The sequence below is a fragment of the Pholcus phalangioides genome, unplaced genomic scaffold (assembly GCF_987345545.1).
Source record: "Pholcus phalangioides strain wild (caught in Gottingen) unplaced genomic scaffold, Ppha-v1.0 ptg000015l_1, whole genome shotgun sequence".
In the NCBI taxonomy this organism is placed as follows: domain Eukaryota; kingdom Metazoa; phylum Arthropoda; class Arachnida; order Araneae; family Pholcidae; genus Pholcus; species Pholcus phalangioides.
This window is the reverse complement of record NW_028301608.1, coordinates 38532381-38802960: the sequence shown is the minus strand read 5'-3', so window position 1 is coordinate 38802960 and position 270580 is coordinate 38532381. Positions and strand designations below refer to the sequence as shown.

The 270580-nt window shown below is 35.5% G+C and overlaps 4 protein-coding genes, 1 long non-coding RNA gene, 1 other non-coding gene and 1 pseudogene across 10 annotated transcripts; 2 read left to right on the top strand and 5 right to left on the bottom strand.

The window, feature by feature from the left end:
- Positions 1-3590: 3590 nt before the first annotated feature.
- Positions 3591-3662, bottom strand: TRNAE-CUC (transfer RNA glutamic acid (anticodon CUC)). The gene has a single exon. It is a non-coding gene; the product is annotated as a tRNA-Glu (tRNA).
- Positions 3663-27153: 23491 nt separating this feature from the next.
- Positions 27154-27272, bottom strand: LOC149075977 (5S ribosomal RNA; annotated as a pseudogene).
- Positions 27273-54648: 27376 nt separating this feature from the next.
- Positions 54649-110959, top strand: AstC (Allatostatin C). Its single transcript, XM_089245474.1, has 2 exons — positions 54649-55091; positions 110458-110959. The coding sequence occupies exons 1-2, from the start codon at positions 54957-54959 to the stop codon at positions 110629-110631; spliced, it is 309 nt and encodes a 102-aa protein (XP_089101600.1). The 5' UTR covers positions 54649-54956; the 3' UTR covers positions 110632-110959.
- Positions 110960-116465: 5506 nt separating this feature from the next.
- On the bottom strand, positions 116466-129931 carry LOC149075975 (uncharacterized). Of its 2 annotated transcripts, none has more exons than XM_089243497.1 (5): positions 129740-129931; positions 125236-125273; positions 124890-125000; positions 118550-118576; positions 116466-116874 (listed from the first exon to the last, which is right to left on the bottom strand). In XM_089243497.1, exons 1-5 carry the CDS (start codon positions 129870-129872, stop codon positions 116785-116787), a joined length of 399 nt encoding a protein of 132 aa, XP_089099623.1. In that variant the 5' UTR covers positions 129873-129931; the 3' UTR covers positions 116466-116784. The 2 variants fall into 2 exon arrangements, with proteins under 2 accessions (XP_089099623.1, XP_089099622.1); XM_089243496.1 differs by lacking the exons at positions 116466-116874; positions 118550-118576 and adding exons at positions 120574-120681; positions 122845-122871.
- A 2104-nt stretch (positions 129932-132035) lies between these two features.
- Positions 132036-262715, bottom strand: LOC149075972 (uncharacterized). Of its 4 annotated transcripts, none has more exons than XM_089243490.1 (26): positions 262362-262715; positions 179250-179387; positions 175812-175921; positions 174995-175102; positions 168739-168861; positions 158996-159124; positions 157748-157870; positions 155287-155409; positions 152908-153030; positions 152383-152505; positions 152047-152169; positions 149505-149624; positions 148646-148780; positions 147053-147181; positions 146447-146590; positions 144881-145023; positions 144137-144266; positions 142910-143112; positions 142187-142274; positions 140247-140393; positions 139291-139419; positions 137003-137131; positions 136521-136649; positions 136263-136388; positions 135427-135561; positions 132036-134383 (listed from the first exon to the last, which is right to left on the bottom strand). In XM_089243490.1, the coding sequence occupies exons 1-26, from the start codon at positions 262481-262483 to the stop codon at positions 134367-134369; spliced, it is 3249 nt and encodes a 1082-aa protein (XP_089099616.1). In that variant the 5' UTR covers positions 262484-262715; the 3' UTR covers positions 132036-134366. The 4 variants fall into 4 exon arrangements, with proteins under 4 accessions (XP_089099616.1, XP_089099617.1, XP_089099618.1 ...); XM_089243491.1 differs by having other exon boundaries at positions 262358-262482; XM_089243492.1 differs by lacking the exon at positions 168739-168861 and having other exon boundaries at positions 262362-262573.
- On the bottom strand, positions 160574-162324 carry Idh3b (isocitrate dehydrogenase [NAD] subunit beta, mitochondrial). Its single transcript, XM_089243495.1, has one exon. The coding sequence runs from the start codon at positions 162269-162271 to the stop codon at positions 161093-161095; it is 1179 nt and encodes a 392-aa protein (XP_089099621.1). The 5' UTR covers positions 162272-162324; the 3' UTR covers positions 160574-161092.
- On the top strand, positions 190323-194954 carry LOC149075973 (uncharacterized). The gene is made up of 2 exons (XR_016193995.1): positions 190323-190405; positions 194776-194954. It is a non-coding gene; the product is annotated as an uncharacterized LOC149075973 (long non-coding RNA).
- Positions 262716-270580: the final 7865 nt, after the last annotated feature.

The window sequence follows — 270580 nt, the reverse complement described above, 5'->3', positions numbered from 1 at the left end:
TTTGAAGATATGAAATATTCTAAGCTGCTGACGAAATTTTGCTGACAAGCGGGGGGGGGGGGGGGTAAGGGGGTCAGAAATGGCTAAAAATTTTGCTTACGTAATACTTGAATGGCCTCTAAGCATAAGAAAAATTTTTGCCCGCCATCGACCGAAATACGGGTTGGCGATAATAGTGGTCGATTGCTATCGAATTGTTGCCGACCGACCACTGCGGTTGAGGAATAGCAAACAAAGAAATATTCTCTGTAAATATATCTCTGTTGGTCACTGGCCAACAATAAAAAGATGGAACAGTGTTTGAAAGAAAGAAAGGAAAAAAAAACATATTCTCGTTTTCAGTTCAAACTTTGGCTACCGATTCGAAAGTCCTAAAGTCGTCAGATGGAAATTTTAGGTTAGGTAAGTAATCGATTGTGACACTAAAACTTTTTCAATTCTGAGAATTGATAATCATAATAATAAATAAGTTAGTTAATATAATCTCTTCTATTTGAAAAATAATTTTAATAATTATGATTTTTAAATTATGTATATTACAACATAAAGTATATCAGTAAAAAAATAAAGGAAAAAAATACAGTAATAAAGATTGTCCTCAAAAAGATCTCTAGAGGTCAGATCTTCTAGAGCAGTTTTTGTCAAATTTATTCAGCCCATCGCCCCCTTTTCAAATTAAAATGTTCTCACCCCGACCCCTTTCCCTGGAAGTGACGTTAAAAATCCATATAAAAAAACTGAAAGATGCAGTGATGAATTTTCAATTTTCTTGCATCAATATGTTTTCCTGCAACATGGTAGTATAAAAATGGTTAAAAATTCGAAAAAAAATTAATGGTATTTCTGTCAATTTTTCTTGTAAATGTGATTTGTGTTATTGTTGAAGATTGAAAAAAATATGTATTGAAAATCGTTATTTTTCATTTTTTTAAATCGCCCTTCCCCTCTCGCCTATTGTCTCAACTGCACCTCCTACATTCCTGGAACAATTCAAAAAATATTTGAATGTGTTGCCTACTCCTAGGTAATCGCCTATCCGGAAATTATTCCCGCTGACGCATGTTGGACTTAAATGTTTCATTTTCACATGGAACATAAAGTAAGATGTTGATGAGTTGAGTTCCGGTGAATGCATGAACCTTCATTGAGTATAAAATTCAGCCAATCCTCATTACTCAAGTTCAAACAAAGGTTCTTGCACTTGGTTCAATTTGAAATTAAAATAAAATGTAATTGATGCAAACTATTGATTTCGATTTTATAATGACCGTCTTAAAGATACGCGCCCATGACTATTCAATTAGGATTTGTGTTGTTGTAATTTTAAATTTTTGTTGTTAATTTTAAACTAAATTTACCCGGTTGCTACGCAATCGTGTTTAGACTCTCTGAAGGATGGGTTGGCAACCAAATTTACCCAGCAATCTGCTGCTTTATGACTTTTTCTCTTATCAGAGATCGTCTCCGATGGGTCACGAGTCCCAGCTGTTTCGTTGTCTTTTTTTTTGCTGTTTTTTTTAATCGCCGGAATATTGCAAAATTTTTTTTTTTCAGTTTTGTCTTTGGATTATCGATTGGATTTTTACCAATCTTGTACGTGTTGGACTACTTTGCTGCGTTTCGACATTTTGTGGGTACTGTCTTCAAAGGTTGAACAGAAACACTATAAACGTTCGACCGGGGAATCCCACTGGGGTTGGTTAACAAATTTTAAGCACATCGGAAAAAACACGTCAGACGCCGTGGTCAGAATCAAATGTTTCATTCGCGTGGGCATTCTGACAGCGGCCTACTTTTCTCATATAAGCAAAATTGATCGTTTAATAAAGTGATACATAATAACTCATTTTGATTAGCAATAACACTAATAAATGCTTTGAACTCCAAATGTTCAGCAATAAAATTTGTGGAAAAAAAAATCAAAATTTAATCGTTAAAATGAATTATTTATTGAAATTTTCAATCAAGACGCTTGTGATACATTCGTTGTTGTTTTTGGTGTGTTATCCAAGTGAATTCTGAAACGAATTCGAACGCAAGTATTTTCTTATGATGTTATCTTTATGTTATTTCGGGTGTGAAGTTCCACGGGAGAAAATGTAGTTTCGCTAAACAATGTAACAAGATAATGAACAAATAAAAAAAAGGTCCTTATTTTAAGAAAATGAAATTTTGCATAATTTCAAACGCAAGATTCTCGCTTGAATCCAGGTGGACATCTAGAAAAGAAGAAAAGCCACGGCTGTAGAAAATCCATTGAAGAAATTTCGACGGTGTGATTTTCTTTTAATTTGCCAGTTTTTGATTGTCGCAAAAACAGAGAGGAGATCCAGCGTCCACATTAACGGTATTTATTTTTTTACTTAATTTCCAATTTTATAAAACGACTACTTGCGTTAAATAAAATAAATTTTGCAAAATTTCGAAATCGTTTTTAGTTTTTAAAAAGCGAATTAAGTTTACATGGATAAGTATTACTCAAGTCGAGGAAGATCTGACTATTAACAATTGATGTTTGTATAGAACGATATGAGATTAAACCTGGAAAAAACTAAATTTTTGAAACACTTTTGCTTCAGGGGAAGTTCCCTAAAATTTTTCTCATATCTCATGCAACAGATTGTTCACGTTGCCAAAACCATTGCCCACCCAAAATAAATATTTCCTAGAGACGACATGATGAGGCCTTTGAGATTCCCTCACATAGAAAAGATATTTATTGCAAACATTTTTTTTACATTGCTACTAAAATCTATAAGACTTTACCATTTAAATTGCAAAATATGGAAAACCATTTCCTGTTTTAAAACGCCGATTTCAACACTACATTGCTAATATCTCAAATATTGAAACTTATTTTAATACTCAGACAAATTTCTGCATTTGTGGGTGGTCCTCTGACTATTGATGCTTTATCAACTCTTGTAACCCCGTACTTCACTCACAAATTCCTTTAATGTGATCGTGTACTTACCTTTCTCGTTGTGGCTTTAAATTACCGAGTTTGGGGGGGGGGGGTCTCATTCAGTTTGAAGATCAACCCAACAATACGACATTATAATAACCCAAGCCGTGAAGCATTAAAATAAAAACTGAAACTCGAAAGTAATAGATCAATCTTTTAAATTTATCAAGACATTTTTTTTTTATTCATAGATATATTTAAATTTACTTAGTACATTTACATCATGGCACTTGCACCATATATAAGTTAATATGCGATATGAAGGACATTCAAAATCATGAGCATGAAATGTGTTGAGTACCACTTTCCCCATTCCAGAGTAGCACCTACTGTTTCTTCATACTCTTCTGTTTGCTCGTCTCACCCTAAACTCAAGATCTAATTTCTCTCTTTTAAATTCCCATCCTCTTTTCCTGCTCTAAAATCATTATATGTTTTCATCACACTTTTAACTCCGCCTTTTTGCGCTAGTTCAACAAACTTTCCATATTCGGCCATCTCTTATTCTTCTTTACTCTCTGTTCTACTTTCCACCGACAAACCAGTCACGGCCAGGCTCTGTCCCTCCAGGGATATAAACCTTTTACCCTTGCGGGTTGGGTCGCGCTGGGGAGAAAAAAACTGCTTCCCACGCCGGGAATCGAACCCGGGCCTCCTGGGTGAGAGCCAGGTATCCTAACCACTAGACCACGTGGGACACTTTCCACCCTGGAACTTTCACTTCATTGTCTATCTAGAGTTTATTTTACCTTCTCTTTAAAATTTCACGAACCCATAATCTTCGACCCAACCATTCAATTCAGATCCGTTTGAAGTTCATATAGGAACAGTCTAGATACACATTCCGTATAAATCGATGCATTTGACCAGTGACAAAGCGTAGCCTTATCTTATTTTACATAAGCAGGAATCCCACTTGTCCTACTTTTCCTATTTTTTGGTAAAAATGTCCTACTTTTGTCCTACTTTCTAGTTTTTTTTACCACAAATCCTATTAACAAAATTCGTGTAATTGATTTTAATTGAGGAGGGAATCATCGATATATTGCTGAATATTACAAATATTGTAGATTGTGATTAATGATTCTGCGAAAGCAGAAATTGTATTGTTTTTAAGGTTAATGTATGTGGCCCATTTGGTTTATTAATTTTTCATTTGCTTAGTTTGTGGGTTCAGCAAGTAGAGTGGTCTTCTTGCTCAGACTTCTGTCTGAATGGAAAAAAAAAAAAATTGAATTTACTACTTCATGGTCTTGGACAGTAACTAACATTCATCATTCAAAATTATGGTACACGTTTAGTGTATAGGAGAAACAGCGGTTTGCATTACTAAGCAGTTGGATACATAGGGCTATTCTATTAATGTTCTTAAGTCAGCCACCTCGTTGGGCAATTTGCCTGTTGTGGCGTGGTATTTGTATTTGTATTTGTATAGGTTTGCGGCATTCAGTTGTCTTCTGTATTTTTATGGCATGCAGAGGCAAAAACAATATTTACAATGCTCAGCAAAGAGCTAAAAACTAAATTGCTTCATTCGTCAAAAACGATTACACTGGCACTGAATAGTAAAATCTAAACAGATCCCTTAAAAAAAGGGATGGACAACGCAGTAAAATCATTCGGTTCACCTTGACTTATTTACATCCTACCTTGAAATTTCCACTGTGCTTTCGGTCATTAATCATTTTTGTCGCACCATAATCATTTTCCGCACACGAGGGATAATTAGACCAGGGCCTACAATTTATTGCCGATTCCAAACGGCAGGCTAGTTTTTTATACTCATCGAGGGGTGCTCTAACCCCTCGATGGGGGACTCCCTGCGGTAGCAATTTTTTGCTGCGGTCAAGTCGCCGTTTTTTTTGTTGTACCCATGTGTCAGGAAAGTTTTCTGACAAGGACGAACCGGGTATCGAACTCGCGACACCACTAAACATCCTTTAGTAGTTTAGGCGAGCATCTTATCGACCGGGCTACCGCGCCCCTCTGCTTTCGGAAGTGATCTCGAAGGAGTGTGTGCAATATACTCATATTTCATCTCGGACCCCATCGAAAATTCACCACTACCCAACATTGCCTCCTGACCGATATTCTTGTACACACGTACGTTCTTTTAATTTTCTCTCTGTAGTCTCTTACTTTTTTTCCTTCTCAGCTAAATTTTTTCCATACCATCTATTATTACTATTATATCTATATTAAACTATTTCGATTTTCGTTCTAGTACCTTTAATTAACTCATCTAGTTAACATTAACTGTCTTTAATTAACTCAAGTTAACACATTTTGATTGTTTCACTCAAGGCAGGCATTCGCCTAAACTTACCAACATTCCCGGTGGTCGAGTTTTGATGTAGTTTCCGCACCGCTACTGCTCACTTGTCACTTCAACCATAAAAATTTAAATTTCAGCATTATCTGAGGATCAGTTTCGATGTGGATTCATCGGCTACCCCCTGAGGTTATCAGTTCGGTCCAAGTCGGTTTGCATGCTTGTTTACAACATCAAAGAAACTGATATTTTCTCGATCTGTCTCGAATATTTCGAGAGAGCCAAGGATTTCATTATGGGCGAGACAAGGAAGACAAGCGACACTGCAATCTAGGGCGTTTGTGGAAACGGTGCGCAGCAAGGTATTGTCACTCAGAATATAATTCATTTTAATACTAAATTTAAATTTTAAAGCTTAATGAATTGGAATAGTTTTTACCACGACTATGTTCTCAAATCAAGTGACGTTGGTAAATTTGATAAATACTTGAAATTTGTCGCCTTTATCTGTGATTATACATAATGCCCTAGTGTAGTTGGTGAATCTAGGGAAATTTATCAATTCTAACAAAATGTTCGGTGATTATGCATAATAGCCACATTTATCACATTTACCGTAACATATAGGTTATAATCTATTTTGCTTCTGCTAAATGTTAAAACCCTAAGTGCGGCCACTTCGTGAATTGGCAGAGAGTTTTGGCTAAAATCCAATTTTCGGATATTATTCGGGCTGTGGCCGGCCGATTCGTAAAGTGGCCAGAGCTCCGTGATGAAAGTTCGACGTGCTGATGTAAGACGGTCCGGTAGACGCCAAATCCATTTTTTTCATCGCCAGTGTGTGATACATGGCTATATAATATAGTAGCTGCATTGGATTAGCTCCATGTGACGAGAAAAAAAATTTATTTGCATAATAATATACTAGACATATATAGTTTTTTTTTGTCACAAATTAAAAAAAATAGATTACCGCATCCTGACTGCGGCTTGATGGGTTGCCATAGCTAACGGGGACATAATTATCTCGAAAAAATACGCCAACTTGGTGATGACCCGAATCATGTCTTTTATTATCGGACTTTGGCCAGGGATTTCGGCCACTTCGCGAAGGCCAAAGCACGGAATTCGGACACTGGCCGGGTCAATATTGAACGAAATAGACCAATTCCCGAACTAGCTAATTAAACGGCATTGGCAAAAACATATATATATATATATATATTTATATATATATACATTCCACGCTCGTTAACGACCCGACGTTATAGTGACCACTTCATTACAACGACCAGTAAGAAAAGTCCGAAATGTTTTAATATAACGAATGTATGTATGTTTTTCCTTTCGATACAGAGACCTTCGAAAACACCCATTTTCGACGGGACGACGTGGAATCATTATAACGAGCGTCGACTCCGTATATAATTTTTTTTCGAAATTTGGTTATGACATGACCCGTATTTACTATCCCCTATTCCCCACATTTTTCTCGATTAAATGTCGTCAGCCTGGTTATCAAAAATTAATTTTCTCATATCGTATTCCCCCGCATTACCCGCCATGCCAGAAATTATCGAGGGAGACCAACATGTCGGAAATATTAGTATTCCTTCATTTCCCGGGAAATTCGAGTTCCATATTCTTGAAAAATTCTCAAGTAACTTCATTCTGAAAATCAATTAAATCGGCTGAATGATACTTTGATCCTCATCAGACCTCGCTTTTCCCGGCATCTCGGGAGTGAAACAAACCTCAACATCCAAAAAGCTGGCATCCCTCGAGTTTTAGGACATGCCGGCTAATGCGGGGGGCGGGGGGAGGAAAAGGAGGAATACGATAACTGATTTAATTCCCAGTCTTACGGAAGTCTTACCATTAATGGATATTATTACTGATAATTGTTTTATATATATTAGACAGACACTTCATTGAAGAAAAGAAAATGCAGATTGTTCTGGCCCGTTAAAATGTGAAGGGTCGTGATAGTACAGGTCATAGATAGTACTGTTTTCTCCGTGACGACTTTGGTTCTTTACCCTCGCGTAAGACGACTTCATATACTCATGCATTAAGGAGTTCTACCCTCGCGCGTGAGTAAACACATTTTTTTTCTTCTTATTCAGCGGCACAACACGTGGGTTCATTACATGGAAGTCGGGTTATGGACATTGTCCCTAGACAATGACGACAGTCGAGACGTGTTTTGTGAGCTGACCGTTCATCGAGTGTGTGAGTAATATATATATAAGAGAAAAATTATAGCGCTTTTTTTACTTCTTTCTCTTCATATTCCGCTTTATTCACACCATACAATAATTGTTCACGATTTTTGTTTTTGAATAGCGGACCCGAAGCGCCGCTTGGCGGTTTCATCCCCTGATTGTTTCCGCAGACAACCAGGAACCTTGGGTGCCTTGTTAGATCACGTCCATGCCGCTACCCAGACAGAGGAAGTGCACTTTATGTCGACCGGAATTCAGACTGAGGAGGAGGAGAAAGAAGGAGGGGAGCCGACAGAAAGATAGATATTTGGATTCAAATTTTTAAGATTTTAGGTAAGAAGACTTTGATATGATTATATTATAAGGCCACCCGAGAGCGGCTCTCCTCATGTGGTCTGAATACACCACAAGTACAAAAGTTTCAGAAAACATCCTGATCACTAGAGACGCTCTTTAGAGGCCTCTGAATGGTGGGGGGGGGGGGGTTATTTGACACAAAACCACTCTGTATTGCATTTCTTAAAAACCTGTGCTATCGTGTTGTGTGATATCCATTTATTTCCTCATGCATTGCTATTTTTCTTCTTTATAGCTCGTGCGTCGGGTAATGGAACGGGTCAAGAGATGAAGTTGGAGCTTTCTCCTATTTGTCTGTCTTCCATTGTGATTCGATCTGATCTGATGAGTATCCACTTTATCATTTGACTCGAATCGAACGAGAATGGGCTGGTTGAAAGAGAATCTATTTTTTTCACTGGAAGAAAACTGGGTATAATAAATCTGGACGGAAATACCAGACCAAAAAATCAAAACCAGACCATTTCCAGCATGTTCACAGACCAGATTAAAAAAATTTCTATGTATCAGCTGTGTTTGTTTGACTAGTATTATTTTTTTCTTGCATTAGGCAGTGCCAAAATTGAACGGGGAAAGGGGAACCCAGTATATATATATGTATTATAAAAGTTCACTTATGATTGTGCTCCATTTTTTGCACATGGAAAACACAGTTGTGAGAATTTAAATTCAGAGTGAATTTTTATATATAGAGTGATTTTCAGAGTTAAATTTTAATTCAGAGTGAAACCTATCAGTACTGTAGGGAACTTAGAAAAATATTGTTACAGACAGATATCGCTGTAGACAATGAACTGCTTCGACAAGGGGGCACTAGTATTGTTTAGTAAGGGACAATTACGGGTTGTGGTGTCGCAGGGAGTTTTTCTCTAATAGGGTTGTTAATAAATGGAATAGCTTATCCGGGGGATTGTGAATTCTATCGCTATTGATGCGTTTAAAAAGAAGTACGATAGACATAGTGGGATAAATCGAGAAGCTATCCATACTTAGATAAGACAACCATAACCGTTTTATGCGCAGTGTAATATATAATTATAATTACTTGTTTTTTCTTAAGTGATGTATGCTTTTATATTGGGTTGCTCTATTTTGGTTGGATATGACATCCATATTTTTTCAGCCTCCTCTTTGAGCAATTTGCCTGTTGTGGTCTTTGTATTTGAAAAAAAGTTCCTGACAAGGACGAATCAGGTACCGAACACGGCAAAAAAAAAAAAAAAATTAAGTATTAATACGAGAGAAAAATAAAAGAAAACGCCAACTTCGGTTATAACGACAAAATTTTGTGGAATCTTCTATGTCGTTCTAATTGAGTTTTACTGATTTCAGACTTATATCCGTTTCATATTCGAAAAGTGTTACCCTCTTTTTTTTCATAAAGGAAGTGCCAGGTGCCTGAATTGTCAGGTTTATGTAAATATCGTGTTGAAGGCCTGCCTGCTCTCCGTACAGATGCTATTTTAAATGGAATACACACTCACATTCACACCTCAAGTTTAAAAACGAACTTCAGATGACCACCACTGTATCATTTATGGGTGAGCTGAGTTGAATTGAGATACTTTCGCCAGTCTCGCGGCACATTTTGTTTAGCCGTTCTACTGGTCTTATCAGCGGCACCTGATAGGAGAATACCTGTGGTGGTTTTATTGAGTGAGTATGGTGAAAAGTGTGGTAAACTGTTTGAGTAAATGTCAAGTCCGGGAATAAAAATTTCGCAGCACACACATTTTGTATTTCTTGCAGGTAAAATGATAATGAGATAACTAGTCAATTCGGGTCCCAACTGCCGCTGCAGTAGTGGCCCCATACCCCTTCGTCTTTTGTCGTCATTTGCACAGCGAATGTCGCATGAAGCCATAGCAGTTGTGCAGATTAAATAAATATTCAAGATATACAGAAGACTGGATGTTGTGAAGATATTTATTATTTGAGATGTTAATTTTTATTTTTTAAAGGAAGGAAAAAACTCATCTCTGCCTCGAGTCGAACCCGGGTCCCTCGATTACCGGACCAGTGCTCTGACCATTAAGCTACAGAGGAGATAAAGATTTCCTTTCGCTAGAGCGTATATGTGCAGAACGGAACCGATCAGCTAATAGCTCATGGACGACGAGCCATCAGGTAGCTATATATATGACATGAATGTCGCTCTCCACTTGTTAATACAAGATATACAGAAGACTGGATGTTGTGAAGATATTTATTATTTGAGATGTTAATTTTTTAAGGAAGGAAAAACTCATCTCTGCCTCTACCGGGAGTCGAGGTATCTCAGCCAGGCGCCTTGCGATGGTTCGGGAAGACACAGGGGCCCGTAGTGAAGCTGCTGCCTGTGTCTGGATAGCGGCCAATGAGGCAGTTGGCTCTACGCGTGCGTTTCGGATGATGTGACGGTCTTCTCGACGACTGGTCTGTCGAGGGCGTCCTGAACCTGGTCGCCGTGTGTATATATATATAAATGACGTCTCTTCTGTCCACTGGTCCCAACACCTCCTCACAGTAAAATCAGAACGGCCGAGCTGACCACCCAGCTTCCATCATCCCGATGATTCTTCCCCTATCGAACTCTGACAACTGCTCATATGGTCTTCGACGGCGGCGTAACGGCATGTCTATCTCAGCATTTCCTTTGCAAACGATTAAATACACTCCAGCAAGCTCTGCTTACCTGTTTTATACTCCAAGGAGAACGAAGTTCAACGCCCTCTAGTGGCATTACGCAATGCGCAATCACGCTACATTTCTGATCATTTGCATATCTGCCCGACATGTACCTTCAGGCCAACTTTCGTTTCGATCCCACAATTATTTCTTGGTGCGCAAATTTTTATGGCAATGAGTGTACATGAGTGTTAAAAAAGAATTTTCACTTCGAAAAAATAAATTATGTTATTTATAGAATAGTGTATGTGACTATCATTTCGGGACACACCTTTATAGCTGAAAAAGTTTGATTTAAAATACTTAACGAAAAAATATTGATTTCCAAATTCATGTAGGACATATATTCCTACAGTACAGAGAAAGTTACAGCGCCATCTAGTGAGCTGTAGACGCACTATTATAGATTGTCATTGAACTTTAGTTTGGCTATTGTTTCCTAGGTGACAGCACAAGTTCAAAGCACAAGACTGATTTTGGTTAGAATTTTTTTCAGGACATGGAGCCCCAATTCGAAATCCGTAGATTCTAAGACTTTTGTTTACAATAAGTGGCAACATGATTGTTCTGTTTGTGTTATTTTTTTGTTTATTAACATCGAGCTTATTATTCTTTCCTCCCATGAGCTTATATTACTTAAGCTCATAGTAATATACCCCAGTAGCACAACGATATAGTACAATATCTGGACCATATCGTTATATATCGAAATGTCAGAGGAATATCAGATGCCATAATTATGATATAGAACGATCTTGTCCTATATGGTGCAAATTATTTATGATATTCATTGATCAAATGTTTAATTTTTCAGTCGAATATGTATTTGATTCTATGTGAATAATAATCTTTACTTTGAAGGACAACAACTTGGGACAATAAATTATTTTAACATAGTTTGAAATACATAGATCTATATAGTGAACCTGACAAAGAAAGAATGAATAATTGTTGATATGAAATTTAGATTTTAGAAGGATTAATTATGTTGATATATCAAAATCATTTCATCAGTTATAACTGAATCCTTACTGTGTATGTTTTACATCGTAGATGTTGGTATTTTAGGAGCAGCAAGAACTTCTCCACCGTAACTTTAATTGCCACTTTATAATTTAGAAAAATTTAGTCTTGTTTTTGTTGTAAATGCGATAGTTTTTCTTAAAATTACTTTTTCTTTTCTTTGATGTTTTAATTTTTTTACCATACTTTGAGAATTTTAACTTTTTTGTGTTGCATATTTTTTTATTTTGTATTTTTTTGTTCTATTAGTATAAATTAATAATTTTAAATAATTAATTATATTACACAATACATTAATTTGTCTTTGTGTTTTCTTTTTTGTATTATATATAATTTCCTTAACTATATAATATAATTTTTTCAATTATCTGCCTCAAGATGATAAAGATGTCTCAAATTTTGTCTTTTGCAATTTTTGTGCATACATGAAAATGAATAAATTTGATTGGAAATACAAGTTAAAAAAAAACCATTACTTGTATATTAATGTTATAATAGCAACCTCCTGCCAGTGCTGTTGTGGTGGGTTGGTAAGACGTGTAGACAGCGATGGGAAGAGTAGGGTACGTGGTTTCGGTCCCACCTATAGGAAAACTACAGGCATTTTTTTATTTCTTCTGAAAGGGTGCCATCTATCGTTCAAAATTTGAAGTATTTGCATACATCACACATTCACGATATAGATCTATTTATCTCTGATTATGCCCTTTTAGCCAGAACGATATCCACTGTCACCTCACTGGTGGTCGGCTGAAGTTGGTTTCCTGTGGTTCACAACTTCGAGGCGCAAATGCGAGCCGATCTCTACATTAAAAGGTCTCGCTACAGAGAGCAACAGGCCTACAACGATAAATCATTCAATCATACACTGCACTCATAGTTAGAAAAACTGGTGGCAGATGACAGCACTACACATAACAAGCATTACACAGAAACAAACTTCACGCCAAGTTTCACAACACGTACACGCACATTCCAACATGTACCAATTCGTTAGAGGTTCAGCAGAGGAACAAGGACGAGGTGCATGTCTGGTTTAGTAGTAGTAGCCAGAACGATATGGTGGCCGATATAGATCAACATTGGAAACTGAAATTTTACCATGTAGATCTATATCTTCGTGCTACTTGGGATAAGCTCGATGTTATTATCTCCAGCAAAGCAGCGAAGAGAAATTAGTTGAACGAGTAGGTGGTAGCCAGTTCGAGGTGAGTGGGTCTTTCCTTTTTGCATTGGTAACCACAAGTGGCCTTAACGCTTACGAAATAAGATTTCCCCATCTCTACTCCCACTTTCATAATCAGTTCACGTAGTTTTTTTCCCATTTCTCTATATCATCTAGGGCTCTAGTTTTCACTGGTGTGTGTACACACTATAATATCAAAACCTTGGTTTCTTCTAGTCACCGAATTGTAATTTAATACTCAATGGATTGCGTTATGCACGAGTTTTGAGGACTAATTGATTGAAAACTTAATAAGCTGTTGATGTAATTCAAATTTGCGCTTCGGCAATGGGCTATATTTTCGTAATTGGGTCCCCCGCCAAATTGGCTATCGATTTTTTCATCGATAATGTGCGATACTTGCCTATATGTGTGTGATATCTGTGTCAGAATAGCTCCATGTGACGTCATATCAGACTGCGACGTCACCAAAATGCATAAAAAAGTGAATTTGTTACTGTTATAATAATTAATTCTAATTAATAATTAACACCAATAATAAGTAATACTATTATTCATATTACATATATTACATTTAAAGTCAGTAATTATAGTAATTATAATTGTTATATTAATAATAATTAATTCTAATTAATAATTAATAGAAGTGGTTCATTGGACTTCCTGTTCCCCATTTGTTGGGGTTTTATCCTTACAATGGAATTATTGATCTCTTGGTGCGGGGGAGGGAACGGAGTCAATAATTTACTCATAGCGAACGAGCGTAGCGAGTGGGAAGTGAATATATCTGCGGTGCAAGCGAATCTTTGCCGCGTTACATGTTGGTAGATTTTCTTGCTGGGATAAAGTAATAACAATTACAAGTAACCGCGTTACTATAGTTTATATATATATATATATTTTTTCGTACAGGTATTTTGTGCGGGGTTTTCTACAGGTATCATGGTAATGTTATGGTCACTCCCAGCAAGAAAATCGACCAACAAGTAACGCGGCCCGCAGATATATCCGCTTTCCGGGCTGCGGCGACACGCCCTTCGGGCGTGGGGATCCCGGAACGGTTCCCTCGCTACGTTCGGTAAATCATTCGGTACTTCTGGGTAAATGACTGACTCAGTTCCACTCGCACCAAAAGATCTGTAATTCAATGAGGATAAAACCCCGAAGAACGGAAAATAATCCGTAAAAATCCTTTACGGATCGGCATGACCATTTACCAAGTGACCTTACATGACCCTTTTCGTGCGCCGTACGAAATACGGCCTACAGGAGTCAGAGCATGTAGTATTATTTGTACTTAAAGATATAGGTACAGATGCAGTTATTAATGACCTTTATATTGTTTTCTTAGAATATTTTATTAAATAATAATTAGTGTTATTATATAATAAATTAGTATTATTCATTATATTAATCAAGTGACGTAACAGTCTGGCCAATCGCTGTCAAGGTTATACATGCCACCAAATACAGCGAAACCAATGAGGCTTTTTGGATCACGTGATATTTTCCTTTTTTTGAGGGACATACAAGGTAACTAATATGGCGACTTCCTGTGCGATTCACGAAAGAAACAAATATAAATTAAAGAAACATAGAAATAAATCGATCTGCCTGTTTTTCCTCCAAAAAATGCCTGATTGGAGCTACGGTTCTTCGATGTAATTTATATGGGCCCGTAATTAATTTCGAAACATCCTAAACTGTATGGATTGATTGGATAATACAATATACTTGTATATAAACAATTTGATAACATAAGACAATACGGAGACATTAATTCTCATTTTCGTGCTTGAGAAGATATAAATAAAAAGTTGAAATCAATGTTATTCCATGGATATCCACCTCAAAAGTGGGTCTGACTCATTATTTTATATTTAATTTTCTGGGCTTCGTATCTCTAAACGAACTCACTATTTCAAAAACCAAAAATTCGATTAAATGTTTAAAATTATTGATGTGGCGGGAAACCCCACTCAATTTCCTCATTTCTACGTTAAAATTGGCAATTTTAACATTGATCTCTATGGGGATCATCCAGTGTTTGCCCCTCAGAGTAATGCTGATGTTGATTATGCCGTCTATTCGAAAAGCCCATAGCGCTTATACATTTATTACTCGAGTAATATAAGCTCGATGGAAAAGCCTCATATGATTTAAGTATTTGATTCGTCAAAGCCGCAGAGATGGTCAAGGGTGTCCGAATACCAGATGCCAACAAAAAAACAAACATGGGGCCCCGGAGGCGTAATTACCATCGCGCTTATATTACTCGTGTAATATAAGCTCGATGGTAATTACAATTCCTACTCTCTTGGCAACACAAGAGGCATTAGTACGCAGGTGATTGGTAACTACAAGCAAGAAAGGTAGCAAGACGTCACGAGGGGCGGAGCTTTTGGGGAAACTTAATTTCGTTAAATAAACTCGCTAGGCGCTTTTTAGTTGAAGCTACAAAAATTAATAAACTAATTATGAAAATAATAATGTAATATAATTAAGGGTACTGACCGCGAAAAATGCGAAATTTTCCAATTTTGATGATCAAATGCTAAAACTTGTTTTTTACAACTATTTCGCGAAATCTTGGTAAGTTGCACTTTTTGAAGTGGAAAGTCGTAATTTTGCTCAGTACTTGTTAGCGTGCTTGAAGTGGGGGGGGGGGGACCACAAGCATCACTTTTTTCCCCTCTGACATTGTGTTTAGATGAAAAATACAGTCGAGTTCGGTTATAACATAGTCTCTAGGTGATTCGAGAAGTGTATGTAATAAACGACGTGTATGTTATAAGCGAGGAGTTTAAATTAGTTTACGTAGCAATAGCATATATGCATTATTGAGATTGTTGTGGACAAAATAAGCTTATGCAGCACACAATTGAATAATAATATAATATGAATAAAGTTTTTGATTGAAACATGAAAAGTTTTGGAAATGTACTAGAAAAAACGAGATATACAACAACATGCAGACATTGTTGGAAATGTTAATGATTTTTTGTTTAGATTTATGCTAACGGTTTTCCCCTTTGAAGTTGACAGCAGTGTACAATTTAAAAATTCAGGAAAAAATCCTCCATTTATGTTTACGACCTTTATGTTTTTTTACCTAGTTTTTCGCAGGATTAGCGAGTCTACTGTGTATATATATATACAGGATGTTGCATTGAAGTGAAGTGGCGACAAACTCAGAGAGGTGATATTAGGCGTCAAGAGGATCAAAGATTGTTGTAGAACATGGTATCGATAACTACGTTCAGTCGGTGAAAATCGCAAAAATATTTATGAAGGGGTCCAATCGTGTCCGACAATCGCGCGCGTTACTCCATCGCTGTCGGCTGTGCAATGACCTTCGCTGCCGCAACTTCGAACAACTGTAATTATTTCTCTTCGCCTACTTTCTGACATTGAACTGTGCTGCGCAGGCTACACTATAATCATGCTGTCAAATTTTTTTCTACTTATTGTCCTCCGAAGTATGTTTGTGATTTTCACCGACCAAACGTGGTTTGCGATACCATGTTTTATGGCAATTTTTGTTCCATTTGATGCCTAATATAACCTGTCTGAGTTTGTCGCCACTTCGAGGCAACATCCTGTATATATTTTTGGAATCAACTTAACATCAGGAATAAGGGTTTTCTCACACGGAAATATTGATATAGACTAGATACCGTGCAAGCCGATCTCCCCGTTAAAAAGTCTCACCACAGAGAGCAACAGACCTACAAACAGCACAAATTCTATCATAACACAACACTTTACTTCTGAAGTATAGATGGCAGCACTGAAAAACCAAACACAATACATATGCACTCAGACTGTTAGGTACGCACACAGGTACACCTCCGGCACAACTCATTAGGTAGTAAATCGCCCATAAATGGTGATGGACCTGAGTTGTGCTCGGTTTGAAAGAAAGAAAGAAAGACTAGATACCGGAAGACTGTTCAGTGCCGTCTAATCGCATGGGGGCCTCCTGAAAATGAAATCTGGTAAAAAAAATTTTGAAAGAGAACGTGTGAATTGGTAGGCAATATATTTTTTTATCCAGGTAGAGGCGTAGAAAAAAATCATTTTGCCCGGAGCCCATGAGTCTCTTGAGACGGCCCTGATTTGATCTAAGCCACCCAACACGTGAATATTTCTATGGTGACACTCAGACAGGGATACTGCAGTAGCGGGGATCACTGCAGTCCTGGATCTTGTGACCCCGAAGATTAATGACTCCACATGATAGTTTCGTCGTTAATTTAATTATTTGAATATCGCGATAATGGAATCTTTCTGCATATTCGTATAATCGTGGGAAGGTGGTGATTGAGAAAACTGGGTCCTTTTTATTCGGTCTCCTGGGTTTGGGGGTTTTTTTTTTGTAGCACTGTGAGAAGAACGGAAAATTCGAGAAAAGTCGAAAAGAATCGACTGCATAACGGTTATGAACATTGTCTACATACAAGTTGGTGAAACTATGAAAAGAATAATTTGTTTTGACATTTTGCTCGCTATATTTTTTTATTTCATCAAAAAAAAAAGAAATTGCTGAAAGAAATTTTTATTAAGAAATTAATGCATCAACATGTATAATAGAAAATAGCGGTAAACAGGAATTTAAAAACTATTATGTATAATTAGCTCAATGCCAATCACGTATGCATTTTTCTATTGAGTATTTAGATCAAAAATCATAAACATTCTCTACAATTTAAATCTATTCTGATAAATACTTTTAAGTATCTATCAAAATAGAATTTCCGTAAAAAAGTTTATCATTTTCAGTTTCAAAAGTGAAAGAAACCATTCAATCATATTCATAAATTAATTCCTTTGATATTAAAAATTTCGAAGAACATATTTTTTTAAGGAGCTTACGCTTAAGACGTTTTTCATTGAAGGCACGCGGAATCAAAAGAAATAAATAAATCAATAGTTGAAAAATTGTTTTTGATAAAATAATAAAATGATTGAAATCCGATTCTTTGAACGAAAGGCTATTATATTAATATTGGACAAATGAATGGGTTGTAAAAAATCAAAAGACCCGTCCATTCATTCTCTGAAGAGTAAGGGAACAGGAAAAAAAGTTACTTTTTTTTAATGTTATATATTTTTGCTTCCATATTTTTTGTATTTGGTGTAAGGAAATCGATGTTTGTTGTTGGGAGGTCATCCAACACCAGTCGTATATGTATATATATATATTTGTTTGTTGCCTTTTGCGAGTGCTCGATCTCGGAATCGATTCTGCTCCCAGCGTGGTGCTCGGGGAAAACGGCACCCGTAATTGGTTTTATTTTCCCCGGATATCGTGTTTCCGGAGGAATGACGCGTGTAGTGAGTGGGACCTCGTGCGATATGAATGTGGGAGTGCTTTGGGGAAAAACATTGAGAATTCTTCCTTGTTCCGCAGCGTTCGAAGATATTTGAATCGCCATTTTTTTCTTGCCCTATGTGCAGACGTGGTATAAAATTTCACAGCCAGATAAAACGGTTCGAATTGATATTGGAGTAAAAATCGATTTTCACGACGTTCGAATGATCGCGAAATTTTGTCCGAATAACTGACGTATTGTAAGGAAGGTTGAGGTTTTTAACCCTTACAGCGACAATGGCGAGATATCTCGCCTAACTTGATACCTTCCATTTTGGCAATCCCGTCTTTTTAAAACCCTCTCATTTCGGCAACCCAGAGTCTAGCTAACTCTGCACGGAGAGCTTTGTTTTCAACACGTTTTCCTTCCTCCCATCCTGTCAATGCAATAGAAGCTGTGTAAATTTCAGCTTTTGTTCGGAGTTAGATAACGGAAGAGAGAGGGACGGGGTGTTTTCCTCTTTTTTCCGATCCGGGCACCTCAAGAGAAAACGGGCCTCACAAAAATGAGATCCGGTTGAAATTTTATAGAATTTAATAGGTACGGTGTCTCAGAAAAATAACCAACTTGGCCCATGAACCTATGATGCTCTTAAGAGGGTCTGCTGATGTGTGTTATGGGAAACCGTTCGCGGTCCAGAAAAAAGGCGCGAATTTAGAAGGGGAAAAAATGCCCGATCTCCAAGAGCCAGAAAGACAATGAAAAATAATCGTTCCATCCCGTAAAATGAAAAACGTTTATTTGCGGTACGTCCTTTATTTCATCTAATTCGCCCAATTACTGAATTCTTTCAAAAATTATCTTTTCGATTATTGCCATTAGTAGCCTATATCTGCGTATTCATTGGTTTTCTTCTTTCTCACAAATTATTGGCGTGGATCCACGCATGGCCAGAAAGTGGTGTACAGTCGTGCTTTATGATTTGATATTATTCTTCAGGAGCATCTTTAGTGAATCTTGGTGGGCCCCATGCGTAGGGACGGGCATGGCAATCGCACAGCAACTCATATTTGTTCATCACTAATTGAAGTAAAAATCACCAAAATAAATTACCAAAATATCATACAAATCACTCACTTGAAACCGTGAAATAAGCAACTAAAATTTAAAGTAAGCCATATAAATACAGCCGGTGCTGAACGTTAAGGCTAAAGGCAAGCTCCGAGACCACTCCCACTGATCATAGGCGGCAAGCGTGACTTCAAAGGGATGAAACAGCAGAGGTCTTCAACGTTTTTCTAGTACCGAAGAGCACTGCCTGTACCCATCATCATAAGAACACCCATACGGCAAGTTTGACATACGTGTGCCGGAAATGATTTAAAACTGCGAATGCAATTTTTACAAAGGGGACGTTAATCAAGTGTTCGCGAGCACGAAATTGGACACGGACATCGAGCACTCTGGGTGCTTCAGAGAGCACTGTGGGGCTCGCAAGAGACAGATTGTAGATGCCTGCTATACAGAGGGTCGTATTCACCGACATGGTTTAAATTGTAGCCATAATTTTTGGATAAGAGATCAACATAGATTGGTTAAAAACCTGAATATAACCAATCCGTGTTGACCTCTCATCAAAAAATTGTGACTAGTTTAAATCATGTCGATGAATACCGCCCAGAGTGATTCCATAATTCCCCTTGCCGCATTTTACTGGGGAACTGTTGATCCTAGAATCATAATTCCAATTTGAAAAGGTATCCAAATAACGTGTCGGGTTCTCAGATACATCATTTATGTTGCAAGGGGTTGTATAGTTATTAAAATATAAAAATTAACGTTTTATACGGACCGTCCTTACTACATAAACCGTCCGTTACATTTAAATCCTCTTTGATTTTCAAAATTTGCAAATAATTTAGTCACTAAATTATTTCGATGGGGGGGGGGACTATAATAAAATATTACGAATCACATATACCGTTATGTGAAGTGAAAAATCTCCAAGTCTAATCCAAACTTCAAGAGAACCTTTCGTCTAGATCAGCTGAAGCAACGTCAAGGTCAGGCTACTCTTAAGACCAGAAATGGAAAATACTATTGTGAGCTTATTTCATTGGCTTATTCATTCTAAATGTGAAATTATGTTTATTATTATGTGAGTTGTGTTATGTGTGCACGTTTCCATTGTAAAAAACTTTAAATATTTGGATATTAAGGTTAAATACATAAAGTAAGTTGTGGATTAGCCCCATTCTCAAAGAAAAACTATTTTTCTCTTTAGTACTTCTTAAGTAAAGGAAATATTAAATCACTTGTATTATCCAAACAGAAAAACAAGGAAAGAAATCCTCTTTAGTTCCTCGAATTCAAAAAGGTTTTTGAAGGCTTTTTGAAAACTTATTTTTTTCTCTTCTCCGTGGGATTTTTTTTTGTTACAAGTATGGCAGTTATATCTTGTTTGCACAGTTTAATCTTACGGATTTTATCGGCATAATCCTCTGAATGCGGATTAAAAATCTGGGCAAGAAATACTCGGCAGCGATGGATTTGGTTTGAATTGCGTAGGAAAAGAAAGGAAAAAAATCTAAGTACAGTATATAGAATATATATACAGGGTGGGCAAAAGGTCCGTAGAAACTTTAAATATTCATAAAAACCGGAAAAATAACCGAAATAAAAAAACGGTTTGAAAGGTTGGCATCGCTAGGAATTTTTTTTTGACGGCAAAAACAGCCGATAGGTGGCGATGACGTACACAAGCCAAAGAAAAGATATGCAAATAACGAACAGAACGCTTTCAAATCGTTTATTAGAGCAGTATGTGTTCCACATGACCACCAACACACATTGCAGGCGAGTCACAAATCCAGCAGCCGCACAGTGCAGCAGGTCCACGTACACGGTTTACAACGGTGAGCTGGTTGTTGATGAGGAGCGCAAGTTCTTATAACCATCTCATCTACATATTTCCATCAAAGTCGTTCGTATCAGCACCATCTAGCGGCTGTTTTTTGAATTATCCCCCCGTCTTAAAAAATTCGCGTGACCTTAACCTTGTAAACCGTTTTTTATTTTGGTTATTTTTCCAGTTCTTATTCATTTTTAAAGTTTCCACGGACTTTCTGCCCACCCTGTATACTATATAAGTATACATAATTTTTTTTAAAACGTAAATGATAAGAAATGGGAAATTTACATTTTAACGTCCATAAAGGGTGGACGGAATCTTTACGTAAAAAGTTTGAAGGACATTGAAGTGAACCACATTCACATAGGGGAAGTAAGCATGAACGTAAGCGCTTCCTGTCGGTGATAGATGGAAGCCTTCGCCAGCCCTACAGGTGTTACGGCCAATGTCCAAAGTCCGGGCCTTTGACGAAGTGGCCAGGGTCTGAGGTCTCTCGAGGAGCCAGTGCGAACCGATTTCCCATTTCAAGCATAACACAACAGGCAAAATTACTTTGCCTCAGAATTCAGAAGGCAGATGGCGGCACTTTTTAAAGCCGCTGTGGTGGTCGAATGGTCATGGTGACGGACTCCGAATCACGAAGACCCGGGTTCGAACTCCACAGTCTCTACAGTGATTGGTGGTCCGCTGAAGTTGGTTTTCTGTGGTTCTCAACTTGGAGGCGTGAATGTGAACCGATCTCCCCTTCAAAAAAATTGTCACAGAGAGTAACAAGCCTACAACGGTACAATTATTCAACTATTGCACTTCACCCATAAATAGAGAAATTGATGGCAGATGGCAGCACTACACACAACAAGCACAGTATAACACAACACAAAACACATAATAATTACACTGTAATAAACTTCACGTTAGGTTCACAGACCAACATGTACCAATACCAGTTCGTTAGAAATTCTGCAGAGGAATGTAGATGAAAAAAGTAAAAGAAAAAAAATGCATGTGTGGCTTAGTAGTAGTAGTGCTTTTCAAAAGCACAACAGGTATTTCTCAGAAACCAACTTCACGTTTGACGTTATAAGCAAGGTTAATTAACACTACTCTCAATGGTAATCGGCGACATACACAAATTATTGACGTTATAACAGAGGTGTCGTTATAACCGAGTTTAACTGTACGTATAATTCAGTCAGTTCAAATTGTATAAGATTTTGATGACTCCAACAATACACACACAGAGAATAAATTTTTCTCGTCTCGGGAGTCGCTTGAAACTCGGTTCTACACTGTTCCAGAATTCGGTTTGATCCGTACCTAGAATCACGATTTGACCTAAACAATCAATTCTCGGCGGAATCACCACATTCATTACCTCAAAGGCAATGATTCTCTACAGAGAGATAGTAATTTTCTGCTGCTCTGAATCCTTCGCGTGAAACTTGAAATTCATCCCATTATTTAATGTCAGAAAGATTCACTTTGGATTAATTTCGCTTTAGCAGTTTATAATTGAATCCGTAACACATAATGGAGATCAACAAACACATATAAATACTGTACAACGTGACATGAGTGAGTGGTAATACAATAAATATATATTAATCGTTTAATTGACTTATTTATGTATAACAATTGAACATGAAAAGGAGGAATTTTTGTGTGATTACGCTTATGAGAGAATTTTATTGATCATTGATCATTTGTGTCTCACCCGGTCATTTTCTGCACGCAAGGGCTAATTTTACAAATACAAAGGCCACGGGATAGTGTCCGGTCAAAATAAGATAAAAATAGCCTTAGCCCCGGCAAATTGTTTTGTAAAGCTTCTGTTGTAAGCTTCTTTGTAAGCTTCATCAGAAATCATTCTAAACAACATATCCAAAATCAACGTATATATGTACCTTACTTTTTAAAACACTGCCGTAGACATTTTGTGGACCAGTTTGTCGCGACGCAAGACGTTTTGCATGTCATTTTATTGCACCAGAAATGAGCACTAGAACTGATTCGAAATGAGTTTATGGGAAAAACCTTGGAAAACCCGAAACTTGATTAATTGAAACTCAAATAATCGGGGTCCTGCTGTACTGGACATTATTTAATTTCACTTTAAAATTTGAACAATTATTTTACATGACCATAATAACTCTTCCGATTGCTGACACCGAATTCTATCAGATTCCCTTGCGAAAACGTTTGTGAACTACTTTAGTTATATGTAGCTGAACACCAATGAGAAAATTTATGGATTTGAAGTTCTTGACGTTGTGGACTTTCAGCTTTCGGTTTAGCAGTTTATAATGGAATGTGAAGCGGGGTTGTGTCCGGCCCTTCAAAGTTCTATGTGAACTTTCAAGTTTAAACTTTTACGGAAATGATAATCATATCTTGTAATTGTATAATCATCCCCCGGTTAATATTCAGAAGAACTTTTCTAGATTTTACGCCTCTGAAAGGCTTCATCTAGGCCTTTGAAGTAGTGAAAAATTGGACATAAACCTCGACCTGTAGTGAATACAAGTAAGCGAACACTTTCCTGGGTATTTTTCTCGGCTGGCCCTCCATTTTGTAATTTCAATTCTATTTTTTATCAGTATATGTGTTCCAACATAAAGTATGTACACTTGTTCCAGCAGTTTCAACTACAGTCGAATCCCGTTATAACGAACTCCAAGAGACCGGAGAAATCTCTCACTTCGTTATAAAGGAATTCCAAGTCTCTGCATTTTTCCTATGTCAACTTATTTGAAGGATTAAAAGTGTTCGTCAAAACGTTCTACTGTATATCGCTCTTACGATTACGGCTGCTTCATTTATACCATCTCCTTCATTTTGCGAAACTTTACGTCTGCTTCATTGTCTAATCTTTGTTTACAAATCACACAAATATCAGTACTGTCCATTTTATGCAAGAAATTAGTTGTTATATATGCGCAAAAAAATCTCCGAAAAAACTCTGAAGAGTATTCAAAAACACAACCAATACGAAAAAATTGGTTTTTCATTTTGTAATAAGGAAAAATCATTTTCTTTCACTTCGCAATAGGAAAAAATTGCAAAAGATAATGGGAAAGGAGCAAAAAACCGCGAAAATCCACCACTAGGGTGTAAATATTTATTTTTTCCTATGGAAGGAAAAAGTGATTTGAAATCCCTAATCTTGCCACGTAAACAGAATTTTAAAATCCAGTTTTAGGAATGTTCCTGTGGTCCGATTTTGTCTGATTTTGGATATGTTGTTCAGTGATGCTTTCTGATTAAGAAACAATTTACAATACTTCTGTTGCAATTTTGCCGTGTTACATCCACAAATTGCCTGGACTAAAAGGCAAATTGCCTAATGAGGTTGCTGAAAAAAGATGCCCATAAAAATATGGATGCCAAACATAACAAAAATGCAGCAACCCAATATAAAACTATATATATCACGAAAAAATTATATATATAACAAGCAATACTATATAATACACTGCCCATAGAAGAGATTACGGATGTCTTAATCTAAGTTATGGACAGCTTCTCGATTTATCCCGATATGTTTATCGTATTGCTTTTCAAACGTATCAATTGTGTTAGAATTCACGACCACCGGAGGTAAGCTATTCCATTTATTAAGAACTCTATTAGAGAAAACTCCCTGCGATAGAACAACTTAAACGATACTGGTGTTCCCTTGTGGAAGCAGTTGATTGGCGATATATAAATAACCCATGGTTCATTCCATCCATACAGTTGAAAATTTTAAACCCTTAAAGCATATCGGAACCTAAGATTTATTGCCGGTTTTTCACACACCGAGGGCAGTAGCAATATTTTTTTGTTGTCATGTTGTTGAGTTTCTGTTGCATCTCCGCGTTAGGAAAGTTTCTGACAAAGCTCTGACGATAAGAATTTTATCGCAATCTGTGACTTTTTATGATGTGAGCATTGATGCTATTGAATTGGTAACTTATGAAACATACTCGTTTCGGCAGCTTGTTCTAGTTTCGTACTCATACAAACATGCTAATGCAATTGACATGACTGTATATATGCATATGCACAGCACACGGCAGAAACATTTGAGAGCAGTAAAATATAGAAAAGTTCTTCTGAATATTAACCGGGCGATGATTATGCAATTAAAAGATATGATTATCATTTCCGTAAAGTTTTAAACTTAAGGCCGGACACAACCCCGCTTCACATTCAATTATAAACTGCTAAACCGAAATCTGAAAGTCCACAACGTCAACAACATCAAATCGATAAATTTTCTCATTGGTGTTCAGTTACATATAGCTAAAGTAGTTCACAAACGTTTTCGTAAGGGAATGTGATGAAATTTGATGTCAGCAATTTAATATCCAGTACAGCAGGACATTTCAGCTTCAATTAATCGAGTTTCGGGTTTTCCAAGGTGTTTCCCATAAACTCATTTCGAATCAGTTCTGTGCTCATTTCTGGTGTAGTAAAATGACATGCAAAACGTCTTGCGTCACGACAAACTGGTCCACAAAATGTCTACGACAGTGCTTTAAAAAGTAAGGTATATCGTCTTTTGTGGGTCTAGTAGAAACTAAGGGTGCTGTAGTTTGGCTTAAGTGACGGATTTTTTTTTTTCGCAGGAAGGGAGGGGATGATGAAACAAATTGAATTTGTAAGACTTCATTTCAGACGACCTTCTCATTAGACAAATATTCTTAAGCCGTGTGGCAACGCTGCAACTAGTTGCTCGCGAAAACCACGGTTCTTCCCAGCGCCAAAATAACGCATGAGCCTACCCGGATACGGCCCGAAGTGTCTCGTGATTAGATTTTGAACTACGATTTCCAAGAGTTGTGTTTCAGTTGGTAGGCAGGTAGATCCAACTAGGTAGAGACCCAGACCATCACTTTGCTCGATGACCAGTAGTGCTGTTTAGACGTCTTTGAAGAATTTGAGTGTTCGATGACAAAAGACATTAAAAAACTATTTTTAAAAGCACTTTATGTAATCTCTTTAAAAGGTTTACAACTGCAAACACATCCGATTACTTCATACGTACTATATTCATTGAACGTTCCTTTTTGAAGGAACAATTTTTACGAGCACTGCACAATTATTAAAAACAATTTCACCATTCACGGCTTTATTTTTTTCATGTAATTTCAAATCTGTAAGAATTACAGATTCCCTTAGTTTCGATTCTCCGAGTTTGGTCCGGTCCACATAAGCTCAGATACGCAGGGGGATCCTACTGTATTTTTCAGAGTGTTAAATTTTTTTCCCTATTAATAAGTAAAAAACAATAATCAATTAAGAAAAAAAGGCTTACAAGAAAACAAAATAGCAGGGGGAAAAAAACAAGAACAAGTGATGTAAAAAAATAAATTGCAGGGATTATTTTCAGATTCTTTAATTAGACCAATTAAAACCCTTAATTGCCTTGAATCGAAGAACCGTGAAGATGAACAAATAACAAGTTTGATAGATTTCACCCCCCTTCTAAGGAAACATTGCTTAAACAACGTGTTCAAGACTTTCTTAATTCCCAAAAAATGATTTATTAACCTTAATTACATTTTAATGATTAAAAACAATTACCGAGATTCATGGAAAGTAACAAAGCTGCAGCGAGTGATTTAGGTACGCGCAAATATTCTCGGCTGTGATATTTGACTGTAAGTACAGATTAGGCAATTACTTGATTGCCAGCAAATCATTTTAATGAGGAAAAGAAGCAAAAGAAATTTAAATTGTATACTAATGAAGCAAACTTAAATACGTCAGAGCTTTAATCACTTTTAATCCTTCGCACTTTGACTTTCTTATTGCAGGAAATAAGCAATGGCGGTGGTTCTTTTACCTTTGCACGGGAATGAACCGAAGAATAATATTGAATATATTGTAAGCTACTAATTTTTAATGTATAATACATAAGTTTATTCTGATGCTTATACATGGAAGTATGATATATAATCAAAAAAGATTCCGAACCGCCAGTAAAAGTAGGTCTGCTCAAAAATTATGTTCTTATACAGGGTGATTACCATAGGTACGTAATTGCTTAACACTGAGATATAACTGGGGGTGTTGAGTCTAATCGAGAAATAAATTTCGAATGGCGAGTCTCTTGTGTAACATGCCAAAGGTCCTCGAAGAAAACGAGGATTCATCATTTCCTACCGTGCATCGCCCAGGCTCTATCGACCATTGCTAATTTTAGCCATTGCCCTGGATGGGGGGGGGGGGGTGGTGGTGAAAGTGATGCCAACAGCACGTGGTGTTCCCAGGTGGTCATCCTCCCAAGTACTAACCACGCCCGATGCTGCTTAACTTCGGCGATCGGACGAGAATCGGTGTTTTAAGCATGGTATGGACGTTGGCCGAGGATTCATCAGTAAAAGATCACATTTCTGCTGCGATCAGTTCAATCACCGAAGGTACACTGCAACGCGTCAAGGAGAAAATGAAACATCAAGTGGGGCCACGGCCCTTCGAGAAAAACGGCGCCCACTTTAAACAACTGCTCTGATTACAACTAATACCGCTCGAACGTACACCGCACAATCCAAGGTCAGTACATATCAAATACACACATAATTATAAATTTGTAACACCCCTCATTTTGTGGGGCCGGTTCTATATGAATCACTCTGTGCACTTGGCAAGTAATGCATCTGAATGGGAAGTTGGGGTTCGTATAAAAACGCTGTTGACAGTGTCCTCATATTTTGGAGCGGGGCCCCGTGGGCTGGATTTTTAACGGGATTTATCAGGATACGATTTTTACCTGTCACATCCCGAAGGGCCCTAGCTAGATAGTGGTCTTCGTGTTAGCAAAAGAAAGATCGAAATTCGGAAAAAATACCCATCAGAGTGTAAGTTTACAAGATTCTAAGTCAGATTGGCTGGTACTGGTTTGAGCTTTTTCACCAGTGTTTCTCAAACTGTGTGTCGCGGTTAGTAGAGGCGTCACCAACCTTTGTCAGAGGCGTTGCGGCGAGCCGGAGATATTGATTTGTATGCCGATTTTTTTACTTTTAAGTTTTTTTTTGTGAAAATATCTACTAAACTATACTGGTATGCCACCGATGGATCAGTAACAGATGAAACCATTGCCATACACAAACAGCATCTTTTGCCCGGGAGCTTAATGATGTTAAGACAGCCCTGTCTGTCAACGCGAACTAGGATAAATGCTAGTCTCTTCACTAGTTTTTTTTCCTCAAACTAATGGAACGAATACAAACCGGTATCTCCCCAAAAAAATCTCACCACAACGACTTTTCAACACTTAAATTTGATATTATAAAAATATTCATTCATTTCCAGTTTCGTGTTTATAGGATACATGACAGAACCTTAACATATAACAGTCATGAAAACTCGTGTAAATGCACTTAGGGTTCACAATAGAGTTAATTTCGACACAGCCACCTCTTCGGCGGCAAATTCTCGCTCTGTCGAAAGGACCAAAGCTGTGTGTGCGATTAGTATTGTGAAGTCTCTCTTCACTAGTCAAATTCCCCTAACAAATGCTTTTACTGAAACAGTCAACGCTCGTTATAACGACCACCCATTATAACGACCATTACAACAGGTCCCAATTTTTTCCCATTTCTGCCATGTCATTTTTATCGAATATAACAACAGGTAAATATCATTCATTCCAGTACAACGACTGAACTTTGCTCCGTTTTTCCGAACCTCCCGTTTTTTTGCAAAGAAATGGACAAAATCTATTTCTGAGTATAGTTGACCTTTACTGCAATCTATGAATGGTTTTCAAACGAAAACGAAAAATGGGAAAAATGAATGTCTCAAACATGAAGTTGCTAATTAGCAACGGGAAAAGAAATATGTTTAAAGTAGATGTTGCCAATCGGCAACAGTATACACTGTAGGGTTTAGACACTTTGAAAATTTACGAAATAAATTGATCATGGAAAAAGCTAAACTGGGTAGTTCAGCCGATTTTCAACTTCGACTTGTTGCCGAAAGTATTTAATTAATAGATATTTTAGGGGCAACACACTATATTAATAAAGCAGTTTAATAATTCTACTTAATCTTTTTAATGTAATAACAAGATTAAGCAGAAACTGGAAACATATTCAAACCTTTCGGAATGACCTTATTATTCCCAAAGTGACAATCGGACAAAAATAATTGTTCCGATGAAATCATGGGCTGCAATAGCCTCTTGATCCGAATGCGCCCACACTTCTTTTACTATAAGCTATAATCCAGATAAACCTTGAAATTTAATCTCATAATGTTCTCTAATTTTTTTTCCTGCTGATAATACGTAGTTAATGAAGTTTTACTTCAGAAAAAAATTCTTTTTTCTTCCTCCAAATCCTAATCAGAGCTAAAAACGAAAATTTAGTTCTGTTTGGTTCTTTTTTAACTTTGTTATAGAGGTGACAAATTAGGGAGTCACATCCATAGAAAAGAACATAAAAAAATACGTAAAAAGTAAAAAAAAAGAAAGAAAAGAAAAAGGTTTTAATCTTGTTTTCCCGGGTGGACACTTTTACGTGGATTAGGATGGGGAGAAAAAGTATTTTTCGAGATTAAAGCATAAAAAAGACCAGAAAGCTGCGTCTACTGGCATCATTATTTCATTTTCCGAGGTGAAAGAAGCTTTTCTGAGAACGGAAAAAAATATACACAAAGTTAACATTATATTACGGTGATAATTGAAGCGAAAAATTTATACAGAAATTACATTCCAATGTAGTCACTTTTACCGTTTCTCATTGACCGAATTGTCCCCGCATTGATTTTCAGTGATGAATAGTAGATACGACATCAGTAAAAGTAAAGAAAAAAAGTTAGGGTACTCTGTGTCGGGACACGGCTGCAGGTGTTCAACGTGAATACGTTAATTCGTGAAGCATTACCATTAACCCGATCAACTCTGATTTAAATAATGGAATTTAAATTTAATAAATGGAGGGTAAAACAAGTGCTCTCTGTTAGCCATCTTGGATGCTACATGAAGATATACAACTTTATAGCGTGACGTTCACGTCAACCGAATTAAAGGCCCAGTTACGAGAGGACGTAAACATCATGTCAAATGAGTTGATTAGGTTAAGTTAAGTATTATAGGCCTGGGCAAATCGATTGCCCGACATACCCGGGGCCTTATTCCTTTCGGATACCCCTCGCTGTACAATTGGTACGTATGGATAACATTGGAAGAGATAATAGCTGTTAAAAATTATGTGAAGAAAAGTAAAATATATCTTTTTTTTTTTTGGATAAAATCAGTTAAAAAAAATTGAAACAAATGGCAAAAGAAAACTGTCCGGATATTTTACAATTTTTACTATATTTTTCGAACTCATGATAGAATCTTCATTAAATACAAAGGCCACAACAGGCAAATTTCCCAACGAGGTGCCTGAAAAAAATAGAAAAAAAAAATGCCCATAAAAAATATGGATGTCAAATATAACCAAAATACATACTATAAAAGCATACTGTATATATCACCAAAATAATGATAATAATATTAATTAATATATTGCCCATAAAAAAAAGAGATTATTCTTTGTTTTTTCTAAGTATATGATAGTTTTCGATCTATCCCTCTACGTTTATCGTACCTCTTTTCAAACGTGCCAACTCTGTTAGAATTCACGACCCCGGAGGTAAGCTATTCCATTTATTAACAATCCTATTAGGAAAAACCCCTTGCGGCATCACAACCTGGAATTGTCCCTTAATAAGCGATACTACTTCACCAAACACCAACTCCGGCCATATCGCTATATTGAAATTTACTGCCATTAATGAGATGGGTTGGAAATGAAGGCGCTGTCTGTCGGTGGTCGTCTGAAGTTCGTTAGGAAAAATACCTTATCTATATCCTCCCTCGGATTTGAACCCGGGACCGTGCAGCATCTCCTGGAGATAGAAGGCCTCCGTACGCTGCTTGTAACGTCAGTAAGTAGTCCATTTTCCCTCAGAATATTCAGGGAAAAAAATTCCCTGCTTGTGCTAGGTAAAATAATCGGAATCCCCACATCGCTGTGTGGAAAAGAAATAAACGGGCTCAAAATTTGTGATTTATATGCCCCACATCCAATCACTATGCGGTATTTGTGAGCCAATCAGGAAGATTCTACGCCAAAATAAGAAGAAACGAAATAGGATGCTATGTCAAACTTGCTAGGTAGTCTGAATGACGTTTATGATAACCCGTGCGGAGGGCATCTATCTCTAGGAGGTGCTGGACCGTGACAGCAACTTTCACGGTGGTAGAGGAGCATCTTACCACCACGCCATAATAAGCGATACTGGTGTCCTCTTGCCGAAGCAGTTGCTCGACGGTGTATTAATAACTCGTGGTCCTTTCTATTCATCACGTTGAAAATTTTAAACACTTCGGTCATATCCCCCCGACACCTGCATTTCTCCAGCGTAAACATATTCAAGAAATCAAGTCTTGAATTTGTTTCTTTCATGGAAAAAAAATTATCTTTCAAAATAAGTAGATATCGATATACAATAATGTTTTAATCAATAATTTATTCAATTTACAGTGTTTGTATACTTATGGAGTTTGAATCAAAATATGAGAAGACAAACTTTCACTGTTTCGAGAATTCACTTTGACACGGGCATTTGGTACGGGTTTCCCAATGGACCAGGTCAACTTCAGTCGTAAATTCTCTGAAAATGTTATTCCTTCAAGACCTGTCAGTCTCAGCTTGATTGATACGAAAATGAACATTGGGTGACCAACCCTCGATCACCGCTCGCGACAGCTTTCTATCGATGTTTCCAGAGAGGAGTACTTTGCGAATTTGATATGTAGATGTTGTAGGAAACGAGGAAATCGAGTACACCAATGTTTCTCAGAATTTTACTACTCGCAAACCAACTTTCCACATAAGTTAAGTTCACGCACCTATCAAACCGGGTACTACCAAATTCGGTGTTGAATTTTGAATAACTAATGAATGCAATTTGCGTAACGTATTCTTACTTACTTAGAATTATTGAGGGCATAGCATTTTATTTTTTGTATTCTTAGAATGTAGTGCATTCTTTTCATTTTGGTTTTAATATAATTTGTTTTTTTTGTTTTCGTCCCGCATCCTTAACCCCTATACCATCCACAGGCGTTTGGACGAAATATTTCGTCCAAATGCCAGTGGAACAAATTCAATCCAGTTCTCCACATTTCTTTCCTCTCTTCTGAGCATCTTGAAGCTCATAACCCTATGAATCGAAGTTGTTTTTTTTCCTCCCCGTTTTTTCTATTCTCCTGTTAAAGGACTCGTCCTACAACGATTAGTGATCCCCCCCCCCCCAAATATAGTGTATCTATTTACTAAATGCATGTAAGAGTGTAAAGCGTGTACGTGAAGGTGGTGGGGGGGGGGAAGTTAAGGATTAAGCCGCACAGATTACTATGTGGTAAACTAGAATCCTTCAACCTTTTAGACCTTCGGGCCAAACAAAAATTTCCATGAAGCCCGTGATCCAACAAGGCATACTGCACACTGCGGTATCTAGATTTACACAGTGGCGTCTTAACGGGTTGGCTCAACAGGGTGCAGGGCTCCGAGCCAAACGGGGGGGGGGTGTCCTATATTATTTTACAATTTTATTTATTCTGAGATAAATTTTTCCATTATATATGAATTCGGGAACTATTTACTTTAAATTATATGAAAGACAGATGGCAACACTAGCAAAACCCGAAACTAAAATCGCTAAAATTCGCTAGAAATTCCACAGAGGAATGCGTATGAGGTGCATGTACGGGTAAGTAGTAGTAGTAGTAGTAGTAGTTTTGAAAGTATTTTTCTTTTTAAGAATGAATTTTCGTTGATTTTCAAATTATTTTATATCGGATATGAGAAATTCATTAATTCCGAAATTAGTTTTTTTAATATAAATATTAATTTACATTTATCTGAAATTATTTTTCAGCAGTATTAATGCACGTCAATCCCGAAATATTTTTTTTATTTAACATTTTGATCATTTTTGTCGCACCATGGTCATTTTCTGCACACAAGGGTTAGTTAGACCGGGAGCCATAATTTATTGTCGATTCCAAACCAGCCAATTTTTTTTTATTCTCACTGAGAGGTTTGGTCCGCTAAACCATCGGTGTGGGATTCCTTGCTGTAGCGATATTTTTCTGTGGTCATGTCGCGGCTTTCTGTTGTACCCTTGTGCCAGGAAAGTTTTCTGACAAGGAAGAACCGGGTATCGAACTCGCGACACCTCCAAACATACTTTTTTACTTTAGGCCGGGATTACACTGTAAAAGTTTTGTGAAAGTGCTTTTATAAAACTTGAAGAACGCAACCAATAAGCTGATCAATTACATTCGAGCAAATTCAGTGTAATTTGTTTATTGGTTGTATTTTTCAAGTTTTATAAAAGCACGTTTACAAAACTTTTATAGTGTAATCCCGGCCTTAGGCAAGTATCTTATCGACCTGGACTACCACGCCTCTTTTTTCTATTTAACAATTATGAATTAACAATTTATTTCCAATTTACTCCAAAATTCTTAAATAATTTTTCATTAATTATGAATCTGCATTAATTCTGAAAATATTTACTTCAATATTTCTAAAATTATTTCTTTCAATAATTCTCTGAAATCATTTCTCGTTATTTCTGAAATAATTTCTCATCAATTCTAAAATTATTTATAATTAATTCTGAAATAATTTATCATTAATAAATTATTTCTCCTTAATTCTGAAATTATTCTCATCAATTTTGAAATTATTTCTCATCAATTCTGAAAAATTTTCTCATCAATTCTGAAAAATTTTCTCATCAATTCTGAAAAATTTTCTCATCAATTCTGAAAAATTTTCTCATCAATTCTGAAAAATTTTCTCATCAAATCTGAAATGATTTCTCAAATTCTCATTAGTGCTTAAATATTTTCTAAAAGTAAATTTGAACTTATCTTCTTTCACCAATTCTGAAATACATCTTTTTTAAAATGAGCTTTAATTTTTATCATTTCTGTCAGTAACGAAGTAAGAATCACAGCAAAAAAAGCTTTCAGGGCCACATGTGGCCCACGTGTCACTCGTTGAAGACCCCTGGAATTACACTACTGTTGATGCAAAAATCCGCAGAATTCCTTAGTTACACGTTCGCTTTCCCTTATTCATTCACCTTTATTATTGTTATTTAATAATTCGGAGTAAAGTAGAATTGCTGTGATGTATCAAGTAAATCAATAATATACACAGTATCTCTACAGATTGTATATGTTACGGTAAATGTGATAACCAGTTAACCGGTTATTATCCATACTTACCATTCGTCTTAGTAAGTTTGATAAATTTATTAATTTTATCGGCGAATATGCATAATACCCAATAGACGTTGTGTAAGTTTGATAAATACTTAAAAAATTATTTTTTTTATCGGAGAATATTCGTAATACCCAAGCGTCGTTGGTTAATTCGGTACATACTGAAAACATGATCACTTCTGCCGGTGATTATGAATAATAACCAAGTGTTGATAAATTTGATGAATATTTGAAATTTATGGCCTTTATCTGTGATTATGCATAAATATCTAAGTGTAATTGGTGAATTGGATAAACGTGAAATAAAATTCCGAATGAGCCAAGTATGCGTGATGAATATAGTCGGACCCCTATAATATGACAAATTCTACGATCGTACCCCGATAAAATGATGCAATACATATATGAGTTATCATGTACAGTATATTATAATTAGCTGTAATACCCGGCGCTGCACGGGGTTTCTTCAATTACTGGGAGGATTGAAAGAGTGACAAACCATTATGAAGGCATGTTAACTATTATATGGTATATACTGACAGGATTAAAGAAGTGAAAAACCACTGTAAAGGCACATACATGTCTGAAACGCATTGGTAGGAAGCCACGGAAACCAAAGTAACCATTCCGAAAGTGATTGTTGAGGTCGAGAAACCATTGTTGCCCTACAGATTTCGCCCATTTCAGGCATTTGCCCAGGTCTGACAAACTTTCAAAGTAGCCTATCGTCGTTCAAGTCGGGTCCCGTTTAGTATGTATGCAAAATTTGACGACGATCGATCTAAAATTGTAGAATTGTATATGGAACACACACAGAGAAAATCTATTTTATATATATAGGTAGTACGATTTATCATGTTTACCTACTACACGACACTTGGGTACTACGCATAATCGCCGGTAAAAGTGATAATTTTTCAGTACTTGCTAAATTTACCAACGACGCTCGGGTACTATCCACAATCGCCGGTAAAGTGATTTATTTAAGGGAGATTTATTAAACTTAGCAGAATGTTTGCAAGTATGCATAATAACCAGTTGTTATGTGCAGTATAATAGCCGCATTTATCACATTCACCGTAACATATACAGTTTATTGATGATGAAAATAATTTTTTTAAATATTTTCGAGTGTAATGTATGCGGATAATTAATGTATAAATTAAACTAACTTCTTATTAAAATCTAAAATCTATTAACTTGTTTTTGGAACGAAGGTTAAATTCAATATATTTTCAAGTAAAAACGAACTGGAAAATATTTTTTTGCGATTGAAAAAGAAAAAAAAAAAGAATCATTCAAATATTTCCAAATCACCATTAACAGCAGCTGAGCAAAGTAATGTGCTGAAAGGAAGAGAATTTCTTCCCGTGAAATACATTATCTGAAACAGGAATGGTGTGAAGCAGACTGAAAAGTAATAAAGGAGTTAGGGTAAAAATAATTTAAAATTCTTAGCGCGTGTAATCGGATTTAATTAAGATCGATCCGTTCACGAGCTACAGGTTGGTGAGTAGACGGGAATGAGTAACCTTGTGTTACATATATTTACTGTACTCATATTACGCTGCGCGAGTAAGCATCGCGTGAAAATTATGCTGACTTTTGCTTAGGTGGATATAAGGAATAGGAGAAAAATTCCAAACTCCTATGAATGTTACGCTGTTATTTAAAGAAATCTTTTCATCTTATAAATTATTTGTAGCTAAATATTTATTATATTCATGAATTATCTATCGAACCGCATCCAGTGTTCGCCAGTAACATCTAGATGAGTGATTCACGCATCAAAATTGAACTTTACTCCTACAAATTTCATTGAGGAGTGAAAATATACTCCTTAAAATTTCCGGTCCAATAGGTATTTCTCACAGATAAAAAAAAACCCTTCTTTTTATAAAAAGACACCCCCCCTTAAAGTTTTGGAGGAGAGGGGAACATATATATATTACTCTTCAAAATTAAAATCATATTTTCGGATAACACTGATCGCATCCATTAATTTAGATACTGTAACTTCTATATGTCAAAAAAGGAATGATTCATTGAGATGAATATGATCCATTCGATTTCCATGTTTTCATCAAGTATGCATATTAAAATGCTTTACTTGATTTATCAGCTAAAGTCAACTCCGCTTATTAAAATCACGGAAAATGTTATCATTCGGGTATTGTTGTCACTTTTGCAAAGAACGGAACGCAGGCCCGTAGCTAGAAATTTCGTTCGGGGAGGGGGGGGGGGAAACCAAAGTAATAGAAGAATTAGATAGATTTGGCCATCTTTTTCCCTTTTTTTCGGTCACTTCTCACATTTCGGGGGGGGGGAGGGGTGTAGGGGACCAGAACCCCCCCCCCCCCCCCTCGCTACGGCCTTGACGGAACGGACCAATATCGTAACATAAAAAAAAATCGTTTGCAGTCAACGGATATTTTCTCTCTTCTTTCAAAATATGCAAAATATACTCTTCGGATATTTTGAAGTTAAGGTTAAACCAGACTCATTTTTTCCCTACAGGTTATCGTTATCAACCTGTAAGACCATATAAAAAGTCAAAAAACTCTTTTCTGATAAAAATTTCCGTACTCAGTTCACAATGCCCTAATCGGGCCATAATAGCGTTTATGATCCATGTAAGTGTAGCGCTTCTTTTGCTATGGCTTTCCTGTATGAAGGCATGTGTAAGATGGAAAAAAAAGTCAAGTCCCTCTTTCTTCAGTTCTTGGTCAGTTTCTTTCAACTTGCCACATTCACAATTTTTCGGCTGGAAGACTTTTACACGAGATCTATGAAACCTACCGTACATTATGAAATTATTGTAATTCGTGATACATATTAGACAATTCCATTATAAATTCTCATAACTTCGGAATTTAAAAACAAGGTTGTATCTTAAAAGAAAAAGGAATCCAGTTTTAAAACGATATGGAAAAAAAAAAATCACAAACATAGCACGATTGAACATTTTAACATTTTGAAACCAGTCATAAAAAAAAACCCACGAAGTTGTCCCGTTTTCATACGTTCCACTCGATCGTATGGGACATATGACCTTCGTACGTTCTTCCAGGATTTAATTATTTCTAACTACGAATGAAATTATTTCTCATTATTTCTAAATCATTTTCTAAAAGTAGCTTTAAAATTACTTAAAAAAAAACAAACTCTGAAGTACATTTTCATTGAGGTTTTTTTTTCGACATTTCTATAAATCCTGTAACTATGTAAGCTTTTTCGTCAGCGAGCCACTGCAAAATCTTCCAGAGCCACATGAGGCCACGACCCATGCGTTCAAGATCCCTAATGATTAAGAGGAAAAATTCAGTTGAACTCAAAAGTGATCATTTACCATTTTAGAAAAATGATTGAATATAATGATTTATCGTCGAATATTTATCTATCATACTCAGCAATTATCTATCGGATCATTTTCAAAAGTACCAGATACTCTACTTCTGTATCTTAAAGGGAAGGACGAACTCATTAGGACGAATATGACTCATTCAGTTTTGATGTTTTCATCACGTATGTGTATCAAAATGAGTTTTCTTGTTTCATCAGCTATTTTCACGGACATATTTTTAGTAAATTTGAAAAAAAAAAAACCTTTCGATTCAGTATCAGTCTCATTTTAAAACTATTTCTTTCAATAATTATGTGAATTAATTTCTCATCAATTCCGAAATTACTCATCCAATTGGTTCTGAAATGTTTTCTAAAAGTGATTTCGAAATTATTTCTTTCACCAATTATGTAATACATTTTTAATGCAGTTTTTTCCGACATTTCTATAAATCCTGTAACTATACAAGCTTTTTCGTTGGCAAGCCCCTTCAAAAAAGCTTCCAGGGTCATATGGGACCCACTGACTATGAAAACTCTGCAGAACGCTCGTCACCAGGAAAGTCCAGGTGAATTCAGTAGTGGCACGTTTAGTTTCTCGTATCTATCCACAAAAAAACCCAACAAACTATTAAATAATATAATTATTTATCGTTAAATATGTATTCGTCATATTCCTCTCATCAATTATCTACCGGTTCACACCCATTTATCAGATACTCTACACTTGAATTTTAAACAGAAATGATTCATTAGAACGAATATGATCCTTTCAATATTTCCATGTTACATTTCATCAAGTATGCTAAAATGCTTCCCCTCATTCGGCAGCTATTTTCACGAACCTGTTTTTAGTAAATTCGATAAAAGTTTCGATTCAGTATCAGTTCAGTATGATGTTCGTAACCATTAGATTAAACCTAATTAGTGCGGTTTAGTGGTGACGAATCTGTATAAAAAGAAAAAGGAAGAGAAAATTTGGAAAACGCACGTATTCAATTACTTGAACGTGTAATGAACATGTGAATCCCTGATGAAATACTTCATCTCATTTCTTCTATTAAGCAGTGATATATAAATATTTATGAAATTTAACATATGTATAATATAAGACTAATGGTTAAAATTTCCTGATTCAACCGAAAAAATGCACTCAATATAATCAATCCATATCGATCGACAGGCAAAAAATGCAATAAACAGACAAAATAATTAGCGGACCACCGAAAAAATAGACGAACAGGAGAAATAATTTGCAGACTGGTAAAAAATACACAAATAGGAACAAAAATTTGTGATCCGGCAAAAAACACATAGACTATACAGGCACATTGTTTGCATAGCAGATATCTCTGTGACCGTTGATTTTAGAAACATAATTTTAATTACAAAAATTTTTCTAAGTTAATTAAAATCTCAAAATTTGATTGAGGGGTCGTATACATAAAAAATGAAGATATGAAATTTTTATACGGTCCCCGTGTGCTAAAACTTCCACTTATTGAAATGCATATCCCGCTCTGAAAAGTCATTCGCAAAAAAATTTCACACTTTTACATTTAATACTTATTTAAATATTAAATATATAAAATCACTAGTTTTTGCAATTTATATTGTCTACACTATATTGGATCGAACTTTGCCATTTTTAGGAAATACACAAATAGGATGAACTCTACTATTCAATTTTTTTATTCACAATAACTAACAATTAATTTTTTTCGAAAATAATTTTGATGGTTACAAAATTTTTATAACTTTGAATTTGATTTACGTTTTGCAATTGGTGAACCACATCCTCAATCATTGGCGATAAATGCTGAAAACTTCAAAGTCCTATTAAAAAAACTTCAAAGACCTCTGTAATATTGTTGACTTCAATTGACCTCTGTTAATATTGCATGCAAAATAGGCAATTAATTCTCAGAACTGCATTTGCATTTCACTAATTGGAAGTTTTAGCACACAGGGTCTACATAAAAAGTTATTTTTTCTATTTTTTTATGTATATGACTTAGAAAATTTAAGACTGATTGAGTAACCGAACACATCGAAGTTACATTCGAAAACCTCAATCGAAAACTTGTAATCCAAGACATGTTTCTGAAGACAACAGTTGCAGAGATATCCGCTGTGCAAACAATTTGGGACAGCCTGTATAGGAAAAATGATTTGTGGACTCAAAGTAATACATAAATAGGAGAAATTTCAATAAATACACTCAAATTAATCGATTAAAAAATAAAATCAGACATGCCTCTTATTAAGTTATTTTTAAATCGAATTACTGATGTTTTTTTATTACAGTCATTAATTATCAATTCATTTCATTAACCGGTTTTAATTTCTGAAAAAAATATATAAAACGTGAGAAGTCTTATAAGAGAGACGTTTTAAAAACGTATTAAATTAATTTTTTTTCTGTTAATTGGCATTGTTGGATAAATTACAAAGAGTAAAAACAATTCTACTAATTGTAGTATTCGGTATCGATGAACAACACCATGCACTTACTTTTTTTTGTAAAAAAATCAATAATGTATATGCAGTATTTATTTATACATATATTATATATATATGACAATTAAGCTGACAATTAAAAGCTCATTAAAACTATTAACAACAATTGATATTTTATTTTTTCAAGATCCTTATTTTGGTAGATTTATTTGTTTATATTTTTGAATGCGAAGTATTCATCATGTTTTTACGATATATTTTGAAGTTCTATTTCAAGTTGTAATTTAATTAAAAATGTATTTTATTCAATTATTTATTGCCGAAATGAAATTAGATGGCTTCTTTCATAACAGACACGAATTGGCACGTTTAAAAGAAGTACGATAGACATAGTGGGATAAATACAGAAGCTATACATAACCAGATAAGATTAGGTATGGGCAGTGTATTATGTATTACTAATTATTTTCGAGATATATATGCTTTTTTATTGCATTTTCGTTATCCTGGGTGTCTTGTAAGTGCTAGCACGGCCTTTATCTCATCAACTGTCCGTCGTAGAGGTATGATTCCAAATTGGAAAATGCTGAACAGGCCTTCAAAAATTATCCTGTGCCAGTTTTGAGAGTGAAAATTCAGTGTGTATAAAAAAAAATCAAATTTTTATAATGTCCCCCTGTGCTCTAACTTCCAGTTGGAAAGTTGTTGCCCTGTCTCTCCTGATGCCAGCAAAAAAAAAAAAAAAAATCCATGTTTCCAAGTGTAATACTCACAGAGATATTCGAATTCGAAAAACGGCGGAAATTTGGGAAAGCACTGCGTTAAAGGCGGGAAAACAGTTTTACCCTCATATATATATACCTCTGTGGAAGGCATTGTGATGATTTGCAATGTTTTGTAATTAATAACGATTTGCTGCAATTTTTTGAGTTGAAGGCTCTCTTTTTGACTTACTTCTGTTGGGATTCTGAATTCAAAAGCCTAGGTGTGCGTGTCTTGCGCAGCTTATAACTCTATAGATGCTAATTGAACGAATTCTGTTTTCATATTGTTTTAATATTTTTATGGCATTTTTTTTAGTCTTTAGTGCATTTTTTAAACTCATTTTTTAAGATTTTCAAGGGCAACAACATCCGGCCCTTGGTTGTAATTATTTTTCTGCCAGAGAGCAGAATTATCAATGATGCCATAGATTACGAAAAACATTATAACGTTAAAGACTTTTTCATTTTCCATTATTATTACTCTGTACCTAAACCCTGATGTACTGAAAAATAATATTGCCTATCTAATCGAGAAAAAAAAATGCCTTTACCAAAAATAACCAATTCTTAGAAAATACTTCAAATTAATCGAAATTCTTCAAAAGTATCGCTTCAAGGGGTACAAAAAAATCCGATGTTGTACGTATCAAAGAACTATATATTGGATATCGGATATCGTTTCAGATATAAGAGAATATTTCAATAAATTTCAACGTCATATCGATTTATTTTTACCTTTCGGAGAATGATACAATAGTGGAAGGTACATCCGGTCGGGATTTTCCGCGTCATAGATTAGAATTGCTTTGGAAATCCTGGGAAGTAACAGAAGAAAGAGGTTGGAATATCAAATGCTTTAACATACCGGCTGTACAGATACCTTGCACAGTACCAAATGTACCGATTTCTTTTTTTTGGATGTACGAAAATATTTTCCCGAGAATTTTTTTTCCCTCTATTTGTTCTTTCATGTCGAGTACGAAAGAAATAAAAATAAAACCGATAAAATACGAAAAAAAATAAATAAACGTATATAGTGTAGAATCGAAAAAAAGGAAATATGATATTACTTGTTCTTCCGAGTGATATTTTCCACGCCATCTGATACTTTTTGTCTGATTCGTTTCCTTTTTAAACAAAATTCGGGAATAAGAAGTAAAACTCTGACGAAATTTTCCCGGATTTTTTTTATATATACGTTACATTTGATATAGGAAAATTTTTTTTATAAAGAAATCGGCACTGATACGTAAGAGAAAAAAGTTATATTCAAGCTATTTATTTGAAAAAGGTGTTATTCACTTCTATAAAAGTTTTTTACTTGTTATTTACTTTTATAAAATTTCTTCACATTGACTGATAAAAGTCACGCTAAATTTTTTTTTTGTGAGTAATCTTTACGAAATACTTATTTTTTGTTTAAATAAAATGGTAAAATGATATTTTAGCTATGTGTAAGAGGTGTTATTTTATCTCTTTTTATCTAATTTTTCCTATAAGGTATGGTTTGAAGAGGACTTGGTGACAAATGTTTTGAAATAATGAGCTGGGTAATTTCAATGAGTTGATATTTTATCTTCAGGGTGATTTAGAAGAAACATCGCCAAACTGAAAGGGCAATTCATGCATACGATAAAAATCCGAAATCGAATAGGTATATTGATGCGCAAATGCCATCCGGAGCAGCTACAGGGAGTTGTTGCGTCACACGCTTATAAAGCAATCCAGAATTCGAGAAGCATGAAGTCACTATTCTGACGACATAAATACGTTATAGGGGACCGCATATACAGTCAGAACACATATTCCGACATGTACCGATTCGTTAGAAACTGCATGCTTGCTACTACTACTTAACAGTACATGCACCTTGTATACATTCCTTATCGGAATTTCTAACGAATCGGTACAAAAACTACATACGTAGGTTTTTAACAGCTGGCTGATGCGAAGATATAGCTTGGAAAGCGAGAAAATTCAACTGCCCCTGCGGGGAATCGAACCCACCTCCTTTCACTTTCACAGTTGAATTTTCTCTCTTTTCCTAACTATATCTTTGTATCAGCCAGCTGTTAAAAACCTTTGTATGGATAGCGGAGAGTGACATCATATCCTCGAATCGGTGCATGTCGGAATGTGTGTTCTGAGTATATGTGTTGCCCCTTATGCAGGTCCGTCATTTAGGGGGGGGGCAGGAAGTGGCCGTTGCCCTCCTGGCTTTCGAAAATACACTAAAAATGCTGTGTGTGTGTATATATATATATATATGTCATGTTAATATATATACATGCATTGAGTACATGTGCTTTGGCCCCCCCCCCCCCGGAAAAAGTTGAAATTGCGGCCCTAGCCCTTACGCATTTATGTTGCCAGAATTGCGACTTCATGCTTAATGAGTTCGGAATTACCTTAAAAGTGTGTGACGCAACAACTCCCTGTAGCTGTTCCGGATGGCGTTTGTGCACCTATGCTTCTATGCGATTTTGGATTGTTATCATATGCCTGAATCGCCCTTTCAATGTGGCGATGCTCTTCTGAATTAGCCTGTATAGTGGGTTCAGTTTGCTACTGTGCGTCTTCTAAGTGTATGTCGTTGCTCTTAGGGGCGTCACCAACTCTTGCCAGGGACGTCATGTTAATCTGTGAAAATTGACATTTGCCTGATCAGTGCTTTGAAGTGGTTCCTTGGAATTCCCTTTTTATCTGAGAAGTCCGTTATAACGAGAATTTTACCTGTTTGTGAGCTTTCGTTGTAATGGACTTTTACTGTACTTAACAAACTAACATAAAATTAATCACACTTATCGCATGGAACTAAAATGTTTTGGAGGAAATACGATTGCGTTACTGTACGAAATTTCCGACCACATAAAAAAAGTGTTTTTTTACCCTAACTTGCTTTCTTAACGCAAAGGATTGTTAGCTATTGGAATTTTGTTTTCATCAAGCATATGGAATAATTTCACCGAGGTTTAAGACATTCATATTTAGGTTTTCTTCCTTTGAAGTTACGAAATTAGGTTCGCGAGTTGACCAACTTCAAAGGTCAAAGTTAATTAAATCAACGCGACTGGCGTGGAAAATAACAGGGAATTCAGCCTTTTAACTTTTTCCCTCCTGAAACGAATGTGGAAACACAGACGGCGGAAACTAATGGTGCCCGAGAAGCATCCTTCCATCCATCCGATAAAAATTTCTTAACTTAGTTATAGCTCTAATGTAGAAACGTATTGCATTCGCCATTACACTCCACGGTGATCTGTAAATTGCATGTAATGGAATACAGTAGTTGCGCAGTAGTATTCTTCAACGAGTATCAGCTCAGGAAATGAATAGAAGATATTTTATCCAAAATTGAACATTATCAGTAAAAATGTGGTACAAACATAATTAGTAAATAAAAAATAAGCATACATGACATACATAATGTAAAATACATGACATACATAATGTAAAATACATGACATACATAATGTAAAATACATGACATACATAATGTAAAATACATGACATACATTACGTATAAAATACATGACATACATAATGTAAAATACATGACATACATTACGTATAAAATACATGACATACATAATGTAAAATACATGACATACATTACGTATAAAATACATGACATACATTACGTATAAAATACATGACATACATAATGTAAAATACATGACATACATTACGTATAAAATACATGACATACATTACGTATAAAATACATGACATACATTACGTATAAAATACATGACATACATTACGTATAAAATACATGACATACATTACGTATAAAATACATGACATACATTATGTAAAGTACATGACATACATTACATAAAATACATGACATACATTAGTAAAATACATGACACACATTACATAAAATACATGCCATACATTACGTATAAAATACATGACATACATTACCTAAAATACATAAGATGTATTTTACATACAAAGTGATTACTTAATCCTTCTTGCCACCGTTGATCCTAGAGTCATACTTCCAATTAGAAGAAGTATCCAAATAACGTAAAACTCGGATATACGTCATTCATATTTGCAAGGAGTGGTTATTAAAATAAAAAAAGATTAAGTTTTTAAATCTAAAAAAAACAACCAAGTTTGAAAGTTGTTGCCCTGTCTCTCATGAGGTCAAAAAAAAAAAAAAAAATCCATGTTTCAAATTCAATATTCGCAGAGATATTGGAATTTAGAAATCGGAGAAGAGTTGGGAAAGACCACCAAAAACTAATGGACAACGATTTCGAAACGTTTATGCTGTTCTTTCCCACCTACTTTCCTCCGATTTTTGAATTCCAATATCTCTGTGAATATTGCACTTAGAAACGTGGAATTTTTTTTTGTTTGCCTTAGGAGAGACAGGGAAAAAACTTTAAAATTCGGTTGACAACATGAAATGTCAACATGAGTGTCAACATGAAAAGTTTTTATTTTTATTTTAATAACTATACAACCCCTTGCTACATTAATGACGTATCTGAGTTCTATAAGTTATTTGGATAATTTTTCTGATTGGAAGTATGCCGCTAGGATCAACGGTTCGCTAGTAAAATGCGGTGAGGTCGAATTAAGTAATCACCCTGTATACACTTGGTACCCATAACTCAACATTTTTAACCAGGCATACTCAAAGAAGAATGTGCGGGCCACTTCTTTGATTTAAAAATGTGTCGCCACATAAGCGATCGGTAATTGTGCGAGGGTGATTTGTAAATTTGTCGTTGGTCATTCACCTGACCTGGGGATGTGCCTCGGGCCATTTAAGTCAAGTGAGAATGTGCCATGGGCTGCCTGTGTATTCTGGACCTGTGTCGCGGCTTACCCGCTTATATCCCGCAAGGGACAGAGCGGGGGCCATGTTTGGTGTGTATGTATGTATGTATCGCGGATAATTCAAGTGGACTGTAAATATGCCGCGTGTCAGTCAAATGATCTATAAATATGGCGCTGGTCATGAGTGAATTGAGAATGTGCCACTGGCCACTTGAGTCACGTGGAAATGTGCCATGAACCACTTGAGTGATCTGTAAATATGCCGTGGGTGAGGGTGACGAATGGTCACTAGTGATCTGTAAATGGATCACGAGACACTTGAACGACGTGGAACTGCACCACGGGCAGCTTTAGTGCTCTGGAACTGTGCTGCATAGTCCATTTTTACAAAATTATTCGCAGAATAATGTGAGATTGCAGACACGTCAAATGCCTTCGAGAGCCATATTTGGATCATGGGAGATGGTTGTATCTACAGCTCCAATCATGAGAATGTATTCAAAAAATTGTAAATGCGAAAATTCTGAAGTTTGTATTCGAAAAGCTCCGATTCAAAAAATTAGAATAACGTGAAAAATGATCTACATGATTTACAAATTTGTTTTATTCAACCGGAATGAAAATATCCACAATTTCAAAACTACGTCGACTGATTCTACATACTTTGCAGAAAAATACGACATATAAATAAAAACTGAAACTACAACTTAAAAAAAAAATCACGCGAAATTACAATAATTTTTAACTTTGATTCAAAAAATTACGATAATGTTACCAAACTTACGAGAAATCACTCAAACTGGATTCAATTAAATGTTGAATTTTTTTGTGGCATCTTCCTTTTAGCTTTAATAGCATCTCGCAAACGATTTTGCAAAAAACGATTGCAAAAACAAAATCTAGTGGATCTTTGCAATCGTTTTTACTGATACTTACCCACGTGGTCTTCAAACTCATTAAACGTTCATTTTTGCCTTTTCGAGAAGACTTTTGAAGGCGTTTATTAACGACACTTTATAAATTCTCAGTAGGACTCAAATCTTGGGAATTGGATGGCTAAGGAAGCAATTTAATTTATTTTTTCTTCGAGCCAAGCAGTGGTCGATTTCAAAGTGTGAGAAGATGCATAATCTTGTTGGAGAATATGAAATCAACATCCAATAAATCTTCAGCCGATGGTATCGTGCAGTATTCTAGAATTTCTCGGTATACATCGGAATTTACTATTCCGGTCAAAATACAAAGCTTCCAAAGGCTTTAGCGCTCATTCAACCCCATACCATAACAGAAAGAGCAAATTTCACTGACCGCTTCATGCACTGCTTAGTGAATGTTTCATGGTTTAGACGCCAAACATGGCTACCTTGGTCACCTGACCTTGGCCACCAATTGATCCCTGAGGAACCCCCAGATGTTAATTTATTGTTAGTTAATAAAGCCGTTTAAAGAATAAAAATAAGTGGCGAAGTTGCCCCGGTTGACGGTAATTATTAAAAAAGTTAATAATGTGTGTGGGAGTTAAATTAATTTCAAGAAAAGTAAAATGATGTTTGAGAAAAAAAGTCAGGCAAAATTAAATAATTAAAATAAACGAAACAAACACCATGACAGTAACCATACCGGTGATACATAGGTGTAATCTAAGTGCAAGTGTCTTATCCTTATACGCCCTTTATATTTTAAGTTTTAAACTTACAATTAAAAACTTATGTTAAAAAAACAACCTTGTTTTGTTTGAGCCTAACAAAAAAATTCCATGTTTCCAAATGAGGATCTTATTTTCAAAAGGCAACACTTCCACTTTTTTTACGAAGTGCACACTTTTTAACGGTTTGTGAATGTTTGGGATAAGCTCTGTCAGATTATGCAACCGGGATTATTCAAACGGGAATATTTTGGATCGTAATTACAATGTAAAGTTGGTCGTTTCTCTATCAAAAGAGAATATAACCACCTTTTCCAGACATTTCGGTATTTTTCATCTCTCGATAACGGACACCCATGGAGGCTGAAAAATTTGTCCTCTAACGAGGAGTGTTAGTTAGTTAATGGATAGTGTAAGATACATTGAGTCCCGTCAGTGAAATTCAAAATTGTGTTTGCCAGTAGACGTATAGTATGTACGTCCACTGTGACTACTATTTCCTAGTTTTGTAAAGCCAACTTTTTCACTGCTACAGTAAATTTAGCAAAAGTGGAAATATTACCTTTTGAAAGTAAGCTCCTCTCAAATGCAATACGTATAGCGTTGAGATAATCTGATTGAAAATTAAAGAGACATCTCAGAAGTTAGAAAAGTAGTGCTAATAAACTGCAACGCAAAAGAATGCGTTGAATTTTTTCTCGAGATTGTTCTATAATATATGCTGCTCTTTCGAACTCAAAAATATATCGGCTAATATTGCATGGGATTTTTTTTATTAGGCTCAGAAGAGGCAAGGCTACAAATTTTCAATTGGAAGTTAGAGGACAAGGAGACTATATAAAAGAATTAAATTTCATAATAGATAAAAATATAATTATATTTTTTCAATACGCATACGGCCCGTCTATCACCAACGGATGATGAGAAGGATAACGGATGACGAAAGATTAAAGGGTGAGTAAGGACATGAATTCACACCCTGTATGTGTTTTAAAAAAGAAAACTCATCGTTAGGGATACAGTAATTTTTTTCTTATTAATGAAATGGATGCAATAATGAGACATTTACCGTTTTTAATGAATAAATGTGAAAAATTTGGTTTTTACCGAAATCTTAATAATTTACACCTTTTGGAAGCGAAACAAGGAAGGTATAAAAAAAAAATTGTGTCGTTAGTTTAGTTGGTTTTTGCGAGTGGATTTTGCCGAGAGATTCATGATTTGGATTTTCTTTTGCGAAATTTGCGTATCCCTACTCGTTCTTTCACGTAAAATATATTTCCTGTCATTTATTTGGCTCAAAGTTTCGAAGGGTCGGAGACTGCTTCACTGCTGGTAAAACTTTCAACAGCAACTTCAAACGAGGTTGTCGTATACGTGATGAACACGAGAAAATAAAATAAAAACATTGAGAAATATTGAAAATAGAATGCAGTGTTATTTATAGAGGAATAATTGCCTGAAGCCTTTCGGGATTAAATTGAAATTTTCATTGCATCATCCGTCACTGTCGACTTCCGCTTGCGAGACTACTTTTCATACAAAAGAGTTTTCTTTCGTGAATTTTTGTTTTCGTGACAACAGGAGAGCGCCCTCTTCTGGATAGAATTTTACTGGGTTTGAATGTTTAAAAAAATTATGAAGTCGACGTAAAGTCAAATATATGCAGAACGGGATGAAAACCAATATTAAATTATCAATAATTATTATTTTCATAAATGATGATTAAAAGAGAATAACTGTTATAACTTGTCAATAATATAATTAAAAAAATACATTTGTCGCTCAACATAAATTCCATGGTAACACGCCGTGTAGGGACGAAACATCATAAAGGAAGAAACTTTCAACCACGCAATGGCCTTATATCATGAAATGAATATATTGTTCCGCAGATGATGGGTGTGAAAGCCTTGCATGTGGTGAGTTTAGCAGAATAGCACCAACTAATATATTGACACGTGGTGGCTCTTTACACATGCTCGGTGCGAAAATAATAGCGGAGTTCCTTTAGCCCTTGATTTTATATATTTTGTGGTGAAGGGGGAACCAATATATATCCAGAAACTCATAGAGTATCAAAGAATATTCAGGATGAAAAAAAACCACGTGGGACAAAAATTCAGAACTGAAGGGAACTTTAATGAATTTCAAAAAGAATGGAGATTAGGAGAGAGAGAGAGAGAGAGAGACTGAATGAAAGAAATAATTCGAAAACTAATGGAAACTCAGAATTTATGATAGAAATAATTTCGGAATTTGCAAAAACCTTCAATAATTCTTTGGTGCTCCAGCTTGATTTAGGGATCTGGGTTCGTTTGGCCCACAACTGGAAACAAAAATACATTTAGTCACCCGTGTGGGTTACTAAACCACCATCTATAATTTTCCCCCTAAGATTTTGATTTAACAAAGGACGAATTTGCTGCCCTAGGCATCAAATATACCTCCCTTTCTAAGCCATGGCTCCACATCGATGCCCCTTTTCGTGAGACGCAAATATTCTAATATTTCTTTAATTTTTTTTCCTAGTTGAAGCTCAGACACCTCGGTTTGCTGACAAATTAAGAAATTAATTTATATGCATTTTTTTTTGTTTCTACATATATTACAGTTAGTGTGACGCTCCCCTCAAAGCGTGGGCCCTTTGTGACTGCACCTTTCACATACCCCTAAGGACGTCTTGATATGAACATATGAGTTGAATAATGACAAAATTACGTTACCAAATTTGAATTTTCTTCATTGATGTAAATCACGATGTAATCAACAAAAGCTGTTGATTTCACTGTGTAATACGATCATTGTTTCTGGTTAGCCAGCTTCATTTCCCAATGACCTGAGACTGAAAAGGGAGTAGAGAATAACAATTTTGTTTTGTGCTTTGCTGTTGAACTCGGGAGAGCGAATTTTTGTTATTTAATAGGCCTTGGAAAAGCGCGATAGCGTGAGTTTTAAGAAAGTATTACAAACATATCGTGCAATAAATAACAGTTTTAGTTAGAAATCATTAATCACGCAATCATGGATACATATGGGTGACCATATTTCATTAAAACTGAAGCGGGACATTCAACCAATTGTCACCAATAAATTATCAAAAGATGTCAGATTCAATAGTGAAAATACAGTGTGTCATAAAATGAAAAAAATTAAATTTTTCTACGTTCCCCCCGTCATTTAACTTCCAATTAAGAAGTTGTTGCACAGTCTTTCCTGAGGTCAACAAAAAAATTTAACGTTTCTATATACAATATTGGTTGAGATATTTGATTTCCAAATGCCAAAAGCGTTAGAAAAAGAACCGCGTAAACTGACGAACAAGCTCACTCTATGCTTCATGTGATGTTCTTTCCCTCATTTTCATCGATTTTCGTACTGAAATATATCAGCGAATTTCGCACTTAAAAACATGGAGTGTTTTTTAATACGACGGATAAATGAAACTGGCTAAGTGAGGAGATATCGATTGTTTCAGGAAAGTAAAATTCATCTCTGCCCTCACGGGAACTCGAACCCCAGTCTCTCGGTTGCGGGACGAGTACTCTACTAACTAAGCTACGGAGACAGAGTTTCCTCTCCTTGGAGCGTATGTATATGCTGAATGGCTCCGTGCAACTTTTCGTGCCGGATGAATTTTCCTTTCCTGAAACAAAAGATATCTCTTCACTTAGCCAGCTTCCTGTATTTGATGTATTAACAAGGGAGAGTGACGTCTTTCGTCATATAACGAATGTTTCTTAGTTGGTCTCACGATAGACAGGGCACCAACTTTTTGAGTTTTTGAAGACGGGACTGTACAAATATTTAAATTTTTCATTTTATGGCACACTGTATTTTTACTCACGAAACACGTACAGAGTGATTCCTGAACACATTTTGAGTGTTTTTTAAATTACAACAAACACATCGTCGACCAACGGTTTGATGCATTGAGCTTATATTACTGGAGGGAGCATCCAGCCACGGCGACGGCAGCGACATCAAATGAAAAAAAATCACGTGAGTCGGTGAAAACAAAGTTCGTGCCTGGCAATTTGGTCATAGAAATGTAAAGTTCGGTCTCTAAACATTGGGTCTTAATAATTAAAAAAAAGGATAGAGAAGTCATCTAAAGATGACAAAAGATTAAATTATTTATTTCATTAAAATACTGGAATAATTTCTTTCATTAATGCTGAAATTATTTCTTTCATTGATTCTGGAATTATATCTCACACTAATTCTGGAAGTATCTCTTTCATTAATTTTGGAATTATCACTTTTTTCCTTCAATCTGAAACTATCTTTCATTAATGCTGGAATTATCGCTTTCATTAATTTTAGAATTATCTCAGCGATGCTGAAATCATTTCTTTCATTTATTGTTTTACATTCCTGTGGATGCCATAAGAAAATAACTAGGGATTGTGTGTGTTTTCACCGAGTCACATGATCTTCCGACTAATGATGTTGGGGGACATCGTTCTCATCGCTGCCAAGGTGGAGACCGCTGACGTCATACTCTCTCCAGTAATATAAGCTCGATGGTTTGATGAGATAAAGACCGGATACCCTGTATATCTAATGCTATAATCGCAGTCAGTCTCTAGCTACTTTTCATTCGTCATGCAATGTTAAAACTTTTAAAAAATTCTGAAGTTTTGTCATCTCCCATGACTGATCACCAAAAAATACTAATGCCACATTATACAAAAATATATTGATCACATTAAATAGTTTGTCTCAAACCTAGATGAGAAATCAACTGCATTAAAGTCCCTACAACGTTTCCTTCGTTTTCTCTGGCATAGATTAAGTAGCAGCTAGGGATATCTTTGTTTGCATGCTTAATGGCATCTTTAAAGATAACCATAGGAATAAAAACCATCTTGAGCTTGGAAAACATAAAATTCTATGCAAAAATGAATGTTCAAAGCCTCTCGAAGTGGTGCATCACATCCTCCATACGCATCTCGACAAATTCATAGAGAGCATGTGTGCTTAGTGAAAAGATCACTTTCACGAAGGCAAAAACTCGACTTGAATCATCTATATCAAGTAAGAACTTATCGAAAATATAACCGAGATCACTTTTGGGAGATAGAACGTTACAATTAAGTGTATACAAGAATAAACATACACTGGAAGTCCAAATTTTTTTTTGAATTTAAACTTTTATTTTAACTCTAATTTTGTTTTCTGCGAAACGTCTGCGTGCGTGACATATTCTGAAAATTATTCGTAGTTTTTGAAATTATTATTAGTGCGAAAAGTTCTTTTTTATTCAATCGTACACTATTCCAGTTACCCAGTGGGCCAATGGTAAAAGACCAATTCACAATAATCGATCACCTTATAACACAAAAGCAAAGTTTGAGGCAATAATCACCATTTTCATAATCATTTTCATTGCTTATCTTGGATAAGCAAACACACAGAAATACAAATACAATACAAAGCTGAACAGCGAATTGCTCAATGAGGTGACTGAAAAAAGATGCCCATAAAAAAATATGAATGTCAAATATAACTAAACTACAGCAACCCAAAATAAGAGCATATATCACAAAAAAAAAACAGTAACAAAAACTAATAATTAGGGCCCGAATTTTTATGACCTTTAGATGAAACGTTGTGTTGCTGATCGGTTAAAAATACCTGAGGTTTAGGTTTTTTGAAACATATCAGCAACAACGTTTGATCTTTAGGTTATAAAGATGTACTGATAATTAATAATATATGCTGTGTCCTGTAAGTGCTAATGCGGCCTTTATCTCACCAACCATCAGTCGTAGAGATGTAATTTAAATTTTAAAAAAATTTAAAAATCGTTAAAAAATTACTCTGCCCCAGTTTTGGGAGTGAAAATACAGTTGGTCACAAAATAAAAAATCCGAATTTTTATACGGTCCCCCTGTCTTGGCCTGTATTTCCTCTGAGGACAACAGAAAAATATTCCATATTTCTAAGTACAATATTCACTAAGATATTTTTGAATTCAACAACCGGAGTAAAGTTATGAAAGAACGGCAAAAACTAACGAACACACAGCGTTCTTTTCCCACAGTTGTACTGTCATTCCCCAACTTTTCTCTGATTTTGAATTCGATTATCTCAGCGAAAGTTGCACTTAGAAACTTGGAATTTTGTTGTTGTTGTTGGTTTCAGGAGAGACGGGACAACAAGTTTTACTGTTAGATGGATTTACTCTCGATGGAGGGACCGTATGAAAATTCAGATTTTTTATTTTGTGGCACACTGTGTTTTCACTCTCAAAACCTGGTACAGAGTAATTTTTGACGCCTTTTGAGCATTTTCTAAATTAGAATCATACCTCTACGACGGACGGTTGATGAGGTAACGGCTGCATTAGCATTTACGGGACACCCTGTATAATACACTGCCGATAAGAAAAGATTATGGTTGTCGTATCTAAGTAGGATGGCCTCTCAATTTATCCCAACATGTTTATCGTATTTGTTTTAAACGTGTCATTTCTAATAAAATTCAAGTCCCCCGGAGTTAAGCTACTTCATTTATTGACAACCCTATTAGAGGAAAACTTCTCCGTGACACAACTTGGAATTGTCCCTTACTAAACGATGCTGGCGTTTCCTTGCCGAAGCAGTTGTTTGACGGTATATTAATAACTAATGGTCCATCCTACCCTTCCCGTTGAAAATTTCAAACGCTTTAATTATATTTCCCCTACACCGCGTTCCTCCAACGTAAACATATTCAAGAAATCGAGTCACTCTTCATTGCTTATGCCTTGTGTACCGTACCAGAAAGAGCACTGTAGCTCGTTTCTACACCCCTCAACCAAGTCTACGTCCCTTTGTTGGTATGGGTCAGCAAAATTGTACGGCTTACTCCAGTCCAAGACGAAATAACTTCTTACCCTATATCACAAAAAATTTCTTTCTTTATTACATAGTGTTATTCTAACATAAAATTTGAAATAGAATATTCCTATATGTTTTCTTGTCGTAAACAACGTAAAAATAAATAAATAAAATGAAATAAATGTTATATACTGCATGTATCAAAAATAAATCGTGAGTTTTGTTACCTTACACTAAGAGTTTATAAGCAGTGAAGCAAACATCACAAATAGTGAGGGGGAATAGAAACAAGAACTTCCTTTTTCTCAAAGAAAGGTTTATTTTCTTCATATGCGTTTATCTCTTCAAAAACTTATTTTTTTGGAAATTTAGAAAAAGTTGAATTTTTCCCCCTTGAAGATTTAACTTCGAAGGCAATTTCGTTCACGTCACAAAATTTCGAGGAGAAAAGAGAAAAGTGTTTCTTGTCTAAACGAGCATTGGTTGCAGCAAAAGGAGGGGAAACTTTGAAGGAATGACGCAACTAGTGGATGTAACTGGCACTTTAGCAGTAACCCTTTCTCTCCTTACCTCCCTCGTGATGCGCGACTCGACTACCGCCGTGTAAGGAATGCTGACATGAAATTGCCATCGTCCAACCCTCTTAACACCGACGCGTTTTCGGGGGAGGATCTCTTTCCACTTTTTTTTTTGAAGAAAAGAAAACAAAAACTCATATAAAATCTCTCCGGTCTCAACTGCCCAGTCCACTTCTCTAGAAACCATCAGATATAACTTGTCTCTTCTCTTAACCCCCATCCGAGTATTCATTAAAGATATAAATTTTTCTCATATAAATTAACTCCATATTGTACCTCTATCTCTCTTTCTTGAAATTTCGTATAAAATTAAGAATAAAAAGTTACATTATTTAAGATGAAAGTCACTTTCAGCTTCTGCGTTTATATATTCTTTTTCGTAACTCTGCTTGGCCGAGACTACGTTGGGGCCAACTACTTGAAGATGTGGGGACCCGCTGAAAGGGGTGAACCAGGAAGATGGGATGCCGAGGTAAGTCTTCATTTTTGTAAATTTCTTTCATACGTTTTTAAATTAATCGGTTTCTTTGGCTGTTTTTAATATAAATTTTAGTTTTAAAAATAAAAAATTAAAAGAATGAATTTTTAAAAATTTTTGGGGAAAAAATGGCTGTATATACCGTTATATTTTATAATTGCAATATTTATCATTAAGACATACTTAATATGAAACGTATGGCGTTAATATTCGTCCAATATAAAATGTTATAGGCACAAGAAAAAAATAGATCTTTTTAAAGTGAAATTTAATAGGTAAAAGATTTCTTTCTATGGATAAAAAAGCTCATTCACGTATATAAAAAAAGAATGAGTATTTTTTCATGTGTTGAAAAGGTTGATATTGTTGAAGAAAGTAAAAAAAAGTTGTACTCAATCACAAAAATTGTACCGAGTAGCACATTAAATTATTTGTCATGTATTAGTGGTTTGAAAAACCAGTATTTCTCTCATTTTTTTTGGCTTCAATTAGAACCAGAATGACTTACCTAATAATTTTGACCATGATAATTATTTATAATAATCATCATATTTATATTTTTTTTACCATTTTCTTCTTTTTCTACTTGTCATTGGTATATAAAGGGTTAAACACGTTGAATATTTTTATTGTTGTTATATTTTATATTATTATTCAGAAAGAGATATTGTCATCTTGAACATATGGGAAATATTTCCTAAGTAAACGATCACATTAAGAATGAAATATCGATCACTCATACTTTACAACCATATTTCATAATACTTTTTGTTGTAGAAAAGAATAGAATGTTTCAAACGTTTGATGAATTAAAGATATATTTTTCTTATGATCAAATAATATATGTAGTTTTTTTAAATACATAATTTTATTTATTTGAGTTTTAAAATTTTTTTACTTATGATTATACATTTTTTATTCTGTAAACTTTATCACAAATCAACTTATCTTAGCGATACAAATTTCGAATTTATTCAACAATTTTATGATTAAAGTAATTTTGTAACTTATTTTTCGAAATTTTTATCATTTCAATTCTATGAAAAAGATTCTTAACGTTATAAAATCGGTTTTTTTTGTTTGCTGAAACTCTAGTTTTTCAATGTTCGAAAATTTTTAAATTGAATTGTTTTAAGAATAAAAATGATTAGTAACAGTTAAAAGAATACTTTAATGTAATTTCTTAAACTAAAATAAGAAGTACTATCATTTACTATTATAAGTATTTTTATTATATTATTGATTTATTATACTGTTTTTTTTACGTTATGAAATAGCTCCAACATTTATATTGAAATATTTTGATTCTTGTTAATTTAAACTGAATTCCTTTCCTATTTTTACTGTTTTTCTTCCTTCTTCCGAGTTTGAAAACTACTTATCGATATATGTTTAATATTTCAAGCATTTTACTATAACTTCAAGTCATTAGGAGTATAGATGTTCGTGAAGTATTTTATGGAATATTAAGTATACTTTACGTCAAATAATAAACTTAAACATAAAATTTCTATAACGATATAGATTTTTGGTTTACATAGGAATTATTCTTAAGAATTTTCCCAACGGCTTCAGTAAAACGGAACACATCTGCAAATTTATTTGATTAAATTAAAAAGAAATTATTATATATTTTGTATAATTTGTATTACAGTTTAATTTTTTCTGTACGGAAGTACAGAACAAATGAAATCTCAGCGGGTTTTTTCGAACGCACTTGTTTTTAATATTATTTTTCGTATTAATTTCCTTAAGCTATTCGAATAACTTTCTTGCCACTTTTTTATAAAATGACATTGAAATGAACTTAAATAACATTTTTTGACAGAAAATGTGCCAAAATCGTGAAAACAATAATAAATTTTGGTCTACCAGTGTATTCTCTATGAAAAGTCATTTTTATGTCAAATTTTAAGCAAAATTCATGTAATGTTCAAAACACGATTGCAAAATATGTATGAATCAAAATATTTTATGAATCAAATGTTTTGCTATTTTCACAGTATATTTAGCTAAAATTAAATAAGTGCGTTTAGCTAAAAATGGTACAGGTTTAATACCAAAATTTAAAGAATCGTATGGTGTGCTCATAAGTTACACCCAAATATGTTAATGTACAGGTGAATTTTTCGAAATTTCTTTTTACATATCGCGTATAAAACATTGTAATTAGACGAATATATGCGATAGACCTTAGATTTTGATGAAAAATCTTAAAAATAAGTGACAAACTGTCATATCTAAATTTTATAATGATACAGTCAATATATTTCCTACAACATGAATATACAAGCATTTCCATCTTTACTTCAGAAAATGGAAGACAGATGGCAGGATGAACACGAAACAAGCGCAACTCTACAACATAAAATACGTTAGGGCAACACATATACAGAAATTCCGTAGAGGAATGTGTACGAGGTGCATGTACGGTTAAGTAGTAGTAGTCAATAGATTTTTAGAAATCTTGTTTCAAGCTGAAATAAAATGTCAAAAATAGCATTATTCGTATAAAACGCGTTTAAAGTTTTTATTCACAGGCCACTTGATGTAAAAACGCAACACTGAAGTGGACGCAACTTCGGTTCTGAGCGTTATGCAAACAATGGCTGTTTTGGAATTACAAAAAATTGTGCTTTCATAAAAATTAAAAATCGATATTTTCTTTCTTAAAAAATGACATTTTGAACGTAGTCGAATACCTTAAACATTTAATGTATTCAGGATACAATATTTCTTAGGAGTTCGATGCTGAAATATCATTTTGGAATGAATAATTTTTTATAATTACATGGAAACATGATTTTTGCAACAAATATGAATATATAAATATGAATTCAAAAATATTTAAAACTTTTTTTGATATAACAAAAAAAAAAAATCTCTTTTTGAACCGACCAGACGTGTTTCCATTAGAGTGATTAACATTCTTAGTTTTTTTTCAAGCTGTTAATATTCACGCTAAGATGGGAACGCTTGACTACAAATTTTGGGAAAAGAATCTTCTCGGTGTGAAAAGATTTTGAGGTGTTGTTGAATTAATTCGGAAATGTGGTACATAATACTCATTTTCAGTTTCGAAATAAAATATTTAAGCCATTATAGAAAAATGAATTTTTAAGTTTTTTTTGGAAAAATGTTTCACTGATATTTATATGAGAGAAACATGTATGTGGGAATTTTTTTTATAAGAATTATTATATTTTTTGAGGTTGTTTTGTTTGTTTTCCATTATATACTCATTCCGTGGAGAACATAAAGAAAGAAAACTCGCTGAGTCACGCATTCATATAAAGACTTCTTTATCTTTTTTTTTTCCATTCTTGTTTTCTTAAGAGATTTGGAGTTTTTCGCTTCTTCTTTCAGTTTTTTTGCTTCAACAAGATCTTTTTTTCCTTCATAAACACTAGGAGAAAAAAACAGAAAAAAAATATTTTTTTGGATATACAGTCACGTATCTCCATTGTATTTCTTTCCATTTTTTCTCATAACTAGAAAGTTTGGCCAGAATTTTCATCTACGGAAAAGAATTTCTGTAGTACAAAGGATTAAATGTTATCGATAGGCATTCTCTTCAAATGAGCTATAAAGATTATTATGATTTTTTTAAACAAATTCTAACAAAAATAAACTTTAGATTTTTTTCCCCTTCAATGGTACGTTACAAGGGTGTTTCAAAAAATTATTCCACAACTTTGAAATGAAATAACTCGGAAACAGCGATACGTAGAAACATAGATTGAGTGGTATGTTTCATAAGCAGGCCAGGAATTTTAAATACACGGATTTGCAAAATTAATTACAACTTTAAATAACAGATGGCACCACAGGAGTTTTGTTTCATGACTTCTTTCCGTGGGGGACAGTCGAAGGTCATTGTTTGCAGCAAGTGTTTTCCAAGGCTGTATCAGCTTGACCAGTGCACGTGTGAGACATACGCATCCATTGCGGGAGATTGGTTTCAAAACCCACACTTCCTGTTTATACGTTTTGTTTTAGCTTGAATCCACTGCAGTATGATTTCACCTACGTATGTGAAGAACAATATCATGAACTGTTTGAAGGACTGTGCCATATATTAGCCAAAGCTGTAACTTATTTCGCAAACCGGTGTATTTTGAATTCCAGGCGTTTTCATTGAATAAACTTTTTGTTTCATCTTTCTTTCTGCAGTGTTTTAAGGTTATGTTATATCAAATTTTGGGGATGTCCTTTCTGAAACACCATGTAATATTTCACTGGGCTATATATAGGCTAATATATAAATCAAAAATTCATAAAAAATATTTGTGGAACAAGTTTTATATAATTCAACCTGAAAATATATTCATTGACAATATATTTTCCTTCGGAATTTTCTTCATGCAAATATACATACACGTGTCTTATATGGTTGAAAACTTTGTAGAAAGTGCCTTCGAATATTATTATTTCGTGAGATATTCGTCGTAACATAAAATATTTATGAGTAAAGTAGATTTACGTATACATTGCATGAATTATTCATTGTGTTTTGACGCATGTAATATTATTTTCCATGTTTTTTTTCTAATTTAGCGGGGGGGGGGGGTGGGGTAGCTCTGAGTATATTATTCCCAGCAGAAATATTTGAACCGGGGAGTTCTTCATAATTTTAATTTAAACATCAAATTATTCAATTACTTAAATGAATTCTTATACGAAAAGTTGCACGTACAACGTTGGTTTTAATTTTAATCCAAAAAATTATTATATTATAATACAGTCGACACCCGTTATAACGATCCCCTTCGTTCCAGCGAAAACGGACGTTATATGAAGAGGTTGTTGTATCGAATGTTTTAAAAAAGTCATAAAGTTTAGCTTATCCGGAAAATTGTGTATTGCACTGGCGTAATTAAAAAAATTCTCTTGTTTTGTTAAAACATTGCAATATAAATGTGTAAAAAACTACAACACAATTTAGATACGTATAATACAGTATATACATTTCACTTATGAAAACACTATGCAAATCACGCATTTATACATTTTGCTACATGCAGCAAAATAAAAGCTCATTTGCCTCTATATTGTCCCATTGAGACATCAAGTAAAATCGTGTAATCAAATTTAGTATAAATTTTTAAAAAATTAGTAACGTAAGAAGTGGGCGTGAACCACCACACAAGAAGATAAAATAGAATGATAAGCAAAATTAGTTTCCAATGATTGCGCTAGTTAATCATCGGGTTTCCTTCATCTTTAAACCACTTGTGTTCATAATCTTTCTTCTTCAAGCATCAAATCTGAAGTCAGACCCATTCAACGAGGAATGTTCCTATTTCGTTGGAGGAAAAATGGGGTGGGGGAAGCCGTGTTTGATCTTTATAACGTTGAAACGGATTTAATGATATTTACCGATCACTATATTGGATTAAAAATTACATGATGGAAATAGGAAAATATTTTGGACCTATTGCACCGATCGGTATAACAAGCGGTGACGGAATAATGTTAATATATTAATTATTTCCATTGAAGATTAGCAACTATAATCGTTCTATAATATATACCACTGTCTTGTAAGTCCGAATTTGGCCGTTATCTCATAAACCGTATTTGACTTAGCCATCTCGTTGGGTATTTTGCCGGTTGTGGCCTTGTATTTGCATTCAAATAGAAGAAAAGTTGGGAAAGAACAGCACAAAAATGAAGAAGAAAAGAAGCGTTGTCCTTCAGTCCATGATGCTCTTTTCCGAGTTTTCTCCAGATTTTGAATTTAAATATCTCTGTGAATATTGCACTTACGTGGATTTTTTTTTATACGATCAAAAGTAAAAGGGGAACAACTCTCTCATTGAAAGTCGGTACACAGGTTGACCGTACGGAAATTTAAATTTTCTATTTTGTGACGCAGTGTATTTTCACTCTCAAAACTGATGAAGGGTAATTTCTAAGCACATTTCGAGCATTTTAAAAATCGGAACCATACGTTTACGACGAACGGTTTATGAGATAAAGGCCGAATAAGGACTTACGGGACACCCTGTATATAGAGAAAATATTTTTGTATTAGAAAATCATGTCTTGAAGATTTAAAACAATATAATTCCACCTTAAAGAAAACACTTTTTCTGTAAATTCCGAAAAAATGAAATTATAGGTTTTCAACCATAATTTTTTATGGGCAGTGTATTTTGTTTTATCATAAACATTAGTATTTATTAGCTTTATTTTAGCGTGTATTTGTTTCTTCGTGATGATTTCTCTGATTTTGGGTTGCTGTATTCTTGTTATATTTGACATCCACATTTTTTATGGGCATCTTTTTCTCAGCTACCTCATTGGACGATTTGCCTGTTTTGGCTTTTTTGTATTTGAATTCACAAATAATACAATCTACAATTTCGAAGAAAAAAAAAAATAGAAATAATAATTTCATTAATGAATGCGAAGAAACGGAAATAGATTGAATCGGAAATTTTTGTTTTACCGCATACTTTATTTGATGTCAGCTCGAGAGCGATTTCGTTATACCGTGCACGTGTCTGTCTTAATAACGAAAGAGGCAAACAAGGCTTACGAGATGAATTAAAACATCCGCTTGTTGACAAAACGAGGAACTGTAAATAACGGCCCTATGGTTTGACATTATGTTGATTGGATGTCTGTTTGAGTTCTTCGAACTGGTGCTTTGCAAATGAAAACTCGAATGGTTTCGTTCATGTGATTACACTCGAATACTCCGAAATGAAAACTCTAGCTCGCTTAAAAACATTGAGGATGTTTGATATGTCAAAGATTAGAACGGAAGCGATTTTATGAATGGAAGAGTGCAAGATCTGGAAGAACTTTTTGATTTAGTAATATTCCCTCTATTCAGCTTTCTTTTATACTAGTTTCTTCAGTTACGCCACTGTCATTTTAAGCACAGCGAAGAGTTTGTTATAACTAATTTGTTTTTATGTAAAGAGATGCAAATGCACTAACTGCCTGGCAAAAGGAAAAAAAAATGCTCGTTACGATAAATGTGATAAATCGATTCTTATGAATGCTCACCAATCGTGTTGGTAAGATCGATAAATGTACCACTTTTACCAGCGAATTTATATAATACCCACGCTTCGTTGGTAAATTTGATAAATACCTGAAATTTATCGCCTTTATCTGTGATTAGGCATGACACCCTAATGTAATTGGTGAATTTGATAAATATGAAAATATGTTTTGAGTTATATCTTGTATAGTTTGAGAATTACAATTGAAGGGAATAAAATTTTTTATTACATTGGTTTTCAATGAATTCTTGGAGGGGGGGGGGGACGTGCTCTCCTCTTCCTAAAAATTCACAATCTTGATGCGGCAATCAATGATCCCTCCCCTAATGATATAACGGGCCACTGTGGTGGTCGAGTGGTCATAGTGACGGGCTCGCATAACAAATCCCAACGGCGCCACAGCAGTGGGCGGCTGAAGTTGTTTTTCTGTGGTTCCCATCTTCGAGGTGCGAATGCGAGCCAATATCCCCATTAAAAAGTCTCGTCACAGAGAGCAACATGCCAAATAACGCTACAACTATTCAATCAATACACTAAACTCATAGTTTGACAAACTGATGATAGATGGCAGGATTAAACAAGCATTACACAGAAACAAACTTCACGCTAGGTTCACAACACATACTGCACATTTTTCAGTATGGCCCAGGTCTTCTTCTACCACCAGCTTATATTTATCTATTCATTGAGACACAGCGGCGGTACAAGGTCTGGTTTGGAGGAGGGGGGTCATGTAACGGAATGGAAAAATTGTTTTAGTGGGAAAATCACATCCTAAAGGAGTACAGTCAAACCTCGTTAGTGCGTCACCCGGTTAACACGTCACTCCGCTTACCGGGTCACTTTTTTGAAGTCCCAATTGTCCTCAGGCAGGAACTGACACAGCTATGGCTTACTGCGTTTAACGAGTCACTCCGCTTACTAAGTCATATTTTTGCTCTCCCAAGAGTGACTCATTAACGAGGTTCGACTGTATTTACGACATACGATAAACATGTTGGGGTAAATCGAGAAGCTATCCATTCTTAGAATAAGACAACCATAAGTATTCTTTATGGGCATTGTATAATATTTTATCATGTGTATATATTGTTTATAATTTGTGTTAATTGCATTTTTAATGGGGTTGCTGTATTTTTGAAATATATGACATCCATATTTTTATGGGCATCTTTTTATCAGCCACCTCGTTGGGTATTTTGCCTGTTTTGGCGTTGTATTTGTATTTATTGGGAAGTACGTGGGATGTATAATTCCCACTGGCTTAACAAAACGGGAAAACAAAACTGAACATGCATTCGTCATGGCATTAATTTTATGAGGACATGTAATATCTCGATACTTATTTAACTTCCCGTATTTGCATCTATCTTTCACTAAGATCCTTGGTGGATCCAGGGTCGATTGACTATTCTGGATAAAATATATGCGCTATCGTTTTGATTTCACTGGGCATAATGGGTGGATGTCAATCCAAAAGTCTTAATGATGACTCGTGTTCTTTTTAACAAATTTTCCACAGTTAATGACAAATCTATTTTCGTATCGTCATTACGAAACATACTATCGTCTTCAGAGGAGTTTATTGACAGTTGAACATGATCATTAAGAATGATGATATTCCTAGCAGACTTTCTTCTGGTTCTAGTCCTATTCGCCTAAACTTCATCGGATCACATTTCCTACTGAAACGTCAGAACGGTGCTTCCGGACTTATCCCATTGCCGAGATCTCTTCCAGCCTAGCTTTGAGGCAGAGTCCTCACATCTCCTACTGAGGCTTGAGCAGATGGTGCAGTAAAATACGTTGCTACTTTTTTTTTGGCTGGCAATGTATATGGATACCCAAATCGAAATTCAAACATATATTTATTGAACCAGAAATGTGTAAATTATTCACATAACTCTGTCAAGTAGTTTTGTCTTGGGTTTTCTGCGGTTCCCAACTCTGAAGCAGGAATGTGAGCCGATCTCTCCGTTAAAAGTCTTGCTACAGAGATTAACAGTTGTACAAGGGTAAGAATATTCAATCATTACACTTCACTCACAATTTGAAATACAGATGACAGTGCTAAAAATTTATACTATGCAGACCTTCAGCTTGATACTTCAATGATATGAGCAATTCATGCATTTTCCATCTTTATTTCAAAATAGCTAAGAAAGATGGTAGCACCAGCAAGAACACGAAACAAGCACAACTCTGAAAACACGAATATGTTAAGGGCCATACATACTCAGAACACACATTTCGGCATATACCGGTTCCTTCCAAATTCCACAGTGAAATGTGTACGAGGTGCATGTTATTACGCAAGGGGTAGGGTAAGCTAGGAAAAGGCGAAAGATGGTATTCTGATGGTAGATCTATCTCAGTCACATTAGATTACACTTACCTAAGAGTGTTATTATCATCCAGTGGGCTTTTTAACAAAACAAAAATGAGGTCTCTGGCAAACCGCAAAATGGCAATATTCTCAGCTTGGCCTGTTATGACCGGTTGTAAATTCTATAGTGTTCCGCCCGCCTTTCGGGCTACTTCATCCAATAGTTTTATCGACAGTTTCACACAGATCCGAGGTATGGGCTACTAGGTATATTCCTGAGATGGAGCAGGTTTTTTTTTTCATTTTTGCAAGAAGACTCTTTTGCCTGCCCAGAAATCTTTCAGGATTCATACTGAGATCTGAGCTGAACCAGCCCCGATTGTCAATTTTAACTAAAAAATGGATGCTAAAGTTTTAGCTGCGCCTACTACGTCTAGGGGATCATAGACTTCAGAAACAATGCTACAAAAAACTTTTTGAATCAGCAAACGTCAACGTTTTAATAGATAATTCTATGCCTGCAGGATGACTTGGTACATATTAGCGATTTTTCACGTTTTCCAACCTTCAAATTTGTCAAGCAAAATTTTGGGCTAGAGGATTATCCCAATTTTAATGTGTCTCTCAGTTGAACGATTACTAATTCAACTTCGTCTCTAAAGTAATAAGATTTCTTTGAATGAAAAAAATAAAACATTAAATTCACCCTGATAATATTAGCACTATATGCAATAAAAATGAGCTAGAGACGTGCTCCCCCCCCCTCCCGACATTAATTTTTCTTGCCCTATTTACCATGATTTAAGACAACATTTTCCAGGACCCGTTGAGACAGATATTTTTTTTTTGATTTTCTAAAAAAATACAATCTTAATTGTGAAAAAGACTTAGCCCCGAAAGAATAAGAAATATCACAAATAAATATCATATATAAGAAATATATTTCTTACCAAAAGTTTGAATCTAAGGCCGGGATCACACAATAAAAGTTTTACAAAATTTCATTTCAAAAATTGAAAAATTCAACCAATAAGCACGTTGGATGTGAAAGTAACCGATGTGCTTACTGGTTGAATTTTCCAAGTTTTATAAACGAACTTGTTTAAAACTTTTATAGTGTAATCCCGGCCTAAGAGATTTTTGCTTATTTTTATAAATGCTATATTTTCTCAAACTACATGCAATAATCTGCACAACTATGAGAAAATTCTCAGGACCTGGCTTGATCTACTCTCTCTCTCTTGCAATTTTCACTTGAAAATGTGTAAAATTAAGGATTTCAGAATGTATGTAAAATTGATGGCAGTGCGAGTAGAATACGAATAACCACCCGAACGGTGTAGTGTTAAAAATATAATGACTTCAAAATGTAATGCAAAAAACATCATTGTACGGAGCTTTAGTGACGTGCTGCGTCGGCAAAACTGAGTCTGCCGCCTCCTGACAAAAATTCCTGTGTTTAGGGTTGATGAAAATGCATCGAGCACAAAGATTTCCAGTGTCCGAATGAATAACATCTCTCGCAAGTGCTTGGTGTGCCATTCAGAAATATAGCAAAAGATTTCTCCGAAAACAAAAACGTGGCTACTGGAAATACAAAAGTTTTTTAATAAGAAAAAGAAAGAAAAGACAATTGCATATTTCATTTCTGAAGAAAATGCCTACAAATTGTATTTTTCGATGTTAAAAAAATGATCTATTGCTTTAAAATGCTTAAAATATGATCGATCACTCAAAAATGCTTTAATTATGTGACCAATAGCTCGAAAATGCCCAAAATGTAACTTGTCATAAAAAAATATGACATCATAAAAATCCGAGCCCTATTGATAACATAAATACATTAGAATACATTAGCGCATACACTCATAACACACTTTCCGACATGTACCGATTCATTAGAAATTCCTCAGAGGAATTCCTCTATGAGGTAAATGTACGATTGAGTAGCATTATTGTGCATACATATATCTAAATCAAAATTCAAACATTTATCTGTCGAACCAGAGACTGCTGCTTTATCTTGTACTTGCCAAATAATTTAGTCACTCCAACGATTATCTACCAGTGACATCGTAAATCAGTGTAAGGTACATCAAAGTGTCCGAAATATTTTTATGGTTGAGAAAGAACAAAATATTAAACTACTCTCATCTCTTTCCGTTCAAAATAATTTTCATAAATGCATCGAAAGGCAAATCACGTATCATTATCGTGTTATTGAATACCATTAACGTATCATAATAAGTTTGGTAGAAGCATTTCGCAAGTCTGGGGAATGACGTAGAGGATTTCATAGAAAGCATCTGATACTTTCACTTGTAATCAACATCATTCATTGCGGAATGAGCTTTTCCGTATAGAATTTTTAAAAATAGGACAACTTCTTAAAATCTCAATTTCGTATCAAGATAGACACATAGCGAATTTTACACTTGGAAACTAAATTTTGAGTCATAGAATCAATCCGATGCCATTACTAAGCATGTGACTCTCAATTTATAGTTCAAATAATCTTTTCTAAATCTATTATTAAACCGTAGCATTAGTATAAAAATTATATTTCACGTACAAAAGAAAGGTTTATTTATGAAATATAGGAAATGCTTTTTACGTTTCTGGAACCTGTTTGAGTAAAATTTCGAAATGTATAAAGAAAAAATACCATCAAAATACCATAAAATAAAATATTTCAAAAGAAAATACTTTATTTTGTATTGAATAGAAACGCACTTTTTTCTCTCTCTGATAACTTCCAAGTGAAAGCATTTTCCAAGATTTTGACAGGAAAAATCCATGTTTGTAAATGTTTATTGGAAGTGAAAACGCATATTTTTATTTTTATGCGACGCTATTTCTTTTGTTTTTGCTTGCGTTCTAAATCATTGATAGATAGAAGCCGTTGAAAATCATTGATAGAAATATAGAATGATATACACTATCAACGCATTCTTAAAATGAAGATGATACTATTTTGAATACCCGTGTTCTTGTTGGCACACAAAGCTTCAGGTACGAAGGCTTGATTTATCAGTGTTTAAAATTTTCAACAAAATGGATAGAATGGACCATGAGTTTTAATATATCGTTAATCAACTGCTTCGACAAGGGAACACCAGTATCGATTGGTAAGAGACAATTCTAGGTTGTGGTATCGCAGGGAGTTTTTCACTAATATGGTTGTTAATAAATGGAATGGTTTACCTCCGGGGGTTGTGTGTGTGTGTGTGTGTGTGTGTGTGTGAATTCTAACACAATTAACACGTTTAAAAAAAAAGTACGATAGACATAATGGGATAAATCGAGAAGCTATCTATAGTTGGGTAAGACAAGCATATGATCTTTTTTTATGGGCAGTTATATATTATTAATTAATTTTTTTTGGCGACTATATAAGCTACTTATTAGGTTACTGCTTTTTGGTTATTTGACATCCATATTTTTCATGGGCATATATTTTTAGGCCATCTCGTTGAGCAATCTGTCTGTTGTGGCCTTTGAATTTGTATTTAGTTTGATTTATTCATCATATATTACTAATGAGCGGAAAAAATAACAAAAAAGCAAAAATTGATTCATTTTGAAAGGCAAATTATTAAAATTTATTGTGAGTTGCAAGCAAAGATTTCTGTGAGTCAAAATAAGACTAACAAGTTGAAATGTTTTTGTTACATTTGGAAACCCTTTTGAGAATGAGATTATTTTGGGACCTGTAAGACTATAGAAATACTCTAGCACAGAAACTCAGAACATTCTAAACTTATTTGTGTCACCGCTCTTCTTTTGAGGAAAAAAAAATGTTTCTATAGTTTCTTTTGCTGAACCAACCCGTTGGATCAGGGCCGCACTTACCATATGCGGGGGGGCCGCACCGGTGCGAAAATAATAGCGGGGCCAGAGGCGACTTAACTGTACATGAGATTCGTAAAAATCTTTCATTCCTCTAAAAATTTCCAACGAATTGGTTACATGAAAGAACATATTTGATTGTGTGTATATATGCGTGGCCTTAACGTATTTATACTGTCAGAGTTATGCTTGTTTTGTGTTATACTGGTGCTGCCATCTGGCTTACATATTTTGAAGTGACAAGTGCCCGAATATTTAATTTATATAGTTATCATGTTGGAATTCTACTTTCTCTCTACGGAGCAACTTTTTTAAAGGGGGATAGCGACTCACAATCGCGCCTCGAAGTTGGAAAACCGCTGAAAACCAATTTCCCCACTATGCCGTTAACGGAGGGTTCGAACCTTTATCTTCACGATGAGGGTCTAGCACGATGCCCACACGACCACACAGTGGCACCTATGTTGTACTGCAAAGTGCTGTTACAATTCAGGAAATTTTCTCTCCTGCTGAGAGATCTGACTCAAGACCGATAGATCAGTTATTCCCAGATGATGTTCGGTGAGATCGGGCAGGGGCAACACCTTCTATAGCAGAAAGCTTTGGCGAGAAGCTCGTGACGTCACTCAAATCGTCCATTTCACCTATAGCCATTAAATATACTGCAAAAAAGTAAAGATTTCGCTTACGTCAGACTGCTATATCCAATGGCTACAGGTGAAATGGGCGACTTCAGTGACGTCAAAGCTTCGCGCGGAGGCTTTGTGCTATAGAAGGTGTTGGCGGGGGCGATGCAAGATATTTTAGGAATAAAGCTGTTAGAGTAATAGGGCTGTGATTCTCGAACAGTGTGTTACAGCACTTCATAGTGCAGTCAGAGTGTCTCGAGATCAGATGGGGAAAGATCACGAGAAACTTCAAAATCTAAGGGGCGTCACAAACGTAAAACTTTTGGGAATTACTGCAACAGAGGTTCTTTAGGACGAAATAGAACGTGTCGGTTGCGATCCTCGCCAACATGTTCGGGAGTATCGGATGAAAATACCGATGGAATACATCAAAAACTGATTGAAAGTATGCCCAGAAAAAGGGGAGGGTGCGCAACTGCAGCAAAAGATAGTCCTACACCGTATTAATTTTTAAATAAAAGCGAAAATGTTGTCTAACACCCGAGTTTTCTGAGATTTTTTTCCGACATAGGATATATCGCTGCCCCGTTGACATACTCGAGCCATTTTGTTTTCTATTGCTGAAAACGATTTGCGTAGGAACATACGTTGCGAAAAGAATGAGCAAGTGATATAAATATTTAATGGCGCTGAATCGATGGAAAAGGATCATTTACTGCGATTTATTTATGCTGACTGAGCACGTAAACGATAAAATGCAAAATTAATGAGTAATGGAGAAATTATGGATGGAAAATCTTCCCAACCGTGATTTAATTCACTGAGGGATTCCGAATTGCAGAATTGATTTAAATAGAAGAATCATGACATTCGAATAATTTTAAGACTGATATTCGTAAGGGAAGATTAATTTTTTTTTGCAGAATATACAAAAGTGTGGTTCACGGATCAGTGCCGGTCTTAGGTCGGCAAAAAATTTTAGCATTATCTATATAGCCACTAAATAATTTCGGATTAAGAAATAATAATGGTTTTTTTTTGTTTTTGCCGTCAGCCGGTCTGCAAATTATTGTCCTATTTATTTATATTTTTCTGCAAGTTCGCAAAATATCCATCCGATTTATTTATCTTCGCCGGTCTGTAAGTTATTCACCATATATTATTAACTTTTTCGCCGGTCCGCAAGTTTTTCATCCAACTTATACATGTTCCGCTGGTCATCAAATTATTTTTTGTGGTAAACAAATTATTTCTCTTATTTAGGTAATTATTTTCAGCCGCTCATGAAAAAATTTCGCATAATCTATGTAGCCACTACATAAAAATTATTTTTGTTAAATCTGAAATTATTTCTTTGTTTTTGCAGTCAGTCGGTCTGCAAATAATTTTTCTATCAATTAATTTTTTACCGGTCCGCAAAATATCCATCCAAATTATTTATCTTCTGCCGGTCCGCTACAGTTATTCATTGACTTTATACATATTACACCGGTTAGCAAAATATTTCTCCTATTTAGGTAATTATTTTTCTCGGTCTGCAAATTATCTTTCCAATTTATTTATCTTCTGCCGGTCCGCACAATTATTCCTCCAATGTATTTATGTTTTACTCCGGTCCGCAAATTACGTTTCCTAATTTTTTGCCGGTCCTCAAACTATTTCTCTCATTTCCGCCGGTCCGCAAATTATTTCCCCCATTTATTAGTTTTTTCCGATAGTCCGCGAAATGTTTTTAGACTATTTTCACCAGTCCGCAGGTGTGAAAAAATTGTAAAACACTGATATATACTATATGTAACATTGGTTATAACACTTGATTATTCGAAATTGTTTTGTAATAAATAAAATGTTCAATTTTATATCACAAAACGTAATTTTTTAACAAGTTTTCGTAAACATTTTTCAGGAAGAAAGTAATGATAAAAGTTCTTGGAAAAAAAGAACAACTTTACCTTTTTTAATGTAAATCACACGCATGTTGAAGGGAGAAGCTTTTATTCAAGAGAATAATTTCTGAAAATCTCCTTTTTTTATGGTTATATTCAGTCCAAAAAACGCTATTTTTGGAAGTTGGATCATCGTCGAAAACTCGAACTCGAAAAAATTCGCTTGATATTCTAAACGCACCTAGAATATTAAGCGTGGTCTTTGAAGTTGTCGATTCAGTGAAAGAGACCAGAGTATTTGAAAGTGAAATTTCAAGGGGAAAATCGAAATACGGAAAATGCCTCACTGCTTGCCAATGAGAATATAATATAGATTTCAAAGAGTTCACATTTGAATTTGCTGGGTGAATATCAATCAGTTTTTGTATTAGATTATTTATTTGAAGAGAACTTTTTCTCGGCGATGTAAACAATTAATAATTACTAAGGAAAACAGATTGTGGGATCCAAATTATCTTGTTGGCATATGCAGTAACAATTTCGGTTTTTTTAAAAAAACTAAACCTTTATAATATCTGTGATATAGCGAGGAAATAATTCTGTGATAGAAAATATGAGATTCTACAGGGTGCCACAAATACGGTATTTATTACCATATATATATATATATATATATATAAACGGGGGAAAATTGGGAAAAATTGCATTAAATGCGGTAAAACCGTTTTACCCTCATTTAATGCTGTATTTTTCCTCAACTTTCCACCGTTTCTCGAATTCGAATACCTCAGCAAATATTGCACTCGGAAACGTCGACTTTTTTTTCTTGGCATCAAGAGAGACAGGGCAACAACCTTCTTTTGGGTTCTTGAGCACATGTGTACTCATAAAAAGTTAGCTTTTGTCTTTCAATAACTGTAAAACCTGTTATTACGGAGTACTGCAAGTGAACCCTAGTTCTACACGTTATTTAGATACTTTTTGTAATTGGAAGTACTATGCCTCTAGGATTAACGGTTCTTCAGTAAAATACCATACGCTCTGTTACCTATGCTCCCTGTATATATATATATATATATATATATATATATAGATAAGTTCTGACACGGAAATGAAAGATGACCAGCAATCGAGAGCAAATCGGGTGGATTTATTTTGGATTGATTCGAGTTTGTCTGAATTTTTGGAGGTGGGTCATAGATTTCAGCGGCGTAGGAAAGAACTAGAGAGATATAAGTTTATTTACGTCGTAATAATTAATGTAGTGCGCACGCGCGACAAACAGCAAAAGTAACTTCTTAAAGACTTTATATATCCTTTTGTCTATACATATAGCATGTTGTTACTTCGAATCAAATATTTTGAAAATTCATAGTATTTTAGTTTTTTAAACTTGTAGAACCATTTGCTGCAAAAATTTATAATTAATTTTGGAAATTTCTCTGAATGAAAATTTACAGTTTTTCACAGCGCAGTGCAGCAAACGGTACATTTCTAAAGCTTTCCGTTTATTAGTTTTATGTAAATGAGAAAGTTTTGGAATACTCTGTATAATTACAGTAAATTGCAATTCAGTTATTGTTTTCATAAGTAAATTTATGTATTTATATATATAAATTTGACTTTCTGTTTGTCTGTATGTCTATGTGTTTGTTCTTTATACAAATTTAAAATTTTAGATCTTATCATCGCCAGATTTTATTTTGCATACATACTAAATGGGACCCGACTTGAACGACAGGCTACTATAAAAGTTTATCCTAGATGGGAAAATGCCCGAAATGGGCAAAAAGCGGTCGGGCAACAATGGTTTTTGGGCCTCAGCAATCACTTTCGGAATGTTTACTTTGGTTACCGTGGTTCCCTAGCAATGCGTTTCAGACGTGTATATGACTTTACAATGGTTTGTCACTTCTCTAATAATCCTGTTAATATATGTATAATAGCTTATGCCTTTATAATAGTTTGCCACTTTTTCGATCCTCCCAGTAATTGAAGAAAAGCCGGGCAGCGCCGGGTATTATAGCTAGTATAACATGTAAACCAGTGTTAAAATTTCTGAACAACACTACATTGGTCTTCCTTGGTGGTCAGGAATGTGGACATTCGAAAAAAAGATTCCGGTGTATTGAACATCACTGTTTTTCACACCAAGAAGCTAGCTAAAAATCCTGCGATAGGATGTCTCAGTCGGAATTTAAGCGTCTCGCAGAGATTGCTCCTGGCGACAGCTGAACGAGGCTCCGATTCGCAAGAATTATCTGCACGTGTCCAGAACGGATATGTACAGTTCCGAGTATGTAAATGATCCATATGAAGAGAAAAGAAATAAAAAGAAAGAAAAAGAGAGAGTGAGCGAGCTCTTGAAGTTGAATTCATACTTTATGATTCTCTAAAAACTGAATTGCACTTGATTGCGATTCATTGTCGGTTGAACACCATATGATTTCGTAAAATGAATGGTGAGTAACCTGCCTTGGCTTTCTTATTGGTTTTTGATGCTGCTGTTGTCTTTGATGAGCTGGTTAGTGTAAACAGAATATTGCACACACATTTAGTCGCATCTACACACATTTAATTGCACCTATAATCATATTTAATCGAATTTAAATTATTTAATCGTATTATTCATATTCCCTTGGGAAGTATCCCCATCCACTGGTCCTAGTCGGGTACGTGTGTGATTGAAGGTATTTCTTGAGAAAAAAAGAGCTCGTTTTGGTTTCAGGTGAATATATGGATTTACCCACTTAATGAATACACTTAATGATTGGGGTAAATCGAGAAGCCATCCATTCTTAGAATAAGACAACCATAGGTATTCTTTATGGGCATTGTATAATATTTTATCATGTGTATATATTGTTTATAATTTGTGTTAATTTCATTTTTAATTGGGTTGCTGTTTTTTTTTTTTTGAAATATATGACATCCATATTTTTATGGGCATCTTTTTATCAGCCACCTCGTTGGGCATTTTGCCTGTTGTGACGTTGTATTTGTATTTCTATAAACTGTCATGGTAAAGCGCACCACTGCAACTGAATCGCCAGAGTAACGATGAATGGAAGGGGGGGATTTTATGAGTTATTACTACCCACTGGAACCCCGGCATCACCAATTGTGGTTTTCAGGTTTTCATTTATGAACAATTCATTCTTCCGCAATATTAATATGTAATCAGTGAAACCTCAAACGATTTAGCATTCATGATTCTGCAATGCACGTGAATATTCTGGTGGGTTCTGAAATTTTCCTTCAATATGCGAAAAAAAATATCACATTTTTTATCATGTTTCAGCACGAAGAGCAGAAGCATGTCAAATTTTTTTTCCAATGTTTATTGGATGTTCTGCTACAACAAGTGTGAGTGACATATTCATGACCGATACGTGTTATCCGATGCTCAGCTGGGATATTGTCTTACAGGATCGCTTTTAGTAGATTTAATATCATCAAATATAGGCATCTAACAAGACGGGTTTCTGTTTCATACTGGACATGGGGAAAGAGGCTGAATACTTGAATTGTGGTGTCCATACATCCGTCGAGTTGATGAGCTTGTCACTTCGGCATTTCCTTCCGGAATTACGTATTATGTTCTCCCTTTTGAGGAGTTGCACCAATTTCATTGATGCATAAATGGCCATCAAGTAAAACGGAGTTCCGCCTTCATAAACTATTATACAACTATCGAAGGACAAAACTGTTATAAGATGCCGAACTTGTGTCAGCAACTCGTATCCAGTGGATTAGTAACAGCGTTCGGATAATTGTGTTTCAAAACTCTCTATGTAAATTAAGATGTGAACTAACCCCCCGCCTCTCTCTCTCTCTCTCTCTCTGCAACCCGGTTAACGTTTTCGGAATTTGCATTTGATAAGATGTTGATTGTATCATATTTAATTAAACAGGAATTTGGTTAGCTAACAGACAATGCTAACGCTGGAAGATTATTAGAATAGTCAAGATGTTCTACCACTTACTAATTAAATATAAAATAGTAAGATGGTTTGCCTTCAGTTATTTCAGTTCCGTTTTTATTCATAAATGATTCTTATTGATCAGGGGATTAAGGGCGTTCGCTGAATCGACCATTAAAAGGGGGGCACAAAAAGCTTGGGGGGGGGGACAAAAATTTTCTTACCGAAAAATATTTGGTTACCACCCTTCAAAAAAGAATTTAAATGAACAGAAATTGGTTAATTTAGAATACTATAAAGGGTATTTTCTTTTTGATATTTATATTTTTACACCGAAATATCAGTTTTTATTCCTCTAATTTTTGGTCAGCTTGGAGGCTTGGGGCATGGGATCCCGAGCACCCCCTGTGTATGCCTCTTTCTGGGATACACAAGCTCCATCCCGCCAAAGGTTTTCATCTGTCCCGTAAAAGGTGTATCGGTGAAAATTTTTTCAGTAGTAAATGGTTGATCATAATTCATTCATAACAATCGGGAAATTGGGATCTATACGAGACATCGCTATTTATCGATAAATGTTTTTTGCATAGGTAAGTGAAGTTGCCAATTGTGACAGGTGAAGGATATCAACACCAGCTATACTTGGCCTTAACAAAGCTGGTGTTGTTAAAGTTAACAATTATCACTACAAATAATTTAAAAAAATTGCCTGTGGTGGAAAATAGAGGCCACTTCTCTTCTACTTAACCATATATTCACCGCCTACAACTCCTCCGCGGAATTTCTAACCGATCGGTACATGCCGGAATGTGTGTTCTGGGTTTTGCATGTGTGGCCCCTAACATATTTCAGAGTTGAGTTTGTTTCCTGTTATACTACTTCTGCTATCCGGCTTCCATATTTTGAAATAAATGTGGTAAATGATTGAATTTTCCTGTTGTGTGAGTACCATGTTGAAGGTTTCCCAGTTCTCTGCGGAAAGACTTTTTCAAATAGGAGACCGGGTCGCATTCATGCCTCGAAGATAGAAAACCGCAGAGAACCAACCTTCAGCCTACTACAAGTCAATTTCAGTTTCAAAAGAGGAATTCCTGTAAGCTTCGGACCGCTCATTGTGACGTCAATGGAGTTCGAACCTGAGTCCTCATGATGAGAGCCCAGCACGATACCGACACGATCACACAGCAGCAGTAGGCGGATAATGCAAGTCGCTATGGATTAAAATGTATTTAAAAAAAAATATATATATATGCTTGATAAATATGTGAGGTGAATATAACTTTATATGATTATACTTTATAATGATAATTAGACGTCATAACTATCTTTATATAAGTTATATAAAGTGTATAGTGAAGTTTATCAAACTTACCGAAATGGCCAGCGGTTATGTATATCACATTTGCCGTGACATATACCCTAGTTTCTGACATGTGAACGGCAGACATACCGAATATCTGATCCGTGACCAGAAAATATTGAGCGCCCCCTATTATTAATAGTTCCGTTATATAGAATGTTTATCATGGAAAATATATCAGGGAAACAAAATCAAAATGAAGGAAAATTTTTCAGGAAGATGTGTATATTATACGATACTTAAAAGAAACATATTTACGAAAATTAATTCTCAAGATTTAGCTTGAATTTCTCAAGCATTTGAATCATTAATTTTACGCTTTTTACAAGGGGCATGGTCAAGACTAAATTGAGACATTTACAAAAATATTTCCAAAAAACGAAACTCAAATTCAAAAAACTCTAATTATTGCGCTGTGTGTTTAGTTGGCTGAGTTACTCCTTATAAAAGATATTTTCGACGGATTTTCTAAATTTCTATTCCTCTTCATACTTCTAGTAGTTTTTCTATCAAAATTTAGAGACCAAATGTCAAAATGTCGGAAACAGGATTTATAAATTATTGATAAATTCTATCAAAACCACTTATTCATGAAAGCATTCATATTTGCTGGGTATCAAACCACCAAAGAAATACGACCTTTCTTTTCAGGAATCTTTACGGATAGATATCCTTGTGTTAAATTTTGTAGCAAGTGCATCTGAAGTAATCTAAAATGTTTTCAGATCAAATATATAGAGAGCATTCAAACGTTTAAAATATTCCGAAGAAAATTTTGTATCAACGGTAACGTAAAAAAGATAGAAACCAAGAAAAAATATATTCCATTTCTTCCCCGACAAAATGTCATAGAACATTACGGGATAGCGAAGCAAATGGAAATCGTGTCAAAAAGTATTCCTTCTTTAAATTTTTTTTCTTATTCTTTCATGTTGAGATTTCACTTCAAAGTTCAATTTTTCAGAGAAAATAAGAAATTGAGAGTTTTTTTGGATTTCATATGTAGTGTAGTCGCAAATATTCTGTACGTGGTGAGCATTGAACAACAGTTTATAGACACTGACAAATCTATTTATTTATTTATTTACACATCTCATCAGTCTGAGCCCAATTACAGAGATAAGAAACCACTACGGACATAAAAAATACGAAAAATACAAGTAATGAAAATTAATAGAAAAGTAAAATAATATTAATTATTCATCGAATTTACACGTTAAAAATAAAATTATCAACAAACATATAATACAAAAATATATATGCGCAGCGGAAGCACGCGTTGAGAATTCAATAAGAGGAAGACAAAACGTTTATCCAAAATAAAAAAATGGAAAACCGAAAAATCAACTAAAAGTGAGGAACATCGTGTACTAAATACAGTCCGACCCACTCAATGTGATCGCATCGGGACTCAGGGTTTCTGATAACAATATCCAAATGATAACTATATCCGAAAAAGCCCCGTTTACAAATATGATGATCATTCATGCCGTTTTATCGAATTCGACGTATGGTAAACGGGATACACATCGCTGTTTTTCTTTCTCACATGATTAGTTGCAAAATGTTCAATATATCATCTAATTTTTCTATTTTCTATATTTCTAAAACGGGACTTTTTTTTCCCCTTTGTGCTAAAATCCTGAATTTTGTCATTCAGCCTTTGTGAGGCGTTCGAACGGAACTGTCTAATGTATAATCACGAATCACTTTTTCATTTTCAGCTACTTTCAAATTCAGTGAATACTGCACTTGAAAAGATGGAATTTTATTCGTTCGCCTCAAGGAGAGACGAGCAACAACTTTCTCTGATTGAGTTTTTTAGGACAGGGTGACCAAATAAAAAGTTTCTTTTCTCATTTTCAAAACTATACAACCCCTTGAAATATAAATGACGTATCTGAGTTCTGCAAGTTTGTCTAATATTTTTTTCGAATTGGAAGTATGCTTCTAGGATCAATGGTTCACAAGCTATTACGAGATAAAGAAATTCAACCTATGGAACCTATATAAAGGATCCCCAAAAATTCGTATTGGCTCAGGGACCGAATTCATGAGAAACAGGCCCTATGGTGGACCCTCAGAGAGCATTACACACAATTATTCCTAGACCTCTTCTCTTCTATCTACCAGAAACCTACCGTCTTGAAGAGGTATTCTGCAACATTTTTATGTTGTACGGTAGATTGTAGAAATACATTACATTTACAGTACCCATATAACCCGACAAGCCATCTTGAAAATAATAGATAGCTAAAAAATGAACATAACATAATGAATAGCAACTCTCGCGATGTAAATTGAGCGTAGTTTGAAATTATTAATCACTCTTCCATAATTAATAAAGACTTCTGAAAACTTGTCTGACAAGCAAATTTGACGAGTGAATTTCTGGAAATTTTTAGAACGAATCTCCTCTTACAGTAGCCGCGCGATAGTGGTGACATCTGATATATACTGCCTGTAGAGATAGAGCATTATGAGAGCAAATTGAAATGATTTATCACTGTTTTACTCGTTGGCCACTCCTGAAAATAAATTAAACCCAGTATTCCATATTTACCCGAGTATATATTTCATAATCCTCACATTTTCCTATAAATCCAAGTTATTTTTCGTGCTTCACGGCTCCGGTTTTCAACTAGTTAGTGATGACACTTTGATTTGTCCTCGGATATGAAGAAAATATGCTACAGAAAAGTAAAATATCACGGCAGGGAAAAACAAACAATCTAATGAGAAAACTTTTTTGTTGTTGAGCCGCAGAATTCCACGATTCCTTCATGAAAAATGATTGTTTTGTATGGTGATGATAAAAGAACCCCATCCCCCCCACCCCCATAAAATTTTTCAAGTTACAATACTAATTTAAATTACAATAGAAATATATTTTAATAATATTCATTAATTTTTTTGCGGAAAACCTTTATTTTCAACGAGAAGTTTAATAAAAGTCAGTGTCGTCGTAAATATAAGGAAGCAATTATTTCTAAGCTTTTTTCAATGTGGTATATATCACGATATTTTTTTATCCTCTACCCTTAATATCTACGCTTCGTTCATGTGCAGCTGAGTTGACTCTGGAACTCTTCTTTCAACTCCAAATAATTGATGTTCATGCAAATGCTACATGGAAAGGGTGGAACCGGCAGTTCACAAACATTCCGTCGGTAAATCATCCTCTCATAACTGCTTGGTTATCCATAGCTGTCAACTTTCATTCAAACCTACATGGACAATGAAAATGAATAGGAAAGGTTTTTTTTGATTTTGTTTTATTCATCGTGTGAAGTTAGGTCCATTCTAATTAATAGTATTTCATTAATTAAACAGTAAATGCGTAGTAAAAGATGGGGGTTTTTTCTTTCTTTTTGAGTTTTCCAATTCCGGGGTTTTGTTCTCTCTTTGCTGTTATCTATTGAATAACGTGAAACAATATTCCGCACATGACATATAATGCAAGTTATACATGTTTTAAACCTTTGAAAGTAAATTGAAACTAAATGAGAAAATATCTAGAGGGCTTACAATGTAATGGAATTTAACATCCAAGTAAAAAAAAAAGAAGAAATCGAAAGTATAAAAGTTTAAACCAGTATCGCTAAACATTTTGTTGAATACGGGCCCCCACTTAGGTCACTATTTTAGATGTTCGAGGGCCACAATGAAATTAAATGGTGCAAAATATCTAATTGGGTACCAAAGTGAAAATTTCATATCATAATAAGGATCGATGATGTCTTTACGGTGTCCCATGTGTCAAAGAAAAGGGCTCCTATATCATAGAAGGTTTTTTTTTCCGTTCTGAAAAAAAAATGTATTGAATTTTTGTTTTTCTTTTATATTTCTCTAAGGTATACGACTACGTTCGAGAGCACTTTTCTGTAAAATGGTACCGGAGGGAATTTTAATAACATTTTTTTGATAGAAAGTGTCCCGAAATAGTAAAAACAATAATAAAGTTTGGACTACCTATGCCAGGCATCTTCAACGAGCACCACAGTCAAGTGATAGGATATTGTCATTCGAATATTATTTATCGCTAGCGGGCACCACAGTCAGTGCCGTCTTAACGCATGGACCTATCCGGGCACGGCCCGGGGGCCTCAAGAAAAGAGGGGCCTCACAAAAATGAGAACTAATTGAAGTTTTCGAGAATTTTCCAGGTAGGGCCTCAGAAAAACCAATTTTCCCGGGGGACCATGATGCTTTTAAGACGGCCCTGAGTGCTAGATGCTCGTGTCCGATTTCGTGCTCGCGAGAACTTGATCAACGTTCCGATTAAAAACCTTGTACAAACAGCATTCAAGGATTAAAATCATCCTTGATTTCATGCATTCGTATGTTAAACTTACCGTGAAGGTGCTCTTCTTTTGAAGATGACTACAGTCAGTGCTCGCGACTAGGAAAAGGGTTGAAGACCGCTGACCTATGTCATTTTCTATGAAAAAGTCATTTTTATGTCAAATTTTAAACGAAATTTCATGTAATATTTAAAACACAATCGAAAAAATTTTATGAACGAAATACTTTGTTATTTTCACAGTACATTGAGCTAGTGATGATGCAGGTTACGAACCAAAATTTAAAATATCGTATGGTATGCTCATAAGTTAAACTCAAATCTGTTAATGTACTTCTGAATTTTTTGAAATTTCATTCTATATATCGTCTATAAAACAATGTAATTAGACAAATACATGTGATAGATCTTAGATTTTGGTTTATAGTCTTAACAATATATAGAAAAATATTATATTAAAATTTTGTAATGATAAAATGAATAGATTTTTACTTTTAGAAATCATGTTGCAAGCTCAACAAAATGCCAAAAATAGTAAAACTTCGTAAAACGCGTTTAAAGTCTTCATTTACGGATTACTTGTATGTAAAAATGTAACACTAAAGTGAATGTTATTTTTGTTCTGGGCGTCACATAAACAAAACAAGGTCTGTTTTGGAACCAAAACAAACAGGGAATCCGTCTAATAATATCTTCACAGGCCATGTCAGTCAGCTTCAAGTGTCACATTTGGCCCGCGGGCTACGGGTTGAGCACGTATGGTTTAAAGCAGTGGTAGACAAACTTTTCAGTCGGAGGGCCAGATATGCAGTATTTCTGTCGCTTGCGGCCAGAAACTTGTGTGTATATAGCACAGTGTTTCCCAACGTGGGCAATATCGTTCCCGGATGGGTGATGGAATGGTCCGGCGGGGGGCGGTAGAAGCTACAGGTTAGCTTAGTTTATTCCAGTATTCATGAAGAAATGAATACTGGAATGAATAATGATATGACATAATAATGACATGGTGATAGAGGATATTAGCATTCGAATATTATTTATCGAGAAATGAAATGATTTTCATGACATACTTTTTTTAATGGAAATAATAATTATTTTTTATCATATTTTAGATCTGTTTCTCAGTAACAGCAATAGCCAATAACTTTATTGATGAAAATTATTCAATTATAAAATTTTCCAAGAGATATCTATGTTCCTATTTCGATGACCACAGAACATGAATTCCCCCGGTACTCTCAATGTCAAACTATATTAATCTAATCGTTACTCCAGGGGTACAATAAATATATTTATACAGAAAAACTCGGTTATTACGACTTCTAAGATTCCACGGAATTTCCTCGTTATAACTGAGATGTCGCTACAGACGAGGTTGACGTTTTTAAGACCTTTCAAGTAAGAAAAATACGATCCAGACGAAATAAAATACGTTTAATATGACAAAGGGAATAACATTTTAGCGAGAGAAATGAGAGAAATTGGGGGGGTCATAAATTCGGGAAGTTGTCAATACTAGCAAAAAATGTTACCAATTGTTGGCGAAATTGCCGATATTATTGCGCATAAATAACCTTTGGCTAGGAACAAAGTGTTACAGCAAGTTTGCAGTGATATAAAATGTATTTCCTGAAAAGAAAATTGAGCATGACAAATATGTGATATGAATATTTATAGTAATATTCATTTATAATATAATTTATAAATTACACAAATTATCTCAATTTCCGATTTTAGTAAATGATTGATGATTAAAGTAAACTTCATTGAAAAACGGAGCATTGTTATAAAAAAAGTCGGGCACAAACGCGGGAGGGGGATTTCCCTTATACGTGTCGCACCAATAAGTAAGCTGGAGCATCGAACATGCAATCATTTCTTTTTTCTTTTATCGTTAGGCATCATTAGAATAACAGGTTAACATTCCCTTAACCCTTTAAGTGGAACAACAGAAATCATTAAACCCCCCTCCTTCAAAATATCATATTTTCTTTCAATGAAGTAGGCTTTCTTTTGATTTTCAGCAGGTGAAAACTAAAGGGTCTTGGTAAAAATGTTCCATTGAGAAATCAACTTTCCAAAATATCTTGTAAATGCTGAAATAAGAGGCTTTTAAGGAGGCGAGATACTCATCAATGATGTAGGAATTTCTCGAAAAAACGGAAAAAGAGATGGTGTCGTTATATCGAAGGTCATTGCGTTTTAATCGACGTCATAAGCATTTCTTAATAAGAATTTTCTCCATAAGAATCAGGTGGGATGAACAATTAGTGACGCGTCATAGCCGAGGTGTCATTATAACCGCGTTCGATATTGCGTAAGCATTAACTTACTTTAAAAGTAGACTTTCAACGCACGAAGTTTTCTGAACAAATTTGTGTGATAAAAAGCGTAACTCTTAAGTTTCTTCAAACGTTTATTTCTTCTTGAAAAACAAGAAACTTTCAACAATCGAGAAACTGTGTTCTGACAGGTTTTTTTTTGTAAAGAAATTCTTTCTATGTTTTAGACAAGTATTAGAAACAAAATAAAATTTTGCTTTAGAGAGAGAGAAATTTCGTTTTAGAGGAATCAAGTATGTGCAACTGCAATTTTTCCGAAAACAAAAATGATTGATATTCAAGGATGAAAACAGAAATTTCGTTTCGAATCTTTTTCTCTTCGGAAACATAAGAGAAATGTAGCATTAATAGCGAAAGAAAGATAAACTCGAGAATAAACATGAAGACATTTTTTGTCTTTCAATTATAAAAATTTCATTTGCATTATTCACTTGATTATGCACTTAAAATATTACAGTCAGGAATTTCAGTCTATTTCATTGCAGAGAGCAGGCAAAATTTCAACACGATATTTACGTTCATCAAATGAAAAATCCGACCATCAGCCATTGTATATTCAGTCTATGGATGACAGATGACAGCACCAGTAAAATATGAAACACGCGTAACATGACAACATAAATACGTTAGGGGCTACGCTGAAGAAAGCACATTCCGGCATGTACTATTATATCGAAGTCCAATTTTCAGAATTCGTAAAAAGAGTTAATTATAGGAGTTAATTCGGGGAGGTTCCAAAAAAATTTTTAGTTGGGTTTTGTACCATCTATTGTACTATAAACTGGAATAAAAAAAATATATTTTACTCCATGTGTATTGCACATGGTGTTTCACCTATTTTCTACATCTTTTGTTTATTATTCATACCTTTATTTATGTTGAATGTTTGAAAGGTCGTTGTGATCGGATTATTCGTCTGTAGAAATTGATTTTTGTTTGTTGGGCTTCTGATGTGCTACATTAGCAAAAACGTGAGACTTGTACTTCAGTTCAGGCTTATGCCAAAAGTGAAATCAGAAACGTTTTTGTTATTTCGTCCTGTCTCTGTGATGCTTCCCTCTGATGAAGAAATCAGAGATGGCTTTGTATTTTTCAATTCATCAATTTCTTCACTTGTTTCAACTTCAAATTTTTAAATTTCATTTTATTAGTTTCTTTTAGCGTTGAGCTGTATTCTTTCAAATTTGTCTATGTATGTATAATTCCCGCATTTCCTTACAGTATGGATCCATATATATTCAAGTTTTTAAATCTTCTACTTTTTACTTTTTTTTGTCGCTTTGCTGAGCTATTCACCTATTGTGATTTTAAAATTCGTATTTGCATTTGATAAAGCTTGTTGTAACCGGTTCTCATACATTTGGAGTTACATTCTATTGCCACATAAAATAATAATAAACGTATTAGAAATTCGTCACTACCGAAAATTTCATTTCTCTCTTCCATAGGTTCGATATGAAGTAGGTTAACTATAGCAAGGATTGATTGTAATACGTGCTGCAATAAATATGCAAAACAACATCAGATTCAATTTTTGGACATAATCACCATATCTTACAATTCTCTTTGCTGCTTTCATTTTCAGCACGAAATCTTTTTTTCGTTGGGGATTCAGAAAAAAATGTTCAACATGTTCATAATTTCGGTTGACAAGAAATGTTTTTGTCGAGCATATCCTTGACAATTGCCGCTGTACAATTGTCTGATATTATTTTGAAAGATTTCTCATTAAAATTCATGTATTCATCTCACATATTCATGAAGTAAGTTCCCAGCTTTTGTGTCGAGTAAATTGAAAATCCGAATTTTCAGATTACAATTTTAACTTTCTCGGTTACAAAGGACATCTTTTTTTTTACATTTTAGGAGGAACTCGAGAAATAAAATATTTTTATTTATTGGGGGAGTCACCATTATTGCCATTCTATTCTTACATGGATATTAAGAATAAATTATAATTGTAAAATGCAAATCAAAACGAAAAATTAGATGATCATAGGATTGGTATTTCAAAAATTAAGTATCGTTATTTCCATAGCCTAATCGGCAGATGCGAATTTCGTTACTTTAACCCTCTATGGTTCACCCCCATAAAAAAAGAATTACAAATTCTTTTAAAACAAACGGATGTGAATTGGTGCTGTTGGCATATTTTTAATTGAAACAATACATCAACACAGCAATTTAATAATTAGGGTATTTTTCAATAATTAAAATATACACTCTGCCTTGATATTGATGTTATCTATAAACACAAAAAATCTTTTGTCGGATACTTTTTCCCGATTGGAATTATGCCTTTAGAATCTATGGTTTTCGAGTTATTCCAGGATAAAGGGAATCTCCTATGCACCATATATATTCCACGATAAGAAATTTCACGTTTTTTCAAAGTACAATTTACGGATTATACGGAAGAAAATACGATAAAGTAAAACTTATCGACCGAGATTATAGTATCAGTTACATTTATCGAAAGTCAAGTTTCAAGTATATGATGCTGAAGTAATTTAGTGCAATTGGATTTACTGTGTTTTCAAGAAAGAATGTTTCTAAATTCAAGTCAGGCGAGCCATTAAACCATCCAATATTCGATTTCTCACGGCCTACGTGCCCATTTGTGTGTTTGTCCGCTTTTCTCTTCTACTTTCCAGAAGAAATTCACTAAGGAGTTGTCGAGCACTTTATTCTTTACATGTTGTTGTTTCCGAGATACGACTACAGCTGTTGCATCTAAAAAAAAAAAATCGCAACGAACAAAAACAGAAACACATGAGGCTTGTGAGAATTCTGTTGGCAAATCGATTGATCCGTTCGTAAAAAATTTCTAGGAGAAGAATCGAATCATTTCCTTGAATTTTTTTTTCAAGATTGTTCCGTGGATTTTGGGAATTCGGAGAAAAAAAAATTTATGTATAAAATATTTTGCTAAAGTTTCTTATAAAGTCTTCATGTTCTCCTTCAAACCAGTGTCTATAAGATTCTATTTTTTGATCAAGATACTGAAAGAAAATCCAAATTTTTATTTTCGTGGGTATAGTGTGGTGTATGGCATGGTATATTGAGTCAGTGTTGTTCAACCGCAGGCACGTGGATATGCCGGTCTGTGGGAATTTCCTCCCAGTCCGCAAAATATTTCGCCCAATTAATATAGCTTTTAAAGTAAAGTTGATAAATCAATTATGCATAATCGGCGAGAATTTCGGTAAGTTTGATAAATTTATCACTTTTACTGCTGATTACGCATAGTACTCAAGCGTCGTTGGTAAAGTTGATAAATTTCCCATAAATTTACCACTTTTGCCGGTGACTATGCATAATACCCAAGCATCGTATCGTTGGTAAACATGATAAATCGTTCTTTTTTGATATACTATAGGCCTACTATACATGGTAATTGATGCATATACTGTATCGTTATATCGGGGTACGATAATAAAATTTGTTATCTTTATATCGGAATACGATAATAAAATTTGTTGTCATTATATCGGAGTCCGACTATATTCCTCTCACATGCTAGATTAATTTGGAATTTTTTTTCATATTCATGAAATTCACTAATTATTGCACTAGGATATTATGCGTAATCACTGATAAAGGCGATGAATTTTAAGTATTTATCAAATTTACCAATGACACTTGGTTATTGTGCATAATATGTATATATTTTTTGCTGGTCTCAAATTATTTCTCCCATTTCTTAATTTTTTTCTGGTCCCTCAAATTATTTCTTCCATTTGTCCATAGTCCGCGAATTATTTCGCCTATTTATTCATTTTTTGCCGATCCTTAAAATATTTCCCTCATTAATTTATTTCTTGCCGGTTCTCAAATCGTTTCTCCCATTTATTGATTTTTTTTTCGCTGGTTCGCAAATTATTCCCTCCCCACTCCCATTTATTTGTTTTTCCCCCCCATCCACAATCCATTTCTCCCATTCTCGCCAATCCACGATACTGTCCAACTACTTTCAGCGGTTTACAGTCGTAAAAAACGTTGAAGAACACTTTTTAAAGTAATTTTTGAAATTTAAATTGAAATTAAATTGAAATCGTATGCTAATGAACTTGAATTCCGTTTTTCAAAAAGAAATACTCACAGCGATTGCATGAAAGCCATGATGATTCACATTACTGTATATCATAAAATATTTCGATACGCAGTATGGATTTATATAACGATAGTGTTGTTGACGTTCACGGTTAAGTGCGTTTACTTGACGTTATATTTATACATGGGAATTTCTGTGCATAGTTCGACCAAGACGAAAGCACTTCTTAGTATATAACAGAATCTATGTTACGTCAAGGGATAATGGAAAGCACCACATGATGTCCTTACTACGGACCGTTAATTCACTTCTCTTCTCAGCGTGCCGAAAATTATTTTCTGTAAGTGTAATTCGAGAAATAAACTACGGTTAAGGACTCGAAATACTTAGTTTTTCCACAATGTTTTTCAAACATTTTCTACCAAAAAAAAAAAAAAAAATTGCCGTAGGCTGTGTCATGGACACAGGGGGGGGGGGCTGCAAGTGTTGACGTGATTACATTCTTCTTGAATCGCGTGGTGGGTGCTGACTTAATGAACTTGAATTCATCGAATTCTTCTTTGAAATAAATAACAGATGTCATCAAGTACGATAAACATGTTGGGGTAAATCGAGAAGCTATCCATACTTCGAATGAGACAACCACGTAAATATATTTTATGGGCATTGTATAAGATTTTATCATGTATATATAGTTTTTAGCTTGTATAATTGCATTTTTAATTGGGTTGCTGTAATTTAGAAATATATGGCATCCACATTTTTTATGAACAGTTTTTCTCAGCCACCTGGTTGGGAATTTTGCCTGTTCTGGCCTTGTATTTATATTTGCATTGGGAACTTCTCTAGATATAGCGTAAAACGATATCGTTAAGGAAACTGGCCGCGAGCCCCTTTGCCTAGACCGAAAGAGGTAGCAAAACCTGAGTAGCATCATTGGATTTGTTTGAAAAATGCCCATTAGGTGACGCTATTGGTTTTTATTTTCGTTGCGAACCTCGACATGTAGCGGAAAACAATTTCGTTACGAAAACGGGCCGCGAGCCTTGTGCCCAGACCGGAAGAGGTATTAAAATCAGAGTATAGTAGCATTGGATTTGTGTGAACAAGATCTATCCACAGACAGACATCAAGTATGTATTTATGAGGTGATAAAATGAAAATTTCAAAATGTTTGGATTTTAGTTATTTGTCTCCAAAATATGAAATCGTTTTGTAAAAAAACCTTACGCGATTGAGAAAAAAAAGAGATTGTATTTCTGGAATCAGCACTGAAAATAATATGAAAATCAGTCTAAATCAAAACTAAAAAAACTTTGCAAAAAGTTTTTTGTACACCCGTGTAATCAAAAAATTGCTGAGAAAAATAATAAAGATATAAAAAAATAACTTTTTCCCCCCTTAATCCAATTTTTTGATGAAGATAAATTTTTGATCCTCGTAATTTTTCATATTTTTGCACCTTATCAATAAGTTATAGCTATAAAACATAACTATATGCCTTCAGTTCTCACAACCGCCAGCTGCTATGGGAGTAAAGAGGAGAATGAAAAGGCAAAGACCGTTCCACCTCAACGTGTTGAACCGCTGATAGGAGAAGTGTCGAGGCATAAAACGAAACAACACGAAGGGTTATATGATTCACATTTCGCAGCAGCACTTACAATAGCTGCGTGAGGTGATAAGGATTTATGTCCGCTTCTAACACCTACAGCATTTTAGTCATGAAGATTTCTGGGGGCCTTAATATTACATGGCGAATAATCTGGCGCGGAAGAGAAAAACATATGTGTAAGAGAGTAGGATAAAAGTGTAAATATACTAAAACCCAGGCTTTCGTCAACAGGGCTGTGGCGAAAGTTTCCCCTACTCGGATAAAACACAGACAGAAGCGATTTATTTCTCGGCTTTTCACGATATTTCACCTGTCAGCATATAAGATGAATGAAACAATAAGTTCAAGTCATACTTTATCTTGATGTGAAAGATACGTGGTGAAGCCATTAAACGTAGGAGTGAAATATATAGAGTTGCCTTAACAGTGCGCTATTCGTTCGCACCGGTTGCTGTTTCTTCTACCTCTTTCAAAAAGAAATGACCACAGAAAAATTCCTACAGTTTTTCAACTGAAATGTGACACAAAAGTAATGAATGTATAAATAATAATAAAAGTTGCATTCGATGTACAGGGTGTCCAGTAAATTCGTAAACAATTTAAAAAAATCATAAAAATTGAAGGACTTGATACATTTGAATGCGGTTTACGAAAAAATTTATTCTCACGAAAGGGGACTATTTTTGGTACAGAAAATAAATTTAGTTCGAATATTTGTCGGTAGGGAGCAATACACACGAAAGCAAATCACAGAATTTCATGAAAAACCACATTTTTCATACGTTGGACGGAAACGACCAACCTATAAACCGCGTGCCAAAAGCAACCCTCGGAATCATCTGACGTGGCCAGCGTGTTAAATATAAAAATTCCTACAATTTTTTAAAATAAATTTTTAAACTATTTACAAATGTTATGGGACACCCGGTATTTGATACTCTACTTTGATATCATTTCTTAAATGTTGTCTGTAAATTTGGCTGTTCTTGACAATTTTTTCTCAATTTTTTTGAATTCAAATATCTCAGTCAATATCTCTCTTAGAAACGTGTAATTGCATGAGCTTTTAGGATTTTATTTGTTGTTTTTTTTTTTCTTGACTTTTAATTTTAACGACACGCAACTTTTCCAAAAATCACCAAAATTTGCCCATATTTTTTGCCATAAAAATGTTCTAAATGGTTTAACAAAAAAATCCTCGTGTTAAAGTATGTAACACCATAGCGTTGAGACACACAAAGTTTCGAGACATTTGAATGAGTGGTGTTCGAAAAATGTTCCTTATCTGAGGGGCCGTTCAAGTATTACGTCATCATCGATGGGGGGGGGGGGGGGTTCTGATTTGCTGACTTTTGATGACAGGGGGGGGGGGTTGGATAATGCTTACGTCAGCAACCACCCTTTATGAAAATATGAGTTAGGATTCAGAGGGGCAGAGCTGATGACGAAATTTTGCTGATAAGGCGGGGGGGGGGGTCAAAAATGGCTAAAAATTTGCTTACGTAATACTTGACGGCCCCTAATAAAAATACTCAGTTTTGAGAGGAAAGCATTTTAGTGAAAAACATTATCATGTGTATATAATGCCTGCTACCAGTTTCCTATTAAAATATTTTTAGTACAGGCGGAACAAAAACATAGGTGGATGCAGAAAGTTTCATAACAATTGAAAATTGAAAAATGTGTTTCTTGGAAAATTTGCGTGCACCAACCCCCTTAAAAAACCAAAATTTGAGCTAATAATTCATCAATAACAACATTCATCGACACACAAATAGTCGATCAAGTACAGAATGCAAAGACGAATTTAACATCTGAGAGCAAGGGGGTAGCGAGGGGGTAGGGACTTGGGGGGGTCTGGTCTCCCCCCCCCCCCGAAATGTGAGAAAATGACCGAAAAAGGGAAAAAGATGTCCAAATCTATTGTTCTATCACTTTGGTCTCCTTCCCCCCCCCCCAGAACGAAATTTCTGGCTACGCCCCTGTCTGAGAGGGGAACAAAGTGGCAGTCAAAAACAATTTGTTTGAATGTATCATGCTCTCTGTTTCGTCCGAAGTAATTATAATGATCTCTCTCTGGCAAACACCCTGTATGCTTTCATGCATTTGTGACAATCAATCCACACTGAAAGGCTCTGCTGTCGTACGCACAACCCCAGTACCAGTTAATAACATCCTCGTTCTCAATTCAAACAATTGCAACATTACTTCCCAGTATAACATCGGATGCAGCCCCAAATCTCATTCGGCTTATTCAGTGGGAGTAGTGGCTTCCCTCCTCGCATTTGTATTAGATCCAAGCGTATCTGGGAATGTTGTTGGACCGAACTCGTTTATTAGGTGTCTTTCGAAGGCGGGTGTCATCATTCGCACGGTTTCGGACTAATATGTCCGGGTCTTGAGCCGGCGGAAATACATATATTAGATTATGCTTTCGGGGAAGCCGATTCGGAAGGAAGAGGTTCATTCGTTCCTTCACGCAATAGGGTGAGAGACTTTACTTGGCTAACTGCCATCTATGGGACGAGAGAGAGAGGGGCAATCTCTGTCCGATTCATTTGTTCGTGAAATCACTGAACTGAATAGGAATTCGTCGATACATATATATATATATAAATATTGCATTAAATCCCCGTTTAGATTCTCATGAATGACATGAATATACATGGAATGTACAGAATGTCCCAAAATTGAGGGGTAAATCGAGGGGTTAGCGCACCAACTTCTCGATGAGTATAAAAAACAAGCCTGCCGTTCGGAATCGGCAATAAATTGTAGGTCCCGGTCTAATTAGCCCTCGTGTGCAGAAAATGACCGTGGTGCTACAAAAATGATCAAAAATGATCAATGACAAAATTTTAAGTTCTGAAAATTTATTGTTTTCCCAAGCACAATGGAGCAAATGGTGCATTGATATCGCTTTCTTTTCCTATTCAAGTTTAAAATGAGCCTGTCAATTTTTGGACACCCAGTACATGGTATGACAAACCCAACCATCATATCGATTATGGCCATCAACGAAAGGGATAAAAATTGCAATTTATCCTTCGGAATTAGAAAATGCGAAATACTTATTTTTTTGTATTTCAGATTTTGTTTTTTACCAAACTAATATCGAAGTGTCATTCCTGCTTTAAATGATTTTGACATCGGCTTCTTGATTATATTATCTAAGACATAAATTTTTAAAGCTGTTTTATGTAACGGGAAAGGAATTTTATAGCATGTAAGGATGCTTTCACTGTGTGTGTGTGTATTTGAACATTGATTAACATCCACCCAAACCCAAAAATGAATGCATCATTTCAATGAAATTAAATTTTTTTATACTTTCGGTATTCATAGAGGATAGATCACGACAAGATAGAAGAGATAGAAAAAAGTATATATTATTTATTTTTTAAATTGTTAAAAAAAAAAATTAATCCAAGGTAATTAATCCAAAAAAAGAAAAAAAAACTGAAGTGCGCGTGATTGCGGCTTCCAATGGCGTAAATTTCTTAGTGAATGGAATTTGACAGCAACAAAAAATGCTTTGATGTATACATATTTTTTTCTTTAATCAAGAATGTACTCAAATATAAATTAATCTAAAGCAATTCACTATCAGAAAAAGTTATTACCCGTATTTTTAAAGGCGTTACATGAAACAGTACTTATGTACGTGCACTGACTATCTCGGCGATTCAAAGGATAGGAAAAATCAAAGAAAGTGCGTTTCCTTTTTCCATCAGGGTTGGAAAAAATATTCAAAGAATGTTCCAAAGTTTTATGCATTCCGATAAGAGCTCTTCTCTTTCGTAAGTAGTAGTAGTACGCATAGATTTCTAACATGTAAACATAGGAAACATCATATTTTCATTCTTTCTCCGGTTTCTATATAGGAGAAGCGGAAAACATAAAGCATGTCACAAACATAATAAAAATATCAAAGAATAAGTCTAACGGTGTAATAAAACCTTGATACGTAGGAAATTTGCTGAAAGTTACACCACCCTCAATGTTCGGTGTATATTTAGAAATACATGGAAAGAACCATTATAACAATTTTCCTGTTGCCAATTTTTTTTGGTATTTTGGAAAGTAGGCCTACATCTTTCAGTGTCGTTTCAGTAAACATACGGCTATACAAGTGCAATACTTTTTCATCCAGAAAGAGTTGATTCCCTGTCGGTGTCCAACAGGTGATGAAATTTTACGTGTTCAGAGATTTGTAAAAGCACACCAAATTGAAAGAATCGGAAGTAAAAATTTTAAAAAAACTATTCAACTTTACTAAGTATGCTTTTATCGCTTTTCACAGGAAACAGTAAAACAAAGGCAAACTGTATATTTCGCCCTTAATTAATCATTTAAGCCAATTAAAAATCCGCTCTAATTAAATGAATTGCTGTATTGATGTATTGCTTCCGTAAAAAATATGCTAAAATCACAAATTTACATTCGTTTTTTGCAGAAAAAAAAAATTATTACGTTTCTATGGGGGTGAACCATAGTGAGTTACCGATGAAAGAAAGCTCTTCTGAAGCTCTTCTGAAGCACCAAGGAGTGCTATAAAAAACACAAAAAACTGACCTAAGGCAAGAATGAACGGCTTAAAAATCGGACAAAAGAGAATTTGCAGGAACATCAGGGATGTGCTGAAGATCTTATTTTCCAGTATGTACACGACCAACATTTTTTTCATTTTTAATTAAAACGAACAAACAGCAAATTACAATATACAAATACAAACATATGTTACACGAAACAAAAAACACACGCACATATAATACATACACTATGTAGCCCCAATGGACTATGAAGTCCTTCCAGCTGGCCTACATGATTTTAATAACATGATTTTGTCTCTCAGCAACAGCTCTAACTTCCTTAGCTTTAGTCTACTAAACACATCCGATCGAGTTAATAGGTATCCTCATTCATTTGCGATTTGGTCAGTTCATTTTAGTGTCTGACACATGCAGATGGAAAATAATCTTCTAGAATGTCCAGACTGTTCAGCGAGATGCTATGAGTCTTGCACTGAAACACGTGCTCTGAAAACGTACGATCCTTTTTTTCAGTTAATTTTACATCAGCTGAATCATTTTACGTGAAATGGTTTAAAAACTTTCAGAAAGAGAAGTGAAGGTACATCTGGAAAATACTCTGTGTAGGACATGAGTTAATCGGGCTCTAGTGACAGTAATTTTGGTGTGTGTGTGATAATTGGTGCTAAAACTCAGCTCACAACGTGGCGTGCATTCATTTCAACGAAAATGTTAATTAGAAGAATCCGTATTCGTTATCCGAGGTAGAAAAGTTATGAAAAAAATCTTCGTTAGCCGAAAAATTAGTAAACCGAAGCGTTCGTTAGTCGAGGTATCACTGTAATATGAATAAAATATTCTGCACGAATGGAAATAATTAACTCATCTCAGTCCTTCAAAACTATTTTAGATAAAGAAAAAAAAGTTTTTTGTAGTAATTTATGCAAAATTTTTTGACGTATGCGTGAAATGTGGATAACGTGGGAGGAATGTGGAATTGTCTGTAAAAATACTTTCTAGCATTTTTATGAATGGATGACTACTCTCTAAAATATTCATGAAAGGAAAAAGAAAATTTGAAATGTTCTCTCGTAGAAAAAAAGGGTAGTTAGATTTTTTTTATATGCATGGGTGTTCTTTCACAGGGTTCTTTTCCATACTGATAGGTGCTGAATAATGTCACGTAACTTACTGTATAACATAAAGAGGGTGATCTACTCAACGGTTCCCCCTTTGATGTAGGCCAAAATCTTGTGTAGCAAATCAATGTGTAGCAGGGCACACCTTATCAGAATACGAGGGCCTTTGTATTTGTATAATTGAAAAGTTTCACTAACTAAAACATACAAAACTAATGTCCAAGTTTTTGAAACTTTTCAAATATGTTATTTAACTTTCTCAGTGGCATTGACGAGATATTTCGCTCACTTAAAACTTCTTATTTAGCCAATGGCAAACGAAGATACATTGTAAAGTTGATTCCTCATTGGAACACTTTTCTATATCCCTTTCAGACCCGAGCATTAATCTTTTGGAATTTTTAAGATTTTTTTGCATTTTTGATACTCAAAAAGCACATTAAGAACATGAATGTCAGCGGATCTTTATTTGTTTCGTGAAGAAATAATTCACATCGTTCAAATTTATTCAGCCATGACGATGCAAAGCATATTCATATTCACATGCAATGTTTTTTCCAGAATTTTATTGCTAAATTTTATGTGATTAATTCACTTTCTCCTGGAAGCCATCATCAATCCCTCCCCCTGAAAGTTCAACTTTAAGTGCTCCCCCCTCTTGATGAAAGTCCCCAAAGTTAATATTCACCATATTTCTAACTCAAAACTTTCGTTCATTTTTCATTCTTATTTCGTAATTTTTCTGTTTCATTCTTATTTCGTAATTTTTCTGTTTCATTCTTATTTCGTAATTTTTCTTTTCAATTCTAGTGCCTTACTCTTTTCCACTTTCCAAAGGATTTTCTATCCTGTACACAGTTAAATTCAAAGCAGCGCAAATGTTCCCAAATGTTAAAAGTGAATATTTGAAGCGTTTATTCCAGAAGCCCCCCCCCCCCCCCTCGCGCCATAAGTGCAGAATTTCAGCTAATCAAGGAAAACATTCTAACTTGACTTACTAAGAGCAGGTATTTTTTTTACGAAATATTCCTGAATGTGAAGGACGGTTCTACAGATGAAATGGAAACGTGATAGATTAATTAAAGGTCAGGGGAGAGGGGCAAAAAAAAAGGAAGAAAAATTCTAGCCTCTGCGGTTATGGGGTTTCTGCATCGAGCTTTTAAATTACTGGAGGGAGCATGACGTCAGACGTCAGCGGTTTCCGCCTTGAAAGTGCTGAGAACGTTGTCTGGAACATTATTCTTCGGAAGATCACGTGACTCGTTGAATATCGGCTCAATCTTCGTTATTTTCTAATAGCATAAATAGGAGTTTAAAACAATAAATGAAAGAAATAATTTCAGTATCGATGATATAATTCCAGAATTAATGAAAGATGATTCCAGAATTAAGGAAAGTGATAATTCCAAAATTAAGGAAAGTGATAATTCCAAAATTAAGGAAAGTGATAATTCCAAAATTAAGGAAAGTGATAATTCCAAAATTAAGGAAAGTGATAATTCCAAAATTAAGGAAAGTGATAATTTATAATGAAAGGTAATTCCAAAATTATAATGAAAGGTAATTCCAAAATTATAATGAAAGGTAATACCAAAATTATAATGAAAGGTAATTCCAAAATTATAATGAAAGGTAATTCCAAAATTATAATGAAAGGTAATTCCAAAATTATAATGAAAGGTAATTCCAAAATTATAATGAAAGGTAATTCCAAAATTATAATGAAAGGTAATTCCAAAATTATAATGAAAGTGATAATCCAGCATTAATGAAAGATAATTCCAGAATTTATGAAAGAGATCATTTCAGCATTGATGAAAACGATAATTCAAAATTAATGAAAAAATAATTCAAAATTAATGAAAGAAACAATTCAAAATTAATGAAAGAAATAATTCACAATTAATGAAAGAAATAATTCAAAATGAATGAAAGAAATAATTCACAATTAATGAAAGAAATAATTCAAAATGAATGAAAGAAATAATTCAAAATGAATGAAAGAAATAATTCAAAATGAATGAAAGAAATAATTCAAAATTAATGAAAAAATAATTCAAAATTAATGAAAGAAATAATTCAAAATTAATGAAAGAAATAATTCAAAATGAATGAAAGAAATAATTCAAAATGAATGAAAGAAATAATTCACAATTAATGAAAGAAATAATTCAAAATGAATGAAAGAAATAATTCAAAATGAATGAAAGAAATAATTCAAAATGAATGAAAGAAATAATTCACAATTAATGAAAGAAATAATTCAAAATTAATGAAAGAAATAATTCAAAATTAATGAAAGAAATAATTCAAAATGAATGAAAGAAATAATTCAAAATGAATGAAAGAAATAATTCAAAATGAATGAAAGAAATAATTCAAAATGAATGAAAGAAATAATTCAAAATGAATGAAAGAAATAATTCCAGCATTAATGAAAGAAACAAATCCAGAATCGATGAAGGACATTATTCCAGAAGTAATGAAAGAAAATGCAGGAATTAATGAAAGAAAATGCCAGAATTAATGAAAGAAAATGCCAGAATTAATGAAGAAAAATTCCAGAAATAATGAAATAAATTTTTCAGCATTAACGAAAGAAATTATATTATCCAGTATTAAAAAAATAAATAATTTAACCTTTTTTTTAATCTCCTTTTTTTTTTTATTATTAAAATGCAATATTTAGAGACTGAATTGTAGATTTGTTTGGGGAAATTGCCAGGCTGGAACTGCGTTATTCAACGAGTCACGTGTTTCCCTTGCATCCGATGCTGATCCTGTCGCAGTGGCTCGATGCTCCCTCCAGTAATATAGGCTCGATGGGTTTCAGCAATAAAGTAAATTTGAATCACTTTTTTTACCATTTTTATGATATAAATGAGTTCAGTTAGGGGTAAAAATCAAGAAAGCTGACTTTTTAAAATAATATTCAATTTTATTTTGGTGAATTACAGATTTTAGTGGAAATAAAATAATCATATGTAATATCATTCTCTATTCTGTGTAGTCGGAATGTTCTCTTATTTTAACTTCAGACGTCGGCCGACTCAAAATCATGTGGTAGAATTTAACATAGTCTGTGGTATATTCAGCAAGCTTTTGCAGGTTATCAATTTTTCTCTTGTTTATTAAGATTTTTCCAGCCGGGTAGGCTTTCGTAGTTGGCGATTCTAAAAGACGAGTGGTTAACAAGTCAAGAAACAAGTATTAACTCAATTTCGATTTTTTTTTTTGTTGGTTATGGGGTTTTTGAAATAAGCGCTTCACTTGTTTTTCTATTATGAATTATTGAATTATCAATGGGGAAGAATTGTGGCACGTGTACAATTAACTTTAGAGTGCGTTGCAGAACGGGAAGTCAGAGAAAAACGTGAGGCAAACAATTTTTGAATTAACCATTAAGATGCTATCGTTGTGGAGAATTTGTTCGGGAAATTTTCGACGATATACAGGGTGGGGATGCTATCGGCTTCCCAATACCAATAATTACACACGTGATTCCTTGTGAAAAACTAATACAGTAAAGTGGTTTTCGTTTCAAAATCGGGCGAATATAAAGCGAGTTATAACTTTTTGAAATTTTGTGACGTGTCAGTTTTCTAATTGTCAGTTATGCACGGATATGACAGCTACGCATTCGCTGTTGTTATACATAAGATATTCTAAACCATTTGTTTTTAATATTGGTACATGGACGACTACTAGATAATCTTGTCTTTATGAAGTAAGTGAAACTTCAACTATTTTTTTTTATGATTTCCGAGGCATCGTCGGCTATTGCCATCGGCGGACTGAACTTCTGAATTATTAATGATGACATAATTTCTTTCCATCACTAATTTCGAAATTATTTCTTTCATAGTTATAAATTATTGCTTTTAAACTATTTGTTTTAAAAATTCTAAAATGATTTCTTTCAGTGATTCTGAATTATTCTGGAAATTTTAAGAAACTACGAAATAATTTCAATTTTTCCGAAACTATTTCTTTCAAAAATTCTGACTTTTTTTTATTTGTTTGTTTTTCAGCATTTATATCAATTTTTTATTTGTATTATCTTTTTGGATACCGAGTTTTTCGTCCCGAAATAAAGTGTAACCTCTCATACCAGACACTCCCCGTTAGTGGACACCTCCCGTTAACGGACACTTTTGAAGTACGTCAACGGGACTTAATGTATTTTACTGTCCGTTAACGGACATTTCTCATTAGCGAAAAAGTTTTTGGTGCAGTGAATGACCGTCTACTGTAGACTAGAGAGATTCTACTGTACATGAAACCATGGGCTCAAAAAACTCTTTGAGAGTTGGGTCCTCCAACTTCCTCCTACGATCATGGTACTTTATCAAATACGCATCATTACCAGTGAAGCTGAAAAACGTCACACAATTCTACATAAACACCACAGTATAACTTTCATTTTGGCGTTTATCAAATTATTTTTCAATTTAAACGTCTTTCAATGTTTTTAGCCACTTTTTAAAATTTCTGGTGGACCACAGCAAAAAAGCTCAGATGGCCATGAGTTGAAGACTCCTGGTTTACGTAAATGTGATATTATATGAACATTTACTTCATGTATTTTTGAAATTGGACGTTTTTGTTCAATAGGAGTAAAAAGCCTGATTAAGGAATTTCTGGACACGCTGTACAGCTTCGCAAACACTAGCATGTATCATGTAAATGGGGAAGAGAAAAAATATTACTTTTTGTTGAACAAAAGCTTTTGCATTTTCTCTTACAATTCTATAAAATAATTTCAGAAAACTTATCAAATTACATTAGTTTCGAACCTTGTTCCGAAGTATCTGGAATGAAATCAAACTGCAACTGATTCTTTTCTTCCTGTATTATTTGTATTCTACTAAATACATTTGTTCCAGCAGCTATTGCAGCAAGTGATTAAATTTGAAACTCCTCCGCTGTGATAAAAAGCCCCCCGAAACTCGTTCAATTAAATTAAAATCAACCCGCTTTATTTATGAAGGTGGTTTAGGATGAGAGTAAAACTGAGAGAAGATTTCGTTTGCAATATTTAAACCTTTTCTTTAGATTAACCACGAGGGTTGGGTCGTTGCAGCGGTTTGAACGAGACCTTTCCTCTCCGTTGGATGCGTTTTTCAGTTGGGAATTGCACATTTATGTTGTAGCAGCAGCAGCTACTTGTGTGCCTGTCTGTCTCTTGAAATTAATTTTATTCTGAATCAGGAGGTTGTAGCAGAGAGAGAGAGAGAGAGAGAGAGAGAGAGAGTGCGTAATAAAGAACCGGATCCGCGTTTGGCAATTTCACGGAGCCGCGAGAAGTAGAAACATGCCAAAATCTTGAATGAGTAATTAAACTGAGTGCACAAGAAGGGTTATTATTACTATCGCCGAAGAACTTCCTAGATGATGTTACGTAGTCGTAATTAACTGCTATCGTGGTCATTTCTGACAGTCTCGGCTCACCACATTTCATGGAGAAGTAGATGAGGTGTCTGAAAAGTCTCAATAAGCGATACGTGTAAGTATTATCTTACGAATACGACACTCTCTAAGAAAAGGTCAACGTTGATGAGATGTGTAAGATTATCTCCCAAGCTAAAGGTGGCTAGGGGAATGGAGAGTGATCTACAATAATTAAAGTGCCCCGTTATTGGGTCTTCCAAGGTATCTAGACACGGTGGGAAATAAATGATGGACACCCGTCACATTGGCTCTTCAGTTGTCTCTCTATTAGATACTGGATGGTAATTAAGGGACAACCTACCTTGGGATCTTGATAAGTTGGACCCTTATATGGGGTGTTATAACTGGGGAATGTTCGAAGCACGAATGTGGTTAAGGATAATAGAAGACATTGACCGGTATCTAATTGATTGATTGATGATATCCAACATTAATTTCGTGGCATAATAGAACCTAACTTCGCCAAATGAATCGGGACAGGTTCAACGATGTAACCCTGTCGAGGTATGTTGCTTAGAAATATGCCCAACGGATGATTTCATGGATATTGATCAAGATGGAATTTATCATGAATGTGAAAACAATTTTGCAGCTTCATTTTTCGACATGAAATGAAATTCGTTTTATTAAAATGAAGTAAATGGCTACACGAATTTCCGGCTCTCAAGGCGACACTGAAATTTCGCTCAGTCATTTTGATTGCATAAGTGGCTTGAAGATTGAATGAAGTATGAGATAATGCATGCTTGTATACAAGCCACATTTGTGTAAGCGAAACTGTAGGTGTGCACCATGCAGGTAGCTTGTGGTTTGGCTTGTCTTTACTCTTCAGTGAGCTTTGCTCGGTGTTGGTACTTTTTGTTGGCGTTTTTCTTTCTTGACATATTTCAAGTAACAAACTGGTTCTTGTGCAAGCGTACTTGTGTCGTATGGTATTGAAGGGGAAATCGTGCATGCTTTGGACTGCAAGCTTGACAAACATGCTTGTACGAAATTCCCAAGTGGTACACGCCTTCAGTTTCGCTTGCGTATCCGCGGCTTCTATAACCATGCACAATCGAGATTTGTTCAATCTTTGAATCGCTTGTACCATCAAAATGCTTGCACAAAATTTTTCTACTGGTGCTCAATTATGCTTGTACAAAAAGATTGAGCATACCTGCTTGTTAAGCTTGCCGTGCGTATCCACCATCACTTAGCAGTCGTTGAAGGATTGTAACAATCATGTACAAATACTTTCAAAATTTATTCTAAAATATCCTGTGGCATCTCGGAACAACCACCCTCACAAAAGGCTCTCCTATCCTGCTGCAGGACCCCTTAGGTTGTGATCTTTAGTGAGCTTCCAGGCTAGATTTTTAATGTGCCCCCCCCCTATAGTAAATTTATAGCGTTAAAACACTAAAATTGATAAGAATCAACCCTAGATCCCTTGCTGGAGCCCTGTCAGTCCCATCCTTGTAGGGGCTATGTCCTCTCAAGCAGAGCCGTTTTAAGAGCATCATAGGTCCCGGGTCATGTGGTTTTTCTGAGGAAGTATCTGGTAAATTTTTAGAAAAATTTAACTATAGTTCTCATTTTTGTGAGGTCCTCTTCTCTTGAGGGTCCCAGGCCGTGCCCGGGTGGGATCGTATGTTATGATGATGGCACTGCTCTCAAGTAATTGAATAATATATCCTACATACAGCTGAAGCCACGTAAAAATGGGTCTAAAACACTGCTAATGTTCCAGCGCAAATCTAATTTTTCAACAGACTGTCCAGTAATTTTCCGAGATGTAAAATATTTCTAAATAACACCAACATAAAAATCTGAAGATGATGTCGCTCTCCGTTATCCATTTATATATATATATATACATGGTATATAATAATATATACATGGTATATATAGATGAACATTAATGAAAATTTAATTTTGGTCAAAACTCACCAATACCAGCACCATAGGCAGCTGCAATATGCAGTGTAGTGAAGAAAAAAAAAAGGTCTCCCGTTTGATAGGGTCTGTCGCAAAGAGCAGGAAGACCTTCAACATGATTCGCACGCCTCGAAAATGAAACTTCGAAATTCAAGCCTCTACCATATTCAATTCAAAATATGTAAGACAGATGGCAGCACCAGTAAGAACACGAAACAAGTACAGCACCGACAACATGATTACGTTAAGGGCCACACATAGACTCACAATGTTGATTCCCTGTGGCACCATCTGTTGTGAAAATGGAAAAAGTGGCGTTTAAAAATATGCGCGCAGGCGTTCTTCTTTTTTTCTCAGTTTTCAAATCTGATAACTCTAATGCACTCACCCGGCATACGAGAGGATGGTAGTTGGATTCCCAACGGAGGCAGTTGAACTTTCTTTAATGAATTATTCGCCTTATCCAGCTGTTAAAACGTTCGTATACCAGTAATATAAAAATATTCATCATTACTCTGTAAAGGTAATAATAATAAAAACCCTAGGAACAAAGAAGCCAACTTCCATCAATGATCATTCGGATCACGGAACTCAGCCCGGATATCGGGAAGAAATAAGGAAGACAGGAGAAAAAAAAAGGAGTGAAAAGGAAGATCTTGTTTCATTTCCCCTCGATTCCTCAGAGATAAAGTGATATCGCCATTTTCTTTTGGCTCTCGGAAACTTGGTTGCCTCTTTTCAGAATTCATTAAGCTTATCTTCGTTAGCTTGAATCTCCATACACAAGCACACACACACATACACCGAAGGGGAGAATAGAGAAAGAAGGTTTTCTTCTTGGCTTATCGACCTTGATAAGAGATGAAAACTTCATCAACATGTTTGTGTTTGCGTAACACGAGAATGAAACAATGTTGTGTAAGGGTTTCTTCTTTTATTTTAGCTTGTATTCCCCCATCTATATTTCACACAAACTTCGTTATTTATTATGTCTGAATTTCGATGAGGTCGTTAAACACTTGTAATTAAGTTCACGAAAAAGGGATGTGAAATTCATTAGGATTGGCTTTAGAGAATTTTTATACCATCCCTTATTATGAAAGCCCTATCCTTTTTGCTCTTTATTATGTTTTATGAATGGTATTCATATATTGACGGCTTTCATATAAAAGGAACCAAGCGCCATTAAATGAAAACTAAGAAAAAAAGCTATTTAAAGTTATCTTCGATTCAGTTATCTCTTCAGTTTGATAGTTGGTTTAACTTGGTTCTGTTTAGATAAAAAAATCCCACCTCTTCAATAGTTTAGATATCGGTATATCTCAAATGTTAAAAATGACGCTTGGTTCTTGTTATATAAAAGTCGTCCATAATATAACTAGCAAATTTAGTTATAGAAACATTCTAGGTACCACTGCTACTTTTACTCCTTAACCGTACATGCACCTCGTAAACATTCCTCTCCGGAAAATTCTAACGAACTGAAACTGATAGATGCCGAAACGTGTGCTCTTGAATTCTGAACTTTCACTTGGACATCGGGGTGCCGTAGATGAGACTTTAATAGCTCATACCTCCCACTCCCCCCCCCCCATCATCGCTTTGTCAATGAAATGCAGTAATGTATTGAAGCCACGATTGGTGTAAGAGAATAGGGACGATGGCAATTTAAGTCATGTCACACCATGTCTGAGATGGCGAAAAATTTAGAAATGTGGCGGCAAGTAAATCTGTACCCCGGGAGTTACCAGGCACCCCTCCACAGGAACTAACGAATATCGTGTATTGATGACAATCGATGCTAACTAATTGCATGTGATAATATAACGTAATATGAATAAATAATGGTAAAGTCACCATATGATGGGTAAGAGGCTGAAGATGCAACATGTTAATAGTGATGCGATTAATACTATATGAATATGATAATGAAGCATTGTAAATAATGATGAAAAATATTTTACTTGAGGTAAATAGGGAATACAATTTGTATAGTCATGAAGTATTTACGATGACATATATGCAGTGTATTAATTTTCTGACATTACCAGAAAAAATGCGTGAGTATTAGAATGTGTGTTCTGAATGTATGTGAGGCCTTAACGTATTTATGTTGTCAGAATTGTGCTCGTTTCGTTTTCTGGCTGCAGCCATATGTCTCACATTCAAATACGACAAAATTTTTAATTTTTTAAGCGAGGTTACTAGTGACACACAACGATATGCATGTGCATAGTAATGCACCTCTTTGGTCAATGAGATTTCCGATAGCGATAATGTATGTAGATTGAGTATGTATGTTAATTCCAGCTTAAACGGTAATTCTCTCGGGCACCTTGATACTCGCTGTATTGAGGTTCCACAGTATATAGATCTATATTTAGCTCGACCAGATATTTGCCTCGGTTAATGATATGAAACGTATGCAGTGTGTGAATGTCTTACCATTTATCTTTCTGAACCGCTGGTAACAGAAATATACTTACAGTTAGAGAATCATTCGAATGACGTGCCCATTTCAGATACGTCACTAATTTTACTAGCAGCCGATTATGAACTGAAAAAATATTGGTTACAAAATTTAATTTTTTAACGTCTCCTTGTCCTTTAACTTCCAATTATGTATTTTCACTCTCGAAACTAATACGGAGTGATTTCTGAACACATGTTGAGCATTTTTTAAATTAGAATAGCTCTTCGTCAAACAGATGATGAGAGAATGGCCGAATTAAGACATACAGGACATCCTGCATGTAAAACAGAAATAAATGAAAGCTTATGGAACTCCTAGAAAATGACTATTCCATATACGACACAGAGCACCTATGAAGTCTCCATAAATGATGAAAATAACAAGTATGAGTTTGTTTGATCCTGTTATTTGTTTCTTGTGTGTTGGTGGGTGTGGTAGTAAATAACAGTAGTCTTTTCAAATGAAAGACTTGAAGGGAGAAAGAGGATAAAGAGGTTAAAATTTCAAGAAATTGAGAGTCCTGGAGTGATACTTGTATCGAGCTATGTGTAGTAGAAATGAAAAAAAAAGTCAATGTGATTCACGGCTTCTCTCTCTGGGAAGTTTGCTAATAACAAATGTATGAGAAATTGAACAACGATCAATAATTTTGCTGCAAATCTTTTTACTATCATAGTTATCCACTGAAAAGCTCAATCAAAGATTGCATCAATGTGTCGTGATAAAATCCTAATAATTTCTATAATTTCTTGGAAAAAAACTGCAGAAAATAAAGCCTTCAAAGTGCTGAAAAATATAGCCTTATATCCTCAGTCAGTTGACATTAAAAGTGATGCTTATATTGACATTATTCTATATGGATATCGGCTAAGACGGACACATGTTGTTGCATCTTATATAGGTGCTGTTATAAATCTGGTTTTTACTGAATATCGTGTTGATGCAATTTACTTGACCAAAGGAATTTTTATTTGAAGTTGAAAAACATTAATTTTATTACATACATTGAACATTGAAGAACCGGACACACCCCGCTTCACATCTCAGAGAGATATCAAAGCGCTCCTGAATTATCACATACAACAGCAAATTTCTTCATATTCACAAAGTACCACGTGCAAAACAGTATTCATACATTCATCCGTTTTGGACATTTCTTAGCAACGTACCTCGATAATGTTTTACGCTATTAAACCTGTCCTAATTCATTTGGTGACGCTAGACTCGACTCTATTCTGTCATGAAATTGATGTTGGATATCATCAATCAATCACCTCATTAGGTTACGATCAATGTCTTCCATTATCTCTCTAAACCCATACGTACTTCAGTTTCATCGTGCAGGTAACGATCTTAAGGTATATTCAGTTTGTTAATTACCATCCCGGATCTAATAAGAAAGATAACTAAAGGCCATTGTGACGTGTGTCCATAATTTATTTCTCAATAACGAGACATTTTAATTATGATAATAATAATTATTGCAGGTTCCTCTTCTAAACTAATGATCTTTTGTTTGAACGATGATCTTGTGCAATTCACCTTTTCCTAGAATATCGTATATTAGGAAGATAATACAAGCATCGCTCATAGAAACTCGAAGACATCTAATGTGTCAGACCAGATAAGGCCCCGGGCTTTGTCCCTTCCGGGATTTAAGGACATCTTATCTAGTACTCCCTTCTTCATAAAATGCGATTTTCAATGATGCTGGGATTTTTTTCCAACCGCACACCATCAAGGCTTGCTACCAGAAATGTGATCACAAGTAGTCAATTACAACTATGGATCGTTATCTCGAAAATTCTTCGGCTATCTCGTGTAATGATTTCTTACATTCCTCCGACTATTGATTTTTAGTCGAGGTCGTTCTATATTTTTGTTTGTACAAATTTTTGTTTTTGCGTTTCAAACGTACATTTGCTAACATGATCGAGTATTTTCTTCCGGAGGTAGTGACGTAGGTGTATACTGTATACATATATTTTTTCTTAGTCGCACATGCTCGTCACCGTGCCGTCTTTGCATCTCTCGCTAACATGTTAGTTCTTTTCCTTGTCTTTAAATATGTATGTATATACAGTGAAACCTGTATATATATAACGATTCTGCAGGGACCTAGAAAAAATATTGTTGTAGACAGTTTAAGCATTTGCGCTATTTCCCATTGAATAGGAATTCTTCCGGGGCCAAAGAAAATATCGTTATAGACAGTATCGGTTGTACACAGGTTCTACTGCATATATTTCTCTGTAACTGCGCATACTCGTCACTAGGGTCATTATTGTACTCCTCGTTAAGTCCCCTCCCTCCTATGACATGTATTGTTTTTTATTCTGGTCGGTTCTTCGGTCAGGTCTCTGCGAATTTGGTACATGATTTGGACAAGGTGGAGATTGTTATGACCTTATACCAGGCTACTACTACTGGCACCGTAAAAGTTTAGACACTATTTGAGATTACAAAGTATCTGAAAAATATTTTAATTGCAACATCCACTTATTGGACCACAGACTGGAAACACTGCTCTGGTGTCGATATGTAATGCTGAGCATTTTGGCGGTCTTTGAGAAATGCTATCGATACCTGCTCATTGCAGCAGAACGCAGTTCAAGCCATCAGTGAACCATCATTTTGCCTGCGACTAAAATTAATTGGTATTTCTTCACGCAAATCGTGCAAATAATGACCTAATCCGGGGGTTCTCAAACTGTGCGCCGCGGAACAGTGTCCCTGACAAAGATTTTCCGAAAAGACTCTTTGTTAAACTGCTCTGGGGAGCCACAGATAGTCGTTGATTATGGAAATGGTGCTGCGGGGGGAAAGTTCCAGAACCCCTGCCCTAAACACATACACCTTTGCGCAAACACATTTAGAGGAAAGCGTCGTGAACTAGTAGAAATTTCAGTTGCGCAGGGGTCACTCTGAGGCAGCTTCCAGAAAAAAGCCTTCTCTTACTGGTGCTTTGAAAAGACTATCGAACGATGGGACCAGTGAATATCATCTGTGGGAAGACTTTTTGAAAAGAGAATAAATTATTTCTTGCTTGTACCTGCATTTCTTAATTTCTTATGATTTTAGTCCAAGTTCGTACGGAACGCACCTCGCACAATGTAAGTCCATTTGAAATATATTTGAGAGCGCACTGTAATCCTGTGTTTCGTATTCGGGTTTCAAAGCTGACTTTTTCCTTTTTTTTTTTAAATGATGTTGTACCTGTTTCTCGTATACGTCTATCAATCATATCTGTTGAAACTGAAAGTCCAGATGAGATTTCAATTTGTCGCACAGTCATCCTTTCGCGTACATGCCAAATTTGAAGTATTTGAATTCTTCTGTCATCTCGCGTATCTGCAATACTTGTCCATCTCGATCGGCGTTTGGCTCTACAGATACTACCTCCAGATAACACTAGGTAGATAGACATTTCAGAACGTTGTGAGAGAGCTACAATTTCCGGAACGGTCTTCCCTTCCGATTTCAACTTCTATATCTTGCTTACTTCTTAAGATCTGTTCTCAGTAGATCGCGGCATCTCAAATAACGATGCTATCTCGTGGAGATTATAAATACTGAACAGCTTGCATATTTCGACAATCAATAACGAAAATTCTTTATTGCGTCTAAACTTTCGGTAACTCGAATTTTACTCTTTTTGCAAACTTTCATTACGAATTACGGCATTGTTTCTGATATTCAAATCCTTTAAAAATATTTTTAAGGAAAGGGAAAAGTATTTGTGTATCTGTAAACCCTTATTATTCAATAATTCATTGTTTTTTTGCGTGAATTTCATGTGTCTAAAATGTTGTGGTGCACTGTAAATCGCACATACACCTCGTGAACGCCTATGAGGAACTTCTACGTACACTTATGAGGAACGTCTTTCGAATCGGTTACGTCGAAATGTGACGTATATAAGTGGTGCGTTACTAACATGAAGCTTTTTTTAGGAACGTTTGTTATGTGTTCACGGATGTTCAAGGACTGCTGCCATCTTCTGATTTCGGAAGCAAACTGGCCATCTCGAGAGGCTGTCTAATGACTGCTCACTCTCATACTCCCGAGGGAGTATTTCTAGTAAACAAAAGAGTAATTCTAGTCCGACCAGTCTAGGGCCAGCTCCAAAGATACATCTGTTAATTTTTACGCATTCAAACATGGCCGGAACTGCTCGGTCTCCTATCACCAAAAATGGCATTATATTAGTGCAGGTGATCTGGAGATCTTATGTGGGAGATCTCATTGCGCTATTAAAATGTGATGATTACATAATTTCTTTTGTAATCATTTCCATGGATGAACAGCAATAGCATTGTTTTATTATTAAAAATAAGAAAAATTTGCTTTAATTATTATTCCCTAAGCGTGGCACCCCGTAGCCTCTTCAAAAAACAACGATGTCGGTTAACCGCCCACAGACAAGACCATTGGAGCTGAGGCACAAAGCCTCCTAGTTACTACTTCTAGGAGGCTTTGGCTGATTGTGCTCGGATTCCTTCGCCGTTCGTAACACGGGTTGGAACACGTAAATCAAGATCTGTTTACTAAGCTTAAGCCCATTTTATAAATCTCTGAACACGTAAAACTTCAACAGCTTTAAAGAAATATGTCTTCCATTGTAATGTTGATACTGTTTTTGAAGTTGTTTTACCTCAGCCACGAATAACCGTCTAAAGTTTCACGAACGTTTCGGATACTAAAGAGTTTGAAGAAAGGTCCAGGTCCAATCACTACTGCTGGACTTGCGTTTAGTGCCCTCTATCGACAAAAATTTTAACTAATTTTTTCTGTATTAAAACCCTTCTTGAGAATATTTTTTTTGGATCCCTATAACTTTTATGAATTTTTAAACTATTTACGAATTCATGGGGTGCACTTCACATTAGTTCCTAAAGTTTTTTGTTTGTCAAGTCAAACAAAGCACCTTTATTCTTCGCCTGAATAAAAAAATACTATAATAATATTATAAAAACCACCACTAAGTCTCAAATTAAAGTAAAAATTATGGCTGGTTTTCTATTCTGGGACAAAAATTATGAACTTAATAATGTTGTCTCCTCCTCTTTCTACTTATCATCAGTTCATGCAATGGTCGGATGAATAATTATTTACTTGAACTATACTTTTAAGTCATTTAAAATAAAAACCCACTCAAAATGAATTACCCGGAAACAATTTTCAAAGCAGCGACATAATTAATCGTAGTGTTTGTGTCAGAAAATTTCGAAACCTTAACAAAAATGGGAAATTGCAGTACTTAAAGCGTTTCTCCAAAACTGTGTAAAAGTCAAACTAAATTACCGTAATCTCAACAGCAGCAATTTTCCGCTACGATCTCTACAAATTACACGCCCTTATACTAAAATACCTTAGTCATGTAAAAGTTAAAAAACGAGGGTTTTTTTTTCATCTTTCAAAATCGATTTTTTAGCAGAAATAACTTGAAACATTGCTTAAATGTTTTCTAATTATAATATGATCTGAAGCGTTAACACTATAAATGAGTTTTTCGGGTGGGGGACGAGACCGTTAAGATTTTCAACTTTTCAGACATTGCGGCAAAAAAAATAAATTTTCGGGAAGCTCGAGTGCCAACAAGTCATAATCCGGTATCTAGATTCATTCACACAGTGAATCTTAATGGGGCCCCAGGGCTCCGAATCGTACGTATTTTTGCAGAATTTTATTTATTCTAAGATTATTTCTTCTCATTAAAAATGAATTTTCATCAATTCCTAAATTGTTTTTTTCATCAAATATGGACGTGCATAAAATCTGAAATTGTATTTTTTTCATTAATTCTGAAGTTATTTTCATAATTTTATTTCCTGAAATTGTTTTTTTTCGCTAATTTTTTCATTAAATATAAATTATTACAATCGATGAAAATAAATTCATATTGAATGTGGGAAAATATGTTCAGAATTAACGAAAATAATTTAATAATTATTAATAATATATTTACCAATTATGAGAAATTATTCACCATTAAATACGAATTTTCATAAAATCTGAAATTATTTTCGTTAATTCTGAACATATTTTTCCACATTCAATATGAATTTATTTTCATCAATTGTAATAATTTTTTTCACATTCAATGTGAATTTTCGTTAATTTTGAAATTATTTTTTCAACAAATATGAATATTACTCGATCCTCTCCCAAATTGTAAGGGGTATTTTTTTTTATCAGTGAGAAATAACTCTGTAAAAAAGAAATTATCTAAACTTTTTAGGAGCATTTTGACTCCTCAATGAAATTAGAAGTAAAATCGAATTTTCTTGCACGATTTCACAAATCTGGATGTGACTTCGACGGACTACTTTATGACAGCAATTTACATGTTTTATATTTAATTTAAAGTTGAGTTTTTAGTATAATTTAGTTTATTTAAAAATTAATAAAAAAATTTATTTAGTTATTAAAAATATTTATTATTAAATTTTACTTTCCATGAACTGATATAATTTTTTTTTAGTTTATAAATAATAATAAACCTATAATACGAAATTATTGATTTATTTTTTTGACAGATGGCGTCACCTTACGAACAAGCTCTACTGAAAAAGCTGCAGTCCAACATGGAAGCGAATGGGGAGCAGCTAGCCCCTCTGATGGCACAGTCGGACGATAACCCTGCGAAACGTCAGATAAGATACCACCAATGTTACTTCAATCCCATTTCTTGCTTTAGAAGGAGGAAGTGAATATTCGACAGAACATCTCTGCAATTTGAACATTCGTTTTTCCTCGCGAGAATGATCAAAAAATTACCCACATTCCTAAATTATCTCACCGCAGTTAATAATAATGTATGTGTTTCTCTGTGTCATTCCAAAATATACCGTTAAAAATTCTATATATATAAACGCTGTATGCCCATGATTGATGTATATTCCATGTAACACTGTTTTTTTTAATTACTTAACTGCAAGATAATTTTTTTCCCTCGTTGTTTTAGATATGAATTCTTAGTAGTTGGTGTTCAGAAAACTTGGTGATTAGTTGTAAAATAAAATTTTGTTTTTTCCATGACTTGTCAAGTGATTCTCTTCGAAATTTTTTGTGCTGTATATTGTGATCAAAAATTTTTTATTACAATATATTTTCCTGCGGAAATTCCGCAGATGCGAATTCCTCTACTTTGAGCAAAATACACGGTGGTTCAGAAAGGACCGTCTTAAGAGCATCATGGGGGGCCCCCGGGCCAAGTGATCTTTCTGAGGCCTACCAGGGAAATTCTCGAAAATTTGAACCAGATCTCATCCAACTGTATATCCAAGGTTGATTATTCAATTGTATTATCAAACCCAAAAGGTAATTCAATACTACTCTCGAGATATGGCATGAAACAATTTCGTAACGAAAGTAGCCGGCGAGCCTGGTGCCCAGACCGAAATAAGTATTAAAACCTGAGTATATTATCATTGGATTTGTCTCAAAAATGTCTGATTTTTGAATCAATGAATCCGATGATACCGTTGGATTTTTTTTCGTTCCAAACTTGTCGGGATATAGCGTTAAAACACTTTCGTTGCGAAGGAGGGCCGGGAGCCTGGTGCCCAGACAGGAAAATGTATTAAAGCCAGACTGGCATCATTGGATTTGTCTCAACGAGATCTACCTGCAGACATCAAAACATCGATATATTCTGAATACTTCTTGAGATATGAGTGTTTGAACTATTTCGTTACGCAATTTTTTGAGAACGCATCCAGTATGAGATGATTTATAAGACATATTTACGTCAAAAAGTAGGGGAAAATATTCAATTAATGTATAAAGGTAGATGTGGTCACCTTGAGTTTGTTCGAATCACTATTACTAAAAGAAAGAAAAATAAATAAATTTTATTATTATTTTCCAATGCCTTTAATGTCATTTACAGGGAAATACGTATAAATATAAACGCGTGCGTCAAAAAACGACACGCAGCATCCTCTTCGTATGGCCTTGAGGGCACGAAAAATATCCTCAATCCTTTTTTATTATTAACAATTTATTTCCTATTAGATACATTGAAGCTGTTTTCTTAAGGAAATTGAAAGTTTTTGATGAGAAAATGACCATCTTTGAGAGAGAGATTTTCAACGAAAAAAGCCTGTTATAAGGATAACAGTTAATCTGACTCTTATGCTGGCTTCGAGATAATAATGTATTTTTCTGGGTTTTCTTCATCACATCCATGAATAAAGTTGTAAAATATTGGATCAGTGTAACGAGCTTTAAAAAGAGGAGGGGAAAAAACAACAAATAAAATCATTACGACCGACATAAAACTCTTACTTCGTACATATAATCCCTTTTCACGAAATTAATCCTCTTTCTAGTAGATAAAATCCCTAAAAATGACGCATTCCCATAGAGTAAATAATGGTTTTATTTACGCTTTTCAATTTATATAACTTCGTATATATATATACCCTGAAACCTCGCTACAACGATTCTCGATATAACGATAAATTCCTCTATAACGATATTTTTGGGAGATTTTTCTGAAGCAAAGATATTTTTTATATTTTGCTCAAATTCATATTGAATTTAATTTTGATTTTGTCACCTATTTTGTTCTTCTGAAGGCATCTAATAACATCGGTGATTTGCACCACTGTATCACAGAAAGCGCTAAGGAAGTTATTGCTGCTGCTACTGTCTGTCTATGATGCAAAAGTGCGATGCGGTAAACAACTTTACGGGAGCAATGCATCTCTAACTGGATTTTAATTATCAACTAATCAATTGCAATTTTTTTGCGGCAAATGAATGCATAAAGGGAAATTTTCTGATGGCACTAACACGGCCGAGAAAATGACAACAATAGCACGAATTTGATGACAAGTGATGATAATGTTGCCTCTCGATGCAACGATACTTTTTCTTTCCCACAGAGTATCGCTATATCGAGGCTTCACTGTACTTTACAAACCCATTATGAAAGCCCTCATCAGTAAATGAATTTTCAAAAAGTAAATACAATTTTTCGTTGATTTAGTTCAATAGGAATTAAATTAACTCATTTTGTATGAATAAATGACTGTACGTGATCACTGACCAATAACTTCAGCAGTCATTTTCATTTCTCCCCGTTAAAACGCCTCGCTACAGAGAGCAGCAGGCCTACGGTGATATAAATATTCAATCGTTGCACTCAACTCACAGCTCAAAAATAGGTGGCAGTAGTATAACAAGCCGCTGTGGTGGTCGGTTGAAGTTGGTCTTCGGTGGTTCCCAACTTCAAGGCGCGAATGCGAGCTGATCTCCCCTTTAAAAAGTCTCGCCACAGAGAGCAACAGACCTACAAACAGTACAAATGTAACTCAATCATACACATCACTCACTTCACTTCTGAAATATAGATCTCAGCACTGAAAAATCAAACACAGCACTACATACGCACTCAGACTGTTAGGTACACACACACACACACACAGTTGCACTTCTGGCACAACGCACTAGCTGGTAAGCACGCATTTTTTGGCGCTTCGTTGTAATGTTGAAGGAGAAATAAAAATATGAAAATTTCGCCCCCCCCCCGCCCTCTCGTCCGGCGCCAGGAGCACAAGACCCGCTTTATAGTTGCGGCCCTGGTTTCACTACACTTACACGTAAATTCCAACATGTATCAATTCGTTAGAAGTTCCGCAGAGAAATGTGGACGAGGTGCATGTGGGGTTTAGTAGTCGTTTTGATTGATACTCGTTATCTAATTAATTAAAGAGTAACACATTTTTTTGCCGATAACTTCAACATCCCAAGTTGTACACCATACAAATGCTCAATCCATGCCCTGCGGGCAAATGTGTCCTTGGGAGTCATATATGGCTGTAACCTCAAACCTAATTTTGTAAAAACGAGATAAGTGGCACATTTAAAGATAGCTTGAGTGATCTGTGACATAGTTCCAAAGCATTTGAGTAGCACGAGGCACATTCCCAGATCACTCAAGCTACCCGCGGCATACGTACAGATCACTGTGACACAGTTTCGTTGCAGAGCATTTAAGTGAGCACGAGGAATATTTACAGATCACTCAAGCTTCCCGAGTCACATTTACAGATCATTTGAGTGACTCGTGACTCTCTCTCGAGATTACTAAAGCGCGACTCTCCCGGCATATTTATAGATCACTGTGGCACATTTCGAGTACGACACGCGGCACAGTTCCGGAAGACTTAAGCGGATCGTGGCTCATATACAGATCGTTTAAGTAATCTGCGGCGCATCGCCAATATCACATCGTTTCAGATTACTTAATTAAGTGGCCACGACACGTTTTCAAATCAGTGAAGTGGCCCGCACTCGCCTAAAGGTTGAACACCCTTGTCCCAAACTCTACTTTTTCAGTCGATATAAAATGTAGAAGTTGTAAGTAGTCATCGAGATGACAAAATGTAATCGATTATTTTTGATATTTCAAGATAGTATTCTATTATTATAGTAAGTGGACATCTTGGCAAAAATTAATCGCGTTATTTTCTGCGCATAATCTGCACGCGTGAATTTCGCTGCTTTAAGAAAAAATGTCATCCTATATATATGATCTGCTGCGTATAATCCGCTTGTGCGAATATCATCGATGAATTATATCAGGAGCCAGGCCCGTAACCAGAAATTTCGTTCCCTTTTTCGGTCATTTTCTCGCATTTTAAGGGGTGGCCAAACCCCTTGTCAGGAGCGGTTTGAGAACACCCTGCAGCACAGTATTATATTACATGTGAGAAACATCAATGACGTGGAATTACTTCTGCCACCTATAATGTAAAACTATTGTGATTCTTCGACGTAATCTCTTAGTTAAAATTAGCGAAATGGCAAAGATTTGCCAATGCGAAGTATCGGGTACTCTCGTCTACATCGGTCAATAGCAAAACGGTTGCTTAAAAACATACAGCGCGTTAAACCAGTTACCAATTTTAATCGAGGAATCGTAGTTTTATTTTGACAGATGGCAGAGAAGCAGTTCATCGATGTTTCTCACATGTGATATAGTAATACTGCACTCTCTGTACACTTATTTTCAATATTTTCTAGAGAAAACACATTTTTACTGATAAAATTTTATTCTCACCCATTTAATGGATATGGACAGACCATCGAGCTTATATTACTGGACGCAGCGACATCAAATGCAAGGAAACCACGTGACTCGGCGAAAACAAAGTTCGTTTTGCCCAGTTCGGTCTCTAAATATTTCGTTTGAAAGATGGAAAAGAGGACATTTAAAAACGATGAAGAAAAAATTAAATTATTTATTTCATTTTAATACTGGAATCATTTCTTTCATTAATGCTGGAATAATTTCTTTTGTTAATGCTGGAATAATTTCTTTTGTTAATGCTGGAATAATTTCTTTTGTTAATGCTGGAATAATTTGTTTTGTTAATGCTGGAATAATTTGTTTTGTTAATGCTGAAAAATTTCTTTCATCGATTCTCGAATTTTCTTTCATTAATTCTGGAATTATTTCCTTTATTAATTATTATTTCTTTCATTTCTTCTGGAATACTTGCTTTCATCAATTCTGGATTTGTTTCTTTCGATCATTAATGCTGAAACTATTTCTTTCATTAATGCTGAAATTATTTCTTTCATTAATGTTGAAATTATTTCTTTCATTGTGTCTGAACTTATCTCACATTAATTCTAGAATATTTTCTATATATATATAGTTATAATATGAATGTATCTAACAATAACTATATATATAAATGTATAGTTATTGTTTTAAATTCCTGTGGATACCATAAGAAAATAACGGGGGATCGTGCTTGTTTTCACCAAGTCACGTGATCTTCCGACGGAGATGTTGGGGGACATCGTTCTCAGCACTGCCAAGGCGGAGACCCCTGACGTCATACTCTCTCCAGTAATATAAGCTGGACGGGACAGAAGCAACTAAGAAAAACACCATTTTCCATGGTAAATAAATAAGTTTACAAAATATGGACGTTTAGAGTTTTAAAATGAGAATGTTTCCATTGAAATAAAAAATAATGTGCCCCCCCCCATCCCTCGTATACCATCATACCTCGAAGGAATAATGTGAATTCGTTCGTTTCTTGCGAGCTCTCGTGAGCAACGTACTCCGAAAACTCGTGAACTCGATGTGGCTAGATTCTAGTACACAATTTACGCTTTTCCCTTGAAATGTGACCCCTCGAAGGGGGTGCCATACAAAAGTGACATCGACTCAGCTACATCTTCCCCCCCCCCCCCTCCCGATATTACGTGTCCACGTGAGGTCTGTCCGCGTTGCTGATATAATTTTGGACAAAGCCTCGCAGGGCTCTGTGATGTTTTATGTATGTAGTTCAACTTTTATCTCATTTTCTGTTTTTTTCCCCAACTTTTCTATTCTCCTGTTACTTTTGGTAGTAACCAGCCTGACTACTGACTGGGATTTTTACGGCATGTTCATGCCCTTCGGGGTATTGAGCTTACATCGCTAATGCGACAGAGTCTGTTCGTGCTCCGTTGGTTCAGTTCAGATACAACTGAATTTGATATCAGAGTAGCATCGAAAAAAAAAGAGATAGGAACCTAAGTTCACATTATTTATTTTATTCGAATACTACAACAGCTCACAACATTGAAAAACTACGTTTGAAGGAACTGCAAAAGAAATCAGACTGAAACTACTAACTTATGTTAATAAACTATTAATTATGTTCCGGAACCAATACATTAAAATTTAATATAACAGCCTTTTACTAGTAAGAAATATATTTCTTTAATTACAGGTACTTTAATCTACAAATAACCAGGAACGTAATGTGATTGATCAGTTGATTCACACCAATGAAACCATATCAGAATATAACTCCTGGTTCTCTTTAATGGAAAGAGTGTGTATGCGTCATTTATTCTTTTTGTACGAATTTTCGACATTCTGGAAATGGCCATTCATCATCCAATTCGCCCAACTGTTGGACAACCGTGCGGCGACATTCCTGTTGTAGCAAAAAAAAAAAAAAGTGTTTAGAACATTTTTCTAAAATAAGGTGTCGGATGGGGTAATATGGCCAATTTTCTGTATGTTTCTTTTATTTCGTTTCGAACTGAATTCGAAATTTGATGTTCTTATGCCGTGTGGCTATTTGTTTGAACGCATGACTCTTAATTTCTTCTGCTTGGGTGGTGCTTAGTTTTTCGCCAAATTGCCATATCGTGCCGGAAGTGTCGTTCGGAGAACCACGTTACAATGCTATTTTCTCACGACGCATTTGTATTTCTTCCCAGTTTCCATTATTCCACAACTTTGGTCCGTTAATCCATTCATTGTAATTTTAATCTATATAAAAAATTTTGTCTGTCATATAGGTTTCTTTAGAATATTCGACAGGTTGATTTTATGGCCAGGTATGCGATATTCACTGCGCATGGGTGAGAATCGATTTTTTTCTTCAGAAATTTCATGTGACCAGATCTTTGTGACCCCCCCCCCCCTCCCCAATTTCTATTCACTAAGACGGAAGAAGAAGGATTAATCTGCCCTAAATGTGCTTCTTAATTCCGTTAAAAATTTCAAATTTTTGATTCATTATTTTAATTTAGTTAAAGCTTATACAAAATTTATTTTGTGGATTAAGTATATTTCTTTTCGTGTTTAATTTTTTCAATTAAAAGTTTGCATAGTTGAATAACTTTTTAAATCAATAAGTTCTCGTGAAAATGCCTGTAAATTTGTTGAGATATGAATGTTGAGGACTTCATTGGCAATATTTCTTTTCTAATAGGTGAACTATTGGAAACATAGCCACAAGAGGTAGGCTCTTTGAAAAAAATGATTTTCTCATACATTCCCTTGTGATTATACCGTGGATCATCATTTTTTTTCTTTCAACAACTCTTCAAACATTCGTTTTACATGACATTGTTTTTCAGAATTTATAAAACACGCCTCAGCAAAAATCACTGAAGATTAGCATGACCATTTGCCTTATTATGCATATAAAAAAATGACCATAATAAATACATACTGATTACTTTTCGGTTCAGAGTAGATTGAATCGGCAGAAAGATGTTATTATATAATTTTCGAATACTAGTAGAAAAATGTGGTATTGTCTAGTACATGCATATTAACAGTTCACATAAATAAAAGTCATGTTTTTCCACCCAATCTGATAATCAGAAATTACTTGCTTAACAGGCCTTTTTTAAATTTCCTTTCATTTTTTCGAAAATTTGAAAAATAATTGACAATATAATTAACGAATGGATATGTTATCCATTTTTTAAAATGGATAATAAAATTATTTTTTTCGTATAGAGACATGGACTAACATGAACGAACGTCCACAGCATTTTTAACTGAAGAATTTCAAATCGAATCAATTTTTAAGTGACCATTGTCCATTAGTTATCACCAAATTTAAAAATGTTATGTTGTTATCAAAATAACTAAATTAAAGTATTAATGATTTTAATGCAATTTAAGATATTTAAAGTAATCTTATCAGAATAGAATGCCTTTAATTTATGCAAAAACTACAGTTATACATTAATTTGTTATTTTAATTATAATATAACATTACTATAGCGGATAGATATTGATGTATTTCATTTATCAACTCTCACGATTTAGTCTTTCAAAAAATTGTTTATAATAAAATGTGTACTTACACTTTCCCGAGCCCCTACTTCTCGTATCTAAAATGAAAACATATTCCGTTACTTCGATCTATATTGCAATAAGCATAACAGTGAGATTTCGATTGTTTTTTGTTATATTTGTAAGTTTTTTCTTCTTCTTTTCTATACTTATTTAATTTAATATTTTTTTATTTTGCTAAATAAGACACTAAATAAAATCTACTAAAACCAGTTCTGTTTCTAAAAATTTTGAACATGAAAATTCACAAGCTCATAAATTCCGTGCTTTAAAAAGAGAGACGAAACCAAGTAAATAAAATTCATTTGATACTTATTTTTCAAACAACATTTTTTTACACAATCCACAATGTCACGTAAAACTTATTACAACCCTTTAGGCCCCAGCATTCGTTTTTTTTTGTAATTTTCAAGAGTTTTTTTCAATTTTTCAACTCAAAAAAATACATTTAATTTCACATATAATTGCATTTTTAATTGTGTTGCTGTATTTATTTTAGAAATATATGACATCCATATTTGTGTTATGGGCATCTTTTTCTCATCTACCTCATTAGGCATGTTGTGGCTTTGTATTTGTATTAAAAACATAAATACAAATACAAATACAACGCCACAACAGGCAAAATGTCCAACGAGGTGGCTGAGGAAAAAGATGCCCATAAAAATATGGATGTCATATATTTCAAAAATACAGCAATTAAAAATGCAATTAATAAAAATTATAAACAATATATACACATGATAAAATATTATACAATGCCCATAAAGAATACTTATGGTTGCCTTAATCTAAGTATGGATAGCTTCTCGATTTACCCCAACATGTTTATCGTATTTCTTTTTAAACGTGTCAATTGTGTTGCAATTTACTACCTCTGGGGGTAAGTTATTCCATTTATTAAAAACCCTATTAGAGAAAAATTTCCTGCGACACCATAACCTTGCATTGTTCCTCACTGATCGATACTGGTGCTCCCTTGTAAAATCTGTCAACAAATCATTATTTTTTTTTCAATTTTATTTATATAAAAGTTTTGACTTCATATAAATGAAGAATTAATTCACCTCATTCAAATTTTTTCAGATAAGATGATGCAGAGCATACCTACATTCACATACAATTTTTTGCAGAATTTTATTGCTAAATTTCATGTAATACATCGCACTTTCCCCGGAGGCACTTTCTTCTGTTAGATATCTTTACAACTCTGAATCCTGAAAGACGTCAACTCTAAGTGTTACTCTCTGATGAAATAACCTGTGAAATCTCCATATTCACCATGTTTCTAACACAAAACAGACACAATCCTTCAAGTCAGTGCTTAGCTCTTTGAGATTAAAAAGGAATATATCTGCAGCGAGGAAAACGTTTGTGTGGCTTCAGAGGCTGAAAAAGAGTACATCGCCAATGCAGACAAGACCAATGACAGGACCGGAACTGTTCTCTCACGAGAGTCAGATGGCATGAAGAGGACGATCCCGAACATGATTTTGAACATGAGAATTTGCAAGCATATAAAATCCAACTATCGTGAATCCTTCTGATATCCTGAACACTGTCATTATCTGAATGCAACCTACTGTTTCGACAAAGAGACAAAAACGAAGAAAATAAAATTCATTCGGTATTTATTTGCCGTACAAATTTTTTTTTACATAATTCCAGAAAGTCTCGTGAAACTTCCTATTACAGCAAGATATTCACATTCCATTATTCAATATTGCGCATAAAAACTAAATACAATAAACTGGCTATTATATATTAGAATTAGGTAGCGTATAACAAACAATCTATGAACATCATCGTCATCACACCGTTTGCACAAAATTTTCATTTTATAAGCGGAAGATATTCAATGCAAATATTATTTTTTTCTAAGAGAGACAATGCCATAATTATTACCCACATATAGATTAATTTATTAATCTGTAATCCAAATTTATGCAATCTTTGGCTTATTGAAGGATTCTCAAGAATCGCGACAACTTGGAATTTTTAAATTAAAAAAAAATAAAAAATTGCAGTGTTCATGAACTTGTATTATTGTAGATCAGTCATTTTTCACAAATTTTTCGCAATCAGGAAATTGCCATTCTTCTTCGACTAGTCCCAATTTTTTTACTGTTTCCTCTGAGCATTTCTAAAACATGAGATATAACAAAAAAAATGTATTAAACAAACAAAATAAATCTTTTAAAATTCGAAAAAGTAATTTAAAATTGACTTTTTTATAGAAGTTGAAACTATATTCATTTCGTGCAAGCGCAATTTTAACTATGCATGCAGGGCGCGGTAGCCCGAGAGATAAGGCACTCGCCTAAAGTACCAAAGGATGTTTATAGAGGTATCGCGAGTTCGATACCCGGTTCGTGCTTGTCAGAATACTTTCCTGACACAGAGTTACAACAGAAACGGCGACATGGCCACTGAAAAGATTGCTACCGCAAAGAGACCCACATCGAGGGGTTAGCGCACCAACCTCCCGATGAGTATAAAAAACAAGCCTGCCGTTCGGAATCGGCAATAAATTGTAGGTTCCGGTCTAATTAGCCCTCGTTTGCAGATAATGACCGTGGTGCGACAAAAATGTATGCAAACTATGTATGCATAATTATGCTAAACTACGCGTAATGTAAACTTCGTTGAATTTCTTAAGAAAAAGTTTTAATGTAGAACAGGCCACTGGGATTTTTTATGAAGGCGAGAAGCAATCATTATTGTGCTAACCCTTCACTTGCTTTCTAACAACTTCGGTCTTTTGCCATGGGCAATTTACTACCGAATGAATTGCGCCGGAAGTGTGTGCTTGTGTGCCTTAAAGTGTGCTTATCTAATGTTGTGCGTGAACTTTTAGTACTGCCATCTATTTTTCGAGCTATGAGTGAAGTGTAATTATTGAATGTTTGTTCCGTTGAGTCCGTCACTCTTATCACATAACCGCACAGTGGTGCCCCCCCCCCACTACTGTAAAATTCAATAATTTTATAGTGGTATTTTCGATTCCTTCCTAAATTTGCCGCTCCCTAAAGTTTAACACCCGGATCAGTTGCTCCCCTTTTGCTCCCCTCTAGTTTCGGCTCCGGCGTAGAAGTAATGTCATTAACCACGGTCATTTATTTCTGACATATCGTAAGCAAATATGGCAACATGCTTTTCGATTTAATTGTGATAGCGTTTCGAGTGATTTAGAGATTAACATACATGGGGATGCAATCCGCATCATTTATTTGAGAAAAGCAGGACTACAGAAATTTTTTATTTGCCACATAGTAGACCAAAACCAATTACTGTTACCTAATTTAATCCCTAGGCCCAAGGGGCCCCATTTTAAGTTCTGTAAAAAATAATAAAAAATAAAAAATAAAACATGTCTGTGTGTTAGCGGTTAAACACCGAATCGGTTGGCTTATAATCAAATTAAATTAAATGAAAATATTTAATGATTCATGCCGTCTATATTCAGTACTCAAAGTTTGTTGAAAAAATTCGTTTTCCATCCTTTGAGACGGCACTCTACATTAAAGCTCATCAAGAACAGAACTACACAGAATTTAATATCACATCAAAATAGTTATTGTTATGTAGTACAGTGAAACCTCGATTTAACGGTATTCTGCGAATCCAGACAAAATATCGTTGTAGAGGGATTATCGTTATATCGAGAGGACACGTTATTATCACGTGCCATCGAATTTAGGCCAATGTTTGCATCATTTCAAAATAGCTGTATCACCAAAATATGAGCGTTTTTGAGCATTTTCTCACCGCAAATTCTTTTATTTGATTAGTTAATTGATAAGGGGTAATCTAATAAGGGCCATCCAACAAAATTCAGTTCGCTTTATTACCCCTGCAAAGAAGTTTATTAATGTTTCATTTTTGTGTCATACACAGAAAGTGGCGATACTGAAAACTTCATCAACACTTTTGGTGATAAGGTGGTGCCAAAGTTCGATATTATTGCACGTCCTCGAAAGAACTACAATGTGTGATGATTTAAAAATGTGTGTATATATATATATATTGAAGAATATTTTTTGAGCGAAATATAAAAAAAATATCGTTGTAGCGCGGGTTTCAAAATATCCTCAAAAAATGTAACGGGGGGGGGGGTTTATTGTACTAAAGGACATCGTTGTATCGAAAGGAGTTTAACATTGTGCTATAGGTGATTTTAAACAAAATTTAAAAAATATATATATTAGAGTAGAGGAATTCGCCGTTACATCGAGTATCGTTGCAGCGAGGTTTCACTGAATTATATAATTACTCTCTGTTAATTTCCAATCAATATTTCACTCACCTTTTCTACAGCTATCAGTCTTTTAATCTACACGAGAATAGAAAGAAAGAGCGTGTATTGTATTAGTAGAAATATGACAGCCGGTGAAAGAGCTACATAATGTTGAATATATTTTGAATTCTATTTAAATTACTATTATCAAATGGATAAAGGGGTTCTTAACCCTTTTTTAGCACTGCCTAAAATAAACCAACTTCCTAATCCATGACGCGTGGGTCTATTTTGAATTTAGGAAATGCTTATTAAATACTTCTTGTTATTAAAATGTTTGAGTTATGACATTAGTGAAAATAGCGGATTTGAAAGAGGATTTTTTAAATATTAATATGAGACCCATCTCGCAAGCGCCTTGTGTCACGACCCATATGTTAAGAACCCCTGCTATAAGACCAAGCTTCAAATAAAACTTGAAACTTCAACAAAATAGAAATTACCGTAATTTCTTGCGTATAATCATGTCCTCCTAATTTATATCTAAGTTATCTAGTTGTTCTTGATCAGATTGATGGTGAATGATACGGTAAATTACACGGTCATCAGCAAATAATCTAGTGGTGCATTTACCGATATTTTTTAAGCGTTTAATCCGCATTATATGCAGGAAAATACGGTACTCGTAATCGAAAAAATAAATTCTTAAGCATTACATAAAGCCTTAAACGAAATTCTGTTTTCGTCATCTATTCATACTGTAATAAATGAATACATATTATACTGCAATATTACTTCATAAGGCAATTAAATAATTTTTCCCTACCACCTTGCATCATCCCTTCTATTATATTTATGTTACGGTGAATGTGGTAAATCAGTAATTATGCATAATCACCGATTATTAAACATAATCAATCGCGCGATTCAGTAAATTTGATAAATTTCATTGCATTTATCACTTTAACTGACTATGCACATTAATTCCCAGATGAAGTTGGTATGTTCGATAGATATATGGTGCAGAAATCAAATAGGTATATTACTTAACAGTTTTGTTCGTACGTGATACGTGTGATACACGTGCTTCATAATAAATGTAATACGTGTTACATAATAATATTACACATAAAATTTTAATCAAATTAAAATAAGCGTAAAGAAGAGAGAACAGAATTTTATGTTTTTCAGTGTTGATTCTTTTCACAGTTATCAACATTTTTAAACCAATCGACATTACCGATTGCAAAATTCATCATCTCAGACTGAGGTTTACCGATGAACTTGAGTAGTTCATTGACGATTTCCCGCCGATTACAGATACAAATTAAGGATTACACATAATCACTGTAAATGTGGTAAATTCGCAATATATGAACAAAATTCATCAAACTTACCAAAACGGACTACGATTACTATAATAACCGGATTTATTACATTTATCGAGACATATATAAATAAAATACTTTTGAAAAATCAGAAAATTATTTAAATGCTATATATAATAATTTCTATTCATTATCAGAAAATTGCACCAATTTTCTTCTTTTTGAAATTTTTCTCTTATCTAAGTTATGGAAATTTTACGTATTTTTTTAAAAAGAAATTTAATGTTCACTGAATTTTTTCTGTTATGGAAATGGTAAAAATGTTGGACATGTGTTTAAGCACATCTATTATATTATCTACAGTTTTGGAGACTATACCTACGGAGGGATATAGACTTGGTTGAAGGGGTGCAGAGAAGAGCTACGAGTATCCTCGTTGGCTTGGAATAGCTTACCCACGGGGGTAGTAAATTCTAACACAATTGACACGTTTGAAAAGAAATACGATAAACATGGGGTAAATCGAGAAGATATCCATACTTACAATAAGACAACCATAAGCATTCTTTATGGGCATTGTATAATATTTCATCATGTATATATATATATATTGTTTGTAATTGCATTTTTAATTGGGTTGCTGTATTTTCGAAATATATGACATCCATATCTGTTATGGACATCTTTTTCTCAGCCACCTCTTTGGGCATTTTGCCTGTTGTGGCCTTGTATTTGTATCTACGTGCTAGAATCCAAGTACCAAAATGCAACGTTATTTTCACTTACAATTTGAGTCATTTGAGGGACGGTCATTCCTTCTAGCCCTTTCAACTTCTGGAATAATGCGCCATATCCTTGCTCGCTCATGTCTCTCATCTCTTCGAACATCGTTAGAGCCTATTCAGAAGTTCAAAACAGCAATAATAATAAAATCTATACGCGACATAAATGTTTACAACCAGTTTTTATTCTGCTCACAAAGATATATGTATAGGAGAACATATTTCGTACTGAATTTTCAAGAGAAAAATTATGAGTATTTCCACATTTAGCAAGCAGTAATGAAAGAAAGGCAACATGCAGAAAAGGCAAATAATTTTAAAGAATATATGTTTTGTAATAATATTTTTACCTGAGGAATCTTCTTTTTTGAACATTCTGGCATTAGATCTGTAAAAAAGAATGAAATTTTGATATTATGAATAAGTAAATGAGATTTCTTGTAAATAATTCTCATGAAGCGAAAAATGATTCAGAAGACATAAAATAGTGGTTCCCAATCTGTGAGACGCGCACCGTTGGAGGTACGTGACTGGCTATTCAATAGGAACTGAAAAAAATAATCAGCAATGGTAGAAAAAAAAAGTGAAACAACGAAAAAAAAAATTTTTTTTTTGTTATTATTTATAGTAAAATATAAACAAGGGAGTAAATACACAAGCTTTCTACGCATTTATAGAAACGCATCTCCCATATAAATTGCATATAAATTCCATATATGCATATTATGGGGTACAGGCGTCTTTTTCCATTTCGAGAAGTTCAATAGCTTCGCACGTTCATCAAAGGATGCTAAGCTTTCTTTGCATGTTAGGAGATGTGCACACCTTCAAAGAATTTGTCGGTGTACGTAACGCCCTCCTTTAATACACTTCTGGGAATAAGCAAACCTTTTACGCGTTTCTAAGGACATTAAAATCTAGATATTTTCAAGAACATTAAAGTTAAATAACGAAAAGTAAACAATTCGTTGACTGGAAAGAACGAAAAAGGCAAACAAAAGGCTAACCCAGACATTTCTAACGCGTTTCGACCCACAATGGATACCGTCTTCAAAGGTTAAATATAACCACTATTACGATGGCAGAGAATCCTTTTGGGTTAGTTACCGTACACTAACTTCCGGTTGCTCAGCGGAAAAAAATGCGTTCATTCAAGTCAAACATTGTGATCGGAAAATCTCTTACACATTTCTGGGAGTAGCACAAGCCTCGAAAACATTTCTAAGCTTCTAAAAGGGATACTGTATACATAAATAAAGTTTCTTAAGCATTTCAAGGGATAAGCAATACTCATTCCCAATAGGGTACTTTTGAGCATGAAAGGTTGGAACCACTGACGCAGAGAATAAACAAGAAGAAAGCATTTTGAAGAAGTGTATAGGCTAACTGGATATATTAAAACTTGCTAATTCTGCACTTCCCGGCAATTCCTTCACTTTCATCATGCATTTAAAAATATATATATATAATATTGAATTTGATTTGAGAAAGAGTGTATTCAGAGCCAAGGCCATGGATCCACCAAAAGAAGAAAGGGTTTTGGAATAGGGTCCACCGGAGGGATTGACGATTCGCATTTTATGTTGTATAAATTTTTTATCCCGACTCCACTGCCACTACTTTTTGTTTTCGGGTGAAGAGACTATCACATTATCGGGTCACGACCTTTTTCGTTCTTTTAGTGTCATCATTAAGATAATCAGATGATACCTTCAAAATCGTACACTCTTCAATATGATTCAAACTTACATGCAAGAAGCTCTATGAGCTTATTTAACGACCTACACAATCAAGTTTACTACAAGAGTCTACTCGCTTCACTCGAAAACAAAAAGTAGCGACACTGGAATTGGATGAAGAATTTATAGAACATCAAATGCGAAATCTTTTAACCGGATGTTGATTGTGGCCCAGAGTAGAACCAGCCTGTGCTACTTATGCATACTAAAAATGTATAGGACGGAATAAATTCAAAATCGAATTAGCCCAATGCTGAGAGAGATACATCAACAGAAATGAAATTTAAAATTGAAATTATATACACTGAAGAGCCAAAAAAACTGGTACACCTGCCTAATATCGTGTAGGGCCCCCGCGAGCCCACAGAAGTGCCGCAACACGACGTGGCATGGACTCGACTAATGTCTGAAGTAGTGCTGGAGGTAATTGACACCATGAATCCTGCATGGCTGTCCATAAATCCGTAGGAGTAAGAGGGGGTGGAGATCTCTTCTGAACAGCACGTTGCAAGGCATCCCAGATATGTTCAATAATGTTCGTGTCTGGAGATTTTGGTGGCCAGCGGAAGTGTCTGAAGTCAGAAAAGTGTTCCTGGAGCCACTTTGTAGCAATTCTGGACGTGTGGGGTGTCGCATTGTTCTGCTGAAATTGTCCAAGTCCGTCGGAATGCACAATGGACATGAATGGGTGCAGGTGATCAGACAGGATGCTTCGTACCTGTTAGAGTCGTATCTAGACGTATCAGGAGTCCCATATCACACCAACTGCACACGCCCCATACCATCACAGAGCCTCCACCAGCTTGAACAGTCCCCTGTTGACATGTAGGGTCCATGGATTCATGAGGTTGTCTCCATACCCGTACACGTCCATCAGCTCGAAGCAATTGGAACCGAGACTCGTCAGACCAGGCAACGTGTTTCCAGTCCTCAACAGTCCAATGTCGGTGTTGTCGGGCCCAGACGAGGCGTAAAGCTTTCTTGCATGATCATTTCCCGGCCGCAGCGATGTCGTAGATTTAATTTTTTAGCGGATTCCCGATATTCACGGTACACTCGTGAAATGGTCGTACGTGAAAATCCGAATTTCATCGCTACCTCGGAGATGCTATGCCCCATCTCTCGTGCGCCGACTATAACACCACGTTCAAACTCATTTAAATCTCGATAACCTGCCATTGTAGCAGCAGTAACCGATCTAACAATTATGCCAGACACTTGTTGTGTTATATAGGCGTTGCCGACCGCAGCGCCGTACTCTGATTGGTTCCATATCTCTTTATTTGCATACGCATGCCTGTGCCAGTTTTTTTGGCTCTTCAGTTTATAACTACCACATATTATGTTTTTATATTTTTTGAGTTTTCAAAATCTTTGGTGATTTCCTCTGTTTTTTGCCTGATCATGGTGTGGTTGATTGATGAATTTTTCTTCTTTTCAGCATAAGACCATTGCAAAAGAAATTAGTCGACACCGTCGAAATTAGATTTCTTTTCGTCTTCTGAATAAGCTCCGTTCTTTCGCAAATCTTCTTTAATTTCATCCACATTTTTTGCAATGCTTTATACTCGAGCTTGAAAAATTAAATGCTCTTCGACAGTTTCAGTTTTTTTTTTAAATTATTGTTATTTATTCCATTCGAAACCTTTAATCTGTTTCTCCAACAGAAATTCCCCAAAAAAAAAAGAAAAAGAAAAGAAATGCGATAAATATAAGTACTTGTATGTTGGGGTAAGTCGAGAAGCTATCCATTCTTAGATAAGACAACCACAAATACTTTTATGGGCAATGTATTATATTTTATCATGTATATAATATAGTCTTTAGTTTTATGATTGTATTTTTAATTGCGTTGCTGTATTTTAGAAATACAAATACAAATACAACGCCACAACAGGCAAATTGCCCAACGAGGTGGCTGACTTAAGAACATCATGGATTCCCGAGCCATTTTTTGGAGGCCCTACCTACTACTGCTACACCACCCCCCCCCCATCCCCCCCGCCGCGGAATACATGACATCCACATTTGTTATGGGCATCTTTTTCTCAGCCACCTTGTTGAGCATTTTGCCTGTTGTGGCGGTGTATTTGTATTTCTTTTCGCGTAATTTTTGTTCTAATTTTTAGACATTGCATGAAGTCATGGCGTTAGTGCAGATTTTTAAAGATTTTTTCTTTTATTGAAAAAGTTAGCGCTCTTTATGGACTAAACAAAGAGCAAAATTAAAATAAAATAATTAAATGTACTGAAGATAAATTTGACATTACAGGGCACCAATTCTAAAGTTTTCATAAATCTTAACTGTTCACGTATTTTATTTAATTTTTGAATTCTTTATTCAATAAAAATATTACGTACATAGTGGTTGATATGTATTTACAGCTATCGTGTGAACTCCAATATTCGATTAAGTGGGGAAAACTTTTAGAAATTATCACATTAAGGGAAAAATTTAATATTGTCTCTATGGGGAAAAATTTCGGTTCTAGAGTATTTTATCAGTATGAGTGGGAAACGAGATTATCCATTTTCCGATTAAGCAAGGTCAACTGTAATTCCAAGTGCCGTTTGAGTAATTCCTATTGTAACAAATGATTTTTTTATAGTCTCTATAAATAACATTTTGAACGCTAATAATTTGTATAATTCTGCTCATTCATTCATTCATGTCTAATTAAACTAAATTGTTTATTCTACACTTTAACTATCTACCATTAGTTAATTCATGTAGTTATTTCATAGAATAACTTATTAAAGTATGGAATAATTACTTTTTTTACACATTTTAACTGACTTGATCAGCCGCAGGTTGGCTGGAGGTGGGGGAGTGGGAAAATTGCTAATACAGAAGCATAAACCAATACTATATAGAGATGGTATAATATATATTAAATTTGGGATCATGTAGTGACTATATGAAATGGGCAAAATGCTTCGCGGACCGGTAGGAAATTTCCACAAACCAGAGGTTGAAGAATACTGATGTAGACAATAAAAACTTTGTATCCGTGACAAAAAAGGGAAAAGAAAAGAAGAAACATAAAAATATTTGAGACTTTAGGTGATTTATAATGAAATATTGTAAAATATTTTATAACGAAAGCCATTTTACCATCAATTCTTCGGACCCAATCCACGATTTCATTGACGCAAGAATCCAAATTTTCATTGACTTCTTGGCATTCCGAAAATGGCAGTAAAACAGCCACGAACACCAATGCATAGCAAATCTTAAACGAAGCCATTCTTCCAATCTTCTTCTCTGTTCAAAATATTCTGGTCAAACTCTAAACAAAATATTGTGAAAGGATTCGGATCTCCTCTCTTTAAATAGCCACTTGAATGAACGCACATCCTCTTTCTCTCTTTTTTCCCACCTCTTTCCAAAATGATGCACACGTTCAAGGATTGCACGAATAATATTTTCAACCATTGAGGAAATACTGCGCTTTTGATAATTGTTTCGTATTCATTCATACATCACAGAAGTTCAAGGATTTTTGACGCAATCTCTTTTTGATCCCCGGGTGCCGTTTATATATTTTTTCTTCGCAAGTAAAATACATCAACGCCAAAAAAAAAAATGAAAGCAAACACTTGAAAGCAAGAGTCACTATATTGATATAGTTTGAGCTCATTCCGTTTCCTGTCGTATAATAAATGCGATTAAAAAATCATCGCAGAGATTAGTGGGTAATATAATACGTATTTTTATAGACACGTGCTCGTATATATGTTATTTGTCTATATTTCTTTCAAACTCGCTTTGAATCCGCTGACGTCAAATATTCGATTTCTCTTATGGCCATTTCCTGACGGATAAAAGCAAATAGCCTCATTGCTATAAGGAAATAAATAAGGCCTCGCCTACATTACAACCCCTTCTTATCACCAACTTAGAATTTGGACATCGCTCCGACATTGTAACTTCCTTTGAAAGTGTGCTTATTAGTATATTGCAACCTTCATAAATACAAAAACTAGTTTTTTTTATATTATATCAGCGGAAACGAATTAAAAAAAAAGTTTTAATAAGCAGTTAAAGAATTGATGTACCCTTAAATGCATATTTTTGGCTATATTTTTTTGTTCGAGTTAGAAAATTAGTGAAATCAGCTGATTTGAAACACGATTTTAAGTATAAATATGAGACCCATCTCGCAAGCCCTTTGTGTCACGATCCGTCTGTTAAGAACCCCTGCTATAAGACAGCTTCAAATAAAACTTGGAACTTACCGAAATTTCTTGTGTATAATCATGTCCTAATTTATATCTAAGTTATCTAGGAGGTCGTGGTATAATTCACAGATGTAAATGTCGCTTCTAAAGTGGCGTACAATACGTATGCAAAAATTGCATGCACCAATAATGAAAGCTTAAAAGCCACTACACACTACTCTAATGTGGTCCCACGTCACGTCCACACTACCCTTTGAGCCATGTATGGTAAGCCCTTGACACGCGGACCAAATGTGACCCTGAAGGTAATCTGATGTGGCTTCCCCCGTCCCCCAAACCCAATTTTGTAAAAATGAACTAAGCGGCACATTTTTACAGATCGCTTAAATGACCCACGACACAATTCCACGACATTTGAGTGGCCTGTGGCACATTTTCAGATCATTGAAGTAGCCCCATGACATATTCAAAGATCACTTAAGTAACCCGCGACACAGTTTCAGAACACTTAAACGATCCATGGCACATTTAGAGGATCTCTTAAGTGACATGTGCCACAATTTTAGAGCACTTAAGCAGTCCCCCCCCAGTGTGGTTCTAAATCACTCTAGTTTTACCCGAGGAACATTCCCAGATTACTTAAGTGATACGTGGCATTTATAATTACGGATCACTTGAGTAATGCGTTGCACAGTTCCAGAGCACTTAAGCGGCCCGGACACATTTCCTGAACACTTGAAGGATCCGTGAAACATTTAGAGATCGCTGAAGTGGCTCTGTAAGGGATTTATCATTAGGGTGAATGTTAGTTCAGGTGCCCACAAACTAGCGTAAGATTTTTTCTCGTTTTTGGCGCACCGAGTATGATGCCATTAAGAACATTTCATATTTTCATAAAGGGTGGTTGATTCCCATGGGGATCAAACTAACTACTACAGCTAACTACTAACTAACGCGATTCCATCGCGTTAGTTAGATGATCAGCAAATCGGAAACCCCCTCCCCCATCAATGCTGACGTAATACTTGAATGACCCCTTATAAATTTTTTCTACTAAAAACACACACTTTTTATTTTAAAGTTCACAGAATTATTTTAATTTCATGAAATGAAAATATGGTTGAAGTGTGTTTTTATCTGTAAAAATCTAATTTGTTAATACAGCTTTAGAAAATTAGTGACTTTTCTAAATTGAAATTCAGACACAAAAATATCCACAGGACAAAGAATCTGGGGAAAAACAAATTTAATTCATTCAAACAACAGTTACAAGAATTGGATCAAGCAAATGAAAATAGTCTCCAAAGAGGAATGATCTTGTATTTATTAATGACTAGCAAATCTTTCTGAACAGTGGACGGAAATTTCGCCCTTTGAGTATTCATATTGTTAGGTATACATGCACAAATAGTATTTCTCATTTCAAATATAATGCACTTATATTCCTTTCATAACAAAATAATGTATCCTATTTCATAGAAAATGCATGAAACTTCTGAATGCATTAATTAAAACATGGAAATAATTAAACTGATTGAATCATCAAAATATAAAAATGAAAAAAGCCAAACATATAAAGTAAATAACAATAACTTTATTGCAATCCCATAAATGAATGATGATATTTAATCATCATTAAATATCATCACAATGTTAACATTTACACAAATGTTAACATTTTTGTGTTAGTAGCGATTTCATAAAAAAAGATAGATGAGAGCTAATATGTGTGCAACAAACTATGGAAAATGCATTTTTTAAACTTTGTTTACCTGCAAAAGTGCTTTGTTGGTAAAACATGGTATTTGAACCAAGCAGAAATGTGTAATCACTTTCATCAAGCATATGCACTAGTATTGAATGAGAAAACCAAGTAATGATAATGGTAATCAATTCAAAATAAACTATTTATATATTTTTTAAAAATTCAGACGACAAAAATTTATCCCTTTGCAACATATTTTCACCTAATGATAAATTTATTATAACACTAAGATATGTATCAAAAACAAAAAGACCTATGAAAATTTATATCTCATTCATAACTTGAATATTACAAATCAGTAGTTTTTTAAGTGTGATTCACTGCTCGTAGAGTGAATGATATACCCTAAGCTAATGATATTGACGGATGCCTACTCAGTGGTCAAAAGAAAAAGTGAAGTTGATAAATTTTTGCAATTGTCATTAAGATGTCAGGGTTATGCTTAATATGGCAAAGAAGGCGGTGTTGATTCTTGACATTCGAAAATTATTGATTGAAATAATTTTTAAAAAATTAAAATTTAATCTACATCAAGTGCTAAATTTAACTCCTAAACCTGATTGAGAAAGACTGGGACATTTTATATGTTAACCCTCTATCAGATGCAATGAACCTCACAGGTGCATCACATACCAGTTTTGAAATATCATAGCTTTAATTTGAAAGTGAACGCTCAGCATCAGTAATCACTCCGAGTAAAAACTCACAATAAATATGATTATGAGACAATGCATTTCTTGAAAATTTCATTTCCTTATCAAATCAAATTTTAATTACTCCTACATATATTGGCAAATATTTTAGCAAAAGAACACACCACATACATAGAATAATATTTAAAAAACTATGCTGCATTTTAAAAATAGAAGAGAAATTTTTAAATACGCATAAAGTAGTATTTAAAAATCTGAATTTCTAAAAAAAATTTTGAAATGTAAATTTGAAATGAAAAATGAAAAAAAAAATTTCATTTTGATCATCTTAAAAGATTATGAATAAATCTCCAAATAATTACCATTAGCCATAGTAACAAGATTGATAATGCAAAATACTTCTTGCCTCCACAACTTTTTTGCTAGTTTGATAAATGTGATTCCGAGCTAATTAGCATATTCAATAACTCATGAGTGCATCCAAAAAATGTCTTTAGTTTCATAAATACTAAAAAATAAATAAAAAATGAATAATGAAAATGCAAGAGTGCTTGAGATAACGTAACAAACACTATTCATATGCACAGAACATTTTTAATTAAAAAACAAACTTTTGCAAAAAACAAAATAATCAATGAGCAGATGCTTGTACCACCCTTACATTTCAGCCACAAGTCCAAGCTCAAACATGCAGTTTCAATGTCACAAAAAGTTTAGAGAGAACTAGCTGTTTCTAAAATTTATTACACGATGTGGGCCACTACCTAAAATTTTTGTTTGGCAGTTATTATTACTCCACTTGGGAATTATGTACATAATATGTGATGTGAAGATTCCACTCGCGCACAAATAGATGGCATTAATTCAAATCCAGTACTTGCTGATGAATTCACCAGAATTCGATATCCAAAGGGATGATTCATAAACATACAGACAAAATGTCACAAATCAACGAAGGTTAGTATATTAAATCCAACAAATAATATACAGAATCCTATAAAAAAATCACTTCCTAAATAAAACACAGGAAGAAACATGATGCATATCTTTTCATTTTTTATGGTGATGACAAAAAAACAGATGATGATGATGATGATAGTGAAGAGATGATAAGGTTCTTTTTTTACAGCACACATTCAAAACTACCTGTTGGATGCTCCTGAAAAGAAAAAAAAATGGAATTACATTTATACAATAATTACATTATATATAATAATTTTCATTGCAAATTTTAAACTGTGGAGCTGACTGTAATAAACAGTTTATGGAAATTTCACAGCCAGTGATTCGCTGATGAAAAATTCACAGGATTACATTAGATGGGTGGTAATATAAAATATATGAGAACTGCAACTAGGGAATTCACATTTATTTTTATTTCAGTTTAATTATTAAATTGTAACCGATATTGTGGTATTTTAATTGTAGGTGAACATCCATCTATGAATTGTCAATTTTTCCTTCAATTAATTTTTCTTTTGGTTTTGCATAATACTTACAAGAGCGAGCCATTTACACACCCTTGGTCTATCGTGGTAATACAATTTGTTGTTCTGTACCCAGAGATGGGTGTTGTGAAAAATTTATAATATTAATTGAGTGTATAAATCTATGTATATAAAATCGATTTTCTTTGTGTTTCTGTGTATGTTCTCTACAAATCTACAATTTTAGACCGATCCTTTAAAATTTTGGATATATACCAAACAGGAAACAATTTGAATGATAATATACTTTTAAAAGTTTGTCAGAGCTGGGCAAGTGCTTGAAAGGGCCAAAAATCTGTTGAACAACAGTGGTTTCTGAGCCTTAACAATGACTTTTCGAATGTTTACTTTGGCTATCGTGGTTCCCTAGCAATGCATTTCAGATATGCCCATGCCTTTACAATGGTTTGTCACTTCTTTAATGCTGCCTGTTTAATGTATAAAAGTTTATTTCTTCATAATGGTTTGTCACTTTTTCAATCCTCTCAGTAATTGAAGAAAACCCGGGCAGCGCCGGGTATTATAGCTAGTGGTATATATTTTTCCAACAGTAAAAAGTGGATGCAATATTGCAATGTGAATGAATATAGGAATATTCGTAAGACTAATATGTGGAGAAATTTTTTCACAAAATAAGCTTCTTTTTAATTGATGAGCAAAACCTTTACTATGGAGCAGATAATAATGGTGACGTGGTTCTGTATATTTAACATACTTTGTTTTATCCTACACAAAGATCCTGTCCAACCATCAAGACATGCACATTTCCCAGATATTCGATCACATGTTCCTCCATTACGGCAGTGGCACTTGAACTTGCAATCGGGCCCAAATCGTTTCTTGGGACAAACTACAAAAAAATTATAGTGTGTATCAGAAATAGGAATTTTACTTGAACTGGTTCAAAGCAACTTATAGCCAAGATAAACAAAACATCGATTTCAAAACTACTTATTAATAAATGAAATCAATATACCATAGCAAATCATATAATTTGGCAAAAGAAGAAATGTATCTCTGATAAAAAGTTTTTTCTTTCAGACCCTGTACATACAAACATGTGGGTTGCTTTTTCTGGCTTCAAATGTATTTATATATTTTTTAACCTAAGCGAGTTCAGCCCTGATTTGAAAGATTGTAGGTGTACTATTGTTGAAGTCGGGGATGAACTCCCTCAGTTAAAAGAATATCTACAGAAACAAAAAAAACACCCATTAAAAAACAACCCTCAAGTTTGTTAGCCCGAGTCTGAAAGGGATAAGTATCAATACATGTCACAAACTCAACAACTGTGAAGTACACAATCCAAAACATTGAAGAAAGGTGTAATATTCAAGCTTGGCAGGAAAAAGATGAAACTGGTTGAAATCTCAAGTAAACTTTATAGTTACTATATTCATTTTATGCGCTGAATGAAATGTTTTATACTTTCAAATAAATTTCAATCATCTGCCAAAATAATAACAGATTACAATTTCTTAAATTCATGGCAGTGATTGCAAGGGGAAAAAATTAACTTCAGAAAGAACTTAAAAATATTTTTGGGATTACCATTTTTACATTTGGGACCAGCATATCCAGATGGGCAATGACAGAAACCACTGACAGGGTCACACGGATGTCCACTGCAGTCACACATGTCTGTACAATTGGAACCAGTAAAGCCTTGAGGACATACTGAAAAATAATAAAACAAAAGGATTAATTACCAACTACCTATGTAAATGCTGCTACAGAGATATACATGATTATTATTATATACAACTATTGCATAAAAACAGTGTGGAGAAATAAATAAATGAAACTTGCCTGATTGACATTCTTCACCTGTGTAACCAGGAAGACATTTACATCCACCAGTTACTGGATCACATCCATCAGAATTTATACATTGACATCGCTTGGAGCAATGAGGCCCATACCAGCCAGAAGGACAGGCTTTATTAAATACATAAATGCACATATGAATGTTCATACACTTGAAATTATAGCAATGGGTTGAAAATTTAACATTTCAATATTGTTAGTCCATCAAATATGAGTACTGCATTGCTTTGTAAAAAATGAATTTATAATACATGTTTCAGTAAAGACAGAAAATTAGATAGTAATTTAGTAATAGGTTGGAAATCATAATAAATATGATTCACAGTTTGGAAAAACATTTTGGAAAACAAGGAATAGAGTATTTTTCAAAAACATTATGCAGTCATTTGAACAGCTGAATGATGTACATATACATTTATATGTTCCACGGAAAAACTTAGTTACTATTTAATAAGTGAACTCACAATATTCACAACGGCTTCCAGTAAACCCATCATGACATAGGCATAATCCATTCTTTGAATCACAACTGGCATTGTTAAAGCAATGGCATTTATATCTGCATTCGTGTCCAAACTTATCTTTTTTGCAAGCTTAAAGGAGAGAAAAATAGATCATGAAGCCCATTACATAATAAAATGTCGGGCACACGCACGCACGCACGCACACACACACACACACACCCCTAATATACTTAACTAAAGTCTGAAAAACAAAAATAATTACAATGGAACCTCAGTAGCTCTAACACTTCAAGGAGATAAAAAACTGTTAAATTAAGCAAGTTGATCCTATCTCAAGTAAATGACGTTTGATATGATGTTGCTCTTAATTTTTAAAGATCATTAATGTATGAACATATTCCTGTATTTACATTATGCATAGCTTACACTTACATGGAACAGTTGTTCCATTATCTAAAAAAATTACCATTTTTTTATTTGCAATTTTCTATGAAAAGTATAGGTACAAAAAATCCTAGCTACCTTTGATCCTGTGGTTGAGAATTATCAATTATGTCAAATTATGTGGTAAAAAAATATAATTTCTAATAAGATTTATAATTTGCTGCTGTGGTGGTCGAGTGGTTATAGTGACGGACTCGCGATGCGAGGATCCGGGTTCGAACCCCACAGTGGTGGTCGGCTGAAGTTGGTTTTCTGTGGTTCCCAACTTCAAGGCGCAAATGCGAGCCGATCTCTCCGTTAAAAAGTCTCGCCACAGAGAACAACAGTCCTACAATGATAAATCATTCAATCATAACACTTCACTCATAGTTAGAAAAACTGGTGGCAGATGGCAGCTCTACACATAACAAGCATTACACAGAAACAAACTTTACGTCAGGTTGCACTACGCGTACACGCACATTCCCGCATGTACCGATTCGTTGGGGGTTCCGCGGGGGGGGGGGGGGGGGAGTGCATGTGTGGTGTAGCAGTAGTAGGTAGGGCCTCCAAAAAATGGCTCGGGGATCCATGATGTTCTTGGGTCAACCACCTCATTGGGCAGTTTGCCTGTTGTGGCGTTGTATTTGTAACAGTGCAATTATCTAAAATGAGTGAAACATTCCTCTTCTTGCTTAAAAATGTTAGATCTCACTCTTTCAATCATTGCTCAAAATTTTTAGATGTCATCTACACCTATCTGTTGTCATCTGCATCTATCCGAGTTTTCTTATGGTTCCCAACTTTGAGGCTCAAGTTGGCCGATCTGTCCATTGAAAGTCTCCTCACAGAGAGCAACAGGCCTACAACAATACAATTATTCAATCATTACACTTCACTCATAGTTAGAAAAACTAGTGGCAGATGGCAGCACTACACATTAACAAGCATTACACAGAAACAAACTTCACGTCAGGTTTCACTACATGTACATTCCAACATGTACCAATTCGTTAGAGGTTCCGCAGAGGAATATGGATGAGGTACATGTATGGTTTAGTAGTAGTAGTATCTGAGTTTTCTAGGTTCCACAAAACGGGAAGTATACAAAGTAATCTTACCCCAGGGCATAAGGGGAAATCTGACATACATCATGTAAAACAATAAAACAGAGAATTGTTGAAATATACAAAAACAATACCATAAAAAAAATTTCCCAACTTGCAAGCACATGGGCGATTCCTAAAATTTAATACAGTACAAATTTCAGTTTGCGTCAGGGGCGTCGGAAGTGTTTCGAACTTGTGGATGCTCGTCTTGAGTCCCATGTAGGAAATTTCGAGTTCTGAATCAATTCTGTGGGTGCTCGGACCCGTTTTACAAACTTCCGTGGGTGCTCGAGCACCCACAGCACCCCCGGCTCCGACGCCACTGGTTTGCGTTGACTTAGCCAATATCTCTGTCAAGTTAAAGAGTTACCAGAGTAGTTTGATAATCAGGATTCCACAATATGAATTCCATTATATTTCTATGTATAAGGAATTTTAACAGATGTAGTAAAAAAAACATAGGGAGAGCTGTAATTTATTAGGATAGTTTAAATTCATAGTTCACAGTTAATTTAATTAACTTGATACCAAATCATCAGTAAAAAATAAATAAAATTAATGAAACAAATTCGAACTAAATGATTCATCCCTTACTTACACTCAAACTGTACACATGATAAAGTTACTCTGAAGAATGGATGTGCTTAACTTTGAAAAAAAAAAAAAAAAAACCAACAGAAAAGGAGCATGAATAATGCTTCAATATTTTACAAGTATAAATATATATTTTTTGAAGTAACTCATCTTCATACATACTTTGCTGACAATGTAAACCTCTAAAACCAGGTGCGCAATAACAGTCACCAGAAACAGGATCGCAAGTTGAATTATTTCCACAATCACACTCCTGGCTGCAAGAATGGCCATACCAGCCAGTTGGACAAGCTGTGAAAAATTAATGATTAGACATTATTCTTAAGTCCAACACAGCAGATTATAAACTTTATGAGTTTGAGGAGCTCTTTTCATATATTGTAAAAATATCTCTCGGTATACCTTACTACATTTTCGCTCACATTCTGTCATTAGCAAATAAACACTATCCATCAATTAGAAGTAACAAAAAATTGAACACATAATTTTTTTTTCTATTAGACTTACTAATTTTCATGTAATTAAATTAAGTAAGAAACACCAAATTGTTTTGAAAAATCTTTTATGGACTCTCATCAAGCTGAACCAACAGTTTGAAAAAAAAAAAGAATAAAATGAATAGTAGCTTCACATTCAAAATAATAAATCAGAATGAAACTGTAGTGCGTTCTTATCTGTATAGATGGCGCACCCTCCTCACGCTCCTGGTGATTGTAAAAAAAAGAAAAAATATCAGTTGGAGTTGTACCACAGATTTGTATACACGTGTCATCCTTCTCGTTATGTTTCTTTCGTATATTAAATCGTTAAGTTTTCATTACGTTTTATCTTGTCACTACAAGCATTGGATCAATACAATAAAATATTATAAATGTGCTAAATATTTGACTTATGATAATAATCAATAACTTCCAAACATATAATGCATCTCTAGATTTTATTCTCAAACACCTTTGAATATGCAAATGTATTATATATGCAAAAATTGTTTTTATTTTATACAAACAATCAATAGCTTAACTATTATATGAATCAATAACATAGATTCAGTGAAATAAAGCAAAACAAAGGAATATTTTAAAAAATTAGAAAAAGATGCAGAACTATTCCGAACCTACGCTTTTTGCACCGGGATCCAGTCCAACCTGGAAGGCAATAGCATTCACCACTTATAGGATCACAAGGAGACTCATTAGAACAATCACATTGCTCTTCACATGTTGCTCCATAATATCCAATTTGACATATAGGTGCCTCAGCACTGTCTGAAATATATATGGAGTAAAACCACTATATCATTCAACTGAAGCCAATGTTTTTTATACAAAAAAAAGACATTTCTGGAAGAAAACAAATAATGTTTCTCTCTTTTTTCGTGAGCATCAATGGTTTCATTTTTTTTTGTGTGTTGGAAATAGCTTTTTGGTTTACTTAGTAAAACTACCTGTAATGGCTGAATCAGAATAATGACCGCATTTCAATGGAACAAAATACATCCTGTAGGATTAACATTGGGGTTAACTTTCGAACAAGGATTTCTTAACAACAGCCATTTTTGGGCTGATAAAAAGAGTAAAAATGCATATCCAAAAAAAAAAAAAAAATTTTAAAATAGCCCTCAAGATTGGTTGTTCTCAATAAATTTTTTCCCTTTAAGTTCTATGGGAAAAGATTAAACCTAGATACTTTGAGCTAACAAACCCAAAAATAGCTGTATCTAGTGAAGGCTTACGATAGTATTATACATGGTATCGTTTAGTTTATATATATATTTTTTTGCCATGACCAGTTGTATTTTGTATATTCTCTAGCTTCATCTACTCATTGAGGTCAGATGAAAACGAAAATGTCAATGTTTTGATTTGATGTCCACATTAAAAACGTTTTGATAAACTCTCTGGTCCCTCAAAAGTGAAGTGAAAAACAAATTGCAAGATCGCATTGGGCACTGTGCTTTGTGAGGTCCAGCACTCATAGTAAATTATTGGAGGCTCTTACTGTTCTTAAATTGTTTCTTACAGTAATTCTGAATTTTCATCAATTCTGGAATTATTTCTTCTGTGAATTCTGAATTTTTGTTGATATTCTGGAATTATTTCTTCTGTTAATTCTGAATTTTCACCTTGCACTGAAGAACTAGACAGCTTGCTTTTGGAATGAAAACTGAGATCAGACCCAGTATTTTAACAATTAAAGAGCACAAGGTTCTTTAATTGTGTAAATTAAAGAAAATCACAGATTTCTTTAATGCATATTAAACGTTGTAAACACAATGGATCTTACTTAAGAGATGGGCCAATGGGGCTCAGAGCCAGCATCAAACCAATGGCCTCCAAATAATTAAACATTTTTATTTCCATGCATGTACAAGAATATGAATTGGACTATGAGGAATCCAAAAAATGCTTGTGCCTTGAGCCTCTAAACTTGTTAAGATGAACACTGTGTGTGTGTTACAAAAGCAATTAAATTTTTCACAGCATATTTTGCTATCGTTTCACATGTTATCAATAATTTTAATTCATTTTTGTAGAAATACAAAACCCTTGAAAAACGGTCACCTCCCACTAATGGCACTTTCTCATGCCCGATTAATGGTTGTTGCTGATAGGTTTCACTGTACGTTATTTGGTTCTTAATTTTCAAGTTTTTTGTGTTTATTTTTTAAATAATTTGAAAAAAAACGAATACAATCTCACAAATAATTATTTTATTCATTTTTTATTTGCAAGATTGCAGAAACTACTGGCTAAAATAAGCAATTAATTTAAAATTTACATCTTTAGAAATATTCTGTAAGAAAAAAAGACCATATGTGAAAGGTATTGACTTCCAGAATTATCTAATTTTTTTGAAGAGGATATAGATGATTTTTTCTAAAAATTTCTCATAAAGTAAAATATTTTAGAGTTAAGAAATTAGATTTCCTAAAGATAAAAAAATAATTTAAAAAAATTTAGCACACAGATTGTGTGCAACATTTTTCTGATTATTTTTTACTGATTGTTCTACTACATTGATTCAAATATAACACCATAAAATATTCGAAAGCATTTACCTTGCTGCATGCAGTCAGTTGTGCCATTGGAGCAATGTATTTGGCATGAAGCACCATGATATTCCGGTTTGCATAAGCATGAACCTGACTGTGAAAGAGGAAAAAGATGTAAAGGATTATACTTTCATGTGGATATTTAGTCTTACACCTGAAAACATATGATTGCAAATTTATGTTGTATACATTTATTAGTTTTGTTTCTCATTAAATAAAAAGGATGAATGTTGGTGCATTCTGAAAAAATGAGCTGTTTTGGCAGCGAGGTCCGTCTTTGTCCCAAACCAAAAATTAATAAACCATAGTCTAATTACTGTAGAAAATCATTTTTTGGAACTAGTTTCTGTAGTACCCAGCAGAAAATATTTCCGGAAATGATTTTCTACAGCAATTATAGTACATTTTATTATTTTCTGTTTTGGGACACAGAAGGACTCCAGAGCAAGAGCAGAACATGTTTACGGCACAATATATCTAAAAGAAATATTAAAAATGAAGATTTTTTTTAAGAGAAAGATTCTGTAGCTATAAATAAGAATGAAATTAATGAGAAGCGTTTGAATACTATACACAATTGGACAGAAATGTATGTAAGTAATTTACATAAATTTAATGCACATAAATTGTTAGAAGTACCAAAAATTTTGACAACACAATGAACCAAAATTGCAGATAAGCTAAACTTAAGAAACTATGATGAGGAACTATTACCAAATGAGAACTTACCTTTGCATCACAACCCACAGAATTGCTTCTAACACAAAGACATGGCTGTTGACAGTTAATTCCATACATGAATGGGAAGCACTTTTGTTTACAGCGTTTTCCAAAATGACCAGGTTCACATGCACATGACCCACTCAAACGATTACATACACCTTTGGAGCAATGCTTAGGGCAACGTTTTTCACATTTTTTCCCATATGTACCTATAAAATAATGATTAATGAATAACTTCAATTTATTTATACAACCTTCTTCTTCCTTACCATATCATGGCCCACTGTTCTGTCTCAACGACAAGATTTTAGCAGGTGAGGGAAGACCTAGGCCATGCTGGAAGCTGTGTGTGTATGTGTTGTGAGTCTAATGTCAACTTTGTTTTGGTGTAATGCTTGTTATGTGTAGTGCTGTCATCTGCCATCAAATTTTATAACTATGAGTGAAGTATAATGATCAAATAATTGTATTGATGTAGGCCTGTTGCTCTTTGTGGTGAGACTTTTTAATGGGGAGATTGGCTCGCATTCGCACCATGAAGTTGCGAACCACAGAAAACCAACTTCAGCAGACCACCACTGTGGCAACAGTGGGATTCTATTTATACAACCCAGAAACATGAATGTGTTTATACTGAGTAGGGGGAAAAAACATGTGTAAAGCATGTAAAAATCCATACAAAAAACCATAGGCGGAGATAGACTTGGAAGTCTGGGGGGGGGGGGCACGATGATGGTGATGTCAGTTCATCTATACATATATGCATTAGATCAGTCGACTTCACGTTTGGTGCTGGGGGCACCCCCCCCCCCCCGTATCTCCGCCCATGCAAAAAACAGATGAAATAGGTAACAATGTTCAATTAAGAACATATTTGTGAAAAACAAATGCAGTTAATAATTATAGTTGCCACTTGATTTTACCACCAATACCTTTTTATGAACTATTCCTCTGGGCCCAAATAATGTGGCATGCCTTTTAATGTCTCCCCTCCCATTTTATGAGCTTTTGATTGCACAAATTGATGGTAAAAGTTCATAAAAACGAGCATAAACTATATAATAAAAATTAATTTCATACAAATTTGTTGCTATAAATTTCCTTATTTGCATAAAAGAAGTTATCTGCTCACAGTAAAAAACAATTTCAGAGAAATACAATACATTCTGAACAAACGCTACAGAAAATAAGATTATGAAGTTCACAGCCTATCAATTTGAGTCAGATGCTTACCCACAGGACATGCTTCACTGCATCGAATATCATTTCCACCATGAATACAATTGCATTTGCCAGTTACTGCATCACAAGTTGAGCCACTGGGGCAAACACATTTCTCTTTACATTTGATACCGTAGGTTCCCTGTGATGTAAAGAATAAAAAAGGTGTCTAAATAAACACTACTTTTTTAGAAAAACCCTTTTCTACTTTACTTCATCATTATAAGTTAAAAATTGGTGCCTTTGAATATGGTGTATACAAATCAATTTACATTTAAGAAGAACACATTATTTTACTTTAGATTATAATGTTTAAAAAATACATTTCAGTTGATCTGATAATTAGTACAATTATCGTTATTGGAATATGCAGACCAGATAGAGAAAATCTTATATAGTGTGTACAGACACTAAATTCAAAGAAACAATGTGTGCAGTGCCATCTTAATGCATGGACCCACCTGGGCACAACCTGGGGGCCCTCAAGAGAAGAGGTGGAACTTCAAAAAAAAAAAAAAAGAAAAGAGAACTTGTTGAAATTTTCTAGACTAAGCATGTAAATTTGCCAGGTACGATCTCAGAAAAATCACTTGGCCCAGAGGCTCGCAAGGCTCCTACGACAGGCTCTGAATGTGTGGGGAAGCTTCCTATACATAGTTTGAGCAATACTTAAAAAAATTCACAGAAATAAAAATTATATGGCGAAATGGTTATTCCTAATACATTATATAACATTACACCTGCATATTTTTATACCTGTTTGCATGGGAGTCTACATAAAAGTCCAATATATCCTGGCTTGCATATGCATCCACTTTTCTTCGAATTACATAAGCCTCCATTTCGACAGTCATTGCACGTGAAAGAGCAATTCGGACCAAATTTTCCAAAAGCACAACCTGTAATATAAATGTATTGCTTTTTCATTAAAAATATTATTCAGGTGATGCCTATCTCAAACAAATGGTATGGATATTTTTATTCAGTGCACAGCAATTATCTGAACTGTTGCTTTATTAAATAACAGTTACAGAAGCTGGAGTACAAAAAATAATTCATAGTTTTTATATTCCAAATTCAAGAAATTTGAACCACTTCAACAATATGTATCATATTTTTTATAAGACCATTTTTACTAGTAATGGTATATTAAAATACTTTTGGGATTGAGACTGATTTAAGAAAAGGAATTAATTTTGCACATTAGAAAAAATTAAGTTCAAATATTTTAATATAATTAATCAATTAACTAATTTTTGAAATTATTTGGATCTTTTTGATTTTGTTGTTTCTGAAGTTATTAATAGATGGCAGCTCTAATGAGAAGTGTTAAAACTGCTTACTGTGGACATTCAAAAATTGATAAATTTGGTGTAAGGTTACCAGATTCGAAAACTGAGAAAGGAGGATGCACAAGCACCTTTAGTGACGTCACTTATCCGAATTTTACCAATAGATAGCAGCACTATTCTGACCAATAAAACCGGCCACAACAGTAATTTTTCCCAACTCTGAAACAGAACGACGAAAAAAAGCAGAAAAAGAAAAAATTCTGGAAACTTTGATGACTATTGGTGGATGCGCGTGGGGGGGAAAAATCCATAAAAACGCTCATATCAATGAAGAAACATGTTTCAAAGTGGAGAAAAAAAATTGCCACAGAAAAAAAGAAAAATAATTCCGGAAACTTGAAAAGGAGGACAAAAGGAAGAATTTTCTGAAACGCTTGAAATGACATCAAAAAGGAGGATGGTTGGTAACCATAGTTTTGTGAGAAGTATGCTTCTCATGGCCCCTTAGCAGGGCCGCAACCAGATGCTTGGTCACCCGGGGCAAGCGTGCATTTTGATGCCCCCTTGTAATGTTGAGGGAGAGGTTTCAGAATGAAATTTGAGCTCCCTCGGGTCCAGCGCCCAGGGCACAAGACCCACCTGCTCCCCCCCTAGTTGCAGCCCTGCCCCTTAGAAAAGGTAAATATAAAAAAAGGATAAATTTCTTTTACTTGCATGAGCATATGAATGCAGTTATAACATTTAAAAGTTTCATATTTTATATACATCTTAAAAAAATTTCATTAATTACCCTGATAAACTCCATTATTCTGATACTCCATTCAAACATTTTAGATATATAGAATTTAGTGCCCATTTCAAAAATCATTTATAATGGTGAAAATTACAGTAATTAAAGATATTACATCCAATCATTAAGATGTAATTCATTACAATTATAAGTGAAAAAATGTGCTTTTCACCATTTTTCATTTTTTTTCTTGTAGTGGTATTTATTTTTTCTATTTTGAAAGTATACACAGTTCTTTACCCTTGGCTGTCTTTGGAATGGACGTTACAGTCAGAGAAGCATCATTAAGAGAAAGAAGTAAATCTTGTTTCAGGAGTCTTTCAGCAGTTAGATAGCTTGGATCAGGCAAATCTCCTCGTACTGGTCCCCTGTCATTTTCATCCTCTATTCAGAGAGATATTAAACAAAAAATAAAGCTTCAGACTAAATTCGTAATATATGAGATTGTTATAAAAGTAGTGAAAGAGAACGTAAAATCGTAAAACAATCCAGGAAGGGATGCAGAAAACATTGCATATTCCATTGTATCTTACAATTCCGAATTAAACTAGTTTAGTGACATTTAAATTAAAAATTTATTTTTATTCAGTAAAAAAAAAAAAAATGCTTACCCCACATTGCAAAAATTTCATTTTGGAAATTTATACCAATTATGTTGGGTACAGTAAAAGCTGCTTTTGAATGTAAAAGTACCATATATACAACCATCATTGGTTTCACTTGTGAATTCACAACATTCATAGCTATAATTGTTCATAAGCTACCTAAATACAATCAAAATTATTTTTTTATTATCTTCTAAACCGAAATAGAGACTTTGTATCAGACTATTTATCTATGCATTACCTTTTGTATCACATTTCCTTTGATCATCAAGGAGTTGGAAACCAGGATGGCAAGCACAAGTGAATGAGCCAACTGTATTAGTGCAAATATGATCACAACCACCATTGTTCTCTTGACATTCATTAATGTCTATAGGAAAATATTACATGATTCCAAATCACACTAATTTTAAACTGAAATGCATTAAGATATAAAGATGAAATACAAATAGAAAACTCTAAGGAACAGAAATTGTTTCAACCAAAAGCACAATAAATTATGTGCCCCAAGTACAACAAAGCCTGCATGCTATTCAAATTAATATCCACCTAGGATGAGGCATGCTTTGTACAGGCACTAAAGCAGTGGTTTTTGAAAGATGTGCTGCAAAACTTGTTAGGGTCGCCTGATATTTTTAGAATAAAATTATATTGAAGTCAGCAATAGGAATGGGATTTCCAACTAGTGTATCACAGACTTTAAGGTGGCGCTGAAGTGTCTTAAGATAGTGTGTAGAGTTATAGTGATATATTTTAATTCCCAAAAATGATGCAAACATAAAAAGTTTTGGAAAGTTTATGCATTGAAGGGAGAAAAAAAGATACATACTAGATTGGTCGTTTTTAGTATCACACAAATTGAATACAATTTTTCACATGAGTTCAAGATTTTTCTTTGTATGTTTGTTCTACAATACAATGGGAGCTGTACAATATGGACTACCAAGAGATGGAAACAAATTCTGTTTTAGACAGTTCTCTGTTTTATAAAGGTGCCCTTCAAAACACTAATTATTGATTTCATTCAAAATTGGTTTCATTTCATATGGTGTCAGTCTCTGGTTTAACTGTAGAATAAACTTGAAGGTTTTTTGTTGAAAAGTATTATCTAGTAAAAAAACAGATGTGAATTTTGATCTAGGTAAAACTTTTATTCAAACGGTGTTTCGTAATTGATATTTCAATTTTAAATAAGCTTTCAGTGCAAATATAAACCAGCAAATTAGCCCTTTGATGCTCATATATTGGCTTTCCCTGTTTGAGAGTGAAAGCGAAGAGTTAAACACAGCAATGAGAAGAATCAAGAAAATTAATCTTAAAAAATGAAGCACTGATGATTTCATTGTTTCAAAAGATAAAATTTCATGATAAACATTTGCCAGTGGCGTCTTGATTTCAGGGAATCAAGACAAACAGAGGCCCTCCCCCAAATTATTGAAGACTTTTGTTCAGGTTTTTGGTATGTGCATATATTTTGTGTGCTATATTTTAGATTTTTGCGCATTCCCAAATGCATGTATGTCTTTTTGGCTAAAGACTTCCCCCTTCAAAAATGTGAAATTGGGGTGAATAGGGGATCCCCCTATTTCCCAGAAGTTGTGTAAGATGGCTCTTCTTATGTCAGAGAAACCCAAGAAAATATAGAGACCATATGTACCAACTAATCTTTCAAGAATCCATCATTTATCACAGTGACTGAATTTTAAATACCCAGTTTAATTAGCCTTACTTATGATGTTGAGGGCTGAACTTTGTTGTATTTTGGCACATGTACATAAAAAAAATTAAATGAAAGGTACGACACAATGTAATCATTTAGTTCAATCCATCCTACCTACACAGGACTTATTTCCTTGGAGCTCATAACCCTGATGACAAGAACACAATGGCCCAATCAACCCATCTCTGCATTTCTGTTCACATCCACCATTATGCTTTATGCAAAAACTCACAAGCTGCTCAACCACTCCTTAGAAAAAAAAAAGTAATTAAAAATGAAATAAATCCTTGAACAATAACAATGTATTAAAAATGATATGTAAGTACAAAAATATACAATTATAGAGTTCCTAGTTCATTAGAAAATAAGTGCTTCTAGTTAAACGTAATTTCTTTCTATTGGTCATTCCTGAGATCATACACATAAAAGTGTTCCCAAATGAGTTACTAAACATTTTATGTATGATTTTCATACTTTGATTACTATATATAAAATCGAAATGAAATCAGACCCTATCTAATATATTGGACAAGATCTGGTCTGGGTGAAAATGTCTACAAACAAACAAGGACTTTCATGGAAACTGTTCAATAGGTTTTCTACTGTAATTGCATTGAATCGAGTGATAAGTAAAAACATTCCAATTCTGTAAATTTGAAAATGGACCACTGACATACCATTTTATTGCAGTATCTAATATGAACAATGTAAAATTTCATTATTTTGAAATTTTTACACACTTCAATATTAAAATGTAACATAATAATAAAGTATGTATCTGCAATGTTACTTTGATTGCATTGCATAATGAAGTTAGAGGATGGAAATGAGGATAAACATCATTGCTATTTTACTTGTGGATGATTATCACTATATTCACATAATAAAAAGATTATAATGAGCGAAGCAATACATCTCATAAAAATATGACCCCCCCCCCCCTTATGAAATCAGGGAAAAAAAACCAGCTTACTCAAACAAACATGTCCATCAGACCCGAGAACATAACCTCTGTCGCAGGAGCATATATATGAGCCAATAGTATTCTGGCAAACTTGCGAACATGGAGCCAATGCTTCACACTCATTCACATCTGAAAATAAATTAAGTTTTATTACTAAGAACTTATTTCAGTTATGCATAAATTTAAAAAAAACTTCATGTTTAAATATGGAAAGATTATGTGTGTGTGTGAAGTGCAAAAAATATTTAGATTTTTATGTATTGTCTTTCCTATTGTAACCAATGATTGAAGGAAACAATTACAAAAGATATCAGCAAATAAAACTGAAATTTCTCTTGGGTTAAAAAAAGCCTTTCAAAATGAGTTTGTCATTAACATTTTAAAATGCCAATTATATCCACTAATAATGGTTTTCATTATCAGGAGATTTTTTGATGTGTTCTTCTGTGATGGCATATTACGGCTTTGCCCAAATGAATAATAATGTGGACCAAGATACAGTGGAACTTCAGATAATGAACGGTTTGGTTAACAAGTAATTTGCACAATGAGCAAAAACTTTGAACAAATTTTGACTTGGTTAATGAGAGATGACTCACGTTATGAGCAAAAAGCTTGCACTTTGTTCATTTAGTTCTATTTTATAGTGTGGAATTGTGGGTAATATACAAATACAAATGCCACAACAGGCAAGTTGCCCAATGAGGTGGCTGAAATATTCTTCCCTCCAGTCTTGAATTTCCGATCGCCAATTACCAATGTATATTTTCCAACATAAAAAAAAGCTTAAAACCAAAGAACTATTTCAGCAATGCTTTGGAAGCATAGAATGACTGAGGGAACAAATCTTATCCTCAAAGTTTTGGATAAGACCATGTAACTAGAGGTGCATGAGGACAACATTCATGAACTAGCAGAAGAACATAGCCAGGAGTTGACCACAGACGAACTGATGAATCTCCATTGCGTGCAAGAGTTTATGGACAAATTCTCGTCTGAAGAAGAGAGGAATGTGAGGAGGAGTCCCTCACTTCAAATGAGATTAGAGAAATGAGGGAAGCCCAGAAAAATTTTGTAGAAAAGAACCACCCAAGTAACTCTGTAGCGGTGTGCGAACAATAAATTTGTCCAATGACTATGAAATTTATCATTTCCACAAAATCCTCAAATAGTCAACAGCAAGCGTCATTCCAAAGGTTCCTTTCCAAATGCGCACAAAAAGAAAAAGGAGCCAGCAGATTACAATTAGTCCTAAAAAACAGTCCTCCTCCTGTCTCTGGTCGTTGCAAAACTATTGTATTGTATGTTTACTTGTGGTTTATTGCCCAATATTAAATAAATTATTATTGTATTATTGATGAAGCGCTTTTATTAGTCATTTTTATGTGAATGAATAATTGTGGAACAAATCATCCGAGTTTACATTATTTTCTATGGGGAAGTTTGATTCGTTATACAAGCAATTCAGATAACAAGCACATTCACGGAATGAATTAGGCTGGTTAACCAAAGTTTGACTTTAAATGGATTATATTTCCTCAAGGATTGCCAAACAAACTGCAAAACATGTACTGAGTAGTACATCATGGTGCTAAGAATGACATGCAAAAATTTTCATAATGGTGAAAAATATTTAAACTGTTTCATTCGCCACATTAAAACCAATGTGCTGCTTTATAGTTAATAATTTTTGGGTTTTTAAATGAACACATCATTTTGGTTTAAGTCAGTTAAGTTACACTATAATAAGTAGTTAAAACCCACTATAATTTATTGTTGTAGTCAATAACTATGTTTAGCAACTCAAAAGTTTTTAAAACAGAAAAAGTTCAAATTTTTAAAATGAATTTGAAAAATTTAGAATGATGGGAGATTTCTTTAAATTCGGGACAATATTTTAAAAAATAGGCAACATGTTAAAAATCTTTAAATGATTGATTCCCAGAATTGGAATAAATAACATATGTGACAACATATATTTAAAGGTTTGAAGTCATTCATAGGTTAGACAAGGTACTGCCTATGTTCCAGACATGAAGAAAAATTTGACTATATAAAATCAATGCAAATGTTTCTGCAGGGAATCTGAGTATGAGAGACGATAATGTCTATAATGATAAAGCTGTCTATAACAATATTTTCTTTGGTCCTGGCACAATTCCTATTTAATAGGAAATAGCATGAATGCTAAAACTGTCTACAACGATAACCAGTCTATAACAATATTTTTCTAAACCCTATAGTATCGTTACAAACAGGCTTCACTGCATTAAATTTTTCCATCTTAAAAAAGTACACCTACATAAGAGAATAATAAATACTTTTAAACTTTTTTCTTTAGAACAGTGGTTCTCTAGCTTTTTTTGACACTCTGAGACCTCTTATAGTTTAGAATTTTCGTGGCGGAGCCCAGTTGTCCTCTTTTCATTATTTTTTAAAGCCAAATTTACTGTTTTATTTTATTCCCATGCCACAGAGCTCCAAAGGCTCCATGGAGCAACAGGTTGAGAACCGCTGCTTTAGAAGTATGAACTATGTAACAAAATCTTACCAACGCAAGTCACATTATCATCATCCAAATAATATCCTTCTCTGCATGAGCAGGCAGATCTCCCAGCTTTGTTGGAGCAAAAGTCAGTGCAGCCACCATTATTTTCAGAGCATGGATTATGCACTAAAGTACATGAGAAAAAATGGCCATTTCAGCAGTTTAATGATGGTAATAGTTGTAACAATCAGCAAAGTTTAATATTAGAATAAAAATGTATATTGGGTATGAATGCATATCACTATTTTGGGAAAAAAAATTCAATTTTTTTTATTGTTTATGTCCTCAAGAATTATATGTTTGGAGAAGTTTTATTAAAATTAAAATTATATAGTATACCTTTGCAGGAAACACCATCATTTTGTAGCAAATACCCAGCATTACATGAGCAACGGATGTGACCTCGATTGAATGTGCACGAATGATCACATCCACCATTATTCTCTTCACATTTATTGATTTCTGACACAAACAAAAGATTCATTTAAAAAATAAAACGCATAAAATAATTTTTTTTACAAACTGACTTGCTAAAAAAATACTCTTACAATTTGAAACTTAAGGCATTATAAAAGCTGTAATCAGTTGAATTTGTTAGTTACAAGCACAGTTAAAAAAATATTATGGCTAAAGCAAACATTTCTAAAACTATGTTGAGTCTCTTATTTAATTGCATAAATTTCATGCTTTTTATGAGTGGTAAAATAAATTTTGTTAAAAACAAGGATTTTTTTTTAAATTTCGAGTAAATTTTTCTAAAAATTTAACGTGCCAGAATAAAAATTGAAAATCTACAATTTCTTTTCAAAAACTTTTTTGTTACTATATATACCACAGTATACTTTTTAATGTTTTTAAATTCACCTCTGCAAGAACGATGATCTGCATGAAGTTCATAGCCACTATAACAGCTGCATACAACAGAACCAGAACGGTCTGTGCATAATTGTTCACATCCACCATTAGCAATTTTGCATGGATTTATTCCTGAGTAGAAAATAATGAATAATGCATACATAATATTTCCCTGGTGAGTAAAATTTATTACATTTCATAGAAAAAGTAAACCATAAGATTAGTAGGAAAATATTCCTGAAAAAGTTACTATTATTTACAACTAAAAGTTTGACATGACATACTATCATAAACAAAATCTACGTAAAATGTCATACTGTTGCTCTTATTTGGAAATACAGTGAAACATTGCTACAACCATACTCAATATAACGATAAATCCCTTCACAACAATATTTTTTCAAGTCTTATTTGGAAATTTCTATACTCTAATGTTAAATTGCTGCTTCTCGATATAATGAAAATCCCTTTATAACAACATTTTTTTCTTAGTCCGGAAAGTATTGTTGTATCGAGGTAGATAAAAATTTTTTAGTATATAAATGATATACAGTGAAACCTGTATGAGATGGAAACCTGTCTTAAACAGATTCAAAATATAGTCTGTCCAATGATTAGTGCTTTTATTTGCACTTTTATAAAATAAAAATCTGTCGAAAACGAAATATTATTTGTCAGTTGATGTTCTGTTTCGTACAGGTTTCACTGTACTACAATTGATTGAAGTAGATAAATGATAAACAAATCTTTCCCAGAGGGTGTAAGATAACAATGGATCAACAAAATAAAGACAGAGACTTGAAATCTGAAGACACTTAGAAAAACTCAGAGAAAAAAAAAAGCAAAAGAATATACAATAGGCCTAGTTTTTAGAGAATTTGAAATTACCAATGGAAAAAACTTTGCTTAACCTCATTTTCATTTGTAAGTTTTATTAATTCACTGATGGTGAGTGTGTGTCTCTTATTACCAAGCATGGTTCAATCTGCCTGTATAACATGTAAAAACCTATCTCCTCATATCCTTACTGCCATATGGGAAATAAATATGCTCATATTGCATAACCATATGGGACAGGTAATGAATTTAAGAGAAGGATACAAATGAATTAAGCAGAATTTTTAAACATCAGTACAATCCTGAACTGAAATAGTTCATAAAAAATATATAGTAGAATCCTGTTATAACAAACTTTAAGGGGTTGACATTATAAGGAAATTTCATTATAAAGGAATTTAAGAGTTTACAAATTTTAAAATCTGTTTAACAAATTTTGTTCTAGTGGAATTTGATTGTAAGGAATCAATTACTTATTTACATTCTAGACAATAAAAAGAATGAAGTTAAATTTAAAAAAAACTCAAAGCAACTCAATCAATTAGGCATTAAAATTTGTTTTGGATAAGTTTTACTAACTTAACGTATCTGAGGCAAATAACCTGTAATTATTATGTTTTTTTTTGTACAAGTATTGAAGAAGCGGAGGAAACAAAAAAATTCCTCTAAAGTATATGCGAGCTCAAACGCATGCAATGCGTGAAAGATTTTTAATTCAAAAGCACACTCAAATTCTAAAGTATTTTCTTATGTGAGTGGGCTGGTAACTGGTATATTTCGGGAATATATGTCCCAAAATCATGTATGTTTTTGGAAAATGTTTTGAGCAATTGATCTGTAAGGATAGCTACATTCACATCTTGAAAATTTGAGAAAGTATAGTTTTCTTTTCTGCAAGATCCTATAACTGCTGTTAGAATTTGAAATTGCAATTTGGTTTGAGTTTTTAAAAATGTTGAAAGAGTAGATGAAGATATGCCACATTTAAAGGTATTTTGTTTATATATGCCACATTGTTTTTATTTACTCAAATCGATGCTGGAGTAAATAAAAACAGAAATGATCTTAAGTTTTTCTTTCATTCAAAACGGTTTTTTTTTTGGGGTCACTCATTTTTAAACAGAACTTGTTTTTGAATTCTAATTTTCATTATAACAAATTTTTAATTTTGTATTATTGGAATTTACACTACATTGTTCTTAAATAAACTTATTTAAGGAATGGAAAAGTATTCATTACATTAAGATCTTTGCTATAATGGTATTCATTAAAACAGGACTCAAGTGTATGATTTCAATATAAAATTGAGAATTTTATCACTGATCTTTAAAAAATCCATAAAATGCATAATTTAATTATTATATATAAATTATATATTAAATACTCTCACTACTGCATTCAAAATAAATTAGCAGTGGCAGACATCACAGAATTAAAGCACAAAGACTAAGAGATTAAATGTCTCATTCATGTCAGAAACTTCTTTGAAAAACTGCATAAGAGACAAAAATTTCTTTGAAATTTTGAGTTTAAGGCACTAAAGAAACTTACTGTCACATGTTTTTGCATCTGCTTGTAAAGCATATCCAATCTGACATTCACATCTTGATACATTTTGATGGCTGATGCATAAATGCTCACATTCACCATTATTGACCAGACAGAGATCTATTTCTTAAAAGAAAATTTCAAGATGTCACATAGTCACATGTAAATTATACTATTTTATTTAGCAAAATTAATAATTTTCATTAGCATATTTGAAGCATTATTACTTTAAGAAAACTTTTCCCCTATTGACTCAAAAACTGCACGTAATACATTATACCAGTGGTTCCCAACCGTTTTTAGGCCGCTTCCAACCAAAGCATCTCTGAAATCCTGATGTCTTCTTTTGTCGGGGGGTTTCCCCCATCCCCGTGGTGAAACTTCATAGGTTCCATAACAATTTTTTTTTTTCAAATGTAAGAAACATTATTTTTTGCTTTGGCCTCCTTAAATTTTGAAACCAGGGGTCTTTGCCACCCCCCCCCCCCATTTTGTGTCTACTTTTACTTAGGCCGGGATTACACTATAAAAGTTTGATAAAAGATCTTTATACAGAACTTGAAAAACAACCAATAAGCCTATTTGTTAAATTTGGTCAAATGCGAATGTAACCGATAAGTTTATTGGTAGCATTTTTCAAGTTATATAAAAGAATTTTTCTAAAACTTTCATAACGGAATCCTGAATTAAGTCAAAAGCAGTGGGTCTTAATCAGGGGGTCCGAGGGGAGACTTCAGGGGAGAGGGGGTCCTTGAGCATTTAATTCATTGTTTTTACATTGCTGTACATAGAATAATATTCTTTTAAAGGAGTTTGTGGCATTTATTTTTCTTTATTTTCTTGGCACAGAGGATCCATAGACTTAATCTAACTGTCACAAATTTTCCATGGAACACAAAACATTAAGAACCCTTGGTCAAACCACTTTTACTTTAAGAGAAAAATAGAAGTCATCATCAAGAAACTGTAGAAAAATTAAAAATTTGAACTGATATAAAAAATAGAGCTCGGAAGGTTCCACAAGCCTTCATAGAAGAACTCAAATTGCTCTCTAAAAAAATCAAATTAGCCCCACGTTAGGTATCACCACATTGGACCCTTGATTATTTATGGGATATTTCTGATAATTATCCAAATCTCTGCCCATCAGTGTAGTAGGGAAGGGGCCCTTGGAAAATTGAAGGTCAAGTGCTCAAGAGGATACTATGAAGTATTTTAACAGCTGGCTGAGAGATGCAAAGATAAATTCAGGAAAGAAAAAAAATTCAACTGCCCTTGCAGGGATTCAAACCCATATCTTCTCACTCACATAGGTGGAGGTAGACTTGGAATTATTGCTGGGGGGCGCAATGATGATGTTAATTCATCTATATATATATATATATATATGCATTAGATCAGTCGACTTCACCTTTGATGCTGCCCCCCTCCCCGTATCTCCACCCATGCTCACTCATCACTTCAGCGCCCTAGACCACTAGAATAGAAATGATACAAATCTCAATCTTTCATTGTACATGGCAATCTGACCTAACTCAGTAGTGAGCTTTGGTCTGAGTTAGGTCTAACCGCTTATGCACAATCCTGTTCGGTACACATGACCTCTCTGGAAAGATTGAGTGATAATCGTTGCCTTTGTGGTCTAGAGCACTCACCCGGCAAGTGAGAGAACGTGGATTCGATTCCCTGCAAGGGCAGTTGAATTTTCTTTCCTTCTTATAAATTCATCTTTGCATCAGCCAGCTGGTGAAAATCTTTGTATAGATATCAGTGAGTGACATCATTCTTGGAGAGGCTACTATGCATGCTAATCAGCAAAGATCCAGCAATTATTATTTTTTAGTGAAAACAAAAAAGTCTTAAAGATCATTATGACTCATCAACTAAAATATCTTCACACAAGTACCCTTTCAATGAAAATGCCAGAAGAAAAATGTAGTCGAGGCTAGTTATAAAGACCACACCTTATTGCAACTGCCCCATTATAATGAAAAATGCTGATGAAAAAATGAGTATGATAAAACTCTCAAATTTTTTTCTATTCATTCCCCCATGTAATTTTTCTTCCAATGTAAAAACCCACAAAAACCATTCAATCCAATACAATGTTTGATTTCTTCAGCTCTGTCCCGATCTTTTTTTGGAAAAAATTGTGAAAAATCTGGGCTTTTTTTGTTTGCCAAAATTGTAGTTTTGGAGAATTGACTTTTAATATTGAAGAATTTGGTTCATAAGTGTGTGCATGCCATTAATTACAAAATTTTGATTATTTTTGAACCTGAAGTATTTTCATTGCAACTGCTTACATCATAACAAAAGCAATGACATAATTTTCATTCCACACCAATAAGAATCCTCTCAAGAAGTTCAAAATCTCAATACACCGACCTCCTGAACATAATTTCCATCTTCCATGGATCAATGGGATAATTATAACAAACGTTCATTGTATTATGATTCTTACTTCGACAAGATCTTCTGTCAGACTCTAATTCATATCCAGAATTACAACTACAGTCATAAAAGCTTCCTCTTTCTATACAATTATGTTGACAGCCACCATTTTGCGATGCACATGGATTTGGTTCTGAAATTATAGTAATAAAATGTGCAATTAAAGTTTAAAAAAAAAAAACAATAAAAATTATAACTCTATTTCTCCGATTAAAATATTTAAAAACCAAAATCAAGTGGTTTTCATCATCTATTGAGAAAGAAAGCAATTCATAATTGAAGAAGCACACATAAAAATGTTCTATATAAATTTTTTATAGCGCATGTAAATAAACTTAGTCAACTGATGCAAATTTATTGTTCAATGGGATAATCTAAGCCAGCGGTTCCAAATTCAGGGTGCCTAGATCCCCAGAGGTAAACGGCCCAATTGTAGAATTATATAAAAAATATCGATGCCAAGATGAAATAAAAATAATTTAAATAAATGACATTAAAAAAATGTTTCAATTAAATTAATGTGCAAATACATTGCTGCAACGTTGGTAGACAGCAGTAGTAATAGTGTTATGATTTGACAAATATTGTACTTGTGGCAACATCTCTCGATAGGAGTATGAAACATTGTTTTAGTTCTTTTGCAGTCCATTAGATGACATTGCTATCACATCTTATTTATTAGTACTGGATAGACTGTCCTCCATTCTTTGAGAACATTCTTCCTGATAGATGGCTATAGCTTTTACTTCTATAAACAGTGGGCTCATGTCACATACCAAGTTTCCTGGAGGTGGGTGGAATCTACAACTAAAAATATTTGAGAACTGCTAACCTAAACTATATAAGTGAAATTTATTAATATTATTTATGTGCAGGGCTGGACAAATCGAAAAAAACATTTAGGTGCCACCCCAATTTCTTAGGAAGGAGATAGCAAGCAAGGAGTAAAGCATGGCATTTTGCTCAAGAAAAACTGTCCTGAATAATGCTTTCTTTTACTTTTTCTTTGTTAAAAGATGCAGCATAATGAAATCAGAAAATTTTGTGTCATCCTTAGAATCCAATTTAGCACCCACATTAAGAAAATTTTAGTCACTAAATACCAATTTTCTAGTCACCATGGTGACCTGGGATTTGTCTAGCCCTTTTTATGTGTATAAATACTTTACTCTAAATTTGAAATCAAATTATGTTTCTAAATACTAGTGTTAAAACATGAATTAGTATTTCAATCATATCATTTATGATTGAGGCTTACTTAGACAGGATTTTCCATCCGCCTGAAGAGTGTATCCCGATCGACACGAACATTCCACTTGGCGATAATCATTGTGGTAATGGCATTCGTGATGACATCCTCCATTTCTGTCTTCACAAGGATTGATTTCTAATCATCATGAAATACAATAAATGAAGCAAATATGAGTATAATTCATGCTTAATATGATAATCATAGAAATCAAAAATTGAGGTAATAATGATGAAAAATATACCCTTTAGAATTTAAGAAAATTTATTTGTCATTAAAAAAATTGTTAAATTTGGCTCCTACAGTGAGTTAAGTTTTTTTTTTGTGAAAGTCAATAGGATATATTTATTGCTATATTCTAGAAAGTAATTACTGAAGCGAAAGAATAATTCAGTGCAGTATTTCCAACCTGTACTCTGCAGAACTCTAAGGGCTCTGTATGCACTTTACGGGGACTTCGCAGCAGCTTATGATATGCAAAAAAATAATTAAAAAAAAATAAAAATAAAGTGTTTTTGATTCAAATCAATTTTTTTGAATAAAATTAACTGACAGCTTATTAAAATCAGACCAAAAATCTGTGTTTATGCAACATGAAAGGTCGTTGAGCCCAAATTAACTTCATGGATTAACATAATAAGAAAAGTGCTTTTATTTATTAAGGCTCCCTTTCCATCATAGTGAAGGCGTGGTAACAACTCAGTATCACATATACGATGCAGGTATGCCAATTCATTCGATGTGAAACCAAAGAGCCATTCAGCACACACACATATCAACTGAATAAAACATTCTACTGACAAGATTGTTTCTTGTACAATTGGTGGATGCGTTTCCAACTTGCATGATGTTGCTCAATAGTTTACCCACTACTATTCTTTCACAGATTTACTGAGTTTTGGTAAAAAAAAACCGAACAAACTAAAAATTTCAATATGAAAAGTAAAGTCAAAAGCACAATATTTATGTTGGTACAACAACTCATATCATTTTTAATGAGCAAATTAGGGCATAGAGAATTCAAGACTTTATACAAAAAAATTATTCCTCTGTTTTTTAATCAGGGGAATCTTAGTGCCATATCGTAATACATTGAAAATACTTAGTGTAGTTTAGCTAGGTGCAAGTTCAACTCCCTATATTTTTCTGAAATTTTTCCATCTACAAGAAATAGAGCAGCTTTCTTTCCCTACTGTATCAAGAAATTAAGTTTTATTATTAAATTTAATTATTACCTCGCTGGAATACATCTAATTTTTTGGGACTTAATAACTCCTTCTCATGTTAAGACTGATGGTAATGAAATTAAAAAATTTTGCATGATCCTCAGACTCCAATATAACAATCACATATAGAAAATTAGTTTCCAGAACCGACTTTCGTCCCCATGGCGACTTAGAATTACTCCAACCCTGCTCTAATTGTTGAAAATAACATGCTTCTAATTTTAAAATCAACTGCTTCCATTACAAAGTTTTATCACGATGAGCAAAGTATGCAAAACTTTCTCTCTATAGGCCTTATACAGTATGTGTTACATAAATACCTTCAAAATTATGCCACTTTTGAAAGAGATAAATCAAATGCTAGTAAGCAGACTAATACTTTATTATGATTGAATGCTCTCAAGTGCATTACATAAAAATTTAGTAAGAGGATTATATATATATATGCCAATAATCATTTGAATCATATGAATATTACACATAATATTTCTTAAACTTTCTTTCACAATAAATAGAGTATTTGTTCATCACGAAAATGAAATCTGCTCGGAATATAACATATTTCTTGAACTCGTATTCAAAATGATGTTAAATTTTCCAACCAATGTCTAATGAATAGATTGTTTCGTGAGTTCTATGATCTTGGCCTTTTCAAAATGACTACAGGCTGAAATTTATATTACTTTACTGTAAGTTTACAACATTGATTAAGAAAACTATTCATATAAACGTCCTATATCACAAACTCTACACCACAAGTCTTGATAATACATAACAGAAATTTTTCCCAAACAATGTTGATAATTTTTTTTTTAATCTTCACGCTACACTCGTTGTGAAACCACTAACTAGGTAATTTTAATGTTCAAAAAATTGTTATCTAGTGAGGTAAATGAGATATAACCGCTTGGGTAAAATCAGTTGTGCTTGCATACCCTCCAAGATCTCGGGTTCGAACTTTCCCTTCTTTGAGAACATTTTCAACAGCTTCAGAAATAAGATTAGCATAATATATTAGATTCACATGCCGTAACAAGCCAACAGCTGAGAATAACATAGCTGTGGGGTTAGCAATATTCTTGCCAACAGCTTCGCCAAATGTATGTCTAGCTCCCGGTTCATGGATAACACAATCGGAGCTGTAGCTCGCACCGGGCACAAGTCCGGCTCCACCGACTAGACCAGCAGCAACGTTATCGATGATGTTTCCGTACAGGTTAGGCATGACCATCACATCGAATTGTTCCGGATGAGCTACCAATTGCATGCAGGTATTATCTATGATCATGTTGTCAAATTTTATCTGCGGATACAGCTTCGAGACTTCCTCGCAACAGCGCAAGAAAAGGCCATCCCCTAGTTTCATGATATTAGCTTTATGGACTGCCGTCACTTTCTTACGTCCCCTTTTCGTGGCATAATCAAAGGCAAACTTCGCTATTTTCTCCGATTTCTCCTTGGTGACTATTTTTAGACACTCGATGACACCGGGGATGCTTTCATGCTCCAGGGCACTGTATTCGCCTTCGGTTTGTTCACGAATAATGACGAAATCCAAGCCGCTGTGCCTGGTCTTGACGCCAGCGAATGTCCTCACGTGGACGACGTTGGCGAAGAGATCCAACTCTTTCCGTATGGTCATGTTGACTGTTTGTAACTCGCCGGTTTGGCTGCTGAATGGTGACTGGAGTGGACCCTTGAGGCCAACGCCAGTTTCCCTGAGAGATCGGAAGACTTCTTCGACGGGAACACTCATAGAATGGTGGACCTCACTGAGAAAGAGCTCCTCAAAGTCGACGGGGACGCTGATGGCCTTGAAGACCTCTTTGACAGATTCGCACAGCTCCGGTCCGACACCATCGCCAGGAATAAGAGTGCATTTGACTTTCTTGGCATCCTTCGGAGGAGAGGGCGAATCGCTCTGAGACAGACGATAAGAAGTAGAGATCCATCGATCAGACGACGTCGATACACGTCGAGGCAGCAGATTTTTCGCAGTCTGCTGCAACCTGCTGCGAGACAGCTGCAGAGCAGTTGAGAAAGTGCTTTTAAACGCCATGTTTATGCTTCGAGCTCAAGTTTGACGTAGCGGACGACTGGGAGAAGGTCAAAAGCAGCTCCGTTCAAGGGCTGCTGAGAGAGGAAGAAGAAATGTTTCGGGACTCGTTCGAGAGAGAGCAGCACAGGTCTTCCCTCCAGGTAAGATTTTGATGACCATATTATGAGGTAAAAACGGGAAATTCGGATTCAAAGTACGGGACATTACCAAAATTGCCAAAAATGATGCTAAAGAAAAGCAAAGTTGCTAACTGGGACATATTTTTTTTTTTTTTAAAGACAAATTTATTTTATTTATGCGGTTGAAATACAGACGCGAAACATTTTGTGTCTAAGCTGCTTAAATCACTCAAAAATTGCCAATTTCAAGAAATGAAGCATTATTGAAAATTGTAGTGGATTAAAATGATCTCGAAATGAAAGTTTTAAAAAAAACATGACAAACATGTAAGATTAATATATTCCAATTTATAGTAGCAATTAGCGTAATATAATTTATGAGTTGAAAAATAATTTAAATTCTTGATTTCAAAAGGGAAAAGAAATTCAAATGGGTTTCGTTGAAAATACGTCAAAAACGAAACATTTTTTATGATATAGTCGAGAGGGCCAAAATTACGTGCGAAATGCGGTATGTATGGTCAAGTGTACGTTGCGCTATTGCTTCGATTTCATAAAGCTCGTTTTGTAATGACAATAAATGAGCAGTTAGAAAAATTAAAAAAAAAAAAAATCATGATTCCGGGAGTTGATTTTTTTAGCGCAGGGTTCAAAACCAGGGGTCCTTGGGTAGATTCCGTGGGTAGCGGAGCGAACTTTGGAGGGGACAGAAAAATTTTCTTCACGAGAAATTGTGAGTTGTTGCCCCTTAAAAAACATTTTAAGTTAACAGAAATTCGTTAATATAGCATACATAAATGGTATTTTATTTATACATTTAAATTTTTTCACCCAAACATTACATTTCTTTTTCTAATTTTTGGTCGGCTTGGGGGAAGGGTGCACGGATTCCCTGAGTAAAGGGGGTTTCTATGAACTTTTATGAAAAAAAAATTAAATTGTTTTTACTTATTTCATACTGAATATGCATAAATATTCTGAAGGGGGAAGGGGTTCGTGGCTTTCATTTCAATGGCGCAGGACTCCGTGGCTTTGATATCAGCACAGGGTTGTGGGAAACGCAAAGGTTAAGAAACCCTGACCTTTATAAAGTTATCGATTTTTACAATTTAGGAACCGGCCGAATCACGTTTGCCCTTCCTTGACAAATTTTTTTGTTACGGCTCTGCTTGAGCCCTCTCCTCCCCAATAAGTTTTGTGAAAAGGATGAGACACCGCCCCTCCTAATATTAATTCATGGATTACAATAAGACACGCCTCCCCACGGCGTACATCATATATAATTCTGATTTTAAGGGAATATTTCCAACAACACTTACCCCCTCCTTTCTCCCCTTCCCAACGGGTGCATCTGTTAGAATTTAATTTCTTGTCCACAAAAAAAAAGGTATCAATCCACGCAATACGATAAGTGAACCAATATGTGGGCTGCAAGGGGTAGTCACTTTTCTTATAGGCCTACACATACATGGCCCACAGACCGAAAAGATTGTGCACCTCTAGTCTAGATGGTCAGGTTTCTATCAAAGAAATATTAGAAAAATATTGTGGTTATAGTTGTTTTATATATATATATATATATATGTCAGAACTCCAAAAGTCGTTATAGGTATAACCTCAAACAAATGGAACCAATTTTTCCAGAAAGTCGCATAACAGGCAAATTGCCCACCGATATGGCTGAAAAAAAGATGCCTACAAAAAATATGGATTTCAAATAGTTATATATAGCTTGATGTTAATAGAACTCAATTAATTTGACTCATCAGTAAATATTAAAATCAATTTTCATGAATGAAGTTTGATCTTTCATAACCTTTCACAGCGACAGCAATTGGTTACTATCATTTTTGAAAACATTAGAATCCATTATTCATTAAAAGAATGCGGTTTATGTCTCGTTTATTTTCCGAAATTCAATAAAGGGAAATTATTGATGAATATATAACATCTTTCGTCATTCTAGAATATTTTTATTTTTTAAAGTTGCTCTGAATGAAAGTGCTTTCGATTTGCTTCATAAACTACATAATTCTTCGTGATTAAACATTAGAAAAAATTAAAAAATTTACAACTAAAAAAAGAACATAATCATAAAGTTTTTATGATTATGTTCATAACAGGTTTCCTTGGGAATTAAAGGTCACGCCGGGAAACCTCTTCATCTGTTGGAAATTCAACTTTTTGAAATAGATTTGGCTGTTGATTGCACTGTATAATGCAGGGGTTCTTAACCTGTGGGCTCACGAAGAAATTTCAGAGGGTCTGTGTGAGCTTAAATGAGAAAACTAATCGATTTCACATTGTTGTGTACTGAATATTATTTCGTAAGTTGTTTGATCCTCAATTTTATTGGCGCAGTAGGTCTGCGGACTTCATGTTTTTGGCACAAAAAATGAAACAAAATAAGCTAAATTTTAATGAAAATTTCACCGTCTCAGTTATCATTAAAATTTTTCAATTCAATTTTTCAAAGTCAATTCTACTATTGCCTATTGCTTCATTTGCACAAATATACTACAGTGATACATAATCTACTGTCTACTTTTTTATGACCATTCGCAGACTTGTTTTGAGTCAGCTTCAATGTCACGCAGCTTCAAGTCTGTTGATGGCCGTGGAAAAAAAATCTGGTTATGGTGCATGTAAAGACTTCATACATAATTGACTGGGTCATTCAACTACGCAAGTGTGACATTGTCCCTTAAAATTAATGTAACGTTGAATCATGTAATCTTCAGTCATTATCACTATTTATAGGGGAAATAAAACGACTGCGGATAAATAAATAAACACTCGGAACGTGACACTCGGATGAATTTATATTTTCATTGAATAGTACAGATGTGAGATACATCCTGCATTCACATAATGCTTTCCTTCTTTCGAACGAAAGACATCTTCGGTCTATCGCCATTGACAATTTGCTAAGAAATGAAGTGTGGTGCCGGAAGAGTGCGTGCATTGGCGTTCGCAAAGGGCGGGGGGGAGGGCGGATTTGGGGTTATGACACCCCCAGAGAACGTAACCGCCCCACCTTGTGAAAATCCTGCGTACGCCTATGTGTGCGTGTGTGCTGCAATGGTTGTACCGTTGTATGCCTGTTGCTCTCTCTGTGGCTAGGCTTTTTAACAGGCAGATCGGGTCGCATTCGTGCCTTGATCTCAGGAACCACAGAAAACCACATTCAGCCAACCACCATTGTGCTGCCGGTGGGTCGCGAACCCAGAATCACATAATATTACAGTAAGCCCTACTGCAAATGTGTGCGGTAGTGTTGACATCGTGCTGGACTCTCATCGCGATTCCAAGTTCGGATTCTGTTGGTGGCACAGTAGTGGTCCGCTGAAATTTATTTTCTGCGGTTTTCCAATTCCAAGTTCGACCGTATGGAGCCGGTCTCTAATTGTAAAAGTCTCAGCACAAAGAAGGTCCACCTTCAACAAGATACATGAAAATTGTGAAGATAATCAAATCTATTTATTCAAGGAAAACAAACCTTCTCGAGGGATTCGACTTTAATTTTCAGCGCTAATGGTTCTCGGTTACGCATGTAATCGTAGCAATGTTTTTTACTGGACATAAATAAGGAATTTCCATGTTTGAAATGTCGCACACCCCGCACCGACCGTCACAACGGAGAATGAAATTTCATTTGAATTTCTGGAAAAAAAACAAAAACTCTTCAAATACATTTTTCCTCAAGTATATCGATATCGTTTCTTGTCCCCTATTTCGATCTAAGGCTACCTCCAAACTTCTTTGTGCGGAGTGATACCAAAAATTAGTACAGCGGTTTGTTTACATCAGGACCGAAGTTATCGGGAATGGACCCGCAGATGAGCACAGGGAAGGCATTTGTCATGGCGGTCAGAATTGACAGAAGTTCTATGGCAGCTGAGGATCGTCAAGGATGTTAGACTTGTACTAATGGCCAAACGAATTCCCCCTTATTCAGGAATGGCTGTTGGCTCTTCCGTGGAAGTTTCTTTTTTTTCCGTTTTCAGAAAGGAGAAAGGGCTTTCGGCTCTTCCTTTTGCCGGTTACTTTGCCGTTTCTTTGTACGGTTTTTTGTTTTTGTTTTTCTCCTGGAAAGACTTTTGACTCTTCCTTGGCGGTTATGTTTTCTTAACCGCCTGGTTTAACCGTCTGATTTTTTGTGTTTTTGCTTTTAGTTCCTTTCTGGTTTCCCCCCCGCTGTGCACCGAATTCGAAAATTCAATGTTCTGCATTGGCTGAACATTGTTGTTGTTCAACCAATGCAGTTGACTGTTGGATTATGAAAACCGAAGAATCATTCTGCGAATCATGATTTTGAGTTTTACCTCTCTATTGTAAATTTGATTTTTGTGAAAAATAAACAAGATTAATTCGGATTTAAATCCGAATTAATCTTAATCCATCAGAGAACAGAAAAAGGTGACGGTTTGGGGAACGTGATCATTTCGTAATATTTGTGTTCGTTGAAAATGCTTCCAATTTTTGGAACGTTATTATTACTACCTTTTGAAAAAAAAATACAAGCAAATATTTCCTTCGGAGAAAAATACAGTATATCGCCTTTAATCTAACATGTCTTTTTCTTTTTAAATGTCTTATTATGTCTCCCGAGTATCAGTTCCCTGCTTTGAAAATCATTCGACGACATTTTGTTGTTTTTAGTACTGTTCGAACGGCAGATAACATCAACTTCCTGGAGAACTATGGGTAACGAATCTCATCAACAGCTTGCCAAAAAATGTGGTGCCAGGGAGCCCGAAGATAAGCTCGAAGATTATCGGTACGACAAGGAACTTGTCGGAACTTGTTGTTGAACAAAACGGTTCAATCCATACGCATACAAGTTTCAACAACTCTTTGTAGAGCATCGTAAACACTCGTAAATTTCATGGCGTGACTTCTACTTTGAACTTAAAACTTATTTAGAATTCTGGTTATCAGAAGTTGAATTCGCAACCATTCGAAGATTTGTTCAATCTCGTTATAGCTGATCAGATGAATAAAAGAGGTACTCTCCTGAAGTGAAAGGGCATTCCATCGATGAGTGGGTGGTGATGGTTTCACCCTCTGAACTTCTGAAACACTGGATGCGTATGAAAGTCACGAGTACTTACTCTGAGAAATACAACTAACATTATGTTTTCGATAGTTGTTGGCGATTAATTATGGCGTTATTCTAGATAACAAGCGATAGATACTGTGCTTCGTTTGTACTAATGTCGAGAAATCGAAATTTCCGTAACACCCATCCTTTAAGGATTTCGGCTTTCCAACTCTATAAATATCGGTCTTGGTGAATCGCGATGACAGATATTTTGAGTCAATAGCGAAATCTGTTCTCTCACTTTTATAACGTATGCGTGACACGTATGCTTGCCTTTCTTTTCTTTATTTTACTTATTGTTATGCTTTTCTCTGTTTAAATTGAAGCACACTTGCCATTTTCATTTCAAAATACAGAAAATCGCTGGTAGCATTAGTAGAATACGAAACACGCGTGATTCTGATAGCACAAATACGTTAAGGCTACTTATTTTGACACGTAACAGTTCATTGGAAATTCCGCAAAGGAATGTTTACGAAGTTGCACGTAGTCCTTCAGATGATGATGGCAGCACCAGCAGGATGCCACGAAACAAGCACAATTACGAAACCATGAATACGTAAAGGCCACACATACACTCAGAACACACATTCCGGCATGTATCAATTCGTTAAAAATTCCGTAGAGGAATGTAAACGAGGTGCATGTATGGTCTCTTCCGGTATCCTATTCCTGTTTCATGTCCCGCATATTTTAAAGGCATGTCTATTTGAATTTAATCCGTGTCTGCGTCCACGCATTAAATAGGACGTAATAGTTATAAAAAAACATCGACGTATACGACATCAATGTAGAGCGGATGTCTGAAAGAAATCTCGATCTGAAACCTTTAAGGAAATGCGTTGTATCACCTCGACGCCTCGTTGCCAGCTCAGCTGTATGAACAAATTTACGCCTATGCTTGTAAAAGCAGCATGACTAAACATTTTACCCGTTTCCTTTTCTTTCTTCTGCTTCATAAGCAATATCAGCCGAAAGTATTTGAGTAATCGAGAGCGTGCAAATAACTAATTTTACACGCACTGTAGCCGAGATCAGTCGAGCTGGTCCCGAAACGTTTTTATTCTGAGTTCGTTTGCTCTGAGTTTTATTCTAATTGGATAGTGGCCATTGAACTTTTCATTTATTTATTCGAAGCAATTTTTTTGTGTTGTAGAAGCATCATACATATATATTTTACATTAGAAAAATATATATGCTGCTGGTTGAAATATATGTGTGTAAATTAGGATCCAATTACGTACCTTTGCAAGACTTGCGGTCACCTTCGAGGATATACCCAGTTCTGCACGAGCATTGTACTCTACCACGCATGGAAGTGCAATCGTGGTCACAGTCACCGTTGTTGTATTCACAAGGGTCAATAGCTTGAGAAAAAAAGGAAACAGAAACTAAAAGAAACACCTAAGGCAGGAGTTTTCAACCCATAGCCTGCGAGCCACGTGCTCTTGCTACTTTTTTTGCAGTGGTCTACAGATGAAAGGCTTACATACATTGGTCACAAAATTTATAGAAATACTGAAGAAAAAAAAAAAACTCAACAAAGAAATGTATTTTAGAATTGGTGGAAGAAGTATATAGTATAATTTTAAATGTACTTTTAGGGAGAAAACATTTCAGAACTAATAAGAGAAATGATTTCATAATCATTGAAAGAAATATTTTCAGAATTGATGAAAAATATTTCTAGAATTAATGGAAATATTTAAATTGAAGGAAACATTTCAAGAATTACTAAAAGAAATATTAACAGAATTAATGGAAAGAAATATTTTCATAAATAATGAAGATTCATACTCTTAATGGAAAAAAATGTCAGAATTAACGAAAATTCATATTTAATGAAAAATCATTTCAGGATTGATGAAAAAATAATTTCAGGGTAATTGAAAAATAATTTCAAGGTAATTGAAAAATAATTTCAGGTTAATAATTATTTTTTTAAATTATTAAATAATCATTTTTTTAATTATTGAAAAAAATAATTTTTCAGGATTGATAAAAAATAGCTTTTTCGGGATTGATGAAAAAAACTGTTTCAGAATTAATAAAATTCTTGAATGATATAGGGCTTTCCTATTTGACTCAGAGCCCTAGGCCCCGTTGGACCCACCCATTAAAAAGCCACTGCGTGAATCAGTGACTTGTTTGCCCTCGGGCTTCATGAAATTTTTTTTTGTCCCGAAATGTCTGAGAAAGGTTGAAGACCGCTGACCTGAAGAGTGCAAAGGTTGACATGCAAGCAAACATACGTTTAGACATTAATATACCAAATAATATTTACTCTCAGCATTCATTTTCAAACTTTTCCATCTTAAAAACAATTTTTTTCATCATTTTAGACACAAATACAAAGCACGTCAGGGGAAATAGCACACGTGGGTGATAACATTAAAAGAAAAAAATAACAAATTTTAATGGATTCTCCTCATATATTTGACACGCCATGCTTCTTTCATTTTTTTTTCTGGTAAGTGCATGAAACGTCTTATGGTTCAAGAAAAGCCAAGCAATTACCATCAAAAAGATGATACAGTACTCAAGTGAAACAGTTATTTTTCCTTTATCTCAGTTACGAAAAAAACCTTCTACATCATGCATTTATTTATAAAAAGTATGTTATCCTTATCATTTGCAAAATGTGAAAAATAATGTTATTCTTTACGTCAAAAAAGTTGCAAAAACAGAGTGAAAAGCGTGTCTGTGTGAATAGTGAATTTTCTCTCAGATAACTTTTGAATTGGTCGTGCTTTTCTGGATGGTGTCTATTAAAGTCATGTGCAAAAAACTCAATGCCAGAAAATTCACCGACACGACAAATTACCGTTGGAAAAATTCACCGGCAAACAATTAATCGAGAAAGTGACACAGTGGGTTGCTGGATGAGCAAGTGCGTGATTGATCAAGTGAACCAAGAGCTAGCGAGTGAGCAAGTGAGAGCAAATGAGTGAATGACTAAGCAAGTGAGCAAATGGGAGAGTGAGTTGGTGAATGAGCGAGTTAGTAGGTGAATGATTTAGTGAGTAGACAAATAAGCAAAGTGATAGGTGAACGAATTGGGGAAGTAAACAGATAAGCAAGTTAGTAGGTGAATGAGTTGGTGGATAAACAGATGAGCGGGTGAACAAATTAGTGAGTGAGTGAGCAGAAGAGCAAACGAGCGAGGGTATGGTTTAGCTGGTTAGCATATGAACAAGTTAATGAATGAGCAAGTGAAGAGTTGAACGAGCGAGTAAGTGAGCAGGTGAGCAAATAAGCGAGTGAATAAATAGTTGAGCGAGTGAATAAATAGTTGAGCGAGTGAATAAATAGTTGAGCGAGTGAATAAATAGTTGAGCGAGTGAATAAATAGTTGAGCGAGTGAGCTATTTAATGAGTTACTCACAAGTCCCATTTACATGTACAATATTGTGGTAGTATTGGGAGTCCAACACCCGCTTTTGACGACTTTTTTTTTCCATCGTAAGGAAAGAAATGGAGAGCACAGTCATTGGTGAAAATTATTTAAGCGGGTTTTAAACCCGCTTTTTCTATTTTCCATGTAAACGGGGCTATAGAGTCACTCACCCACTCACGAACATTCACTTATTATTTGCTAGCTTTTTCACCAACTCATTCGGTCATTCACTCGCTAACACATTGACTCGATCACTCACTCACTGAATACGAACTATTGCCGATGAATTTTCCGTAAATCCACTTTAACTCTAATCATTAGAGCTGGCATTTTTTTTGTTATCCGCTGCGTGTATTTTAGTTTAAAAATTGTTAGGTTTCATTTAGAGTAATTTATTTCATCTGTGGCCGTCAGGGTCGAAAGCGAAGGCAAGTAGTCTGCCCTAAATTCCACCAAGTTTAATTAAATTCTTCCAACAGCTGATTGCGATCTAAAAACCGTCGACTTGTCTTATAATTACAACCTCACCAAATGATTTATCGAATGATTAGTGATTCTGGCACCACGCAGCTAATTGAGACACCTCGGTAATTATGTCTTCAGGTAAATATTTGCGAAATTCCAGTAAAGCGGCGAGGGGGGGGGGGGAGAAAGAGAAAAATATGATATAGAGGAGAAAAGGTGAAAGTAGGATAAGATAGTGTATATATTCCGAGGGGCGTCTTCCGTGACCAGAGGGCGGTATCGCATGCAAATCCAGTTGACAGCAAGGATCGAGTACCATTACACCGCGCCCTTCTTTACATGTTATTAGAGTCGGAGGGAGGAACACTGCTTCATTCCTTCGATCGGTCACCGATCTTTCTGTCAGGCTACGACAGCAGCTGTTATGGTGATATCCATATAATACGTCATAAAACGTGAATTATATTCTTCTCGAGTCAGTTGATGGAAGGAAATATAACTGGAAAAATAACCAATAATATTTACATTGATATGGAATGGAAGTAAATCTTTGAGACACTGAGAAACGTTTGATTAAAAATTTGAGGGAATTGGGGGGAAAAAAACGTTTGAACAAAACTTTTTGACTGCAAAAAGATTTGAATAAAAATTTGAAACACATTGAAAAGTGTTTGAATAAGAATTCGAGGCACTTTGAAAAGATTTGAGGCATTTCTGAATGAATTCAGGCAATTTGAAAGATTAAATATTTTTATTAGTTTACTTCAGACAATTGCAGATTTGGATTCTGTACTGTGATGACTATAATGCATGTACTCCTTATACAACTCAACGAATTACAGTATACTATACAGGGTGTCCCGTAAGTGCTAATGCGACCTTTATCTCATCAACCGTCCGTCGTAGACGTATATTTTCAGTTTAAAAAATGCTCACACAAAAGGCATTCAAAATTTTCCTTCTACTAGTTTCGAGAGTGAAAATACAGTGTGTAACAAAATAAAAAAAAAATCTAAATTTTCCTACGGTCCTTCTGGCCTCTAACTTCCATTTAAGAAGTTGTTGGTTGCCCTGTCTCTCCTGAGGCCAACTAAACAGTTCCAAGTTTCTAAGTGTAATATTAACTTAAATATTCGAATTCAAAAATCGGAGAAAAGTCAGGAAAGGACAGAATAAATGAGGGAAAGGAGCGTTGCCCGTTAGTTTCTCGCTGTTCTTTCGTAACTTTTCTCCAGTTTTTGAATTCAAATATCTTAGCACATAATACACTTAGAAACATGGATTTTTTTGTTGACCTCAGGAGATACAGGGCAACAAGTTACAACATAATTGAAACTTAGAGGACAAGAGTACCGAATAAAAATTTCGATTTTTTTTATTTTGTGACACTGTATTCTCACTCTGAAAACTGGTAGAAGGTGATTTTTTAACGAATTTTGAGCATTTTTTAAATTCGAATCATACTTTTACGACGGACGGTTGATGAGGTAAAGGCCGTATTAGCACTAACAGGAGACCCTGCCTATGTATACATGGTGAATAGTTAACAGCAGCACCGCAAATTACTGGCAAGCCGTTGATCCTAGAGGCCTACTTCCATATTTGTTTGTATAATCGGCATATTGCTATAGTAGCTAAGCTGAATCGACGAGTGACCTCCAAAACTGTTACATCCGTGGTTGCAGCGTCAGTCAGTAAGACAATATCTGCCAATACTGTGCGCCGAAGGCTACATATGAGAGGACGGTATGCCCGAGTACCACGTAGATGTGTGCGGCAAGATTAAAGTGCAGTCGTTAGGTTATATAAGCCGTCGAGTGCTTAACTTTTGGAAGCCAGTGTACTTGGCTGACGCGTGACCGAAGTTTTAGAAACCCTTGATAATTAATCAAGTGTCGAGATGCTCCCACGTCACTTCAAGAGTCCCTACTCTTAACCAGACTTCTTTCTCTTGTATCGTTTCAGTAAGAATGGTCTAGGAAACCTTTCATTGCTTGTTCGATTTTTTTGGAAATCAGCCTCAAACAGTCAGTCGGGCTGCGAAATGTAATTCTCTCAAAATGAAGTTCAGATTTCGATGTGCGATAAGAACTCAATTCATGGCATCATCTATAAGGGCCGTATGAAAGTTTTATGGATGAGGTCTGTAAATAGCAAGTTTGCAATCGCATCACGTCTTGGTGTATCGCGGTAAGTAAGTAAGTGAATTTTTTTTTTGAAACAGCACAGACCACAGTCACCATAAAATGATGAAGATTATCTCATAAAAAATACAAAAAAATCGCGGTTTTAGAAAAGGAAACCGCGCCATAATATGTGTCACCATCAATAATTTCTCTCTTTCTCTTTACGGTTCCTTTAAGGGGAGCTTTTGAAAAAAAAAGGAGTAAATTTCAAGGGCAGTTTTCAAGTGCCAGATTACACTCATCTGAACATTTATCACTATAATATATGAATCATAATTATTTCTATAAAAGAAAAAAAATCTTGTTATTTTAGGATCATCGTGGAACCGGAGGATGTCTGAAGTGTCTCAGTAGGATTTCTGAAAGTTATTTTTATTTGTACATCATATTACAACAAGTTTACTTTATGCATTCCTAATGGTCATATAAATCGAGATATATCATTAAGAGATTATTCCAAACGATAACAAATGGAACTATGCAACCCCCCCCCCCCATTCCCTCCAGCTATGATGATTTAACAAGCTAATAACCCAGACATTCGATGCTAACTGCATGACTGCATGCATCCTAAAAGTTATTCTTTTGCATGTTCAATCCTAACAATCCAATGACTTTCACACATCTAATCATGATTTGTATGTGTGTGTGTCGCTAGTGATGACAGAATTAAAATGCAGTATACTAACGTGCTATTTAATTTCTAGACTTTAACAAACGTGGATGTAGACAGAACCACTCCACTCTAGGACAGAGTGTTTGACCAACATTGAAGCCAAGACTAAATTTTCCCCACATCGATTTTCTAGTGAATTTATAGATCATTTGTCCACAAATTCCAGCCCTCGGGCCAATTGACCCATTAAGCAATTTAAAACGAGTACATTCAAATTGTTTTTATGAGTGGTTTTGTTTCTAATTAAGTTATTCAGCTTTTAAACGACGATCCAAAAAAAAAGTTATTCGGCTTTTGAAGGACCATCGAAGACGTCATTCAGCTTCCACACTGCTTTCAAAATTAATCCGGGACGAAATACGGCCAGCAAGCGGAAAATGTGCATCCATGGTTTATAGCAAAAAATTTAAAAAATATATAAGTTACTTAATAATAAATTACCCTTATAAGAGAAGCCATGTATTCAAATATCGTAGAGGGGCTAAACCTGAGAGGCAGCAAAATATTTCTGAATCAGAAATCTAACAGCATACGCCTTGTCTTTCTGAAATCAATTTCTGCGGTTTTCCACCTTCCGAATGCGAACCAGTCTCCCGTTTGAAAAAGTCTATCCGCAGACGGTAGGCACACCTTCAACACGATACTTACATAACATGAACATTTAAGGATTTACTATTTTCACTTCAAAATATGGGAGACCAATGGCAGCACCGGCAAAAACACGGTGTAAGGTTTGGTGGTTGCTGATGTCAATAGGATTCATATGGGAAACATACCTTGCTCACAGAAAGGTCCGCGAAATCCAGGAGGACACGAACAGTGCGAATTGTGCATGGAGGAATCCTGGTCGCATGTTCCACCATTGAGACAGCTATTGCAGTCAGCTGCATGAAAAAGTAGATAAATAGAGTAGAGAAATTTTTTTATTTTAAAATTAAAATAAATAAATTTATTATCATGAAAACATAATACCTTTTAATTACTATGTTTTCATGGCATAAAACTTTTCATACTGTCTAACCAACGGGTGAGAGCATAATTTCTGAAACTTTTTGTTCCATCACCCCCCAACTCAAGAGCTAATCCATAGGATCCTATACTAGACACCTATTGCATTTACCGCTACACTGAACCATTCCAGGGGGTGCGATATTGCCCACTTTGAGAAACACTGGGTGAGAGCTTCTAGTGAAAACAGCTACCAAGAGAAAAAGAGAGGTTGATGTTCTATTTACAAATAAAATTTGATTAAATTTCAAATGAAATATGTTCAGATTGAATTAAAAAATGAAATGTGAAAATTTTAAGTAATGGGGAAGATGTTCAGTAACCAAAAGTGATTAATGCATTAATTTCTTATTTGTTTTTTTACCCTTTAACGACCAAAGACGGATCAGATAGGAAGTATCGCTATGTTTTTTGAAGGCTTTGTGAATGGTGGGGAAGAAGATGAAAGCTCCCGGCAAAGACGGGTATCAGAAAGACAAGTCCCACAGGGGCGGGTGAGGCGAAAGCAAGTTGTTAAAACTCGGATGATTCCACTTTGAGAAGAAATGTCTGAGCGTTAAGAGTTAATCAATGAAATTATCTCACCGTAACGGCATCCCCTTTCTTCGTCGATCAGAACGGCTCCAGGACAACACTTGTATATCGTATGATATCTTGGCTCGAAACTGTGCGTAAAACCTGTATAATAGATTGTCCTGAAAATATAATGAAACAAAAAAATACACTTATGGAGGCTGACAGAGCTTTATCATGAATATCTGAGGCTTAAACTTAGTTCCTATTCAATTTTTTACATCATAAATTTACGCAGAGAGAGCGCAACTATCTTTTTTTTCTTTCAAACTGAACACGGCCCAGGCTCGATCGGCTTCAGTCAATTGCAGGGTCGCAACTAGAAAATTAAATTTATTCTGTCCCCCGGGTAGTATCTATTATGGCACCTTCTTCTCCTTAATTTTGAATGAAAAAAAGTAATAATCAATAATTTTATAAATTATTGAGAAATCGATTTCTCGAATTAAAAAGAAAAAGAAAGTGAAAAAATATGACCAAAAAAAAATGTATAAAATTGGGAAATGATTAATATAATTTCCCAATTTTATACATTTTTTTTCAGAGATAGATAGCGCTGAAAAACGAAACTGATTTATTTTGACACGCACAAAATCGAAACTTAAACTGTTTTTGATCGCTCTTTCCAATTTCTCAACCGAATTGCACATAATTTTTACTTATAGTTATTGATAACTCAAATAATATTTGAAAGTTTAGACCCCGCACCTCCTCCATCACATAATAATAACGGAACTTAGACTGAAGGGAATTGATCTGTTGGCGGGAACACGAAATTTCAAATCCTTCCATTCTGATGGCAATCAACCGAGTCCCTTAATTCGTATTAAGTGTTGAAGATTTTATACATAAAAATTCTTTTCAAGTTCTCAATACTATAAAATATCTAAGTTCTACAGAATAAGCCGTCTAAAATTCACGAATAAGCATAAAGCAATATCGAAATAGGCATATACGGCAGATAAAAAATTCAAAAAACACATTTTTACAAAAAGAAACCAGAACTCAAGGGCTCTAATAATATAGAATGTTGCACTACGATTAACAATATAATTTATAAAAAAAAAAAAAAAAAAAAAAAAAAATTAAGTTTGAGCTCATTGGCCACATCAGATATACACAGAGGCGGATTTAACGCCTCTGTATATCTGATGTGACCAATGAGCTCATATATAATTTGGGGCACCGGGCACGCGCCCGTGGCCCCGACTTCTAAAGGGCCCCGGAAACCTAAACTTAATATTATTTTCTAGTTTGAGGGACCCAATATTTTCTTTTGCACCCGGGACTTCGGCCGACTTTAATCCGCGTCACTGCATATACATTATACACAGTGAGTACCCTGACTACTTATAGTAATTCAATTTACGAGGCATTCGCAGTATTTTAAAAATTGAAAGAAGAAATGCAATAAAACTGAGTCGTTTCTTTTTTCCACAAAATTTTATATATTTATCCAGTCTTTGATCGGCGCTCAATTTTGAGTATAGAACATCGTGTGTAAGTACATTACATTATGCTTCAAAGCTTAATTGAGACGTGGTAGGCTCACAGGAATCAAGATTTATTAACTCAATCTGCAATTTCCCAATTATAGGCTCGAAATTCATTCCCCACATTTTTCATGATGAGTAATTATAAAATCTAACGGATACGCACTTCATGATATTGTGACGGGGGGCATCGGATGGGGTTTTTGATACGAAGTCACTTGAAAAACAATCAAGAGAATGAGAGCGGATAGTAAAGAAGAGGAAGAGGGCCGGCACAGAGAGAAGATAGAATAGGCCCAGGCCACCCAACACGCACAACACAAAGCTCAATTACTTCGCCCCGGGAAGCATTTCCCGAGGCCCTTAAAGTGACGAATTTCTCATTTCAATTAAGACTGCGGTTTCATGGCGGGCGGTCCAGTAGCACGCTGACTCTTTTATTATCATTAATATTATTATTATATAAATTTTTAAGGAAATATCAAATGATGGTAAGCCTGAAAAACAGCAGATTTGTTTGAGCTTCTCGATATACCGCTAACAAGACGGAGTTGAGTGTTGTTGAATCCAAAAAAGGAAGCGAAATGAATTTCGATTCGTTTCGGTTTGAGCCATATGCATGCGATGTAATCTAATTTTGGGCAGACAATGCCACGTGTTTGAGTTCATCTTTGTGTCTGTCTAGCGAATAAAAATCGTGCTTGATCCTCTTTTTTTTTTTACGATGAAACAAAACAAATTAGAGGCAATTGGTTTCAAAGCTAAATAGGTTAGCTTCCTATTTTTTAGAAAATTAAACAAGCATTTATTGTAACATTAATTTTATGAGGTCATGCAAATTGTATCACATTTCCACAGTCGGATTCAAATTAATGTTTAATTAAGATCTTTGGCGGGGAGGGGAGATACAAAAGAGTCAAATGTCTCCTTCAGACACATCTATAACACTTCGATAGGCTCTCTTTTGAATTTTGGAGAGGATTTGGTGGATGACAATCGGTGTACTCGAATGATACCTTTGTTTCAATTTTAAAATGGTTGTGATAAATATTTTTTGGTATCGTCGTTCTGGAATATACCATCTGAGAAGAAATTATCCATTGATGCGTGAATGTAGTCATTAAGTATTCTGAAATGTTCAGTAGAGTTCATTTTAGTGCTGACCCTACTCCAGAAGGACAGAAACAACCACAAAGATCAAAACACTTCTTTCTAGGGTTCGAACAGTAGGTGCATTAAGTAAGATGGCTGCACTTCACCTACGAAAATGTTCATGAAAATTTAAATAACATAAAAAATTAACGAAAATCGTTCATCTATACGAAGATGTTCAGTGATTATTTTCACCCCGGGCCCCACTTCTAGTTAAGATGATCTTCAATTCAAATTATGCAAAGTCTTTTCGTATTTTTTGCCATAAGCTCTAAGATCACTAAATTTGAGTTTTCGTTTCTATCAGAAAGTTTAACATGAAATAGTGTGGAGGGGGGGGGGGAATTTTTGAGTTCGGCTGAATATACTGGCATAATTACATTCTTTGATCCTGACATAATTAAAAAAATTCTTTGATCCTGACATAATTAAAAAAATTCTTTGATCCTGACATAATTAAAAAAATTCTTTGATCCTGACATAATTAAAAAAATTCTTTGATCCTGACATAATTAAAAAAATTCTTTGATACTAACATAAAATTAAATTTGATACTGACATAAAATTGAATTCTTTGATACTGACATAATTGCATTCTTTCATACTGGCATGATTGCATTATTTGATACTGAAACGCTCACATACATTTCGAAAATTTTTCGTTGTTCTCAGACTCCAATTTAGCCATCACATATAAAAAATTTTAGGCTCTAACGCCGATTTCTTAGTCACCATGGCAAGCTGGTGACTGGCATTTGTCAATTCATGTGATATATATCTTGTTCATCAAATATAATTTACGAACCTTGGCTTGAGCTCCATACACCAGTCTTCGGAATAATGACAGTTGGGCTTTCTCACTTTCACCATCTCTGTATAGGCTCTCGTACAAGGCCTCCTAACACGGATCATCTGTACGGTCTGGTATGGACACACGTTTGGCCTAAAAAACACAATATGTAGCTTTTACTACATGAAATATTCTGTTATCTCGTGGGAAAATGCTACTTAAAATATTCCTCTGAAAAAATAGGAAATAATGATCTTATCAATAAATAATGAAGTGTTATAAATGATTATAATAAACCAATCTTCAAGTGAAAGTTATGATGTATACGTAATAGGGCGAATACGTCTGAATCACCGATAACAGTACATGACAGTGAGTTTGCGATTGTCAGCGCTTGTCAATTTAGGTACATGAAGGACTAACAGTATTCGTGTCAAGGCACATGTCACTTTACAGCCTTGGAATCAGGTCTGTATATGATAAGGTAAACGATAACATCTCCATAATAAGCAGAGAAACAATTGAGACTCCAGACAGCCACCATAAAACAAATAATAAGAGGTTGTCCCTCCACGCTCAAGTGAATAATTACAGTTTGATCCGCGTATCAACGTCCATCATATATGATTGATGAGGGTGATTAAATATACTGAACATAAAGAAGAAAATTCGACTGAATAGAATTTTAAGTTAAGCAGGCTGAAATAAATCTAATACGGTTCCATGAGGAAAGTGGATCACATTGAAAACTTTATCTTCTGCGCATCTGTGTCCGGAAAATTCAGTTACTCAGCTCACTTACAGCAAAATTTACCGACACCACTTCGCTACCGAAAGATCGAGTGAGTAACCGATTGGTTAAATGAGCGATTCAGTGAGCAGTTGGAGCAGCGAGCGATTGAGGGGATACAGCGAGCGGTTGAGAAAACGAGTGTGTGAACCAGTGACCGAGTGAGTGAAGTAATGAGTGAGCTATAGTCACTCACTTTCGTGCTCGAACAAAGATTCACTACTTTCTTGCTCGCCGGCTCAGTTGCTGACTGAATTGGTCACTTTCCCAATCTTTCACTCACTTCTAGTTCACTTTCTCAATATGTCACTCACATGCTTAATCAGTCACTCACATGCTTAATCAGTCACTCATTTGCTCAATCTCCCATACTCACTTCTCCGCTCTCTTGCTCCGTCTTTCACTCACTTGTTCAATTTTTTACTGACTTCACAATCTTTCTCTCACTTGCTCAATATTTCACTGACTTGCAGAATCTTCCCCTCACCTGGTGAATCTTCCACTCACTTGCTCAATCTTCCACTCACTTGCTCAATCTTCCACTCATCTTTAGGACATCTCTTTCTCCACCCCCTATGTAATTTTTCCTTCCTAGTAACAATTCTTGTACAGCGTACCTCTTCGTTCCACTATGTTCTCGCCTTTACTTGCTCAATCTTTCACACAGTTTATTACAACTTGCTCAGTCTGCCACTCATTTGCCCAATATTTTACTCACTTGCTCAATCTTCTACTCACTTCTCCGCTCTCTTGCTCCGTCTTTCCCTCTCTTACTTACCCACTTGATCGCTCAATTATTCAATATTTCTCTTACTTGCTTACTGACTTCGTCACTTGTTCACTTAGTCACTCACCTTCTCTCTTAACTACTCTTTTATACTTGCTCTTTGACTCAGTCACTCAGTAGATCTTTCAGTAGATTACTGTTCATATAAATACCATGGGGGAAATGTTTCCATGAACCCTTTGCATCGAACACGGCTCAGGCTCATTCGTAGATTGGCAATTCCAATCGCATCACTGATTAACATGATCAAAAATAGATATGGGGGCGGGGAACCCCCACAGTCATGATAACTTCTGTACGTACGTGTGTATGAAACATATCAAAGAATCATACCGTCATCGTCTTTTTAGACATAAAACGACGCAAAATTTTCAATTTACACTCGTCTAAGAAATTTATACGTAATTATCAAGGCGGAAAAATTCACTCTAAAAATAGTTTTTAAGAACTAACAAAAGCGTAAAAAAGACGTTTTTATCACATTCAATCGTCATCTTTCATGTGACTGTCTGCTGTGAGAAGAAGCGCGAGAGACAAACCCGCCATATAATTAATGAAGGTTAGCCGCAAACATCGGAGCTTAGACCTCAGGCAGTTAAACAGTTATTTTCACAGTAATCTCCGGCTTTTATTTCATTGAATGATGTAGAACTTCCTTTGTCAAGGGGCTTTTGCCGCCAAGAACGAAATAAGAAAAAATTAAGTATATATTTATGAATTTTTTATTCCTGCTCCCATTTTTCTTTATTAATTCACTCGTCTCTTCATTCATTTTGGTACTTGATGAAAGGCCTCCCGCCAAACAAGACGGGCCCCCACCCTCTTCTGCTTTATAATACGTGTGAAGAAAGAGGAGAAAAGATGAAGGAAAAAATAAAATAATGCATTTAAAGCGTCTGTCGCGTGCGAAATACTCTCACACGTATGATTTAGCACAGTTTTATTTCAAAGAAAACCAGAAATTATAAGACTCGAAACGTGCCTGAAGTATAAAGCATTGTTTCTTAACCTTTTTTTTTCCGCCCACGGCCCCAAATTTGGACCATATTTTTTTCTTGTGGCCTCTAGTCTTATCAGGGGCTGCTCGAGTTCACTTCCGTCCGGGTGTAAAGCTTCATATACTGCTCCTAAAGACGACCCTGGTGGGAGGCTGAAAGGGTTTTTAACCTAGGGGACTCTGATTAAAACCTGATTTTTTATCCGTCCAAAGCAGTACACATTGTTTACCCAACAAAATGTTAATGACCACACGTACCGCTTTTTAAGAAACTTCTGTTTTTTTGGTACAGAGTTATTTCACCGTTCTCAATTATGCCAGATAACTGTAATGTGGGAAACATTACAGCTCTTATCGATGAGCCATTTTATATATTTTTTCTTTTGGGGTTAAAGTTTTTAATTCATCTCAAATCTTCAACATAGAGTTGAACATTAACGCCAAAAAATGGTTTTCCAAATAATAATAGTATAATAAGAGCCAATATAGTAATAATAATGTAACGCCAAATTAACTTGACTGTACATAGCAATATAATGCTTAAATAACAACAAACGATTGTCCTGATCTAAACAGAGTTTTAACTTGGAAATTTTTAGGAATCCAGGAGGAATTAGATTTGAAATGGAAATCTCACATTGCTTTCACTTACCAAAAAAAAAAAAAATTAGATGCTTTCTCTACAGGTTCTATTTTATCTACTTAAAATAGTCCATTCTCTTTTCTACGGATGCATGGATACCATTTTCATTACAATATGGTATTTTCATTACAACTTGGTGGGGGGGAGGCGATTATAACATCAACCTGCTTCCTATCGTCGACCATACAAAACAGATTTCTCAATTTTTTAGATCATTCAGTTTTGACTTTCGATTCTTCTGATAAAGATATCTTAAGTTTACGAGACACTTGGTTATCTATAAATTGTTATTAACTAACTCTACATAAAGACAGGAATTTATGCTCTCTCTGAAAAAAAAAAAAAATTCTTTGAGGAGACCTGCTGAGATCTCAGAAAAATCCCGTTATAAACCGTACTTTCAGACCTTCAGCCCCCTATTACTCTGTCACTACGAGGTTCTACTGTATTTATATATGTATTTTTTACTGCAGATTTTCTAATGAATAATTCCTGAAAATATGACTTCGGAATTAGTTCTAAAAATAGAAATAGCAAACGTTACAATCTAAGGAAAAATGACTATATTTAGAAAAGAGAAAATGAGCCGGATGTGATTCGTTTCTTTTGCGCATATCCATGAATAATTTTTTGATAGTTTGTTGTGTTAGATTTTTTCTTTCCTCACGATTTACGCGAAGCCAATTGCTGTGAAAGATTCCATGCACGGGAAATTGTGTTTTTTCTTTCTTTTCTGTAATGAGTGAGAAAAAACTCTTTCTGTAAATGTATGTGCCTCACTTCCTAAATTTCTCAAAATGTTGTATGCATTTACGCAACCTGCCGAGTGTTTTATTTCTCTTCTCTTATTTATTTATTCTGTTGAAGGAAAAGCCGTATTGGCCTATTTGAGTTGAAGCTGGAAGTCGTAAAAAGACTGATATCCACGGATATATTTATACTATAGTATTCTTTGAAATTTCACGAGTGTTTCTACTTCGGATTCTAGAAAAAAAAAATCGGCTTATTTGATCTGATTTGAAGTTTGGGCGTGTGAATTGCGACCAGACCACCAAATGCGCTTTTGTGTTGGCGAGATTTATCGTCTCGCAGTTGTCATTCATGGTCATTCTTGCGGTTGAGTATGCATGTAATGAAGTCATCTGAGACGCCATCTCGAAAGTTTTTTCTGGTGATATTGGTGATATTGGAGCACGCAGCGTGCATTTTTAACTACAATTGTACAATGTGAGACGAAAATATTCTTTTTATACCATAGGTGTCCCCTAATATGTTATTCCACTCATCCAAATAGAAAACATTCAATTACAATCGTGGCAACACATATGACACAATTACACAAGTGATGGATATTTAAATCAGTTTCTCAATTACATTTTTCCTGGCACCGTGCTCCCCATGGTTAAAACTTTTCTCAGAAACCCATTTTTGAAGCAAATCCATAATTAAATCCAAAAATAAGCTTAGATATCACCACTCTACTGGTCCTGCCCTTCCCGGGGCCGATATCGCCAAAAGAAACACTGATCTTAACTGAACAAACTTCAACGTTCTTCCAATTTCTATCATTAGTTTTTTTATACAGTCTACGCCACTTAATGCGATCACATCGGGACTCGGAGTTTCTGATAATAATAATAAAATGATAACTATATTTGAAAAAAGTCCCATTTGCAACTACAACAACGTTTCAGTTTTAGTTTTAAAAACGGGACTTTTTTCCCATTGAGCTAAAATCCCGCATTTTTGTTATTCATCCATTATGGGGCGTTAGAATGGAACTGTCTAATATATATCACGAATTACGATTTTTTTTAAATGTACGATGTGTTTCATAGATCCCTTGAGAAAAATAGAAGTTAGGGTAAACCTTAGCCTCTCAGAATGCCCAAAAAACAAAGCCTTCGACTGAAAAAATTCCCCCCGTCAACAAAACTCTGTCCTCCCTACTCCTTTCTCAACAAAAATTTTGTCAGCTCTGCCCCTCGTAACGCATATTGGGATCAGAGCCGTAAGTGTAGGGCTGCCCCCCCCCCTCCGACTCAAAAAATTATTTTTTGATGCAAAAAATATTTAAATAAATTAAAATTTCGGACGAAAATACCTATAATATGTTATTATAATCAATTTCTGTTAATTTCAATGCTATTTGAAGGCTAAGAAGTCAAAATTTCTCTTTAAGAAATTCATTGCGACCCACCTTTTGAGCCATATATGGTAAGCCCTTGACCCGTGGACCAACTGTGGCCCTGAATGTTATGTGGCTCCCCCCCCCCCCCCCCACCAAACCCAATTTTGTAAAAATGAACTAAGCGACAGATTTACCGATCGCTTAAGTGACCCGCGGCACAATTCCAGAGCATTTAAGCGGCCGGTGGCACATTTTCAGACCACTTAAGTGATCAGCGACACAGTTCCACTCAATCGGTCCGTGGCACATTTAGAGATCTCTTGAGTGATATGTGGCATAGTTTTAGAACACTTAAGCAGCCTTCAGTGCAGTTCTACATCACTCAAGTTATCGGCATCACATTCCCAGATTACTTACTAAGTGATCCGCGGCCTATTTATGGATCACCTGAGTGACGCACGGCACAGTTCATTAAGCGGTCCGCGACACATTTCTAGAGCACTTGAGAGGCTCGGACATATTTTCGGATCACTTGGAGGATTCGCGAAACATTTAGGGATCACTAAAGTGGCTCTGTAGAGGACTTATTAATAAGGGGAATGGCAGTTCAGGTGCACACAAACTAACGAAAGGTTTTTCTTGTTTTTGGCACACCGAGCAAGATGCCATTAAAAATATTTAACATTTCTGTAAAGGATGGTTGATAACGTAAGCATAATTCAGCACCCCCCCCCCCCGTCATCAAATGTCAGCAAATCCGAAACTCTCCCCATCGATGCTGACGTAATACTTGAATGACCCCATATTAGTCAGTTCCGTTCTTTGTAAAACTGATAACAATACCCAGATTATAACATTATCTGTGCTTATATAATAAACGGTGTCGAGACGGTATAACCAAATTCCAACTGGGACACTCTTGTTCATGTTAGGAGTAAACTTGTATTGTGCAAATGGACCCCGAGTCCCCATCTCCATATTACCTATAGAGTAAAGACATATAAACTTTATAATAAAGATAGATATACTATTATTACTCTATGATATTACCTATGGAAATTTTGTATTCACGATCGCCCCTCGAAATATTTTCGAGTCTTCCCAATATTTTCAGTTATGTTAAACCTATGATAACTTGAATTATTGAAGATTCCGGTCACTCATGAACGGATAGTTGGATCGATTAACATAAATTTTTATTATTGTCTTGATGAACTCTGTCCGATTTCTCTCCTTTAAAGTACGACCCCTACTGATCAGAATTTCCTGGATTTTTCTCTCTCTCTCTGAATACAGAATGCAGATGTATCCGACCCTCAGTCACGAACGACTGCTTAAGATTTGTTGAATCGTTTACTCTTCAAAAAGATGTGCTTCACATCCGCCAGCTTCTATAAGAAGTTAGTGTCAGCGCAAAAAACATCAAGTTGATTGATGGCTTATGCTGAAATGAAAAAAAAAAAGTATAAGGCCTATATAGTATAAAAAAACTTGGGCCTAAAAAAAAAGACGAAGCACCAAGAAGACAGACGGGAACTGGAACGAGAGTAAACAGGTAGGAGAAACAGAAGAAAAAAAATCTATTCTTGATATTGTGAGAAAGAAAGAGGGTGACTCTTGTGTGACTTGGAAGACCCACTACCACCACCATAATAACAATCATCATCTTAGAAGACACCGGCAAAATACGCGTATTTGACGAAACAACCGAAATACCTAAACAGAATCTCTACCGGTGTCTGATAGGGTTCCCTACTGGTAGCAGCAGGGATTTACAACGTAACAATTGATAGTAGACTTCAGGTTAATATAAGTTTATGAGATGCACGACAGCAGCGTTTCTTAACTTACTGTCAGCGGACTAGAGGTGGCCCTTGAGGATGGGACATGACATCACCACATTCACACCGCCTCACATCTTTTGCAAGATATCGAAGAGTTTCCCTAAACATGAGTGAATCTGGGTTCCTTCATTTTGAAACTTGAATTATTTCAAGATATTTTTGTGAAGATTGGACGAACAATTCTCAGGCAGGCTTTGAAATCTAATTAAAATGAGCGAAAATTATTCAAGTATATACCACAAATGAGAAATATGAATGATATTCACATAGACCTAAATAAGATATTAGACCCATTCAGCAATATTTTAGTAGTGCGCATTTATCAAGCTGATATTTTGGTTAATTACCTCTACCTGTCTGTATCATTAGGCTTAGGTTTTCCGAACATTTTTCAGCGGTAGTAAAAAAAAGGGAATAGAATGCTGGGCTTCATTCTTAAAAAATGACTCTTCGCGTTCTCCTAAAGTCATTCTTCCACTTCTCCGGAGCATTGTTTACTGGAGTATGCTCATTGATCGTTAATCGTTTTTGTCGCACCACGATCATTTTCTGCACACGAGGGCTGATTAGACCAGGACCTACAATTTATTCCGATTCCAAACGGCAGTCTTATTTATACTCACCGAGAGGTAGGTGCGTTAAACCCTCGGTTTGGGACTCCCTGCGGTAGCAATCTTTTTTCTGCGGTCATGTCACCGTTTCTATTGTACCCGTGTGTCAGAAAATTTTCTGACAAGGACGAAAGGACGAACCCTCCGGGTATCGAACTCGCAAAATCTTTAAATATCCTTTTGTGCTTTAGGCGAGTATCTTATCACCCTGGGCTACCGCGCTCTGGAGTGTACTGTAAGCAGGCCATACATACGGGGGGGGGGGGGGAAACACAGACTTGGTTGAAGGGTGCAGAGAAGAGCTACGCATGCTTTTGTTTTCACACAAGGCTTGAGCTACGAAGAGACTTTATTTCTTGAATATGTCCACATTGCAGGAACGATCGGAGTGTGAATGGACAGTGGTGTTAGATGGTAGCATGCTTGCCTGGAATGCGAGAGGGCCTGGGTTCGTATCCCGGCGGAGACCAGGTGATTTTTCTTTCCGAGTTCATCTCGGCATAAAATCAAGAAAATATCTGTTTTCTTGATATTTTGGGCTGAGAGAAAAGCCGCCTATCTCTATTTCAGGTCTTTTTTTTAAGATGGCTTCCGAAAGAAAGTGTCTCCGGGAAAAATTTGATTTATTACATGAAATTTATCAATAAAATTCCGGGAAAAAAAATTGTATGTGAAGATGAATATACCTTTCATTACCTTGGCTGAAAAAACTGGGTGAAGTAAATTATTTCATCCCAAAAAAAGAAAACAAATAAAAAATAAATATCTGATGGCCTTTATGTTTTTAATGCATTTTTTTAGTAGCAAAAAAACATTATGAAATTCCTAGAAAATGAATGCTCGGCGTCTGAAAGGGATGTGGTACAGCTATATCCACCGAGTTGAAGTCTTTAACCGTCAGGAACTGGTGTATGGAGATCAAGTGGAAAAAAAAGTGAAAAATTTGACTTATAAATGAAATTTTTTATTAGCTAATAATGGCTATGGGAAAAAAACAGGCTTTCCGATTATGAAAAAAGAGAAATAAGTAAACAGCAGCGTTTCTATTTAAGTAATTTTTTTTCAGAAACGCTATAGAATAACAATAACTCGTATTAAGCAATCAATATTGATAAAAACAAGAGAATGAGTATTCACAAAACATTTTGAATATAAAGCTTCAAGGTGAGTTATCAAATAGCTCTTTAATGTAACCCCAGCTTCATTACCTCCATGATATTTGTATCTCTATAGCACTGTTGCGGTAAATGTGACAAATGCGGTTATTATGCATAATCGCCGAGCATTTTGGTAAGTTTGATAAATTTTCCTAAATTTATCAATTTCACCGGTGATTATGCATATAACTTAAGCGTCGCGTTGACAATTTCTACCTGTATTGCATAAGGGGGTACGATCGTAAAATTTGCTACCGTCATATCGGTGTCCGGCTGTATTCATCACACATAATAGACTCATTTGGAATTTTTTTCATACTTATCACTTACAAATTTCCCAATAGAACTAGACTATTATGTATAATCACAGATAAAGGAGATAGATTTCAAGTATTTATCAAATTTACCAACGACACTTGGTTATTATGCATAATCACCGGTAAAAGTGATAAGTACATCAAACTTACCGAGATGATTTCTAATGATAACCTATTTATCACTTTTACGATAATAGCACCATTCTTCAACCGCTGGTCCGCGTTTCCAGCCCGTCCGCGAAACGTTTTGGACAATTCATATACAGCCGCTATGTAATTTTAGATATACTGCACGTTATACTGTTTTAAAATTTGTTTTAAATTTTTTCCTTAGATATCAGCACACGGGTCTGCAAATTATATGCATTTATTTTTCGTCGGTCCACACAAATTGTTTTTCTCATTTATTCATTTTTTGCCGTCTTATAAATTACTTCAGTTTAAGTTTAATATATCTCCTATTTACTTATCTTTGTCCATCCTTAAATTATTTTTTCTATTTGTTTGTTTTTGTCAGTTTGCAAATTACTTCTACTATTTACTTATTTTTTGCTCTTCAAATTACAGCAGAACTTGGTTAATTTGAATTTTGAATAATTCGAACTTTTACGAACTCCCCACCCCCGAGTCTTTTATCTAATTTAATATGAAAAATGCTTGTTCAATTCCAGCTTTTTTCGAATTTTTTTTTTTTTTTGATGATTCGAAGTTGGAGGAACTTCCAAATTATCAAAGATATTTGCTGATACAAAATCATCAAGCAAATTTAGTTTGAAAAATTCTACAAGAAGCCAGACTTTTCTTCTCTCAGTCAAGTTGTTACACAACGTAGTTTCAAAAACTAATAAAAAGTTTAAAAAATTCTAGTTTTTCTTTATACTTTTTTTGAAAATTTATTGCCCATTTTAACATTGTTCAGATGGAGTGCATCGAGACTGTATGCCATTTAACACCGATTAGATTGCTTTTCAACCTATAGATCAAGGTTTAACATTCAAAATCCAATTTTTTTTGTCGTCATTAAGAACATGGAAACTATCGGAAAGTTCAGATTGTAATTTCGTTAATGAAAGTATATTTCCTAGGTAGCTTAGGAATGATAAGCAAAATTTTAGAAACAGTTTCATAACGGATGATTATGAACCGTTTTCGTAAATCAGGCTTTGAACATGGTCAAGAAATTATGCAGTGATGCTGATTCCAGAACAGTGACATCATGGGCGAAGATACGGATGTGCGTCAAAGGTGGAGTCGACTTATCTAATGTATATATGTATATATGAAATGACATCATCACCATCGTGCCCCCCCCCCCCAGACTTCCAAGTTAATCTCCACCTATGAGTGGAATAATTGGAATAATGTATCAGCTAAGATCAATTACTATAATCATAAATTATTGAAATGTGGGAAAGAGAATTTCGTAACTGACGATAAAGTTTTAGTGATTGATATTCAATATCCTATATGAATGTTGATGATTAAGTTGAAATTTGTAGTAATGTTACACATCTAGGATAGATAAATTGGATAATTCGAACTTTTTTTTTCACTAACCTTCGCTTTTGAATTAATCAAGTTCGACTGCATTTTTCGTATTTTTGCCAATCCGCAGCTGGTTATCTACTGGTAGCACAAATTGAACTTTAAAATAGGTTCAGTAACCAGATATTTAGCCAATCGCTTGTATTTTCCGTATCTTCATGATGCTCAAAATTACATTAATCATCATTTTGTTTTAGTACAAAATAGTTATAGGACAATTAAAAAAAAAGTTTATTACTTTATTTCTTTTTCTTCCATACAGATTCTGTCTGTTCTATTGCCGAACTGAAGAAAGCCACTGACATGAAAGCAAACTTCAAAACATTGCGTTATTTGTTGGTTATCATCAGTAAGTCTTCAAGCTTTTTATATATACAAATATCCCTTTCTCTTCTAAATTTTATTCATGGTATCATAACATTCAGATCATCAGTGTAGATCTCTACTTTTATTTTCACTAATATATTGTAATCAAAATTTTTATACAAACACAAATATACAAATACAAATACAAAGACACAACAAGCAAAATGCCAAACGAGGTGGCTGAGAAGAAGATGTCCATAACAAATATGATGCCATATATTTCTAAAATACAGCAGCCCAATTAAAAATGTAGTTATTAAACTAACAACTATATATACAATTATAAAATATCATACACTGCCCATGAGAAAGATTTATGATTGTTTTATTGTAAGTATGGATAGCTTCTCGATTTACCCCAACACGTTTATCGTATTTCTTTTTAAACGTGTCCATTGTGTTAGAATTTACTATCCCCAGAAGTAAGTAAGCTATTTCATTTATTAATAACCCTATTGGAGAAAAATTCCCTGCGACACCACAATCTATAATTGTCTCTTAAAAATCGATACCGGTGTCCTCTTGTCAAAGCAGTCGACTGACGGAGTATTAATAACTCATGGTTCCTCCTATCCATCCCGTTTAAAATTTTGAACACTTCGATCATATCCTTCGAACACTTGCGTTCTCAAGGACACGCGTAGCTCTTCTCTGCACGCCCTTTAACCAAGTCTATGTGCCTCTGTAAGTATGGTGTCCAAAACCTTACAGCATACTCTAGTCCGCGACGAAGAACTAAGCCCCGGAAAAACGGAAGAATGGCTTTAAGAGAATGCGAAGACACTTTTTCGAGAATGAAACCCGTGCATTCTCTATTCGATTTTTTGATCACCGCTGAACAAACTATTCAGAAAGCCTAAGTCGCTGGTCGATGAGAATCCCCGAATCGGTAACCCTAGTATCATGGTATGTAAACGTTGTTAGAGAAACGTGGGTTGTTCGAACCAAACTGAGAGCGACCATGCACTTCTCAACGCTAAACGCCATGCTTCATGCATTTGCCCATGTTGCAAAGTTTGATTCTAGGCTACCCCATTAGCTTCACGTAAATTGCGAATTTGTTACAATCCCATCGATAACCTGATCGAGTATATCGATAAAATTTCATTTGTATATGCTTTTTATCTTGGTATGAAAATGTTTATTCTTTCCAATGAGTTGTTGAATAGCATTTGGTCTGTAATACAATAATTTTTCTACACATTCACATGTATTTAATTCACTTTGTCTGAAAATCAAATTTTTCGAGATTCTACAAACTTTTATGGGACAGAGGGTACAACACTCATACAGATTATTTTCGAATGCGATTCTTAAATATCACGAAATAAAATAAGCTTTTATTTCTTTTGTTTCATATCTTTCTGTTCTTTTTTTCCCAGAATGAAAAATTCGAACCGTATAAAAACCCGCAATGATTTTAATTAATTGATAATAAAATTAATTACTATAACCATTTATCCATTATCATGTTACACTTGCAAAATCATGATAATGGTGGAACATGGATAATTAGGTGCCACCCAAAAAAAGTAGGAAGATTTAATTGTATAAAACTCATTTTTGTTTGTTTAAAAAATAGACGCGATAGTTCAAATTATTAGTGATAGTACAATGAATGACAATCAATTGTAACAATTCATCGATTATTGGTTTCCAGAAAGGAAAAAAAATCTTCATTTTTTTAAGTGCCACCTTTTGAGCAAAAAAAGTAATCAGGTTTGTTGAAAACTACTATATATATTAATCATTCTCTGTTCGAAATAAACATAATACTAAAAAATTAAATCTATAATTTTTAAATGAGTCTTTAAATATTTACCAGTTTGTGATTGTGATTAAAAATATTTAAGTGGATAAACATTAAAGATCATTCAATATGTCTCATTAATTTCTCAGTTAAAAGAAAATTAAAATGCGTTCTTTGATGGATATATTTTTTAAGAAGATGCATCATTTGCTTTATTAAAAATTTAACATTAACAATATACACTGCTGGCCACCCAAATTGCAACACCAAGAAAGACAAGAGATATCGCAACAATATTTATTTTGTAGATAACATGTTGACCAAGCATCAAATGATTAAATTTATAGACTTCTGTGAAGTGTGGTTCCTGCCAAAATCAGTAGCCAGAGTAGCCGCCATTGTTGGAGATCACCGCTGCCACACTCCTCGGCATTGATTCAAAGAGACTTTGGATGTGTTCTTGGGGTACAGCAGACCAAGCAGCTTCCACGCGTTGCCAAAGTTGATCTGGTGTGGCAGCTGGGGATGTAATCTGGGTCAATCGTTGAGCAACCATGGACCACATGTTTTCTATCGGCGAAAGATCCGGAGAGCGAGCTGGCCAGGGAAGCAATTCAATCTGGCGATTGACGAAGAACCTTTGGACAATGCGTGCCACGTGTGGTCGCGCATTATCCTGTTGAAATATGGCTGTGGGCAAGCCCTGAAGGTAAGGAAGGACAACTGGCTCCAACACCTCGGAGATGTAGCGCTGGCTTTTTAAAGTACCGGCAATGCGTACTAGAGGAGTGCGAGAGAGATATCCAATACCGCCCCATACCATAATACCCGGTGCAGGACCAGTGTGGAGGTGCATAACGCAGCTGTTCAGCATCCTCTCTCCACGGTGTCTCCAGACTCGAATCCGACCATCGTGGTGTTGCAGACAGAAGCGTGACTCGTCAGTAAAGACAATTCGTACTAGAGGAGTGCGAGAGAGATATCCAATACCGCCCCATACCATAATACCCGGTGCAGGACCAGTGTGGAGGTGCATAACGCAGCTGTTCAGCATCCTCTCTCCACGGTGTCTCCAGACTCGAATCCGACCATCGTGGTGTTGCAGACAGAAGCGTGACTCGTCAGTAAAGACAATTTCATTCCATTGTGCCGTCCACATCCTTCTTTCATCGCACCATTGGCGGCGGAGACGTCTGTGGTTCTGCGTCAAGGGTAGACGAAGCAATGGACGTCTTGCGGACAGACCACTCTGCTGTAAACGGCGTCGAATGGTACGCGCAGACACTGGATGATGCGGTACAGACTGAATGTGCTGTGCTATGGTTCGTGATGTGGCTGAGCGATCCGTCACTGCCATAAGCACAATACGCCTGTCATCACGTGAAGTGGTGCACTGAGGTGGATGCGATCGAACACGTCGGTCCGTCGTACCCTCCTGCATCCAACGATCACATATCCGCATTACAGTTGTTTGGTTTCGTCCAACACGACTACCGATTTCCCTGAAAGATAATCCACAATCTCGGTAGGCCACTATCCTTCCTCTGTCGAACTCGGATACTTGATCAAAAGATGATCACTGTTTTCTACGAGGCATAATTGATCGTTTTTTTAAAAAAACCACAAGAAAAACACAATTGCCGTACTTCAAATCGTCGAAATCTCCAAGCCTTAAATAGCGCTTTGAAGTGGCGCCACAGGCGCGCGTGATGTGCGTCTGCGCTGAAATTCTAATCATTTGCATATCCCACCTCCGCTAATGCATGTTGTAAATTTCATATTATTTGCATGCTTCCTTCAGGGTGTTGCATTTACGGTGGCCAGCAGTGTATATATACAGCGTGTCCATCGCTCACAGTTGATTTAGTAGTTAAGTCAAGGCCACTCAACCTTTGGGAGATGGTGGGCCACTTAATTGAGTGATCTGGGATAGCTCCGCAGGTCACTGAACTGATCTGCAAATGTGCCACGAGCCGTTTGAATAATGTGGAACTGTGCAGCAGGTCACTTAAGTGATTTAAAAATGTGCCGCAGATCACTTAAGTGATTTAAAAATGTGCCGCAAGTCACATAAGTAAATTGAAAATGTGCCGCAGGCCAATTAAGTCATTTGGAAATGTGTGAAGGCTGCTTCAGTGATCTGGAAATGAGCCACGGGCCGCTCATGTGATGTGGATCTGCAATGCGGGTCATTTGAATGATCTAAAAATGCGCCGTGAGCCACTCAAATGATCTAAAAATGCGCCGTGGGCCACTCGAATGCTCTGAAACTGTGCCATGGGGGGGTCACTTGTGTAATCTGCACATGTGCCATGGGACACTTCAGTGATCTGGAACAGCACCACAGGTCACTTAAGTGATCTTTAGATGTGCCGCGGGTGCCACTTAAGAGTATTTGTACTTTTGTACAGCGTGTCACGAAAGATGATCTGTTTATGTGCCGCTTTGTTAAATTTTTTGCAAAATTATTTTTTTCGGGTCGAGCACCACATCAGGTGATTCCGAGGGTCTCATTTGGCCCGCGGGCCATGGGTTGAGCGTGTATGAGTTAAATGGTTAAATAACAACTTATTACATTATATGTATTTTACACTATTCTTTAGTTCTTGCGGCAACATTGAGCATCCATGATGTTTTGGGCTTATGTCGTCTAAAAAATTGCCGTCAAGCCTGCAGAGGTATGAAAAGACCTTGGCCTGGAGGAGAATGTATCAATGGGAAATGCCGATGTTATCCTGGAATTTATGTCCCGCACTATTGAGACAATAAAAAATACAGTTGATATTCTTCGTGTGTTGCATTTTCTACATTTCTAAACGAGTAATATTTTTTTTTTTATTCGTTTCTCTAATAATATTTAAGGTGCCTATTGATAATATGGAGAGGTTATTAATACGGTCGACGTTACTTATAACGATCACCCTCATTCCACGGGAAAACATGTGTTATACTGAATGTTTGAAAACAAATTAGCTTCATAAGGAATTTCATATTTTGAAGAAATAAAAAATTATATTTTTCATTTTTTTCTTACAATGTTGGAGTGGGAATGCATCGAGTTAGAAAATAATCATAAAATTTTAACAATTTACTACTTGTACCGAATTCTCTAACATAAAGGGTGAAGTTTGAACACGATTTTGGCAAATTAAAGTAAATAATTAGTGTTTCCTCCACTCAAATTCTAGAGCAGTGTTTCCCAAAGTGGGTGATATTGTCCCTTGGTGGGCGATGGAATGGTCCAGGTGGGGTGTTAGAAGCGACGAATATAACATAGGATCGTATGGGTACGCTTGAGTTGGGAGCGATGAGAGAGAAAAAATTCTAAAGGGAGCGAGAAATGGGACAAAACGTTAGGGAAACTATGTTCTAGAGCAGTGTTTCTCAACCGCTGGGCAGAGGCCCGGTACCAAATCTGGTACCCGGATCCTGATATTTTTCATACCGGGCCGAAAGTAATGGTGTTTCCTTTTCCCTCATTTAATTCGTGTTTCACCGGGCCTTCCACTAACAAAAATAAAAGAAACCGGGCCGTGGGCTTCCAAAGGTTGAGAACCACAGTTCTAGAGCAATGACTGCAATATAGCTATAGGAAGAAGTACTTTACTACACACACACACACACACTACCTACCGCAAAATAGATAACCAGGAAAAAAATATTTGCACTCCAGGAAAAAGCAGAAACCAAAACAATTTCAAAGAGAGTAATAGGCCTATTTGAATGTTTAAATCTGAAGTAATCCGGTGGCTAGATTGATTGGTCGAAATTTTTTTGCGGACCGGCAGGAAGTTCCCATGGTCCGCGAACCAGCGGTGGAATAACACTGGTGTAGGCCCAAACAATGATTTTTCCTAAGGAAAATCTAAAACTGAAAATCACGTTGGAAGACTTTTCGTAGAACAACAATTACACTATATGAATATTCCAAATCGACTTACACAGTCAAATAAATTTAATATTTTCCTCAATAGATTATACAAAATTATGCACAAAAGTACTATGTATGCAACAGAGATTCACATTCTCATCGGGAGGCCTTAAGGAAAGAAGACAGAGGAATCAAAATGTATGCAGTCGGTGGAACTTTGAAGAAAACTGTTTTCATTTTTCTATCTCTGAGGGCCAGTGAAGTGTGTACGCATGCACGACATCATGGAAGACATGCAACAATGTAATAAAGTTCCCAAAATGTCGACCGCTGTCACACTTAGCCTTGAAGATGGGGGAAGGGAAAATAAAATAAACATGCCAACAGTTAGTCAGGAAATCGGAGAATGAATTTATGTCGGTGAAGTCGGGAGAGAAAAAAATATCAGATTTCACGAACTACATACAACACTATTGCTACGAAGGCAGACTAGCCCTAGGCGTATGAGAGAAAGGAAATCATCAACGGAATGACCTGAAGACAAGCGGACATGTTGGCATTTGTCTTGTTTATGACCATAACACATGGCGGTATTACAACAATTTCCCCCTTCCCTCGTTTATTTTCATATGCGTGTATTTCATCCAACAAATAGGCACTAAGACATACATACGAGAAAACAACAACGTGTATGCCAGGGATTGATAAATCCAAAAAAAAAATTAGGCGCCAGCCAAATTTCTAAGGAGATTATCATAACTTTGTTCTCCAGAAAAACTATCTTGAATTGTTTTCTCGACTTTATATCCCCCCCCCCTTTCCCTGTTAACAGACCCACCGTTATGAAATCAGAAAACCAATCACAGGAAAAATATGTTAGAAAAACACAAAGAACTGGATATATACAGTCCGTCCCGCTTAAACCCTACGGGCAACCAAATTTATAGACATATAATATCTCTCATACATACCATGTTCCCACTTTAAGCATAATACTGTAGCACATAGCCTGTTGTAGCTGGTAATGTATGTAGTACGTTCACTGTGCTTTCTTTTTTTTTCTGGCCCATATTTACCTTGTATTGATTACGTTCAATCGAAAGAATCACTTTGCCCGCTGTTCTCATCATGCTGTGGGTATTTTTTATATTGATTAAGTGCTACAGTCGAATCCCGTTTTAACGAATACCGTTATAGTGAAAATCTCGTTTTAACGAACACTTTTCTAATCCCCCAGATAAGTTTTCATAGGAACAATACCCAAAAATCTGGAATTCCTTTATAACGAAATTTGGTGGAGAAAAGAACATTTGAAGAGTAGGTATTTTTTTTTTACCGCCATATATCGCCTTACAGCAATTTCGAACCAGTGGAGTAGGGTAAGGAGTGAAGGAGCCATCTATATATCGGTGGTCGCCTCAGGTTCAGTAAGTAAGGACCTTGTCTCTGAAGTCCTTTGCCCGGATTTGCCCCCCCCCCCCCACGTCAGCGAAAGTTCGTCGCCAGCTTAGAATATTTCATATCTTCAAAAAGGGGTGGTTGGTGATGTAAGCAACCTTCAAACCGCCCTCCCCCCCCTCCCTTGTCATCAAAAGTCAGCAAATCCGAAACCCCCTCCCCCCCCCCCCGATGCCGACGTAATGAATGACCCCCCATAGGTGAATGGGGCAATACTATCTACTGGGCTGCAAAGGAACTAAAACAACGTTTCATACTCCTATCAAGAGCTGTCGCCACAAGTACAATTTTCGTCAAATCATAACAATAGTACTACTGAAGTCTACCAACGTTGCAGCGGCGATTTTTCGCGCATTAATTTAATTAAAACTCTTTTTAAAAATTTAATTTATTTATATCATATATATTTTTCCACTTTAGCATTATCTTTTTTATGATTCCACAACTAAGTCGTGGACCCTTGGGATGTCCAGGCAGCCCCCCCCCCATATTTGAGAACCACTAATTATTTCAATATTTGTTTACATGAACCAAATAGGTTAGTAAAATGAATGAAATATATTTCTTAGTATCAATCATTGAAAAAGTTACTCAATAAGATTGTTATAAAGTAATAGCATTTGAAAAAAAAAATCTATTAAAATTCGATAATTTGACTGATTTGAATCGATTAAATTTTTACCGATTCCCAGCATTAAATATTACTATTTTATATAAACGTCCATTGACACATACTTCGAGGTGAAGTTTCTTCTTGAAGTCATAATTGGAAAGTGTTAGTGACTCAAATGGAAAGATCACTGATTTCTCTGACCATAACGAGCGGAATGACTCAAAATGATTTGGATCTTCCTTCCAAGTCCAATTTTTTTTATCATAATTTCTCGCCGCGATTTTTCAATTCAAACGTTTCCGTTCCCACGAGCGGAATCATTCAAACATATAATTTTTCATTATCTGGAGGGAATCCAATGGCTAAAAAAAAAGCTCTGCAGTATCATTCTTAACTACATCGAATCCTTGTTGGCGATAATTCCACACACACAAAAAAAAAACAAAACAAAAACAACAACGTCAAAGAGAAAGTACCGAAATTTCAGCGATGAAAATTGCTGCCACGGATTGTGATAAAACAAGATGAATCGTTTGTCTACAAGGCATAAATGGGTCGTACGAATAGATAAGTTGTAAAGGTTCCCGAATATCTAGTTTCATACGGCATACAGTTCAATCTGGCATACACGCACAAACAACATGAAAGAAAAGAGCCGAACCAAATTGCCTTGGAGGGGGGAACGCAACACGCATATTTTGCCTGGATAATAATTCACGTTGAATCTGCACACCTTGATAATCACTAGCTACTACCACAATAAAAAGTCATTATTTTCTGTTTAAAGAAATAAATGTTCTTAATGATGTCCCGACGCTCGTTACACATTATTTTTAATGCATGCTTACAGCTGTGGAACTGTCAGCACACTAATTAAGGTTTAAACGCCTTGATGTAACTAAGTAAGGTTTCGAAGCGTATATGCGTGCGTATTCTTGTGGCGTACGTGCGGGCACGAACACAAAACAAACATACGCATTATAATTTATATATCCCCGCATGATGTTTAGTTTATTATTTATTACGTATCGTATATGTTCGACGTTGACAAATAGTGATCACGATCCATTAGAAAGATCTGGTGAAACCAAAAGAACTTTTCATTATGGCATTCATATTTCATGAATCGGTTGTCTCGTAAAAATCTCAATAAAAATCCCATCTAGGTCGCACTGGTTATTTATTTGAATTTTACCTTGTGTACTTAACTATTAATTAGTTTATAAATCAATTTTTGATGTTAGTATATGACCAGTCAAGCTGATCGACGGCCAAAGAGGTGATAGAAAGCAATACATGTATCGAGTTGTTAATTACTCTAATATTATTGGTTAATGAGTAATGTCACCTGGGATAACCGTGATTTCGAGAAGCGTTCAAGGTGACAAGGAAAATTAGAAATTCGATCAAATATTTATGGTGTTTTGATGATAGAGATAGTTGACTTGACACATATGATCATTTCTGGGGCAGTAGTATATACGGTGGAATTTAATATAATTCGTGTCGAGAACACATTATTGTGTGCTGCACTCCTACTCTTTGGTATCAATGGGGAGTAGCTAATGAAATTTAGCTTCGAGATAATAATTTAACTGATGAAAATTAGTCACGAGTTAACTTCATGTGAATGAGTAAGATGGGATGCGTTCGTTTTGATTTGACACGAGCGTCAGATTTTCGAAATGAAATGGTTGTGGGCATTTCCAGCCGTGAATAACAGAATGCCTGAGACTGAGCATCCGTCGAATCTCGTGCCGCTGTCTTTAAAATGTAGCTCAACTAGATGAATGACACTATCGCAATTAACTACAATGAAGACAGCGAAGCACAAGTGCCATTGATGTGGAAGGTGAATGTCGGCTGTGGAAAGAGTGAGTGTCGACTGTAGTTGATCCCAACTATTCTAAGACATCATCTGATCGACAAGGACATGGACAAGCTGGTGTTAAAAGTGAAAATTTTGGGTTATAAATAAGTGCTTTCTCTCAAGGGTCAGCATCCAGAGCAGCAAAACAGAAGGTTCAAGGCATTTGTGTTTCTTTTTTGTGTCCGGATAGAAAATGAGTGAATTTAAGATCCGCTCCCATCTTGGTGTGTGTGTATCTCGGGGTTCCTCTTTTCATTTTATTTTCTTTCCCTTTCTTATTTTTTAATCGTAAATTTTTCTAACATTCTATTTCATCTCGATAATAACATTAAATTTTTTCTTTATCTCCTCTTCTCTTTTTCTTGCTCTTTAATTTAGTAGATGCAGCTATCTTTCGTTATTGTCCATCGCTGCGGTCCACCCAAAGAAGTCTTCAACCCTTTGCGTGCCGCGAGCGTTGCCTATGCCCATCTTCAAAAGAACAGCACCTTCCGGCAAGTTTGATATACGTATGCCTGAAATAAGAATAATTGTGATACTCGACTGCAATTTGTTCAGGATGGTTTTTTTTTTTGGGATATTGATCAAGGGCTTCCGAGCACGAAATCTGACATGAGAATTGAGTACTCTGGAGACTACTACTACTACTACTCTACACATACACATCGTCCACATTCCTCTGCGGAACTTCTAAATAATTGGAACATGTTGAAATGTGCGTGTACTTGTTGTCAACCTGACGTAAAGTTTGTTTGTGTGCAATGCTTGTTATGTGTAGTGCTGCCATCAGTTTTTATAACTATGAGTGAAGTGCAATGATTGAATAATTGTATCGATGTAGGCCTGTTATTTTCAGTGGAGAGACTTTTTTAACGGGAGATCAGCTCGTATTTGCGTTTCGAAGTTGGGAACCACAGAAAATCAACTTCAGCCGCCGACCATCATAACAGGTAGCTGGCTATAAATCATCGCAGAATGGTCCACCGAGGTAGTGATCGGCCATTAGTTGGTTGCAGTTGATAGATCCACTGACCTAATGAATCAGGATTTACCAGAATTTCGTATGAGATACCAGTGCTAGGAACCCGGGGACGCGGCGCGGTAGCCCAGGTCGATAAGATAGTCGCCTAAAGTACTAAAGGATGTTTAGAGGTGTCGCGAGTTCGATACCCGGTCGTCCTTGTCAGAAACTTTCCTAACACAGGGGTGCAACAAACAACGGCGACTTGACCGCAGCAAACAATTGCTACCGCAGGGAGTCCCCCGTCGAGAGGTTAGCGCACCAATCTCTCGATGAGTATAAAAAAGAAGCCTGCTTTCGGAATCGGCAATAAATTGTAGGTCCCGGTCTAATTAGCCCTCGTGTGCAGAAAATGGCCGTGGTGCGACAAAAATGATCGAATTGATCGAACCCGGGGACGCAAAGGCCGATGGATTAAGCACCGAGCTCATGACAACAAAGTAAATATGGTAAAAAAGGGTTTCAATTTGGATGGCGATACCAAAATTGGATCATCTCTGATTGACAAAGGATTGCTTCCTCACGTTCAGACATATTTTATGCAACGTGGAACAGATGGCCGCTGTCGTACTTGAGAATAAATTATAGAGAACAGACTCTGTAACCGTTGCTCAAAAGCAAAAGCTAATGATTGCAACATTATCGTCCGAGAAATGTTTATTATGGCATTGTTTCTCGAAGGGGGCAATATCCGGGAGTTGGGGGGCGATAGGAAAAAAGAATTGTAAAGGGGGCGATTTAACAAAAAGTTTGTTAAACTATGGTTTAGGCCATATTCTCCCATTTTATCCCATCGCCCCCCAACGCAATCTAACCCATAGGATCCTATGTTATACCCGTAGCTTCTACCGTCCCCCTGGAACATTCCATCGCCCCCCGGGGGCGTTAACGTCCACGTTGGGAATCACTGGTCTAGGCCAACTGATACTTCTGTCAGTTGATCTATATGCATTATGATTTAGCGTATACATCAATAAATATTGATTGCCATTCCTGGAGAGAATGGAATCTTCAAGAACAGTAATACAACGTGACATGTTACTTTGAAATGTATGAAAACTGTAGAAACAGACTTTAAAGTATAGTACTTTTCTGATTTCCAAATTACCAAGAATTCAATCCAATCGATCCCTTTTAAGATCACGCACTTTGCAACATTTATCGAACATCTACTTCAGTAGCTTGATTTCAGATATCTCTGGCAACCTTCCAAAATCTTATTAAGACATCTTCACTTCTCTAGCTGCTGCCCTAACATTACTGAAAATCATTACGAATACTATATCAGCTGATGGCCGCATTAATGTGAACTTAAACCTTTGAGTGTGAATGCACGAGTATTAATTTAAAGAATAACAATGGGATCTCACTTTCTCATATTCATATATTTTAAAGTTTATTAATTAACAATTTGAAAAAGCACGTGGTGACATTGACATTTCTCTGCCCGACGAATACAACACTCTCAGACTGATGCGTAATAAGCATGGTGAACGATTCCATAACTCACCAAAAGCATCACTTCTGAGCTTGAAAAAAAGAAGTCCCTATGAACTCCTACCACTACGAAGATCAGAAGTCCTCTAAAACTGTAATAAAACGACGATGATGATCATCTCACTGCACAAGGTCATGTCCAAGAAACAAAATTCCCACGGGGCGTAATAAAGACATTATTGTTTCTGCTTAGTATTCAAAGCCGGGACTTGACTGTCGACAGGTTACGGCTTTTTAATGTTTATTTAGTGCGCCTTCAATTCTCCGAACAGCCATAAAAAGAATAAATAAGAAAAAATATATATATATAGAAGAATAAAAATAATGAAAGAAAATTGATACAGCGAAGAAAAAATCATATAAGAGATCGGCCATCATCACTTCGTCGGTAATATGTCTCGATATTTGTTGACCATCGCGATTCTGGGAGCAAGTGAAGGTTGGGCGCATAAATACATACAAGTATAATCAAAAAATTGAAGGATTACTCCTAAGCGTGCGTGTGTGTGTGTGCTGTTTAAATAACGGGTGTGTCTTCAAATAGTTGATGAAGTCATTTTCATAATAATGTAATAAAAGTGTTGAGATTTCAGGCTGGTTGTTTGCCCAATCATTTATTTTGCCAAGAACACTTTTTTTTTTTCTTTTGCGCACTATTGAATAGATTGAACAAAAACTTTTTGAATCTCTTGCGTTATGATAGTATGGTGTGTAGTGGCCTTTCTATGGCCTTTGAAAAACTGGATCGACTGTATCGACAATCAAGGTAGTCTTAGATCGGGTTTTCACCATAAAAGTTTTTGATTGATCGATTCAGTGATTGATCGAATCGAGTACAAAAAAAAATTAAAAACTTCACTGAAGGGTTATTTGATTTCCATGTTCAGGATTTCAAAAAAAAAAAATAGGTGTGGCTATGAGTGAGTTAAGTATGTTGGATGCTTTCGGTTATCATTTGAGCTACATCTAGCTGATATATTGTCAATTGCTGGTTTTTAATTAATTTTTTTCCAATTAACTGATTAAAGAAGCAAAAATGATCTCACATGCAGTAAAACTCGGTTATAACGGCATTTTATAGATTGAGTTGTTTTACCGGATTAGGGTTTGTGAGACAGTACTATGAAAATCAGTAAAATTTCTCTGTAAGGGTAATTTCTCATAAAGGCTTATTGTTTGAGTAACATATTCTGACCCTCTTAAAGAGGCTTTGCAGTGTGGAATCAGACGCTTTCATGAATTCATAAGACCCGAGAGGATGGGACGGTTGATAAAACTGCCATAAACTGGTTATTTTACTTTGAATAAGGAGTTCTTCACCTTTTGTATTCTACGGACCCTCTATGTTGATAAGACGAAGACCATGGGTCCTTTATACCAAAAAGATATAGAAAATCAGCTCTTCTAAGAAGTTCCTGATATAGGTGAATTAATGTTTCTGGACGAAACAAAAATTGATTCTGTAGGGTCTCTGGAGTACCCACAGTGCTCGATGCTCGTGTCCGATTTCTTGCTCGCGAGCATTTGGTCAACGTTGCAATTAAACACCTTGAAGGAATTGCATTCAAGGGTTGAAATCATCGTCATTTCATGCATTCGCATGATAAACTTGCCGTAAGGGTGCTCTTTGATGATGGGTACAGGCAGTGTTCGTGACTGGAAAATGTTGACCTCTGGTCCAGAAGGTTGGGAACCCCTGTTCCAGGCGGAAACTATTATTCATATTTCTGACTCCCCACGAGACCACGCTGTTGCTGTCTTTAGAATCACTGTGATCATGGTTGCTTTCAGAGACATATTTATTGGGGAAAGGGGGAGAGGGGATAAGCAGGCTACGGTCCCAGTCGGCAAATTTTGAGAGGCTGAAAAATTTAAGAATTGTTTATAAAACAAAAGATTAAGAATCCCTGATCTATTTCTTGTGTAGCTCTTATCGGTTGAACTGTGGTACAAAGAGATGACAGGAGAAAAGATGTTACTTTTAGAGTTCCCTAGCTTTATTTACTTTTTAATGTTTTTGTTTTTCGTGACCGAGGAAGTTTTCCCATGATGGCTGCATTGGAAATACGTAATATACATAAAAAAATCATTCAATGAACTCAATATTATCAGTGTCTTCAGACGTGAAGATGTGTTCACACGAACGGCGATAGCAAACACGCGAGGAATATCAAAAATTGACGGATGAGATAGCTGTTATTCTGTTCCTGTTCAAAAAGAAGTCGGAATCCTCCGATGGATATAATGACCAGTTACGTTGACTATTCATCAAAGTATAAATAACTCGGATATAAGAAAAAAACGGAGGGGGGGGGGGATATTCACACACACGAGCGCAAATAAATAATTTACGGGCATTAGAAAAAATGACATTATAACAAGGTAAAGATAATTGTTAGGATCAATTTTCGACCTTGGCAAAGAGACCTTTGATGATGAAGAGATGCTGTCTAAAGAGAAGAATTCCGTCCGTCTGTGTCAGGGTTTTTTTTATTAGGATTATTGCACTTTTATAAGGAACTAACATCACACATTCTTGTGTATAAAAGGAAGCTGTGACTTTAATTGCACGTTACGTCAAATTTATATATAAAAGATAAGGTCTTTTTTTCCCCTTCCACTGAGTTGAATGGATCAGTCGTTATTATTTGCTTCTTTCTTCGACATCTGAGATTTCGCACGAGAGTCTCTCTCTCTCTATAATAGAGATAGAAGCGGAGAGAGAGGATCTTCAAATGCCTGTGGATGATTATGAGAATGATGCTTGTGGAATGATATTCAAAGTACAGCGTCGTAAATCATCAGGTGTCTCTGGGATTCATCTAAAAAAAGCGTCTGTTATGAGCGAATGGATAACATGGGGAGAAAAAAAAATGACGAATAGAAAAAATGCATCCTCGATTACCATAGTCGTATATTTTTTTAGGTTTTTCTAATGTTTCATTCAGTACCCTCATGCATTTCTCACCACATTTTACTCTTAATGCAGCAAAACTATGTTATAATGACATTCCAAGGAACCCTAGAATTTCGTCGTTATCTCCGAAGTGTCAATGAAACCTATCTAACCTGGCCTTCTTACGACGCTGCTTTCATATTATTAACTTATCAGATGTTATCGAGATGTGGTTGTTTAGCACTAATGTAAAATAATTTCAAAATGGATAAAACTCCCAGGAAACCGTTTCTGTTTTTCAGAGACGCAGAATATGTAAAATAGCAGAATGGAAAACAAAAATCAAGTGTTTTCTAACCCTGGTGTATTCCTTGAAGTATTTTCTAAATTGAATTTAAGAAATACGAGTATCTTCGAACAAAAGATAAATCTCATAGAGATAATGAATTCATGGATCAAACACGGATTAAGGATTCAGATCTCTGTATATATGTTACGGTAAAAGCCCAAAGATCGGTAAAACTTATGATTTATAGAAGCGAATCGGTAAAAGTTTGAAAAGTGTTCGGGTACTTTCCTTTGTGTTGTGGGTTTTTACTAAATCAATTAGTAAAACCAATCGATGGAATTTTTTTTTTTTTACGATGAAATTTTAGTGTGTAAATTAAAGTTTGTGCTGTGAAGATTTTGTGATAGAATTTCTCTTTCACAGGGTCTTATTCTTTCCTGCACATTCCTCTACATAAATGGCATACACCATCCGAATTGAAAGATCAGGGTGAAGGTACTTCCTATTAGGATTATCGTTCCTGGAATAGTGACTTTGATAGGCTGGAAATGAGACTTTATGAGATCAATAATGTCTATAATGCCAATTTTGTTTCCATTAGTATGTCTGCCTCTACAGTCTAAAGTGGCTGAGGCGATGCAATTCCTTATTCAAACATCCATAAACACGTTTTGCCAGTGAAACCTAGGATTTACTGGTCTTTTATGGTGACATACACAAAGCTCATGCCCCCCCCCCACACACACACACACTCACACAAAGTTCCAGGCAAGCGGCCCGGAACGATTTTTTATTTTTTTTATTTTTCACAATATATTCCCAATAAAAGGTCCCGTGAAAAGTCTGTCCTGGGGACCAACCAAACATATCAACTTACGGTCCCTGCAGCTATATGTGGGGGCGGGGGGGGGCACTTATATGGCATACATATGCGTAATTTTCAGTGGATACTAAAAATAACTCGTAGCTTCTTGGATTTCTGTAAATTGAACGAAGGAACGAATTGCCAGCTATCAGCTGAGGAAGTTGGACAAACAATTTGATAAACGAGTTGAGAGCTCGAATTCCAAAAATTCCTTGGAAAAATACCAAGAAATCTCGAAAACAGATTAGCTGGAAAAAAGTGTCGTTATAACAGATGCCGTTGCAATACGGTGACTTGAAAAAGAGAGGTTTGCTAACAGTATTTTCTATGAGAACCTGATGGAACCACCTTTATTGACGTTATGGTCGAGGTGTTGGGATAAACGATGCTGAAATATAGTAAGGAGTCAGTATAACTTCAAGTATTTTTAACGTCACCTCGCTGAAAAGGTCAGTTTTTTAAAGTCCTTTCTGCCAAATAGCATAATTGCATATGAATGAACATGACTCGGAGTCTTTTAGGTCACACTTCAGGGCCCTTGATTTATTTTTGTTTTGTACCGTCTCGCACTTTTGCGTAGCCTACATATTTATATTTGTACAGGTTACTTTGAATCTCGCATTTCAATGCATATTGCCAACCGGGACCCCGAAGTCCTTGCATAATTTGACTATTTTCGCATATGCCTGACCTAGCACATGGCTTTTGAAATTGTATCTGAATGAACATGACTCTGGGTTTTTAGGTCCCACGCCAAGCCCCCCCCCCCCCCCCCCCACCGATTTTATAGTACGGTTTCGCACTTTTGTTCATATATGTATACTTGTATACGCTTCTTTCTTTAAATCTCGCATATGAATGCATATTGTCAAAGGTTCCTCTAGGCATCCTAAAACAGGGGCTCCGAACTCCTTGTATAACCTGATCATTTTCGTATTTGTCTGCCCTCGCATATGATTTTTGAAATTGTATCTGAATGTACATGACTCGGGGTCCTTTAGATCCCACGCCAGGGTCCCGATTTATTTTTTTTATTTTTACTTATTTGTTTTGTAGTCTCACACTTTTGCGTATTTATACCAACGCAGGTTACTTTAAATCTCGTATTTGAATGCATATTGCCAAAAGGTCCTCTGGGTACCATAAAATAGGGGCCCCGAACTCATTGTGTGTAACTTGATTCTCTTCGTCATACGTCTGACCTCGCACATGTTTTTTTGTAATTGTATATGAATCCGCATACATGACTTCAGATCCCGTGATAGGCATCCCAATAATAATTTTTTTTCCCTTGCAAGTCAGAATTTTCTCCGGCGCTACCGCACCCTCCGGGACAATTAGCTTATATCGAGTAAGCGACAAAAACTGGTCGTGCTCGGTCTGTTCTGTTCTGTATAAATAGCATGTTGATGTAACTTGTTGTTTAGTCACCCTGCTTATGAAGTAATTTTTATTCGGCTTCAAGAAGCGACATTATACCGAAGTCTGACTGTAATCAACTTTGACTGCACTTATGACATATGTCATTTTAAAATCTTCCATACATCACTATTTATTTATTTTTACAATAGTAATAATAACAATGCCTTTTTATATTAGGATCTATGTCAATGGGAATTACACAGCCATTCATCAGTGAATACACCAACGAAATAGTATTCACGTTGTAATGAGGGGGTCATTCAAGTATTACGTCTGCATCGAGGTGGGAGGGGTTTCGGATTTGCTGAATTTTGATGACAAGGGGGGGGGGGGTTGAAGGTAGCTTACGTCATCAACCACGCTTTTTTAAAGATATAAAATATTCTAGGCTGCTGACGAAATTTTGCTGACAAAGGGGGTATAGTGGTCAGTGTTTTGCTGACTTTTGCTGACAGGGGGGGGGGGGGAAAGCAAAAATGGCTAAAAATCTGCAGACATAATACTTGAATGGCCCCTGAACCATGATACCGTAGATTAGTCTTCTACACATTGCCGGCACAAACGGGACCTTGAAATATCGTCTGCGGTGGGCAGAAAATACGCTGACAGATCCTTTCTCCGAGGTCTTCACCGGCGTTTATATAGTACACCGCGCCCTAAAATATTATAGGGCTGGTTGTTACCTTAGGGGTGCATAAGAGGTGTGTAAAAAAGCCCCTATTTTTCCAAGAAAAAAAGTGTAATCTCTGCTTCATAATTTCGCTCTTATTTAGCAGCCGCGTGCAGTCCATCATTCCTCTCACCCCTCAAAAAAAATAACTTTGGGGGCAGCAGCAAAAAATGACGACGCCTCCACCTTAAAAGACTGCTCAAACTCATCACCTTTGACAATGTGAGGGATGAAAAAAAAATTATGAGAAATGATGCTACTCTTGATTATTACCATCGATAAGAGATAATCGCTTTCGAACTTGATAATGCCGTCTAGCACTAAATGCCGCTCTTTGTAATTTACTAATTTTCCAGAAATTTTGAGTATGTTTTTTTAGCCATGTATATATATATATATATATATATATACACGCTTTCCTCGACCAATCATGCTATTTTGACAGACGGCTCGAGAAGGCACCTGAGGCAATATCCCCTAAAGGGGAATCGGAAAGGTCTAAGCCACGCCTATCCGTGGTAATTTCCACCAATTTGGTTTTCATTTCGTGGAAGTCAATTGATAAATTTCTATCCGATTGTGGGACCCATTTGGGACCATTATACAGACGACCCCATCGTAAGCCCCTTCGTGTTTTTTTTTTCTTCTTCATTATTATTATTTATACCCGACCCATTGGCATCACGAAGGTGTGTCCGTTGTGACACCTGAAGCCGTGAAGTCCCATGTTCCGTTTCCATATTTTTTTTTTAATGCCCTGTAATTGTTTCCTGCTGATTTAATTTAATTGGAGGATAGTAGACGTTATTACAGGGCTGCGTGGAGATCCAACGGTCCATTAGACGATCTTCATCTGTGATTACCGACACTTTTTTTTGGTGATGGTGTAACATAAAATCGCATCATCTTTTTTCTTTTAATCTCTGCCCGACATTAAACCAAGATGAACGTGCCTGCTTCTTTCACGGCAATTAACCATACCGAGACCCTTGGAAAATCACGTCCTATTATCTATTATATAGTTAACACCTTGTTCCCAGCATATCTGATGAGACATGTTTATCAGAGAAAGTGATCGGAATGTGACAGTGGGACGATGTTGTGGAGGATGTAAACATTTCAGTGATCTCTAGTCCATTGACTGGTGTGTGTGTGTCGCGTTTATAAGCGGTGTATAAAAACTTGTTAGGTGTCTGAATACATCCATCATGTTGAACCTAACCCTTCAATTTGAATAATAATTACTATAATAATCACGAATAGTGTCGGACAAACTGCATCACAGAACGCCTTAATGCACGAGTTGATGAAAACCCAGTCAGGTCATTCCCATGGTCATATAACGACGGATTTTAATGTCACTCTGATATATTATGATACGTATTTTGTTAATTTGAATACATATTTATCGAACGTTTTGTTCGGTGGAGAGCATAAAGATGACTTTTACATCATATGGATGAGGAATAAATTCACGGCTCTTGTTGCTTTAATTGTTGTATCATTTCTTTTATGGAAATACATAAGAATTCAAAATTATTGCCCCGATTAAAAATGACAATGTTCCTTTTTTATGGAAATTAATACGCATTTCTCATAAATATACACGACACAAAGAAGGTTTGGAATATCAATGAAATTTTTTCCCCTAACCGTTGGATAGATGATTGTGGAACTGACAACTTTCAAGCTAGATTTACTTACATTATTTACCTTATGAGTTCTTTCTATGAGGACACATCAGAGATAATTTTCATGTCTCTTTTGCTAATGATAATGCAAGAAACATTTAGGCTATGGACATGCTTCAAACTGTTAAATCTTCCAAATTTCACCACGTGCCGAAAAAAGGTCATATTCCCTAAAAACACTTTGCTGGAACGGCTGTAGCATGAATTGTATCGCATTCGTCATGGTGTTGATTTTATAGAAAAAGTTCTAATAAGTGAGAATAAGTTTCCTTATTATACTGTAACAAGGCCGATATGCCCTGGATTCGATTTTGGTTTGGACTTTGGTGGCTAAAATGATGAATTTTCGAAAGACGAAAGACGGAAAAATATCAGTTCTTGGATATGTCGTTAGAAATATCGGAGGAAATTACAATGACGTATATTGTTCTCGAGTATGTAGTCAGTAATGAAATGTATTTTAAGGGTTTTCAGTGCATAAAAACATGCCGTAAACTCCCCAAGGTTCGAGTTGTTATCGGCAATAAGAGTGCACAAATTATTTATTTTAAGGATTATTGTTTAATTTAAGATAATCTTAAACGTTTACTACTTTGAATCAGGGATCTCCAGATCAGCGGAAATTGAGCCAGCCAGCAATCCATGATGACAACTCTTTCAACCAATTTTTCATAGTTCGAGACCAATGTATCTTGTTATTGTAATCCTGGAACATTCCATGGCCAACTGAGAAAATTTTTCATAGATGAATTAATACGGTCATAAAGTATGATCATATACTCATCTCGCTTCAATATCGTTGGTATTACTGAGCCTAGTCCAGTTCAATAGGAACGAATCTACATCATAACAATTACTCCGAAGCAAGTACAGTACAATATATCATGACTAGAGCTCGGATTATATGCAAAAAAAAATGGTGAAATATGCTTTACAATATGCAAATATGTACTAGAAAATCCTGAAAAATCCTGAAAAAAATGCCAAAATATGTACCCAGAAATGAGAAAATATGCACCAAGAAATGAGAAAATATGCATTGAAAAATCACCATGTAAAAAAAAAAACCAAAACAAATATGTATTTCTCAGTGCGATTTACAAAAATATCCCCACATATGTACATACTGCATATGCAAATAACATCTACATATTTTTCATTTAGGTATTTATAATTTCTAGTTTGTTGTAGCTGCGCAGTAACAAAATACCAGTAACAAAAGAATTTCGAGATTATTTCTAAAACAAATTGAACACTTTTGACACATCTGTATAAATAGCCTTACACAGTAAAATGGTTGATATTTTGAAAATACAGTATTTTGCAAACATCTCTATTAATTCCTTAAGCCCCAACTGTGCTAAAAAAATACCTATGTTATGAAGATATTATGAGCAATACGTATTTGAAAAATAATTTTAAAAAAAGTTATATCGAACTTAAATAAACTTTCAAAATTATACACTTATTCGGAAAATTCTTTGATTTTATGCATTTATATGCATTAATGCTAAAAAGGGCAAATTAAGCAAATACATATGAACATATTCGTATATAGTCCCGGCTGTAGTCAGGACCTTGGCTATGCGATTTACGCAGAGAACTTTGAACTTCTTTTTGCATTGTGTAAAGTTTGTTTCTTTTAGTATCAATTTTTACAATATAGTTACTGACATTTTCAATCGGAACAATGATTTTGATTTACTCTGTATTTTGAAACAGGTATGGTTTTCTTTTTAATTATCTTCAGCAGTAAAAAATAATTATTAAGGGCTGCGGCAATAAATGAGCTGTCGAATTTCCTCAACCACTATTTGATCACCTATCATAAGTGTAAGTTTCAGAATCAGGTACGTGTCAATGTCATTTTCCTCTCCTCTCTCTCTCTCTCTCTCTCCCAGGGCTGATGCTTTATAGGGACCACCCAGGCGACATTATTCTGAGGAAATGGAAGTAAGTAGTATATTCTACAATTTCTGAGAAAGAGGCAACGATCTCACTTTGTAGTAAAGTGGCGGAGGCCAACCAGGTGGCTTGTTAATACACCCTCCCCAGAAAAAACCCCAAATTGAAAGTATGGTTTGGATGGGGCTTAAGTACGAAATAAAAAAAAAGAAGAGACGAATTATATAAAAGGGGCAGCACACAAGAACAAAAGTTTGCCGCTACAAGGAACAAATCGGAAAGGATATGGAACTTAACAGAGAGAGAAGCCAAAAAACACACATTTCAATGCAATTTTTTTGCCTCCTTTCAATACGCCTCTGGGTTGTGAAAGACAGTGGCGCCTGGAAGTGGCGGGGGCCACGCCCTGCCTTGACTCCGTCTTCAATTACGAGTAAAAAGGCAGTTCATCTTCCTGCACGAGAATAAAAATAAGAAATGAGAAGACGTATGTATATAATATAGGAGAAGAATGCTGAGGAGTCTTCTCTCCTCTTCTCTCTCTTCCAGTCTCATAAATGTCCTTGTTGGTGCTCAACAACGGAACAACCATTCGGTAATATGTAATAACACAATATTTAATGAACGTAATTACTGATCGATAGTGATGATGATGATGATGGCAGTGATGGCAATAAACTTCGATTTCCTATTGAGAGTAACGCGAATCTGTAAATGACTAACTCGTGATCAATACAAAAAAAATTACCAATAACCGACTTTGTATCAGAGGTAATTTCTGCCTTAAAGGCTTCTTTTTACCTCCCATATGTATTACCATTTAATTGATTAACTCAATGATATTCACAGGCATAAATTTGGAGGGTTGGACTGATCATCAGCTCCAGAGAGAGAAATGTACTTTATTCGCGATAATTGCCAAATAATAATGATAATAATGGATAATCTTGAACCGACCTGAATTCTGGGTAATAAGTGACATTAAAAATGTATTTACATAATCATTTTTTCTTGATTGAGTGATTGATCATCATTGAAACGGCCGTGCATGTTGATTTCATGATTTCAGCCTAATTGTGGAGGTTCTCCTGGAATTCTTCATGTATATTCTTCTGGTATATCTACATGAAATTCTTGGAATATGTTCCGCCAATAATTGAACATGACGTTGGTATCGATGGTGCTCGTTTTGAGAATACAAATTTTTCTATAGTTCTGCTATGCAAAGCCAAGGACTGGCGGAGGAAGCTGGACTATCCACGATACTCGAATCGGGACGAGAAGTTTTTCTTTGGTTTCACTATATACAGTAAAACCTCTCTTTTGCGGACACTGGCGGGATAAAAAAAAAAAATCCGTCCTAAAAGAGGAGTCACCGCTAATTATAGGGGGTTTGAAATGCATACTTTTGTTATATAAGGGGAAATTGTTATTTGGCTGTAAAACAGGGATGACTGCATCTGAGTGGTGTCCGTTAAGAGGAATTTTACTGTAATGGAATTGATGGGGTACAACACGTGATACTCCATTTGGGAAAAGAGAATTTTCTTTCGTTCTCTCATATAAATGCAAGCACTGAGTAAAAAAGAAAAGCTTTGATATCCACAACACCTAATTGGGGGAAGAGAAATTATTCTTATTTGGTTCCTCATATATGAAACGGGGGCTGGGGGGAAGTTGAGGGTATCCATGATGCTCAGTTGGGGGAAAGATATGTATGTACATTTTGATTCTCTACATTAGTCATAGGCAAACTACGGCCTGAGGGACACATGCAGCCTTTTTAGAGGCTGTATCAAATCCACCGGCGATTTTAAAATAATAGTATAGAAATTTTTCATTTCTGTGTTTTAAGAACATGTATTTAAGGGGATATTCACTCTTTTTTTTGCTCATTGTGAGAATTCAAATAGAAATTCATTTAAAAACTTTGGCGTATGCAAAAATGAAACGTACATGCAATAAATATGCACATAAAGTTATTAAAATATACTTAATTTGTTGTTTTTTTTTCTTTCACATTTGTAAATGATAAACCATTTTGTCTCATTTGCAGTCTTCAAGATATACAACACGTTCCGCCACTTTGTTTCTAAGCGTAAAATTATGAACCTATGCCCGAATATGTCCAGCTCACCAAAAGTTTTTCTTTTTGTTTTTTCGTCCGTTTCCAAAAAAGTTTGCCCATCACTGCCCTATATGATGCACAGATTGGGCTGAAATGTTCACAATACTCAAGGGAAAGAAAAACTTTTCTTTGATTCTCAATATTATGCGGAGACTGTGGAAGAAAACTGAGGCGCTAATGATACTCAGTTGGAGAAGAGAATTTTTTTTATTTGGTTCTCCACATATAATACAAAGACTGGGGAGAAAAGGGCTGGAATGTCCATCATACTCAATTTGGGAAGAGATTTATCTTTTGTTCCCCTATGTAATGCAGGAGACTGAGGAAGAAGGCTGGGGTATCCACGATGAATTTGAGAGTAGAAGTTTATCTTTGGCTACCCATATAATGCAGGGTCTGAGGCATTCCCGATACGTAATTTGATAACATAATTTTCCTTCGTTCCCCCCATATAATGCTGGGGACTGAGAAAAAAAGCTGGGGTATTCACGACGAATTTGAAAAAGAAAGAAAAAATTCTTTGATTTTGCATATACCGTAAAATGGAATAAGATTATGCCACTTTTGCAGTGAGAATGTGCCATTTTTTGATTCAGCAAAAAAGGGCACTTTAGTGGTTTGCTATTAGAGCTACTAGTTTTCTCGTTTAGTAGGAGGTAGCAGTATGTTGGTAAAACTAATAGCCTTAATAACACTAGTCACTAGAGGTAACTTATTTGTTGAATCCTAGGATGGCACAGCCTCTCCCCAAGTAATATATTCTCATCACATATTACGGTAAATCAAGGACTGAGGGGTAAAGACTGGGCTATCCACGATACTCAATTGATCATTTTTGTCGTACCACGGTAATTTTTTTGCACGCGAGGATTAATCAGACCGGGACCTACAATTTATTGCCGATTCCGAATGGTAGTGTCCGAAATTCCGCCTTTCTTATACTCACCGAGAGGTTGGTGCGCTAACCCCTCGATGCGGGACTCCGTGATGTAGCAATATTTTTCTGTGGTCATGTCGCCGTTTCTGTTGTACCCCTGCGTCAGGAAAATTTCTGACACGGACGAACCGGGTATCGAACTCGTGTGACACCTCTAAACACTTTGTTACTACCCGAAAAATGCAAGGACTAGGGTATCCATGACACTCAGTTTGGGAAGATAAGTTTTCCTTAGGTTTTCTACATATAAGTAGTATGTTAAGTTGACTTTTTACCCTGAGGAAAATAAATGCTACCTCCGAAGAACCCCGTATCGTAAATTTTGTTGTATTTGCCAGGCCGGGGGTTAGTATCTCTTAGGTTCCCCATATAAATCAGACTGGGAAATACTGGAACATTCCCAACACTCAATCGGGGAATAATGTTTTTCCTGGTTCCATATATATAATGCAAAGACTGGGTTTAGAAGGCTGGGGTATATACAATACTTAATTGGAGAAGAGATTCCTTATATCGAGTCCCGAAAGTTTAAGGTTCCGGATAACCCAAGGTGATGAAATTTTTCAAAAATTCAACAAAATGGTGGGAAAGTTAGTTGGCAAAGGCTAGGAAATAAAGCTATGGTGTCCACGGTACTTAATTTGAGGACGGAATTTTTCTTCTCTACATACAAATATGGAAAGTGCAACAGTACATACTCTAACCAGGATCCAAACCCGAAAAAAAAAAAATTGAAGGAATTGGACAGAAAAGAATGTGTTATCAGAATCTGTAGAGCCTGACAACGATTTACTTCTCTAACTAGTAGATCTCATCTCAAGGCGGTCCCATCCTCATCACTTTCGAGCAGCAAGGCTATCAACCAAAGACTTATCTGTAACACTCTTGTCATTGCAGCCATAAGATGAAGAGTCCCGATAAAAACTTTCTTCGGAAAAACATTTTTTTGTGTGTGTGTGTCTCTCCCATGTTTGAAAAATTGAACATCCGAGATGGTTAGTACCTTGACGGATGTCGGAACATACTTAATTGCCAACCGGTTTCTACCTGATGCATATCTCATCTCGTCCCTACCGGTAGAGTAGTAAATACCGAGAGTCCTCCTCGAGAGATTCGCCTTTGACGTGATAAGAAAAATATCATCGGGTCGCATTTTTCATTCGGGCAGTTTATGGTTTTTTTTCGAATTAATCACTCGATGGTGCTCCTATTCGCCTACTCGTCGGCCCACGTACTCAACCGGAAGGAGGTGTATGGACCAGACATGAAATAACGCCTCCCGTTTTTCACACGTTTGATGAACAAATTACATGACACCAGAGAGAGTATCAAACTGTTAATCATTGTTATAAGCAGGTTGTTCTCTGAATGCTGTTGTTGCGATGTACGGTTAAAGTTTTTTTTTTTGATACAAATATCTTATTCAGCGTACAGTCAAACTCGGTTATAACGGCATCAAAGATTGCATGGAGTTTTCTCGTTATAATCGAGGTGTCGTTACAACCGAGGTTGATGTTTTCAAGACATTTTTTGACGATAAAAGTAACCGGAGGCGATCTCATACTGTGTATGAAGTTTTTATTTCTTTATGATTCAGGTGAATATTTGATCGAGAAAAATATGGGATATGGTGATTCTCACCGAGCATGTTGCTAAATTTTGGCGAAAGTACCAAATATAATACATAAATTACCCTTGGTGTGTTATACAGCGTTACAGTAAGTCTGCTAAAATGTACTTCATGAGGAAAAAATGAACTTTGTAAATATGTGAGATGAATATTTATAGTCATATATCCATTACACGCAATTTATAAATTATGCAAATTACCTGCATCTCTGATTCTAGTTAAGAAGGGAGGAATTAGAACGAGCTTCGTTGAAAAAATAGTAGTCATTAGAATGTTACTTTTAAATAAATTTTGCTTTCAAGGCACGTCGAATACAGTCGAGTCTAGAAAATTCAAGGTTCCGGATAATCCGAGGTAATGAAATTTTTCAAAAATTCAGCAATGGTAGAAAAGTAAGTTGGCAAACAATAAATGCCATTTTTAAACTATTCAAATCTAAGTAAATGCAGTGTGTTTGTTCCCCGAAAAGTGCAACTTCACATGTTTTTTAAATGGTGATAGTAATTTTTTTTTGTCATATAATAGCGCTCAGGGTATTTGCTCAATATGTATATATATACCCCCTCAAAAAATTTTCTTCTCTGAATATTTCAATGTTTACCAATTAAAGAGTTAAGAGGGGATGATCCCTATGCTAGGTTCTTTGGTGGACCACTAGCCCCCCCCCCCCCTACATTAAGCATATAGTGTAAAAAAATAATAATATTCATATCGGGCCCCATGAACACGAGTGCCCTGGCAGCCTCCGTCACAAAGAGGCCATCGGTCTTGGTAGCCCTAACCTTGATGAATTAAGCCGTTGGATTGTGTGAAAACAAAACAGGCAAAGAGTGAATATAATAAGTACGTAAGTCTAAAGCTCCCTTTCTCAGAAAGTTGATCTCAACTATTTTTCGGATAATCCGAGTTTTCAGTGGCTCCATTGAGGGCCGTCTTAAGAGCATCATGGACCCTCGGACAAAGTGATTTTTCTGAGGCCCTACCTGATAAATTTTCGAAAATTTCAATCTTTCAATCGGTTCTAATTTCTGCGAGGCCCTTCTTCCCTTGAGGTCCCCCGGCCGTGAAAGGGTGGGTTAAGACGGCACTGGTTCCATTCACCTCGAATAATTGATAGATTCTCTTTAAATATATGACAGTAAATTGAATAAATTGAACAAAAAAAGAAATTACTCAAAAGAGATATACCTTCGATACGGTCATGGGAAAATACGAGTTTGGTAACTTTTTCACACACACACTAGTAAGTATCTGAATATGGATCAGATCGTAAACATGCCCGATCGTGTCATGTATTTATTAGTCAATGTATTTTAAGAATAAAAGGTAAAGCCAGAGCACACGCAAAAAAAAACACGGACCCTTATTGGATTAGAGAATAAAGGCTAAACAAAAAAAAAAATCCGAATACAAATTGTTCATTTAGGAGGGGATAGGTACCTAAACGGCGGACGTATAAATTTCTTCGTAAAAAGACAGCTAACTCATTTTCATTATCCTTCATGGGAGGCAAAAAATAGGCAAATCATTGTATATCGAGTCTTGAATAAGAAGAGCAGGTGTTATTAGAGTCACAAGGGGGAGAAAAAAAAAATGTCGACCTATCTCCGGCTGTATAAATATTCAGGTCAGTCAACCGCCATATTTGTTTGAAAATAGTACCTACACCAGTATTGGATCCGTGGTGTTTGTATACGACGGTTAGTATTGGTCGGGAAAAAAAAAATTCTTTTCTTGGAAAAATCCCATGAAGCCAAAGATTAGTATAAGTATTTTATGGCCCAGGTGTGGTGCGGCATAAAAGACGATGAATAAATTAGTTTACCGACGATGATGATTACGCACGTGCGTTTTTGTGTACACATTTTTCAAAGGGGGAGATTTCGCAATACTATCATCGTCTTCTCCAAAACTGAATATAGAAGATTTAAGAGAGGAGAGGGAGAGAGAGACTCGTCACGTCAAACATTTACCCTAAATGTTCATGCACAATAGAATTTCTGAAGGGAGTGTGCGTGTGTTTTTGTAGTGAGTAACTAGTGTTTGTGCTCTAAAGATATCCAATTATGTAAGCTGTGGATCAACAAAAGAGGACACGCGCGTACGGATAAATACATTCTAGTTTTTCCGTGAAGAGCCTGTTGAACCTTTCTCTCTATATATTTCAATAAGAAGAAATGTTTTCGTGGAGTGCTACGGTGACTGGAACCATTAACATGAATCAGTTCATGAATCAGATTTTGCTTTTGATTGTATTATTTGGTTTGTTTTTCGATAAATACGAATAAATGCATTAAAATTATTATTTTTTCCCTTGCTGAAAGTTTGGACAGAAGTGTTAATACAAAAAAATAAAATAAATTCGATAGAAAAGAAAAATAAATTCAAAGAAAGTAAAAGTAAATAAAAATAAAATAACATAATGAGATATAACTTTATGGTGCCAAATTATAACCAATTACCAAATTTATGACCGACTTTCATGTTGATGGAGTTGATTTACACCTAGTTTCGAACGTGTTTTGAAATTTTCTTCATACATAGTGATAGCGTGAATGCTGTTAGCATTTGTTGAATGAATTACAAAAATATTTTACTCTATTTTAAACGTAACGTAAATATGCTGTACATCTGTGTATGCATTTCTTCCATCCATTTTTCGAGATGGTCACCAACGACCCTCACAGAAACTGTCAATCTTTATGGCCACTCGCGAATTATATTATGCGATGCTTTCACGGAAAAAAAAATGTAACTCCATGGAACTAACACCAGCTATAGTTATAGGGTTTAAATGTAATTGGTGTTGATGGAGTATGGATATTTTAATTTGTCAATACTGGCATGCTGTGTTCGACACGCCATGTTTTCAAATATTTATCTCATCCATTCTAACCAGTTTTAGTCGAACTGGAGAGGTGAAGTTATCTGATCAAGTTGATCATCATCTGATGAAGTTGATCTGAAATCAAATCCTACTCAAAAGGCACGTGTTCTTGATTTTGTGGGTAGATGCTAAATGCTGTTGGAAAATTTATGTTCGGTTTTTGAACGATACATAGCTCAAATCTTTCTCTATGGGTTCCCAACACAACTCCTTTATAGACGTTAGCGGGTATTTTTTTTTCTTCGAAACATCCAATCTCGAGCCATTACAATTAGCATCTGGACACGATTTCTTCAGATGCGTGCTGACACTGTTTCAATCTTGTTCAGTGCCCTCACAGTACGTGACCGACCCATTCTTAGTCTATCAATAATAATCATTTGCTACCAATTGAGCCTGTTCTTGACCCGATACGTCAACCTTATCGTCACCTTATAATGAAAACCTCGTTCATAAAAAATTCCCAACTTTATGGGAAGAGCAAAAAACGTATTCGAGTCCCATTGAATAACGCACAAAAGGGGTTCATTTTTTTTCTCTATAGAGAGCAGATTGGTACCGATTTTTTTTTAACGCTGTAATAGATGAAATATGATGTTCTCAATGTAAAAACGTCAAAAAGACATTTTCGGAAAACATTATGTACGAGGGTATTATTATTATAAAGTGACGTAATGCTGATTTTTAACTGCTTTTCAGAAAGTTCGCAGGAGAGTTGGTTTTCCGTGAGAGCACTGCTACAACTGTATAATTTTCTTGAACATTTAAGCGGTTTTTAAAATTTTTCTGATCCACATTATAACTGCCACATTGGAAATCACCGAACCTTCTAGATATTGCCACTTATTTTCAAGAACAATTTTCTTTTCTGATTGCGAGCTGATAAATGCTTTTCTCCCAACACAAAATAATAATGATAAAAAAAACAAGGAAGGGAGGAAAAAATTACCGTCTTCTGTTATTTATGCTGTACGCAATAATACTATACTACCTCGAAGGGAAAAGAAACACATCCTCTCTCTCCACATCAGTTATCAGACATTGAACAAAAGCTGACTCCGCCCATTGGCAGTTGTTTGACAGGACCGGAAGTGGGGGGGGGGGGAGAAGGAAAACCTGTTACCAGGAGAAAACAACTTTGACTTAGATGGTATGTGGGCTCGGAGTTGCCGTTTCGAGATTTAAGAACCCAAGATATTTCGGGAATGCCGGTTTAAGGGATAATGTCATTATAGATTACACCAGTATCATGGCACAATCTGTTCAAAGAAAAACACATATTTTTAAATACAAATGCAGTAATTCTGTATCCTCTTCAGTCACCAATCTTAAGGCCGCTACACACTACTCTGACATGGTGAGTTATGATTCGTGGGAATTCTGTGACGGGGGGGGGGGGGGGTGGGGAGAATGTTATGTCATTACGTGGGTTTCACGTCAAGGAATTACCTCGAATTAGAATTCATCATGTCCGTGACGTGGTCCCACGTCATGTTACACGTCACGTCAGAGTAGTGTGTAACCACCTTTACTTAAACGTGCAAATCAGATGGAATAGCGATCATTAAAGAAAAAAAAAACAAACTGGGTATCTATGATAAAATTCCGTGAGAGTATCAAACAGTATATCAAACTAATATTTCGTAAGAGAACGTCAAAACCGGAAAATTAATATGAGGCGATAGGCGAGGGAATTTGTATAAAGTTGCAATCAAAATGACCCAGAGAGAAACGCAAACTACTTAATAAAAATATCCAATGGAACGTAAAACGACTACATGGAATAAGTTTAATTAGTGAATTTATTTATGTGTTTGTTTACGGTCAAATATATTTGCTGACATCAGCTGAATTCCCCTCCTACGATGGGTATCTACGAGATTGCGGGCATGTTTTGGTCCGTTCTGCTGATATGGGAGACTTCTCGAATTCTTCGTGTTATCAGGTCATTACGAGACCGATCGGATATAGTAACGAATTTATTTAACCTGTTCATATCCTGTTTTGGTATATGCATATAAAAATACAGCAAAAGTCCGATATAATGAGTATACGGTTTATGACGAGAATCGTGCTATAGCGAGTGATTTGCGGGGGATTGTTAAAGGACTTGTTTAAAGAAAGAAAAACGTTAGTTTGCAGCAGTTGAAAATTACAATTCACTATAGCATCATAAAAATTCTCGAATCCGCCCCCCCCCCTTCCTTTTCTAGCTATTCAATAAATAAGCTAAAGATGGATTCTCGCTTATCATCACACATGCTCCTCGTAAGGTTGGCACCCGCACTCGTGTCCAGCCTGCTCAATAGCCATTTGCAAATATTTGCTTCCAATGTTCCACCCCCTGCTGAAATGAAGCACCAGCGGTATAGACTGGCTACTCGATAGCCCTGCCCAGCCCAATGTTCCTTGGCGAATATTTGCTTCTAGAACACTCTCAAAGGCCAACGTTGTAACTGTTTGCGTTTTTTGACCAATGTGTGGCCAGGATCGGAAGATCGGGAAGGAAGGCAGCTCTTTGGCTTGGGGTGAAGCTAGAAGGCAGCTTCTCTTCGACAAACCTCCAATATCTGATGATTATTGCCAATGGTGGAGCGGCCCCACAATTCACCCATGAACACCCTTGGAACGGATTGGGCCAGGCTGAACACAGCCTGGCTAGCGCCACGAGTGTGGCATAAACAGAACGCAGAGAAGTCACATTTTTAACCCATTCTTCCAATGCTCATGCTTTCCCAACATATACTCGAGACATATAACAACTTCACATTCCTATTTTTTTTTTCATTATCAGTGATCGACAGACTATGGTTATCTTTCATTGTCAGGACTTATATTTGGCAAGAACTTAATATTTAAAGTTTCTGAACGACTGGAAAATCTTTCTAAGAAAACCCTTTCGTTTAGTAGAAAAGAGTTAACGCGTCTATAAAGTCATAGAATTCAGCTATGAGAATTTCAATTGTCCACCTTGAGTTGGCTGTGAATGGTTAATAAATAGGGTTTTTATTCAATAAATGGAATAGCTTACTCACGGGTATAAATTAATTCTAACATAATTGAAACGTTTAAAAATAAATACGATAAACGTGTTGGGGTAAATCGAGGAGCTATCCATACTTAGAATGTGAGACAACCATAAATATTACTTATGGGCAGTGAATGATATTTTATAATGTATATATACTCTTTAGTTTTTATAATTGCATTTTTAATTGGGCTGCTGTATTTTAGAAATATGTCACAGCCATATTCGTTATGTCCATCTTTTTCTCAGCCACCTCGTTGGGCTTTTTGCCTGTTGTGGTCTTTTATTTGTATTTGAAAATACTTAATTCTATGCAAAAAAACTTCGTACTGCGGTGGGCCCAAAAATCAATTTCACGACTGTAGAACTGTTCATTCGCGAATATTAGAAGGAAATGATCAGAAAGACGATTATAATGCAGAGACAAAAACAGGAATTTTCTACAATTTATTATCCGATACAGCAAAACACATTGAAATTCGTTTATAACGAGAAATCCGTTGTAACAAAATTTTTCTCCATTATCGTAAGCTCTCGTCATAACGGACATTCATCGTACCAAAATGACTTTTGAGGAAAATAAAATTAGCTTCTCAATAGCCGATAAAATTTCTCTCATCTCACCGCACGCGCAAAGGCAGGCTTACTTCATGTTTACGACCATTCCCCCAAAAATAATGCTATCAAAGACACAAACTGTGCCCATAAAGATAACTTTCAGATACTTTTCAATGTGCATTCTCTCTATGTATATTTCTCAATGACGGTTCCTTTATTTTTCTGAGTGACACTTTTACAGCGCACATGTGCAATTCTAAAGTCCAGACAAAGTCAAAAATAGGGCTACAAGAGGTACAGCATCTGTCGCTCTCACAAGAGCTAACTTAAAATTCACATTCATCTTTTCATATTTTTTGCTCGCAATATGTCTAGGAAAAAATCACTTCGATATTCTGAAGACAATATTTCAGAAACACGTACCAAAAGCCGATAACTGAAGTGTTTTCTCCTTCAGTAATGAACCTTATCAAAAGAGGAGTGAGGAAAAGCACACAAAAAAAAAAAAAAACAAACAAACAAGCCGAGTGTGTACATAACATGGTGTGTGATTTAGAATGATTTATGTAGAACTAGTTCCCGAAATATTTTAATTACAACCCGCAGTATTCCGACCTTGTAATTTTTCTTATGAATTTGATATCGATGCTAGAAGGTATTAGCATCCTGTGACTCTTGCTCCGAGCTATGCGCGAGCGAGCGAGATAGGGCGATTCACGCACGCGCGAACAGCTTCGACAGCCGAGTTGTCATTCGAAGTTAATTACCACAAATTGGTTCTATCGTTAATCACGTAAATCAGGTGAGGTCTTCCGAAAAAAAAAAAAACAACATATATATATATATATATGAATTCTTCACAGAGTCATTTATACTTATTTTCTTCTTCACGCAAGATTAAGAGATAAACCCTAACATGCGTTATCTCCAACTCGATCTCTATGATCGGCGTCTCCTGTCCATCTCGTTAACTCAATGATCTACGGAGAGGTTATCGCAAAAATGAGCGCTGAAATCCAAAGAAGAAAAAACTCAAGATATAGGTAATTATTAATGAGATAATTGAGATAATAGGTGATACCCCGCACATAAAGTGATTAAGTAATAAACTTTATTGGGTTTGATTAGCCCTCGACGTAAAAGCAGACCGAATCCCATTAGCCATTATCTTACGAATTGCTTGTACATCTCGGAAGGACCGTGTAGGCATCCTGTGTGAATTGAAGGCACATTCGGGGTCAGTCTGATGGGAGAGAACACAGACACCGACAATCTGACACATACAGAATCACGAATCTAGTAGACATTGAGTGAGGCCTCAGTGAGTTTTGATGCCCCCCCCCCCTCTTATGACATCGGTTGACCCCAAGGGAGTTCCATATCAGAGGTCCTCCTCCAAATAAGAAGATTCTCCCTTAAAATGATTGGAAAGCAAAAAGAAAGAAAAAAAAAAAAGACATAATAACTCGAATTCGGAAAGGACCCGAACTTTATTATAGAGATGGGGTTTTTCTTCTTTAATGTCATTGCGCACATTTCAACTTTCGTATTTGATCCTGAAATTTATTGGTGCCATAATCTCGTCTTTATGGTCACTTCCTCTTCTCTTTTTTACACATATAGTAATATATATCTTTGAGAGAGAGAGAGATCCAATCTAGTTATTTCACATATCCACTCATATACAATAGAGGCGATGAAAATAAAAAAAAAATTGGAGGAGGATAAATACTGTTTGTTACTATTGGAGAGATTAGCCGACTAGAATGCTGACTTTTATGTGTTGATCGAATTACTGGCTAGTTGATGGGTTTACCGTGCCTTTCACGTTCGGAAAAATTTACTACCAAGATTTTTTTATCATTGCAAAACGCACTATTAAATTTCAGCATAAAATAAAAGGATACCAAGGTGAGTGGGGAAAGAAGCAAAGAATTTTTTGTGTCGATATACTTTTAGATTTATATAGAGATGATGCTGACACTTTTTTTTATACCTTGTGACAAAAGTTAATGTCTGCTATTTCGATTTCTTTTGAGGGATTTAATCGTAAAGCTTCACGTCGAAACAGAATCCAGTGGGGAGCGGGACGATTGTTTCTCCGAAGAGCCGAATTATATAAGTTTGCCTGCCCGTAAAATACGGGATGATCCGATGAACTTGCACGATATGTCTTCCCTATCGAACACATGGATCGCACATGGACCCGATCCTGCATGTGACACAGCATACCCGGTATGATGGGGTATAGAGTGTCTAATGAAGCAATCTGGACAACAGTCTCTTCCGTTTCTGTTTCTGAAAGATCAGTCAAGCCAATTGCCTCCCAGAGCAAGGATCTGCAGCCACGTTGGAATACAATAACATCCCCGACATACGTTTCCCCGTAATTATGACGTCGCATCCTAAACATGATTTTTCTCCAATTAGGCGCAAGCAACGAAGCTTGGAGGCTTTTTAATGCCGTGTTCTTAAAAGGGAAATGTTTCTTCGCGAAAGTCGCAAAGAAGAGATTAATAAATGAAAAATAATATGCTGACCACATATGATTCGAATTTTAATGAACATTGCCTCAATTTAGGCCGTTTTGATTTTTTACTCCTGAAAAAATTGATTTAAACCTGACAAATAAATTATGATCGTTGAATACAGTGAACTACTGTATGAGTATTATATTTTTATGAACCTTTGTAGTTGCATCGTAATTTTTATAATGCAAGGTTCGGATCCAATGTCCCTATTTTTAATCAGTTTCTCCACTTTACAAGAAGTTGGAAAGGATGAGAAAATTGTGTAAATCGAAAGCAACACTCGGAAAGTTTTTGGAAAAAATCAGTCCTTCTCCGTATGCAGCATTAAAGTAACAAAACATTGCAAAGGGTCAAAAACATGTCTGAAACTCATTGCTTGAGAACCACGGTAACCAAAGCAAACATTCAAAAATCATTGATGGGGCCGAGAAACCATTGTCTCCCGACAGTGTTTCTGCCCATTTCGGGCATTTCCCCAGCTCTAACGAACTTTTAAAGTATCATTCAAATCGGGTCCTGTTTGGTGTATATGCAAAAGTTTGCAGAGATCGATCTAAAATTGTAAATTTGTACAGAGAACACACCACACACACACACAGAGAGAGAGAGAGAGAAAATAAATTTTTATATACATTCAAGAGTTAACATTACGTTGTAGTTGAACTGAGTTTTAACACATGCTTAAACTGAGTTCATAACATATATCTTCTTATGCTGGGTATAAATTGTGATCATGATTTTAAACTTACAGGTTGTTAAAATTACAATGCTGAACGATGACAAACGTGATTCTTCTGTCGAATCTTTGTAATGCTTGTGGATAAGAGGAAAATGTTTAACAGAAGGATATATATATATTTAATATATGCCTCTCTCTCAACTAGATCTTATGTGGAGTTAATTTAGGCCGGCTTCTGTGATCTTATGATTGCGTATATAATGAACTACATTCCCCGTATAATTCACAGAACATAGAACCGTTCGGTTTTAACACCTTTCACTATAAACACTTCTAGGTGTGGTAGTTTTACTCGTATTATCATCTGCACATAGTAATACGCTACCTAATACATGAATGGATTCAATTATAATGGGAATTACTTTTATAATATATCAACTGAGCCTATGCTAATAGCGGTGGAGTCGTCCTTCACATCTAAAAAGCCAATCTAGATAAACACCGGCCCACACACACGCGCGCTCGCACAGCGTAAACTTTAAACGTTTTGACAGTCTTATCGCTGAATGATTAATAACAGGAATAATGATATGAGTCGACATCGAAATAATGATTATTATCAGAGATATTTCCCGGAGTGATGGCCGATTAATCCCGAAGTGTTTATTTGGCTTTCTTTACATCTTATTGATGACAAATTGATGAAGGTGATGACATCACTTTTTTTTTCGAAAACCTATATCTCTTGATTTTCAGTTTGAGCAGTTCAAGTGATCAGAGATAGAAATAAAGGCCTCGAATTGATTTTGTATAGAATCAATACAAAATTTTATCTGGTAGAATAGCTCAGAAGATGTGTTATGCGCAGCCTGCAACACTCTTTTTTTAAACTTACAGAACTCTAACAGAGATAAATCGGGATCAAAATACAGGGTTAAGTTACAATGGCGCACCGATTACAAATGACCATCACTTTTTTATGAACAAAAGCACTTTAAAAACATACAGGATGGGGCTCGTATTGTGTCTGAAAATACATCTTCAGAATTTCCGTGGGCATGCGTGATATACTCATTACTTTGAGTTTGTTATGGACTACTACTACTAAACCACTTGTGCAACTCGTCCATAATCCTCTACGGAATTTTTAAGGAATTAGTACATGTTAGAATGTGTGTGTGTACGTGTTGTGAACCTAACGTGACGTTTGCTTCTGTATAATACTTGTTAAAGTGCTGCCATTTGCTACATATTTTTTAAACTAGGAGTAAAGTGTAATGATTGAAGATTTGTATCACATTACAATGGACTAGAGCTTTCTAAAATACCAGGCTGACTAATCCACCATCTTTAAGCAATGTAATGTCAGTATTACCGCTATTGCCTATTGCTTTTCTACTATCTCGCTTTTTTAACAATTTCCGAGACGTCATTTGAAGCAGTAAATCAGTTTTTTGCTCAGAGATGAGTCCGTTCTTCTTTATAGGAAACTTACGATGGTCGGTTGGTAGGTGCAAATGTGGGTGCTGTAAATATTTACATTAATAGCTTCTTACGAAGCAAAAAAGGTTGTTGCACTATTAGCATGTGTGCAACACTGGTCCTTCGTGTTTGAAGATGGTGCTGAACGTTCAGTAGAGTACTGTTAGTGCAGTTGATACACATCTGGCGCCATCTTCGAATGAAATCGGAATATATTATTCTACATATTCATATTCCACGATGTTGCACGACCATTGTCCATGTAAGTGGCTATACATCTAAATATCGAGGATTTTCCCAATATGCACACAGGGCCGTCTTAAGAGCATCATGGGCCCCCGGGCCAATTGGTTTTCCCGAGGACCTACCTCGTAAATTCTGGAAAATTTCAACCGAATCTCCTTTTTGTGAGGCCCCTCTTCTCCTGAGGCCCCCGGGCCGTGCCCGGGTGGGTCCATGCGTTAAGACGGCACTGTATGCACATCTGTAACGGGAATTCTAACTTTCTAACTAGCTATCTCTCAAAGGATCTAGGCAGTGCCGAAACTAGGCAGGTGCAGCGGGTGCACCCGCGCAAGGCCCACTTGGGGGGGGGGCCCCAAAATGGGTCTAAATAGGATATTCTCTGGGTCCAAGGACAAGCTACAAGCGGCCTAAATGCAAATTCTTGCACAGGGCACAGGAATGGCTAGTTACGGCCCTAGATGTAGGTATACCAAGAATGCGCTCATGTATCTTGACCGGGAAAAAATTGTTGGCGGGTCATTACAAATAGTGCCGAGAATCAAACGTTGCCCGCGGGCCATGCATTGAAGAATCCCCCCCCCGTCAGTGTCATCGTCTTAAAGTATGAGTCGATCTGGGTACGGCCCGGAGGCTTCAAGAGAGGGGGGGGGCTCACAGGCTCACAAAATGAGATTTGATTGAACTTTTCAAGAATTTGAATGGTATGACCTCAAAAAATCACTTGGCCCGGGGGGGGGGGGAAAGCATGATGCTCTCAACGCGGCTCTGGTGTATACGGTATCGCACTTGCCCGGTTTCAAGAGAACGTGGGTTTGATTCCCGGTGGAGACAAGATGACTTTTCTTTCCGAGTTCACCGCGGCATATTATCCAGAAAAGGTCTATTCCCTTTAACGTTAACCTTACTGCTGTATTGTGTGAACAGGTTTTTTTTTCTTCTTATATAGCAGTGTTTACAATAAAGTTATTATTATTTGCAGTCGTGACAACCATTCCGATTTACTCTTTAGTATATTTTTAACATTCGGATGAATGAAAAGTTATCAAAGCTAGATTTTTGCTGTTTTAAAAGCTATTTACATCCACGTTACTCAGTTGATATTAAAACTAGAAAAATTCAGCTGTTCACACATCTTCTTACGGAATAATAATAACAATACTTAATAGCTTTTTTTCTTTTCAACGTCAGAAAGCTGTTAAGCTGATTCAGTGTCAAGACAAATTGTTGCCAAGAAAAACTCCACTGAAAAGTGGCGCCAACATGGGAAAAAAAAAACCGTTTTCTTGAGAAAGTGATAAAAACGTCCCGAGTTATTTTTCACCGAAGAAAATACACACAAAAAACGACTCTTTTTTTTGAATATTCGGACTATTAGCGACTGGAAATAAACATTAGTGAAACCGTTGACTTCAGAATAAGAAAACAAGAAACATCGGGAAGCTTCAGACTTCAGAGAGAGAGAGAGAGTGTTATGTGTGTGTGAAAACCTGACAATCCACTTTCCAGAGATTTCATAAAGAAATATATATTCGTTGTTGTGTTATTTTCCGACAAGAGAGCATTACGTGGGCTGAATAAAAGATAAATAAAATTGAAAAAAAAAGAAGAAGACTTGGTGGCCAAGAAGGAACCAGGGGGACACCACGAGTACGTGCGGGAGAAGCAATTTCCAACTTAACAAAAGCTTTCTCGTGAGAAAAAAAAAATTATATATATATTTTGAGGGACACGGCAGAATGTGTTGAGAGATAGGCATGGCGCCACGCGAGTCATACGAACCATCCATAGCACACACACACACGGGCACCGACCCAACCTTACCTTTTCTTGAAGTTGATTCCACATTTTTGTTGTTGTTGAAAGGCCATAAGATTCACCCTAAAGCAGAAATTGGGCGGTGAACGATTAGGTTGGAGAAGACGAAGGACCAAAAAGGTGCGAATCATTAGCACAATTTTGTGCCTTATATTTCATAGGGGCGAAAATAAGGTTTTTTGGACCTTCTCTGGCAGACGAAATCCGATAAAAGCTAGAAATCCGGGACAGCCTTCTTTCCTTCCTATCATAGAAATGTGACAAAAAAAAAGTTCTTAATTAGTAAGAAATGTATATTTGTGAAAATTGCGTTTACTCTCTACGAAAATGTTGCCGATTTTTTTTCCTCTTCTGATATACATAAACTTCAGTGTTTTATATACGGGGGGGGGGGGGGTTGCGTGTTATAGCCCAGGGTGACACGTTTGGAGGGGTGGCATATTTGAGGTATGGGTATCCGAAAAATTATGTCAAATTGGAGAAGGGTGGAAAAACCATGAAACCAATTTTGTTTAGAATGAACGACCATGTCAGTGAGTAACCAAAAGAATGACCTAGAGCAGTGGTTCTCATCCTCTGGAAGCCCGCGGCCCGGTTGATTTCTTTTATGTGAGTGAAAGGCCCGGTCATATGCAAGCCTAATGGGGATATAAATGGGTTTGATTGGTACCGGGCTGCGGCCCGGCGGTTGAGAAACACTGACCTAGAGAGTGTGCAAGCTGTGCCGCAACTAGGATGGAGCAGGTGGGTCTGGTGCTCCGGACACTGGATCGGGAGGGAGGGCGCAAATATTTCACTCTGTAAACACATCTTTCAATGGAAAGATGTATTAAAAAGTGACCTTGTAATGTTGACATTACAAGGTATGGGGACGGGGAGCGCGAAATTGTGTCCTTGCCCCGGCTGACCAAGCATATAGTTGCAGCTCTGTGTGCAAGCATGGGAATCACCAAAAGAGTGGTATAGAGAGCGAGGTATCACGTCAGTGAGTAGCCAAAAGAGTAACATAGAGCATTTACAAGTTGTGAATGATGGAAAGAATGACCTAGTGTGTGTGTGTATATGTGTATGGGAGTGATAAAAAAAGAGCACGCAAAGCATGCGGGTGACAAAGAGAGTGACTTATTGCTAGATATACAAGAGTATTTATGGGATCTGGTGACCAGTGGGATTTAGCCTAGTGTTAAAAATTTTAGGAATGAGTGGTCAAGGAAATTAAACTAGCATGGGGGGAAAGGCAACAAAATCCGTGTAGCCCACAAGTGGCAAAATCATAAATCCGCCTCTGCATTCTGCATAAACTAAAGCAGTGGTTCTCAACCTGAGGCAAGATGCCCCCCTTCCCCGTTATACTGCGTAACTCTAATTGAGGCCAAGTGCGAGAAGAGCCATTACAGGTGATTAATAGGCCACGGAGAGCTATGAAAACTATTTACATATGAATAAATAAATAAAGGTTTTCAGGGAAATGATTATTAGGGGTGGGGGAAATGTGACTGCTTTCTGAATATAGCGCAAGACCACCCGCAGAACCAGGGCCGTCTTAATACATGTGTCCATTCAGGCATGGTCAGGAGATGCTAGGTGCAAAGGAGCCTGGGCCTACGTGGTGACATCTGGTGCTACGATTTTCGAGAGTAAGTGTGTAAATATATTAGCTGCTACTTCCAACTACGAACAGGGTCCCCAGAACAGCATTTTGCCCAGGATCCCATGATGTTCAGATGACTTGAATAGAATCAGACCAAAAGAGACGCTCACCGGACACCTTGCCCGGGCATCCGGAGAGATATTTGGTTCACTATAAATTCACTGAAATAATAAATAAACAAAATTTAAAAATAATCAAGAAGGGTCTCGTGACTGGATGTGGAGGTAGGGGTCCTGGATAAGACAGGGAGGCCACGAGAAGAAAATGTGGTCAAAAGGGGGCTATGGGCGGAAAAAATTAGGAAACGTTGAACTAGTACAACGTTGCCCATAAAAAAGGTATTTCTGAAGCGATAAAAGGTCAGACGGAAATTGCTCCATGGTATCTATTGACTAAAACAGAAGCCACACCTTGAAGAGAAATTGTTATTGGGGCGATTTCATTTACTAAAAATCGATTTCTTTCCCATTGGTTATTTACGGCAATGTGGTCTAGAAACACTCTAAGTCTGATGTGAGGGAAAAAAATTGCACACCATAAATGGGTTTCAAGAATAATGGAACTTTGGCTTAGTTCGTAAAAGAAGGGACAAATATGGTTGAAAATGATGACTTTTGCGTTTCCTTCCTATGGTATATACGTAGTGTTATGAAAGATGTCTTTTCATAACAAGAAATAGTGTTAACTGTTGTTATGAAAAACAGTTTCATATTTCAATTGTATTATGAATGTGAGAAAATTTGAGTTCACGTGAGATATTTTCCAAAAAAAATGGTCAGAGATTGCGTTTGTCTTTTTCTGCCGTTATGATGCCATGAAATGATTGCTTTTATTTTCAAAAACTCTGTGAAAAGACCAGTTGCAAAAATTATGTACAATACCTTATTCACAGATTTTATCATATCAGCACTGTGGGGCCCTTACATCAATATAAAAGGATTTCTCAGGTTTACAGCACTTACGTTTTCTTTTTGTTTCACAGAACACAATATCCAAGAAATTGAATATGAATATTATCGTATATACTAGTGGTTCTGAAAGTGTGCGTAGAGGCTCTTGGGGATATCGCGGTGTGCTGGCATTGATATGTTCCTGTTCTCAGTGCTTTCAAGAGGTTCTTTTATGGAACTGCAGTTGTGTCTAGTGATTTTTACTGGACTATTCTAGGGAGTCGACGAACTATGACTAGAGCAAGGGAGCCATGGGTTACAAAAGTTTAAGAAGCACTGTCGTATACTATTCAATTATCAACTAATTAAATTGCATGTGAACTACTCACTTAGAATTGTTTTCGAATATTTAGAAATCCTATTCAAACAAATAACTTTTTTTTTTTAAATTCAAGAAAATAGAAATTTCATTGAAGTTAAACTTTACCTTGGTATAACTTGCGGACAAAAAAAAAATCTACGCCTCCACGAACAGAATAATTAAGAAAATCCCTAAGATTTAGTTTAATCGAGCGTTTTTTCATTAATGTATAAATTAAGCTTTAAGTACAATTAGATGAGAATAGAAATCGAAAGACAACGATATCCAGTTCAATTCACAAGACAATATCCCGCGAAGCACCGGCCGCTTCAAAAGAATCACTCGGAACAAAGAAGACTGTGAAAAGAGATAGCGGGCCCTACTGTTCGAGACAAATACCCTACTGTGTGTGTGTGCGTGGAGAAACTTCTTTTTGTTTTAGAGCGGAGGTAGAAGAAGAATAAGAAGATGTGAGTGATGTTTTGTGACAAATAACTGGAATTCTGATGCGAGGTTGAAGGACTTTTTTTCCTGCAAAGCAAAAGAGTCAAAGATCATTGCAGAAGCACTTTGTCTCCGTTTCTGACTCCAGTGATGCCATTAATATATGGCTTCCTTCATTTTTTCCCCTTCAGACTTTTGTTGAAATGTTTGTTTTTTTATTTTCTATTGCAAAACTTCTTCCTCATAGTTTGCCTACCACAGACAAAAGGCAGAATAAAAGAAAAAAAAACAACAACAACTTGACATCTGCAGATGGAATTCTGTTTTTCCAGACCGTCTATAGAAGCGAAATGTTGTTTCTATATATTGAGCACCTGTTTGTTTGTTTTGTTTCATTCAGGTGTTATTAGAATGAAATCAAATATCATTCTAACCTATTTACGATACAACTTATTAACATCAATGAAATGGAAATAGTTTTACACAGAGTGAATTTCGAGAGCTTTTGATTGGAAATACCATCGTTGTTTAGCTTTTACCAGTATCCTTAATGATTGTTTTCTCTCAATACTTCATCAGCTTCTCCATTATGTTTACGTTTCATCAATGTGATATCTTCTGGAAAATTGAGTGGCAATTTCGGGTGAAAATTATAAGAAGGCTAATGTTGGGTTTTTTCACTGTTTATTTTAGGTATCTCTGACCACTTCGGCAATTTCGATTACTCACAGTTTTACCACTTCTTGTTTGAAAGCTCGACTTGTATTCGATTCCTCTAGGCAGGGTTTCTGCATAGCAAATGGTGCATGTTTTAACTATTGTACAATTTTGAGTCACATAATTTAAACAACATATAATCGTTGGATAGCCCCAACATATTTGACCCTATATAATCATGGAACCAACCCAAAATGTGCGCTTTACCTGAGGTTTCCTCAAATCAAATTCAGTCTTTGGTATAAGGCCAGGGATCTTCAACGCATAACCCACAGGCCAAATGTGGCCCTAGAAGCTTTTCCGCAATGACCGTCCCGACGAAGAGGGACGGAACCAAACTAAATGGTTGCAGAATATACAGAAAAACGCTGAAAAAAAATCAATCCCAACCCCATTGCAGAAATATATTTGAGAATTAGTGAAAGAAGTAATTTCAAATTTACTTTTAGACAAAATTTCAGAACTAATGAGAGAATTATTTTGAGTATTATTAAGAAAAAAATCATTATTGAAACAAATAAGTTTAGATTCAATGAGATAAAAATTATTTCATTATTATTGGAAAGATAATTGCCAAAATCAGTAGAAAAAACGTACTTACTTCGCGATTTATGAAAGAATTATGGGAATTTATTTTTCAGATCCAATAAAAAATATTTTCAGAGTTAATGGGAAATATTTGCAGAATTGTGTGACCAAACTTACTGAAAGAAACATTTTCTGAATAAATAAAAATTCATATTTAATCGCAAAGTAATCTCAAATTAAATAAAATTCTCAAATAATGTATATAAGTGCCCACTGTTTGATTCGGAGCCCTGGGCCTCGTTGGACCCATCCGTTAAGACGCCACTGTGTGAATCTAGATACCGCAGTATATGACTTATTGGACCTTGGGCTACATGGAGATTTTTTGTGTCCCGCAATGTCTGAAAGGTTGAAGTCCTCTTTATTAGGGTACATCAGAATTAAAAAAAATCAATATTATAGAAATGCCTAAATGCCTTGAATACCGCCCCGGGGGGGGGTGTGATATACATATATATATATATATATTATCCTTTATTTATAAATCATATAGCCTATAAGACTCAATTATAGTCTTTAATCAGATTATTGGCAGAGTTTACGATGATGTTGAATGATGGAATACCTATTTCAGAAAAGATCATAAATTGAGTTTTCAACTATATAGACTAAAAAAAAAAACCATTAAAAATATTGCCTGGCCGTCGATAAAATACGGTCTCCAAATTATATGCACAGTTCAACCGCAATCTATGCAATCAATTTCGGAAATATTATGCCTTGATAAGAAATTGAATTCCAAAATGATTCTTGCCTTGAAGCAATATCATATTTACCATACACCATCATTGTCACTCCTCAAAACCAATAGATATTTCAATGAAGGTTTCACCTATTCTTAAATTTTATTCTCAAGAAAAATTCCATTGTGCATTCCTCAAAAAGAAAAAAAGCACGGTAACCATCCCACACCTTTTAATAGCTAATGATGATGGAGGATGAATCTTTTAGAAAAGGGGGAAAAATACGGAAATTCGGTTTTCTTGTGAAATTTCTGGCGGAGAAGATCGCCGGGTGGCACATCCTTCTCGAAGACGCCTCCTTGGAACACAGACTTGGGCTTGTTTTCTTTTTTTTTTAATGTATATAATATCACTATCGAAATCTATATTAAGGGAGAAGTAGATTGCTCAAATAGATAACATTTTTTTTTTTAGAAAACGAAATAAATCTCCTTGGATTCGACCCTTCACCCCCAGCTGAATGATTGCGAGACCGTCCAAAGGCGTGCGAAAAATTGGACTTTCGAAAAAAACCTCGACTTTCCTAAGCTATTTATGACTGGATAGCTATATTCAGCTGTCCTTCAAAAATAGAGTCTAGTCGTTACGAATGATTAATATGATTTCGTAGGAGACTTTTCCCTCATATATATACCAGAAATTACTCTAGGGGATGGGCAGTGAGTTTGATGATTTCTATATTAAATGGGAGTGATGTTTTCTCAGAGAAGTAGATCGAATTTTTTTGATCAAACCATGGCACTGTAACTGATTCAGCTCTTTTTTAATTGAGATCGTCTCGTGAAGATCACTTTAATTCAAGCGCAATATTGTCTTGAAACATATGTTACACGATACAGATGTTTCTTCATTGTTTATGTACCCCAAATTTTGCCTCTCTTGGAATGCCTCTCACATGCCTCGAAGAGAAAAAAGGAGAGTTACTCTCTCTCCTACCAAAAGATTATAGCATTTAATAAGTTTTGCTTCAAAGTAATCATATCATTTATCAGATGTGATCTGAAATAATGTAATACAGTCGACTCTCGGTTTGAGAACTTACTATTCGTTCCTGAAGTCCCTTCGTAAATCGAATTATACGCAAACCAAAACAATTTTTCCCATAGCGTTTAATATATGATGAATAAATCCGTTCCTGAAACAAAAAATATCTCTAATATGAACTTTTACAACAGCTCCTGTACATGACGTAAAAAACTGGCCATAATACGAAAGAAATGAAATGCATACAAAACGGAAAAGATGGCAAATGAATTTGTTTCATTTCAGATTTGTTGATTGTTAGCCAAAGGAGATCTATTTGATAAATTTCTTTCCCAAAATCTCAACACTTTTTTGCCAAAATGTGGTAATTTCCTCTCCTTCACTGTTAAGTTAGACCTTTGGAGTGGAAAGTGCAAGGAAGAAAAAAAATCTGGTTTGAATATTTTTAGCTTTCTTGATTCCTCTGAGGGTTAACATTGTTGTGAAATTATATATAATATTATTTTGTTCAAAAACATCAAGTAATACATTTGGTATACGTTCGGTGAATTTGGCAGCATTTGAAACTGGAGTAATCAAATGTTAAAGCGATATTACTTCATAATCATTGGTCCAATCAAAAACTGAAAACCACTTTTTTATATAAGTTTTTTTTTCACAAGGAAACGCGTGTAGAGAGAGTTATTGGGTGGTCAATAGTATCCAACCTGCACAGAGCTGTGTTCCTTGTCGGGATCATTTTTTAAAACCTGCTGAAATTTTAAGTGTTGAGAGATTTATAAAATCGCATAAAATTCAGAGAATTTTTTAAAAAACGTTCACACAGGGGGGAAACAATTACTCAACTTGGCTAAGCAAGATTTTAGCAGTTTATAGAATAACGTTAAAATGAAAGAAAACTGTATATTTTGCCCTTAATTTTTTTGGGCATTGCAACTAGTTGCAAAGCTCACTCTAATTAATTAAATTTCTATGTTGATGTATTGTTTCAATTAAAAATATGCGAAAATAGAACAAATTATAATCGTCACGTGGCCGCAAACTTCTGCAGTATGCTTGCTCCCCTTGGGATTTTAGACCAGGGTTTTTCATGTTCGATGCGCCTTTCACAGTCTTACGTGTTCCTAAACCGAATCATTTTTTTGTTGCTCGTAAACCGAGGGTAACTTGATATGGGAGGTTTATTAAACGTGAATATTAGCTTAAGTTAAACGTGAGTTAGATTTTGACGAATCTTGGGGGAAAAAATTCGATTGCGTGTAGGCGACTGACTGTAGTAGGGCCTTTCCTGAGCAATATTAACAGTTGTCTTCTTGTCTAGCCTCAGTAATAGGAATGATATTTTAGCACGTTCTCTGTTATATACCCACGTATGTTACGTATACGTATTCGGAGCCTCACGGGCAGCGGGACGCCAGGCTTTGTGCAGGTCACAGTTGGGGGTCCGACCGTTTTCCCCCCGGCTCGAGATGGCCGAAGACGATACCATCACTCGCTGTTGGAAATAAGATCCTGTCATCACAGAGATAGAGATCTTCCAGTACAATATAGACATGACCTAAATTTTTTGTGACATTTTTTTGGAAAAATATATATGTGTGTAAAAAGAAATATCATATCGAACATTGGACTGTGGGGGTCCGCATCATGTACGTGGTTGCGTCACGCAAATTACATCATTTTAAGGCTCCCACCGTCATAATTTATTTTTCCTCTCATACTGACGTACATTCAACATTTGAAGCTTGTTCAAGTCAACGTGACAAAGTGACTGTGATGCCTGAATACTTGTTCGCTTCGCTAATGTTTGCATTTTGCCAGTTTTAGACTGCGGAAGGAAATTTTATACCTTGAATGGACGTAATGACCTTTCCTTTACTAAGTTTAAAGGTACGCTGTTTAATAGAATTGTAATAGATCTAACACAAAGTAGACTAGTGTTTCTGAAAGTTTGAGTCGCGGTTCCTAAGGGCGTCGCCAACTTTTGTCAGGGGTGTCACGGCGAGCTGGAGATATTAATTCGTGTGTCTGTTGATATTTTGAAGCAGTTATTTTATAAAAGCGTGTGTGTGACAATATCTACTAAATTATTCTGAGGATCCGCAGACGAATTATGAATTAGGCAAGGGAGCTGCGGGTAACAGAAATTTGAGAACCACTGCAAAAGACCGTAAATGACCCATGGTCTATGGAATCATCTGATGTGGTCCAAGGCAAATAACCAAGTCGCTCAAGTGGCCCATGAAAGATGATCAAAGCACTTAAGTGGCCCGTGACTCATTTTTAGATTACTTTAGTGGCCCGTGGCTCATTTTTAGATTACTTTAGTGGCCCGTGACTCATTTTTAGATTACTTTAGTGGCCCGTGACTCATTTTTATATTACTTTAGTGGCTCACGGCACATTTCCAGATCATTCAAGATTGCAACGGCACACATCCCGATCACTTCAGTGACCCGTAGTACATTTCAAAAGCACTTAAGCTACCCGCGGCAGACTTTCAGTTCACTTGAGTGTTTCACAGTACATTTGCAGGTTACTTAAGTGGCTGGCGGCACATTTCCAGATTACTCAAGTGATCCGCGGCATGCTTTGATCACTTGTGTGATTTGCAGCACACTTACAGATCACTTTAGTGACCCTACGCGATACATTTACGGTTCAATTGAGTGACTCATGGTACATTTGCAGATTACTTAAGTGGCTCTTGACATATTTCCAGGTGACTCAAATTGCACACAGCACATTTCCAGATAATTTAAGTGGCTCACAGCACATTTTCAGGTAAATTAAGTGGCTCACGGCACATTTTCAGATAAATTAAGTGGCTCATGGCACATTTTCACATAACTCAAGTGGCCCGCTCCACGTGTCCAAATAAGGAAATGGCCACACTCTCCAAAAGGTTGAGCTTTCTTTCAGTGGGCTCTCACTAATAAGGCACATATCAGACCAGGGCTATTCTGGATCACGAATATCGTCGGATGACTGGGTAGCAGTTGAAAAAAATTATTTAAATAATGTAAACTCTTCTGTGCGTAAAACGTGCAAAAAAACGAATTTCCGTATGAGCAGGTGGGGGTACAGAATTTACCCGGGCGTCTGTTGGTCTTGAGGCCACAGAATTTAAGCAACATATATTCATAGACTTACGAAGTCGAGACAATTTTGATCGAGGAGCCTCATAATTTTCCCTTTATCTCCAGGTAAAGGACACCCCTACCCCCAACAAAAGCGGTTCCTGGGCACACAGTAACATGTTTTCTTTTTTAACCCACGAAGGGGGCCAGCCTGAAAACGTCAAATTACTGGACGAGCTGGACTATCCCACTCAACCGCTTTCCAATCAAACTTTCTGAAATATATTGCTGTGACAAAATTTACAGTCCATGACAAATAAAATTATCATAACGATCAATAATTCACCGAAAATTGTCCCAAGAATCTCAAATATTCAAGTTAATTTTATTTAAGATCATAGATGGCTGTAATTCGGTGATAATGTGCAGCAGCACGGGGCAGCAATTTTTTTTTCAGTGCTATTGTGAAGTTGAACTAAGCTTAGGGAAGTAAAGAGCCCTAACAGCCCTGATAGTTGCCTAAAATGTTTTCGAATAGGTTGACACCAGAAAAACGTGCAGTGATCCAGACTGATGCGAAGAATATTATCTCCGAGTCTAACTGGAAGGTCAGTCTGTGACGAGAGCTGTGAGGTGAGAGAATGAGTCTGCTTTCAGCCTTGCCAGAGTTCGTTCATCCATGAATAAAATTAATTGATGATTTTAGTAAACTCGGTGATAAAAGTGACTTTCATAACTCACTGAGGAAGGTCTTGCGCTGGATGAGGAAGTTATGGAGACACAAATCATAGGTCATTTCTCTCTGAGACGGACGGCTTTCGTGCTCAACCCTCGACATACACTGTAAATCTCTTTACCATCATCCAAGTGGCACACTGTGAGTCATTCTCTTGGCTAATTACCTCATGATCTCTTCTTCCCCCCCCCCCCCACAAGAGCTATGCATGTTGTCCTCAGTGTCCTTTGTCTTTGACGATGCGACGAAATATCTTTTTAGAGTTTTGGGATCCCTTTGTGACTGATTTTGAACATTCCGGGATTCAGTCAAATGCCGATCATTCTAACTTCTGCGAGAGCGATGTCTTCGGGACATTCCAGAACATACGAAGTGGTGACGTCCTAAGCTTGAAGATTGACTACCTTTCGAGCATTGCAGCAATTGAGAGCAGATTTTTATTATCTCGACAGTTATGACATGTATTTTTGATATAGAATCGTATGAGATGACGAGTTTAGTGGCAATGAGAGAAAACAAATTTTGAGGTGATTGAGAAAAAAAAGTCAGATAATTTGAATGGAAAACAAGTAATAATGATAACGTAATGTGGCAGTGATTTCTACTGAAGCCGGTTTAGAAAATTTCGGGAGAAAGCAGTTAATGATAAAAAAAAAAATGCAGTGAAATGGTATAAAAAGGGAAAAAAAAATAATCTGAGGATTGTGTCCTAACAGGATATACGTGAAAATTTTTTCTTAAGAGTGAATTTCGGACTCAATGCCACAAAAACAGCGACAATGATACGGCCAATTGAGTTATTCGTTTCTTTCGGTTATTTAACTGAGATTTCCTGTGAGACTTCTCTCTTTTTTCTGAAAATAGATACTAAATAAATAAATAAATGGCTCAAAAATTTAAGTTTGTAATTTTAAACCCAAAATTACAGAACGGAAAAAATAATATGAACACAAGTTTGGATGCAAAAACACTAAAAGTAATTAGAATTTTGTTCAAGACACAAAAAAGAAAGAGGAAAATAGAAAAAAACTCATAAAAATAAAGAAATGAACTTCCCCATGAAAATGTAAACTCACTAACATTCTCGCATGTGCAATGGATATAATCAACATGTCTGTACGAACCTATCTGAACCAACTGAATTCAAATATTACAAGCGAAATATTAAAGGTTGAATTCAATTATACCCTCCGGTACATGCTTTTGGCAATAAATTTGGATGATCTCTATTAGAAGTATCAGTGATAAATCCGATAGCCTTGTGTGCACGTTAAGAAAAGGAAGAAGAAGGGGAAAATAAATAAATAAACGAAGAAAAAAATAGATAGAAAAGGGGAACAGTACAGTAGATAAGTAGATAAGAGTACAGTAGTAATACAGTAGATTTCTCTTTCGCCACTCATGCTCTCATTCTTCTGATCGCCCCTACGTGTTCTTTTCTTGCTAATATATAGGAGAAAAATTGGCCCTGAGAAAGATACGGCATATTTGTAAGAAAAACCACTGAATAGGAGTATGGGCAGAACGGGGAGGGAGGAAACAACTTCATTGCGTAGGGTTACAATTAAATTTCTCGAAAACGGGTAAAGGAAACACAAAGAAATGATATGAATTTCTTCCAATTGAGTTCGGACGAGATATTTCTCTGCGATCGTAAAAAGGTTAAAGGTAAACTTTTACTCTCAAGAGCGCAAACAGAAATTATAAAAAAAACCCCATACATGCGGCTATTAAGGAATGAAAAATTAAAAAAATAAGATAGAATCTGTGGAAAGAAATGCAAATAAAAACGTAAGAAAGTAACTAACAAGGTTTTCTTTTACAGCGAACCGTCACCTAAGTATGCATCCTTCACTCAAAATAAATTAGGTCACGTGCCCATTCAACTACACACATATTATATGAACACCATCCGTTGCCTTCCGTTCGAAGTAAGAAAAATAGCCGTAATAACAACAGGCACCTTAGCAAATACAACTTTCCCATTGAAACTTGAAACAGCTTTAATTTCTAAAACTTTGCATCCTTCACATAATCAGTACATACTTCTCTTGAAATCACGATGATTGACAATGAGGATTATTTTTTTTTACGAAGCTACTCCCAAGAAATCTCCGAATGATACTTTCCACAATAGGGAAAACAGCACGATTAAGGAAAAACAATTATGAAACAATACCGTTTTTTAAATGATTTTCTGTGAATTTCTTTTGATACGTGGGCGTATAATTGGTGGAAAAAACACTGTAGAGATAATTCTTTTTCAACGCTCCACCTAAGAATTTACATATGAATTCTCCAAATAAGAACAAAATCTGGGAATTCAATTCTAAGAGTTACTCTTTCACGTTCATTGTTTCCAGCGTTGACCATAACGCATGGACGAATCAAATTGTATTGATACTCATGGTATTTCATTTTATAATTTTTGTTTTGTTTTCTGAAGTCTAGAATTAGGTCGACGCCCGTCGCATTCATTTCATTCAATGAATGGAGATTCCAGTAGCTGAAGATGAATTGAAAACGACCATGAAGGAAAGAAAGAAAAGTATAAAATAAAATATAATGTTATTGTTGCATAGAAGAGAAACCCTAAACGTCATAACGTTTGAACTAACAATCTTTCGGGCGTGAAATGAGTTTTGTCGGTCGGTCGTGTTTGTCAATTGCATTAACTTGATAACATTTTCTTTTCCTTGCGCTCGTCTCGATTTACACTTTTTTTTTTGTTCTTGTATCCTTGAGATTTCTTTTTTTCAAACTTATTCTCTGTGATATGGCTTTATCCGAACCAGGGAGTAAACGATTTCAGAGCAGTGGCGTCTCAATGTTCGGGCCAACTGGACCCTGCCTTGGGCCCCCCTCAACCGACTCAAATTATCTATGATTTTTATACATTCTTGAAACTTTTACTAAATTTTCATGTTATTTCGCTATTAGTAGTTTGAATTATTGTTCTGTTACTAGAAGACATTTTTATAGAAGCTGGAAAGGGTATCCAAGAATGAGCGGGCTCTTAGGTTCTACAACTCTTCCAGATACAGCACCACTTCCGATATGGTTTTCCTCAATTTATCTAGAGTATTTCTCCGCGTATTTAATATTGTAATCTCTTCTATATTTAGTATCATATACTGTCTGGAATATCAGTATAAATATAACTTGGATTTATTTAATTATATGGGTAGAGAATACCAATTAATACAAGATATACAGAAGACTGGATGTTGTGAAGATAATAAATAATCTCAAATAATAAATATCTTCACAACATCCAGTCTTCTGTATATCTTGTATTAACAAGTGGAGAGCGACATTCATGTCACAATACCAATTAATACTTCTTAATCGTACACATTCCTTTGCGGAATTTCTAAGGAATTGGTATATGTCGGGACGTGTGTTCTGAGTTGTTGCCGTCGAATCGAGCAAGACCAAGCTCTGTTGACTATTGCGATGTGAACTCTTTGCCCCAGTGAGGTTGGTTGTGCAAATCGTTAGGTTCTGAGTGTAATGTGTTGTCTCTAGGATATTTATGTTGCCAGAGTTGTGAAATAATAATATCAACTGTGTTCGTAAGTCGAATCGGAGATGCCCACGACAAAACTAGAAAGAATGAGAAGTATTTCGATTGATTTTTTTTTTTTTTTGCAAATTACTTCAATATTTTTAAAACAAATTTAGTTAGAATTAAGATTCTAAATGTTTTTTGTTCATTAATGATTTGGAGTTTTATCATTTGTCTATGATGAGGATCATCGCGTCGTTGGTTTTAGAATGTCCTTAATGAACTGATGTTATTTACTATTTTAAAGCAAATTAAACAATGTTTCCTCAGGGCTCACCTTTACGAGACAAGGAGCCCCGTACGAAAATAATAGCGTGGCCAGAAGCGTCAAAAGAATTTCGGGGCCTCTCCACCACCGATTTTATAAATTTTTTTTAGTAGGGAAAGAAAGGAAGCTAGAATTTTAGAAAAATTATGACATGAACGGAAACGAAAGTCCTCAATCTATATCGAGTATAGCCGTGATAGTAGAGATAAACTCTTACAAGGTAATTAGTTGCCTTAACGTGGTCTAAAGTTCAACTATATACAAACATAATACGTCCAAAAATAAAGTTCCCAAATAGGATATGGTAGGCTATGTCATTTCCTCTCACACAAGATGATACACAACAAAAACCCCTCTAATCTGAATTCCATGGATCACCGATGGTATGAATGCCCTAGCATTTCAACAAAAGAGAACGGCCTTCAACCATTTCTTAGAAAATAATAACACAAACACACAAACACAAAAAAAAAAAAAGTGAAGCATCATCTCTCTGAAGCTATTGCTTACCACATCAAAAGTTCTTAAATACACACAAATGAAAGAAAAACACACACAAAAAAAACGTTATTTTTTTGTTTGCTTGATTACTGTTGTGAAGTCGAAAAAAACAACACAAGGGAATGACATTAACAGAAAAAATGATCCTCGAAACAAAGATAGATGATCTCTAGAGTATCTTCTTTAGTGACGAAATACGCGCGGTGGTTGAAAACGACTGGCTAAGAACTTGTTGGCTCAATTCCATCAATTTTTCTATCTCTGTTCTTCCTGTGTGTGTGTATATATATATATACTATATCAGTGTAGAAAATGGCGTCTCTTTATCAATTTACCCACGTGAATGAACGGAGTAATACTCCAGAGAGATGTTAAGAGTTCTCTCTTATACGTCTCGCGTTATTTTTCTTTAGCTGATCTAAAACTAGCCACTGGAATTCACATGGGCACGAATTCAATTTTTTGTTTTACTCTCGTCTCTTTTTTTCTTGTGGATGTTATCACCCTTGATAACCTGCTGTCGTTGCTCCCATTTAACCCCGTATACAAAGTATATAAATAAGTAACAAAATGAAAAAAAATAATTGAAAGTGGATAACACTGGCGGCTTGAATATTTAATTTCTTTTTTTGATTGAGTGAAGTGTATTTAGCAGTTGAAGTAGGAGGAGGGCTGCGTGTTATCACTGTGTAAGTAATTTTAGAGACTGGAACTGATTTTTTCTTTGAAGGAGAGATAAATATTTTTTTTGGAGGAGGTACACATGTGCTGCACTTTCTTTGTTTTAGACACTCTTGACGTTGAATTATTCCGGTCTTTTAATAGGACTGAGATAGGATTATCCGCTTTGGAATGCTGATTATTTTGTCAAAGAGTTGTTAACTTCATCATTAAAATGAAATTTCTTACAGGGGTGCAGTAGCCCAGGTCGATAAGATACTCGAATAAAATACCAAAGGATGTTTAGAGGTGTCGTCTAATTGCTACCGCAGTGAGTCCCCCAAAGATGCTTATATTAAATATTATGCTTTTTTTAACAACAGGACTCAGATTACATGATTAAAGGGATTTTAAGGATATGAAATGGATAAAATATGATATTTTTGCATTATGGCTATTGATAGAATTGCGATAAAAAACATAGTATGGATTTATTCATCATCATGTATATGACATTTGAATTGCAGTAACTTGTAAGAATATTGCTGAGATGCATTAAAAACGTACAATAACATAAAAATGCTGCATAAAAAAATTGATTAAGAATTCAAAAAGAAATAAAAACACGAAGTTAAAATAAGCATAAAACGTAATTTAAACACAGAAATTTATGATAAAAGTTTGTAATGAATGGAAAAATGTTTCTGGTCGTGGTCTGGGTGTAAAATCTTATGGTCGCTACTATATATTAATTGTGTTTCATAATAATATTACAATCATAATTATGATTTATTAACAACTGACTATAATAGCCGGCGTTGCCCAGGTTTTCTCAACATGCTGCGAGCATTGAAGAAATGACAAACCATTGTAACGGAATAAACATGTCTGAGGCGTATTGTTAGGGCATCATGGTGAATAAAGTAAACATTCCGAAAGTCATTGGAGCGCGGTAGCCCGGTCGATAAGATACTCGCCTAAAGTACCAAAGGGTGTTTAGAAGTGTCGCGAGTTCGTTACCCGGTTCGTCCTTGTCAGAAAACTTTCCTGACGCAGGGGTACAACAGAATCGGCGACAAGACCACAGAAAAAATGGCTACCGCAGGGAATTCCCCATCGAGGGGTTAGCGCACCAATCTCTTGATGAGTATAAAAACAAGCCTGCCGTTCGGAATCGGCAATAACGTGTAGGTCCCGGTCTAATTAGCCCTCGTGCGCAGGAAATGACCGTGGTGTGACAAAATTGATCAATGATCAAATTTCTTCCGAAGACAGGGTTCCAAAGTGTCGTCCTCAAAAAATTATGAAAAAAATGTAAGTACATTCGTTTTACCTAGAAAGACATAAAAACAATAAAATTAGCGGCCGAATGCAATTACTAAAGCCAAAAAAAATTATTAGAAATGACAGCAGTGTTGGCTACTCATCGCCTCTCGCGCGTCTTGGCGTTATCTATAAAGAACTTCTTTTCACTCACTCACACACACACTCTAGCTCTCCTTTTTTTTTTCTCTTCCTTTGTCTGTGCTGCACCTGATCGCGTGTTTGAATGACGCACTTTAAGGTTGCGGGATTTTTAGATTCTTTCCTGGCTTCAATTGGCGTTCAAAATATTAATATTTAAATATTTTTTTGAGTAATCCTTATAATTTCACCGATTTTTTTAAATATTTTTCTGCATATTTAAATGTGTAGATTCAAAGGCAATTTTTCACGTTTTCTTTGAAGACGTTGCCTTGGGACCCTTTTCTTGTTAGTATAGTGCACGCCGCTTATCGCGGGAACATAAGAAATTGGAGTTTTCGGTAGCATTAACCGATTGATAACTATATCCAAAAAAATTGTGGTTATAAGTTCAATGACCATGTGTCCCGTTTTGTCGGATGTGACTTGTGAAAACGGGACAACTCAGTTTTTTCCCTCCACGTATAACTGGTTTGAAAATATTAAATCGTGCCAGTTGTTATTTTTTATTACGTTGTGGTATATAGAATAGAATCCCCCCCCCCAAGCTTTTTTTTATTTATAAATCGTGAGGAGATGGAACTGTCCAATGTGTATTACGAATTTTACGGTAATTCTTTTGAATTAACCGTGCATTCCGTCAATTCCTTGTGAAAGTCTTTCGACAAAAGATACCGTGAATGTGATCAGTTGAAAGAAAACTGTCCACGAACCGAAGAAAGGGACTTTTTTAAGCAACTAGATACTTTGTCAGTCGGGCAAGCGTACATTTAACTCTTTAAGTGGTTTTTAAAATTTTTCTGATCCGTATTATAACTGACGCATTGGAAATAAAAGCGTATTAAGAACCCGAGATACTTCGGATTGACTGAAATAAAGCTCATCAAGTTTGACGAGACATCTCTGGATTGCCGCTATTAGGGTTAAGGCCGATGCACACTACACAGACGGGACGTGATTTTACTCATGTCAGAAACATTATGAATTCTGATTCTGGAATATCAGAGACGGTAAATTCTGATGTTACATCATGTCAGTGTAGTGTGTGCTTTGGCCTCTAGATGGAGCCGGCATATGTCAGGGTTGCCATATCGATGCTTTTTTCCGACAGTGGGCCTCAGAGACGCTAATAACGTTTGTGTGAAGACCACAGCTTTAAAATGCTTCATCAATACCTGTATAATGCAACTTTATAAAATCTCTCTCTCTCTCTCTCTCGCTTAACGTGTCATATCTTCCAATATTCTCAGCCATGTAAATTTACCTTCTCTTAATGGTCACCTCTGTAAAGGACAATTTTTTTCGTCGTCCGGACTACTCTCCTGCTCGTGCACGTTTGTTCACCTGTATTGAAGAAACACCTCTCTGAAGAGCCGGCTTTCTTGGAAATGGTGGGTATTCTCTTAGATTGACTATTAACGATACCCAGTTATCAAAATTCTATACGAAAGATAATTTTTCAAATTCACTTATCTTACTCAATGATCTATTTCATGTAAATTTGTCTTCGGTATGTATCCGATTTCATCAGATCGCTTTCAAAAGCATCCATAAATGAAGATACTTACGACATGCATTCTCTGATATCCGGCAACGTTTCAAACATAAAATAAATTTTTTATATTTTATTTTACTAATGTTAATTTGTAAGCAGTGTTCAAGAATATCATCCTCTGATCATTAACTCCCCGTGACTTATCTTCATATAAAAGTAGAAGAGGAAATGCACCCATCGAAGGGGCATTTTAACGAGCAAATCGCTCGCCTAGTTGAGGTTTCGAAGAAAAAAGTTTGAGCCTCTCAAAAAAAACCCAGAAATTATCATCCAAAAATATCACTTCACCCCACTATTCGGAGTTGAATCGTTGAAAGCTCTGGTGTGTTTCTCCTACAAAAGATCTTTCCTCCATCTCTCATTCTCACGTTTGGATTGTTAGGAACACTCTTGTCTGTTTGCGCTTTTTCTCCGCCTCATTATTTATGTGTTGCACCTCCCGACACTTCTCGAAGTAACCAATTGACTGACTAATGACTGTAGACTCGACGAGACGTTAGATAGTTTGTGTATATCAACATTATATGACGTTTCTTTTAAGTTTTTTGTAGATTATCTAAGTTGCGCGCAGTGCCGTCTTAACGCATGGGCCTACCCGGGCACGGCCCAGGGGCCTCAGGAGAAGAAGGGCCTCACAAAAATGAGATTTGGTTGAAATTTACCTGGTAGGGCCTCAGAAAATCCACTTGGCCCGGGGGCCCATGGTGCTCTTAAGACGGCCCTGGTTGCGCGATCGAATGAAACCCGTTGGAGTGGATTTTTATCCAGACGGGGGAAAAAAAAGTACCTCATCTCATTCAATCTCATGGCGTAGCAGCATTCAATAAAACGATTTATAAGGAGGTCACAGTTTCGTTCGGAAGCCTTCAGACATGCACAAACCTTTTTAAAGAGTAGTCAGACATTATCCTTGAATATAGACTTTGTTGGGTTCACGGCAATGACTCATTGGGCGGCAAGCTTCATATAAACGAAGGTTTTCAACAGTTGGCTGATGCGAAGATTAATTTAGGAAAGAAAGAAAATGCAACTGGCCTTGCTGGGAATCGAACCCACGTCCCCTCACTTGAGCGTCCTAGACTGCACTCCGTTCGGTGCATGCTAGCTCTGAGGAAAAATTGATATTCGTTGTCTTTGTAATCCAGTGCGTTCACCCGGCAAGTGAGAGGACGGGGATTCGATTCCCCGCAAGGTTCTTTCTTGAATTCATCTTCTCATCAGCCAGCTTTTGCAAACCTTCGTATGGATAGCGGAGGGTGACATCATCCTTGGATAATGTCACTTCGTGTAGCCATCGTTTTATAATGCTTCAGTATGACATAATCTTTTCTCAAGACGCTGTTCGTCTTCATGCTTTCTTGGCTATTTTTTCAGAAGGCCTGAATGAAAGTCACATTGTGACTGATTGGGGGTATTGCCCTACGGGTACGCGGCAATTTTACGCGTTACTCGCGCGACTGATAAACTATCCATTCATAACAAACGACGACTAAATTATTAATTAATTTTTTATTTGTAAAAAAATACCACAAAAATTTGTCTAAGAATTTTCTTAGTATTTAAAAAGTTTTTACAAATACTAAAAATTATTTGGTTTGATAAATTTTAAAAAGTTTTTACAAAGTTTATCAAACAAAATAATTTTTTTGCAAATTGGAAAAATAAATACAGAGCTATACTAGCGTAAAAATAATTTACTGATCATTTCCTTTTTCGATAGATAGCAGCACTTTTTTCTGAATATGGGAGAAATTTTGTCAAACGGGAAATTTTTGACTGAAATTTTAGTCAACAGGTTACCATCACTGCTCAGATACCTCGCTACTGGAAGCAGATTCTAGTCATTGGAGGAAAAGTCGCCGGTCGTCGCCTTTACCTTTTGTGCGTACAGTATAATTAATTATCCAACAATAGGATCTTGATACCATGCAACTTGAGCTACCCAAGTCAAGCATACGGGGGGAGATGGGGGGGGGGGGAGACACAACACTTGGCCGATTAGAATATGGTTATAAAGCCGAGGTTTCCAACGTAAAATCTCTCCTGGAACCCTTGATCGTTAAGGCTGTTCTGCTAAACACTTTTCTACGAAACCCAATCAAATCTTGAATATTTCTCGCCTTCGTCGTCTGATATTTCTCTAATGTACTGGTTGTTCCGCGGAGTACAAAGGAATGATTTCAGGTAAAAAACAAAATTTCTGTGCGATTCGGCCTTTCTTGAATTCTTTCCTTCGGGGGGGAGGGGGGCTTGAAATTACTGTTTATCATCCAAATTGTCCGAATTCGTTTAAACGGTACTTTCTTCGTCAAAATTCAAAATAAAGAACAGCATCAGTAATTAGAATTGTTTTATCATTTGCAAGGTCCCAGATTTTCCGGATTTTTAAGGGCTCTGTGACATTTGTGTGGATGTGCGGAACAACAAAATAGCTCTCATGGAATCTCAGAAATCTTTAAAGAAAAAAGGGAGGGGACGGTTGTCTCAGGACCATATTCACCGGCATGGTTTAAACTGTACTCACAATTTTTGGATAAAAGATCAACATAGATTGGTTGAAAACCTGAATTTAACCAATCCGTGTCGATCTGTCATCAAAATATTGTGACTAGTTTAAACCAGTGATTCCTAAAGTGGGGGGGTTAACGTCCGCTGGGGGGGGGGGGCAATGGACTGTTCCGGGAGCGGTAAAAGCAACGGGTATAGCATAGGATTCTATGGGTTAGATTGCGTTGGGGGAGCTGGGAGAAAAAAATTTGTGAAGGGGCGATGGGACAAAAAAAAGTTGGGAACTATGGTTGCCGTATCGATTAGTCATGATGGTTTTACGCAGCTTGCCTAATGAGTTATATCGGCAAATCCCCCAAAGTTTTCCTGGGTGTCTCGCGGTTTCTCCAGTTTCTCCAGCTTGCCTAATGAGTTATATCGGCAAATCCCCCAAAGTTTTCCTGGGTGTCTCGCGGTTTCTCCAGCTTGCCTAATGAGTTATATCGGCAAATCCACCAAAGTTTTCAATTCAAGATGTGTCTACCTGAATGTCTATGGTAGGAGTGCACTATCTTATCGGTCCTCGGACCAGATTTGGCATACTGCGCCCGAGTGGTGCAGTGGTAAGATGCTGCAGCTGTGCAGTCGTGTGGGAATCATGCTGGACTCCCACCCTGAGAATCCAGGATTGACCCCCATTGACGGCACAGTGGTGGCTGGCTGAAATTGTTTTTCTGCTGTTTTCCAGCTTCGAGGCGCAAATGCGAGTCGGTGTCCCGTTTGAAAAAGTCTCTCCGTGGACAGCAGGCAGACCTACAACACGATACTCACATAACATGAAAATTCAAACATCTCCATCTTTCCTTCAGAACATGTAAGGCAGATGGCAGCATGAACACGAAACAAGCGCAACTCAACAACATAAATACGCTAGGACCTCACTTACACCCAGAACACACATTGCGGTATGTGCGATTCGTTAGACATTCCGTAGAGGAATGTGTACGAGCTGCATGTTCTGTTAAGTAGTGGTAAGATGCTCGTCTACCGTCATGGAGGGTACCGTCAGATTTAGGGTTTGATCCCGGGGAAAAACGCAGATAACAAGTTCTTTCCCTATCGATCCTGACGTAGATGGTTAGATCCAACTCCTCTATGGTGATATCGCTAAAGTTTGTGAACGGGCAAGTAGTAGGTATGCTATACTGCTGCCACTCGTGAGCCAGAAACAGGTATTATTCTCTCGTATTTGTCAAACTGAATGTTTATTTCATGAATTAAAGTTTAATCCACTGCGATTTGCAGTAGCGCTTCATATCCCGCTCTTGATGATTTTTTAGTGATAAATGACAACTTTAGTGGCAATGTCCCGTATTTCGAATAGGAATCTCTCTATTAATCACAAATACATTTTCATATTTTTCCTCAAAAATATATGGTCAACCTAGGTATAATCAGATAGTGTGTACTGATACCTTTTTTTCGGAACATGTTTCGCGTGCCGAATGGGACTCTCTAAGGATAGGCCAGAGGTTGTGTGTGCAACCCTTATCTATAGTAACTTTTCCAACAAACGCAAATACATTCTAGATTCTTAATAGATTTTTCATTTGATCCTGCCACACCAGTACATATTTCGCTCTTCTCATTTAAAGCCATTCAAATGGGTTTCATTTGATCTTGATCAAACCATATGCGTTTATGCTTTAATAATTCTGAAACGCTAGCCTTTAAACGGAAATGCCTAAATTCCTTAGACTGACATTTTCAGCGGCAAATACCCACAAAACATGTCGAATTTTTCCTTACCAAGGTAAAGAAAGGAAATATTGTGATATTTGCATTTAAAAGGGGAGAAGGTCTTATTTTAACCTCGAAGACAATAGGACCGGTAAGACCTGAGGTCAAAAAAGACTTTTCTTTTTTTAAAAAGAAAGCGATCTACTTTCTTATACTCTATAGAAGAAAGACATGAATGAAAGAAGCTGCCCATTTGTGCTCTGCTGGTTTAAGATTCTACATGTGAGGATGGATACAAGTGGAAAAAAAATACGATGTGTGAGAGAGAGAGAAGAGATATTGCATTTCACGAAACACTCTATCGCGTTGCAAAGAAACATATTTTCTGGTAATAAAAAACCGTCGTGGAAACACTATACCTTCAACAACAAGGTTATGAATTACTGTGTGATTTCCCCTCTTATATATACAGTATAGCTGATCGCCGCACCCTCGCTTTACATTATGTAACTCGTGAGCATATTTACGTCCCCATTTATCTCAATTGTTGCCGGGTTATTTTTTTTTTTTTATTTTTTTTTTTTTTTTGCCTTATGCAGGAATGAGGGGTCCACAATAGCCGCTTCGTATACTGCCGGTCACTCTTTGACAATGGAGTTTGACAACTGAACAAGGAAAGGTTCAGGTATATACAGTATGTACTTGCAGAGGAAAAGCTGAAACTTCGAGACGTGTATTATAGAGAATAAATTCAGCTATTTCGAGTCAACATGCTTGATAGAAATGTATATAGACTGCATCTACGAGTGTATACAGTTGATCCCGCTAATAACGTTCCTTCCTAGAACGTTTTCACTATTAGTACGACTTATTTTCGTGGTCCAGACTCTTACTAATACTCATCGAGATTCCCTGTTACAGTGTTTTACCGCTGACAATGTTTTTCCCGACGGTTTTCTGAAAACGGTGTAAGCGGGAGATCCACTTTAGTCACAGGAAGTAGATAGTAGATAGTGATTTGTAAATGCTGCACCTTAGAATAAAACCCTTCACGGTCAAGGAAACCACGAGGTATTTCAGGGATGAAATTGAACGTAGTTAATTAAGTTCAGAAATATTAAATTCACATTCAGAAGAATGCAATATTCAATCGATTTTCGATCAGTATGATAATATTACATAGATCGAAACATTTTGGGGTGTAGTAGAATCTCACCTAGATTAAAAAAGTTCCAAAAGAGTGCCAAACGATAATTAATATTCTCATTTCCGAGGGCGAGACTCCAACAGTTGGAAACAGACAGGGCCTCTGGTTTGCTTCACATATGTGAAAAAGGCTTAATGTTTTACAGTATTAAAGCCACAAGACAATGAAAGATGGAGCTTGCTTAAAGCTCTTATTTGAGGGTCTGACAAAAGTCCTGGCGTAGGGAAAACGATGGAAAGATGTTGGGACCATGGCCATTTTTTCAACCTAATAACCGTCTATTATAGTATGTATTACAGTACAGTAGAGGTTTCCAATGTTAAAGCTCCTTAAACACTTAATAGGCATGAAGCTGTTCCGTGGGACCCTTGATATGGTTATGAGTCTGTTCTATGGAACCCAAAAGGTTTTGAATACGTCTTATAAACAGGGTGCCAAGGTTGCCTTAACATCAACATGGAATGACGGGCAAAATGCCATGTTGAGGCACCAACTTATTTTCGCAAATCCTAGTGCCAGATCTCATCACTCTGGAGGCCTCTGGGCCGTGCTCGGGTGTGTGCCTATGCATTAAGGCGGCCGTGGATGCAATAACTTGAACACAGACGAATAAAACGTGAAGCGACTCAGACTAAAAAGACAGTCAATTCGAAGCTACACAGTGCATAATTCTCTGGAGGCTGCCAAATGTTTTCACAATTGGGTCTTGTTTTGACGGATGGTCACAAGTGGGAAATTTCTCGTATGCTTTGCTCTTAAACATTACTTTGAAGAAAAAACCGGCAGGAATTGAAATTGGCAGAAAGTCATTGATTGCAGTGTGATAAAGTCTTTCTCGAATTCTCGAAACGGCTCAAACGTCTTCAGTCAGGTGTTACTGTAATCTGAAAATTAAAATTTTATCCGAAAACCGTTTAAAAAAAAAACAGCAAAATAATATTGTGAGAGGATTCTCCTACCTTGGGAGTAACACAATAGCGTGGTTGAGTGTTCACCCTCTTGAAGGATCCGCGGTTCCCTTTGGCCTCCCAGACTTCCTGCAGCTCATTATTATGTAAGGGCATACAGTATAATAAATAATATTTCTCTTCTCTCTCTGTTCCCCTTTCTTTGAAAACTTTAACACAAGATATCCCTACTTTTTGAATTCGCATTTTTTTTTTCTCTTCTTCTCCTTTAACAAGAGTCTCACGCCTCTCCCTTTAAGAAGAAATAATAAGGAAAAATTCACTTTAAAGAACATTCAAACCGCAGACAATTTTTTTTTCCTTCTACTGTATGGTGTCTATTGTATTTTTTGTTGTACAGATAGATCCATGGTGGTGGTGAGGCCACGAGTACATTCGATATAGTAAAATGGGAGAGGGGGGGGACCTAAACCCTCTCGAATGCTTCCGAATTCTAACGACGATTCTTATTGCCTAAAGGTCGAAGGCTATACATGTTCTAAAACCAATTCAAGAAAAGCCGAATCAGGAAAAAAAAATTGATTTATGAAAGGCAATTTTTTATTCCATGAATACAAAATTTTCGATTTTCTGTCGCTGAAAATTGTTGAGGTGGGACAAGGGACAATACATACTAGAAATCTTCCTTGTTCATTCATCCCTTTGTACAATCAGATTTTGTCCGGGTGGTGGATTTCGTCCCCCCCCCCTTTATCCCCCCTCCTTAAATTTGCATATTTAAGTAATCCTTATATGCAAATAATAGCTGCAAACGCGCAGATTTTCTCGTGTGAAGTTGGGTGTGGACAACACCGTCTATGTGAAAACTTCCCGAACCGTTTCTGTGTTTGTAAAATTTAATAATTCACTGTTAGTTCCCTCCTCTATTCCATACATTTTGAAATATTCATCGAATACTCTTACGGATCCCGGCAGAAATGGTATAAATGATTGACAGACCCTACTGATGACTAATGCAAATAAAAATCAATATAGAGAAACGGTATTTTATTTATTAAATCTAAAATTATTTAGCAGCTATCTGAATTGGACGAAATGTTTCGTGAAACGTCGCAATAACACTGTTTTAAAGAACTCATTCTCAAGGACACTTTTCATATGTTTGGTACAATGTTACTTTCTAGCACATTCTTTTGTCGCCTAGTTACTGGTGTCGACGACCGGTTTTGAAGTGTTGATACCGTTTAAAACAAGAAAAGCAGCTATACAGGGTGATTCAGAACTCATGGGCAAAACTTCAAGGAAATTTTCGTCGTACATTACATGGTTGTAACATAAGCAGTGAGCCCCTAGACGGTGCTGTTCTTTGCACAGGTTTTTGTCAGTTGCAGGAGGGATGAGAAAGCGGAAATGTATTTCATTCATTGTACTGTGGATAAAATGCTGCGGAAGTCCCAAGACTGTCCAAGAGTGTTTTTTGATAAGACGTGTGCCAGATAGAAAAATACGTTGAGGGATTGTAAAAGGTTGTGTTAGGCCCGTTGCGAAACGGGCTCCTTTAACAGTGGCATGAAGGATGCAGGGATGTTTGAGGATAACACAAGAAACCCATAGGCACCTATGCAAAAGTGCAACCCTCAAAGGTTTTTCGATTTGGCATGCGTCTGGTCGGAAAATACTAACTGTATAGTCTTTGGGCTTCCAGAGCATTCTAGTTGGCAGCACCGTCCCTGAAGTGCATGACCACTTTTTTGTGATTCTTGAAACTACCCATTCCTTCTGAAGCACGATGAAAATGGCGATAAATACCAAAAACAGTCTTAATGAGTGCAATGACAGCGCCGTCTAGTGGTTCACTACTTGGGTTACAGCCGTGCAATGTGCAACGATACCTGCTTGTTTTGATGTGTTCTATCACTCCTTGAAGTAGCGTAGAGGACTATCACTCCTTTTGATAACTTCTGCGTCACCCTGTATTATGGACGCCACATCTGAAGAACCCCTCAGACCTTTCACGGGCTCTTCTAAATTTCTGGCATAAAGAAAAAGATGGTAACTGTCCCGGGCCCCACCACTGCGCCCCTGTCAGCCCCACCTTTGTAAAGGACATGCCCTGTATATGAAGTATACAATCATCTTCATGAGCTACCCTTATTAAAATAAGTTAATAAAACTTTGTTTTTTCATTTCGAAAATTTGCGTTTGAACAAAATTTGATTACGAGACACTCTTTCCCTCTTTCCACTCATATAAAAAAGTGAGGAGGCAAAAAAAAACTCAACAGGAATAACTATAAAATAACTCACCAAAGAATGATAACCACATAAATGGAAAAATTAGGTAGGGGGTAAATGACAATTTATAGTATATTTTAGTGCCACCTATGTATAATACATGACACCTCAAACACGCCTACAAAAAAAAAATAGTCCGGTATTTTTTCTTATTTTTTAGTGCAAACGTTGGTGCAAACGTTGTACGCGTGTAAAATTTATTAATTTCAATTTCTTCTACAGCAGATGGTATTCACGGAAACTCATCACGACTTCTCATATTTGAGGTCCAAAGTCGAACCGAATCAGCTTTAAAAAAAAAGAGAAAACGAGCCTCGCTTTTTCTCCTCTCGTTTCAGTTCACCTTTTCCAATAGAATAATTGCTATTTTCCACTCTGATGAAAAGTAATTTTTCCTCGCCTCCATTTGCACAATTTGTTAATGGACTTCTTCGAGCAAAAAGATGATGATGAGGACGATGCCACCACCATACTCTGAGGAGATGATTGCGCTTCTCAAAGCTATATATCATTCTATTTCTATCTTCTTCTTTTTTTTTCACCAAGTCACTCATTAATTCACTCTCATGACACAGACAAATAGGGATGATACAAAACTGTTAATGAGTCCCATGTGTAGTGCCTAATGTTCTACCATCTAGGATCATCTCGCGAGGTTGAATTGAGAAGCGTATGTTATCTGAACTGAAATGGATTCAAGTCTCTCTTAGGGGATGATAGAGACGACCAATAGCCTGACCGGATTCTGGATTTAATCCTTGTCCAACGAAAATGGCTTTTTATATCACTCCTTAAGTTATTTTTATTTTTCTTGCGTTCTTTCGAGAGGAAACAGATGTTTTTTTGCGGATCCCAGAAGACATTTATGAGCTCTCGAGAGCTGAAATACGATTTGCATATGGTAAGGATATGTCCTTATTTCGAAATCAACAACTTCTCCCACGCGTTCGATGTTCCCAGTAATGTTTGGTGACCCATATAAACACTTTAGAACAAAGATGTTACAGTTTGAATTTTCCAGTCAATTAAAAAACTGCTTATTGAGAAACCACGGACTTTCACACGGGGTATATGTCGATCTTCACGTCGTATTTAATCGATTTAAATTTATATTCCCTATAAATTGGTCTTATACAGTAACTGGATACCTAAGATTTCTCTCTTCCCCCTTAGGATATGGAAATTAATTTCCACACTATGCTGAAAACGAAATGAATGGGTGTCGTAAGACGTCTTTTTTTTTGTTTAGGTTATAGTGACATTGCCACCCACAAACCGCTATCAAATTCAGAGAGTCTCGTGCAGTTATATATCATTAAATATGTCTTGAAAGTTTTAGACTATCTCTGTCGTTCCATTTACACGTAATTCGAGAATTTAACGACAAGACAGCGTTCGGGGTGTTGTGAGGATGATAGTCTCCATGACAGACTAGTAGCGTTTCAGTATTCTGAAAATTTATAGAAGAAAAGCAAAAGAAGCAGTTGTTTTAGGGGGTTAGAAAAACATTTTTTCTAACGGATAGGAAAATCTAAAATACATATTAAAAAATTACAAAATATCTCCGATTTGATAGTTGATAATAAAACTCGATTGAAGAGTTTACATGAATGTATATAAAATAATTATTACGCACACATGCGCGCAAACGTAATTAAAACAAGATTATATTGCTCTATAAAGTGTTTTAAATTGACTATTCTTCCTTGGAAAAACATTTTTTTTTAAATATTCATCGTAAAGTGCCGTGTAACGAGTTTTGAGGTATCCGAAGATCAACATTCTAGGGGAGTCTTTTTCACTGTCTTTATGGAATGCCTTTTAGCGGTAAAACACCGAATCAAAGTGTAATTAAAAAATAAATAAAATGAATTCATCTAAACTAAGGAAAGAAACGATTAAAAATGAATAAAATTTTTCAATTATTTAAAGTGTTAATGTTTGGCCCGTGCCAAAGAACCGTTGACCCACTTGATCAGATGTCACTTTCGCTGTTTCATTCTTTTTCACTGCAATAGAAATGTAGGACGAGTGGCCGCATTATTTGTACAAATGATTATTTTTCCACTTTTAATTATTTCTGTTAAAAAAAAACACTTTGTGTTCATTAAAATTATCGTATTTCTTGGCAATTCGAAATGGCACTCACGGTTTTAAAAACATGGTATTGAAGGTTTTTCCTTGAGGCTGAACTTAAAGAATTACGCCCCAGAAATTGACTATGAAGTTTTATCGTATCAGCCTAATATCTGAATACCAACTAACCAAATTACAGTTCGATTTGTCAGAATAAGTTATGAGCTAATACTTTTCGTAGATTACAAGAAAACGCTAATTAAATGCTATTTAATATTACAATCATATGGTAAAAGGCTATCATTGAACTTGTTTTTCGACCTTGGTGTTTACGTCTAGAAATACAGTAATTGAAACAGTACATTAAAGAATTAAAAATATTTTATATTAAATAAAAATATAAAATCATGTAGATTTAAATATTTTGATATAACTCGGCAATTAGATCATGAAGTGTTCGTAACAATTTGAAATCTCGCATTTGTAACCGTTCTAATTTCAGGAAATATTTATCTTGAAAAGAAAATCTTGTGAAAATTTAAGTTTGAAAATTTGTTTAATGTCTTAGTAATATCGTTTTTACATTAAAATTAATGTTATTAAATTGGCAAATATAATTTTGCTCCGTAATATACCCTGAAATGATCTTCACATATTCACTGATAAACTTTTAAAAAATGAAATATAATTAATGAATTAGACAATGAAATATTGTTAGAATAATTAGATAATGACATATTAATCAGATAAAATGTTCGTAATATTCTGAAATATCGCATTATAACAATAATATTAATTATATCATAAATTAAATTTCCCAATGAATTAATTATATTGTTTCTTGTAAGTTAAAAACTATTTTCAAAAATATATAATGAAGGATAAAAGTATTTTCGTCAGCTCTATAAATATAAATTAGTTAACAAAGAAAACAAGAATAACTATGATTTCAAATGGAATAACACAGTGAAATAACTTTATAATTTAAATTTTACTTTTATTTGTGTTAATTATTTATTTTCTTTAACTTGAGGCTTAAACAAGAAAATATTCACATTTTTAGGTTATAAAAGTGTACAAGAGCAATATTTCTTTTTCTTACCACTTTAAACAAAAATTATGTGAAACATCAGAAATTGATAGTGTTTAATATCGGCGATAAGATTTTAGTACGAGCTTAGTACACATTCAAAGCTGCATATTTAAAGGTTAAATCTGTTACTGTTATGTCCGAATTATATACATTTTTCTTTTTTATTTATATTTATTTCTTTATGCCGGAGGTAAAATTCACCATGCCACAAAAGGCACATTTTACAGGAGAGCATTTTAAATAATTTTTTAGTATGTCTATATATATTGGGAGCTCGCTTATTTTATAAAATGAATATCTCTGTTATTTATCGAACTAGAACTTGGTGTCCTATACATGTGCGTATATAGTGAAACGAAAGTGTTGTAAATTAAGCGTTATCTCAATACTGTCGGAAATTAACATAGGGGCCTTTATAAACAGGTATTATTATTATTGGTAAAAGCCACACTTAGGGGTCTGCGACGGATGCGGTTTGGGGGTCCCCGCACTTAGCAAGACAAAAGTAATAGAAGTGAAAGAAATACACATGTATATCGAATACATTTTTCTCTTAGTGAGCAAGGTGAGCTTTAAAGCTCAGACTAAATTCTGAATTAAATTCTGGAATTTTCATCAATTGTGGATTTATTTGTCTCATTAATTCTGAACTTCAATCAATTCGGGAATTTTTTTTTTCTCTCATAAATGTTGAATTTCAATCGATTCCGGAATATTTTCTCTTATTAATTCTGAAATTTCAATTTTGAGATTCTTTCCCTCATTTATTCTGGATTTTCATCAATTCTGGGCTTTTTCTTTCATTAATACTGGATTTTCCTAAAATCTGGGATTTTTCTCTCTCATTAATTTTGGATTTCTAACAATTCTGAGATTTTTTCTTTCATTAATTCTGGGATTTTTTAACATCAATATTCTGGGATTTCTTTTATCATTAATATTCTGGGATTTTTTATCATTAATATTCTGGGATTTTTTTATCATCAATATTCTGGGATTTTTTTCATCAATATTCTGGGATTTTTTATCATCAATATTCTGGGATTTTTTATCATCAATATTCTGGGATTTTTTATCATCAATATTCTGGGATTTTTATCATCAATATTCTGGGATTTTTTATCATCAATATTCTGGGATTTTTTTATCATCAATATTCTGGGATTTTTTTATCACCAATATTCTGGGATTTTTCATCATCAATATTCTGGGATTTTTTTAGCATTAATATTCTGGGATTTTGTATCATCAATATTCTGGGATTTTTTTATCATCAATATTCTGGGATTTTTTATCATCAATATTCTGGGATTTTTTATCGTCAATATTTTGGGATTTTTTCATCAATATTCTGGGATTTTTCTCTCCTTAATTCTGGGATTTTTTCCCATTAATTTTGAGTTTCATTGGTGAGTAGATATTTTCCAGCATTCATATATATTTTGCGATGATTGATAAATATTTGTATGCCTGAACTTTTAACTACGTATAAAAAAAAATCTGGGCTAAGGAGCCCCGAAATTATTTTCGCACTGGGCCCTGCGTCCGATAAGGGCGGCGCTGATTATTGACATACAGATTCATTTATAAAAGAATAGAAACATTTTATAAAAACATATGAGAAATGAAAAATATAAAACTACTAAAAGGAATCAAGAAAATGACCCAAGCTGGTACATGCAAAAAAACAAGTATGGGGGAGCAAAATAAAAAAAAATAAAGTAAAAAAATTAGCCATTAAAAATGAAAAAAAAAACAAATACAAAAGCCACAACAAACAAAATGTCCAACGAGGTGGATGAAAAAGATAACCATAAAAAATACGGATGCCAAATACATAACAATAATTTTTTGATAATTTTCTCATTTTTTTTGTACTTGTATAATGATAATAATAAATTTGATTTGATTTGATTTGAAAAAAAAAAAAATACAGCAACCCGATAAGAGCAATTAAAAAAATCAATAATTATAACAAAATACGCATATACTGCCCATAAAAAATTATGGTTGTCTCATCTAAGTATGGCAAATATACATGGAAATAAATTATTAAAATATAAATTTTATTTTTTAAATTGAAATCTATATCTACTCTGTCTAAAAAGAAGAAAAAAAAATCAATCAGGTTGGAAATTTATGAGTGAGATAATTAATAAACAAAATTTAAATTTCTCGTACTCACAAGTGCGGCCGTAATTCTCCATAAACACCAACGGCACAGTTCATAAACCAAAAGGTATCAATAACGATGATGAAAATTCCCACGTGCGATACCAGTCGTAGCGGGAAACGGAGCAGCAACATGTTTCCTCTAGGTTGGCACGAGCACGTTCTGACTATCAAGAAGTGTGTGTGTGTTGAGTATGTCTATTCCTCCTCGTGTGCGTGTGTGTGTGTTCTTTCTGGCTTCTTGTTCATCATCCGCGGCTGTTTGTGCGTGTGCATCCACCACCATCACCACCGATCTCGTTCACAAACGATCACGTCGATTCCGATCCTTTTTTTCGGAGACTGGAATATTTATTTTTTTCCCGCCCATTTATTTTTATATATTTTTATATTTATATATTTTTCCATGTTTTCTTTTATTAGTTTTTTTGTCTTGACTTTAGGAAGTTCGGCACCCAATGACCTTTGATTTGGCGACAGACTTTTTTTGTTTTTTTGCTTTTTCTTTTGCTGTTCTTTCATTCCCGCCGCCAATTTTTATATCTTGACGCAGGAAATTCCACATTATCAAAGCTAATAAAATACTCAGGGGAATAGGCGACGAAAAAGCGAGGACAACAGAGGAAATATGAGGATATATATTTCTCTCTTCTTATATATATATATATATGGGGTTTTTTTCTCCTTTATGCGTGTGAGATTTCAGCAGGTATTTATGTTTTTGTCATGAACGGCGACGAACATCTTTGGTTCCAGGGCAATTATATAGAGCGCGTTAACCCGATGGTGTGTGAATTACTCTATAATATGCAGAGAATTTTACTTGAGGCTACCGGTGTATGTTTTTACGTCACTCAAAATAAAGCTGGCTTACCATTAAGATTCAGAAATGAAACGTCAACGTTTTGGGTTTCAAAGATTGTACACAAGGCGGTTACTTAATTCTTCTTGCAGAATTTTACTGCCGCATCGTTAATTCTACAGGTGTACTACCAATTGGAAAAATGATTCAAATAACGTGTGCAGATATTCTGATATACATCATTCATATTGTAAGGAGTGTGTAGTTATTTAAAAAAAACCTCATTACCCTGTTCTCAAAAACCCAATCGCAAAGTTGTTGCTCTGTCTCTTCTGAAGCCAACAAAAATAATTCCATGTTTCTAAGTGCAATATCCGCAGAGGTACTTAAATACTAAAATCGGAGGATAGTTGGGAAAGAACCACATAAATCCGGGAAAGAAGCGTTGCTCGTAAATTTACGCGATTCTTTCTCAAATTTCCTCAGATTTTTTAATTCAAAGATCTCAGTGAATAATGCACTTACAAACCAGGGATTATTTTTGTTGGCTTCAGAAGAGACGGGGCAGCAGCTTTTTGAGGACGGAGATGTCCGTATAAAAACCAGCGTATTAGAAACACTTCTTTAATTGACCTATTTGGATGTTATCATCCTTGAGATTTCCAAAAAGAATTTAATTGTCAGAAATGACTTTTAAAATACTTCACCTCATTAGAAATCGAATGCGAAAATTTTTTTGAAAATCTTCTGATTGTTTCTATCGTAGTTTAAAAAAAAAATAAGAACCTTATGAAATATGGCATTTTTTTAATGGTATTTATTAAAGGGTAACTATAGTAATATTTATTGAGAAGAAAGAGGGAGTAATTAATAATATTTAAAAAATCATTAAAAATGCTGAAATTTTATTTAAAATATTTATGTAACTTGTGTAGGCTACTACTACTACTATTAAACCAGACATGCGCCTCGTCCATTTTCCTCTGCGGAACTTCTAACGAATTGATACATGTTGGAATGTGTGTGAAAGTGTAGTGAACCTTCCGTGAAGTTTGTCTCTGTGTAATGCTTGTCATGTGTGGGGATGTCACATCTGCAATCAATTTTTTTTCAAACTATAAGTTTTTTCTCACCTCATAGTGAGTGAAGTGTAATGAATGAATAATTACACCGTTGTAGGTCTGTTGATCTCGGCGGCGAGACTTTTTAACGGGGAGATCGGCTTGCATTCGTGCCTCGAAGTTGGGAACAGCAGAAAATCAACTTCAGTCGACCACCACTGCGGCGACGGTGGGGTTGTGTTGGTTGGATTACACTATAAAATTTCGAAAAAGATCTTTTACAATACTTGATAAAAACAGCCTACCTACCCCAGTACAAAAAAACAACTATGCCTACCAGTTAAATTCGCTCCAATGTAACCAATACGCTTATTGGCTGCATTCTTATAGAAAAAAAAGGCTGCAAAGTATTATAAAAGAACTTTTACCAAACTTTGACAGTGTAATCTCAGCCTTTTGGTGACATGAATTTCCGTTTCGAACGCCAGACTATTGGTTAAAATTTTATGAATTCAAAGTGTTAGGAAACAATGATGAAATTTGAAATTTGTATTTTTAAAAACGGATGAATCAGTCATGAAGAAATGCTAAAGATTTTAGTTTTATTAAATTTCATATTATTATTTACGATGAAAAGCAATAATTTGCTTCATTTCTAAAGTAATCTTACTTAAAGAAAGCTTCGGCGTAAAATTTTAGTAATAAATGCATATTTTTTCAAATCATGGAAACAAAGGTTGAAGAATAAAGATATTCACGAATACTCAGACTGTTATCAATAATCTGATATCAATAAGCAGATTATAATCAACAACATTGAACATATAAAATATTTAAATTCATTAGAGTGGATGTAAAAAGAAATTTTAATATGAGTGTATATTTTATTGAATTTTTTTAAACTGAATATTCGTATCATGGAACAAGTACGTCTCATCCACTGTATATAATAGAAGTTCTATTGATTTATCTTAGCCCTCTATGGTCACCTCTGTAAAAACGAATTGGAATTTGTTTTACAAAAATATGGATTGAAATTGGTGCTGCTAGCATTAATTTAATTGAAACAATACATAAAAAATCAATTAGTTGATTATAAATAATTTCTAATCAGCTGAAATGGTTTATCAAGGTTAAAATATTCAGTTTGTTTTGATTTCAATGTTATCTATAAACTAATAAAATCTTGCTTAGCAAAGTTGAATAATTATTTTCTTGAATTCTATTTCCAATTCTCTGAATTTGGCACGATTTCCTAAATCTCTGAACTCGTAAAATTTCAGCATCTCCCAAAAAATTACAACAACAAGGAATCAACTCTTTCTAGATATAAAAAAATATATTATATTTATATATAGCTACGTTTAGTAGAATTTAGCCTACTGAAATGACACTGAAGATGTACTTCCTAAACTAATAAAAAAAATTGAGAAAAGAAATTAGTATAATCGGTTTTGTTTTGGACTATGGATTTACCATGTATATTCAAATATATACTATACTATACAGGTTTTAAAAATAAAGCAAAAAAAAATTATTCACTAAGAATACTTCATTCGCAAGAATACTTCAATCCATTGATGAATTGAATACCTATTTTATTCACCGCATCAAATTTTGCAGCCATCAATTAACCATTCGATCTGATGGACGAGATATCTCGCTTCTTCTTTTCTTGCCTCTTATCTTAGCAAAGACAAGTCACATTTTGTAAAGTTGATTTCTCAGCGAAAACCTTTTTCCTATATCTCTTAGTTTGCACTTGCTGAAAATCGGAAAAAAAAGCCTTTTAAATTAAAAAAGTACAAAAGATCTCAAAAATATATTCGTCATTTTGATGAGGGTTTAGTGATTTCTGCTGTTCCGCTTAAATGGTTGAGAAAAAAAAAATCTGATAAGTTTATCCAGAATGTTTGTGGTCTTACAGCTGATGGTTTGAATGAAATAGGTGATTAGTTTTTGTTTCCAAAACGAAAGAATCTTCAAAAATGAATGCTGCGATTTCCTTCCATTGTCGCCTATAATCAGTAGCTGTAGATTTCCAAATTAGCACCTTGTTTCAGTGATCGTCGAATTTATATATAGTACCAAGAACTCGAGCGTGGGGAACGGGTCCATAATTGCTAACAGCTACTTAACGGGAAGAATAGGAAGTGCGATGCATGTCCAAGGACAGAGTAGAGTCGCTATCATTGATGACTTAAACGCAGTCTTGAAAACGCCACTTCCACCATCACCTTTGTGTCTGACCCGAACCGAAAATTTTAATAACACGTGACATAAAAAGAGAAACATCTTGTAGTTATTATGACTCAAGCCGTGAAGGCCTACTTACTTCATTATTATTACAGCAATTCTTCCATTATATCAACATCTATAATCATTGCTCACATTGCATCACAATAAATTTAAACAATAAAAGAGATCAGTCAAGTTTGCGAACGAAAAAGACTAAACCGGAAAGCTTCAACGCTTTCAGCTACTGTATTTTACCCTAAACACGTAAATTATTTAGACGGCCATATAAGGATCTTTTTCTCAAACGCAGGTAATAATCATTTATGGCAAATAATGATTATAATCTCGATCGGCTGATCGATGATTAATTAAATATCCAGCGCATCGCAGAGGACACCTTTTCCATAAACACACAAACATGAAAATAAGCGTCATTGGCGCCGTCTATAAATATATATATTCGACAACCTACGCCCTCTATTTTCATCTGCCTGCAATTAAGAGTTTAAAAAAAACATGAAAAATAAAAAGAAAGAGAAATTAACACTCTGTTCATGTGTAACTTAATTATCTGTCAAGACGCCTACGTTTTCTGTTGTGTCTTATTTTTCCACGTAACGTCTCTATTACTTTTTATCTCTCCACATGTCTGATAAAATTCCATAGCAGTCGCCCATGAGGTATGATTGGGTTATATCAATGTGGGTGTGGCATTATATATCTTCAGCAAATGAAAGTCGCGAGGAATTATATCCACTGTAATGTCTCTATTGATTTATATAGTTGATATAGTAGAACGCATGTGGGTGAGGCAGTTTAAACATGATTGAGCGTTGGAACTTCCTGAAGGAACAATGGCAAGAAAAATAATGTGAAGAATTGAGAAGGAAAAATAACTTTATAACAAAGAAGAGGTATCGCAGAACTGGATATACCATGGAGACGAAAGGTTTTCATCAAACATTGTTGGAAACACGAAACCTTACGCAAATTATGATTTTAAAATTAAAGAATTGGCGTTGAGTTGATGGATTTGACCTCCGATCTAAATAGTGAAAAATTTGAAGAAATCATTACCCATCTCGCAATTTCTAATGCAAATATGGGAAGGGGTGTCCCAATCCTAACCGGGATTTAAATTACGCGCCGTTGACACGCTCTGGGTATGCAACACGGAAACGTTTCCCAACTTTTTTTTTCACTCGCGGAGCCCTTTTTGGTATAAAAGTTCTAAGACGGAGCCCTGTAGGCCTATTGTTGGTTTATTCATCAAAGTTACTCGTTTATTTTTATTATTTAAATTTTTTTTCAAATTTACTGCTTTTTTTTTCCTCGAGTGGCCACGGAGCCCCTGGAGAGTGCACACGGAGTCTCAAGGGTACTGAGAACCGCTGTGCAGTGGTATAGTAGGTGGCATCGTATGTGACCTACACACGTTGCGAGTATCTAGTATGGTTTCCCTGACCGAGCGTCATTAGAATGGCTTTTTTAAAAGCTAGAGCACCGTTGCACATTAGAACGTTCACTCAATGTTTCATCCGCACGAGTGGCGGGCATCTTCGGTAGTCAATGATGCAAATTATTTCTTCGAGATTTCAGTCCGATTTATATACACATTGGTTTGACTTGATTGCCTTTCTTATGCTGGGAATGATCACTGCATAGGCGCAAGAATCTAGGGCTGTGGTTATTTGAGGAAATAAAAATATTACCCCCCTTTAATAAATTTTGTGAGGAGGCTTAGCCGCCCTAATACTTCACGAATATTCAATGCAACGCACCATTCAACCTAATGCGTGCGGGCTTGAGTCTGGTATATGGGACAGATGATGATTTTTAGCCGCTCAATATTTTCTTTATATCGGCGTCTCTGGGTCACTGCGCACTGAGGCTGATGTCCTTTTCCAACTGGGGGAAGTTGGAAAAGGATAGCATAAATAAGATTAAAGGAAGGTTGTCTGTTAATTTTTGCTGGTCTTTCATAACTTTTCTCGGATTTTTGAATGCAAATATAATAGCTAATATTGCACTTAAAAACATGGAATTATTTTACTGGTCTCAGGAGATACAGGGCAACAACTTTCTAACTGGAAGTTAGAAGCCAAGGGGACAGTATAAAAATTTAGATTTTTTATTATATGATACTCTATTTTCACTCTCAAAATTGTACAGGGTAATTTTTGAACTCCTGTTGAGCATTTTTTAAACTGCAATTATGCCTCTACGCCTCATGGTTGATGAGATAAGGACTGTACTATCACTTACCGGAAACCCTATATAGCTAGTAGTAAAATGTTTTCGAATTGCTAATCATTTGCAGAGGCAGCTCGAGACATAATTGCCATCATCCGTGCGAGACATCTTTCGGTGCCCTTGACCTTCGGTGTTGATAAGTGCATGGTCACTCATTACGATTCAAACAACCTACTTTTCACTTACGAGTTGAATGGCATTACTATTCCGGATGCAACCAGAATCCCCGATTTGGGAATTTTCATTGACGGGAGGCTTAAGTTTTTTGAACATTGTTCAGCGGTGTCTAAAAAATCGAATAGGAGGCTCGGGGTTTCATTCTTAAAAAGATCCCTTTGAGTTCTCCTAAAGTCATTCTTCCGCTTTTCCGGGGCATAGTTCGCCCGGGAATGGAGTACGCCGTAAGGTTTTGGGGACCAGGCCTACGGAGGGACATAGACTTGATTGAGGGCGTGCGGAGAAGAGCTACGCGTGCTCTTGTTGGCACACAAGGCTTCAGCTAAAAAGAAAAACTTGATTTCTGAATATGTTTACATTGGGGAAACGCGGACATCGGGGGGATATGATCAAAGTGTTTAACATTTTCAACGGGAGGGATAAAATGGAGCATGATTTATAAATACAATGGTCAATCAACTGCTTTGCCAAGGGAACACCAGTATCGTTTAGTAAGGGACAATTCTATGTTGTGGTGTCGCAGGGAATTTTTCTCTAAGGCCGGTGTAACACTATAAAAGTTTGATAAAAGTCTTTTTATAAAACTTGAAAAATTCAATCAATAAGATTATTGGTCACATTCCAGAAATTACAACCGATGACCTTATTAGTTGCATTTTTCAAATTTCATCAAAGGACTTTTATCGAACTTTTATAGTGCAATCCCGACCTAATAGTGCAATCCCGGGTTGTTAATAAATGGAATATCTTACTTACCCCGGGGGAAGTAAATTCTAATAAACATATTGGGGTAAATCGAGAAGCTATTCATTTTGTACGGCATCTTTTATCAGCCACCTTGTTGGGCAATTGTCTGCTGTGGCCTTTGTGTTTGTATTTGTATAAGTCATACCAGTAAAAAATTTGTGAACGTATGCATCCATCCAATCATTCCTTTTTCCAGTTTTATATTGAAAGCAATCTCTTTCTAATATTTCTTCAACTAATACTTTTTTTCTTCAACGTTGATTTAGCACCCGTTGATTTTTTTGTGAGTCGCAGCCCAAGAGCCACCCCAGGTCATTTGAGAACCTCTTAGTCGAATACTGATTTTGTCTTGGGTATTGTTGCGATATAGAAGGTGACAGTGTATAATAACCTACAAGTTGCGAGTATCTAGTAAGGTTCCGACAAACCGCAGTGTGTGCATCACAAGCAGCCGCCTCAGGTTCTACCTATTGAACGAGGAAAAATAATGCAGAATTAATTCAAGGTAATTTCATTGTACTAACTTCTGGAATACCCTTCAGCAGGGGTTTTCAACCTTTTTTGATATTGCGATCCCGGGAACTCCCAAAACCTGCACACACACACACACACACCTTTCTTTGAGCATCCTGAATACGGACGCCGATACCAATCCTTATATCTATTGAAATAGCATTTAAAAAAACTCATTAATGAGATTTGAAAACTCGCACCTCTCCCGGGAAACTATGATGCCATCCCATGGAGACGCACCTCACAATTTGACAACCCTAGCCCTCATATAATTAACATCATTCATTTCTCTGGAGTATATTTTCATAAACAGAACGAAGTAAAATAAATAAAACACAACGATATTAATCTCATGCTTCAACCAAAGGCTATTTTTGGTGTGCTTAACGCCGATCCTTAGAGTATTATAAATCGTAGTTCGACCACTAATAACAAGTATCA

What these genes read in the sequence shown, in the direction of transcription:
- LOC149075972 (XM_089243490.1), bottom strand. Translation starts at nt 262,483, where the DNA reads ATGTTGCTGCTCCGTTTCCCGCTACGACTGGTATCGCACGTGGGAATT. An exon ending in AGGAAATAAGTCCTGTGTAG is followed by an intron (nt 147,182 to 148,645) that starts GTAGGATGGATT and finishes ATTTTCCTATAG; the next exon opens with ACATTAATGAATGTCAAGAG. An exon ending in CTGTGGGTTGTGATGCAAAG is followed by an intron (nt 142,275 to 142,909) that starts GTAAGTTCTCAT and finishes CCTCTTTCACAG; the next exon opens with TCAGGTTCATGCTTATGCAA.
- LOC149075975 (XM_089243497.1), bottom strand. Translation starts at nt 129,872, where the DNA reads ATGGCTTCGTTTAAGATTTGCTATGCATTGGTGTTCGTGGCTGTTTTA. An exon ending in CAAAAAAGAAGATTCCTCAG is followed by an intron (nt 125,001 to 125,235) that starts GTAAAAATATTA and finishes ACTTCTGAATAG; the next exon opens with GCTCTAACGATGTTCGAAGA. An exon ending in AAGTAGGGGCTCGGGAAAGT is followed by an intron (nt 116,875 to 118,549) that starts GTAAGTACACAT and finishes TTGCTACAACAG; the next exon opens with GAATGTCGCCGCACGGTTGT.
- AstC (XM_089245474.1), top strand. Translation starts at nt 54,957, where the DNA reads ATGAAAGTCACTTTCAGCTTCTGCGTTTATATATTCTTTTTCGTAACT. An exon ending in CAGGAAGATGGGATGCCGAG is followed by an intron (nt 55,092 to 110,457) that starts GTAAGTCTTCAT and finishes TTTTTTTGACAG; the next exon opens with ATGGCGTCACCTTACGAACA.
- Idh3b (XM_089243495.1), bottom strand. Translation starts at nt 162,271, where the DNA reads ATGGCGTTTAAAAGCACTTTCTCAACTGCTCTGCAGCTGTCTCGCAGC.